Source organism: Ambystoma mexicanum, chromosome 7p (genome assembly GCF_040938575.1).
Source record: "Ambystoma mexicanum isolate Mex_15411 chromosome 7p, UKY_AmexF1_1, whole genome shotgun sequence".
Lineage (NCBI taxonomy): Eukaryota > Metazoa > Chordata > Amphibia > Caudata > Ambystomatidae > Ambystoma > Ambystoma mexicanum.
This window is the reverse complement of record NC_090939.1, coordinates 426,357,951-426,646,308: the sequence shown is the minus strand read 5'-3', so window position 1 is coordinate 426,646,308 and position 288,358 is coordinate 426,357,951.

The following is a 288,358-nucleotide window of genomic DNA, read 5'->3' as shown; positions in this document are numbered from 1 at the left end:
GGGTGCCCCTGCACTGCTGGGGGGTGGGGGGGGTGGGAGACATGGGTGGGGGCCTGGTGGAGGGTGCCCCTGCACTGCTGGGGGGTGGGGGTGATGGGAGACATGGGTGGGGGCCTGGTGGAGGGTGCCCCTGCACTGCTGGGGGGTGGGGGTGGTGGGGACATGGGTGGGGGCCTGCTGGCAGGTGCCCCACAGTGCTGGGGGTAGGGGTGGTGGGAGACATGGGTGGGGGCCTGGTGGAGGGTGCCCCTGCACTGCTGGGGGGTGGGGGTGGTGGGAGACATGGGTGGGGGCCTGGTGGAGGGTGCCCCTGCACTGCTGGGGGGTGGGGGTGGTGGTAGACATGGGTGGGGGCCTGGTGGAAGGTGCCCCTGCACTGCTGGGGGGTGGGGGTGGTGGGAGACATGGGTGGGGGCCTGGTGGAGGGTGACCCTGCACTGCTGGGGGGTGGGGGTGGTGGGAGACATGGGTGAGGGCCTGGTGGAGGGTGCCCCTGCACTGCTGGGGGGTGGGGGTGGTGGCAGACATGGGTGGGGGCCTGGTGGAGGGTGCCCCTGGTGGCTGGGGGTGCAGGGGGACATGCATTGGTGGGCAGTAGTGCAAGTTGACATGTGGGTTGGCTGGGGGGCATGGCCATAGTGGATGGGGTGCCTGCAGGACATGTGCAGGGTAGGCCCCTGTGGTGTGAGCCACCTGCAGGGGCCGTGGAGGGTGTAGAGGGAACACCTGGGAGGACCCACACGTGCAATTCACGTGTGGTGCTCCCTGCGCACCCCTGTAATACACGTACCCTGATGGAATCGCGTGTGGAACTTCAAGCGCACCCCTGTGATACACGTACCCTGCTGAAATCGAGTGTGGAACTTCCCGCGCACCCCTGGAATACACGTACCCTGCTGACTTCGCGTGTGTGACTTCCCACGCACCCATGGAATACACGTACCCTGCTGATATCGCGTTTGAAACTTCCCGCGCACCCCAAAATACATGTAACCAGGACATTCGCGTGTGGAACTTCCCGCGCACCCCTGATATGCACGTACCCTGCTGATATCTCGTGTGAAACTTCCCGCGCACCCCGATATACATGTAGCCAGGACATTTGCGTGTGGAACTTCCCGCGCACCCCTGATATACACGTACCCTGCTGAATTCACGTGTGAAAATTCCTGCGCACCCCTGATGGGTGGGGGCCTGGTGGAGGGTGCCCCTGCACAGCTGGGGGGTGGGGGGGAGACATGGGTGGGGGCCTGGTGGAGGGTGCCCCTGCACTGCTGGGGGGTGGGGGTGGTGGGAGACATGGGTGGGGGCCTGGTGGAGGGTGCCCCTGCACTGCTGGGGGGTGGGGGTGATGGGAGACATGGGTGGGGGCCTGGTGGAGGGTGCCCCTGCACTGCTGGGGGGTGGGGGTGGTGGAAGACATGGGTGGGGGCCTGGTGGAGGGTGCCCCTGCACTGCTGGGGGGTGGGGGTGGCGGGGAACATGAGTTGGACATGGGTGGGGGCCTGCTGGCAGGTGCCCCACAGTGCTGGGGGATGGGGGTGGTGGGAGACATGGGTGGGGGCCTGGTGGAGGGTGCCCCTGCACTGTTGGGGAATGGGGGTGGTGGGAGACATGGGTGGGGGCCTGGTGGAGGGTGCCCCTGCACTGCTGGGGGGTGGGGGTGGTGGGAGACATGGGTGGGGGCTTGGTGGAGGGTGCCCCTGCACTGCTGGGGGGTGGGGGTGGTGGGAGACATGGGTGGGGGCCTGGTGGAGGGTGCCCCTGCACTGCTGGGGGGTGGGGGTTGTGGGAGACATGGGTGGGGGCCTGGTGGAGGGTGCCCCTGCACTGCTGGGGGGTGGGGGTGGTGGGAGACATGGGTGGGGGCCTGGTGGAGGGTGCCCCTGCACTGCTGGGGGGTGGGGGTGGTGGGAGACATGGGTGGAGCCTGGTGGAGGGTGCCCCTGTACTGCTGGGGGGTGGGGTGGTGGGAGACATGGGTGGGGGCCTGGTGGAGGGTGCCCCTGCACTGTTGGGGGGTGGGGGTGGTGGGGAACATGAGTTGGACATGGGTGGGGGCCTGCTGGCAGGTGCCCCACAGTGCTGGGGGATGGGGGTGGTGGGAGACATGGGTGGGGGCCTGGTGGAGGGTGCCCCTGCACTGCTGGGGTGTGGGGGTGGTGGGAGACATGGGTGGGGGCCTGGTGGAGGGTGCCCCTGCACTGCTGGGGGGTGGGGGTGGTGGGAGACATGGGTGGGGGCCTGGTGGAGGGTGCCCCTGCACTGCTGGGGGGTGGGGGGGAGACATGGGTGGGGGCCTGGTGGAGGGTGCCCCTGCACTGCTGGGGGGTAGGGGTGGTGGGGACATGGGTGGGGGCCTGCTGGCAGGTGCCCCACAGTGCTGGGGGTGGGGGTGGTGGGAGACATGGGTGGGGGCCTGGTGGAGGGTGCCCCTGCACTGCTGGGGGGTGGGGGTGGTGGGAGACATGGGTGGGGGCCTGGTGGAGGATGCCCCTGCACTGCTGGGGGGTGGGGGTGGTGGTAGACATGGGTGGGGGCCTGGTGGAGGGTGCCCCTGCACTGCTGGGGGGTGGGGGTGGTGGGAGACATGGGTGGGGGCCTGGTGGAGGGTGACCCTGCACTGCTGGGGGGTTGGGGTGGTGGGAGACATGGGTGGGGGCCTGGTGGAGGGTGCCCCTGCACTGCTGGGGGGTGGGGGTGGTGGCAGACATGGGTGGGGGCCTGGTGGAGGGTGCCCCTGGTGGCTGGGGGTGCAGGTGGACATGCGTTGGTGGGCAGTAGTGCAAGTTGACATGTGGGTTGGCTGGGGGGCATGGCCATAGTGGATGGGGTGCCTGCAGGACATGTGCAGGGTAGGCCCCTCTGGTGTGAGCCACCTGCAGGGGCCGTGGAGGGTGTAGAGGGAACACCTGGGAGGACCCACACGTGCAATTCACGTGTGGTGCTCCCTGCGCACCCCTGTAATACACGTACCCTGATGGAATTGCGTGTGGAACTTCAAGCGCACCCCTGTGATACACGTACCCTGCTGAAATCGAGTGTGGAACTTCCCGCGCACCCCTGGAATACACGTACCCTGCTGACTTCGCGTGTGTGACTTCCCACGCACCCATGGAATACACGTACCCTGCTGATATCGCGTTTGAAACTTCCAGCGCACCCCGAAATACATGTAACCAGGACATTCGCGTGTGGAACTTCCTGCGCACCCCTGATATGCACGTACCCTGCTGATATCGCGTTTGAAACTTCCCGCGCACCCCGATATACACGTAGCCAGGACATTTGCGTGTGGAACTTCCCGCGCACCCCTGATATACACGTACCCTGCTGAATTCACGTGTGAAAATTCCTGCGCACCCCTGATGTACACGTACCCTGATGGAATCGCGTGTGGAACTTCAAGCGCACCCCTGTAATACACGTACCCTGCTGAAATTGCGCGTGGAACTTCCCGCGCACCCCTGGAATACACGTACCCTGCTGATATCGCGTGTGAAACTTCCCACGCACCCCAAAATACACGTGGCCTGGACATTCGCGTGTGGAACTTCCCGCGCACCCCTGGAATACACGTACCCTGCTGATATCGCGTGTGAAACTTCCCGCGCACCCCAAAATACACGTAGCCAGGACATTCGCGTGTGGAACTTCCTGCGCACCCCTGGAATACACGTACCATGCTGATATTGTGTGTGAAACTTCCCGCGCACCCCGAAATACACGTAGCCAGGACATTCGCGTATGGAACTTCCCGCGCACCCCCGAAATGCATGTACCCAGCTGAAATGACGTGAGGTACTTCCCGCGCACCCCAGTGATACACGTAGCCTGCTTGCCATGCTGGTACAGGGTTAGCGCAGCCCTTTGCGCTGGATTGGGGATTTTGATGGCTTTTCCCTGCGCGAGAGGCGTTCTTGGGGGCGTAACTGGCGCTGCTGCAGGGTCGCTGCGACACTGTGCGCCACAGCTGGTTTTGGTAGCTGGTATCCATGAATACGCTGTGCGCGGAAATGGGTTTTGGCGCATGCGGCTGGCGCAGGGATTTGCACGCGCACACTGTGCGCCAGCCGCATGCGCCACTTGTGCGCTGAATTCTAGGAATTACCCCCTTAATGTTTAGTGGCAAGGAGTTCCAACGTTGGGAGGCGAGGACAGTGAAGCTAGAGCCTCCTGCTCTTTTAGAGATAAATCTGGGCACCATGAGACATAGGGTGTTGGAGGATCTAGTAGTTCTGATGGACTGCTTCCAGGTGAATTTATTGGTAAGGTAGGGGGGGCTAAGTGGTTGAGGGCTTTGTATGTGAGGCAGAGAGTTTTTAGGTCAATTTTTTGTTGGATGGTGAGCCATTTGCATGTGATTCTAGTGTCAGAGATATGCTCTCACCTAGGAATGTTTAGTGCTACTCGTAGCTCATTGTTTTAAATGACTTGGAGTTTACTAATTATAGCTTGGTTGGCACCTAGGTAGAGGCTGTTGCAGTAGTCTAACTTGGACTGTATGAGGGCTCTCGCTAGTGTAAGGCAACTATTAGTAGAGAGAAAAGGTCTGCAAGCCCAAATTAGTTTTCCTGTGTAGGCGGTGGAGGAGGCGGTTGAATTGACTTGCTTAGTGAGGTTGATATTGGCATCAAGATAGAAGCCAAGAGTTTTCACATTTTTGGCAACAGGGATGGTGTTGCCATCGATGATGATTTTGGAGTAGTTAGGGCTCAGTTTTTGTAGGTTGTTAGGTGAACCAACAATGAGCAGTTCGGTCTTCTCGTCATTCAGGCAGAGGCCATGTGTGGCCATCCATGCCTGAATGACAGAGAAAATTTCATTGATCCTGGTGACATCAGTATTGTAATTGCCAGATATGGTGAGGAGTATCTGGGTGTCATCCGCATAGTTTGTATAGGTGACACCCAGACGATCCAATTTATCAAAGAGAGGCTTTGTAAAGATATTATATAGGGTTGGTGAAACACATGAGCCTTGTGGGACACCACAAGTAATGGGGATGGGGTCTGCTGCTGCCACAGGGGAAAAGACCCTCATGGTTCTTTTGGCCAGGAAGGACTGTATCCACATGACAGCAGAAGGGGAGAAATGGGCGGCAGAAATTAGGTGGTTACAGAGTATTTTATGGTCAACCAAGTCGAAGGCTCCTGAGAGGTCTAGGAGGAGTAGGATAGCAGCCTTGCCCTTGTCTTTAATGTCTTCAATCTGACTTTTGAGATCAACAAGGGCAGTTTCTGTTCCATGCTGAGGTCGAAAGCCAGATTGACGCAGTCCCAGTAATTGGTTGGACTCTAAATAATTATGGATTTGCAAGTAAGCAACTCTATCCAGGATTTTTAGCAGGAAGGGAACGGTGGTGATAGGCCTAAAATTAGTAGGAATGGCTGGGTCCAGGGTCTGTTTTTTTAGAAGAGGGAGGACCCATGACTGTTTCAAATTGTTAGGTACTGAGTTAGTAGAGAATTAAATGTTTATTAATTTAGAAATAAATGGGGAGAGGTCTCTTGCTGCATCTTTTATAATCTGTGCGGGACAGCTGTCCCCTTTACAGTTTGACGGTTTGAGAGAAGTTATAATTTTTTGCACTTCTAAGCCACGGTTGGTATAGGACGTAGTGGGTGAACTGGGGGTGGGTAGGTTACAATTGGAGAGTTGTAATCTTTTGCTTTCAATTTTCGTTTGCAGGCCGGTGATTTTATTTGTGAGGGCATTTTGGATGCTAGTGCACCATAAATGGTACTTCGCGGACATGTCCATAGGTGGATTGGGGTTTTCTAGCTCCTTCAAGATAGTAAATAATTCTTTAGTACTGGAACTAGCATTGTTTATTCTTACATTGTAAGCTTCCTTTTTGGTGCAAATTATTTCTTTTTTATAGAGGGAGGATGCATTGGTGAGATTGATTTTGTGTTCCTCAGATGGATTCATTTTCCAAAGGGTTTCCATTTTAGTTTTCTTATTTCTTAGTATTTTAAGTTCCGGTGTGTACCAAGAGTTAAGATGGGCTCTAGGTTTACCTTTACGTAATTTTAAGGGGTCAATGATGTCAATAGCTTTGGTCATGGCATCATTTTAAGTGTCTACAAGTAGGTTGAGGTACGATGTGTCAGGGATCATGTTAAGGGTGGGTAGAACCAGTGGAATGAGGGTTTCTACGGTAATGTTACGCTTATTTCTAGTCAGACATGCTGGTGCCGGGGGGCACTGTATGTGGTTCGGGTTGTTGGTGCTAATGTCAAATGAAAGTAGGAGATGGTCAGTCCATATAAGAGGTTGGGGGTCCTTACAGGCGATGTTGCAGTTGTGGGCAGTGAGCCAGTCTAAGGTTCTACCCTTCTGATGCGTGGGTAAGGTGTTAAGTTGAGTGTAGTTGTGTTCGCATAGGGCATTGGCAAGGGAAGATGCAGGGGTATTGTGAGGATCATTGTAACCCAGGTTAAAGTCACCTAGGATAATATTCTGTGAGAGAGGTTTAGATTTCTCTACTATGAGGGAGGTTATATCTTCCTCAAAGGTCCCTGTTGGGCCAGGGGGCCTGTATATTAGTTCCAAAGTGATAGTGGTCTTAGGGGTAGTTTGTATTTTAATGGAGAGGTGTTCACATGAATTTAGTATAGGGGCGGTAACAGATCTAATATCAAGCGAGGATTTGAATATGAGAGCTACACCTCCTCCACGAGCATTGGGTCTGTCAGCCCTAAGGAGGGAGTAGTTGTCAGGAACCGCAAGGGTTAGATAGGGACCTGCTGCTGCATGAAGCCAGGTTTCTGTGGTGGCAAGGAAGTCCAGATCTCCTGAGCGGATGAGGTCGGCCATTTCAGTAGGGTGAGCAACAAGGGATCTGACGTTACGTAAGGCTCCTTTTAGGGAACCGGTGTTTACATGGGTATTTTTATTGGTGTCTTTAGTCGTGGGAGTAGTTAGTATTTTACTCTGTAAGGTGCGAAGTCTGCAGCCTAGTCTGTTGTTGCGGGTGGTGATGTTGGGGTAGGCTGTGGGGCGATGTTCTGTTATTTTGAGTGAGTTTTGGTTGGTGTCACAGTGGGCATCTTTGGCAAGGTCAACGAGGTTAAGTGGAGGGTGATCTAGAGTGACGCCGATTTTAGCAGTATGGTCTGTAGGGGCACTGTAGGGGAAGGGAGGCAATTGGTGCTATACAGTGATTTTGCAGCCAAGTGTCCCACATTAAATATGCAAATGTTAAATATTTAATATGTCCCCTATGCTCCCATTATAATGTGTGCTATATATTGAATTGAATACCAGCTTTATTCAGTGTTTGTACTATCAAAGCACACATCATACAAATAAAAACATAATTACAAAATGTTGCCAGATAAACACCAGATGAATACGCATTAGGTAAAAACAGCTTAAAACAGCTAAACACATCTAAATATCCCAAGAGATCACTTTATCATTAGTGTTAGAAACTCTCACTCTCCTCAGCTATGCCCTATCTAGGTACTTGGCCACTAAGTGGGCTACAGCTAACTCACCATTAGTTATACAAACATGTAATGCCTCCACAGTCCTCCAAATACCATTTGATCTAAACATGGGAAATAAGTACTTAGCTCTTAGAGCATCAGACCATTGGCACAGCAAAAAAAAATGGGAGACTTTTTCAACGGGTGCACCACAGATCAAACACCCTAAGCTATTTTGTGAGGACCATTTATTCTTATAAGAAGCAATTCGCAAAACACCTGCTCTTAGATCTACATAAAGTAATCATGCATGGGAGGGTTTAATAACACCTAGATATGATTCAAACCCAAAGTCTTCCTTGATGCACAAGTACTGACGCCCGCAGGAAAGTTTTAGGCTAGCCATCCCCAAGCCGCCTCCATGGATTGTCTACATGCCTGCAAGCCTGCCTTCTTTACCGGATTCAATGATCCCTTCATCATAGTGGGCGGTCAATACCACAGAGTAGGGAGATAAAAATGTGTGCAACCAGAATGCAAAATGTTTCATCCAAGGAGTGGAGTGGCTACTTTCGAAGGTCATGAATTCTATCAACATAGCTGTATAGTAGTATATGGCTGGAGGGGTCCACAAACGTATCTAAAACAGGAGTGGTTTCAGAAATGTAAGATCTTCACTGGGCCGGAGATTACAGTCTAAATGTAAAATTATGTTTGCCGATCCTCTTGGTTGGGTAAGAATGGATTTCAGAAAGTTATTTTCAGTGACTCGCAGGGAGACTGATTTTATATAAACCAAGATCTGTGCTCCTTTATAGAACTGCAGGAACAGCCTTCAGCCTATATAGATGCAGATCTGGGGATAATCTACCCCCGCCATGCGATGAAGAAAACCTTCTTATTCGGCCAGCATACTTCTCTAGGCTTAAATTTGCTTTGGATACATGTTCCTTCCAAAGGCCATTTCCAACGAAGCACAGGCCCAAATAGTCATAAGCCATGGCCAGCTCTAATTTTCCCCATTCACTTCTATAGTGACAATTCTTCTTTGTTAATATCCAGGCGTAATTCCCAATATTTATTTGCAAATAGTGACATGGCAAGCTTGATTCCCATTGGACTAGTTGCAAGCAGCACAGTGCTCTCCATGTAAATCTACACTGGGTAACGCATGCTGCCCATCCTGGATGAATTCAAACTATTGGCCACAAACTCATCATTCAGTTAATTAGTATAAAGACAGACAAGTAATGGGGCCAATATACACCCTGTCTCACACCTTGCTGCACCGCAAAAGGCTCTGTACACTCTCCACCCACTCCCCAGCACACAGCAGCCTTACTTTCTGAATACAAGGCCTGGATTATAGCAAAATAAGGTGAAAGGGGATATACACTGATTTTGGACTCTGGTGTCTTAGTGTAATTTGTACAATACACTGTTTTTGTGTCCATTGTAGTCTGCTCCCTTGTGCCAAATACTGTTATTTCTCCACTAGGTGTCCAATGTAATTCAACTGACTTTCTTCTAAATACTAAAAATAACCTCAACAAATTCTAAATTGTTCCTTACCTCTCTGGAATTCAAACTCTCCTCAACAACCATTCTCAAGAACTGTCTTCTTGGCACCCCCTTCTGCATGCTCCCTGTGAGGAATTCCACCATCCACATGGTGGGTGTGTGCTCACCTGGGCTTTTTTAAAACATTTTAAATGAAATTGAATGATGCTAGATGAACCTCTGGAAACTGTGAGGCTAATCTGCACACATTTTTCCATGGTCATCGCACGGCATACGCATAGACTCGTGTATTCTGGAGGACACAGTCTACAGGCAAAGTCCCACTTGTCATATTTTGTTGGGATATGACAGGAGGAGTACTTGATGCATCTCTAGAAGGGGGAGGTCCAAACTTTCCTCCTGCCATGGCCAGCCTGATTAACTAAGAAAGGCTCCAGGGATCTGCCATGCTCTTTTGTTGGGCCCTGCAGCTCGTGGCAGCAATTCACATACCAATCAGATGGTAATTCAGGCTTGCCGTCTACATGCCACCAGCCCTATCATCTATACTATCTAGGCTTAGCTCATGCATGGCACCCTCCCAAATCCAGAGCCTCCCTAAGCCCACTGCCACCAGGAACCTCAGCCTGAGTACTCGCTTTCAGCGTACATACTCCTCCAAATACACCATAGACCCTAAGCTACACAATCACGCTTGTGTCTTTCCTAAGACCACAAACACTCTCAGATCACACACTCACACAGACCAACCCCATTCTGCTAGGCCATTTAACGCTGTCCAAATCCATGAGAATACCCTTGACCAGTCCTCGGGTCCACATATATCCAACATCACCCCACCACCCCTCCCCTTAAAGTGCACTCATTAATGCTCGCTCTCTCTCCGCCCATGCTCTTGAAATCCACAACCTCCTCACCGTCCACAACCTAGGCCTACTAGCCATATCTGAAACTTGGCTTCATGATGCATCCGGTCCTGCAATATCCCTAGCCCTCCCTCCTGGCTACTCCATACTCAGAAAAGACAGACAACTGAGAGGAGGAGGAGTAGCCCTCATTACTGCAGACTGACAATCCATTAGGCAATGCAACACCCTTTGGGAAGTTCATGCCGACCTTATCTCTACAGAATTCAACTTATCACCCAGCTGCACCATAAATATTCACACCATCTACTGACCACCCACCACTACCCCTGAGTTCCAAGCACAGCTCTTGCACCTACTAGGAGACAACCCTAAAAAATCCACTAAAACAATGTTATTTGGAGACCTCAATGTTGCTTTCAATGATTCCAATGATAAAACTGTAGCAGCACTAGACAGAGAACTCACTAACATGGGATTCCAAAAGAATGTCACTACCCCCACGCATTGCAAGGGCCTCACCCTCAACTGGGTGACGGACCACAACTGCCATACCTCCATTACTTCTATCTCTGTCCTCCCCTGGATGGACCACAACTGCATACAATTCTCCATCCCAGCTACCCAACCTGCTAGAAACTCACACATGCACCGCCAGCCCACGTGAGAAGCTCCAAAAAATTGATCATGGAAAACCTCCTTCCCTTCCTGGATACCCCTGAAGTTATGCTTCCCTTTTCCAAGGACCCAGCCACCCTTGCAAACCTTTACGACTATACGATGAATAATGCCATCAAAGCTATTGCTCCACTTGAAAATAAGAAAGAGAAAAAACCAATACACTCGGGCCAATCTCAAATGGGGAGCCATGGAGGTAACCCCACAAATGGGATCCTTAACTCCCCTGACTACATCAGCCCACGCTACAAGGGAAATAAACCCATCCTGGGCTATGTGTGAACACCTCCAGCCCAAGTGGAGGGGGATCCAAACAGACAGGTGGAAACCCAGGAAACTTCCCTCCTCACTTTCCCCAGGAGGGCAGTAATCCCCCAAATGCCAGATCAAATTTCTTTCCCGGTACTCGCCAAACTTCAACCCCCAAAACAACCCATCCTTCTTTCCCCACTTTCCCGAGCCCAGACAGCCCAATCCGGGAGAGGGGAGGCTAAGGGTGGAGGGGCACCCAAACTTTCCTAACCAGGGGTATTTTGTGAGGAGGGACAATTACCCTTCCCGGGATCAACCCAGGGTACATCTGAGGACCCCGTACCAGCCAGAGCGGGTGTCCCAACTAGAGCGCCAGGTCCAGAACATGGAACAGAATCTGGGTCGCATGCTGAGGGCTCAACAGAACCCTCAGATGAGCATGGCAGCTCAGAACTCCTCGAATCCAGGGTCTGGTGCTCTAGAACAATGACGGAGGAAGAACCCTGACAACCCACCAGTTCCCAGGGAAGAGGCACAATGGGAAGGGGGGTATAAAGCCTTAGAGGAAGCTCCCTTCCCCACATGTGAAAAGCCCCTGAAACCCAGGAACCGGAACCAAAATCTCCTGCCCCCGAAAGTCTGCAACCCAAGGAGCAGAGGGTGGGTAGGAGAAATAAAAGTCCCATTTTGTGGAGGAGGTGCAAATCTTCCAGTTTGAAGGAGAGGGATCCTCAGAGGATCCTGGGAACAGCATATTCTCCTTCAAGGGTGGGGGAACTCCTCCCAAGGAAAAATGGGTTCCGAAGGATCCAAGTCCAGACTGGGTAGATGTGGGGACTGAGTTAAAACCGCCTATCATCAGTGCCTAGAATGACCAACACGGAAATCCCCTGGTTCAAACCCTTCCTGGTAACTGCCTCCAAAAAGAGGGGGCAGCCCAGAATCAGTACCAGGGGAACCCAAAACTTCCCCCATATCTAGCTGTCACCTTTTTCATACAGGTTCCCAAGATCCCAAAGAGAATCCTGCCCAAATCATTTATCTGTCAGTATCCAAAGCAAAGAAATTAACCCACCAGTTGGCCAACAAAGTGCATTATCTTTGCCCCCTTGAAGAAAAGGAGAGAAGATGTTATGCCCCGGTCAAAATACAGGGGCAAAGTACAATTTTGGCACTAGTGGACACTGGATCCCAAGCTACCCTTCTGTCAAAAAGGGTCTTTGACCAGCTGAATTTGGGAAGGGGGGAGAAATAGCAAATTCCCCTCCCCCCTCTTCCTGGACAACTTCAGAACTTCGACAGGAAGGAAATTCCTGTCGAGGGGACTGCAGATTTGGACATTAAAAATGGGTGACACAAGGTGAAGCACCCAGTCATAGTTGTGACTCCAGAGGGAACACCTTGTTTACTAGGGAATGACATCCTGCATAGATTGTCTCCCCTCATAGATTGTGTAAACAAGGTCCTCTGGACCCAGACTAGCCAACCAATAAAATTGAAACAGAGTGTCAACCATGTTAGTTTAAATGGCACATGCCACATGGTTGAGCAAAAACCTGACCCAATAGAATTTCACTTCCAGAATAATCAATTCCCAGACGTGACAGTAATTGCAGTAGGACAACAAACTGGTGATGCAGAGACCTCTCTATTTCTGAAAATCAACATTCATTCCAGTCTAAGGTGGCATTCCACACTGGAAGGAAACACTCTGAAATTCTATACAAATTCACAATCAGAAAATCCCATTCCTATAGTCCTAAAAGATGAGTAATCAGCTCAAAGCTTGGCTGATATTCAGAAAATTGGAGAGCAGCTGTTTATCCCCATCCAGTTAAATGAGGGGAAGGACCCTGTTCTTGCCCGAGTATGTGTGAACAACGGTAAGAGCTTCATCAGCGAGGCCATGTTCCGCAAACTCCCAAAAGATCCAGCCATTCCCACATTTAAATTGTTAGACAAATGAGAAATGGACCTGGAAACACCCAATTCCAAACATCTCCTGCTTAGCAGATGTATGCTCAAAATTTCCATAGGCAACAAGAGCATTTTCCATAATTGTTGGGTCGTGCGAGATGTCCCTGCTGCATTTTATTTAGGCGGTGACATTCTCAATCGCTTTGCCATTAGTTTGGACCTAATAAACTTCAAAGCTTGGTCCCGATTAGCGGGTAATCCCATGGACTTTGATGACCCAGAGAAAGCATTTTGGTCAGCTCAATTGCTGCCATATGCAGTTGAAATTCAGATTGGAGAGGAAGTCACCATCCCAGAATGGATCCAACAATTCTTACTGGAAGTAAAAATTAAAAGAGGACAGAAACTGAAAAACCCTGACGCCTATGTCCATCTTAATGCTAATTTCGAACAGCAAGGGTTGGGGGTAAACCCAAAACCATTAATCAACATAGAACACGACACCATTCCAATAGAGGTGGATAACAGCGACCTAAAGATTATCACTCTGGGCACAGGCACCATTATTGGAATGGCGGTTGATGACCGACATTTTTCCGTATATTTAGGTAATGAACTGTTAGGACCAATGCCCAAGGACTGTTTTGACAGTGATAGTGATGATGACACAACACCAGACAGGATCTTCACCCGGCATGGGGGGAATTTCCTGGTATACTATTCCTGCCTTATGGTAAGAAAGATGTGACCTGTGACTTCAGGAGGGATGAGGTGATCTTTCAAGTCCACGAGGACTGCCTTCCCCACCTGACACCATCAGTCCAAATCAGCACTTTGACCCGGGACTTCTCCATCCAGCTGGAGGAGTCCGCTGAGATAGCCAAACCGTAAGTCTTTCCAGGCTTCAGGCAGATGGTTGATGAGAGAGTCAACCTAGCTGATGCCTGTGAGACTCTGGAGCAAAAGCACAATTTGAAACAAGTTTTCTTAGATTTTCAAGATCTCTTTGCGGTGGACTCATATGACTGTGGTCGCACTGACATCCACACAACAACAATTCCCACGGACCCTGGCATTACTCCAGTGTTTGTGAAGCAATATCACTTACCTCTCGTATTAATGGAGTGAGTCCCTTACTGAAATAATTAAGAACCTTGAGTCCCGTGGAATAATTCATCGAGTCCACAGCACCTTCAATAATCTGGTGCTGGGGATTTTCAAACCAAACGGCCAGTGGAGACTCTGTGCTGACCTAAGGGAGCTCAACAAATGGGTCCATACTTCCAGATGGCCTCTTCCCTACATTGACCAAGGGCTGGCCCAGATCCAGGGGTCAAAGGTATTCACTGCTGCAATGTACATGAACCAATGGGTACTGGACTGTACCTGTCAGTAGGGATGACCAATACAAGCTGGCCTTTACCTTCGGGGGGGCAGCAGTATACTTGGACCCGGACTCCCTTTGGATACATCAACTACGGCAATGAATTTAACCTCTTTCTATATAAGGCCATGCCCAACTTGGGTGAAAGGGGTAACCTGGCCTATGTAGATGATGTTCTAGTCAAAAGCTCAACTGTGGAGGAACACATAGCAGAGATCTGTTATATCCTGACACATTTGAGGGCTGCTGGTGCAAAACTCTCCTTTCAAAAGGCACAGTGGTGCAGAACCTGCGTCAATTTCTTGGGGCATGAGATAACTCCTCAGGGTCTCTGTCCCCAGGAAAAGAAAGTGGAAGCACTCCAGAAATTAAAAGACCCCATAACTCTGCGGGAACTAAGGAGCCTCCTTGGACTAACTAATTACAGCAGAAAGTTCCTTGAGGACTACGCAGAGATCACAAGACCCCTTATCCATCTTTTGAAAGGGGGGGCCAAGTGGGAGTGGGGTCCAGAACAAGCCGAGGCAGAAAGACAACTCAAAAGAAGCCTCTAACAAGCGCTTTGACTAGCTTACTTACCGTGTCAAAAACAAGGAGTTCTTCTTGGAGACAGGGTTCTCAAATACATGCTTGACTGCAGTTTTACATCAAAAGCATGACAAGGTCAATAAAGTAATCTACTATGCAAGTAAAATGTTATCCTCTGTGGAGGAAAAATTCAACGATTGTGAGAAGGCACTCCTGGCAACGGTGTGGACATTGAAGAATTACTGCCCGTTCATCCAGGGGGAACACATCACAGTGGAGACTCCACACCAACCTTTGCAGTATCTTCAGAGGGACAGGATCCGGGCCGGAAATGTGAGTAATTCCTGAATTACTTCCTGGATTCTTTCAATTCATGGCTTTCCTGTGGAAGTCAGATATGGGCAAAACAAGAAGAGTCCCCTCGCGCTAGGTCTGGCTGACTTGCATGATTGTGCCAGAGAAACTGTCTTGAGGACGAAAGACTTAAAAAATCAAGGACAACATGGAGGCATACCTTAATTCCCCACACAAAGTCTATGAAGAAGACCAGTGTGAGGGAATGCCCACTGTCTATGTGGATGGGTGCTCTTACCATGTTAACAACAACGGGGTAAAAGAACTTGTGACCGGCATAGGGAATGCATGGGTGAATGATGCCCCAGAACCCTCCGTTGGGTACAAAATCGGTCCCCGGAAGTAATCAAGTGGCAGAGCTGATGGCTGTGCATCAAGCCATCCTCACTGCTGTCCAACAGCATCTCCACGAACGGGTCATAATCACAGACTCAGATTATGTATGGAACGGGTTTTGTGGAGCACCTGGTCAACTGGAAAACCAGAGGCATGCTATGTGCTAATAATAAACCATTGAAACATGGGAAAATAATACAAAATATTGATGATCTGGTCACCTCGAATGGGATGACCATCTACTGGAAAAAGATCAAGGATAATTCTAAGGTAGAGGGACCAGACAAAACTGGGAATGACCTAGCTGATCAGCTGGCTAAAACCGGAGCCATCCAAGGGTATCTACTTGAGATTGAGTCCCTGTTGGGGGAAATCCAGGTAACTGCTATCACTAGGTTCCAGAGAAATGCTCACAATGAACTCTCAACTGCACAATGGAGTAAGGAGACCCCAGATGCTGATTTGATTATGGCTCAAAAAGGGGATCCAATAATTGGTAAGTTTTATCAACACATTGAGGACCCTGAGAACTTTCCCCTAACGGATACCGATTACATAGGGAAAGAGGACCTCAGAGTGTTGATGAAATGTCAAAAAATTTTCAGAATACTAGATTGTTTGTTGGTGAGGAGATCAATAGCTGGCCATGACCAGTGGGTGGTCCCTACCTCATTCTGAAGCCTGATGCTAAGTCACGCCCATGATGTGGCCACAGCCAGTCATCGGGGGTTTCATATGACACTAGAAAGCTTGCAAGAGGTTGCATACTGGCCACACATGGGGCAGGACCTCGACCAATACTTGAAGGGGTGTCTTGTGTGTGCACAATTTCAGCCAACATCACTCACACACCGTGCTCCCCTCCAAAAGAGTGGGATGACACTGCCTTGGTCAGATTTACAAGTCAAATTGATCAGGCCCATGATTCGCTCCTTTAGGGGGAACAAGTACATGTTGACCGTAACATGCTTGTTCACTAAATGGGTGGAATGTCTCCCGGGCCCAAATTGTAAGGCAAAAACAGCAGCTGCCCTGATGATCAATCACATCTTCTCGCGTTTTGGACTACCCCAAAAGGATTGAGTCAGACCGACGTAGCCACTTTACTAGCAAAGTGATGACAAAGATGTGGGAGATACTTGGGGTCAAAAGGAAACTACACATTGCCTACCAAAAAGCCCCTAGTGGTGGAGTTGAGAGATACAACAAGACTATTGTGAGCATATTAAAAAAGTTTGTGGCAGATTCTGGGCCAAGTTGGGACATTCGCTTACCTCTTGTCCTAATGGCCATCCGATCTGCCCCTTCTTCTGCAACAAAAATGTCTCCATTTGAGCTGATGACTGGATGAAGGATGGTGCTTCCCCAGCATCTGCTCTACAGAACCCAAGAGCAGACCTTGATAACTGCCTCCACAACTCATGAGTATGTTGAGAATATGAGAAAACACCTTCAACATGCTTTTGCCTATGCTCAGCGGAATCTAGAAAGATCTGCAGACAGTATGAAGACCCACTATGACCTTAAAACAACTAAAAAAGAATACTAAGTAGGAGACCGGGTCTACTTGTACAATTTCCAAAGGAACCAAGCCAAAAAGCACAAATTCCCCCCTTCTTGGCGGGGTCCTTTTGAAATTGTAGACAGAATCTCACCAGTTGCCCACAAAATCTGCATCCCCAAAGGCAGTTTGGCAGAGGGGGAAGACAAGTGGGTCCACATCAACTAGCTGAAGTGTTGCCATCCTAGGCATACTCTGCGGCAAATAGAGGAGCCATCTGGAAACCCATAGGGGGACATTCTGGCCCCCTAGAAAATTCCAACTGTTAAAAACCATTCCACCTGTTGAAAACCATTAGGAATTACAGGCGGGAAATATTGTCAATTTTATGTCAAATGTATGCATCTGCCCCACTACATGAATAGTGGTGGGGACATGTCCATAACCATGCTCTGTTCTGTCTCATAGTACTGAAACCAAGGATTCTAAGCACCAAGGAGGACCACTCAGGGACTGGGAGGAAAGACACAAGGGGCCAGGAGTATCGCTCCATACTCCCATCCACAACCGGCGAGGAGAACCTGTCAATCTAGCACTGTTGGGAGAAGCAGACGACATTCTCAATCTCGACCAAGAAGAAAGAAATAACATCCCAATCTCCCGACTTCCCCTTGACGGGCGGTCAATCTCAAGTCGTAAGGGGGTCTCTGTGGGATGTCTTGACCCACTTTTGCTCTGCCAGGCGGCATCCCTGTGTCTGATGGTGCAAGAAATATCAAAATGGCCGCAAAACCCTTGTGCGAGCCAAAACCTTTGAAAATCACGCTTTGCAACACAAAAAGATGGCTGCCCAATCTGCCATGCATGTTGTCAGTGGTGGAACAGAGATCTCACTCCTGAAATATGTCACTGGGCTGTCCAATAAGGGAAAATGGAGCACAGAGGTAAAAGCAGTGCTTTGCTGAAAGAAATCCAAAATCTTGATTTTAAATCCTTTTTTCTTGGTTGCTGAAACTGCAGAATGCTGGTACAAAACACCCTCAAACTTCCAATATTCTTGCTGGGTGCTTCAATTCCCTTGGTTCAAGAAATCATGGCGAACTTATAATGTTCTGAAAAGCTAAATTTGTCATAATAACTTCCGCAGCAAAAGTTGCCTGCCTGTGGAATCTGTCAAAATCTGGGCGCAGTACCCTCAGCCGCCTGAATGACAGCTGTCAGAAGTCTGCATGATAAACATAAACTTGTACAAACTGAAATCAAATGGTTGAAAACTAAGTGGCCTGTTACTGAGAGTAACCTATGTTGTAACAGTTTAATTCCATGGGTTACAATCTGGAATAAGTGTTCTAGCTGCTTGTTTTGAAATTACAAGTTTGTTTTATGCAAAGAAAAAATGCTACAGAATTAACATTTGAATTTAAGCCTGACTAAAATCAACTAAACCAGTATAACAGCTTCCCCCACAGAGGTAGGGCTTCTCCCGTCTCCTTCCCTCCACCAGGAGATCACACCTAAGTGATGATTATAGGGTGGGAGGAGACTTTGGGCTGCAGTGGGAAGGAGACAATGGACATCCTCCAGCTATAAAACTGGCAAGTGAGAAGGGTTGTTAAATGGCCTGGGCCCAGGAGGAACTGGGAAGAGACTGCTTCTGAACTGCAGGGAGATAGAAGGAGGCGGAGACAAACAACAATGTGTTGCTTAATAAGGACCAAGGACACATTTTAAAAGGACTGATAACTTACTGTGTAAAATTGTCAAAAACACAAAAATAACAGCATTGTTAATGTAAATATTGGCTGCACATTTGAAAAGGCGCCGGAACTCTGTGACATGTTCTGGGAAGAAACAGCGGAAAATGTGATATTACATAAAATGTATTTTTGGTAGAAGCATGAAACTTCATACACTTATGCCCAAGTTCAACGCGCACATTTGTACAAATTTTCTGATAAACTGGACATTGGGTTCCTGACAAAAAGGGCAAAATCCTGTGGAAAGCAGGATTTCAGAAAGCAGAAAGGGTTTTGTGGAGTACCTGCTACTCAAAATATGTGATCTATATATGTGGTTGTGATAGAAGTTGCATATGTGGAAATATGTATTGTACCAACAGTAGATTTTGTGTTCAAGAGGCTAGGGGTTTACTCCAGGCCTCATAAACCAACACCATCAAGATGACACAATGTTTTTCTCCTCCTACCAAGGCAAAGAGGAGACCCTGACCAATCCCTGGCAAAGGGTAGCACTTAGGATAAACCAGCAGACACACCCCTTTATCATAAGCATAGATAGAGACTGCTCAGCACTGAAAAAAAGACACACAGATTCACCCATTACCCCGATGCTGGCGAAGCACACTGCAGCAGAAATATCCATCTTACTTGCTCCAGACTCCAGAAACTTGGCAAAGCAGAAAGGCCGATTTTATAGCTGAATCATTCTCAGCTAGGCCTTAAATTCCAGAACCAGAATACCACCACCAAAGGGGAGCATCAAAATATATACAGCTGGGCTGTACTGTACTGCTTGCCTGCTAAAAGAATTATCAACAGAACCAAATGATCCAATCCAGTTGTACCGTGCTGTGACCAGAGCCACTGCAGACCCGATCCAGTCCTGTGCTGTGCTGTCAACAGACCCAGTCCAGTCCTTTGTGCCCAGCAGTCTGTCCTGACCAGAATCCTGATGGTTCCGATTAAAAACCTATCTAGTGAGTATCTATAGAATTAACTGTGTCACATATCATATGTACTTTGCATAGTCTCATCCCAATCTCAATTCATCATATTCGCAAATTCAGAATCATAGTTTTTTCAGAACTTTTCTTGCGCTGAGTTTCTCTCATGTGTTTCTAAAATCATAAGTCATTAGTGTTGTGAGTAACTAAAGTGAATCCCAGAAAGAAATTGAGTATCCACCATGTGACGGGTTCCCTGGCCAGGAACTGATGGAGATTCATGTGTGGCATTCTCTTTTTCTATAGTCATAATCTAGTGTAAGAAATCCCATTCGTCATTAAAAGTGCATTCCTGTTTTCCATTCTTGCGCCTATCTCGGAAAAACAACCTCCACTAAAATGTCCATAAGTTCCTCAGTTTTTGTGCTAGAAACAACATTACAAATGCTGCTTGTAGCTAACATCCACAGCTTTAATTCACATTCCAAATCCATATAGTTCTCCCATAATCGCGATTGCCGCGTACTGAAAAGTTTGCCACGAATTTCATTTTTGGCTATTTATTACAGGTGTAAAACAGCTTTTGCTTGCTTCTGTCCTCAATTCTCAGATTTCACATTGTTTCTTAGCATCAAATCATTGCTAGTGTTTGTGTGCAACTATCCAAAGCAGCTCCCATAAGAATTTAAACAATTTCAGCAATTTAAACCATATTTAGTGTTTTGACCCAATCCATTCTCAAGATAACTTTAAAACCATTCTGACTGCTTGCCAATCAATTCTGTTTTTTCCCTTGTGTTGCTGGGGGGAAATTGGGATTGGGATTGATATTTTGTTTGAATTCTGCCATTCCTGAAAACCTGCTCTCTCCTCCTATCTCTTTACATTGCCTATTGGGGGGGAGGTGAGGTGTGTGCAGGGGGAAATAGTAACCACACTGCTATTTGATCTGAACACACCCACAAAAGTATTATTTCTGTGCTGAATTGTTTTGCTCACTATTACTCCTTGTGCATTAAAGAGATTATTCAATGTTACATCATCCCATTGGTGATTGTGTACCCATTAAATCATAGTGTGATTCAATTGTAACTACATAAATAAATATTTTAACTTTGCAAACCTGCATGATTCCTGGTTCAGTGTGACAAGGGGGGAGGGTGGTTCCAGGAAAGGGGTGTGATATGACTGGTACATCGTTCATAACAAAATAACTTTTAGACAAAAATAAATAAGGATTTCAGTTGTGCATTACACGCTAGGCATTGACTTGCGTGTGTGCTGGATTGAAATCTCTTACAACATAATCAATGCACAGTAATTGGAATCGCCATACCCGTGGCTAAGGTGATAGTCATAGACACGGCTAAACCCGCCAAAAATACACAACGTGGCTAAACCCGCCAAAAATACACAACGTCTAATTGGCTTGGTGATATCTGCAGCTATAATCCATTTGACAGGGCATAATGTTTAATTGGCTACCTTATCCGCGGCTATTTAAAAAAAAGGCATCAAAGGTTTTCTCCTTTTCCAATATACTTAAAAACTTATCTGGGTGGCTCTTAAGAGAGTCTTTGGGTTATTTTACCAATATATAACCGAACAATATGTTTTCAATCAGAAAAATGCACTTAACCTTTATTGCAATAAAATAAATCTTGCAACATGTATCTGTGCTCTTTCTTTAGATAATTAATTAGATGATTAATTAAGTTGTTCTCCCTATCAAAAATATTTCTCCACAATTGCAACATAAAACACTCATCTAAAATAATATTATACAAACAAAACAACTCTGTAAGCCAATGCTTTGACAACATATCACCTATGTCCTCAAAATCACCATTAACCCCATTCTCAAAATTCTCAAATTCTCCACAGTCTTTTGATCAATCATTTTGAAATTGGTTGCATGTTTGAAATATCCAATCAAACAATACATATAACACAAAATGCACAATCTCCTAAAACTACACCTCTCTCTCAAGAAACAAGAATGTACTATGTAGAAAATCTCTTAATACAATGATACAATATAAATTACAGTTTAATTGGCATAAAAAAAAATCACTAAAAAATGCATTCTCTGATAGGTTCAACAATTCAACAGCATCTGAGGTACTTGACATCCTATTGGCAACTACCCACCACACAGACAATGAACAACCAATCAGAAAGTAAAAACAGTTTCTCCTCATGTACTCTTCCTCCATTGATAATTCTAATATCTGAAGTTACAAGCATTATTTTTTTATACCACACTAAAATGGAAAACTACATGCAATGGCTGGAGGACAATTATCTTACAGAGGAAGAAATGAAAAAAAGAACATGCTGAAGAAAATGAATCAGAAGTAAATACACCACATTTGGGATTCTGTAAATCCATTCCTTATATTTATGTAAAATGAGACTAACAATAATATTTTAAGGAACAAAAACATATACTTTATCTACCTACTATCAAATGTCTACACAATCGACACAAATATTTTTAAAGTGTATCATATCTTCAATTGTTTACAAATATTTCAAATATTTTCAAACAGATGAAGAAGTAATTCAAGTATCACAAAGAATCAAACAAGGGACATGGATTCACTAAAACAAGTAAAATCAATCAAAAAGAACACTGAACATTTAATACAAATCATGGACAGTAAAAATCCAGATAAATGGGCTAAGGAAGAAGATGTATCATGTGTTCAAGCTAAAAGAAAAAGAAAACCTACAACATCACCCCCCCAAAAAAACATGATTTCAACAAACTTTGTTTGCATATTTATTTAACTTTTCTAAGTATGTACAGTTATATGTATTATTAACGACTATAAATGTTTTCAAATGTTATAAAAACCATTTACAAACACTATACTCAACACCATCCACATGCAATTGTTTTTCATAAATGTCTCCAAAACCGCGGCTACCTTAAGGTGAGTCTAGAATAGCCCCAGGCAAATACCCTCCAGTCGTTGCTACTCCTTAACACAATCATAAATATACCAATGGGGCTCCATTTGCAGTAGTCACCACTATAGAATTGTATTTTTTTAAGTAACTGAGGATAGAACATGAACAACAAAGGAGACAGTAAAAAGAGTACACAAAAGGAGTTATGTAAAGTACATAATAACTCCTCACTCATAGCCACAGCTAGAGTTAATTGATATTAAACTTTAGGGGGCAAGTCACATATATTTTGTATTAATGTATACATAATAGATCAGTCCTAGAAAGGACTATTTCAGGTACAAACAGCATACTTTTTTCCACATTGTGGCTTATAGCTGCGGGTATGGAGTAAAGAACCGTGGCTACCATCGTCCCCAGTCATTGCTGCGGTTAACCCCACCTCCAATATGAACGACCCATTGGGCTACACCGGTAATTTGATCCTGACGCAATCACCTTGTTTCACATTGTTCTCTTTCACTGACTTCCTCTCATCATACCTCCATTTATTTCTCATGTGTTTCTCTCACATCCAGTCTCTCACTTACTGTGCACTCTCCCACATCTATCTTGCTCTCTTCATTGATGGAGGGCACAATTAGGTGTCCTCCCCCTACATAACTCAAACGGAGATACCATTGTCGTTGTGTGGGGATAACACCTGTGTGCCACCATTCTGCTCATCACATGCCTCAACATTCACCCAGGCCAACCTGATGCAGTCTTTGATTACCTTAGTAAACGTTCTGCCACCCCATTGGTTTTGGGATGATAAATGGCAGTCACTGTATGTTGTATTCCATTGCTAAACTTCATCACTCATTTCTTTTGATTTGAATTGCTCACCGTTGTTTGTCAACATCTCCACTTGATATCCTTCCCTCTTAAACGCATCCTCTATAAACTTGACAACATCTTTTGTCACTATGGAAAGTGGCACTCTCACTTCCACCCATTTAGACACAATATCTATCAGAATAATACAGTATTATCAATGTCCCTGTCAAGGATAGGACAGATAATGTCCATGCCGACTCTTTCCCAAGGCAATTGAGCTACTCATAAAAGTGACATTAGACTTTCTCTTGACACTCAAGCAACAAGGCACACACTCCCTTACCATTCTCTCCACATTCAGATCACAACCAGGTCACCAGAATTCCACCCTTACAGCCTGTTTGGTTTTCGTAATGCACTAGTGACCCTCATGGGTTTTCAATAATGTTTTCCTCACAGTGGTAGGCAGGATGACTATGACCTCTAAACACATAACCCCTCTCCACATGCAACTCCTCACTTACCATACATAGAACTTCCATATTGGTACCACTCACAATTTCTTTCTTCAATACTTCACAACACTCAAACACTCCTTTGAGAATATTTCATCTTCCTCAATGCCTCTTTCCCATTCTTCACTTGTTAACATCTACTGTTTGAAATTCAGTGCACACTGTTCCGCCTCCACATAACACTTTTCATCATTTCCATCCACAGACATACAAGACAAAAAGTCACCTGGGGTATTTCTGTTTGCAGGTACATATTACACTTCAAATTCATATTCTTGCAAGGCGATGACACATCTTCGTATTTATGATAAACTATCCAATCCTTTCTTTTTTAAAGTTCCTCTCAAGGGTTTATGATCCGTGTGGATGACACATTTTGTACCCCAAAGTAAGGTTCTAAATGTTTCTATTGCCCATTTGACTGCAATCAGTTAATTTTCAATGGTGGAATAATCGACCTCAGCCCCTCTTTGAAGACCTGAAGCAAATGTGATGACAAATCCTTCACCTGCTTCCACTTGGTAAATACAGCCCCTAAGGCTATATTGCTGGCATCCATGGATATTATTGATCTTCTGCTCAATTCCTGGGCACAGTGTGGGCTCCTTTCGAACTGACTGTGATTTTTGAGAAGCATCCTCATTTTTCACAGTCATGTTTGCAAAATTGGGTATGAACCTTGAATAGTGTTTTGCCATACCTAGAAATGTGCAGACTGCATCCTTGTTATTTGGCTCTGCTGCATTTTTTATAGTGCTCGCAAGTCTCTTTTTCACATTCACACCCTCAGCTGTGATCATATGGCCCAGGTACTCTATTTATTTTTGTTTGATTAATCTTACACTTTTCTTTGCTCAATGTTTGACCTCTCTCAATCAACATTTCAATCACTTTATAAAATCTCTGATTGTGTGTTTGCTGGTTTGGGCCAAATACCAGAATGTCAACTTGAAAACATATACAATCATCCATATCTTTGAAGAGCTCGTACATAATCCTTTGGAATACATAGATGGCTGAGATAAGACCAAAATACACCCATACAAATTAAAATAGCCCTTCTGGTTTTATGAATGTTTTAAGTTGTTTTGACTCAAGATGTAGTTTAATCTGATGATATGCAGAGCTAATTCTAATGATGAAAATATTCTGGCTCCATTCATGGTTGTTAGTGTCTCTAAAATGTTGAGAAGAGGGTGGCAGTCTGGTATTACACATGTATGGAATGCACAGAAATCAACACACAACCTTAACTTCCTATTAGGTTAAGCAGCAACTACTAGGCGTGTGAACCATCTGGATTTCTCTATTCTCTCTATTATAACACCATCTTCCAGCTTTCGTAACTCACTCTTTACTTCCTGCCTCAAAGCCAGATGAATAGTCCTACGCTTTTGAACAACTCGCTTGGCATCCTGTATCAGGCAAATCAGATGGACAAACCCCTTTAGGCATTCTGTTTTTCAATGAACATCTGATTGTGCGATGTTGTTCCCTCAACCGGTAAGAAACACATCATTGGGGTTTAATTAGATTTTGGATCTTTTCTGTTGTAACCAGGTTAATAGAGGCACAGACACTTTTTTAGTGACATAGATCCTTCCTGGATCTGTTCTCCCTTTGAATTCCATCATGGCCTCAAACCAACCAATTTGGTCAATTTGTGCACCTCCATAGGCTTGCGGTTTGATGTTTACTTTTAACAGTTGTTTGCCAGGGAATTTTCTCTCAAAGATTTGTCTCACATGTAGATACTTCTTTGCTCCAGAGCCTATCATCATCTCAACTTTACAACCATCTATCATCAAATAATCTCTCGGACCATCCAACTTCTCTTCAATTTTACCCCAACAGCAAAGATGGCTTCTTCTGAATCGTCCTACTAATCATCCACCATGTGGACATTGCCAAATCGGCAGCACTTTGTTAAATGCCCTTTTTTCTTGCATTTCTGGCATCTGGCTTCAAGAGCAGGAGAAGTGAGACTGCTGGCAAAATGCCCAATTGCACCGCATCTGAAACATCTTTGCTATGAGTCTATTGTTTTAGTTTTTGGTGGAAGTGTGGACCTTCCCACTGAAATAGCCACCGTCGTCTCAGGTGCATTGCTGGCACTTTTCCTTTCTGACAATTGTACTTGTTTAAAAAAAATGTAGAGCATTTTCACACACTTATTGGTGTGTTCTACCTCTTTTCCAATGAGTAAACCATCCTGTATCTCCTTTGGACCACAGTTGTTCTCAATTTTTTTGTCATTACACTCCAGCATGAAATGGTCTCTTAACTGCTCATCTGTCATTTGACCAAAGTCGCAAGTTCTGGCTTGACCCTCAGTGAAGTAATGAATGCTTCCATTCTTTCACTTTTTATCTCCTCTTCCAAAATTTGTATCTCTCCTATCTCTAATAATAATGTAGTATTTATATAGCGCTACGAACCCTCAGGCAACTGAACGCTGCTTATTATTACCCACGGTGTGTGGTGCTCGGAAGGATGAAAGGCTGGGTTTGGTCCTGCCGGGATTCGAGTCTGTGTCAGCAGGCTTTGCACAGATGTCAAAGCGAGTGCTGTACTTGCTGTGCTATCAGACCGGCTAAACATTCATAGCGTTTATCTAATTTCATTATACACTTCTAATATTCGTTAAGAGTATGTGCTTCATCTTCTGATCAATCCAGCAAATAATCACAATTTTCCTGTCCCGGAGTACCAAGGCAATGCATCAATAAAGATTTCTTCCAGTCAGTACCATAGCATGCCTCTCATAATTTCTTCCAACATTTCCAAGGAACCGGAGGATCCCATTGGCCAGGCAGGAATGTGATGGGAGTAGCAATGTTCTGCATCTCGTGGGATATGGTAAACCAATAGCCTGAAGCAATTGTCTTTTGTTTGAAAATATTTGTTGGCACTGGGGACTACTATTGTTGTTGTAGATGTGAGCAGATCATAGGGGTTATTTGTGGATTATTTGCGCCGAAAAAAACAGGATTTGTGTACCATTCTGCCCGCAAATTCCCATTTGTTAAACAGGGATTTGCGGGCAGAATGGCACACAAATCCCGTTTTTTTCGGCAGAAATAATCCATGAATTACCCTTCATGTGTTGAGATGGCTAACTATATTGTGACAATTTATCTTGAGCAGTCTTGTATGAATTGACTTTGAGATTATTTAATCTGTGTTTGTTGCCGTATTACATAAAACTTCCACTGACAATGACTGTGCTTGGTTCTGCAAAGTGTGGACCCTGTGGACTGCGCCTGACGTCATCAGTATTGAGCGGCCCATGAACCTCTGCCCAGATCCGCCAGCTCCAATGTCTGACTCACACTGTGCTCATTGGAATGCTCTGCTCCTCACTACTGAGGCATATATCACTGCCCACAAAATTGCCACTGCTTCGGTAAGTGGAATCCTCCCACGTGCTCTGTTGCTGCAGCAGACCATGCTTTAGGTCACCCTCTCTCCTGGCAATACAACCTAACGTGACACTATTAGTTGCCCTTTATGGTTGTAACAAGTACAAGTTCTATCACAAAGTCAATATAGGTGGCGGATGTGCACAATTTTCAAAACACGAATGTGGAAATAATTTAGTTTTCTTTAAAAAACAAAAACAGTTTTTTTTGCCATTGTTTTCACTAAAGGATTTTAAACGTGAAAAACAAACAATTCTTAGAAAAATGTATATCATAGAAAATAATTAAAACCTGAATCTATTATCCATTAATGTCTATTTACTTAGTTGTTAGAGCACTATTTTCATACAGAATGAATTGGATTGTATGGTACATGACAGAATAGTATTGATTTTACAGCAATTAGAAATTAAACCATTTAATATAGTCCTCAGGACACCCCCCATGTATCTGGTCCTGTTGCTGCATTAGTACAGCTGCCTCACTCCATGCGTGCCACACTCCATCGATGGGACAGTGGGTAAACCAGGTCCCCCGGAGCTGTCACAGCAGCCTTCTTGTTTCTTCTCCTTGTCTCTCCCAGGCTCATGCAACCGCCTCAATTTCTTCTCCCAGGCTGTAGTTACCTCCTCCAGACTTCGTTCCCAGGCTATCCTAGCTGCCGCTTAGTTTCCTGCACTGCCGGACAGCCCAAACTACATGGCCCTTATGCTGCCCCATGCAGCCACAATCTCGCCCCCTTAATAGCCAATCCTGCCTCTACTGCTCCAGCACTGAGAAAGGGGTCAGCGCACCTTAATTTTGGGCAGGGGGCAGGTGGGTGCTTCCTCTCCTGGTCTCACGCTTCCTTTCCTTCTTTTATGTGTTGTTCCCTTTAAAGAGCTGATGCCGATTTCTGGCCCTTGCCTCCAAGCCAGCTTATCACCATGGTAAAGATGTGGTTTTATTGAAGACGACCTCAGAGACACCATTTATGGAAGTGAACTCATTTACTTAAGTTCCAGTTGAGAAGGTAATAACAAGCAGGTAAGTTACAAGGTAAGAACAAAGGAAGGTACGGGAAACATATACCTGCTCCCACTCTCACAGGGTCTCAGCCAGCAATTGAGGTCCCTGGAAGATTCATGGCACTCATACCACAACATTCCACAGATGAACATTCCACCAGGCATTCCATCTTGCTAGCATGAATACACAACCAGGGCAAGGGAGACACAAGAGACAACAGGCACTGACTGGTGCTAACATAGTATTACATTTTCCCACGTGTGTGTTTGTGGCGGCCTTCAAGATAACTGCAAGGTCGTTGCAGCATTTTGTAATTTTGTACTAAGTACAAGTTGGATTTCTGCATTTTGTAATTGCTTTTGTGAGACAAGGTCAGGCTGGACTCATCACATTTTTATTCGCTCAATGTGTGGTGTTTAGGATGACACAGAAGTACATGAGCATGTCACAGGTACATGCATTTATAACCCTTGTCCTATAACACAGAATGAAATCTGATGGCCTACACAGACTTTCAGCTATTTGAAAGTATTTTATTGTGATCGTGCTAGCCAAACATCTTTTATATCTTTGCATATTCATAATTATTCCCCGACTATAAAAACTGCAAGAAATAAACGGTTGAGCATACTTTGAATTGTTTGAGGCATTTTTTTGTTTTTGCAGTTCTAAAATTTAAACAGGTGACTAAATACAGCTAGCCAAGCGAGTCTAGTTCATTCACATTACTGTGGTGCTTCTGTGGCATTCCAAATTCCCAAAATGGTATCAATTTTGTAGATTTGGTGGGTTAAGAACGCCATTTCAGATTGTTTAAAGCCTGTTTTCCGAGAGCGGTTGTACATCTGGTATTTCATACATGCTGTAGAGTTTGTAACGTAGGAAACCCTTTGTCTCTTTTTGCCAGTCCTGTTCCCTGTATTGTCGTGAAGGGGCTTTTGCTGCTACATCGTGACATGATTTCTGAAATGAAAACGGGTTGATTTACTCGAGTTAACGCTCTGAACACTGGGTTCACTTCGAAGGAAAACTCCAAATAAACAGATGATTTGATCTGAACTGTACAATCTTCGTGAAGAATGTCCACTCGCCCTGAGGCTATGACATTTCTATGCTGTCTGTAGATTTCGAGGTCACCAGCAGGTAAGTTAGAAACGCTGATAAGAAGGGAGACGCAACGTCAGACTTGTTTTCCAAAATATTGTCTCGGTAACCGTGTTGCTGCCCATTGCTTGCCTGACAAGGAGACCATGTCCTTCCTCTCAGCCAGGGGCCAGATGTTTCCGGCATTTTGCTGTGGCCATTACAGCTGGTGTGATATCAGAGGGGGGGAAGGGGGGCATGATGGTTCTAATGCTACGGCTGTGCATGATGTATGTGCATTATTAGTGCAGCCATCTCATGCATGAAACTCCTCCTCTGGACGTTGTATGCAGGTAGGTGGTGTCATTTCTGACGCCACAGACCCTATCTGACCAAACAACTGAGAGCATATTTGTGTTTATGATGGCAATTGCAGGATGATTATGAATCAACAGCTAAAAACGTGAAATTCAAAAAGATATGGAGCTCCTAATGTACATGGAACGTTCATCTTTTCCATGGCTGAGTGGGAAAGGGGAGTATACAATGTTGGCATACTTGCTTCTACCCCACACTTTTGCTCATTTAGGCATGGCAGGCAGCATACTATGGATTCCTATAGGATCGGCCTGTGTTTTGCTGATGTAAACATTAGGTGGAATCCTCAGCCTTTATGCCACCATGAAATGTCATGTTGGTGTAAATGGTATCGTGTTAATCTGGCGGGGAGGAATATGAAGGCGGAACCAACGCTTATGATCTGCGGCTCCTCTCTGCCAAATAAAGTAATGAAAATGCAGTCTAACAAAAATGTAATGCGTAAAACGTAAGCATGGCTTTCATGCACTAAATTTGCATTACACCTTATTGAAAATAAGCTCCTGCATGTGTTTGCCATTTAGTGACCTCTTCAAGATTTCTACTTGGTAGCCTTTGACCTTCTGCTGCCATAGTCTTAGCTAATAGATGTTTACTTTTATCGTTGGGCAAAGTTACATTTTAAAAGAAAAAGCATCCGAACTGTTGATCATATATAGTGCAACTCTTTAATGAATGAAATGGACACAGTTTGTAGTCTATGAACATATAGAACAACGCATCTAAAGTGCTCATAATATGTTAATTTTGCAAGCATTGCAGCATTCCTGAGTAACCCAATTTTCATAGACGTGCATCTCTTCCATCCCTCACACCGACGATAGCTTTTCATTTTGACAGTGCCTGGGAAGCTCGCGTTTAGGTTTCAGAAATTCTCTGGTGATTAAAGACCTGCCTTCAGTGAAAACGGAACACCAAGGCACAGATATAGGTCAGGAGGATCCCAGCAAAATGCTGATTATATATCTGAAACGTTCTGATTCATCTTGAATGCAATGCTCAACTTATCATTGGTTTTCCATTGTGTGCACAATGAAATGCTCCAAATCGACCCACTTGTTCGGCAGTAAAAACAAAACTTCAATCTTTCTTGAAACTCCTCCATTTACACAAATTAACACACTTTCGCTGTTTGAAATAAAAGAGTCACTCAGTCTCTGCCTCTCAGAATGATGCAGAACACTGTTTGTTAATATTGACTTGATGGGTGCATTCACCTATTTAATGCAATAGTTACTTCCTTTGATATCTTCTAAATGAATTACCTACATATATACAGGTTATATATATATTACAGAATCTGTGGTAGTGACCCTGTAGTTATGTTTATTTTTCTTTCCCATAGGAAGAGCAGTTTTGGGAGGCTTATATCTTTGGCGTCGTTTGATGATTCACATGAAACTTTGCAAAAATAATAGAGACAACTCAGAATGTGTATTTTGCAAAGTTTTGAGTGTTTTTTTTAAAAAGGGGGGACACATTTATATGGATAGACATGAATGGAAAACAAATGTGCTCGAAGCTACAGCCCAATCAGCTGGACGGATTTGCACAAGACTTGCGCCAGGAGCAGCAACCAGGTCTCAAAAGCTTACTTTTGCAAATTTGGTGTTAATCCGCACAGAAGTATTTTTTTTTTTTAAATGCCCAAAGAGTAGGTAAATGTGTGACATCTCTGTCCGGTCCACAGACTTACTTTCTTCTGGTTCAGTACCCACAGACGCCTCTGAGCCAATCAGGAAGCCACATAATGTTTTCGGACATCATACGTGGCTGCTGATTGGTCAATTAAAAATGTGTGGGGCATCCAAACTTTTGAAATGGATGCAAACTCCAATCATAGTACATGCACATCACGGAAAAAACATATTCAAAAACACATTACACAAATGAAAATCTCTGGGGAGGTGACGGGTGGTGATGAAGGGATGGTATGGATATGTCCAGATAAATCCCAAACTTTGGTATGCTTTCTCCTCTGAAATCCGCGGACATCTCAGATGTTCGCGTCATTGCTGTGATGTTCGTGAACTTGACATATGTGTACATTACAGAGCAGTTTTTTGATGGCTCTATAACAATGGCACTGTTCAACGAAACTGCACATCATTTTGCAATGAAAATATAGAGCCAAATGTGAACGTTTTTGCAAAGATTAGTGCTATTTTGCAAAGCGGGCATTCAATTGGAGGAACAGTCACAAAATGTTTGGACAGCTTTTAACGTTGTTGCTGTTTGAGGAATCTGGAAACTAGTTTTCAAAACTGTTATATACACAACTTTGAATGATTCTGCAAAGTGTGGTGAGATTTTGTCAATAGGGGGCAAAATTGTACTCAGGATCCCAAAATGTTCAAAGTTGGGACAGGTGTGAATGGCGAAAAGACATTCTCAGGATTACAGTCCAAAGTGCAAGGAGCATCAGCAAGGACACAAATGCATGCTTTTGCAAAATGACCCTGTGTTTAATTTTTTCAAAAGTGTCAAAATGTAGGTACAAAAAAACATTATAACTTTGGTGCCAGAGTAGCCTGTGGCCATGGCCGGTGTGCAGATCTGTAATTGGCTATGTTGTTAACATGAGCCGTAGACCTGGCCCCCGGCAATGACCAGTACAACAAATTCAAGTGATTTGACTTTGTTGCCTGAGGGATAGCTTGTGGCCAGATTGTCTGGTGCATGGGCAAAGGCCATTCCCCAAACAATCTGGTCACTGGCCATGACCACCAGCGACCAGCTATGGGGTTGAAGTGGGCATGGCCACAAGGGACCAGCTATGCGGTAAAATAATCAAAATCAGGATAGGCTTGAATAGAATAAGAACATCTTCTTGCGGCTACAGCTCGAAGTTCTGGATTGGTTTGCAGCACACTTGTGCAAGGAGCATCACCATGGACCCAAAAGCAAGCTTTTGCAAATCTGTGCTTTGTTCTATTTTCTCAAAACTGTCAAAATGTAGGTACACAAAATAGTGATATAGCGTTGATGCCTGGGCAGTGGGCTGGACAATCTGGCCACTGACATTGGCAGTAGCGACCAGCTGTGTGGTTAAAGTAAGCCTGGCACCAGGCAAGGACAGCAACAAACAATAGCAATATAAATGTGGTGCTTGAGCCATATACTTGTCTCCAGATTTTGTCTCCTTTTCGTTCGAGGAATCAAACTGGATCAAAACATTTCTGTCTGACCGGACAGCCAGAGAATACCATGATGATGCAACAGCAGATGGTTGCCAGGTAGCTTGCAGAGTTTTGCATGTATCTTGTGTGTCTCCCACCTTATTTAATACGTTCACTCTGCCCTTTTCTGAGTTTCTGGATGCAGAAGGGGTAGTTATGCAAACTACGCTGACAGCACACAGTGGCTCATCCCACTCTCAGGCAACTGACACAATCCCTGGCAATACTATATACAACCTTATATATATTTGGATGATTGATAACAGGTTGGAATTAAACAATACAAATACCGAGATTATGAGCAGTGTACGGAATCCGAGCTGCATAAACCTGATGCCAATTATCGATCCTTCCAAATTGCTGAATGCATGTTGGCTACCTTGCTGAAGGTTAAGACTCTAGTAGGGGTTGTCCTCGACCAAGAGCTTACCATGAAGGCTCATGTCATCAGCTTAGTTTGAGGCACCTCCTACTTTATATAATTACTGGCACAACTCAGACCTTTTCTTGATGCCACCAACTGCGCTACTCTGGCTCGTGCAATTGTCGGAGTGCACCTTGGAGTGCACCTCGACTACTGTTCTACCATCCCGCAAAGCATTGAGAAGGGTGAAATCAATTGCCTTCAGGTGGTTCAGAAAAAGGCAGTTTGAGTGGTGATGGGCTCGTGCAGATCTGACCACGTAACTATGGCCAGAAGGGCTCTACAATGGCTTTCTACTGATAACCACATCACATTCCGGACATTGTACATTTCTCACAATTGTCTATTCATGAAGAACCCAGCTTACTTATCCAATAGACTGTCATGGCTTCCTCATAGGAGAACACTTAGGTCAAACAACTCAGGTCTGCTACAAACCCCAAAGGCCAAATTAGCACTGGTCACTGACAGATCCTTTCCCTATTTTGTACCAAGATGCTGGAATGCCCTGTTGCCATATCTTATATCATGCTCCTCACTGTGGAGCTTTAATCAGGGTCTGAAAACAATCCTGTTTGACTAATTACCCTTTGCTTGCCGGTTCATGATGTTCCTTAAGGTCTTATCTGTTTTATGTTCTGTGTGTTGTGTCTAGTGCTACAATGCCCAAGGGCTTGTGTTTTAGCACTTGAGAAATAAAGATAATAAATAGCCATTGGCCATGGACAGTAGCCAGCGGCCATGCTATGGTCAAGCTGGCCACTAGCCATGGCCACCAGGGACTGGTTATGTGGTTAAAGGGGGCAGTGAGTGTGGTAACACGTTCAAAATTGGGATAGTCTTGAATGGCGAAAGAAATTCTGCTTGTGGCTACATCTCGAAGTACTGGATGAGTTTGCAGAAAACATGTGTAAGGAGCATCGACAATGACCTGAAAGCATGCTTTTGCAAATCTCTCCTGTGTTATATTTTTTCAAAAAGTGCCAAAATGTAGGTACAAGAAATAGTGATGTAACTTTGGTGCCTGGGCAGTGAGCCTGGACCCTGGCAAAGACACATGTCTACTCTGATTGGCCTATCAGGTCCTGCAGCATGGCTGAAGTAATTCTCCATGGATTATGGACACAGACCATTGGTCACATTATGGGGATACAGTAAACACTGGACCAGTATGCAGGCTAGGTGCAGTTAAAAATGAGGGCGGTTTTGTGGGGATGGTGTCATGGTCAAGCTTCATACCGTAGGCAATTCAACCATGACTTGCATCCCCATCATGCACTGCTGAATATTACACAAATCGGTATGTGCTGAAAAGAAAATATGTTTGTTAATGGAGGTTATAGTCATTTCTTATGTGTTAAAAGAGGAATTATTAATAACTTATATAAAGTGCTGTAACTTCATGAAATATTTTCACTTTTAAAAACTATTAAATTAATTGAAAAGAACGTTGTTAAATGGACATTAGTCAAATGTGAAACACGTACGAAATGTGCCAGTTATGTTAAGTTATGCAACCATAACTCGCACCACTGCCATGCACTGCTAAGACTAACAGCCAGGACATAAAAGATGACATCACAAATGCCCTCATTACTACTCTGTAACAATCCTGATGAAAGGTCCAAAATGAACAACTAATTAACTACTCCATGTATCACAACATGTTCTTTTTGAAATAGAAATGTTCTACTGAAGTTTTGTTGTTAATAGAGCAATCTAATAATACAGAGACAGAGACAAAAATAAATACACAGAGACAATAGCTGCAGCATGGACCATAGAAGTAGAGCATTCTTAAACTGATAGGTTTGGCTAATAGAATCATAAATCCAAGCCTATCAGAATCTTAACTAATGTTAATCTTGGAATCAACATCTAACAATGTAAGAATTACTACACATGTGTTAGTATACAGAGTTTATGTAGAGCATCAATGCATACAAATATGGGGCGGATAGAAGGAAACTATTAAGGGAGAAACAAATGCAATAACCAGAACTTGAAACTAGGATTAAAGTCCATAATCATGCATAGAAATTGTATATTCTGTCAGGGTACTTCTTATTGTTCCATGTATGTGCAACTCGAAGTCAGGGCAAACTCTAAGTAAAATAACTTTCAATCATAGCACAATGTTAAGGCCTACATATACAGCACCTTTACAGTATGTGTACCATGTTTTCACTGTTCAATGACCAGCTGCAGGGTAGGTGATGCCATCAGTGATGTCATCAACAATGCAATTTGTGATGTCATCGTTGATGTCCTGGGTCCTATTCTTAGCAGCACATGGTGGTGTTAGCTTACCATGACTGGCAAATGTCTTTGGTTTTTTGATTTTACCTAGAAACCATAATATTCCTTTACCAAAGATGTTTTCAATTAATAGCATGGAATTTTGGAATATATATATATATATATTCATTGAAAAAACTTTATTAAAAGGGACGTTATGGTTAAGTTGCGCTACTAAACACCTATCAAATCCAGTAAAAAAACTTTGTTAAAGGGACGTTATGGTTCAAAGTAACCCCTGAAATTCGGCAGTTATGGTAAGATAAGCAACCATTAATTCACGTCACCGTGCACTGCTAACACTAACACCCAGGACATCAAAGATGACATCACAAATGTCATTGATGACATCACTGATGACATCACATGGCTGGCTCTCCCTTTTTTTCCTTTACTGACATATCTAAGCCACATAGTTTTCTTCAGTAACAGTCAGGAAGTAAAAATTGAAAAGGTACTATATTTGTAGACTTAGGGTCAAGTCATATCATATGAAACATATATATAGCGGAAGACACATGCTTGAAAGAGAGCAATCCTTTCTGTGCATGAAGATAATCATTACAGTTATCAGCACGTTATCATAGTTTTATTTTTACTACTCTACCTTCCCTGTATATGCTCATATTTGTATACATTATACTCACTCTCCTTTCCTTTGGGTGCAGTCACATCATGTGATACACATACATATGGTAAGTAGCAGCTTTGAAACAGAGCAATAGTTTCTCTGCATAAAGACAATCAGTTAGGTTATGAACTCTTTCTGCTACTACATCTGCTTTTTTGTTTACTTCACTGTCCCTGTATATACTCATATTTGTATGTGTTGTTGTCTCTTTGTGTTTTGTCTGTAATAATTATGTATTAAGTGGGTTTTATTATCCACTTATTACATGTTTCACAGTACGCAAAACTCTAATAAGAAAGCAGTTATCATTTCACTATTCAACATGGCAAGATTATGAATATGGCAACTTCATCATATATGCTGCACACACTGCCTATGTTTCTGCATGAGTAGTTTAGTATACTGGATAGAACTTCATAATAGAATGCTATTTATATCAATGCATTGCTTAATGCACTAATTAGTTCATGATATTTATCCCAATGATCCTTGACAGTTTTTGGTCAGCATTATAAGAATCCCTTGTACATAGTTTTTATGAAAAGTAAATACACATGTGATGTCATCAGTGATGTCATCAATGACATTTGTGATGTCATCTTTGATGTTCTGGGTGTTAGTGTTAGCAGTGCACGGTGGCGCAAGTTATGGTTGCTTATTTTACCATAACAGCCGAAGTGTAGGGGGTTTTCGGTTTTACTTTGAACCATAACGTCCCTTTAAAACAGTGTTGTTACTGAATTTGATAGGTTTTTAGTAGCGCAACTTAACCATAACGTCCCTTTTAACAATGCTTTTTCACTGAATTTCATAGGTTTTTAGTAGCGCAACTTAACCATAACGAAACTACAGTTCCCAGCATCCTTTGTGTTATTTTTTAGTTTGGCCCGTGCGCGCCTTGTCAGATGTACTGCATCAAGAATCAAGGCAGCTTAAAGGCAGGAAATGGCGGTGGGCAGGTGTGGCTTATTGTTGATTTGAAGCAGGAGGCAGGCGGCCGTGTTCAGCAACAGGAGGAAGGCATCCGCGTGCGACGAAACGAGATGCAGGGGAGAAACGCTAGAATCGCACGCGTTCACGGTGCGGTAGGAGCAGGAGGGGCGCTGAGTAGCCAGCAGAGACAACGCTTGCTGTTCTTCATCTGGGAAGTCCCACGGGGCTCCCCAGACTCAAGATAAGTAACGCCCTAATCTCTTTGAATTCAATCGTTGTGAAAAAACCAAAGTGTGTTTGTTACTCGTATGTTACAAGAACTTTGCCAATCTTGTGTTGGGTTAATGCAGGAAGTACTGCATATGGACAACAATATTTCACTAGTGCCAGGAACTAAAGGAAATGCATTTATGTTGTATGTTGCTAACGCTGCCCGAAGGGCCATTTGTATTGTCTAATCATTTTGTGAAGCTTTCCCTTATGTGTGGTCATATTGCTTGCTTATGTGTTGTATGAGAATGATATGTCAGAGCAGGATACAGTACACGTACTAAGGTGTGCTATTCAGGAATCAGGTACATGTTAATAGTGCAGGTGATATTTCTGTTCATTCTATGTGAGATAGAGTAGGGTTTTTCCTGGTGTTTCCCCAGCCCCATCCACATTAGGAGTTTCCTTACCCTCTTTCCGGTGTTCCTAACTTCCCCTCCCTATCCACAACCTCTCCCTAACCCCTCTTCCCCCCATTGGCTGCCACGTGGCGACCTGTTTCCTAAACCAGGCGCCTGTGCCAACCACGGTGGGAGGGTCGAGTTCATTCGGCTTCCGTGGTTCGGGGGAGAGTGTCGATCTCTCTTCCTTCCAGTTAGTGTGATTGTGACATAATAAGCCAGCCCCAAATCGGGATACTCACAACCACCTAAGCCAAATGGACCCGACACCTCCACCTTTAGCGGATGTGCTAAAGGTTTTACAGGATATTCAGTTGGAATTAGCACATGCTAGGCAGGAAGCTACCACCTTGAAAGCGCAGGTACAAGGGTTGGTAGCGCAAGGTACCCCTTTGGAGGGGCCCAGTACCTCCACTACTGAGGGCACCTCCACTAGGGGCAATCCTACGGTCATTGTCCAACCACCGAGTAGTGTACCATTGGCCTCACCAGAACGTTTTTCAGGGGATCCTAGAAAATACATGACCTTTCTTACCCAATGTAGACTTCATTTTTTGTGCAAACCTGCGGCGTTTGAGACCATCCAAGCCAGAACCGCTTTTGTAATATCCTATTTGACAGGGGATGCAGCAGCTTGGGCGATGCCTTTAGTACAGAAAGATGACCCCTTGTTGTATAACTGGGATAATTTTCTAGGAGAATTTGGTAGACTGTTTGATAGACGGGAGGTTTCATTGGCCCAAGACAAGGAGTTGATAGGGTTAAGACAGGGATCACGAGATTTGGTTACATATGTGACACAGTTCAATAGATTAGTGATTGAAACTGAATGGCCAGAAGCAAAACAGATGGTACTGTTTTATCAAGGGCTACGGGAGGAAATGAAAGATGCCATTGCGCAGGTAGAACGCAACCCAGTACTTGTACGGCGATGATAGACCTAGCCCTTAGGTTAGATCATAGAATAAATGAGAGAAGGGGAGACAAGAAGAAACCAGAAGCAGTCCCGTTTGTGAGATTGGACAGGAGTAGAGGAGGAAGGAGTAGCGATGTGGAACCAGTGCAGATTGGTAGTATCTGAGGTCCTTTATCTGAGGCAGAAAAAGAACAGCGGAAACTTAATAAATTGTGTTTGTACTGTGGACAGGCAGGTCATTTTATTCGTACCTGTCCTAATACTCCGCAAAAGAATCTTGGAGGGGAACGAGGCAAGAAGGAAGTGGGAAAAGAGTTGGGCCGACCTTAGGGGGAACTCAGGTGACAGGCCCGAAGGAAGCAAGGTTCCCCAAATTAGTGGCAAATACAGTTGGGAGCAAGACATCTCATTTGTATATTCTGGTAATGTTATGTTGGGCGATGTCTAAGCAAGTGGTGTTGGCTATGGTGGATTCAGGGGCCACAGGTAATTTTGTGGACATTACATTGGCCCACCAGTTAGGACTACCTGTACAAGATAAACCAAGAGTGGAAGGGGTCCAATCAGTGGACGGTTCTCCGTTAGTATCTGGTCCTATCAAACAACAAACGCATAAGTTACAGATGACATTTGCATCAGGTCACAGAGAAGACATTGCTTTTGATTTAATAGCTGCCCCACAGTTTGGTTTAATTTTAGGAATGCCCTGGTTAGTGCAACATAATCCCAGGATTAACTAGGAAAAGCAGACTGTAGAATTTACGGAGCAGCAGTGTCAAGCACATATGATATCTGAGATGGAACCTTCGGGATGGTTGGTTGATCAAGAGGGAAAGGATCAAGTGGTAGGATCAGTGGAAGCAGGGATTCCCTTGCAATACCGAGAGTTCGCAAAAGTATTTGACAAAGGTGGGGCAGATCAACTACCACCCCATAGACCATATGATTGTATCATTGAATTGGAGGAGGGGGCGAAGTTGCCTTGTAGCAGAATCTACGCCCTGACAGAAACGGAAAATGAACATTTAAGAGTGTATTTGGATGAAATGCTGGAGAAGGGGTTCATTAGACATTCCACGTCCCCTGTCTCCTCTCCCTTGTTTTTTGTCCCTAAGAAAGAGGGGACATTACGAACTTGTATTGATTACCGCGCATTGAATAAGGTAACCATTAAGAATAGGTTTCCCTTACCTCTAATTTCATTATTATTGGATCAGGTGCGGGCGGCAAAAATATACACGAAATTGGACTTAAGAGGGGCATACCACTTGATCAGAGTGCGGGAGGGGGATGAGTGGAAGACGGCATTCCGGACAAAGTTTGGTTTATTTGAATACTTGGTCATGCCGTTTGGATTATGGAATGCTCCTGCGGCATTTCAATTCTTTATGCAAGACGTTTTGAGAGATGTTATTGATGTGTTTGTCATAGTTTACATTGACGACATTTTGACTTATTCAGTTTCACCAGAACAGCATGTTCAGCATGTGAGGGCAGTGCTTCAGAGGATGCAGGAGTATCAGCTCTGTGTAAAATTGGAGGAATGTGCTTTTCACACTAGGCAGGTGGAGTTTCTAGGGTTTATTCTCACTCCAGAGGGCGTAGTGATGGATGCAAAGAAAGTACAAGCTGTAACAGATTGGCCATCTCCTCAATGTATCAAGGACGTTCAATCATTTCTAGGATTTGCCAATTTCTATCGGCGTTTTATTAGTAATTTCTCAGCCATTGTAACGCCAATTAAACGATTGCTTAAGAAGGCAAAACCATTCGTTTGGGGTCCTGAAGCAGAAAATGCTTTTCAGACTTTAAAGGTAGCTTTTACCACTGCACCAGTGTTGAGACATCCAGACACAAGTCAAGCCTTGAAGGTGGAGACTGACGCTAGTAACTTGGCGTGGGGGCTATTTTGTCACAGAAGGATATGGAGGGAGTGTGGCATCCAGTGGCATTTTATTCTAGAAAGTTATCAGGTTGTGAACAGAATTATTCTATCACGGATAAGGAGCTGTTAGCTATTCAATGAGCTTTTCTAGAATGGAGACATTACCTATTGGGGGCTAAGCAGCAGGTAGTAGTGGTGACCGATCACAAGAACCTGCAATACTTTAAGACTGCTCACAAACTTAGTCCCAGAAAACTCTGCTGGTCTCAGTATTTCAATGAATTTGATTTCGTAGTATCCTTCAGGCCAGGAAAGAATAATGGCAAAGCAGATGCACTGTCTAGGCAGCAAAATTTGGAGAGTGTGGGGAGTGAAGTAAGAGCAATTATTCCCCCAGAGAAAGTCATTGGAGCAATTACCACCAACTTAATTGAGGAGGTCAAGAGGGCATTACCACCTCGGCAACTCCAGAAGTGGCTGGACAGTCATCCAGAAAGAAAGGTGCGGCAGAGGTTGCCGTACCATCAAGACCGATTATTTCTACCTACTAAAGAAGTACAGAAAAAAGCATTATATTGGTGTCATAATTCTCCATTAGCGGGACATGCTGGTCAAAGGAAAATGCAAACTATGCTAGAAAAGTATTTTTGGTGGCCTACATTGAGACAGGATGTAAGCAAATATCTACTAAAATGTGAGAATTGTATGAGAAACAAAGCAGATCATGTAAAGAAAAGTGGGTTACTCCAACCATTACCCACTCCTGAGAAGGTATGGACCCATATATCAATGGATTTCATTACCGACCTTCCACCTGATAAGCAGTTTGACACTATTTGGGTAGTGGTGGATTTCTTGTCCAAACAAGCGCATTTCATTCCTTGTGAAGGAATACCTGGAGCAGGAAGGTTAGCGGAGTTGTTTCTTCAACATGTGGTTAGACTACATGGTTTGCCAAAAAGTATTTTCTCGGACAGAGGACCTCAATTCACTTCACGGTTTTGGCGAGCTTTCTGTCGCATGTTGGGAATCAACTGTGCTCTCTCTACGAGTTATCATCCCCAAACTGATGGTCAGACAGAACGCGTCAACCAAATACTCAAACAATATTTGAGAGGCTATTTAGGTGATGGCCGAGAATCTTGGGTACAGGCACTCTGGTTGGCTGAATTTACATATAACAATACACTGCACACGTCATTGGGTATGTCTCCTAACAAATGCTTATGTGGGCATGAGCAGAATATGATACCAGAACATTTACCTGAAGTGGAGAATCTACCTGTGTTGCAAGATCGAAAACAGTTGCTTCTCAAGATCCGACAGAAGGCGCACACCAATTTGGAACAGGCTAAGAAAGCCTATAAAAGACATGCTGATAAACACAGACAGGAGAGTCTGCGTTATAAAGCAGGAGACAGGGTTTGGTTATCAACCAGAAACCTCTCCATAGTTGGATCTCGTAAATTTATGCCTAGATTTATTGGACCTTATGAAATCATTGAAGGTGTGTCACCAACAGCTATGAAACTGCGTTTGCCTAAAACTCTACAGATACACCCGGTATTCCATGTTTCTTTGCTTCAACCCGCAGCTCCAGGGACAACTACGAAGAAACCCCCAGCCTTAGTGAAAGATGGGAACATGGAATACGAAGTAAAACGCATTGTGGATTCCAGAAGAAGATATCGACAACTATGGTATTTGATCCACTGGGAAGGTTACGGACCTGAGGATTGTTCTTGGGAACCAGCTAGAGATGTTCATGCTCCCAGGTTAGTGAAACAATTTCATTTACACAACCCAGGTAAACCAGGTCCTGGGAGGAGCCCTGGAAGAGGAGGTAATGTCAGGAATCAGGGTTGGCACAGGCGTGGAGTGCTAAAATACGCCTATTGAGACATTATGTGCTGGAAGGACAAGGACACTACAGTTCCCAGCATCCTTTGTGTTATTTTGTAGTTTGGCCCGTGCGCACCTTGCAAGATGTACTGCATCAAGAATCAAGGCAGCTTAAAGGCAGGCAACGGCGGTGGGCAGGTGTGGCTTATTGTTGATTTTAAGCAGGAAGCAGGCAGCCGCGTTCGGCAACAGGAGGAAGGCGTCCGCGTGCGACGAAATGAGATGCAGGGGAGAAACACTTGAATCGCACGCGTTCACGGTGTGGTAGGAGCAGGAGGGGCGCTGAGTAGCCGGCAGAGACAACGCTTGCTGTTCTTCATCTGGGAAGTCCCACGGGGCTCCCCAGACTCAAGATAAGTACTCGTGGGGGCAATATATTTCTGAACTGCTTGGAATGATTTACCGCTGTTTCAATATTTGTCTGGGAAGTCCCGCTGGCTCCCCAGACCTGAGATAAGTAACGCCCTAATCTCTTTGAATTCAATCGGTGTAAACAAACCAAAGTGTGTTTGTTACTCGTATGTCACAAGAACTTTGCCAATCTTGTGTTGGGTTAATGCAGGAAGTACTGCATATGGACAACGACATTTCACTAGTGCCAGGAACTAAAGGAAATGCATTTATGTTGTATGTTGCTAACGCTGCCCGAAGGGCCAAGTGTATTGTCTAATCATTTTGGGAAGCTTTCCCTTATGTGTGGTCATATTGCTTGCTTATGTGTTGTATGAGAATGATAGGTCAGAGCAGGATACAGTACACGTACTAAGGTGTGCTATTCAGGAATCAGGTACATGTTAATAGTGCAGGTGATATTTCTGTTCATTCTATGTGAGATAGACTACGGTTTTTCCTGCTGTTTCCCCAGTCCCATCCACATTAGGAGTTTCCTTACCCTCTTTCCGGTGTTCCTAACTTCCCCTCCCTATCCACAACCTCTCCCTAACCCCTCTTCCCCCCATTGGCTGCACGTGGCAACCTGTTTCCTAAATCAGGCACCTGTGCCAACCACGGTGGGAGGGTCGAGTTCATTCGGCTTCCGTGGTTCGGGGGAGAGTGTCGATCTCTCTTCCTTCCAGTTAGTGTGATTGTGACAATTTCATAGGTTTTTAGTAGCGCAACTTAACCATAACGTCCCTTTAACAAAGTTTTTTACTGAATTTCATAGGTTTTTAGTAGCGCAACTTAACCATAACGTCCCTTTAACACCGTTTTTTTACTGAATTTCATAGTTTTTTAGTAGCACAACTTAACAATAATAACTTTGACTTTATGTACATATAATATGGAACATACTGAACCCTTTCTACTGAATTTGACGGTCCGTGGACATGTTTGGACAACAGTACCAGCATCTAAAAACTCTGGGGGGATATGTGTAATTGTTATATCATAACATAGGAACATTTAACAAATTCACAAAGCAGCACACATACAAAGTATATGTAGTAATACTTAAGAAATGTAACCCATATATGTAGCACACTAACCATTCATTTAAATACAATATGTTCTAAAATGGAATATACCAAAAGAAGATAAAGTGGCTTCCAACATAATTACCTCACAGACACTCCACAACTAACAGCAGGACCAAACGTATAGACTACTGATTACATATTTTACCAGAAATAGTAAGTGCACTTCATTTTACTCATATATTTATAAACTTTCTATATTAGAAAAAAAAACATATTACTTTTTCGTTTTCTCACAGAAATGTGTAGTACTAATCTGGACTGGCTAGAGGACCATTTCCCACGAGACGAAATGTTAGAAGATAGTCCACCTAATGGTACACACTTTACTATATAAACCAATTAATAAATATTATTTTGTATACATTCAACATATACATTTTTTTTTTTTACAGACCCTACAAAAATTGAAACTTCCAAAGAAAAAGAAGCGGTGGATAACACTCTTGAACACATTACCCACAAAATGGACCAACTTACGGCAAATTTTACAGATTTAAAGAACTTTGTGGAAGATCACCTAAAACCACCAAAAACATACCATTGTCCCACCTGTACTTGTCCCCCCTCACCATATCCCATTCATTTAACCCCAAACTCTCTCCATGGACCACAACGTTTTGATGAGATTTCCATCCCTTCTTCACCTGATCCCACTTATATTGAAAACCCTAATTCTCCTGTTTTTGTTTCCGTTTCTGCCCCACCTTCTCAGTCATAAATTGTTTATATATGTTAAATAAAGTTACTTTGTTATACTGTGTTGTAATTACTTTCAGTTCTTTGTGGTAAAACCAATTTAGGTGTCCACGGACAGCGCGGTTGTTTGGAAATGTTCGTAAATAAACAAAAATGTAAGTGTCCTCAGGACACTATATCTGTCCGTAATGTTCTCATGCAAGTTGAAAATGTTCTAAGAACACTCGTTGTGTCCTGAAATGTTCGTAATTAAACGAAAATGGAGGTGTCCTTAAGAACACTATGCCTGTTCGTAGTGTTCGCTAGCAAGTTGAAATTGTTCTAAGAACAAATGGCTGTCCGTAACTATTCGTTTTACGTGTGACGCACTTTTAATTAGTTCAGGACCCGAACACTGTCCGTAGAACATCAACACGCATGCGCAAAACAATGTCCCTACATTGGGTGTCCTGCGGACGGCTGCTACCTTAGCGAACATGCTCATGAAACAAGCATGTGACCGTGCCCACGCTGATCGCGTGTTCTGAAAGCGGACACTGTCCCCGAATACTTTAAAAGTAAATTTCCAAGTAATCCACAATATTTCTCATTAAAAACTCAACATAACACAAATCCCACATACTAATCCTAAGTTTACACATAGTTTTTGTGACTTTTTGAACTTTTTTTGGTGTTCGATCTGTCTTGCGGATGGCGCGCATGTCCGCGAACCACGCGCAAGCACCCCTATAAAAGACCACGCCCTAGAGCTCATTCTCATTGTGTTTCTGGCTATTCTACAGAGCACAGATATTTTTGCTGCAACCTGCAGATTTCCATCTTCAACCTGATGGCTTCTGTGGCTCCACTGCTGCTACCTGGTGCTGTATCTGCCTCAGCACCACCCCACCCCCTCCACCTCCACCACCACCACCTTCCCAAGGGCCTGAAGAGGGGAACAGGAGTGAGGATACAGAGGAGGAAGAAGAGGATGACGAGAATGAGGTAGAGGAAAACCCTACTACCCGCCCTCGGCGTGATTCTTGGGTGTGGCGGTTGTTTACCGTGCATGGGAATGGTCCTAAAGCTCGTGTGAACCGTGTCACCTGCAATGAGTGCAAAATGGTACACAGTCGCTGGAGGCATGGTTCATATAGCTTTGGGACTACGACCATGAAGTGACACCTGAACTCATTCCACACTGGGGCCATTCGCAAGGTTGTACCTTACAAAGAGCGTAGTAGGTTGATTGCCTCTACTTCATCCTCCGTTTCTGATCCTGTCACCACAAGGAACACCTCTCTGGGACAGCGTCTTCCTCAAGCTGCCTCACAGGCCATACAGAATTCTGATGACCCTTACCTTTCGAGGGTCACAGTTGTATGGTTGTACTGTGACACAGTACTCTGCAGGGGGGAGCGTCTTCGCAGTGCTTTTGAGACTATCGTCTCAGAGCACGAGAAGACCTGCTCACTACCCAAATAAAACCCACTCTACATCTTCCTCTCTCAGCTCGCCCTTTGTTATCCCTGTGGTTGGTGTCCCCCCTTTACCCTCCTTTCCTCTCCTCTCCTAGTGTATTGTGTGTAAAAACCCCAAAAAAATACAAAATAACAAAAATCAAAAAAGAAATAAGGCTCTTTTCAGAGCCGCCTTTCACAGTTAAAAAACAGAAGTAAAGATAAATAAAGCAGGGCCCTTTCTATTTCTTGAAAGTCCGCGGACAGTTCGCGAACATAAAAAGAAATTGGGATGCTACCCTATTGTAACCATTGCATTTTTCTCTGGGAGGAAGTGGTGGCTCTGAAAAGAGCCTTTGGGAGGTGTTTGTATGTCAAAAATGATAAATACTTAACACCTACTTCGAAATGCATGCTGCATTTCTAAAAAAGGTTGCAATGCATTTTGTACATTTCTCAGAAACATCTGATTGCCAGCATAGGTAAGATGGACACCATCTCTGCGAAAAATGTATGTACTACGAAACATAATATTTTCATTGTGAAAAGAGGACATGCCAAAATCTCTTAGGAAGGCACAAACAGCCGTATTGACATTACGCCTTGCTTTCTCCATTTGTGGACCACATGAGAAAGAACGAAGCCACATTTGTCTCTGCGCAATCCGTGAAAAAATTACTTTGGAGTTTGGAAACATGCCCATGATCTTCTGAAGTCCTTCTTTCATTGCAAATTGCAAAGAAATTCCAGACACATGTCCTAAACTGTTCCCTCCACAATGAATTACAATTATGTCTGGATGTTCCTCTATCTTCAAAGTTGCACAGAGGGGTAGCAAGTCCAGACACTTCATTCCACGGACTACATGCCAGTGCACTTCCACATGTGGGAATCCAAGATCTATAGATACTCCACAGCTTTCTGCATGCACCTTCAACCAATGTATCCACAAGTCTCCCAAAACCCACACAATCTGTTTTTTAAAACACTCAGCCATAGCTATCTGTTCTTCTCTCAGCAAAATGAATATCTGAGAAAACCTCTCCTAGCACAACACACTCACTAAACTTTACTGACCAATCCCGTGCTACATTCAATTTCATTTGCATGCCTCCCCACCCCAAATTCCCGGATGTAATACGTGGTATCCTAGAACTACCGCCATGTCCGCGAACATATCGTAACATGGACAGCCCTTCTACCATTTCCAATTCACTCTCTGTGCCATTCCCTCATTGGATGTAGCTAAGAAATCACATGACCATCCACCAATCAAATCCAAGACCTCTACATGTAACTGCATCATCATAGATCAGCACTGCAAATGTACGGTGAATCTCTCCGACTACAAGTCTCATACCATTGGCAAGCACGATCTACTAGAAATACTAGACAAGTCTCCAAGATTTCTACTTGCAGCTTCGTCCATATCCATATGCATGAACACAAACTACAGGTATGCATATTTTCTATACAGTACATGAACACATTTTCTAATCGACTTATACCTTGTATAATCTGTAAAATGAATCTATGATCATTTTTTCATTCTCCTAAAATCAACTGTGACTTACAAACCTTTATACAATTTAATTTCTTCGTACACACACGCAAATAATGTTAAACTAACATTTTTGAAATAAAATATATAGACTACATATGATCAAACAAAATTACATGCACACTCTATCATCAAATCTCAGAGAATAATATTTGTACAAACACATACTTGGTTTTAATTTTTTTAGTTTATATAATTACTTACATTTATATAGGACAAGCAGGCTATGACATTGACTCCCTCTTACGTGGAAAAGCAGGCTATCTCATGGACTCACTATTACGTGGAAAAGCTTAGTTACAGGAATACTGGTATACAGTGGTACATTATGATTTTCACAAGCCATAGTAAAGATATTTTCTTTCCTACAGTTAGTCATAAGATAGTTTTAATGGTTTTGAGGAAGGCGCTGAGCATTTCAATTTAAAAAATCTATGTCTAAATTAAAAACAGTGCTATATACAAACCAAATTACTAATTTCTTTGTTTTACAATTGCAGTGAAGACCATTCTCCAGAAAAGAAGCAGCCAAATTTGAAGTACAAAGAACAACTAAGAAGTAAACTGCTCATTTTAGAAAAAAAATAAGTAAAATGTTACCATAATATTTGAATTATTACTCAAACACACTGTAAGGTTAATTCATGCTATTTCTGTGCCTAAAAATAGAGATTCTGCACCATTCTGACCAAAAATCCACCCGTCTTAAACAGTGATTTACTGGCAGAATGGCCCACAACTTGCTATTTTTCGACACACAAATTACCCAACTCAGCCGCTAGAATTTAGATTTGTAGAACAAACAACTGTTTTAATTTTATAGCTCTAGATATACTATTTACACTTCTCCAAACCACTGGCTTACTTTTTTCTGTCATCTGAACCCCAGTTTAGTAACACATTAAGTCAAGAATACCCATTCCTAGTAGTTGTACTTCCCAAAGCACAATCACACACCATTACATACATCTTTATCATCTTACTCAAACACTCATGAACACAAGACACATGCATTCCAGAACACCACAACCCATACCTTCTGTATTTTTTTCAACAGACCCTAAAGAATGCCTACCAAAAAGCAACTCCGTAGAAAGGAACGCAGAAGTAGAGCAAATGAAAAGAAAACTCTCCAATAGCAGAATTTGTAAAAAAAAGTTGAAACACAACAGCTAATACAGTCATGTAGTGAAACAGAAGAAGTTTCTAGTACAAAAACTTTGCCTCTTCTATCAAAAAGTAAAACAAACCAAAAAACAATTAACAGAAAATCAACTATCAGTACAAATAAAACTTCTTCTATAAATCTTGATGTAGTACAAAGTAAGCCTACCAAGAAAAGTATTTTAGCCAAAATGTTTCATCACAAAGTCCTTCAGAATCTTATGAAAACAAGAGAGAAACCAGGTTCAACACTTCAAACCTATCGTAGAAAAGTAATCTTAGAAGCGTTGATAGACAATGCAATTCTTCTCAAAAAAAGTTATTTATTTTAGTGTTAAACAGAATAAAACCACTAACAAAACTAATAACTAAATTACAAAAAAGACTTCTCAATAAAAGAAATGTCAACAGAAATAACTTCTTTAATATCTGTGGAGGTGAATGGAGTCACACTACAAGCACAGAACCATACTTTAATGAAGAAGCGTACAAACAAAAGCAAACAAATACAATTGCCATACATAGCAGTGGTCGAGGTTATGAAAAAGTTAATAATACCATAATGAAACAAGAAGTACTCCTTACAAAAATATGCCCTGAAAACGTAGATTTACCCATCCATTCAACTGAATCAGAACATCTAGTGTACAAAATGGCCATGTACGTCAATGTGTAACATTCCCAAAACAATGTTCAAGTCTTTATATATATATATACTTTATTGTGATACAATCCAAAAATTGGGTTTTACACAACTCATAGGTATATACACCCCAAGAACATATATACATCTCAAAGTACAAACAAAACATAAACATAAACAGCATAAACAAGAAAGTTCAACTCAATCATATAAAAAATATAAGATATAAAATATAAAATATAAAAGTAGAGATACATCACATAACAGCCACGTAGAGGAGTTTGATAAATTATGGTTTAAGGTGGATGAGTTACACTAACAGGTGAGCACCTATAGTTATTGGGAATTCCCCATCCCAATACAACAGTGTGTAAAAGAGACCATTAAGTATCACTTTGTTGCTAAAGTGATAAGGTTTTCACTGAGGTAAAGGCTTCACATGGTTCCATACCCTAAAGAGAGCTAACTGAAGGCCTAAAGTTACTGGATTCAGACATCCATACCAAAAGAACTCATCTTTTATTGCCTCAAGGTTGTGGACCCATATTTCATATGAGTTCATATATAGCGGTCCCAATTTTGGGCAAAGTGTTAATACGTGCCGTGCCGATTACAGAACTCCTATTTTCTTACATATGATGCATGTTCTGGATTCACGAGGGATTTTTAGCCTTGGACCAATTATGGTAAGCACCGGAAGCTGGTTAGTTCTTAATTGTAGCAAAAAGCGTCTAACATCAGGTGCCGGGGTGAGCAAGAGATACACCTGGGGTCTAAGATATCTATGGGTAACATGAAGTACTGCCTCATACCCTTTTAGGGTAGCTAAATGCTCCACATTCAAACACCAGTCCCACTTGTTCAGCTTATCTTGGTCTTTATGCCAATTTCTCAATCAATATGTGAAAAGCAAAGACAAAATCAAAATTAAACTACTGCAAAATATGGATGCTTGTCCAGTACGCAAGTACACAGGACTACAAGGACATTCATTGTCCTGCATTACAGGACCTACTTGCAAAACAACCTTCCATGATATCAAAAGGATACCAAAACATCATGCAAGTATAAGAAATCTAGTTTATAAACTGTACAATGCTAAAAGTCCTGCTTTAGCACTAGCCAATTTAAATAACATTCTTCTTCATGGTACAGCAAAAGACCTACTAAAAGAAATCGACTATACCCAGACAAAATATTTTGGAAGTGAAACCCACTTACAAGATGAATTAGCTGTAAACCAACTTCGTAACAATTCTACACATGGCAACCTTTCACTACACACATACAAAAAAGAAATACTAAAATTTGAAAGTACTTCAGCTGAAGTACCAAACCACGTGTGTTTATGTCGCCGCAGAACTTTTTATAAAAGTAACACAAAAACTGTAGACCTGTCATACAAAATAGAAGACAATGAAGAATCTAAATGGTTTGAATTAACTCTCTACCTTATAGCAGAAAACAAATACGAAATAACTGACCCCATATTACTTTGCAGTTACTGCACTACAAAACTTGACAACAACCAAACTCCTTTACGTGCTATCACAAATAACTTGGAATTATATCCACTACCAAATAATTCAAACAGTGCACCCATTTCAAGCAATAATACGCCTTCAACCAAAAACTGAAAAATTACCTCCCTCTGAATTAGTGAAAGGTATTCGCCGAAAAGTAGTGTATATACCATTAGATCTAAAAGAAACTGTGCACACTCTAGGAGTGCAACGTCCAATGCAACAATCTTTAATTATCTTGGTAAATGGAGTACCTACAAAAGACAAAAAAATTTGGCAACAACTGATAGATGTACATAAAGTTAGAGAAGCCCTGCAATATCTTAAAGAGAATAATGAATATTACAAAGAAATTAATATTGAAGAAAACTTGAAACATACAACTGAAATAATTCAAGAGACACAAGAAGCTGGTCAATTTGAGCTCCTAGATCCTGCTACAATATCAAACACTTTAGACCATTATACAATTCATCCATTGCACTCTAATGACACCATAGAAGATGCACTGGAAACGTACCAAATGCGTCAAACAAAAGGATCACCAATAAGCATATGGGAAAAAAGTATAGAAGCACGTGCTTTTCCTCTACTCTTTCCTACTGGCAAAGGAGGAAGATACGATGATAAACCAGTTCAAATATCAGCATCAGAATATCGCTCATTACGAATGTATTCTGAAGATCCCAAATTTCGACAAATTGTGGAATACATATTCCACCTACTCTTTGAAAGTGAACTAGCAACTTTATGTTACGGAGTTGCACACATATTAAAATCAGGATCACACTTTCAAAATATGACAGCTACACAATTATTACAAAAAAGTTCAACAAAAAGATGAGGTTTTACAAGCAAATCTTACAAATCTATTAGCAAATATGCGTGATACTGAAGAGTACTGGTTACGACGCTATGTAGATGTACGTTGTATGATCAGAAACATTGGCCCACCCACTTGGTTTGTTACATTAAGTTGTGCAGAATATGCATGGGAAGATTTACATGCTTTCCTACGCATATCAAACGAAAACAAAACAATCATAGATATACTAACACCTGGAGAACTTTGTTCACAGGATCCTGTTAATGTTTCAAGATATTTTCACCATCGCTTCATTGCTATGCTACATTTTATTTGTAACAAAACTGTTCCTCCCCTTGGAGAAGTGCAACACTTCTTTTGGAGCACCACATGTCCACATGCTTTTATGGATTAAAGATGCTCCTAAATTTGGTCAAGACAGTGATGCCACTGTTTTACAGTTTATTGAAAAATATGTCACTTGTGAAATTCCATCAGAATACGCAAATAGTGATCTTCATGCAAAAATGTTACAATTCCAAAGACACAAAAGTGGCAAATATTGTCGCTGCAAATAGAAAAACAAAGGAAAATACTACACCAAATGCCGAATTGGTTTCCCTAGACCAGTTACAAATACAGGTCAAGTGAAAAACCTCACGTCTTCGGTTAGACATAGTGTTAAAGGTACGTCACCTAAAAATACACATTGCATAAAAAGAACAGAAGAAGCAAAATATATCAATGATTACAATGCAATCATTGCCCTATTGTGGAATGCAAACATAGATGTGCAGTACATTGCAGACAATTCCACTGCAGTTGCATGATATTATACAGCCTACTTAACAAAAGCAGAAACAACGAGCTTCAGGACCTCTGGAATGACCTGTCATCAGATAAAACAGTGTCTCAGAAATTATACAGCTTGGGCATAAAAATGCTGTCCCATAGAGAATGTGGATCCTATGAAGCAGCTGATCGATTAACTGGTACTGCATTGTATGGTAAATCTGCAAATATAGTATGGCTAAGTCTTGGTCCAGCTAAATCTAGAAGAAGAGTTCTAAAATCATACGAAGATATAGAAACAATAGCCAAACAAGATCCCAATAGCCAAGACATTTTAAAAAACAATTTATTGGACACATACTACCCAAACAGGAGTACCACTTTGGAAACCATGAGCCTATACCACATAGCCCAAAACTACACATACAAAAATACTATAAAACCTGATGAACAAAACCGTAAATACAAAGTGACAAACTGTGAAGGCAGCTTAGTAAAACTCACCAAACCAAATTTAATTAATCATATCAAATTGGCATTAAAGACTCCTCAACATAAAGAAGTATATTACATGGCCCTGCTACAACTCTTTAAACCATGGAGAAAAGAAGAAGAAATACTAGATAACTATGACTCATATGAAGACGCTTTCAAAGCAAATGAAAGCAGTATAACTGATGTAAACTTTGCACAGTACAAAACAATGTTGCACAATGAACAGCAACACGAAGAAGAACTACCGGCCCAACTAGATAAGGACACTCCTGATAGTAGTCAACCTTCTGTCACAGGAAGCCAAGAACCACTGGGAGACCCACTAATAACAAATGAAACAGAAATAGCTATGATAGAAGTAGAAAGCACCATGGGCCTCATTACGACCCTGGCGGAACGGGATAAACGGCGCTGTAAAAGGCTGCGGCGCCATTCAACCCGTTCCGCCACATTACGAGGTCCCCTCGCGGGACACGTTAAGCACGCCTGGGAAACCAGGCGTGCATACCGGGTCCCGCGAGGGGAAGAGGGAGCAAACAACGGGCCATCTCATAATGGCCTGTTGTTTACTCCCTCTCCCATTCCCATTTAGCCCTATGGGGGCTGAAATGGGAATGGGGATGAACCGTGTCCGTGTCCTCGAGTGAGGAATTACCGGGCCATCCGAACTCGGAATGGTCCGGTAAGTCCTCATTCCGAGGACACGGACACGGATGCGGTTTTGCCGGCAGCCATGCCACCAATGGCGGCATGGCTACCGGCATACCTCGTAATGAGGCCCCATGTGTCAGTATGAAGAAAAAGAAGACTTAACTATACTACAATCAAAGCTAAACAATGAACAACATAGCATTTTTCAAGAATTAACAAAAGAAATTGCACATGGTGTACAACATGAAAACAAAGAATGCACCTGTCAAAATTACAAACCTATACTATTGTATGTCAATGGTGAAGCTGGTTCTGGCAAAACATTCCTAATCAAAATCATCAGTAAGTTCCTTCAACAATTGACAAACAACAAACTGTCAGCTGTTGTCACTGCCCCCACAGGTTTAGCTGCCTACAACATAGGTGGTGTCACTTTACACTGATTACTACTCCTGCCAGTAGAACACCAAAACAAATTAGATTGTTACAAACTTTCTGCAGAAGCTGCAATGGAACTACGCAGAGTATTGAAACAAATGAAAATGCTACTAATAGATGAAGTGAGCATGGTGTCCAACTTAATGTTGGCTTTGATTCACCTCAGATTACAAGAAGTACTCAAAACAAACTATGAAGAGCTCTTTGCAGGAAAACACATTATTGTTTTTTGGAGATCTTCTTCAATTGACACCAGTAAAAGGTGAGCCTATTTTAAAACATTAGGACACAAACTCTGCCGTAAAACTGTTGGCAGCATTGGAAATGTCAACCTTTGGCAACATTTCCAATACAGAGAATTACCAGAAAACATGTGCCAATCTGCAGATCTCACTTTTGCCAACATCTTAAAAAGTATCAGAGTTGGTATACTTTCTAAAGAAGCAGAAGCAATATTTAAAACCTAGCACATTCATGCACTTTATGGTGATAATGCATGTGCTACAGATGTTATGGAACAATTAGCCCACAAAAATGTCAATTGTATGGCCTTAATGCCAACTCTTGCAAGCTGTTTCAAATTCAATGAAATAATGTTAAGTAAAGAAATGCAACCAATAATGGAAATTAGCCCCACAGACAAACTAGATGTACATGGAATGACACTACCCATGTGTGACCAAGCCACAAAAAGACTAAATAGTTTAGAAAAATCAATCTCAAACACAGCAGGCTTGGAAAAGATATTAAAATTATCCTTAAATTGCAGAGTAATGCTGAAACGTAACCTTGACGTAGACCAAGGGCTAGTTAATGGAGCACTGGGTACAGTTGTTGGCTTTCAAACATACCCACGTGACAACAAAATTCAGTTTGTCAATATTCTCTTTGACAAACTTTCAGAAGTAAAAAGAATAGGACGCTCAACAGCTCGATTCCTTCTCTTCAAAGACATGTATGTACGCAGAGAACAATTTTCTCTAACTCATGCATACGCAGTCAACATTCATAAATCACAAGGTCTTACCCTAGACAAAGCAATGATAGACATTGGTAGCACAGTCTTTAAAGAAGGCATGAGCTACGTAGCACTATCATGCTTACGTACACTTGAGGGTCTATTTCTAATCAACTTTGATGCAAGTAAAATAAACGCTGATATTCCTTGCATTTTAGAATACAATAGACTTTTTTCACTATATACTCCCCATCTAAACACATATTCTGTTCCACAAAAAGTAAAACATTACAAAAGAAAAATAAATCAAACAGAAAAGCAACAGATGTCACTGCAAATCCTCCAAAGAGAGTAAAAGAGAGTAATACTTCATCAAGTGCCACAAGCAAAAAATAATCAATTAGGGAAAGTAAACCAGGTACTTCTTCAAAGAAGGAAGACACACTCCAAAAAAAGCTGTCAGATACAGAACTACCTGGTCCATTTAAACTCTCAAATATAGTTGGTGTAAGTTGCTACGCAAATGTAGCAATGAATATGCTATTTCAATTAGCACCAATTGTTGAGAACATTTACTTACACAGTACAGACCCATTGTGTTTGCAAATGTTAGTACTTCACAGAAATGCAGCAAACAATCCTGACAATACGTATAGTGTTTATGGAATAAGACAACAATTGGACTACTGTGCATGGAATGGTGGAATTCACTATAAACTCACAGGAAGATCCACAAGAATTTCTAATGTACTTACTATTAGTACTGGAAAACAAAAACATACCTATAAATGAAATCTTCCAGATTTCATACATGTGGAAGCATACATGCCCTCTCTGCAACAATGTGACACAAGAACAAATCCCCAATGAGCGCTTTGTGTATATATCAATACCTAATTGTGAATCCGTTCCATTTCAGCAACTTGTACAAAATGCAAACCACGGTAGATTATGTTTGACCTGCAATTCAGATAATCGCTCCACATTAGTAATACAAACACATAGTAAATACGTAATACTAATGCTTCTACGTTACAATGCAGATGGTACCAAAAAGAACTGGAAGCTGACTGGATTCACACATGGTCAAATATCACTTGGTAGGAAAACCTTCACAACAATAGGTATAATCTACCACGCAGGAGCCACAACCAACTCAGGGCACTGCACTGCATATATAAAAAAGAAATGTGGATGCTTTGAATGTAATGATAGTATTGTTACTCTAAAACAGAGATTACCAGCAAATCTTACAAACGCTTGTTTGTAAGGCCATGCACCCAAGACCAAAGTTATAAGCAGTGAAGTTATAAGCCACCATGGGTTTGATATACTGTGGTGGTTGTGGCCAGGATGTAGAGTCTTGTGTGCATGGCTGTAGGCCTTAGGCCGTAGGCTATACACCGAGGACTCTAGGCCTTGGGCACAACCACCGCACCATATCACAGCCATATATCAGACCTATAGATTCGAATATCAAGCAAATGTTTGAAATTATACTTACTGCTTGATTTGTTGAGATTCCATATATTTTTTATATGCGTTTCGTACCTGGAGGAAATATTGTTTTTCAATTTCTGTGATAAAAGAAAAGAGCATGTTAGTGTATGCATTCTATAAAGACTTATTACATTGCATAATAGACATTTCAGCTTTTTTTGGACCCTCATATTTGGTTCACAAACCAGTGTACTGTGCATTTTGCTCAGTTTCTGTGTTTGTTTTTGAAATCATTGGGTCTGTGGGAAAATAATTCTGTTGTCGGATAAAAAAAGCACTTTTTTTGTTATGCTACAGTCTGTTTGTTTCCTTTCAGTGTTCACTTGTTGTTTCTGGTTAATGTTCTATCTATCTGCTCCTACCTGCAAGGCAATAAACCTCGGGGTCATCTTTGACTCCACACTCTCCTCACATTTCTGATGTCTCAAAGAAGTCACACTACCAGCTGCACCTCCTTAGAGGTATTGTTCCTTTCCTCTCCTTCCCCCAGAAGCTCACTGTCTCCAAAGCCCTGGTTCTCTCTAAGCTGGACTGCTGTAACAGCCTCTATCTAAATCTGCCTGCCTCTACTCTCCACCCTCAGCAACTCATCCAGAACAGGACTGCGAGACTTGTCCTTGGCGTCAAGCCCTGGGTCCATATCTCTCCAGGAATGAAATCTCTTCACTGCCTTCCAGTGTCTGCGAGGATTAAGTTCAAAACCATCTGCATTGTCCACAAGGTGCTCTGGGGCCTGGGGCCAAAATACCTTCAACTCTCTCTTCCTAAATATCTACCTTCTCGAGCTCTTTGCACATCTGCCTCCAACTCTCTCAGGATCAGCCGCTTCTCCAAGCAACGAGTTGGGGGTAGATCTCTCTCCGTGGCAGGGGCCTCCCTGCGGAACAGCCTTCCTGCCTCCCTGAAACTTGAGGAGAACCATCTCCGGTTACGGAAGCACCTCAAAACCTTCCTCTTTGCTTCTGCTTTATCTCCCCCTTTCCCCAGCTAAATTCCTGATTGAAACTGCACTGAATCTGCACTGGGCCACTCTCACTGATCTCGTTCCCTGCCCCAGCCACTTGCCCCTGGCACTGCCTCCCTGACAACCCCTGCACCGCAGGACTGTCTCTGTATCCCTACAGCCCCCCTCCCAGCACTTGTCTGCACTTACCTTGCACTTGTCACCAGCTGGCCCTTTATTTATTTATCTTATTATTCTACTACCCTATGTACTGCTTTTTCCCCTCTCCCTTGCCCCTCGCACTTTCCCTTCCCCTCTTCCCATGCACTTGCGCGATCTGAATGACACCTGGCCTAGTAAGATCGTTGTCTGTCTTCCCTTTGTCCCCCCTCCCTGCCTCGTCGCATCTTGAAACACTTGTGTATAGGCGCGTTATAAATGCCATATCACATCATATCATATCAAATCATATCTGTTGGCTTGTTGCAGATTTTTGAAGCAGTTAGATACAATATAGTGATATTCATTTATCTGTTTGGTTGTTATAGAATCTTGGGCCAGTTAGATACCTGTTGGCGTATTATAACTGTTTATAGTTGTTTAATTGATGTTTTGTTAATGTTGAAGTACAGATTAGTTATTAAATTTTGGTTTCAAGAAGATTAAATAAGTGTTTGTAAGATTTGCTGGTAATCTCTGCTTTAGAGTAATGGTACTATCATTACATTTGAACCATCCACATTTCTTTTTAATATATGCAGTGTAGTGACCTGCATTGGTTGTTGCTTCTGCGTGGTAGATTATACCTATTGTTGTGAAGGTTTTCTTACCAAGTGATACTTGACCGTGTGTGAATCTAGTCAGCTTGCAGTTGTTTTTGGTCCCATCTGCATTGTAACGTAGAAGCATTAGTATTACGTATTTACTATGTGTTTGTATTAGTAAGGTGGAGTGATTATCTGAATTGCAGGTAGTACATAATCTACCATGGGTTGCATTTTGTACAAGTTGCAGAAATGGAACGGATTCACAATTAGGTATGGATACATACACGAAACACTCATTAGGGATTTGTTCCTGTGTCACATTGTTGCAGAGAGTGCATGTATGTTTCCACATGTATGAAATCTGGAAGATTTCATTTATAGGTATGTTTTTGTTTTCCAGTACTTGTAGTAAGTACATTAGAAATTCTTGTGGATCTTCCTGTGAGTTTATAGTGAATTTCACCATTCCAGTACAGTAGTCCAATTGTTGTCTTATTCCATAAACGCTATACGCGTTGTCAGGATTGTTTGTTGCGTTTCTATGAAGAACTAACATTTGCAAACACAATTGGTCTGTACTGTGTATGTAAATGTTGTCAACTATTGGTGGTAATTGAAATAGAATATTCATTGCTACATTTGCATAGCAATTTACACCAGTTATATTTGAAAATTTGAAAGGATCAGATAGGTCTGTGTCCAAGTCATTTTTTCAGAGTGTGTGTTGCTTCTTTGAAGAAGTACCTGAGTTACTTTGAGTAATAGGTTCTTCTTTGGTTGTGGTAATTGATGAAGTATTAGCTTCTTTTCCTCTCTTTGGTGGATTTGTAGTCAGATCATGTTGCATTGCTGTTTGAATTAGTTTTCTTTTACAATGTTTTCCTTTTTGTGGAACAGGATATGTTTTTAGATGGGGGTGTATAGTGAACGTAGTCTATTGTATTAAAAAATGCAAGGAATATCAGTGTTTACTTTACTTGTATCAAAGTTGATTAGAAATAGACTGTCAAGTGTACGTAAGCGTGATTGTGCTACGTGGCTCATGCCTTCTTTAAAGACTGCGTTACCAATATCTATCAATGCTTTGTCTAGGGTAAGATCTTGTGATTTATGAATGGTTACTGCATATGCTAGAGTTAGAGAAAACTGTTTTCTGCGTACATACATGTCTTTGAAGAGAAGGAATCGAGCTGTTGAGCACCCTATCCTGTTTACTTTTGAAAGTTTGTCAAAGAGAATATTGACAAACTGAATGTTCTTGTCACGTGGGTATGTTTGAAAGCCAACAACTGTACCCAGTGCTCCATTAACTAGTCCTTGCTCCACATCAAGGTTACATTTAAGCATTACTCTACAGTTTAAGGATAATTTTAATATTTTCTCCAAACCAGCTATGTTGGAGATATAATTTTCTAAGGTAATTAGTCTTGTTGTGGCTTGTTGACGCATGTGTAGTGTCATACCATGTACGTCCATTTTGTCTGTGGATCAAATTTCAATTATTGGTTGCATTTAATTTTTCAACATTGTTTCATTGAATTTGGAACAGCTTGCAAGAGTTGGCATTAAGGACATAGAATTGACATTTGTGTGCCCTAATTGTTCCATAACATCAGTAGCACATGAGGTATGGCCATAAAGTGCATGGATGTGCCGAGTTTTTAATATTGCTGTGCTTCTTGAGATAGTACACCAACTCTAATACTTTTTAAAATGTTGGTGCAGGTGAGGTCTGCAGACTGTCACAAGTTTTCTGTTAATTCTCTGTATTGGAAATGTTGCCCAAGGTTGACATTTCGCATGCTGCCAACAGTTTTACGGCAGAGTTTGTGTCCTAGGGTTTTAAAAATATGTTCACCTTTTACTGGTGTCAATTGAAGAAGATCTCCAAAAACAATAATATGTTTACCTCCAAAGAGCTCTTCGTAGTTTGTTTTAAGTACTTCTTGTAATCTGAGGTGAATCAAAGCCAACATGAGTTTGGAGACCATGCTCACTTCATCTATTAGTAGCATTTTCTTTTGTTTTAACACTTTGCGTAGTTCCATTGCAGCTTCTGTAGAAAGTTTGTAATATTCTAATTTGTTTTGGTGTTCTACTGGCAGGAGTAGTAATTGGGGTAAAGTGACACTGCCTATGTTGTAGGCAGCTAAACCTGTGTGGGCAGTTACAACAGCTGACAGTTTGTTGTTTGTCAATTGTTGAAGGAACTTGCTGATGATTTTGATTAATAATGTTTTGCCTGAACCAGCTTCACCACTGACGTATAGTAGTATAGGTTTGTAATTTTGGCAGGTACATTCTTTATTTTCATGTTGTACATCATGTGCAATTTCTTTTGTTACATCTTGAAAAATGCTACGCTGCTCATTGTTTAGTTTTGATTGTAGTAAAGTCTTCTGTATCTTCATGCTGACACATGGTGTTTTCTACTGCTGTCATAGCTAATTCTACCTCATTTGCTATTAGTGGCAGTCCCTGTGGTTCTTGGCTTCATGTTACAGAAGGTTGACTGCTGTCACGAGTGTCCTTATCTAGTTCGGCCTGGAGTTCTTCTTCGTGTTGCTTTTCATTGTGCAACATTGTTTTGTACTGTGTAAAGTTTACATCGGTGATGGTGCTTTCATTTGCTTTGAAAGCGTCTTCATAGGAGTCATAGTATTCTAGTATTTCTTCTTCTTTTCTCCATGGTTTAAAGAGTTGTAGCAGGGACAAGTAATATAGTTCTTTATGTTGAGGAGTTTTTAATGACAATTTGATATGATTAATTGAACTTGGTTTGGTAAGTTTTACTAAGCTGCCTCCACAATTTGTCACTCTGTATCTACTTTATTTTCAGTGGCTTTTATATTATTTTTGTATGTGAAGTTTTGCGCTATGTGGTATAGACACATGGTTTCCAAAGTGGTACTTCTGTTTGGGTGGTATGTGTCTAGTAAATTGTTTTTCAAAATGTCTTGGCTGTTGGGATCATTTTTGGCTATTGTTTCTATGTCGTCGTATGATTTGAGAACTCTTTTTCTAGATTTAGCAGGACCAAGACGTACTATATTTTCAGATTTTCCATACAAAGCAGTACCGGTTAAATAATCTGCAGCTTCATAGCAGCCACATTCTCTATCGGAGAGCATTTTTATGCCCAAGCTGTAAAATTTCTGAGACAGTGTATTGTCTGATGAAAGGTAATTCCAGAGGTCTTGAAGCTCGTTGTTTCTGCTTTCGTTAAGTAAGCTGTATAATATTGTGCAACTGCAGTGGAATTGTCTGCAATGTACTGCCCATCTATGTTTGCATTCCACAGTAGGGCAATGATTGCATTGTAATCATTGATATATTTTGCTTCTTCTGTTCTTTTTATGTAATATGTATTTTTAGGTGATTTACCTTTAACACTATGTCTAACTGAAGACATGAAGTTGTTCACTTCACCTGTTTCTGTAACCGGTCTACTAAGGAAACCAAAGCGTCATTTGGTGTAGTATTTCCCTATGTTTTTGTATTTACGTTGACAATATTTGCCACATTTGTGTCTTTGAAATTGTACAATTTGTGCATGAAGATCACTATTTGTTGCTTCTGATGGAATTTCACAAGTGACATATTTTTTAATAAACTGTAACACAGTGGCATCACTGTCTTGACCAAATTTAGGAGCATCTTTAATCCATAAAAGCATGTGGATATGTGGTGCTCTTCTGGCTTGGTATTCTTTTCTCCAAAAGAAGTGTTGCACTTCTTCGAGGGGAGGAACAGTTTTATTACAAATAAAGTGTAGCGCAGCAATGAAGCGCTGATGGAAATATTTTGAAACATTAACAGGATCTATAGAGCAAAGTTCTCCCATGTTAGTATATCTATGTTTGTTTTGTTTTTGTTTGATATGCATAGGAAATCATGTAGATCTTCCCAAGGATATTCTGCACAACTTAATGTAACAAACCAAGTGGGTGGGCCAAGGTTTCTTGTCATACGACGTACATCTCCTTGATGTCGGAACCAGTACTCTTTCGTACCACCCATGTTTGCTAACAGATTTGTAATGCTTGATTTTAAAACCTCATCTTTTTCTTGCGCTTTTTGTAGTAATTGCATAGCTGACATATTTTGTAAGTGGGTTCCTGGTTTTAATGTGTGTGCAACTCTGTAACATAGAGTTGCTAGTTCACTTTCAAAGAGTAGGTGGAATATGTATTCCACATTTTGTCGAAATCTGGGATCTTCAGAATATATCCGTAACACGCGGTATTCTGATGCTGTTATTTGAATAGGTCTATTATCTTACCTTCCTCCTTTGCCGGTAGGAAAGAGTAGAGGAAAAGCACGTGCTTCTATACTTTTTTCCCATATGCTGATTGGTGATCCTTTCGTTTGTCGCATTTGGTACGTTTTTAGTGCATCTTCTATGGTGTCATTAGAGTGTAATGGATGAATTGTATAATGGTCTAAAACATTCGATACTGTAGCTGGATCTAGAAGTTCTAATTGACCAGTTTCAGGTGACACTTGAATTATTTAAGTTGTTTCCCTTAAGTTTTCTTCAATATTTATTTCTTTGTAGTATTCATTATTGTCTTTTAGATATTGCAAGGCTTGTCTAACTTTATGTAAGTCTACCAGTTGTTGCCAAATTCTTTTTACTTTAGTAGGTACACCATTTAATAAGACAATTAAAGATTGCTCTATTGGACGTTGCACTCCCAGAGTGTACACATTTTCTTTTAGATCTAATGGTAAATATACTACTTTGCCACAAATGCCTTTCACCATTTCAGATGGAGGTAGTTTTGCTGTTTTTGGTTTAAGGCGTATTATTGCTTGAAATGGGTGCACTGTTTGAATTATGATGCTCTCATAAAAATTGAGTTGTTGCAGGGGTTTTGGTAGTGGGAATAATTCAAAATTATTTGTGATAGCACGTGAAGGTGTTTGATTGTTGTCAGGTTTTGTAGTGCAGTAACTGCAAAGTTTGAAGGGGTCAGTTCTTTCTTATTTGTTTTCTGCTATAAGGTAGAGAGCTAATTCAAACCATTTGGAATCTTCTTTGTCTTCTATTTTGTATGTTATATCTATAGTTTTTGTGTTACTTTTATAAAAAGTTCTGTAACAACACACACACACATGGTTTGATACTTAGGCAGATGGACTTTGGAGTTTTAGTATTTCTTTTTTGTATGTGTGTAGTAGAAGGTTGCCATGTGCAGAATTGTTGCTAGTCTGTTGTAAAGCTATTGCATTTTGTAAGTGGTTTTCACTTCCAAAATATTTTCTCTGGATATGGTTGATTTCTTCGAGTAGGTCTGTGGCTGTACCATGTAGAAGATTGTTATTTAAATTGGCTAGTGCTAAAGCAGGACTTTTAACATAGTACAGTTTATAGACTAGATTTCTTATAGTTGAATGATGTGTTGATATCATTTTGATATGATGTAAGCTGCTTTTGCAAATAGGTCCTGAAATGCAGGCTAATGAAAGTCCTTGCAGTCCTGTGTATTTGCGCACTGGACAGGTATCCATATTTTGCAGCAGTTTTATTTTGATTTTGTCTTTGCCTTTCACATATTGATTGAGGAACTGGCGTAAATATTTGAAAGATTTTTTGGCAATGTTACACATTGACGTGCATGGCCATTTGTATACTGGACGTTCTGGTTCCGTTGAATGGAGAATTGATAGTAAGTTTTCTGGGGATATTTTTGTAAGCAGTATTTCTTGTTCCATTATGGTATTATTAAGTTTTTCATAACCTCATCCACTGCTATGGATGGCAATTGTGTTTGTTTGATTTTGTTTGTATGCTTCTTCATTGAACTATGGTTCTGTGCTTGTGGTGTGACTCCATTCTCCTCCACGGATATTTAAGAAGTTATTTTTGTTCACATTCCGTTTATTGAGAAGCCTTTTTGTAATTTAGTACTTAGTTTTGTTAATGGTTTCATTCTGTTTAACACTAAAATAAATAACTTTCTTTTGACAAGGATTGCACTGTCTATCAATGCTTCTAAGATTCATTTTCTATGGTAGTTTTTAAGGGTTGTGCATGATTTGTCTCCTGTTTTTATAAAATTCTCAAGGACTCTGTGGCAGAACATTTTTGCTAATATACTTTTTTGGTATGGCTACTTCCTACTATATCAAGCTTTATAGGAGCAGTTTTAGCAGTAGTGGTAGCATTATTTCTGTTAATCATTTTCTGTTTTCTTTTAAGTTTTGATAGAGGAGGCAAAGTGTCTGTACTGGAAGATTGTTTTGTTTTGCTAAATGACTGTATTAGCTGTTTTGTTTGAACTTTTTGTACAAACTCTGCTAGAGATGGATGCTTATTTTGGACATTTTTATTTTCATTTGCTCTTTTTCTGCAATGCTTTCTAGGGACTTGCTTTCTGGTAGGCATTCTGTTGAAACAAAAAAATACGAGGTATGTATTGGGCTGTTGTGCAATGTATGTGTGCTGTATGCATGAGTGTCTGAGTATGATGGTAAAGATGTATCTGGTGGAGTCTGATTGTGCATTGGGCAGCTACAATTAGGTGGGAAGGCTATTCTTCTATTTGTGTGTTACTATACTGTGGTTCAGTTGACAGTAGAAAGTGAGCTAGTGGTGAGGATAAGCACTAATAGTAATTCAAATGGTATAAAATTTAAACAATTCTTTGTTTTGTAATACTAATATTCTAGGGGCTGAGTTATGTTATTTGTGCTCTGAAAAACGGGGATTTGTGTACCATTCTGCATGCTAATCCCTGTTTAATAAATGGTGATTTGTTGGCAGAATGGTGCACAAATCCTTGTTTTTTTGGTGCACAAATTACACGAATCACCTGCACAGTGTGTTTGAGTAACACATTTTAACAACAAGAGGATACATATAACAATTAACATTATAACAGTAACAGTGGAAGCAATTTAAAATTGAGAATCAGACCAAGAAAACAGTAAGTGAAGCAATTAAACTGGAGGGGAGAAGGTGAGTAGTGCAGTAGAAGTGAGAGAGAGGGAGGGGTGGGGAAGAGGAGGAGGAGGGAAACGGATGGGGTTAAGGGTGAGAATGGGGGAAGGGGGAGGGGAGGGAGATGATTAAGGAGATAATGCAAGGAAGGATGGGGCAAGAAGGTGGTAGGGGTTTCATGGTGGGGAATGGAGAAGGAGAGATTTGAGGAATGTGCAGAATGAGGAAAAGGTAGAAATAGAGAGAAGTGAGAGAGATAAGGGGTTCCAGTGCAGGGAGGCTAGGAGATGGAAGCAGCGGAAATGGGATGTGGCACAAGGGGAAGGAGGAACAGTTAGAAGAAAGTGGTCAGCAGAGTGAAGGGAGTGGGAGGGAGTGTAGAAAGAGAGGAGATATAAGGGGGAGCAAGATTGTGGAGAGATATAAAGACTAGGCAGAGACACTAAGGTAGTATTTTTTGTGGAATGAGCAGGTTTCTAGTTAGTTGGTGTTTGTAGTTCAGATGTTGCTGTTTTCCAGGAGAGTGGTCTTCACTGCAATTGTAAAAGAAAGAAGTTAGTAATTTTGTGTGTTTATAGCAGTTATGTTAATTGAGAGGTTCCTATTTATGTCTTTGTAGTAGTATTCTTGTTTGATTTCTGAACATAGTGTATGTATGCAGTTTCATTTGACTATGTGCAGCCTTGATATTTTATTTATATTATGTTAGTTCAACAGGCATTGTAAATGAGTAGAATATTAAGTGCATGAAATTCTCTTTGTTTTTTAAAGCTGTGTTATAGAATGTTAGGAGAAAGATGAAATAATGTTATATTTATTTTACAATTTTTATTAGGTAAATGGCAGAAACTGTATAGAAAAGCGTGGAATATATGTATTTGTGAAGCTGTGGGTAATAAAGTAGAAGGATATGATTTAGAGGTAGTGGTGTTATTGCAGCTGGGAGCATTTCAATGAAAGTGTCTATGTGTGTGAGTGTATGAAGATGCATGAAATGTTACTGGCTGTGTGTAATTTTTGATACACTACTAAGGGGGTAATTCATAGAATTCAGCGCACAAGTGGCGCACGCGGCTGGCGCACAGTGTGCGCGTGCGAATCCCTGCGCCAGCCGCGTGCGCCAAAACCCATTTCCGCGCACAGCGTATTCATGGATTCCAGCCACCAAAACCAGCCATGGCGCACAGTGGCGCAGTGACCTTCCAGCAGCGCCAGTTGCGCCCCCAAGAACGCCTTCCGCGCAGGGAAAAGCCATCAAAATCCCCAATCCAGCGCAAAGGGCTGCGCTAACCCTGTACCAGCACGGCAAGCGGGCTACGTGTATTTCAGGGGTTCACGTGAAGTTCCTCACGCGATCTGGCCTGGGGGAGCGTGCTACGTGTATTTCAGGGGTTCGCGTGAACTTTTTCACGCGATCGGGCCTGGGGGAGCGGGCTACGTGTATTTCAGGGGTTCGTGTGAACTTTTTCACGCGATCGGGCCTGGGGGAGCGGGCTACGTGTATTTCAGGGGTTCGCGTGAACTTTTTCACGCGATCGGGCCTGGGGGAGCGGGCTACGTGTATTTCAGGGGTTCGCGGGAAGTTTCACACGCGAATAGCCTGGGCGCGTGTATTTCAGGGGTGCGCGGGAAGTTTTACACGCGATTTCAGCAGGGTACGTGTATTTCAGGGGTGCGCGGGAAGTTTTACACGCGAATAGCCTGGGCGCGTGTATTTCAGGGGTGCGTGGGAAGTTTTACATGCGAATAGCCTGGGCGCGTGTATTTCCGGGGTGCGCGGGAAGTTTTACACGCGAATAGCCTGGGCGCGTGTATTTCAGGGGTGCGTGGGAAGTTTTACACGCGAATAGCCTGGGCGCGTGTATTTCAGGGGTGCGCGGGAAGTTTTACACGCGATTTCAGCAGGGTACGTGTATTTCAGGGGTGCGCGTGAAGTTTTACATGCGAATAGCCTGGGCGCGTGTATTTCAGGGGTGCGCGGGAAGTTTTACACGCGAATAGCCTGGGCGCGTGTATTTCAGGGGTGCGCGGGAAGTTTTACACGCGATTTCAGCAGGGTACGTGTATTTCAGGGGTGCCGGGGTGTCCTACATGTGATTTGACAGTGTGGGTCCTCCCAGGTGTTCCCTGTACACCCTCCACGGCCCCTGCAGGCAGCCCACACCACAGGGGACTACCCTGCATCCCTGGTCATGTCCCGCAGGCAGCCCACCCAACATGGGCATGCCCCCCAGCAAAGGCACATGTCTCCTTGAACTAATGAACACCAACTCATGTCCCCCACCACCCCCACCCCCCAGCACTGTGGGGCACCTGCCAGCAGGTCCCCACCCATGTCCAACTCATGTCCCCCACCACCCCCACCCCCCAGCACTGTGGGGCACCTGCCAGCAGGCCCCCATCCATGTCCAACTCATGTCCCCCTCCACCCCCACCCCCCAGCACTGTGGGGCACCTGCCAGCAGGCCCCCACCCATGTCCAACTCATGTCCCCCACCACCCCCACCCCCCAGCATTACGGGGCACCCTCCACCAGGCCCTCGCCCATGTCCCATCCATGCCCCCCTGCACCTGGGTCCCAACAATCCCCAATCATGTCCGTAATGGCCATCCTCCCCTGCCAAAAGGCCCAACCAACTATCACATCCACCCACATATCAAAGGCAATTACATGTTACACACCCAATGTAAATAATGCAAATGAACACATGTCTGTCACACACAATGGCTGCAAGTGAATGTCAAAACAACCAACATGACATGCATGGAAGTAATGAGATGATACGACACATTGAAGGATGAAAATAAAAATGTATTGAAAATCAACTAGAATGGAAATGAAATTAGAAAAACCACAAAGCAAAACAACAAAAAGAAGATGAATGTCCAAGGAAAAAAATCCAAAAAATCAAAAAATCCATAGAAGAACTATTTACAAGACAATCCCGGGTCCATGAGCCCAACCAAATGAAACCTAACTATGTCAACTAACTAAAAACTGAACTATAAACAAAAAAGTGGCGCAGTGTCCAATCGCAACCAAATAAAAAAAAATAATTAAAAGGAAACCTACCACTAACTATATAACTATATACAATGGCAGCGGGCAAGTCCTGCGGCTCACTCTGTGATGTTGCCGGCCAGGGCATCATCGAACTCCATGTCAATGTCCTGGAGGCGGGACTCTGTCCTGGCCCCGAGGTCTCGCAGGGATAACCCCATGTTCACCTCAAACTCCCTGCGAGCTTCCTCGAGGCACTCAGCCCGCCTCAACGCCCGACGCATGGAGAACTCCGCCCTGACCATGGTGAGCCGCTCCTCTTCCGCCCGCTGCCGCTCCGCACCTATCCGCTGGACCAACTGCTCCCACATGGAAGACACTACCATCCCAGGGTTCTCCTGCCCTCCGGCCGATGCCTGCCCCTCGGATCTTGATGGCCCCGAGCCATGATGCCTCCCACGTCGAGCCTGCTGCTGCCTCCGACGCCACTGCCTCTGCCAGCACGACGGCATCCAGGATGATGGAAACCACCGACGCCGTCGTGCACGTGCCCTGCCCGATGATGCCGTCACATCCTCCATCTGCTGGGGTCCAGTTGCTGTGTTGTCCACCCCTGCTGGACCTCTGACTCCCGACTGTGGCAGGGATGGGATCCCCACCGAGCTGGCTGCATTGGTCAGGGCAGGTCCACAGGGGGCCCTGGTGGCATCTGGGCCGGAAGACGGCAAGGAGAACGACTGGCGTATGGTCTCCACAGAGGAGGAGAGGGCCGCCAGATTGGCCGACACATGCAGGAAACCCCCGAACATGGCCGATCCCAATTGGGCCACGTCGGCACGGTGCTCTTCGTGATGACGTGCGTGCTCCTCCTGGGAAGCACGCACGGCATCACGAATCACAGCCGTGCGCATCGCGACCCCAATCAGGACCTTCTCCACACGGCCAGGGGTCCCCTCGTCCGCAGGTTGAGGGGAGTCAGATGACATGGACATCCCCTCTACCTGCGGACGAGCCTGGGACGGGGCATCCCTGCTGGTGCAAGGTGGTGCACCCACAGGTTCAGGGACAGCGACATGCACAGGCCCCTCCACGGTGACCTGTGCTGCCTCCTGCCCCTGCCCCTGGACTGCACCACTTGCACCAGCAGGGATGCCCCCACCAGGCCCCATGTGCGCCTCAGTGGCGGCCTCCTCCTCCTCTGTGGAAACCACCAACCTGGATGGCTCCTCGCCGTCTACCGCCGTAGCAGGCCCCTGTGGGGGCTCACCCACCCCTTCCGCTGCAGCCGTGGGGGCATCCCCGCCACCTTGCTCCACAGCGCCGTCTCCGCCCTCTCCTTCACTAGCCGCTGCGTAGAGGGAGACATAGAACACAAGCATCAGGGTACTGTACAATGGTCCCCTAGACAGGAAGCAATAGCAGATGAGTGCCACTGTCAAAGTACACTTCCATCATGTCACACCACAACACATGTGTCAGTCCAGGCAAAACACACACAGTGACAGTCATGGTGCGTGCCATGGACATTTCAATGCATGTCCAATGGACTCTCGAATCATACAATGTAATGGGACTCACATGCATCATGGGTCATGCCTATCACATGCACACACTTCACCTCAGTCACATCCATCTGGCCCCGTACACCCCAATCACAGTGCATACAAGGATGACTAGGCTGCATCAGTGAATCTGTACATTGTCACAGACATGTGTCATGCATCCATGGCACTCACAAGTCACAGACACGCAGGTCAGGCACACAGACATGGATACCACATATGTATCTGGCATCAGCACCCATCCCTCGCCCCCACCCATGTCCAGGAACAGAGACTGCCATGCTCTCATGTGTGCAATCTGCACAGGGCTCCCCATGTCGCATTCAAACACATGCAACAACTGTGCGGTTCACACATTACAGGTCGCACATGCATTCCCATGATGTCCCTGCACACATGCATGCGTACATGGGCTATGTCACACATGCAGGCAAATATCAGACAACCAGCACACTGCAACATGCCCTGTCTCACACAGCAATGCTTGGCCACTTACCGCTCAACTCCAGACGGGTCTCCCTCTCAAGGACCTGGGCGTGGAGCGCTGGGTGTGCGCGTTCCAGGACCCTCAACTGGATGGAACTCATGCGGCCCCGGCCCCCCTCCACGAGGTGCCGGGCCTTCATGAGGGTCCTGGACCTCAAGTCTTCCCAGCGCTTCTTGACCTTCTGGATGGTGCGGGTTGCCACCCCCTCCGCGTTGATGGCAACGACACAGTCGGCCCAGATCCTGTCCCGTCCTTCCTTGTTGGCGCGGGACGATCCGAAGAGGGCATCATACTGCCCCAGGACTTGCTCCACCAGGACACCAACTTCGGTGGCAGTGAAGCTGGTGCCCCTCTGCCCCTCTGGCTGGGGGTTGCCACTGGTGCCAGATGTTGATGTGCCCGACATGGCAACCCCAGGGGCAGGAGTGGGTGGGCAACTGGGTCCTGGGGCTGGGCTGTGGAGCGATGTTATCCGAGTCGGGAGTCTTCTGTTCCAGCAGGGGTGGACACAGCAACTGGACACCTGCAGATGGCTGATGTGCAGGCACCAAATGGCAGGGCACGGTGGCAGCAGGCAGGCAGGCAGGCAGCAGCAGATGGCACGTGGGAGGCTGCTCGGGGCACTGGGGGGCAGTGATTCGGCCTTCTGGGCAGGAGCGTGGTCTTCCGTGTGTTTTCGCGTGGCCAGCTTGATACGGAGTGATTTGGCACGTGAAAATCCTGCACGTCAGCGTGAAAATCGAGGAAAGGCCCTTAGCGCGTAAGCGCGTCAGCACGCGTACGCGATTTCAATGGACCCAAGGCCCTTGCAGCGTAAGCGCGTCTGTGACGTTTTGCGCACGGGCGTTGCCCTGGCAGGGCTTGGTGATCCCGCGTGCATTTATGTTCTGTACGTGCTTTTCGTGCGGTGCGTGTGTTTTCCATCCGTTGGGGTTCACACGCTATTACTTCACAGTGGGTGTTGGCTACGCGTTCTTCTACACGCAAGGCAGACAGTGAGTGGTACCCCGCTCCCCCAGGCCCGCGTGCCCGATCGCGTGAGAAAGTTCACGCGAACCCCTGAAATACACGTAGCCCGCTCCCCCAGGCCCGATCGCGTGAGGAACTTCACGCGAACCACTGAAATACACGTAGCCCGCTCCCCCAGGCCCGATCGCGTGAGGAACTTCACGCGAACCCCTGAAATACACGTAGCACGCTCCCCCAGGCCCGATCGCGTGAGAAAGTTCACGCGAACCCCTGAAATACACGTAGCACGCTCCCCCAGGCCCGATCGCGTGAGAAACTTCACGCGAACCCCTGAAATACACGTAGCACGCTCCCCCAGGCCCGATCGCGTGAGAAACTTCACGCGAACCCCTGAAATACACGTAGCACGCTCCCCCAGGCCCGATCGCGTGAGAAAGTTCACGCGAACCCCTGAAATACACGTAGCCCGCTCCCCCAGGCCCGATCGCGTGTGCGACTTCCCGCGAACTCCCGGAATACACGTATCCCGCTCAATCGCGTGTGTAACTTCCCACGCAACCCCGAAATACACGTGCCCCGCTCGCACAATTGCTGTATGTTGCCACTTTTGTAATGCGCAGGGACGCTACCGCCTGCCTTCGTGTGGCGGACGTGTATCGGCTTGTGCGTGTCTTTCGCTGTGCGTGGCTTTGCCCTATTCGATTCCATGAATACGTGTGGTTCGGATGCGTGTGGGCGTTCCGTCTGCTTCCCTGCAGTACATCCCCAGTTACGCCCTTGTTTTCGCGAGTTGTTCCCCATTCCGCGCGTTACGCCCCGTGTTCCGCCCACTTTCTGGTGTATGCGCCGAGGTTGTGCGCTTTCACTGTGCGCATCGCGCACGTCTTTTGGGATGTTGCAGTGACGTGTGCGCCATGCACGGGTTTGGCGCACATCCCGTGGTAAACACGCGCAGGGACTTCCATGTATCGCACGCGTGCGCGTGCGCCTATTTTTTTTCGCTTGCGCCTGCTTGCGCCTGCTTACGCCTGCTTGCGCGTAGATTTTCGGCGCACGTTTGTTCCATGAATCGGCCCCTCAGTGTTTTTCCACAATTATATTGTTATTTCTTTCATCTTCTAATATTAGATCTTTTTAGATAGGTCTGTGTGTAAAAAAACAAATTAGATAGCAGACATGTTTGGAAGTGACAGTTGATTATAGCAGGTGGAAAAAATGACAATAAGTTGATCTTATAGGTTATGCAGGTTACGTGGCAGTTACTCTGTTTATCTGCATTTTTAAGAGTTGTACATGTACTGTGCAGATAATATGCTTACCTGTAATTTGTATTCATGCATGCGGATATACATACAGCTGCAAGTAGAAATCTTGGAGACTTGTAGAGTAGTTTTTGTAGTAGGTGCTTTCCAATGATATGAGACTTGTACTCAGAGTAATCAACAGTACATTTGAAGTGCTGAACTCTGATGATGGAGTTAGATGTAGAGGTCTTGGTTGTGCTTGGTGGATGGTTGTGTGACTGCTTAGCTCTATCCAATGAGGGAATGCCACAGAAAGTGATGTGGAAAAGGTAGAAGGGCTGCCTAAGAGTTACGTGGTCCGCAGACATTGTGGGTGTCCGCAGACAGGGCGTGCCACATCCGGGGTTTTCCAGCAAATGCAGCATGGAAAGGGGACTGTAGGGATCAGCCAATCAGAATTGAGGTTGTGGATTTGTGTTGAAAGAGACTGAGTGTAGTGAAGATGGCAGAGGTGGAGAAAGTCAGGGTGTTGGTGCTTGGAGATATGTGTGTGTGCATGGTTTACAGCAGTATGCTCAATGCAGGCATGTGGCAAATAATGTTGATGTTAAAGGAGTGGAGGTGATGTGGAGCACTTTGCTTGATTGCAAGCAATGTACAGGGAGTTGTACAAGTTTGTAAAGATATGAGCAGGATGAACAGTCCCCATGTGGTAGTTTTGCATTATGGAGTTTTCCATTTCGGCTATGTCAGTGTCCCTACTTTGTTGGAATATTTGGGACACTTGGTACAAGCAGTAATGAACATCCTTCCAAATTGCAAAGTCATTTTTTCTGGATTAGTACCTAAGGCAATATGGGACAATCGTTCTGTTTTTATTCCTCTGCAAAACATTGCTAGGTGTGCAATCAATCAACCCATGTGTGCTTTCATGCTTAGAGGTGGTATGTTCTTCTGTAATAATGAGAACATTGATTCAGTAATGCTGTTAATTTTGAAGTAGATGGTATTTCCTTATCTTTTTTTGGGAAATGCAATTCTGTTTTGGAATGTAAGGGTTGCTTTGGAGAAGGTTATGTGAATATTTTAGGAGTAAAGTAAGGAAAAAAAAAACAAAAAATACAAAATAACAGGTGTTTGTCAAGCATCTGCAAAAAAACTAAAAATAAAATGGCTCTTTTCAGAGGCAACCTCAAAGGGGAAATGGGGCACACTATTTAAATTTACATTCAGCATGCTCAGACTTTCGATATGTCTGGGGACATGTCGGTAGTCCATGGACACTGCGTATTACATAAGGGAATTTTGGGGTGGAGAGGCATTCAAATGAGAATGAGCAGAGCAACTGGTTGGTCAGTAAAGTTTATAGAGACAGAGCTTCAGCCAGACATAATTATAATTCTTTGTGGAGGGAACAGTTTAGGACATGTGTCAGGAATTTCTTTGCAATTTGCGATGAAAGAAGGACTTGGGAAGGTCATGGGCATGTTTCCAAATTCCCAAGTAATATTTCCCAAGTAATGCGGATGTGTTCTTCTTCATTTGGTCCACAAATGGAGAAAGCAAGGCAGAATGTTAATAAGGCTGTTTGTGCCTTTTTAAGAGATGTTGGCATGTCCTCTTTCCACAATGAAAATATTATGTTTCGTAGTACATACATTTTCCGCAGAGATGCAGTTCATCTTACTTACGCTGGTAATCAGATTTTTCTGAGAAATGTACAAAATGCATTGCAACCTTTTATGGAATTACAGCCATTCATTTTGCATTAGGTGTTGACTATTTCAAGTTTTTGAAACACAAAAAAACACCACCAAAAGGCTCTTTTCAGAGCCACCACTTCCCCCCAGTGAAAAGTACAGTGGTTTTGATAGAGCAGCACACCAAAATCTTAGATTTCCGAGAACTGTCCGCGGACTTCTAAAAATACACAGGGCTCTGCTCCATTTATTTGTCACTTCTATTTTTAGACTGTGAAAGGTGGCTCTGAAAAGAGCCTTTTTTGGCGGAGATTTTTGTTGTTTTATATTTTTTGGGGGGTTTTACACGACACACTAGGAGAGGAGGGGAAAGGAGGGTAAGGGGGGACACCAACCACGGGGATAAGAAAGGGCAGGTGGAGAGAGGAAGATGTAGGGTGGGCCTTATTTAGGTAGTTGGTAGGTCTTCTCGTGCTCCGAGACCGCAGTCTCGAAAGCACTTCGAAGTCTCTCCCCCTGTAGAGTACTGCGTCGCAGTACATACACAAAACTGTGACCCTCGAAAGGTAAGGGTCATCAGCGTTGTGAATGGCCTGTGAGGCAGCTGGAGGGATGTGCTCTCCCACAGGAGTGTCTCTTGTGGTGAGAGCAGCGGAAACGGAGGATGTAGTAGAGGAACTCAACCTAATACGTTCCTCACAAGGTACAACCTTGCGAACGGCCCCACCGTGGAACGACCTTATGTGTCGCTTCATAGTTGTCATATGAAAGCTGTACGAACCAAGCCTCCCGTGACTCAGCACCATATTGCACTGGTTGCAGGTAACCTTGTTCGCACGTGCCTTGGGTACGTTACCATGAATGGTAAATAACCGCCACACCCAAGACTCATGGTGAGTGCTGGTAGTAGGGACTTCCACTACTACATCCTCATCATCCTCTTCATCCTCCTCCTCTACATCCTCACACCTGTTCCCCTCTTCAGGCCCTTGAGGAGTGGTGGTGGTGGAGGGGTTGGGGCTGGCGCTGAGACAGATGTAGCACCAGCTGGAGCAGCAAGCATTGATGCCATCAGGTCTGATGGAAAGCAGCAGCAAGAGCAGCAAAATACCAGCCAAAGTAGACAATGCTTTGTGAAATAGCCAAAAGCACAATGAGGATGAGCTCTGGGGTGTGGCCTTTTATAGGGGTGCGTGTGCGTACTTTGCAGACGCCCGCGCTGTCCGCAGACAGATCGAACACCTAAAAAAGGTTCAAAAAGTTCTAAAAAGTGTGTAGACAGTCCGGGTCATTATCTGGGACATGTGCTGTGGTGAATTTTTACTACAAAATACTGTGGATTGCCTGAAAAGGTACTTTTAAAATGTTTGGGGACCCGGACAGTGTCCACAATTCAGGACACACGCTCAGCGTGGGTGCGGTCACATGATGGCATCGCGAACCTGTCCGCGAAGGGAATGGGTGTCCGCAGGACACCAAATGCACGGGAACGGTCGTGCACATGCGCTCGGGTGTTCTACGGACAGTGTTCAGGTCCTGAAACTAATTAAAAGTGTGACACGAGTGAGACGAACAGTTACGGACAGGCACAATGTTTGTAAAACTTATGGGTGTGGTGCGCATGTGCGTAGATGTTCTTCAGGCAGTACGGACAGGTATAGTGTCCTCAGGACACCCCCATTTTGTTTATTTACGGATATCCCGGACACCGTGTGTGTTCTTAGAAGAGTTTCAAATTGACTGCGAACAACACGGACAGGTATAGTGTCCTTAGGACACCCCCATTTTGTTTAATTACAGACATCTCCGGACACCGCGTGTGTTCTTAGAACAGTCCCAACTTGCCTGCGGACAACACGGACAGGTATAGTGTCCTTAGGAAACCCCCATTTTGTTTAATTAAGAACATCCCCGGACACCGCGTGTCTTCTTAGAACAGTAGTGTCCTCAGGACACCCCCATTTTGTTCATTTACGGACATCCCGGACACCGTGTGTGTTCTTAGAACAGTTTCAACTTGACTGCGGACATTACGGAGAGGTATAGTGTCCTTAGGACACCCCATTTTATTTATTTACGGACATCCCAGACACCTGCGCTGTCTGCGGATACCCCAACTGCCTTTAAAAAAAAAGGACTGAATTAAAACACACATAATATTATGTTATATATAGCTGTACAATTTATGAAAGAGAAGGGGAAGTCGCATCAAAACGTTTTTCTTCATAGAGAGAGTTTGGGGATAATTGACTGGGATATGGAGAGGGGGACAGGTACATGTGGGACAATGGTATTTATTTTTTTCTTTTATGTGGTCCTCCACAAACATTTTAAAACGGTTGAAATTTGCCATGAGCATGTCCATTCTTTCTTCCATGCGCTGGAGAGTCTTTTCCAATGTATCTTTTGGTGTTCTATTTTCAATGTTTGTATGGTCTGTTAAATATATATATATATATATATATATATATATATATATATATATATATATATATATATATATATATATATATATATATATATGTTAAGTGTACATAAAGTAATGCTTATTTATTTGGTTATATAGAGAAGTGTTTACCATTAGTATCACTATCTTCAGACATTTCCTCATGTGGGAAATTCTCCTCAAGCCATTCCAAAGTACTGGACATTTCTGTGAAAAAAATATATATGTTACTTTTATTGTATCTAATACAGACATTTTAGAAATATATAAGAAAAATGAAGTTTACTTACTAGCTTCTGGTAAGTTGTGTTCTTACTGGTCAGTAGATCTGCTGTTGCTCCTATTTGTGCAGTTTCTGTGAGGTAATTATGTCAGAAGCATATCTTTCTTGTTTTGGTATATTCCATTTTAGTACATATGGTATTTAAATGGATGGTTGATGTGTTAGATGTATAGGTTCCATATCTTATTTATTACTACATATAATGTGTATGTGTGCTGGTCTTTGAACTTGTGCAGTGTTCATATGGCATGATATAACAATTTAAGATAACCCCTGAGTTTTTGGGTAGTGTTGCTGTTGTCCATGTCCGTCGCTGACTTATTCAGATTCCGCGGACATCAAAATCACTAGCTGGGGATTCAGTATGTTCTATGTTACATGTACATAAAGTCAGGGACGTTATGGTTAACTTGCGCTAATAAAAACGTATGAAATTCAGTAACAAAACTTTGTTAAAGGGACGTTATGGAACAAATTTGTAATGTCATCTTTGATGTCCTGGGTGTTAGTCTTAGCAGTGCACGGTGGTGGCGCGAGATATGGTTGCTTAGCTTACCATAACTAGCGAATTTCAGGGGGTTTTCAGTTTTACTTGGAACCATAACGTCCCTTTAACAAAGTTGTTTTACTGAATATCTATACATATATATATATATATATATATATGGTAGCTCTAGCAACCCTGTAGTTATGGTTAAAGGATAGTTCCGGGACTTTTTTTTTATTGTCCCTACGGTTCGGCCATGTGTTTTTAAGCATAAATCGGTAGATCGTAGAAAACTTTCCTATGGACCTTACCCGACTTTTCGTCCATTAACGCACTCGAAATGAGCCGCCATTTTGTGATAATCCTATCATTTCCCCCCATCGACCTGGCTCACCTCCGTTTGCGGCACTAAATCATATCCGCCGCCCCTGAAACAGACTTTATCAAAACATTCATATTCCCCGCCTCTATCCGTGACGTGACTGTGCTGCGTAGGCAAACGCGCCCAGGCGTCTTCTACGCGACTCCACACAGAACCCGGAAACCAACACAGATCAGCTCACAACACAGCGCGCCACAATTCGGAATATGAAACTGTACTTTTAAATCAAACCGCAAGATTGTAAATTTGGTAAAGTACATTTATTTGACATCAAATGTTTAGAGAATATTCAGCGATTTGCATTTTTCTTTGCTCTCGATCCAAAATAGTCCGTCTTGAGGCAAGCGATGTTCGTGTGCAGTACACAGGGTGTTGGTTTACGATAAAATAAGCTCTTCGGTCGCACTGATAATCGCATGGCTGTTCCAACAACGAGGCACTAGGCCACCACAACGGTCTGTATGTTGCATCTAGCCGTTAGTACCGCGTAAGGGCATACTTGTACTTGGCGATCGTCCCATAAAATGGTCAGGGTGGTAACGTTGTTCACGCGGAGAAGCAACTGGCGGTTGTAAAAGCCATCCGCCGGTGTCTGGTACTCGTGATACATACAATAATGAAGGATGTACCTGTTTTAAAAACATTAAAAATGAAATTAGTCTCACCATCAGATCTTTATTAAAATTATTCATTTTATATATTAGGTCAGGAAATTATTTCATAGCTAGGACAGTGCAACTGGGTATTATACGTCATTTCCAGTAACCCACCCCCTCTCCTCCGCCTTTTACAGAGCTGCCTGAGCGCCAGTGGACCACTTCGTCACTGATATGATATAATATGGCATTTGCAACGCGCCTATACACAAGTGTTTCAAGGCGTGGCGAGGCAGGGAGGGGGGGGAACAAGGAGAAGACAGACAACGATCCTACTAGGCCAGGTGTCATTCAGATCGCGCAAGTGCAGGGGTAGGGGGAAGTTAAAAGTGCAAGAGGAAGGGCAGGGGGGAAGTGGAGTACAAGGTAAGTAGCATAAAATAATAAATACATAGGGCCAGCTGGTGGCGAGTGCAAGGTAAGTGCAGAACAAGTGCTGGGAAGGGGGGGCTGTAGGATACTGAGACAGTCCCCCAGTGCAGGGGTTGACAGGGAGGCAGTGCAGGTGGAGAGTGGAAGGGCCCAGGACCGAGGTCGCAGACAGTGGACCAGTTGTAGCAGGGGAGAGGGAGAGAGAAAGCAGAAGCAAAGAGGAAGGTTTTGAGGTGCTTCCGTAAAAGGAGATGGTTCTCCTCAAGATAGTGCGCGGTACAAAACAATATGCCACATAGAACGAACAAGTACAACTTAACCCGTCTTTAAAGCTACTGTATAGTAATTAAATTGCGGTATAAACTCATCTAAAGAGTTACTTACATTATATTTGAATTTTCTATTGTGTCTGTGCGTAGGGCAGCCCCGAAATACCACTCCTTCTATGCCGACGTTATTTCTTCTAATGAACGAACATTAAATGGCTTTCGTTTCTGAAATTATATTCATTATCGTTTCTTACGTTATTGCACCACACCCCCAAAAAGAAGTCTTTCGGGATGGTCCCGGCCTGTCAAGGTCAAATAACAATAGAACCTTATACTGAGTCGTGGGCCATTCCGACACCCGAGCAAAAAATCAAAGCAGCTGACCTTCACTTTGAACGAGCACACATTCCTAGTTAGCTACATTCAGTGTAAGGCCATCTCACAGGACTTGAAATTTACACTCCATCTTTGCATTTTGTCTGCGTGCTTTGCAGACCCAGAGAACCATAAATACGGAGACATTCTATATTTTTTGAAAAATGATTTATATTACTGTTTGGTTTAATTTAATGCGCAAATGAACAAGGTTGGATAGACACATTGCATGTACACTGAGCAATCACCTTTATTTACACAATACATAGCTACACATATTCAATGGGCCTGCGACATGAGGAGACTCCAGAGCAAAGTCACAGGTGACACCCGGGTGGTTCGCACTACTGCACGGTGAAGGGAGGGGCAAGGGTGGAGAGACACATTGCATGTACACTGAGCAATCACTTTTATTTACACATTACATAGATACACATATTCAATGGGCCTGCAACATGAGGAGACTCGAGAGAACAGACAATCAAATTACAATCATTTAAACCGTGATGTGTATTTCTCAATGAGCTCTGCTTTAGGTGGACATGGAACAGAGGCAATGTTGGGTGGCAATGCAGTTGTCCCCTGCACAGGTTCGTTCACAACTCCATGTATGTGCCTATCTAGGACATCAACAATAAGCCTCTCAATAAACTCATATTGCATATCCTCAAACACTGGTTTGATCACCCATTGTTTACTTCTTTTAGTGAAGGCCTTATTGTAGCGAAGCGTCCCTAAAGTTCCGGTCGTCCTACTTTGTTGACGGCCAACATTATGGTTATGTGCCAAGACCGCTAGAAGAGTCCGATTTATCATGCCCTCCATGCCAAAATGCAATCGTTCTGGCCTGTACTTTAGGCACATATTATGGAACACCTCCAAATCTCCTGTGTGGCAGAATTCCGTGAGTCCCCTCAAATCTCTTGTTATAGTTTTATCAAATACAATCTTTTCAATGGCTTTGTGAGTGGGTGATGAAGGAATGAACCACTTCTTCTTCCGTGCCTCCTCTGTGGACAAATGGCCATGTTCACAATTGTGGAAATGTTGGTTTGTGGTCCAGCAGTGAACGTTGCTACAGTGTAGCATTACTGACCGCCATTTTTCCAGTAGAATTTCCAACGACCCTCCACATGTTTTTGAGCTCCACCAAAGATGGTTGCTGATTGACTTGGACCACTGTGAAATACCTTGCATATCTTTTTTTTTACCTGCAGCCGACATTTTTTTATTGATTGTTTTTGCAAGATGCCATACGTCAAATTGGTGATTTATATTTTTGTACTCTTCTCTCATGGTCTTGGCAATTGAAACGTGTCTGTCCGTGGCTATCAGGTCGATCACCATTCCCCGCGATTGTAGTTCTTGCAATGATGCTACAAAGCCAACTTTCTCCATGGCCACTGAGGATGTACTTTGTGACACCTGCACGACCACCGAACTCACAATTTTCTTACTTTCCATGTCCTGAAAGTGGTAGGTGCAGTACTTGGCTGAAAATCCTGGGCTGTCGCACTGTCCATCACCGGCTAGACTGAACCGTTTGCCCGCGAATGTACTTTCAATAGACATTTTTTCCATTCTCCAAGCTTCGCTAATGGCTGGAAATAGATAATCGGTTTGGTATTTGTAGAAATGAGTTTTCGCAATGAAATGGATTCCCACAAACTGAAAGAAATACTCTAACTTTTTAAAACTTGAACAACTGAAAAGTGCGGACGCTGCACAAAGTAGATTGCCTGCTGGCAGTTGCCCCAGCATGGGTTGTGCAGACCATGAGAAAGGATGATATTTTGTACAGGTGGCATGTATTTTAAGGTTAGTGCCTCGAATTGCATGAGTCACATTAATCAATGGCTCCCCACATACTTCCCCACCAACCGAATGCCCACATTTCATCCTAATAATAATATCAATCAAACAACTATCGAATACAATGAATTTGGCCTCTTTCCTTATACTGTCACTCTGCATCCCAGCTGGTTCGGCCTGTAACGTTGAGGACATGTCACTCACATTAAAGGTACAATCTCTGATATCGTCTTCCGCTATGTTCAGTGATATTGATGGTGTTTCATTGTCGTCCATTTCATTCTCTTCCATTGCAACATCTGTTCCTTCTCCGGCGATGGGAGAATACAACAATTTCTTCAACTTTCTCGCGGTCTTAGTTTTTGCGGGTGTGGATTCTGTGAATTGATCTCCGACTGCATCCGAACTACCAGGAGGACATTCACTATCAATGGCTGGTGGTGGTATAGCTCCGTTGTCAATCACTTCATATTCTTCCCATTGGCACGATGCATCTCCAGTCTCAAGTCCCTGCCAAAAGGTTTGACAAGCAACATCTCTTGTTCGCTTCACTGTCTGTGTGGATCTAGTTCGTACACCCACTCGCAACTAGAGGACAGATTGGAAAAGGGATGTTCAGTTTAAACACAACTTACAGTATTCAACTATTAACAGTGAAAAACAACATAATATAGTGACCAGGACACTAACCTTCTTTTGCTTTCTTTTCTTTGAAACTTTCTTGCCTCGAACTTCAACATCTGGACGCTGTTGCTCCGACTCGTGTGTGCATGTCTCCACTTCCTCTTGCGCAGCAATGACTATATTTCCATGAAAAGCACATCCATCACGCACTGACGCTCCATCGACTCCCTGAAACATAGAGCTTTCATTAGTATGTATAATAATATTGAAAACACAAAATGTACTTGGGGACCAATACCCACGTACATCTCAATAGCAAAACACGAATGAACGCATTGTGTAGAACATTCAAACGACAATTATTCACGCATTGTTGATCTAGTTAGATGGAACTGTCAAGATCCATACCTCGGGCTCCGCATAGACTTCCATTGATGATATTATTGAAGATGACGCTTCATCAACTCCCTGAAACACAGTAATTGCATTAGTATGGTTTTCTATTTTGTTAAAAAGAACATAAACTTTGTGCAGGCGTCAACAGCTCATCTAAATAGACCTGCACAAATGATCAGTTGTCTAAAATAAATAATGGATATCTAAATATGATTCGATTTGCTCGATCGTTGGAAGTGTCACCACCCAGAGATCTGCATCAACTACTAGGGGTGATGTTCTTATAGAAGAAGCTCCGTCATCTCCCTGAAACATAGTACTTGCGTTAATAAAGAAGGAAGTATAGCGGTTGTAATCACGTCATATGATCTCGCTTGATTGAACTGTCAGTATCCATACCTCGAAATGCATAGGAACATCAAGGGACGCTGTAACTGCGGTGCACACTTCTGCAAGCTGTTGCGCCGACCCGTAACTGCATGCTCCCCCTTCTTCTTGGACTAATGCTCCATCGACTCCCTGAAACATAGGACTTTCATTAGTAATGAACACAATATTGAAAAAAGAAGACACATAGGAGGGCGACGACAGAAGGACATATCAATGTCTAAAAATGAAAGAAACATTGTGTGTAACAATCACGCTACAAGAATGCAAGATCTGATGATCTCCATCGATGGAACTGTCCGGAAACGTACCTCGAGCATCTGAGTGACATCAACGGTTGTCGTCAATGCGTTGGACTCCTCAGCATCTCCCTGAAAGACAGTACTTGCATTATTTTGGATAACAATAATTATAACTGAAAACAAAGACTAGAGGACGAGTACTAGGGTGTACCATTAGGTAAAATAATTACACAATAAATTAAAACTATTGATTTACATGCCTAAAACAAGTCAGTGGCAGAATAGCTAAGTAAGATTACCCGATAGGCGCTTGAAGTGGCTGATGACTGCAATAACGACACGGATGGAGAATCTTCCGCCTCATATTGAGTGGATACATAAATGGGGAAATTATTGTTAGCTAATGCTACACACTACCTCAAGGCCGAGAGCTAAATCCGTAAACTTGACTCACCAGTGGAGGGATGTGGACGAATAGAGTGGGAATAGCGGTTGAGAGCAATTTTCGCGTCGCTCGCAGTGTTTTCTTCTTTATTAGCAATGATGTGGAGTACATGTCTGAGCTAAAGTGCCTGCTGCAGATGCGGTATCGATCACCCCTCTTGTCCGCAAAGACTTCTAGGACTCTACTTTCAAGCTCAGACAGTGGATATCCGCAATATCGGACCCATTCTCTTATCTGATCTATTGTCTTAGGGAAAACATGCATTATAGTACCTTCAGATTTTTTATGGGTCTTCGAAGGGCAACCGCCAATGGAACAGGCAGGCATTGTGGAAAGTTCTGAAAAGTAAAGATCAACAATTCTCTATGAATACCAATGTGTTAAAAAATTAAATGACACATAAAAGGTTCAATGCAAGGTTCGTTTTGGTTCTTGGAACTATACACGTTATTCACATGCGGATAAGTATTTGAATAACTTTAAAAAAATAGAAAAATAATTTGACTAAACTCAGAACATGTGACTAGTTCCTTGCATGTACTGTCTTGAACGAAAAGAAAACATGGATGCAATTTGATGACTACTAGCAAATAGATATAAATTAAAAAATTGGACGCAAAATGATTATGGTACTTGGCCTTACCTTGACGAACAAACAGTTAGATGCAGGGATCAGAGTAGTTTCTTGTCGTAGAACAGGGAGCAGTTCACAGGTTGCAAACTGACGAGTTTGCTCGAATTGGTCACGGAAGTTCACAGAGACGAAGAGCAGATAACCAGCACCTTCACGGGTTGACTAGCAAAGCGCAAAGAAGTTCTCATTAGAAATATGAAGTGAGTTATAAAGAATTCGAAACAGGGGTGTGTTTGTGAATGAATGACGTGTATATGTCGTGGCATTATGCGGATTGCAGGGGGGCGTCCAGCGTGAGGGGGGATGCTTGGCAGGAGACACGGGGTCTGGAGGTAGACATGGGAACAACAACAACCATGCTCTATAGACCACTTTGAAGTGTACATGGTCTTTGGCACCTCTTCCTCTTGGCCTTTATCGCTCCCTGACAGCTCCACTTGCCAGCGCAAGTACCCCGGTGCGAACTGCCTTTGATAGGGCAGGGGGGTGGATTGGGGCGGTGGTCGTGCATACAAGACACAGGAAGACTCGTGAATGGAGACACACTTATGTGGATTGCAGGGGGGCGTCCAGCGTGAGGGGGGATGCTTGGCAGGAGACACGGGGTCTGGAGGTAGACATGGGAACAACAACAACCATGCTCTACAGACCACTTTGAAGTGTACATGGTCTTTGGCACCTCTTGGCCTTTATCGCTCCCTGACAGCTCCACTTGCCAGCGCAAGTACCCCGGTGCGAACTGCCTTTGATAGGGCGGGGGGGTGGATTGGGGCGGTGGTCGTGCAGACAAGACACAGGAAGACTCGTGAATGGAGACACACTTATGTGGATTGCAGGGGGCGTCCAGCGTGAGGGGGATGCTTGGCAGGAGACACGGGGTCTGGAGGTAGACATGGGAACAACAACAACCATGCTCTATAGACCACTTTGAAGTGTACATGGTCTTTGGCACCTCTTGGCCTTTATCGCTCCCTGACAGCTCCACTTGCCAGCGCAAGTACCCCGGTGCGAACTGCCTTTGATAGGGCGGGGGGGTGGATTGGGGCGGTGGTCGTGCAGACAAGACTCGTTTGCCGCAGGGCCTCACCAAGGAGAGGCCATCTAACTGCATGTAAGAGGCAGGCTGCAGGATCTAGTACATGGAAGGCAGGGGGGTGAGTTTATAAATACCTCACCCTCCCAGGAGAATATATGGGTGCAGTTGTGGTGGAGACATGTGGTGTGACAAGACAAGGCACAGGAAGACTATTCAATGGAGACACACTAGATTCATTTAAAAAATCAAAACAACCATTGTTAAAATATATGTTGGGTTTTATTTTAGATCTTAATTTCAATTGAACATAAATAATAAACATTACACATTGTAAAGTTCCGGTTGCAGCACATCCAGGGAAAATCCGCGGTATTGTCCACTGTCGCTGAGGAAATGTTGTCTAATGGCAAGTACCGCACAGGCAGGTATTACTCTCCGAACGCGGTGTCCGAGCCTCCCGTGAAGCCACCAAGTGAAGCAACGATAGGCCACCAGCCTGTACCACCTGTGAAAAAGAAAGATGCAAACTGTATTAAAATGACAAAACTTTCTTATCAATGTCGATTCATGTAAAAAATGTCAATCTGCTTTGAAAAAAATTCCATCTAGAAAATGCACAATATGGAACCAATTTACATGCGTTCGAATGATATGTAGATGTAATTTTATATGTGGGAGACGACCATGAAATAGTAGTGGCATCACTGACATCACAACCAGAGTATACTTACTCGTTACTCGGATTACGCCGACGAACACTGCCGCGAAGTTCGTGCATAAGCACCATCATCATCCTCAACACGGTCCGTGAGAGGCAGGCTTCCCTGAACTCTGGCAGCTCGGTGATGCATTGCGGACTTGGCTCGCCTTCCGAAATGTAGGCCAAGCACCCGGAATTTTCACGGCAGCAGCAGTTCTCCTCCTCAGTTGGCATTAGCTCGCACCGATTGCACGTGCACCAGGTGGAGACGCCGTCCATGCGACATGGTCCAGGCTCTTCATCCGTTGACTGGTCCTCCCAACTGCCGTCTGAATCCCCATCGTTTTCGCGTGCTTGCCTTTCCAGTAGTTCCTCCTCGGTGTACTCGGGCTCGTACATATACGGCATTATTGTAGCCATTGTGTGGTAAAGAAAGTAAAATAATTTACAGAGATGGTACAGGTGTTCACAAGGCCTAGAAGCGGTGAAGGTAGCTGACCAGAGCACAGAAACGAGTCACAGAATACTCAAAGTAACACAGAGAGAGTAATGGAATCGAAAATCTGCTGCTGTGTGTTATGAAACGGTGTGTTTATACTTATTGAGGAAAGAGGCGTCCTGCCATTTCCATGGCGACACTTCATTAGCTGAGGCGCAGCGATTGTTGACACGAAACGTGCTTTGGCGTTGGGAAATGGGCGGTACGCGTCTGCTGATGTCAGGCTCAGGGGCGGGGGATTTGATTTAGTGCCGCAAACGCAGGTGAGCCAGGTCGATGGGGGGAAATGATAGGATTATCACAAAATGGCGGCTCATTTCGAGTGCGTTAATGGACGAAAAGTGGGGTAAGGTCCATAGGAAAGTTTTCTACGATCTACCGATTTATGCTTAAAAACACATGGCCGAACCGTAGGGACAATAAAAAAAAAGTCCCGGAACTATCCTTTAAGTGTTTGGCGCTGTTCAATGAATTTGCACAAAACTTTGAAAAAATGTAACAAAATAGAACTGATTGGTAATACATTTGGAAAGTTCCATGTGGATGGGGGGGGCAATGTTATTGGAGGCATCCCAGATATTTGAAAACCAGATCAAATAAAATGTGCTTGCGGTTAAAGCCCAAATCGCTGGACGGATTTGCACCAAACTTGCGCGGAGAGCATGCTCTTTTAAATCTAGTGTTAAATATGTCCAAAAAGTAGGTTAAAGAAAATGACTTGGTGTTATGTTATATGCCACAACAATATTTAACTTGGGTTTAATGCCCCCAACAGTGTAGTGGAACTAGTAAGTGTCATCTCTTTTAATCTTGTATGTGTTTTTGGAAGATTTGCCTTTCACACTGTGCATAATAGAGTACATGAAACTGTTTACTGACTTTGGTACAAACAGGTATAGGGAATCCAAAACAACATTTGGTGAAATATTTTCCTTTGTTTTTGTATGCAGTATTTCCCACACTTTTATCATTGGAAACATAAGGGGGGTAATTCATAGAATTCAGCGCACAAGTGGCGCACGCGGCTGGCGCACAGTGTGCGCATGCGAATCCCTGCGCCAGCCGTGTGCACTAAAATCCATTTCCACGCACAGCGTATTCATGGATTCCAGCCACCAAAACCAGCCGTGGCGCACAGTGGCGCAGCGACCCTGCAGCAGCGCCAGTTACGCCCCCAAGAACGCCTCTCGCGCAGGGAAAAGCCATCAATATACCCAATCCAGCGCAAAGGGCTGCGCTAACCCTGTACCAGCACGGCAAGCGGGCTACGTGTATCACTGGGGTGCGCGGGAAGTACTTCACATGATTGGCCCCGTGCGAGCAGGGTACGCGTATTTCAGGGGTGCGCGGGAAGTACCACATGCGATTTCCGCAGGGTACCTGTATTTCAGGGGTGCGCGTGAAGTTCCACACGTGATTTCAGCAGGGTACGTGTATTTCGGGGTGCGGGGGAAGTTTCACACGCGATTTCAGCAGGGTATGTGCATTTCAGGGGTGCGCGGGAATTTCCACACACGATTGGGCCCGTGCGAGCAGGGTACGCGTATCTCAGGGGTGCGCGGGAAGTGCCACACGCGATTTCAGCAGGGTACGTGTATTTTGGGGTGCGGGGCAAGTTTCACACGCGATTTCAGCAGGGTACATGTATTTCAGGGGTGCGCGGGAATTTCCACACGCGATTGTGCCCGTGCGAGCAGGGTACGCGTATTTCAGGGGTGCACGGGAAGTACCACACGCAATTTCCGCAGGGTACGTGTATTTCAGGGGTGCGCGTGAAGTTCCACACGTGATTTCAGCAGGGTACGTGTATTTCGGGGTGCGGGGGAAGTTTCACACGCGATTTCAGCAGGGTACGTGCATTTCAGGGGTGCGCGGGAATTTCCACACGCGATTTCAGCAGGGTACGTGTATTTCAGGGTGCGGGGGAAGTTTCACACATGATTTCAGCAGGGTACGTGCATTTCAGGGGTGTGCGGGAATTTCCACACGCAATTGGGCCCGTGCGAGCAGGGTACGCGTATCTCAGGGGTGCGCGGGAAGTGCCACACGCGATTTCAGCAGGGTACGTGTATTTCGGGGTGCGGGGCAAGTTTCACACGCGATTTCAGCAGGGTACGTGTATTTCAGGGGTGCGCGGGAATTTCCACACGCGATTGTGCCCGTGCGAGCAGGGTACGTGTATCTAAGGGGTGCGCGGGAAGTGCCACACGCGATTTCAGCAGGGTACGTGTATTTCAGGGGTGCGCGGGAAATTCCACACGCGATTGTGCCCGTGCAGCAGGGTACGCGTATCTCAGGGGTGCGCGGGAAGTGCCACACGTGATTCCATCAGGGTACGTGTATTACAGGGGTGCGCGGGGAGCACCACACGTGAATTGCATGTGTGGGTCCTCCCAGGTGTTCCCTCTACACCCTCCACGGCCCCTGCAGGTGGCTCACACCACAGGGGCCTACCCTGCACATGTCCTGCAGGCACCGCATCCACCATGGCCATGCCCCCCAGCCAACCCACATGTCAACTTGCAATACTGCCCACCAACGCATGTCCCCCTGCACCCCCAGCCACCACGGGCACCCTCCACCAGGCCCCCACCCATGTCTCTCACCACCCCCACTGCCCAGCAGTGCAGGGTCACCCTCCACCAGGCCCCCACCCATGTCTCCCACCACCCCCACCCCCCAGCAGTGCAGGGTCACCCTCCACCAGGCCCCTACCCATGTCTCCCACCACCCCCACCCCCCAGCACTGTGGGGCACCTGCCAGCAGGCCCCCACCCATGTCCAACTCATGTCTCCCACCACCCCCACCCCCCAGCAGTGCAGGGTCACCCTCCACCAGGCCCCCACCCATGTCTCCCACCACCCCCACCCCCCAGCAGTGCAGGGTCACCCTCCAACAGGCCCCCACCCATGTCTCCCACCACCCCCACCCCCCAGCACTGTGGGGCACCTGCCAGCAGGCCCCCACCCATGTCCAACTCATGTATACCACCCCCCCCACCCCCCAGCAGTGCGGGTCACCCTCCACCAGGCCCCCACCCATGTCTCCCACCACCCCCACCCCCCAGCAGTGCAGGGGCACCCTCCACCAGGCCCCCACCCATGTCTCCCACCACCCCCACCCACCAGCACTGTGGGGCACCAGCAAGCAGGCCCCTACCCATGTCCAACTCATGTTCCCCACCACCCCCACCCCCAGCACTGTGGGGCACCTGCCAGCAGGCCCCCACCCATGTCCAACTCATGTTCCCCACCACCCCCACCCCCCAGCACTGTAGGGCACCTGCCAGCAGGCCCCACCCATGTCCAACTCATGTCTCCCACCACCCCCACCCCCCAGCAGTGCGGGTCACCTGCCAGCAGGCCCCCACCCATGTCCAACTCATGTTCCCCACCCCCAGCAATGTGGGGCACCTGCCAGGAGGCCCCCACCCATGTCCAACTCATGTTCCCCACCACCCCCACCCCCCAGCACTGTGGGGCACCTGCCAGCAGGCCCCCACTCATGTCCAACTCATGTACCCCTGCACCCGCACCCCCCAGCACTGTGGGGCACCTGCCAGCAGGCCCCCACCCATGTCCAACTCATGTTCCCCAGCCAACATGTCATCACATTCTAGATCCCTGGTCCCTATGGTCAGCCTCCAAATGTGAAAAACCCACCCGAGTATTGCATCCACCCACTCATAATTGGCAATTACATGACAGAACACCAATTGCAAGTTCCGAAACAAACACATTTCCCTCACATACACCCAATGGGTGTCAGTGAATCTCAAAACCCATATCATGAAATGCATGAAACCAATGAGATGATACTACACATTGAAGTATGAAAAAAAAATATGTATTAAAGCAAACATAAATAGAATAAAAAATAAAGAAACATAAATGTGAATGTACAAAAATTAAAAGAAGCATTTCCGTGAAAAAAAGCAAAACCAAAAATCATATTCCAAAGTAATGGTGTCCAAAGTCACTGTCCACAAAACAAAATCCAATGGGAAATAAAAAAGAAAGCCATTGATCCATGGGTAAAATGTGAAAGAAAAATACAATCCAACAGTGAACTATGTACATGGGAACAAGCCAGGGTCCATCATCCCAACAAAAGAAAGGAAACCTATCTAACTACACTAACTAATAAAATAAACTATATACAGAAATGTGGCCAATGTCCGAAAGGTCCAAATTAAATCCCAAAAAAATGAAACCTAACACTACCTACATAACTATGTACAAGGGCAGCGGGCTAGTTTGACGGCTCACTTGTGGATGTCCTGGGCCAGGGCATCATCGAACTCCTGCTCAATGTCCCGAGGGTCCACAGGGCCGTCGACGTGTCCACCTCCAAACCCCTGTGGATTGCCTCGAGGCACTCGGCCCGCCTCAGGGCCCTCCGCATGGAGTTCTCCGCCCTGACCATTGTGAGCCGTGCCTCTTCCGCCCGCTGCCGCTCCGCATCTATGGCGTGGCCCAACTGCTGCCACACGGAAGACACTCCCTGTCCTGGGTCCTCCTGCCCTCCGGCCGATGCCTGCCCCTCTGATGTTGAAGGCCCCGAGCCTTCATGGCTCCCACCACGTTGCTGCTACTGCTGTGCCTCTGCCCGTGCACTGCCTCCTGCTGCCTGCACATCCTCCGCCGGCTGGGGTGCAGTCGTTGATGTGGACTCCCGACTGTGGCAGGGATGCCTCCTCCACCAGCCTGGCCGCACCGTCAGAGGCAGCTCCACAGGGCACCCAGGTGACTGATGGGTGGGAAGATGGCATGGAGGACGACTGGCGTGTAGGGGGTCCAGTTGAGGAGGGGGTCGTAGCAAGCCCCATCATACGGAGGAATCCGGCCTGGGTGACCTGTCCCAGCAGGCTGACGTGGTCAACGAGCCATTCGAGATGACGTGTAGTCTCCTCATGAAAAGACTGCAGGTCACCTTGCATGGCCCGTTGACGCAACGCCACACCAGTCAGAACAGGCTCAACCCGGACCCGGATAGCCACGTCCGCAGGCAGAGGAAGGCCAGTTGACGTGAGCTCATCCCCTGCCTGAAAACGGGTCTGGACGTAGGCATCCCTGCTGGTGCAAGATGATGCAGGGACAGGATCAGGGACAGGATTGCACACAGGCACCTCCGCGGCGGCCTGTGCTGCCTCCTGTCTCTGGTCCTGCACTGCACCACTAGCACCAGTGGGATCCCCACCTCCAGACCCCGTCTCTGTTGCTTGCACGGCCTCCTCCTCCACCAAACCCCTCACCAACCTGGATGACTCTGTGCCATCTTCCCCCGTTGGGCCCTGTGGGGTCCCAGCTGCCCCTTCTGCTGCCGAGGAGTCCAACTCCAACCTCCGCCTCTTGGACCTCCCCCCGGCAGCTGCGGCCTGGGACGCGGCACCGAACACCTCACTCCCTGACGAGATCACAACATGGGAGGGGAGCCGGGCCTTGCGTCTTCGGCTGGCGGTGGGATCCCCGCCGCTGTGCTCCACAGCACCTTCTCCGCCCTCTTCATCAGTTGACGCTGCAGACAGGGAGAAATAAAACACAGGCATCAGGGCACTGTACAATGGACACATACACACATGACAGTTGTACATGAGTGGCATTGGCAAACCTCAGACATGTCATCACAATCCCCAACACACATGTCATTTCAACTCGCACACATGAGCCATACCACAACTGCCAGCACCATCCATACACATACAACAGCATGAGCAGGCAAAGGTGAGCCAGACATCACATGCAACACAGGAAGTGCACCACACATGTACACACACCACCATACTTGCATGCATGTGTACACCTCTGCCAAGTGTCGCAGTGTTCAGACGGGCATCCATGTCACCTCTGCCGATCAGGGTTCCACATGCCGCTGTCACATGCATCCATGTTGCATCACTGTTGCACCCTTGTCAAATACACACACATGCACATGTACACAGTGCTGATACATGCAGATGAAAACAACATACATGCGTGACATCACGGACATGTCTACTTACATACACATTCATCCAAACATGTGTGCCCACATGACTGCATTTGGCATGCAAGCCTACACACACAAGCACCATCCATGTCTCACACATTCCAGCCCTCGCATGTGTTAGCCCCACGGCCCTGTACACCCCCACCCATACCCGACCCCATATAAACAGATGTGCAACCTGCACACTACTGAAAAATCACCACACGCACAGCTCACAATCAGGATGCATTTACACTTACCGCTCGACTCCAGACAGGTCTGCCTCTCAAGGACCTGGAAGTGGAGCGCTGGGGATATGCGTTCCAGGACCCTCATCTGTTCTTCTGACAAGTGGCCCCGGCGCCCCTTGGCATCCGCTGCCTTCAAGAGGCGCCAGGCCTATTCAGGGTCCTGGACCTGAAGTCCTCCCAGCGCTTCTTGACATGTTGTAAGTCGCGGACTGCCACCCCCTCCGCGTTGATGGCAGTCACGATGTCAGTCCAGATCCGAGTCCGTCCTTCCTTGTCGGCGTGGGAACTTCCGAAGAGGGCATCATACTGCCCCAGGACTTACTCCACCAGGACACCAACTTCGGTGGCACTGAAGCTGGTGCCCCTCTGCCTCTCTGGCCGGGGGTTGTCAGTGGTCTCAGATGGTGTTTGCCCCGACATGACAACCCCAGAGGCAGGAGTGGGTGGGCAACTGGGTCCTGGGGCTGGGCTGTGGAGCGATGGAATCCCAGTCGGGAGTCTTCGGTTCCAGCAGGGGTGGTCACAGCAACAGCACCCCTGGTTGATGTGCAGGCAGCAAATGGCAGGGCACGTGGGCAGCAGGCAGTCAGGCAGCAGCAGATGGCAGGTGGGACCGTGCTCGGGGCTCTGGGGGGCAGTAGTACGGCCTTCTGGGCAGGAGCGTGGTCTTCCGTGTGCTTACGCGTGGCCAGCTTCATACGGAGTAATTTGGCACGTGAAAAATCTGCACGTCAGCGTGTAATTCGATGAAAGGCCCTTAGCGCGTAAGCGCGTCTGCACGCATCCGCTTTTTCATTGGACAGAAGGCCCCTCAAGCGCAAGCGCCCCTGTGACGTGACGCGTACAGGCGTGCATGGGCATTTCAGCGCACGTGAAAAACTGCACGTCCGCGTGTGATACAAGGAAAGGGCCCATGCGCGTAAGTGACGTGACGCGCGCGTGCGTTTCCCTCAGCACGGGTTAAAGGTGAGCGGGCCCAGCAGTTCGCTGTACGTGCCTTTCGTGGAGACCGACGTGTGTTGCTGCTTCCTGTTGTTTCGCGCGCCATCACAACTTCACAGCTATCAAGGACGTATCTCTTCTTTTGGCGGGGGTTTTGGCTACGGGTGTTTTTCTGCATCGCGCTAGTCAGACGGTGAGTCGCACACGCTCTTTTTCCCACTGCGGGTGCCCCTGTGTATCGCACCCATTTTCGATGTCATAGTAGCCTGCGTGTCCCACGCGTACGCGTTATTCGTGTTACTGGGTGCCACCACGTACTGCGGGAGGTTGAATCCACGCACGTAGGCTGCAGGGTTGCGTGCAAGGTTTTACTGCAGTTTTGGGGTGCCTGAGCGTTGCGTGACCCGTCACCACATCACCGGGGTCACATACAGCCTTGCAGGTGCAGGGGGGCCGTTAACATCTTGCTTCCCACCCCCTTTCACGCCAATTGCCCAGGTCAATTGTGGTGTACACCTCCCATTGGCACAACTCCATCTGTGCCAGCACTACTACATCTGTGCCATGGTTGGGAGGGCACCAAAGGTGAGGGGCGCCTCAGCTGGGCGTCCTCCTCGTGGTGGGCGGGGTCGGGGACGTGGCCGTGGTGACCAGGGAGTAGGGGGACTCCAGGGTGTCCAGGGCAGCCACAGAGGGGGAAGAGGCAGGGGTGCGCCACTTGAGCACAATGTTGTGCCATGTGTCGGTGCAGCCATGCCACCACACCCTGTGGTTCCGGGGGATGCAGCTCCTGCATCTGGCACTGGCACCTGTACGACCTGGCAGTCCGTTCCATCAACTGCCACGGGCCCAAGGGTAGTGGTAGCTGCAGGTGCAGCTGTGGACACCGCCACCCAGGCTCAGGGTCTGCCAGCGCAGGCTGCGTTGGCACTTGAAGAGCCCTTGGTAGATCTCCAACAGGCCAGGGGGGAAACCATAGGGGCATGCCGGGCTGCTCAGACCAAGACACGTGTCCCTGGGGCAGTCATGTCATCTGCTGCCCCGAACAGCCGGGTGTTGGCAAGTGCAGGGGCAGATGCACCCAACAGCACCCCGGTTGTGAGTCTGCCAACCAGGACCGTTGCGGTCAATGACCCTGCCACAGCTGATGTTGCTGCGCAGGGTCCATTAGTGGGCACCCAGCTGCCACTGACACAAGTCAGGCCTTTGGTCATCCCTCCACCGGCCACTCCCTTGGCTCAATCCACCGAACCCACTGGCCATACTGGTCAGGGCGGCATTAGCCAGCCAGGGTCTGCGCCACAGTCCAAGAGGAGGAAGGTTGCACCTGCAGCACAGGCTAGGACCCCACACACAGCCACGACCTCCTGCACGTCGAGGAAGAAGCCTTTCTGTAAGCAGGAACTGGACTTCCTCGTGGACTACGTGCGGGGCCACAGCCGTGACATGCTAGTGGGTGCCAATAGTCAGATTACGGCTGCCCAACGTGACACCCACTGGAAGCATGTTGCGGAACATGTCAGTTCATTCGGCCATGAGGTGCGCACGGCGCAGGAGTGCAAAAAGCGTTGTAATAACATCAAGCGCAGCACTAAGGCTAAGCGTGCCTCTATTTACAACTTGACTCTGGTGACTGGCAGTGGGCCTGCACCAGAGGAGGAAGAGCTCACTCTGCATGAGGCTCTCGTTGCGGAGTTCATACCACCTGAATTGGTCGAAGGAGTGGGAGAGATGCTGGACTTTGATGCCCAGTCCAGTGAGTGTTGATGCGTGTTTGTTGAGGACGTGTGTGTTTCACTTGTGGGATGTGTTGTGCATGATTGCTGCTACATGTGAAGTGTAGATGATTCTGATGTGTAAGTAATGCAATGCTTCCGTCATGCATGTCTCCTCTGCCTGCATGCGGGACTCCATGTGGGCATGCTCCCTTGCCCCTCCTCCGCCACTCTGCACCCCAGTTCCACCTTTGCACTGGTCTGCTTCAATCTTGCCAATGTGTAGTTTCTTGTTCATGTGTCCTGTGTAGATGCTAACTTCCAGCGTAGAAACTGCCAGACATATGCCGTGTGGTACAGCCTTAGTACTCGATGCAGGGTATCTCACTTGTACTGTGCATGGGTCAGATGTCCCGCAAGGACATGAGTGCCCATTCATGCTCCATGTGCATTGCACGCATGCCCCTATGTGTCCTTGACTGAATGATCACTGTAATATGAGTCCTTGGTTACATACATTGCCTGCCATCTCATCAGCCTTCCCATGTCAACTGTGGCTCAGTCCTGCGTAGCACACATGTTTAGGCTCTGACAATCTGTGTGGCTCACAGGCCTCAGCCTGTTCAATGGCCAATGACTCTGTCCAACTCTTGTTGTGTCTTCTTCACACGTGGGCGGCCTCCGGAGTTTTCATCATGTGTCCTGCCTACTGTCCCAGCATCATTTGCAGTGTTGTAATTTGAATCACATTAAGCTGTTGATGCCAGTCAACACTGCCTGTCAATACACAGGTGTATGGTCAGCCTTTTGATACCATGCTAGGCATCCCTGCTTTGGTACTGGGGTGGAGGGGTGCTTGGCTTCTAGATATGGTACACATTGAATGCACAATGCACGTGATGTGTGAATTTGACATTGCACTGCCTTCACATTTCCTGGCACACACCATGGAGTGCTTGTACATGTAGGTAGTGAGTGGCGTACACATTTTCTGCACTGCATAGACCCACTTCCATGGAAACTGCCACCTTTCAACAGGTATGATCACAGAAGCTATTCAAAGTAGACCCAGCATGCATGCCAGGTCATATGTTGTGTGACACATGTCTGCCGGATGCCTTTGCTGTCAGTGTGTGTGTGTGTCGTGTGCTTCTGACATTCGTAGTGACCTTTTTTCTCTCTATTTTTCAGGTGATGACGCAATGGAGGCAGAGGATGGTGTTGTCATGCCAGACACAGGGTTGGTAACACCACATCAACCCGGCACTAGTGGGGGTCGTGGGGTGGTAGGCCACGAAAACCCCCAAGTGCTGCAGTCCATCTTGTCTCTGGCTGCCTATGAGTCCAGCCTTGATGACGACTCTGACGTCCATGTTGAGTTGGATGAGCATCAAGTCCATGTGTCAGGGGTGAGTGATTCTGATGTGGACACTCCTCTGTCTGCGACACCTGCACTGAGGGATCAGACAGTTTTGGTTCCTCCGCCCGTGGTGGATCGGGACGCAGGGTCACCCTCCACACCAGTCACTGATGTGCCTGGGACATCACGTTGATGGGGGCATGTAGTCGTGCAGCCGCAGGCGGTGCCAACACAGCGAGGACCCCCGGTCCTTGGGTCCCGCAGGGGTCAAGCCCGGCAACACGGTCGCTGCGCGCAACCGCTGTATACTGAGTGGGAGCAAGACATGACTGCCAATTCCGAACGGCAGGGGGCAGCAATGGAGAACATCGCTGAGAGCATGGAGCGTGTGGCCCGATCTGTGCTCCCCCTTGCTAGGCAGGTGCTTCTCCAGCAGCAGGCGGCACCGTCCACGGCCCGCTCGCTCAGGCTGGCCATGGCGGCCTCAGACAGGGCACGCCAGGCTGAAATGTCGTCTCTGCGTCAAGCAATTGCTGCTCACGCAGAGGCGCACATGGATGCCCTGAGGGAGGAGTATGCTTCCCTCAGATCCACTCCGGGTGTCCTTATGATGTCCCAGAGGCAGCAGGCAGAGGAGAGGTTTGCACAGCTTGAGCGTACCATCTCGGCTGAGCTACAGGCTTGCCGGGAGGTGCAGCGGTTGTCCAGCCAGGCCTTGCAGGAGGAACTCCGTGTTACACGTGCTACCTTGTAAGAGGAAGCACGTGTATCACGTGAGGTTCTGCATGCAGACCTATGTCACATCGCCACACAGAACCAGGCTCACCCATCCGGCAGACTTGCTGCCGACGAGGGGCAAGCTGCGGCTAGGCGTGGCCAGGCTACTGTGCCACGTCCTCCTTTACAGGATGAGCCAGACTCGGACGACCATCTATCTCCCACATAGGTCGGGCTGTGCAGGCGTTGAGCCCATGGAGGTTTCTTTTTTTGGCTCAGCATCATCGCATGTGGATGTTGAGCAGCACCCTGTACCTCCCCCCTCCTGGGTGCCTCCCCTCCCCCTGGGTCGTATGTGGCCATTTTTGATTTTTCTTTTAGTTTAGTTAGTTAAGTTTCTGTTTGATAGTTAGTTTAAATAGGTAATGTAGGTTTTCCATTGTTAGTGTAATTAGTTAATAGTTGATTTAGTTTATAATTGCTAGTCTATTGTGCTTTCATGTGACGGTGCGGTGCTTTGTGGCTTTTGAAGGCATCCACTGTCTGTTCCAGCTGGGCCCTTCATGGTTGTCTTGTGTATGTGTTTGCTGCTTGGGGTCCTTGACTCACATATGCCACTCCTGCCTCCCTTATCCATGGGCTCGCAAGGATGGTTCGGTGTTACAGAATATTACACAAGGGCTTTGGACTGTCATATCTGTGGCATGTCTGGTGCTGTGTGGCTTGTGTTGACACCCCTAGTGGGGATGATTTTGGTGTTATTGTCCACTGTTCAGCTTTTGCTAGATGGGGTGTGTCATGATTAATGTGTACATTGATTGCTATGCATTGTGTAGTATGTTTCATATCTTTCCTGTACACGTGCTTGTTGCAATTCATGCTGTAGATAGAGTTCCACACTTTGGATGTGAAAGATGGACTGATGGTGTGATTTGTGATGTGACTCTCTGACATGGTCAAGTAATGAGATGCCTGATGAGACACACACAGATGACTTTGAAGAATTAATCATGTGTTTCATGCCCTTTCTGCAGGGGGATGAGCCTCCAGAGCACCTTTGCCAGCAGACATGGCCCATTGGACGAAGGAATTCTGGACCCGTTTGTTGGTGCCCACATGCACATGTGTGCACAAGCAGAGGCACAGTGATTGCAGACCCACATCCTAGAACTGCTGACATGTTCCAAGGAACTCCAGGCAAGGTGAGCATCACAGGGGGGCCACGACACAGCAAAGCTTGCACCAGGCGAGTTGCACATGCAGGCTTAGTCACAGCACTGAGGGTGAGCTTAGACGAATATTGGTGTTGAAGCACACAATGCAGCTCAGATGTGTTTGTGGACGGATGGCTGTTGATAGTAGGGTTGTCTGGGACACATGCAGGGGCAGTGGCACATACCCTCCGGTACACCAAGGTCCATTGAGGCACTTGTATCAACCATGTAGCCTTCCGAGACATGGAAAGGGGCAGCTCACAGGGACATACAGCAAGGGACATACTCGGGTGCAGTGCATGTCTTTTCCATGTACTTTATGATTAATGCACTGCCAACTTTGTTTCGGTCATGGTGCTACGCAACTTGTTCTGTGGTCATGGCTTGCTATATGGGTCTGTCTGCTTACCCAGGGAACATTGCATGTTGTGTGAATTGTGACACATTGGTGTTCCATTTGCCACGCACCCACCAGCGGCTGACTTACTGCATTGACTGTGTATGACCCGTCACAGGGGTGATGTTATATATGGGTACGAAGCATCAACCCCAGATTGTCTGTTTGTAGAGTAGTTTGTTGCTATGGGGCATGTTTGATGTTGTGTTTTTGTGTAATTGGCACGTACAGGTTGTTGACTGTGGCTCTCTTTGCAGCATTGCAGTGCTCCTGTAACCGGACCTGAGAGTGCGCAGGCAGGAGGCCAGCACTCAAAACCAGAGCTAAGTGTCTTGTTGTTTTTCTTTCGAACTGCTCTGCATAGGCTTGCTATGGAAAGTACTAATGCATGGATGTATGTGTGGTTCAATTTGGTATGTTTTTTCTCCCTAATCACCCGTGATCCTATGCAATTTTGAAACCTGTACCCTCTACCCGGTGTTCCTGCTTCCCGTACCTATCCAAGCAACGTTCCCTGACCCTCTTTCCCCGCTGGGGTTGCGGATGCCTGTGTAAGCCTCGAACTTGCAGGCGCCAAAACCCTAGAGGGGGTGGTTTGTTCGTACCACTCCTGAGCCTGGACTACAGAAGGCCATGACAATGATGTCCAAGTTTGTTTGGATTGTGTATGTGTTCATGCAGGTTGTACATTTTCGTGCATTCCCTAGTTTCATGTGTCATTCCTCCTCCCCTCTGCTGCCACTCATTCCAGTCATCCAGTGTGTCAACACCTGTCCCGACTGCATATCCCTGAACCTCCTTCCCCACCAGGGTCTCAGGGGCCTGTGTGAGTTTGACCTTGCAGGCACCCGGGACATGGTGGGGGTGGTTGTTTCGTGACACTCCTGCACCTGTACAGGGAATCTGTGACAGTACACATCCGTTCATGGTGCATCATCCAATGTCATGTACCACACATGTCTCACATCCTGTCGTGACATTGTTTTGCTGTGCTACCTTGGTTGTTGCATCATTGTGGTAGTACTTGGCCTTTGTGTGGTACTGCTACGTCAAGTCATCTACTGGAGGGTGTTCTGGTTCGTTTTTCTGGCTTGGATTTTGTGATTTTGGACATTGATTATGAGGGTGCAGGCACCTTTTTACACACAAGGTGGGAGATGGTGACGAAGGGTGAAGGTGATCCTGTGGCCAGGTGGAATTGAGGTTTGAAGGCTCCATGACCCAGGTGCAGTTGTTCAGTGGGTCATGGTCATTTGTGAGGGGGGGGGTGTTGTTGATAGTTGCCTTGCCCTGCAGTGTGATGGGAACTCTGACATTGTAATGGTGGTATCCTATGTACATGTTGTGTTCTGCTGATCAATGCCTGTTCATGTGTTGTGTTTTCCTTTCAGGTGTGAGGAGATAGTTTGGTTTGACATGCTGGGTGTACACATGGTGAATGTGTACATGTGATGTGTAGAGAACACTGATGGTCACTTGAGTGCACATGCATATGTGGAGTGCATGTCCTTGCAGAACCACACACTTGCACTCTGATGCACTACATGTACTCCCACCCTTGCATATCCACGTGTACACTGTTTGCCTTCTGGTGCCCACTGTGTCCCTGCAGCACATGTTCTGTGACCGATTATGGATCCTGTACATGCCTAATTTGCTGTTTGATGTGGTCTGTCACTTAGATGTGATGCTCAGGGTGTGCATCACACACAATGGCTGTTCACTGTGCCGTGCGCTGAGCAGTGTGTTGCAGGAGTAGGACACTGCACACATGAGCTGCAGTGTTGATTTTGCAATGCATAATGTGCATGTAGACAGGCATTCATTGTTATGTTACGTCTACGACTCTTGTAATGCATTTGGAAATGACTTATTTTGGGAGGGAGATTTTGTTGGTCTGTCATTTCATCTGATTCCGGGTCAGGCATCATTGTCTGATGCCACTGTACATTTAGAACATGGCAATGTGTACCTTATCGTTACTGTGTTGGTGTATGGGTATTGCTTGCCATGTCATGTTGTGGTGTGGGAGGGTTTGAGTGACATGACAGTGATGGCCATGGCCTGTTTTGCAGGTGTGTGTGATGCACACCTTGCATGTCAGGGTCATCCGCTTCTCAGAGCAACTAGCTGGGGGTAGATTTCTCTCTGCGGCAGGGCCCTCCCCCTGGAACAGACTTCCTGCCTGACTTGAACTTGAGGGGAACCATCTCCAGTTCTGGAAACACCTCAAGACCTCCCTCTTTGCTTCTGCTTACTCTCTGCCTCTCGCTTGCAGGATTCTTCACTGGAACTGCACTGGAGCTGCAACTGGGCCACTCTCACCGACCTCGGTCCCTGGCCCAGCCACTCTCCACTTGCACTGCCTCCCTGGCAACCCCTGCACTGCAGTACTGTCTCTCTATCCTTACAGCCCACCCTTCCCAGCACTTGTCTGCACTTACCTTTGCAGTTGCCACCAGCCGACCTATGTATTATTTTTTTGGGCTACTTCCCCTGTACTGGACTCCCCCCCACCCTTCCCCTTGCACTTTTCCCTTCCCCCTACCCCTCCACTTGCATGATCTCAATGACACCTGGCCTAGTAGTACCGTTGTCTGTCTTCCCTTGTTCCCCCCTCCCTGCCTCATCGCGCCTTGAAATACTTGTATATGGGCCATATCATGTCATATGTCATATGTCATATGTGTGCCTTTTGGTCACACAGGATAGCTTGTGTTTAAGTAGCTAGGGATGCAGATGATGTGGCACTTCCATGGCAACTATCTCAGGGTGGTAGGGTTGTGACAGTTGACTGTCTCTTTGTCATCATCGATTGTCACCTTGTATGTGCCAGGCCTGTGTGCACTCTGCAGGGGTGGGAGTTTAGGTGAAAAATGTGGCCACAAGCTGGGTCCGGGCTTCCTCGCCACGTGCCCTGTCCCCTCCCATGGGCAGCGCCTGTGCCTGTGGTTGGGGATGTGGGGGCACCACCATGTCCACCGGGACGCCCTGCCGTGTTGCAACATTGTGCAGGACACATGCTGCCACAATGATCCTGCACACTACTGGTGGTGCATAGAGTAGTTGCCCACCAGAGCGGTCAAGGGAGCGGAAACGTGACTTGAGCACTCCGAATGTGCACTCCACTATGCCCCTGGTTGCAATATGGGCGGCGTTGTATCATACCTAGGGTGGTGTGGTGGGGTTCCGGATTGGCGTCATCATGTGGTTGCTCAGAGGGTAGGCACTGTCCCCTGGGGAGGTGATAATAGTTGATATTATTAGGGTTTGGATATTTGTCTGTGTGTGACTTGCATGCATGTGCAAGGGCATTGTACTGACCTAGGAGCCATGTGTCGCCATGCTGCCCAGCTTCCAGGGCCCGGCTCAGGGCGGACATTCTGTATATGAAACTGTCATGGGTGGAGCCAGGGTAGTTTGCATAGACAGAGGTGATGATTCCCTTTGCATCGCATACCACCTGTACATTGATGGAATGCCAGTGCTTGCGGTTTCGGTAGATGTGCTCAGTGGCCCTAGGTGGGCGTAGGGCCACATGGGTGCAATCTATGGCACCGAGCACTTTGGGGAAGTGTGCCACCCTGAAAAAATCCAGGACAACGGCCTGCCTTTATGCGGGTGTTCTGGGCATGTATATGTGCCTGCGGACTGAGGGGCGCGCTGTCATGATTGCCAGTACCTGGTGTAGGCAGCGTGACTGCGTGACCTGTGAGACCCCCCCCACTATGGCAGTGGTCCGCTGAAATGACCCAGTGGCCAAAAAATGCAGGACATTGAGCAGCTTCTCCAAGGGGCTCAATGCTTGGGAGCAAAGGGTGGGGGATGTAAGGTCATCTTCCCACTCCCTGACCAGGTCTAGGATGATATGGGGTGGAAACCTATACCTGCCGTAGACCTGGTCGTCAGGCATCCCAAAAAGGCTTGTCCGTGGTGCGAAAATGCGTGCCCTGGCTATTCTCCTCCTCCTGCGGTTTCCCACGATCAGTGCAGCGACAAATGGGGCATTCATCGTAGCTGTATATACGCGTTTGTTGTTTGCGCGCACTTTTATGCTGTGCGCGGGGATGCTTCCACCTGCCTTCGTGTGGGCGGACGCGTTGACGCCTGTGCACGTCTTTTGCCTGCGCGGGTTTCCCGTATTCGGATACGTGGTAAGGCTGTATGTCCGAGTGTCATCGCGTGTGATCGGAGGGGAGTGAGCGTACACGCGATTGGCCTGGGTACGTGTGTTTCGGGGTGCGCGGGAAGTTCCACATGCGATTAGCCTGGGTACGTGTGTTCCGGGGTGCGCGGGAACTTTCACACGCGATTGGTGGAAATCCACGTGTGTTCTGTCATCACGTGCAATGAGGGAAACACCCGCGCGCGTCACGTCACAGACGCGCTCATGCGCTAAGGGCCTTTGGTCCAATGAAATCGCATATGCGTGCTGCCGTGCATACGCGCTAAGGGCCTTTCCTCTAATTACATGCTGACGTGCAGAATTTTCACGTGCCAAATCACTCCGTATCAAGCTGGCCACGCGTAAGCACACGGAAGACCACGTTCCTGCCCAGAAGGCCGTACTACTGCCCCCCAGAGCCCCGAGCACGCTCCCACCTGCCATCTGCTGCTGCCTGACTGCCTGCTGCCCACGTGCCCTGCCATTTGCTGCCTGCACATCAAACAGGGGTGCTGTTGCTGTGACCACCCCTGCTGGAACCGAAGACTCCCGACTGGGATTCCATCGCTCCACAGCCCAGCCCCAGGACCCAGTTGCCGACCCACTCCTGCTTCTGGGGTTGTCATGTCGGGGCAAACACCATCTGAGACCACTGACAACCCCCGGCCAGAGAGGCAGAGGGGCACCAGCTTCAGTGCCACCGAAGTTGGTGTCCTGGTGGAGCAAGTCCTGGGGCAGTATGATGCCCTCTTCGGAAGTTCCTGCACCGACAAGGAAGGACGGACTCAGATCTGGACTGACATCGTGACTGCCATCAACGCGGAGGGGGTGGCAGTCCGCGACTTACAACATGTCAAGAAGCGCTGGGAGGACTTCAGGTCCAGGACCCTGAACAAGGCCTGGTGCCTCTTGAAGGCAGCGGATGCCAAGGGGCGCCGGGGCCACTTGTCGGAAGAACAGATGAGGGTCCTGGAACGCATATCCCCAGCGCTCCACGTCCAGGTCCTTGAGAGGCAGACCCGTCTGGAGTCGAGCGGTAAGTGTACATGCATCCTGATTGTGAGCAGTGCGTGTGGTGATTTTTCAGTAGTGTGCAGGTTGCACATCTGTTTGTATGGGGTCGAGTATGGGTGGGGGTGTACAGGGCCAGGGGGCTAACACATGCGAGGGCTGGAATGTGTGAGACATGGATGGTGCTTGTGTGTGTAGGCTTGCATGCCAAATGCAGTCGTGTGGGCACACATGCTTGGATGAATGTGTATGTAAGTAGACATGTCCGTGATGTCACGCAGGTATGTTGTTTTCATCTGCATGTATCAGCACTGTGTACATGTGCATGTGTGTGTATTTGACAAGGGTGCAACAGTGATGCAACATGGATGCATGTGACAGCGGCATGTGGAAGCCTGATCGGCAGATGTGACATGGATGCCTGTCTGAAAACTGCGATACTTGGCAGAGGTGTACACATGCATGCAAGTGTGGTGGTGTGTGTACATGTGTGGTGCACTTCCTGTGTTGCATGTGATGTCTGGCTCACCTTTGCCTGCTCATGCTGTTGTATGTGTATGGATGGTGCTGGCAGTTGTGGTATGGCTCATGTGTGCGAGTTGAAATGACATTTGTGTTGGGGATTGTGATGACATGTCTGAGGTTTGCCAATGCCACTCATGTACAACTGTCATGTGTGTATGTGTCCATTGTACAGTGCCCTGATGCCTGTGTTTTATGTCTCCCTGTCTGCAGCGTCAACTGATGAAGAGGGCGGAGAAGGTGCTGTGGAGCACAGCGGCGGGGATCCCACCGCCAGCCGGAGACGCAAGGCCCGGCTCCCCTCCCATGTTGTGATCTCGTCGGTGAGTGAGGAGTCGGGTGCTGCGTCCCAGGCCGCAGCTGCCGGGGGGAGGTCCAAGAGGCGGAGGTTGGAGTTGGACTCCTCGGCAGCAGAAGGGGCAGCTGGGACCCCACATGGCCCAACAGGGGAAGATGGCACGGAGTCATCCAGGTTGGTGGGGGGTTTGGTGGAGGAGGAGGCCGTGCAAGCAACAGAGACGGGGTCTGGAGGTGGGGATCCCACTGGTGCTAGTGGTGCATTGCAGGACCAGGGACAGGAGGCAGCACAGGCCGCCGCGGAGGTGCCTGTGTGCAATCCTGTCCCTGATCCTGTCCCTGCATCATCTTGCACCAGCAGGGATGCCTACGTCCAGACCCGTTTTCAGGCAGGGGATGAGCTCACGTCAACTGGCCTTCCTCTGCCTGCGGACGTGGCTATCCAAGTCCGGGTTGAGCCTGTTCTGAGTGGTGTGGCGTTGCGTCAACGGGCCATGCGAGGTGACCTGCAGTCTTTTCATGAGGAGACTGCACGTCATCTCGAATGGCTCGTTGACCACGTCAGCCTGCTGGGACAGGTCACCCAGGCCGGATTCCTCCGTATGATGGGGCTTGCTATGACCCCCTGTTCAACTGGACCCCCTACGCGCCAGTCGTCCTCCGTGCCATCTTCCCACCCATCAGTCACCTGGGTGCCCTGTGGAGCTGCCTCTGACGGTGCGGCCAGAGTGGTGGAGGAGGCATCCCTGCCACAGTCGGGAGTCGGACGTCCAGCAGGGGTGGCCACATCAACGACTGCATCCCAGCCTGCGGAGGATTTGCAGGCAGCAGGAGGCAGTGCACGGGCAGAGGCACAGCAGCAGCAGCAACGTGGTGGGAGCCATGAAGGCTCGGGGCCTTCAACATCGGAGGGGCAGGCATCGGCCGGAGGGCAGGAGGACCCAGGACAGAGAGTGTCTTCCGTGTGGCAGCGGTTAGGCCACGCCATAGATGCGGAGCGGCAGCGGGCGGAAGAGGCACGGCTAACAATGGTCAGGGCGGAGAACTCCATGCGGAGGGCCCTGAGGCGGGCCGAGTGTCTCGAGGCAATCCGCAGGGGTTTGGAGGTGGACACTTCGACGGCCCTGCGGAGCCTCGGGGCCATGGAGGAGGACCGCCTCCGGGACATTGAGCAGGAGTTCGATGATGCCCTGGCCCGGGACATCCACAAGTGAGCCGTCAAACTAGCCCGCTGCCCTTGTACATAGTTATGTAGGTAGTGTTAGGTTTCATTTTTTTTTGGATTTAATTTGGACCTTTCGGACATTGGCCACATTTTTGTATATAGTTTATTTTATTAGTTAGTGTAGTTAGATAGGTTTCCTTTCTTTTGTTGGGATAATGGACCCTGGCTTGTTCCCATGTACATAGTTCACTGTTGGATGGTATTTTTCTTTCACATTTTAACCATGGAGCAATGGCTTTCTTTTTATTTCCCATTGGATTTTGTTTTGTGGACAGTGACTTTGGACACCATTACTTTGGGATATGATTTGTGGTTTTGCTTTTTTTCACGGACCTGCTTCTTTTGATTTTTGTACATTCACATTTATGTTTCTTTATTTATGATTCCATTTATGTTTGCTTTAATACATATTTTTTTATCATACTTCAATGTGTAGTATCATCTCATTGGTTTCATGCATTTTATGATATGGGTTTTGAGATTCACTGATACCCATTGGGTGTATGTGAGGGAAATGTGTTTGTTTCGGAACTTGCAATTGGTGTTCTGTCATGTAATTGCAAATTATGAGTGGATGGATGCAATACTCGGGTGGGTGTTTTGCATTTGGAGGCAGCCCATAGGGACCAGGGATCTAGATTGTGATGACATGTTGGCTGGGGAACATGAGTTGGACATGGGTGGGGGCCTGCTGGCAGGTGCCCCACAGTGCTGGGGAGTGGGGGTGGTGGGGAACATGAGTTGGACATGGGTGGGGGAATGCTGGCAGGTGCCCCACAGTGCTGGGGGGTGGGGGGGGGGGGAACATGAGTTGCACATGGGTGGGGGCCTGGCAGGTGCCCCACAGTGCTGGGGGGTGGGGGTGGTGGGAGACATGGGTGGGGGCCTGGTGGAGGGTGCCCCTGCACTGCTGGGGGGTGGGGGTGGTGGGAGACATGGGTGGGGGCCTGGTGGAGGCCGCCCCTGGTGGCTGGGGGGTGGGGGTACTGGGAGACATGGGTGGGGGCCTGGTGGAGGCTGCCCCTGGTGGCTGGGGGGTGGGGGTGGTGGGAGACATGGGTGGGGGCCTGGTGGAGGCCGCCCCTGGTGGCTGGGGGGTAGGGGTGCTGGGAGACATGGGTGGGGGCCTGGTGGAGGTTGCCCCTGGTGGCTGGGGGGTGGGGGTGCTGGGAGACATGGGTGGGGGCCTGGTGGTGGGTGCCCCACAGTGCTCGGGAGTGGGGGTGGTGGGAGACATGGGTGGGGGCCTGGTGGAGGGTGACCCTGCACTGCTGGGGGGTGGGGGTGGTGGGAGACTTGGGTGGGGGCCTGGTGGAGGCTGCCCCTGGTGGCTGGGGGATGGGGGTGCTGGGAGACATGGGTGGGGGCCTGGTGGTGGGTGCCCCTGCAGTGCTGGGGGGTGGGGGTGGTGGGGAACATGAGTTGGACATGGGTCGGGGCCTGCTGGCAGGTGCCCCACAGTGCTGGGGGGTGGGGGTGGTGGGAGACATGGGTGGGGGCCTGGTGGAGGGTGACCCTGCACTGCTGGGGGGTGGGGGTGGTGGGAGACATGGGTGGGGGCCTGGTGGAGGGTGACCCTGCACTGCTGAGGGGTGGGGGTGGTGCCAGACATGGGTGGGGGCCTGGTGGAGGGTGACCCTGCACTGCTGGGGGGTAGGCATGGTGGGAGACATGGTTGGGGGCCTGGTGGAGGGTGACCCTGCACTGCTGGGGGGTGGGGGTGGTGGGAGACATGAGTGGGGGCCTGCTGGCAGGTGCCCCACAGTGCTGGGGGTTGGGGGGGTGGGGAACATGAGTTGGACATGGGTAGGGGCCTGGTGGAGGGTGCCCCTGCACTGCTGGGGGGTGGTGGGAGACATGGGTGTGGGCCTGGTGAAGGGTGCCCCTGGTGGCTGGGGGTGCAGGGGGACACGCGTTGGTGGGCAGTAGTGCAAGTTGACATGTGGGTTGGCTGGGGGGCATGGCCAAGGTGGATGGGGTGCCTGCAGGACATGTGCAGGGTAGGCCCCTGTGGTGTGAGCCACCTGCAGGGGCCGTGGAGGGTGTAGAGGGAACACCTGGGAAGACCCACACGTGCAATTCACGTGTGGTGCTCCCCGCGCACCCCTGTAATACACGTACCCTGATGAGATCGCGTGTGGAACTTTCCACGCACCCCTATAATACACGTACCCTGATGGAATTGCGTGTGTAACTTCCCGCGCACCCCCGAAATACACGTACCCCGCTCAATCGCGTGTGTAACTTCCCACGCACCCCTGAAATACACGTACCCCGCTCAATCGCGTATGTAACTTCCCACGCACCCCCGAAATACACGTGCCCCGCTCAATCGCGTGTGTAACTTTCCGCGCACCCCCGAAATACACGTACCCCGCTCAATCGCGTGTGTAACTTCCCGCGCACCCCCGAAATACACGTGCCCCGCTCAATCGCGTGTGTAACTTCCAACGCACCCCCGAAATACACGTACCCCGCTCAATCGCGTGTGTAACTTCCCGCGCACCCCGAAATACACGTGCCCCGCTCGCACAGGCCCAATTGCTGTATGTTGCCACTTTTGTAATGCGCAGGGACTCTACCTCCTGCCTTCGTGTGGCGGACGTGTTTCGGCTTGTGCATGTCTTTGGCTGTGCGTGGCTTTGCCCTATTCGATTCCATGAATACGTGTGGTTCGAGTGTGTGTGGGCGTTCCGTCTGCTTCCCTGCAGTACATCCCCAGTTACGCCCTTATTTTCGCGCATTGTTCCCCATTCCGCGCATTACGCCCCGTGTCCCGCCCACTTTCTGGTGTATGCGCAGAGGTTGTGCGCTTTCACTGTGCGCGTCGCTCACGCCTTTCGGGATGTTGCAGTGACTTGTGCGCCATGCACGGGTTTGGCGCACATCCCGAGGTAAACACGCACAGGGACTTCCATGAATCGCACGCGTGCGCGTGCGCCTGTTTTTTTGCGCTTGCGCCTGCTTGCGCCAAGATTTTTGGCGCACGTTTGTTCCATGAATCGGCCCCAAGATGTGTATACATATATTGTTATGTATGTCTTCTGAAGGGATGTCACACATAGTGTACTTTTCAATGAATTGTAAAAAAAAGTATCATCACTATTGTGGCCATATATGGGAGCATTTTTAATCCACCAAAGCATGTGGATATGTGGTGCGCCTCTTGACTAATATTCTTTCCTCCAAATGAAGTCTTCAAATTCTCCACGTGGAGGACATTTTTTATTACAGATGATGTGTATCATGGCAATGAAATAATGGTGAAGGTATCTTGTGACATTTATAGAATCAAGAGGACAGATTTTGTCTGCTCTTTTTATGTCTATTCCTCCTTTACAACTCAGAGTAACAAACTGTGAAGGGAGGCCTAAACTCATTAACATGCACAATACAGCAGAATTGCGTTAGTGCCAGTATTTGTACAATGCATATTTGCCAAGAGATTTGTAATACTGGACTCCAGCACTTTATCTTTGTCCTTTATCTTTGATTTCAGTAGCTGATATGTTTACAAAGTGGGTGGCTGTTTTTAGTCTGTGTCAAACTTCATAAAATATATTTGTTTGTTGATGAAAAATGTATTCGATATTTTGCTGATATATTGGATTTTCAGAACACATTTGGAGAAAACAATATTCTGATGCACTGATTTGAATGGGTCTTTTATTGTGTATTCCTCCTGTTCCTGTATAGATAAATAGGGCAAAACAACATGCTGCTAAACTGTTTTCCCATATAATCATTGATGACAACCCTTTGGGTTGACTCATTTGTTATGTTTTTAATGCATTTTTCAGGGTGTCTCTGAAGTGTAGTGGGTGAATTGCATACTGGTCAAGAATGTTGTTTGTAGTAATAGGATCAATACATTGAAACAGACCAGTTTGTGATGTTTCTTCATATATTTATGTTGTTTCATTTAAGTTTTCTTCTATGATTACATTGTTGTTGTAACCATGGTTTTGTTTAAGATACTCAAGGGCTTTGTTAACTTCCTTCAAGTCAACTAGTTGTTGCCAATTTGTTTGTCTTTTTTTGGAACACCATTAACTAGTTCAATCAATTATCAAAGTACTTGTCATGCTACTTCTAGTGTTTCCATGTTTTCATTAAGGTCTAATGCTATGTATCCTACCTTGCCACAAATGTCTCATTTCAGTAATTCAGCTGGGGGTAAGTGGCAGTCTTGGGCTGCAGACCTATTATAGATTTAGATAGGCATTCTGGTTGAATTATGATACTCTCATATAGATAAATCTGTTGTTGGGATCAGTTATGTCGTATTTTTGTCTGCTGTTAGATTCAAGGCCAATTTGAACCATTGTGATTCCTCACTGTTGTATATACTGTAGGACATAGCTACCATGTCTGTACTTTTCTTATAAAATGTTCAGTGACAAAAGATGCATACTTTGTCTGGAAGTGCAACATACCTGTTTTCAAATTTTGCTATGTCTTTTTTTATGTGTTTGTAAGATGGTTACATTCTGAAAGTTGTTGGTTAATATTTTGTAAGTTAACAGTGGTTTCCAATTCTTCAGTTTTCAAATATTAACTCTTTATGTGTTCTATTTGTCTCAGCAATCTTGGGGTGTTCCATTTAGGAAATTGTCATTGAGTTGTTGTGGTTGTAGGGCTGTACTTTTAGCATTGTGCAATCTATCTACAACATTTTGCATTGCCTCGTAGAAAGGTATAGTGCTAATATTTTTGTGTGATGGAAGGTGCTTTTACAAGCTGTTCCGGCAGGCTAGTGAATGTCCTTGAAGTCCAGTGTGGATATGCACTGCACAGGAGTACATTATTTGTAAAATTGTGATTCTAATTTTGTTCTTTATGTTATATCAATTGAGGAATTGCCATAAACATTTGAACAACTAATGGTGCACATTGCATATTGAAATGCACTTCCATTTGTACACTGGGCAACCTGTGTTGACATCAGGAACATTCCGTTAAAAGTTTGCTGGGCAAGATTTTTCAATTCAAGTTTCTTTGGCCATTGTGGTGTCTCCTACTGGTGTGAAACCATTCACCTACACAGAAGTTAGAAAAAATGTTCATATAGCGCAAATGTTTTTTTTTAGTTTGAACACACTGTGAATCAGTGCTTCAAGTATCAGTTTTCTGGGGGTGCGCTAGAGAGCCCAGTCAAGATGGCCACAGGCCTGTGAGCTCCCAGGCAACCCTAACCTATCCAGTCTTAATCCTGCTTTGTTCGAACTGCGGTAGCCTCTGTTTGTGCCCTAATTGATGTTTGACTTCACAGTGGATATTCAAGGAGAGTCTGCCGGTACATAGCGCTCTGAGCACGAAGCCAGAGACGTTCACTGCAATGCATGGCAGAGAGGGGCAGGACCCACTTTGAAGACTATGATCCAAACGTGCAGACCATCAACACAATGGGAGCCAGGGCAATCATGACTCTCCCACGCCGAATGGGAAGGGATTTGGACGAGCGATATATCCTGCAGCCCTGAAAAACGAAGTTGGGGAAATGTTGCCTGTTGTTGCTGTGGGAGCAGGAAGCAATCCTTGCTGCGCTCACAGTGGAGACCGCTGAGGCTTTTATCCAGAGGGGTGCCATGGCAGAGACTCCAGATCCCCCTCAGACACCCGAGGAGGCCCAGACATTAAGTTGCTTGTTTAATTATGACCAAAGCACTGTAGTCTTTTGTAACCTCGGATATAGGTTGTCACTCTATAGTTAAGGTGAGTCAGAGACACATAGGAACCCCTCACAATTATATTGTTAATATCTTTTGATTCGAGTAACGGATTTACCCAAACTTTAGAAAGAAATTACAAGTCTGTGTGCCCCTCCGACTGCAAAGTGCATAAAGATTTGTTAAAAAATCAAAAGGGTAATAAGCATCAAATACATTTTTTTCTTTCTGCAAAAATGCAGCCTACTTCCCATTCATTTTCCCAAAGAAAAAAGGTCAATTTTTGCAAAAAGCGCACAGCCCAAACTACTGGATGGATTTGGACCAGGTCCAAAACAACTTGAGCATGAATCGTTGACTCGCACGTGCTGTTGTCATTTTAAAATTTGACAGAAAAGGGGGTAGCCCCTTCACCAAAAGTTATAGTTATATATCCCATGGTGCATTGCAGGATCATGGTTTTCAGAATGAAAATGACCACCATCTTGTTTGTCTCTCGAAGCAAGAGAGAATTGCAGCTGTAGCCGAGGTAATGGGAAAATGAAATGCAGTACAAAGCTATTTGCAGGTAAAGAAATTACAAATGCTGTCAGGGTAGAGGTGGGGGGGGGGTGGCTAGCAAGCACTGAGTGACATTTGGGAGTTGGAGGGGATCCAGGGACTGAGTTTGCAACACAAAGCTTTCTGTAGACTCAGCTATACCTGCGAGTAGCTGACATCTGAATGCAAACTGTGTCACAGAAGCAGCGTGTGCTCTGGGGTGAAAGGGAGAGGGCACGAGAGGTGAGGAGACCATCTGGGTTGTGGGGGGATCTGGCACAGATGAAGAGGGCACATAGTGAATTGCAGGTGGTGGGGGCAGGAAATTATGTTTTTTACCCTTTTTGACAGTTTTCAAGGCTATATCTGGGGCTACAAATTACTACATATAGCCAAGGGTATGTGTAGTTCAGTATCCGTGGCTGTATAATTTGGGGTGTCAGTGTTTTATATTTTTTTGAAAATACTTTGTCTAGGTACAGTGACGTCGGGGATGAAAATGGTCATTGACCTGGTAGGTATTAGAGATTATTGTCGATGTGTATTTTCAGACTTTTGAGCATGTGAGACTTTGGAGAAAGATAGAATGAAATAGTTTAACATAATTAATATAAAATGGAACAATTGTAGTTTAGCTTTAGATGTGCCACACACTGGGCCGATTCAGATAATCTGGCGCAGAAAAGGAGCAAGGGCTGCGCCGAGAGGGAAATCTTTGCGTGGTATGTGTATTCATGGATTCCCAGACATCAGTAGCAGAGACGCAAGTAACAACAAGCTGCGCGAGTAACGCCCCCAACACGCCTCAACACACAGTAAAAAGCAAGTGAAATGCCTAACACAGCGCAATCCTTCGTACCATCCATGGGCCAGCATACAGCCCCCCTAGCAAAATTGCATGAAAACACCCTGTGATCCCTGACAGCAACCTAGAGTAATCATGCAAACACACTCCGCAATCCCCGTCTGCACCCCAGTGTAATCGCACAAAAACACATCGCAATCCCTGCCCACACCACAGCGTAATTGCGTGCAAACAACCTGCGGTCCCCATCCACACATTAGTGTAATAGCACAAAAACACCAGGCGATCATTGTCCGCACCCCAGTGTAATCACATGAAAAAACCTTGCAATCCCCAGCCGCACGCCATCGTAATCACGCGAAAACCCCTTTAAATCCCTGCCCACAACCCAGCGTAATCACGCAAAAATACCCATCGATCCCCGCCCGCACGCCATCATAGTCACTTGAAAAAACGACATGATCCCTGTGCACACCCCAGCGTAATCATGTGAAAACCCCTCGCAATCCCCGGCTGCACCCAAGCGTAATTGTGCGAAAAAAAAATGCAACCCCTGTTCGCACCCCAGCATAATCATGCGGAAACTATTCACAATCCCCGCCCACACCCCAAAGTAATTGTGCGAAAAAACACCCTGCGATCCCCGCCCACAACCCAGCGTAATCGTGCAAAAACACCCTGCGATCCCCGCCCACAACCCAGCGTAATCGTGCAAAAACACCCCGCGATCCCCGTCCACCCCCCAGCGTAATTGTGGAAAAACTCCTCTCAATCCCTGCCCGCACCTCAGCGTAATTGTGAAACAACACTGTGCGAGCCCCATGCGCACACCCTAGAAAATGCGCGCCCTTCCACGCAAGGCTTGGCCCACCACCAGCCTAATGGCGCACCAACACTCTCGCAATCCGCGGCATGCAGCCCTCTCCAGACGGGACTCCCCCACCTCAGTCCCCATCAACCATTATGCCACCCTGCAGGCAGCCCCCTCCACATGAGATACCCCACTCCTGCCCCCATCAGCTGTGTACCCATCATGCAGGCAGCCTCCTTCACATGGGACATCCCTAGCCCAGCCCCCATCACCCATGACCCCACTCTGCAGGCAGCCTCCTCCACATGGGACACCCCCACCCCAGCTCCCATCACCCATGACCCCACTCTGCATGCAGCTTCCTCTACAGGGGGCACCCCCACCCCAGCCTCCATCACCCATGACCTCACCCTGCACGGAGCCCTCTCCACATGGGACAAATCCACCCCAGCCCCCATCACTGATGACCCCACCCTGCAGGCAGCCTCCTCCACATGGGACACCCCAGCCCCCATTACCTGTGACCCCACCCTGAAGGCAACCCCCTCCACATGGGACAACCCCACCCCAGCCCCCATCACCTGTGACCCCACACTGCAGACAGCCTCCTCCACATGGGACACCCCCACCCCATCCCCCATCACCCATGACCCCACCCTGCATGCAGCCCTCTCCACAGGGGACACCCCCACCCCAGCCCCCATCACCCATGACCTCACCCTGCACGGAGCCCTCTCCACATGGGACAAACCCACCCCAGCCCCCATCACTGATGACCCCACCCTGCATGCAGCCCTCTCCACAGGGGAGACCCCCACCCCAGCCCCCATCACCCATGACCTCACCCTGCACGGAGCCCTCTCCACATGGGACAACCCCACCCCAGCCCCCATCACCCGTGACCCCACACTGCAGACAGCCTCCTCCACATGGGACATCCCCAACCCAGCCCCCATCACCCATGATTTCACCCTGCAGGCATCCCCCTCCACATGGTACACCCCCATCCCGCCCACATCACCCATGACCATACCCTGCATGCAGCCCTCTCCACATGGGACACCACCACCCCAGCCCCCATCACCCATGACCATACCCTGCATGCAGCCCTCTCCACATGGGACAACCCCACCCCAGCCCCCTTCACCTGTGACCCCACACTGCAGACAGCCTCCTCCACATGGAACATCCCCACCGCAGCCCCCATCACCCATGACCCCACCCTGCATGTAGCCCTCTCCACAGGGGACATCCCCACCCCAGCCCCCATCACCCATGACCTCACCCTGCATGGAGCCCTCTCCACATGGGACAAACCCACCCCAGCCCCCATCACTGATGACCCCACCATGCAGGCAGTCTCCTCCACATGGGACACCCCAGCCCCCATTACCTGTGACCCCACCCTGAAGGCAACCCCCTCCACATGGGACAACCCCACCCCAGCCACCATCACCCGTGACCCCACACTGCAGACAGCCTCCTCCACATGGGACATCAACAACCCCAGCCCCAATCGCTCATGATTCCACCCTGCAGGCATCCCCCTCCACATGGGATACCCACACCCCAGCCCCCATTACCCATAACCCATCCTGCACGCAGCCCTCTCCACATGGTACTCCCCCACCCCAGCCCCCATCACCCATGACCATACCGTGCAGGCAGACCCCTCCACATGGGACACCCCAGCCCCATCACCTGTGACCTCATCCTGCAGGCAGCCCCCTCCACATGGGACACACCTGCCCCCATATCCTGTGACACCCCCCTGCAGGCAGCCCCGTCCAAATGTGACACTGTTAGGCAGAATCACATGCAGTAGCCTTGGGGAACACTACATGCAATTAAGACTACAAGTGTCAGTACAATTTCACCTTTGGTACAAGCCTGTACTACACAGTTATGTGGTAGCAGTGGCTGAGCAGCCAGACTTATCTCAAGAGTTGAGTGAGCAGTAGAACAAGTTACACATAGGGCCAACAAATACAGTGATTCAAACACACACTTTACTCAAGGTTTCTTGGTAAAATAATATACATTTATTTACACAGTCAGTTTGAAAACATTATACTAGCAAGAGCAGCTCAATATCAATTGCTAATATACAACAAATACACAACCCATAAGTTACTGAACAAGGTCAGATCCCCTGAAGTGGGAGCAAAATGGCACTTCAAATACTTTAAAAAGGGGTAAAAGGAAAAGGTTATTAGAATCAACAGCACAAATACTTTCATAGGAAGGGCAAAGGGTTTCTGTAAACTACAACCAGCAATTCAGTTCATAGGCATGGGCCAAAATCAATGGTTCAGAGTCTTTGTATAGGATAGCACAGTTCTGGTAGTAAACGGTAAGTCTTGGCCACGCATCTTAGGAGAATCTGGCTAGGCGAAAAGTTTGACGAATGTTTAGGGAAGGACAAGCCTTCAAAGTCAGTTAAGTTTCACAAAATTTCTCTGTGGCCGTAAATATTTCCAGACTGCATTTGCAGAGTACCTTTAAAGTGAAGAAGAGCTGTAGCTAAGGCAGTTGTTTGGGCAGTTCAAGCAGATCTCACTGTTCTTGAGCTTCAGTTGTGGGGACAAGAAGGAGGATGTCGGGAGGTTCCTGCACTGCTCAGGGATGAGGCCACAAGCTTGGCAAAATATTGGTTTTAGGTGTAGGTGCCTTAAAGTCCATGAGCTGGTTTCCTTCCCCCTGGCTACCCGGTTTTCAACAGCACTCTGAAGAAAAATTCGACCAAGATGTGGACGGTGTCCAGGTGGCTTGCGAGTTGGATGTTCCCACCAAAATCAAGGGAAGATGTTAACCTTGAAGGGCTTCTCTGTCGATGGAGTTTCAGGCAATTTGGACATCAGCAGGGCTTCACCGACAGTCCAGGAGTTGCAGCAGTCCTCTTCCTTCAGCTCGTCTTCGGTTCTTTCTTTCCAGTTGTCGACTCTGCTTTCCAAGTCCCAGAGACCTGCTTTTAAACAGTTTTCCCCATTCATTCCAGCCTGGCTGTCACCCACACAGCAGGGTGGCTGTCCTTGCCGGACAGACAGCCAGCCAATCATGTCCGAGTGCAGTCATGTCTCCTAGGAGTCTAAGCACAGGGAGTTTCGGGCACCTCCCTCACATACTGTCCACCCCAGGCACTCAGGCAGCAGAGGAGGGCTTCAGCACTGAAGCCCGCCAAAGGCCAATGAACAAAGGGACCAAACATGGTTTGACGTGCAGAGACAAACACAAGAAGGTCCTTTCCTAAAAGAAATGGAGAAAAAAGTTGACCGGAGACTGTTTTTACAGATAGGTCTTGGGCGCCATATTGAAAAACATGGCTGACCCGATTTTTAGCTACCGTTGTTCGCGGTCAGGAAAAATCATGGTAGTTTGATCAAAACCAATGCCACCAGCCATTTAAAGTAGGAAAGGGTAACATTTGACTCTACATGAGTGTATTGACTCAGGGGATGCTAGGCAACCCCTCCAGCACTCTACAGGAAGATAGGGTGTGCTGGTTCTATAAATTTAAAGAGGCTGGTAAAGTCAATTTAACTTTACCTGCTCTGGGAGACAGTAGTCAGTCCCAGAGACGGTATTTAAACCTTGGGAAGTTTGAGCGACATCCCTGTGCCACTTCACTGAAAGTGCTGTGTGACACACAGAAAAAGATGATGCCTATGGAGTTGTTTTAAAACTCCATAACCAAAGAACACAAAAGTAAAACACACATCAAAATACATGGAAGAGTGGGGAAAAAAGGCCCACACTCTTCCCATGCAAAAAATCCTAGAAATCCAGAAAAGTTGCTGGGGGTCTCAAAAGGTAAGGGAAATTAGCACATTCTTGAGAATGCTCCCTAACTCACACTGCAGCTCCCATCACCTGTGACCCCACCCTGCAGGCAGCCCCTCCACATGCGACACCCACCCCAGCCGCCATCACTTGTGATCCCACCCTGCAGGCATCCCCCTCCACATGGGACACCCCCAGCCCCCATCACCTGTGACACCACCCTGCAGACAGCCCCCTCCACATGGGACACAATCACCCCAGCCCCATCACCCATGACCCCACCGTGCAGGCAGCCCCTCCACATGAGACACCCCACCCCAGCCCCCATCACTTGTGATCCCACCCTGCAGGCATCCCCCTCCACATGGGACACCCCCAGGCCCCATCACCTGTGACACCACCCTGCAGACAGCCCCCTCCACATGGGACACCTTCACCCCAGCCCCCATCACCCATCACCCATGACCCCACCCTGCAGGCAGCCCCCTCCACATGGGACACCCCAGCCCCATCACCCATGACCCCACCCTCCCTACAGGCAGCCCCCTCAACCTGGTACACCCCAGCCCCATTACCTCACCCTGCAGGCAGCCCCCTCCACAAGCGACACCCCCACCCCAGCCCCCATCACCCATGACCCCACCCTGCAGACAGCCCCCTCTAAATTGGACACCCGCACCCCAGCCTCCATCACCCATGACCCCACCTTGCAGGCAGCCCCCTCCACATGGAACATCCCCACCCCAGCCCCCATCACCTCTGATGCCACCCTGCAGGCAGCCCCTCCATATGGGACACCCCAGCCCCCATCACCCGTGACCCCACTATGCAGGCAACCCCCTTTACATGGGACACCCCTATCCAGCCCCCATCACCCATGCCCCCACCCTGCAGGCAGCCCCCTCCACATGGGACAACCCAGCCCCTATTACCCAATCCAGCCCCTTCACCTGCACGATGAACCCTGACATAGTGACACATCATCACTACATCCATTGTGTGTCGTGCAACTTGACTGCCGTGTAGTGATACCAGCCAGAATATCCACCAGAACATGTATCCTGCAAACAAAAAAGAATGCATACACCCGGGCCACATGAGTGTGTCAGTTGGGCAAACAGAATAGCTGTCCGCAACAATCTCCCAACATACACATGTAACCACTGAATGTAAAAGTGAGTGCCTGCTGGCCATGTGACAATGTCATGGCATCAATACCCAGGGACACATTGTTCACCAATTACAGAATCCAAACTACCCTCAATGTGTGTGACATGAACAAATACTGGCAAGGTGTCCCGCAGCCTGACCTTCATTGAGCTGCAATTCCTAGAAGAGAATCCCTAATAAACGTATACCCATGAGTGAAGGACATGACAATCAGACAGTGCACCATGCACCGAGACAGCTGCAATGGGCAGACAATGTGTAAATACCATGAAATATCAATAGTGCATCCCACTGCTAGAGGTTGACCAACACCAGAGAAGATGATAACTGCATAAATACATGCTGGTGGAGGGGGAAAGCACCACATGTGTGTTACACAGCATCAAGTCAATAATTTCCAAATGTCCTGAACATGTAACACTCCCATAGTCACCTCACCCAGATCACTCACAAACACAGTGAGGGTGGGCAAATACACAGTCATGCTGCATATGTGAAAGGAAAGGATTTTACTTTGGTACACCTCTCATTATGCCCATATTTTCACGTGTTGTTCCCCATTACACGTATTCGGCCCCCTTTTTAGGTGACTGCACAGAACCCAACGCCCCTTCGCTATGAGTCTCACGCAAGGCTTTTATGGTTTTGCAGTGACGTGTTGGACCAGCGCATATTCCTTGCAAGTCCCTTGCAAGCCCCTTGTAAGCCCCGCGTATTGTGTTCATTGATTACACAAACTGGCGCACAAGCCCCCAATTATCCACGCAAATCATTCCATGAATTAGGATCAATGTATTTTAGGTTGTGTATTCTCATTTATGGTATTATATTGTGTTGGTGTATAATGTTTGCCTAACTAGTTCCCTATCATGTATTTGTTTTCATGATTCTTATTTTCCAGTTACTTTACATTAGTACACAAGTATTGTTGTTCTGTAGTTATCATTTAAGTTGGATTGTAGTATAAAACTTGAAGTATATCTTCCTTTTAACTGACTTTTCGTAGCCGCGGCAAAGGTAAAAGTCTATGATCTGTAGCCGCGGGTATAATAAAACATTTTTATAGTCATTATTTATTGTATTTGTTTATTTATGTATGATGAGTAGTCCTTAAAAGGATTGTTTTGGGGTACACTGAGTGTTGAATTTTAGCACATCAGGAGGATTTCCTTCATCGGTTAGGCGTACTCTGTCATGCCTATAGAAATTGGCCATGTAGAACTGTATATTGTTGTTCGGAAGCAATAATTGTTTGTGGTCTGTCATGAATGATGAAACTGCTTTATTAACATTTCTCTGGGATTTCTCAATTTTACCATTAAAATCTGGTGTTCTATGTCCTTTTTTGCTTATGAGTGAGATTGGAAAAAATAAAGATGGTGTGAGGAGATAGTTACATTAGTTTTCCCATGTCTTGTTTCATCATTAAAGTAAGGGACGCCCCTTTTACATTCCCCAAATCATTGCCTCCACAAGGAATTAGTATGACGTCTGGGTGCCCTGTTCTTATCAGACTTTACAATTTTGGAAAAACCTGGGACCAACGTATTCCCTGCAATCCAAACCAGTTAATGGTAAAATCTTTCAAACCTAGGTCGATGTTAATATTTAGTTTCTCATAAACAGTGAGCAACCAAAACAGCCAATTATCTCCAATCAAGACAGTTTTGAAACCGCGATGATATCCGCAGCATTTCTCTGTTTAAAGAGTTTAAATTTCTAGTAGTTTGTATGAGCAGGGTATGTGTGACGTGTGTGTGTTGTACTTTCTAATTAGTCGATGGTGCTACACCTACCCCATTGCAGCTGCGGCTATATTAGAGCAAGTGACAGGTTATGTGTTTGTGGACGTGTGGTAGCCGCGACAACCCAGAATTTTGGTTGGGGTGGAATTGTTTATGCATTCAGTGTTTTGAGGGATTCTTAGACACTAAGGGAGTGGATGAGAGCTATGAGGAGCGGAGTGTGGCCGTTAGGTATGTTGGGGACAGTTTTTGGAGTTTGTTGCAGTGGAAATGCAATGTTGAATTCTAAGTTTTTGCGAATAGTCGTGGCTACCAGCAAACATGTAGGACGGGCTCTAGAATAGTTGCGACTATAAAAAGCATGTGCGTAGGCGCGTTGATACTATTGTGTGTTTCATTCGTCAAGGATGGAGTCGCATGTATATTTAAAGCCGCTCCTATAAATATACATTTTCTGTGCAATAATCATATGTTCATGTGCATGAAACAGTACAGAATGTTATTTGTGTGTGTTATTGTATGTACTTAGTTGTTTACTTATTTGATTTGAAGGTTTGATAGCCAATTTGGTTTGATTTGGGGATTGCAGGAAAATGTGGTGTAGCCGCAGGTATAAATCAGAATCTGTCTCTGCGCCAATTAGCCGTGGCTATAAAAGATGCTAGGTGGGTTTGTGTCGGTATCATTGTTTGTTATTGGTTGTTACTTTTGCATTTTTGTAGGGTTTAATGATAGGTTGTGCTGAAAATGTGTCAGCCATCTTAGTAGTTGTATTGGTATATAGTCCTCTGTTGTTGGGGCTTCTTTCGGAAAGTATAAAAGCACCATTTTCTAAAATGTTGTCCTTTTGATTCCTGAATTCAGACTGTGCACATGGCAGGAGTGTGGATGCTCTGAAAGTAAGTGCTACTCTGTATTTAGTAGGGATATTTGCAGTGTTGTGTGTGTTAGTTGTAGTGACCATTGCTATCAGATAGTGTTCATTATTATTTTATTGATTTGCTTTGTTTGATTGGCAATTTTTTTTAATGTATTTTTTAAGTTTGGAAAATGTGGACATGTAGCTTTTGTATTTGTTATTAAGGCTGATGGTTTCTTGTAGGTGTTTCGAGTGTTTTTCATAATATTGCAGGTGAGAAAAAGAAGAAATAGAGAAAATAGAGGAGGGGGATCGGGTAAGGAATTTTGAGGGAATGAGAATAACATTTCTTCTTTTTCTCACATGCAATATTATGAAATCTGACATTGTTTGAAACATGAAATTGTACGTATGCATCATTTGTTCTGTCTTTTTTCTGTGTTTTTTCTTTTATGCAATAATATGGGATTACCATTTATGTTATAATCCGTTTGGTCAAAATTAGCCCTGGTTTGATAAAGGCATTAAAAGTGTGCCGAAACACGTGTCACCATAAAAGGGCATTTTTCTTTGAAATGTTCCATTGAAATACAAAAATATTTGTGGAAATAAAACAATACTTTTGGATTAAACCTTGGACTAAGTTTGGCGCATTTGTAACAAGGAGAGTAATAATTTAATGTAATCCATAAGTAGATTGTTGGGTCCTTCTTGTGCTTCCTTTGTGAATCTTCTAGACACTTGAATCACTTCTTAGGTTTGAAAATATTTGAAAAATGTTTAACCTATTTAAGATATAATACACTTTTAAAATATGTTGGCTGGTTGCATACACATTTGATAGTTTGACAATAACATGTAAATGTAATTGATAGTCACATTTTACATGAATATATAGAATGTACTTACACAATCCTTACACAATCCAGATTGTGGTGTATGTTCTTCTGCAGCATTGTTTCCCCTGTCTTCTTTTCTAATCTCTTCTTCTATAGGGCAATTCTCCTCCAGCCATTCCAGGTATTGTTCCATTGTTCTAGTGGTATGGAGAAATACTTCTTTTCAGTTCAGAGTTTGAATTTGGAATGGAGGAATAATAATGAGGGGAGAAGGTGGAATGATTGTGTTTGCTTTGTTATTGGTTGTTCATTGTTTGTGTGGTGGGTGGCTGTCAATAGGATTTGAAGTAGCTCAGATGCTTTTAAATTGTATAGAGCCTTTGAGACAATGGCCCTCATTACGACCTTGGCGGAGAACCATGGTGCTATTTGCACCATGGTCCATGGCGCTAAGCTGCCAACTCCGCCATGGTGGTAAGTCCCCAATCCCCATTTACCCTTCCCCATTCCCATTTTTGCCCCATAGGGTATAATGGGAGTGGGGAAGGCGTTAATTACGCCACCGTAAATTACGGTGGCGTAATTAACAACAAGGTCCCTTAGCGCCATGGATTTTAACGCCTGCTAAAAGCAGGCGTTAAAATCACCATGGCGCTAAGGGAACTCGTACTCAGGCGGAAAGGGGCGCCATGGTTTACGCCGGCGTAAACCCCTTTCCGCCAGGGTCGTAATGAGGGCCAATGTATTTTTTAGTGATGTTTATATATACCAATACAATGGTACATGGGTGAGGTGCACCCTTAGGAAATAGTGCTGTTTTGGGGGTATATTTATTGTTGTATTTGAAGTTTGAAACATGGAGCCAATTCCAGAAGGAAAGGAATGTCTTTGTTTAGAAGGTTCTAGAGAATCTTTTGAGAATGGGGTCAAAAGGGATGTTGAGGACATAGGTGCTGAGTTCTCAAAACATTGGCTTACAGGTTTTGTTTAGTTTTATAACATTATATTAGATGGAGTGTTTGAAATGACAGGTATATGCTGCTGTTTTTTTCTCTTTGGAAAAACATATTAATTAATCATCTAAAGAAAGAGCACAGGCATGTTTTTCAAAAGGTTTTGAATCATCATGGAGTTGAAGAGCATTTCTCTTCTTGAAAATGTTAGTGATGTGTTGGTAGAAGAATCCAAAGGCTCTTGTAAGAGCCACTCAGAGAACTTTTTAAGTGTATTGGAAAAGGAAAATACATGTGTTGTCCTTTTTCAAAATAGTTGCTTCTACGGTAACAGCAAATTAAACATTGTGCCCTGTCTGGCGTATTGTAGCGGTGGGTACAGACCATGGGACAGGCCACAGCAGCGGGTACGAGCAGGCAAATGGCACATCGTGTATTTTTGGCTGGTGCAGACGAAGGGACAACTGTTGCATCATAGCCATGGGCATGAGTTCAGCAATCCCCTGTTGCAGTCTTTGATAGCCATAGGTATGAATGTGCAAATCGCAAGTTGTGTATTTTTGGCAGTACAGCCACGACTATCGTTATCACATCGCTATACCTGCGACTACAGCTGTTTGTATTTTGGTGCAGTGATCATATTAGGTTACGGATCTTTAAATTCAGATTTGTATGTGTGTTTCTATTTGGATGTTGTCACTTGACAAATGTGAATTCATTTTGAAAACTTTCTGATATGTGTTTTTGATCGCATTAGAAAAATATTTGTGTAACCGCGACTATGGGTGGGTGTTCATCATGTAACCAGGGTTATAACCGCAGGTACGTTATTGGGAAAAATTAGGAAGAAAATACAATTTTTTTTATGTAGAGTGAAAATATTGTATAAAGTATTCTTTGAAGGATTGTGACGGGGTTTATTGATTGACATAGTTTGTGATAGAAATGTGTTTTCCATTTTACTTGTTTGCTTTCTACAGTCCTCTTTTGGTGCTTTTGAATTGTGAAAGCTATGAAAGTGACATTTGTGTGAACTTTTCATAGTATGATTTCAGAACTCAGAGTGTGCACATGTTCTGAGTTTGGCTCTGATGAAGATCTATTCATTATTTGGAGTAGCTGAAGGTGAGTGATAGTGTGTGTGTATATACTTTATGTACAGTCTGTATTATTGTATTTGTAAGATAACAGAAGTATGTTTAGGTGTCTAATTTGGTCAAGTTTACAAGTATTGTTTGAAAAGTGGGGTTTTCTATATTTTACTTCAGTGCTTTTAGGAGAGTGATGAAGCAGTATGGCATGGCATGCTATGCGTTTGTTTCCCAGGAGAAAATAAAATGCAAATAAAGGTTGTTTCATAGTGACATTATTTTTTGTGACCCAATATTGGTTATTAGGTTTATCATAGAAAAATGTATGGTTTCAAGCACAAATATATTAGAAGTTGGCAAAGTTAATGGCCAGTTGCACCTGTTTCCTTTCAGAGCGCATGGCAGGCATGCCTACCTCTTTAATTATGAAGTTTATTTGAGTGCTTTAATGTTTTATATTTGGCATTGCAGGTAGAACACATGGTTGATGTTCCAGCATCTGGTTTGTCAGGTTATATACACACTGTGTTTTCTAAATCCTGTTTTCTATGTAATGGCATGTATTGGGTTTTGATATATTACACCCTTTTTTCTTGATGTGGTGTGGATGTTGAATTGTTATGGTATGTAAGAAATGGGTAATAGGCTTATAAGATGTCAAATTAATGGGGTTGCATAGTGGGTTGGGGGAACAGTATTATTGATGAGGTTTGTTAAGAAAGTTTTCTGGGGCTGGTTAGGGTATAAAGCCATTGAAACTTTAGTACAGTGGGAAGATGGACAGTGAAGGGAAGACATATATGCTGGTATCTTTTTGTTGATTCAAAGTAGTAGTTATTAGTTTGTAGGGGAAAGGCAGGATAGTACATTAGGCTACCGTATTATGCTGAGATGGATGGAATCATGTGAGGTAGTTAATTGTGTATGCTTTTTGTTGAGGATGTCTAAGGAGGAGTAATTAAACGGGTGCTGGGAGAAGCAAGAATGTGGTAGGGCCTAATATGTTGTACAAACAAAAACTTCTTTATACTGTATCTGTTAACGTGGAACATGGGTATGTACGATGGGCATAGAGGTTTTAACCATAATTGTTGTCCTAAAGTGTTCTTGTTTAATGTACACTTGCTAATCACAGGCATCTAAGCATCCTATCCTGAAACATGGATGCCTTACTTTGGGTGTTAATATTGATGGATTGAACTGCTATGGTGGTTGCCCTCTGAGGTGTCTACTTGAACATATGTGGTGTTTTTGCTTCTGACTGGAAACAATGATACATTATTGGTTTTCTGAAATGCAATTGTGTTGTATTTTACATACAGTAATTGCTATTATTGCATGTGTGGCGGCAAAGGTGTAATCATCCGGTACAACTCTCTTGACCACAAATAGCATTAGTATTTACCGGATTGATTTTCTGCAGACATGGTATCACTATCATGTTTGAGTAAAACACTGAGTACATTGTTTTCACCTCTCTTCATGAAGAGGTGACAACATTCCTGAGAATAATACTAGTGTAGTTGAAAGAAGATAAGCAGATATTAGTGTACATGCACTACCCAGAGCTGTAGTGCCCTGGCTGCACTGACTCATAGTATGTGTGTCCTGTTTTCCTCTCCCACCTCCCTTGTAGTTCCTCTCCCTTTTTCTGTTTGAACTTTTTTTCTTGCACTTGTACACAAGGCCTAGTAAGATTGTTTCACTTGTTTTCCCTCTGTCTTCCCTCCCTTGTCTTCTTGTGCCTAGAAATACTTGTCTACAGACGCATTATAAATGAGTTATAGTATCATATCATTTGGGATGTCCTTGGGGATATATTTGATAATGGGGGGTTATATGATAACTGTCCACCTCCAATCAGACTTGTCTGAATACCCTCACTGTCACAGGCAGTGGTATTTGAGGCTTCAACCTTAAGTGGCACTTAGTGCTGAACTTCTCAGTCACTCACTTGTCACTCTCTATGTTTCAGTTACCAAGAAATAATGCCAGTTGTCCCATGTGTGTGGCCATGAATGCATCCAGGGTACTGTTTTACAGTACCATGAAGTCTTGTGTGGACCTAGAGATCCTGGTGAATTAGGGTGTGCAGGTTATGTCTGTGTCACATGTAATATGTACATTTAAGTTTTGCTATTGTTTACAGTTTTGGAAAACATGCTTCCTCCCAATTGGTGACACACATGGCATATCACACATGTGTGCAGTTCAGGAAACTATTGGTGTTTGTGAACTGGTCAATGATGTAAAATTATCTTTTTACATTATCTGTTGCCCCTGGGATTTTCGGTAGCCATGTGTGTTGTTGCATGGTGTAGTGGAGCTATTACCACCTTTGTCAGTATGTGTGGAAATGTTGGCTGTATCAGGTCCTGAACCATGCCAACTATGTTTTGGAAGGCGTTTGTTTAAAACAATGCAGTATAGCTACCAACTTCAAATGGTGTGATATGGTAGTGTGTATATTTCCTTTGCCTTCAAGGTCTCTGTAAATGAGTTGGAGTATGTAGATGATGGTGAGCTGGAGAAGCTAATTTTGTTTCTTGAGGTGTTACTCTGTTTGTCCTTATGAGGAAAGTGTGACCCTGGATATGTGTGGCTATCATGTTATTCTCCTTACTCGCAAGGCCATTTGTTGCATAAATTGTATTATGCCTTTAATCAATAGGGACAGCTGCACAAGATACAGGAGGAGGGTTCCTCCAGGTTGAATGGTACTCTTAGTCTTCTCTAAGGTGCAGGTTGGCTTGTCATATCCACGGTGGGTGAAGTGGATGCATCTTTGCTTTCTTTCAGAGCATGTGGCAGTCATGCAAACCTTAGTGGTGGAGGTTATTTTGGTGGTTTAATGTACAAAATTTGGCATTGCAGGTAGAGCAAATGGCTGATTTTCCAGCATCTTTTTTGTCAGGTTATCTACTTCCTTTTTCTTCCTAATCCTGTTTTCTCTGTTAGGGCATGTATTGGGTTTCAACATATCATACCTTTTTTTCTGGATGTGGTGTGGATGTCAAATTATCATGGTATGTAAGAAATGGGTAATGTGGTGAATACTATGTCAAATTGATGGGGTTGCAGAGTGGGGGAAACAGTATTATTGACGAGGTTTTGTTAAGAAAAATGTCTGGGGCTGGTTAGGGCATATTGCCATTGAAACCATAGTAGGGTGGGGATGGACAGTGAAGGAAGGACATAGATGTTGATATCTGTTTGTTGATTAGAAGTAATTGTGTTAGTTTGTAGGGTAAAGGCATGATAGTGCATCAGGCTACTGTGTTATTATGCTGAAATGGGTTGAATAATGGGACATAGTTAATTGTGCATTTTTTATTGAGGATGGCTTAGGAGGAGTCATTAAATGGTTGCTGGGAAAAGCAAGGGTGTGGTAGGGTTTAGTTATGTGAACACGTACATACTTAATACTGTGTACTTGGAGTTGTCAATTAGCTGTTAAGTATAGGATTGTGAGGTGTTTTATGGCACTACTGGGTAACTGAGCCATTGAAACTGTAGTGATATTGGGAATGGGTAGTGGAGGGAGGGTTGCTATGCTGATATGCTTTGTAAAGTAGTAGTAGATATTTTATTTTAATGTTTCCTTTTTTAATTATGGTGGCCAATTTGGAACAGTTGTTGTATGTTTGCTGTCATCTGAAAATAGAACAAGTGTCTTTTTTTATTTAAAACATGGTGGTATATTTGTTTTTTCTGGTGGGATGTGTACTCACATTGGTATATATCTTGTCAGGAATATAAAAAAAATAAAATTATCTGCACGCAGGAAAATTCTCACAGTGCGAATAAGTATCATACTTGTGCTGATGGGCAGACACAGATTTTTTGTTCTATAACTTGAGAGTGAGTGTCTTGTTTCCCTTGACCTTAGAAATCCTGGGTTGGCGGGCCCTTAAAGTGCATCTACACATGTTGGCCTGGGCTTGAAACGTATATTTCATATTGAAAATATAAAGAAAACAATGTGTGAACTTAATCATTTCAATTGTTTTTATATACATCTTTTTTTGTAAGATGCCATCAAGAAAAGAACAACGAGCTATAAGAAAGGGGGTGTCTGTAGGGAAGTAGATTTAAATAGTATACTTTTATTAAAATAGTGTTTTCAAATCTGTAGATATGAATCCTGTAGATAATCCAACAATTTCTAGTGTTGACGATAGTTTTAAAATTGTTCAAGTTGAAATAGGAGATATGCCAACAGAAAGTTTTGCTGGAACCAATAATGTCTTTATTGCAAGTCAAAAATAAAAAAAAAATGTCAAATGTGTTACAATCTAGTAAAAAAAGAACGATTTTTAGAAAAAATGGTAGCGAATGTGCCAACAATTAGAAACAGAGGAATAAGGAAATATATGGGAGAATGTTTCACTCCTGAGTTTTTACCATTCTTTGGAGAAGCATGAAACCTGTGGTAAAAGGTTTTTTGTAAAACACAAAACATAGAAGCAATCATTAAGAAAGATTTTGATATGAAAAGAAAATTGTTTATTTTTGTATTAAATAAACTTAAGAAATTGCTTAAATTGACCACACCATTCTATACATATATACAAACAGTTAATGTGCTTACACGTGACAACATTTGTGACATCCTTGATGAAGAGTAGAAACACACTTCTCATACTGAAATTTATTTTAATGAGGAGAGCTAAAGTCACGGAAAGAATGTTCACTAGCCATTGATGAGAGTGGATGTAGCTATGAAGTCCGAAATGGTGTGATTTCTAAAAAAGAAGAAATCATACAGTGTAATAATATGGAAATGGAAACTGTAGGTCAGTCAAAAATGAAACGAAAGAAGGATTCTGAGTTATGGAAACGCAATTTTTTGTGCAATATTGATACGTTTTCTTGTAAAGTTTTAAAGAGATTTTTCCAAGTATTGCACAGAAATGATAATGTGCAAAGACAAATCAAGATGCTTCAAAGAATAGATGACTTTGAAGGTTGTGAAATAAACAGGACTTTTGGGTCACTCTTTAGCTTGTCTTGATAAAAGTAGATGTAAGAGTCAGTTTCATCATATACGGATGCTGGCTGCACATCATAGCAAAATGAGATACCTTCTAGTTAAACTGTATGAGTGTAAAACATATAGGGGGTAATTCACAGAATTCAGCGCACAAGTGGCGCACGTGGCTGGTGCACAGTGTGCGTGTGCGACAGTCTGCGCCAGCCGCGTGCGCCAAAATCCATTTCTGCGCACAGCGTATTCATGGATTTTAACATCTATTACCAGCCGTGCTGCAGAGTGGCGCAGCGACCCTGCAGCAGCGCCAGTCATGCCCCCAACCCCTCCCCGTGCACCATGCAGAGCGCACAAATCCTGTCCATGGCGCATAGGCCAGTGGACCAGCAGATAGGCCCCCAACCATGAAAATGCGGGGGCGGGGAGAATCACACGCGATTGGCGGTGTGCGAGCGGGGTACATGTATTTCTGGGGTTCGCGGGGAGAATCACACTCGATTGGCCCTGTGCTTGCAGGGTATGTGTATTACTGGGGATCGCGTGGAGTTCCACACGCGATTGGCCCTGTGCGAGCGGGGTACGTGTATTACAGGGGTTCACGGGGAGTTCCACACGCGATTGGCCCTGTGTGAGCGGGGTACATGTATTACTGGGGTTCGTGGGGAGTTCCACACGCGATTGGCCCTGTGCAAGTGGGGTACGTGTATTACTGGGGTTCGCATGGAGAATCACACATGATTGGCCCTGTGCGAGTGGGGTATGTGTATTACTGGGGTTCGCGGGGAGTTCCACGCGCGATTGGCCCTGTGCGAGCGGGGTACGGGTATTACTGGGGTTCGCGGGGAGAATCACACGTGACTGGCCCTGTGCGAGCGGGGTACGTGTATTACAGGGGTTCGCAGGGAGTTCCAAACGTGATTGGCCCTGTGCGAGCGGGGTACATGTATCACTGGGGTTCGTGTGGAGAATCACACGTGATTTCGCTGTGAGAGCGGGGTACGTGTATCCAGTGGGGTGCGCGGGGAGTCCCACACATGAATTGGCAGTGTGGGTCCTCCCAGGTGTGCCCTCTACCCCCTCCACGCCCCTGAAGGCAGCCCACATCACAGATGGCTACCATGCACCCCTGGTCATGTCCCGCAGGCAGCCCTTCCACCATGGGCATGCCCCCCAGCCAGCCCACATGTCACCTTGCATTAGTGATCACCAACTCATGTCCCCCAGCACCCCCACCCCGCCAGCATTGACGGGCACCTGCCAGCAGGCCCCGACTCATGTCCCCCAGCACCCCCACCGACCCATCAGTGAGGCTCAGGCCCCCGACTCATGTCCCCCAGCACCCCCACCCACCCAGCAGTGTGGCTCAGGCCCCGACTCATGTCCCCCAGCACCCCCACCCACCAAGCAGTGAGGCACAGGCCCCAACTCATGTCCCCCAGCACCACCCCCACCCAGCGGTGAGGCTCAGGCCCTGACACATGTCCCCCAGCAACCCCACCCACCCAGCGGTGAGGGGCACCTGCCAGCAGGCCCCGACTCATGTCCCCCAGCACCCCCATCCATCCAGAAGTGAGTCTCAGGCCCCGACTCATGTCCCCCAGCATCCCCACCCACCCAGCAGTGAGGCTCAGGTCCTGACTCATGTCCCCACAACACGTCATCATGATCCACAATCATGGGCCTCATGGCCTCCCAAATCCCACCGCACGCCACCCCTGTGCAAAGACCTATCCAAGTATCCCATCCACCCCACATTGAAATGCCCATTACATGATACAACCCAACTGGCAAGAATGCACATCAACACATGTCTGTCACACACACACAATGGGTGCTGGTGATTGTGAAAATCTACACCGTGACATGCATGAAACCAATGAGAGAATACCACACATCAAAGTGATAAACCAAAATGTATTGAACACAAAAAGAATGTAATCAAATGAAAACATAACAAAAAATGTTTTAAAAAAAGATGTAATGCAGCATGTCCAAAACACAAAAAGAAAAACATGAAGTGTGAATCCAAATAAATCAAAATGAAAATGTGTCCAAAGTCTCCGGCCACCAAAGCAAATCCAAAGGAAACGGAAACAGCAAAATCCATTGCTCCATGGTGAGAAAAATAAGAATAGATAAATCCACTGTTCAACTATGTACAATGAAGTAATCCAGGGTCCATGAGCCCAACGAATGAAATGAAACCTAGCAAAAAAATGACCTAATAAAGAACTATATACAAAAAGATGGGGCATAGTCCAAGCGCCCCAAATGAATGAAAAAGATAAAGGAAACCTAAAACTGCAAACTAGATACAATGGCAGCGGGCTAGTCCGATGGCTCACTTTCTGATTTCCCGGGCCAGGGCATCATCGAACTCCTGCTCGATGTCCTCGAGGCGGTGCTCTTCCATGGTCCCGAGGGTTCGCAGGGACGATGCCATGTTGGACTCCAACTCCCTGAGAACGGCCTCGAGGCACTCGGCCCCCCTCAGTGCCCTCCGCATGGAATTCTCCGCCCTGACCATTGTGAGCTGTGCCTCTTCTGCCTGCCGCTGTCGCTCCGCATCTATACGCCGGCCCAACCACAGCCACATGGAAGACACACCCATTCCAGGGTTCTCCTGTCCTCTGGCTGATGCCTGCCCCTCTGATGTCGATGGCCCCGAGCCATCATTGCTCCCACCTAGAGCCTGCTGCTGCTATCCATGTGCCCTGTCCGATGATGCCTGCACATCCTCCATCAGCTGGTCTCCAGTTGTTGTGGTGTCCACCCCTGCTGGACCGCCGACTCCCAACTGTGGCAGGGATGGGATCCCCACCAAGCTGGCTGTGTTGGTCAGGCCGGTCCACAGGGGGCCCTGGTGGAATCTGGGCCGGAAGACAGCAGGGAGAACGACTGGCGCATAGTCTCCATAGAGGAGGAGAGGTCCGCCAGAGTGCGCGACACATGTAGTAACCCACCGACCAGGGCCCCTCCCAACAGTGCCACGGCGTGACGCTGCTGTTCGTGATGGTGTGCGTGCTCCGCCCAGGAAGCACGCACGTCATCACGAATGTCACACATGCGCAACGCGACACCAACCTGGACGGAGCCCATATGGTCGTGGGCTCCCCTCGTCTGCAGGAATTGGAGAGGCAGATGACGTGGCACTCCCCCCTACCTGCGGATGGGCCTGGGACGGGCCATCCCTGCTGGTGCATGGTGGTGCAGTCACAGAGTCAAGGACAGCGACATGAACAGGCCCCTCCGCAGTGACCTGTGCTGCCTCCTGACCCTGGCCGTGGACTGCACCACTTGCACCAGTGATACTACCCCCACCAGGCCCCATGTGCAGCTCAGTGGCGGGCTCATCCTCCTCTGTGGAGACCACCAACCTGGATGTCTCCACACCGTTTTCCGCCATTGCAAGCCCCTGTGGGGGCTCACCCGGCCCTTCCGCTACAGCCGTAGTGGCAGACGCGGCACCAGTCCCTCTCTCCCGGATGATGGCAATTCCTGGGAGGGTGTCTAGGCCTTGCGTCGCCACCCGGTGGAGGCATCCCCGTCGCTTGGCTCAACAGCGCCATCTCCACCCTCTTCTTCACTTGACGCTGCATAGAGGAAGACATAGAACACAAGCATCAGGGTACAGTATAATATTTCCCTAGACAGGAAGCAATAACACATGAGTGGCTCTGTCAAATATCACTTCCATCCTGTCCCTCCACAATACATGGGTGAATGCACGCAACACACATGCAGAAACAAGCACGGCGCCTGCAATCAACATCAGCATCCATGTATAAGGGCCTGTTTTAACCAAAATGTTGCCTTCAAACTCACATGCATCATGGCTTGTACATCACAGACACAGTGGATAGACACAGTGGATACAACGGTGACTGCACTGCATGAGTGAATCTACACATCATCACGGACATGTGTCATGCATCCATGGCGTTTCAAAGTCACATGCACACTTCTCAGACACACACACACATGTGCACCATACATGTACATGAGAGCAGCACTCATCTCTGACCCCCCCTCCATATCCAAGAACAGAGACTTGCATGTATTCATGTGTGCATTCCGCATACAGCTCCACATGTTGCATTGGAACACATGCACCATCCATGTGGTTCACACTTTACTGGTCTCACATGCATGACCATGATGTCCCTGCACACACACATCCATACATGGCCATGTCACACAAACAGGCAAGTATCAGACTACCAGTACACTGCAACATGCCCTGTCTCACACAGCAATGCTTGGCCTCTTACCGCTAAACTCCAGATGGGTCTGCCTCCAAAGGATCTGGGCATGGAGTGCTGGGCCTATGCGTTGCAGCACCCTCATCTGGATGTTGCTCATGCTGACACGGCACCCCTCTGAATCCTCTGCCTTCGCGAGGCACCGGGCCTTGTAGAGGGTCCTGGACCTGAAGTCCTCCCAGTGCTTCCGGACATACTTGATGTCACGGGTTGCCACCCCCTCCGCGTTGATGGCAACCACTGCATCCTCCCAGATCCTCTCCCGTCCTTCCTTGTTGGTGCGTGATGTTCCGAAGAGGGCATCATAATGCCCCAGGATATGTTCCAACAGGATACCAACTTCCTTCTCACTGAAGCTGGTGGCCCTCTGCCTCTCTGGGTGGGGGTCGCCAGTGGTCTCAGATGGTGTTTGCCGCGACATGGCGACCCCGAGGCAGGCGTGGGTGGGCAACTGGGTCCTGGGGCTGGGCTGTGGAGCAATGGTATCCCATTCGGGAGTCTTCTGTTCCAGCAGGGGTGGATACAGCAACTGGACCACTGCAGATGGCTGACGTGCAGGCACCAAATAGCAGGGCACGTGGGCAGCAGGCAGGCAGCAGCAGATGGCTGGTGGGAGCATGATCGGGGCTCATGGGGGCAGGAAAATGGCCTTTTGGCAGGAGCATGGACTTCCGTGTGTTTTCGAGTGGCCAGCTTGATACGGAGTGATTTGACACGTGAAAAAAGTGCACGTCAGCGTGAAATCCGAGGAAAGGCCCTTAGCGCGTAAGCGCGTAAGTGACTGTTCTGTCCAACCCACCTGCACCGGGGGTAGGCCCCTCTATGGGGATGTCAGTGTTGGTAACTCCGCCTTTGGCGGTTACGGATGCAGGGTCACACTCCACAACATCTGATCCTGTTCCTGGGCCAGCAGATCAGAGGGGGAATGCAGTCCTGCAGCCTCAGGCAGTGCCAGCACAGCAAGGTGCAGATCGCCTTGCCCCAAACAGGTGTGGTGCCCGCCGAAGCGGTGGTCGTATGCCACCAGGCAATACTGTATGGGAAAACTCCATGTACAGTATAGCAGCACAACAGGGAGCATCGGTTGAAATGATGGCTCAGGCAATGGAGAGGGTGGCCACTTCATTCTCACCCCTGAAAGGCAGATGGAGCAACAACAGCAGGCAACAGACTCCATTTGCCAATCACACAGGGAAGACATGTTGGCGTCCAACAGGCACCGATGGGCGGCACTGGAGACTCTGCGCGAAGTCACATCTGTAGAGTCACAGGGCCACAGGGAAGCCCTGAGGTTAGAACTCCATTTCCTCAGCAAGACTCTGGGTGAACTTGAGGCTTCCCGAAATTTTAGGTCAGAACAGCAGCTGGAGCAGCTCACACGTTCACTCTCAGCTGAGCTGCAGGCAACACGTGAGGAGATCCGGGCATCACGCGAGGCCATGCGTGCAGTAATGCAGGCAACCCGTGAGGTGCTGCATGGGGATCTCCGTACTATCATCCTCCAGAACGAGACCTTCCACACCCGCATGCTTGCTGCCATGGAGGACCATACCAGGGCTTTGCGTGGTCTGCCTCCCATAGCACCGCCAGCTCCTGATGTAGCAGCAGAGGGTGAAGAGAGCGACAGCAGTTATCCCACATTGGCGTAGCCGTGCAGGCCATGAGCCCATGGAGGTATTTATTTTCTCGCAACATCCACACAGGTGGGTGTGGGCAGTCTGTCATCAAAACTGTGTGGACATCCCTAGTGTGGAATGTTGTTGTATTGAACACTGCATGGTGTAGATATATGTGCTTGTGCATCCATGTCTTCCTCCTTATTCACAGGTACCTTGTCTTCACAAGGCCGTCTCCTTTGCATATGCAGTTCATGTTGTATGCAGTACACTGACACATTTGCCTCACAGCAACACTCTGCAGTTGGAAGGGGTCGATGTGCTGGCTTGTTCAGGTTGTAGGACTTGCAATACTTTGATTTTGTACTGTCATATTTTGCCACTGTTTCATCCTGTGTGCTGTATTGTGTTGCTGGTAAGTATTTGTTCATGTGTGCTGTTTGTTATTGATTACTGGGAGCATATTGTCTGTGGCCTGTTTCCATTTGGGACAGCGCACTTTGTGACACTTGTGTCATGTGTTGTGCATTCATTTGGTTGCGTTCACATTGCATGACATGCCATGGTGTGTTGGGTAGCTGAGATGGTGAGGGGTTCGGTGACATGGCACTATTTTGATGTTGTTTTTTACAAGGGGTAGTCATTCATGCAGCATAAATGTGTGTCTTTTTGTGACACAGCATTGGTTTTCTTTCAGTAGGTAGGGCTGCACACAATGTAACACTTCCAGGTGACCAATCTCAGGCTGGTATGGTTGTGACAGTTGACTGTCCCTTATGTCATCATCATTGATTGTCAGCTGGTATGTGTCAGGGCTGTGTGCACTCCACAGGGGTGTGATTTTAGGTGAAGTAATTAGCCACCAGCTGTGTACGGGCTGACTCACCACGTGTCCTTTCCCCTCCCATGCGCAGCGGCCGTGCATGTGGTTGTGGATGTGGGGGAACCACCATGTCCACCGGCAGGCCCCGGAGGGTTGCAACGTTGTGCAGGACACATGCTGCCACTATGATCCTGCACACTACTGGGGGCGCGTATAGCAGCTGCCCACCAGAGTGGTCAAGGGAGCGAAAGAGTGACTTGAGCACTCCGAATGTGCGCTCCACTATGCCCCTGGTTGCAATATGGGCTGTGTTGTATCTTACCTCGGGTGGTGTGGTGGGGTTCCGAATTGGCGTCATCATGTGGGTGCTCAGAGGGTAGGCACTGTCACCTGGGGAGGTGATGATGGGTATCATTAGTGGGGTTGTGACATTACTCAGTATCTGACATGCATGCATGTGCAGAGGCATTTATACTCACCAAGCAGCCATGTATCGCCATGCCGCCCAGCTTCTAGGTCCTGGTTTAGGGGTGACATTCTGAAAATGAAACTGTCATGGGTGGACCCTGGATAGTTGGCATATACTGAGGTGATGATTCCCTTGGCATCACATACTACCTTCACGTTGATGGAATGCCAGTGCTTGCGGTTTCTATAGATGTGCTCAGTTGCCCTGGGAGGACGTAGTGCCACATGGGTGCAATCAATGGCACCTAGCACTTTGGGGAAGTGTGCCACCCCGTAAAAGTCTAGGACGGCAGCCTGCCTTTCTGCAGGTGTTCTGGGCATGTATATGTGCCTGCGGACTGAAGAGCGTGCAGTCATGATGGCCAACACCTGGTGTAGGCAGCGTGACTGCGTGGCCTGTGACACCCCCCCCCCACTATGGCACTTGTCCGCTGAAATGAACCAGTGGCCAAGAAGTGCAGTACATTGAGCACCTTTTCCAAGGGGCTCAGTGCTTGGGAGCACAGGGTGGGTGATGTGAGATCATCCTCCCACTCACTCACCAGGTCGAGTATTATGTGTGGTGGGAACCTGTACCTCCCATACACCTGGTCATTAGGCATCCCAAAAAGGCTGGTCCTGGGTGTAAAAATTCTGGGCCTGGCTATCCTCCTCCTCCGGCGGTGTCCCACGAACACTGCTGCGAGGAATGGTATATTCATCGTAGCGTCTGAGCTTGTTTGTTGTTTGCGCGTACTTTTATGCTGCGCGGGGCCGCGTACGCCTGCTTCCTGCTGGCATACATGTTTCCGGATTAGCGCGTCTTTTTTGGCGCACGCGTTTCCCCTGTTCGATTCCATGAATACGTGTTGGAGGCGCGTGTGTGGGCATTCCGCGCATTTACCTCCTGTACTTCCCCCGTAACGCCCACATTTTCACATGTTGTTCCCCATTTTCACATGTTGTTACGCCCCGTGTTACGCCCACTTTTGTTGTGTGCGCCGCACTATGTGCACTTTCGCTGTGCACTTAGTGCAAGCCGTTTGATGACGTGTGCGTCCGCGTGCACCACGCAGGATTTTAACGCACATCACAGGACTTACACGTTCACGGACTTCCATGAATCGATGTGCGCGGCTTTCGCACTCTTGCGCTGCGATTTCCGTGCTTGCACTGCGATTCGCACGCTTCGCATGCTTGCGCTGCAATTTTGGACCAACTTCCACCACCGCAGTGGTAGGTGAGTTCGGGGGAATATTTTCTTTCCCTCGTTTTGGTTTTCTGACTCCTTTAGCCTTGGGTTTCCCCTTTGGCTGGGGCAGCTCACTGATCTTGGTCAGTGCTGCCCTTGTTTGAGACCTTGTGCAGGGTCTGTCAGCAGTGTCTCTTACGAGCCCTAACGCTCGGAGATCATTGCCCAACAAGACCTTTCCTGGGACGCTTCTCTGAATGCTCACTGGAATACTGACTGCTGTACCATTGATAGTAAGATTTACAGGTATTACTGGGGACATGAAAGGTGGGCCTTCAGCCAACTTAGTGGGCATCATAGTAGCTCTGGCAACTTCATCTGAGTCTACCAAGGTAGAATCCACTACAGTTCAACTGCACCCGCTATCCCTAAGAGCTGGAGTATCTACTCCATTGATCAGCACACTGCCTTTAAAGTAGTGTTTGGTGTTATCTGGAATACTAGCATAAGCCTCTGTGACTTTAGGCTCCCAGGAACCCAGGGAAACTAAAACTGCCTTAGCTTCTATCCCACTGGGGAAGGAGTCTGAGGAGAAGGATGCTCCGGTAATCTCGTCTTCCTCGTAGGAGGAGAAGGCCAGATTAGCAGAGTGGACCCCCAAGGTTTTGACCTTACATCTGGGATCCCCTTCAGGTGGTCAGTTGCTCCACAAGCAAAACAAGATCCATTGGGTCTGTTTACATAGGGAGGCTTATTATAACCAGAGTTCTGTTTCGGAGGCTGACCTCCACTACCCTGTGAGTTCTCTTGTGTCTTACCCTTATTGTTCATTTTGTGGCCCTTTTGAGAAGAAGATTTATCAGTTTCTCCACCCTCCTTATCTTTGGACTTTTTCCCTTCCTCCTGCTTACCAGGATGAGTCTTGTCCTTATGGGACATTCGATGTGACACCCACAAATCTGCTGCAATGGCAAGCTTCTTTGGATCTATCTCCTTAGAATCTGCCAAATGCTGCTTAAGCTCAGGGGAAGAAGATGCAAAAATATGTTCCAGCATTGGGAGCACAGGGTGGGTGATGTGAGATCATCCTCCCACTCATTCACCAGGTCGAGTATTATGTGTGGTGGGAACCTGTACCTCCCATACACCTGGTCATTAGGCATCCCAAAAAGGCTGGTCCTGGGTGTAAAAATTCTGGGCCTGGCTATCCTCCTCCTCCGGCGGTGTCCCACGAACACTGCTGCGAAGAATCGTATATTCATCGTAGCGTCTGAGCTTGTTTGTTGTTTGCGCGTACTTTTATGCTGCGTGGGGCCGCGTACGCCTGCTTCCTGCTGGCATACATGTTTCCGGATTAGCGTGTCTTTTTTGGCGCACACGTTTCCCCTGTTTGATTCCATGAATACGCGTTGGAGGCGCGCGTGTGGGCATTCGGCGCATTTACCTCCTGTACTTCCCCGTAATGCCCACATTTTCACGTGTTGTTCCCCATTTTCACATGTTGTTACGCCCCGTGTTACGCCCACTTTTGTTGTGTGCGCCGCAATATGTGCACTTTCGCTGTGCACGTAGTGCACGCCGTTTGATGACGTGTGCATCCGCGTGCACCACGCAGGATTTTAACGCACATCACATGATTTACACGTGCTTCCATGAATCGATGTGCGCGGCTTTCACACTCTTGCACTGCGATTTTCGTGCTTGCGCTGCGATTCGCACGCTTCACATGCTTGCACTGCAATTTTGGACCAACTTCCACCACTGCAGTGGTAGGTGAGTTCGGGGGAATATTTTCTTTCCCTCGTTTTGGTTTTCTGACTCCTTTAGCCTTGGGTTTCCCCTTTGGCTGGGGCAGCTCACTGATCTTGGTCAGTGCTGCCCTTGTTTGAGACCTTATGCAGGGTCTGTCAGCAGTGTCCCTTACGAGCCCTAACGCTCGGAGATCATTGCCCAACAAGACCTTTCCTGGGACGCTTCTCTGAATGCTCACTGGAATACTGACTGCTGTACCATTGATAGTAAGATTTACAGGTATTACTGGGAACATGAAAGGTGGGCCTTCAGCCAACTTAGTGGGCATCATAGTAGCTCTGGCAACTTCATCTGAGTCTACCAAGGTAGAATCCACTACAGTTCGACTGCACCCACTATCCCTAAGAGCTGGAGTATCTACTCCATTGATCAGCACACTGGGCCTCATTACGACCCTGGCGGTAATCCGCCGTCATTACCGCCATGGCGTAATGAACGTTAACGCCGTGGGACGATGGTGTAAAGTGCGCCACATTACGACCCATCGCGCACGAGCATTACGCCATGGCGGTAATGTAAACAGCGCCATGGCGGTAATGCCCCCAAAACGGCACCTACCGGCATCGTATGCGGCGCAAGGTGCACCACCGCCACCGCCGTACATAGCGGTGACCGTAGTTAGCGGTCACCGCAATTAGCGTTGACCGTAGATAAGCGGAACCGGAAGTAGCGTCACCGCGGCGGAACGGGAAAGAGCACGGCGGCCATCTTTAAAAACACAATCCATTGCCATCCTCCGAAACCACTGGACATCCGAGCCTGAGACCCCGCCAATACCGGCTTCAACCTTCTACCTGCAGGAAGATGCCTAAAGTTTTGAAAAAAGCCTGTGACCGCCAGCGGCAAGACCGCTTCTCCAGAGAGGAGCTCACCATTCTAGCGGAGACCCTACAGGAGAACGCTGCAGTGGTATTCTCCAACCAACTGACAAGACCGGCCATAACCAAGAAGAAGGCCATATGGGCACTGGTAGCTCAGCGGGTCAGTGCCGTGGGAACGACACCCCGCAATGTCAAACAGTGCCGCAAGCGGTGGGACGATCTCCGGCTCAGAGTCAGGAGCATACTATCAGCCAACATGAACCTGGCAATGGCAACTGGGGGAGGATCGGAGTCCCCTATAAAATTGCAGCCATGGGAGGAAATCTGTGCCTCCACAATCGGAATGCAGAGCATTGAAGGAGTAGGAGGAATGGAGAGAGGAGCCCCGACATCGGGCGATGCAGGTAGGTGGCTCAAATCAAGGCATGCAAATCTCACCTAAGTCCATTCATGTGAAGTACAATGTTGGCCCATAGTGTGAATGCAACACATCAGCAGGAGACTGCCCACAGATACATCCGATCTGCACCCTGTACACATGCAGCATGCACACCCTAACTGCAGGCACCCACATACCTCCATGCTACTTCCACACAAAAGGGAGTCAACTTTTTTCCCCTGCATGAAATGTGCCACATGTACTAACTGATGAGATGCCAGTCGCCACAATGCCCGGCCAATGTCCGCAGACCCATCAATAACACTCTCCCTCCTCTGTCCCACCACAGGCTCAAATTCCGACCTTGAGGAAGAGGACACCACAGCCTCCACACCCACCAAGAGGGCCAGGCCAACTGTGCCAACGCCACAACCCTCCACCTCTGTCGTCCCGAGGAAAACACCACAGCAGGCAAAATCCATGCAAGGGAAACAGGACAGGGCACAGACAGCCACCCCAGCAGGCAGTACAGCAGCAGCAGCAGCAGCAGCAGACATCACACCAATCATGCCCACAGAAGCCACAGCCTCTGCTGCAAGCAGCACACTTGGGGAGACTGCTGCCATTGCTGCCTCCTCCGATAGTGAAGCAGGGACCTTTGAGGAGAGTGATGTCAGGAGCCCCACAGGCCACCCTCATTCCCCCTACCTGTCCCTAAGCAGCCCGCATGTGGATGCCACACAGGGTCAGCCAGAGGATGACGATTGGCCAGCCACTCCATCCCCGCTGCAGGGGCAGATCAGCCCAATGGGAATGCCACTGCCATTAGCCATGGCCCAGAATCCCAACCATTCTCTGGAGGCGATTGCCACCCGGCAGCAGCAACTTTCCTCGCTGCTCGAAGAACATGTTGCTGAATGTGGGGGGTCAAGTGCAGCAATGGATAAATGTGCTGAGACTGTGAAGGCAGCTATAGAGTCGTCCACAAAGGACATCTGCGCGGAACTAGCTGCTGTGCGGCACGCCATCACTGACCTTGTGCAGACAATACGGGCCATGCGTCCAAATGAGCAGGCAGGATCCTCCTCGGTTGCCAGCTCGACACCGAGCAGCCCCATCCGCCGATCGGGGAGGAACCTCCGCAGCACAGGCAGGGGTGCCCCGGGGGCCAGTGGAGGGGGCTGCCAATAGTGGCCGGACAGTGTAGGAATCCTACTACTGACACTGCTGCACAGACCAACTCACACCTTTGTTGGGATTCCAGGGGGGGGGGAGGGTGGAGGGGGGAGTGGGTGTGTTGGGGTGTGCAGGGGGGTGGCGGGGTGGTGTGTTGGGGAGTTAAGGGGGGAGTTCGGGGGGGGTGTGTGCAGGGGGGAGGTGGGAGGTGGGAGGGGGTGTGTTGGGGTGTGCAGGGGGGTGGCGGGGTGGTGTGTTGGGGAGTTAAGGGGGGAGTTGGGGGGGGGGTGTGCAGGGGGGAGGTGGGAGGTGGGAGGGGGTGTGACACGACAGTACATAGTTCAAATACAATTTATTCGTTTCACAAAAGGAAACGTGTGGACATTTTCATTGCGTATGTGTGCTTTATTGGTGTCCAGTCCTCAGTGTGCATGCCCCAGAGTCACACAGTGCCCCAAGTGCTGTCTCCATGCGATGAACACCAGCCGTGTGTGCTAGAAGCAGTGGTTGATGATACTTTGGCGCATGGCACGCCCCTCCTGTGCATCGCCTCCTCCATGTGGTGGCGCCCCTTCTGCACCCTCCTCATCCTCATCCTCATCGTCAGGTGGTTGCAGTTCTGCGTCAGGGGGCAGGGGCACATTCCGTCTGACGCACATATTGTGCAGCATGACACATGCCATGACGATCTTTGCCACCTTCTCATGGCCATACAGGAGTGCCCCACCAGACCTGCTGAGGCTTCGGAACCGTGCCTTCAGGAGGCCGAATGTCTGCTCTATGACCACACGAGTACGTGTATGTGCACGGTTGTAGTCCTCCTCGTGCTGGTTCTGCGGGTTCCGGACTGGCGTGAGGAGCCACCTCTTCAGGGGGTAGGCTGCATCACCTGTATGTAGGCGAGAATGTATGTGTCAGTCATGTTGTCTGTCCAGGAACATGATGTCCCACCATGGCTGGCATGGAACTGTTACCTTGGCTCACTTCTACATGCACTAATTGATTCACACTATGCAACCAGTATATGCCCATTGCTGCCATGGCCTGTTTAGCATGCCATCACCCTATGTATGCAGAGGGGTTTAGTGCATTGTGAGTGGCCTTCCTCTGTATCCGTTCTCTGTGTTACTCACAGCCAGGTGGAGTATGCATCATCCCCCCCCCCCTTTCAGCCAGGTGGAGTATGCATCATCCCCCCCCCCCTTTCAGCCAGGTGGAGTATGCATCATCCCCCCACCCCTTTCTGCCAGGTGGAGTATGCACTGGTACGTCATTCCCATGCCCACTTCCATGACATAGCACTCACCGAGTAGCCAGGATCTTGGGCCTGCATGTCGCTCCATGTAGCGTGGTATTGTGGAGTTCCTCAGGATCATGGAATCATGGGTTGATCCGGGGAATCGGGCACAACAATGTGTGATGATCTTGTTGGAGTCACAGACCATTTGCACGTTGATAGAGTGGAACTGTTTCCGGTTGCGGTACGGTACCTCCATGGCACGTGGAACCACCAATTCCACATGGGTGCAGTCGATGGCACCAATGCAACCGGGTATGCTGGCTAGTGCATGGAAACCCACTTTGGTGTTTGCAATCTCCTGGGCAGTCCGTGGTAATGAGATGTGGTCGTCTGTGTGCTTGAGGAGGGCATCGAGCACTTGGATGAGTGTTCGTGAGAATAATGGTTGTGAAATGCCATGCAGGTGCCCCACTGTGTGCTGGTAGGTGCCTGTGGCCAGGAAGTGGAGTACAGCCACTACCTTCAGTAGGGGGGGGATGGCGGTTGGACTTTCTATCATGCTGACGATGTCGTTGTGTGTCATGTCTACGATGGCGGTGATGGTGTCCCTGTCCAAACGGTACAGGGTGTGGATCTGCTCAGCAGTGAGGTTGTTTGGATTGGCTCTGATGCGTGGGATTGGGGGCTGCCTGCGTGGTGGCACTGGCTGTGCTGGTGGGGCTTGCTGGGCCTGCCTTGCCCTCCTTCTCCTCCTGCGTCTCCTCTGTGCTGCCTGTTGTTGTTGTTGTTGCTGTTGCTGTTGTAGTAGCACATGCATTGCTATCAGGTCCTCCAGCCCCAACATTGCTAGTCGTATTGGCATCATTGTGGAGTGTGACTGGGTGTGGGTAGGGGTGGGGTGTGCTCTTTTTATACTCCCCTGAGTCTGTATTGCCTTCACCTGTGCTGTTTCTGTGCACCTGTGGCAGCTGCATTCACTTGAATTGGCCCTTTACGGTTGGTTCGCGATGGCGTTATTTGCACCATGGCGGTAAGGTACTTAGCAGCCTCAATGATGGCGTTAGGTGCATGTCCGCTTGGGTCGGCATTTGCGTGCCTTTCCGCCATGGCGCTAAGTACGGTGTGGGCGGTCGCGTGCGCGCACCCTTAGCGCAGTTTGCGGCAGCGTTAACTACGATGCCGCTATTGGCATCGTAGTTAACGGTCACGGGTCATGATCGGACCTGGCGGAAAACGATGGCGGTAAGCATTTACCGCCATCGTTTTTCGCTTAGCGCCAGGGTCGTAATGAGGCCCACTGTCTTTAAAGTAGTGTTTGGTGTTATCTGGAATACTAGCATAAGCCTCTGTGACTTTAAGCTCCCAGGAACCCAGGGAAACTAAAACTACCTCAGCTTCTATCCCACTGGGGAAGGAGTCTGAGGAGAAGGATGCTCCGGTAATCTCGTCTTCCTCGTAGGAGGAGAAGGCCAGATTAGCAGAGTGGACCCCCAAGGTTTTGACCTTACATCTGGGATCCCCTTCAGGTGGTCAGTTGCTCCACAAGCAAAACAAGATCCATTGGGTCTGTTTACATAGGGAGGCTTATTATAACCAGAGTTCTGTTTTGGAGGCTGACCTCCACTACCCTGTGAGTTCTCTTGTGTCTTACCCTTATTGTTTATTTTGTGGCCCTTTTGAGAAGAAGATTTATCAGTTTCTCCACCCTCCTTATCTTTGGACTTTTTCCCTTCCTCCTGCTTACCAGGATGAGTCTTGTCCTTATGGGACACTCAATGCAACACCCACAAATCTGCTGCAATGGCAAGCATCTTTGGATCTATCTCCTCAGAATCTGCCAAATGCTGCTTAAGCTCAGGGGAAGAAGATGCAAAAATATGTTCCAGCATGACAAGACTTATCATACCTTCAAAGGTAGAAACCTTATAACCTTCGACCCAGCCAGTCAAGTTTTTTAAGGATTCGGTTACATAAAATACCCAAGTACCACCTTCTTTTTTCTTATACTCTATGAATCGTTTTAAGAATTGGGCAGGAGTCTTTCCAAACTTTAAAATGAGAGTTCGCTTCAACATTGCAAAATCTGCTCGCTCAGCCTTCAACATTTCCATAATGGCACTGCAGCCAGAATGGGGCGGTCTGCTGAGTAACCAGGCAAGTTTATCAGCATTGTCAACTTGTTGAACTTCACATGCATACTCAAATGTATTCAGCCAGTCCATAATGTCATTCTTTTCCTCATACACACTGAGCAGATCTTTTGGAAACCGTGGATGAGAGGAGGCCCCAGACCCATGTCCAGGACCCTTGGATCCATTGGCAACTTGAAGCTTGGCCAGTTCCAACTGGTGATCCCTGTCTTTCTGTTTTTCTGCCTGTTCGATTTTTTGCTTGGCCCTATTGAACTCAAGCTCTTCCTGGAGTTTGGCCATATTGAACTCAAGCTCCTTCTGCCTAAACAGCAGCTCCTGCTTCTTGAATTCAAGCATGGCTTCCCCATCAGCACTGGCAGAGGAAACATTGGACATTTCATCCTCCCTTTCCTCATGGTTGCGGTGGACCAGTGCAGCGGCAGAACTGTCAGTTCTACCAGTGAGAGCACCCCCACCTCCTTCTGCACTGTCCTCGGAAGCTATAGCACCAAGCTGAGCTTCTTGCCACACCATGATTCTTTGGATCATTTCCATTTTTGTGCCTTGCAAGGAGACACCTCCTACAGCACACATCTTTTTCAATGTTTCAGATTTAGAAGCATTTAAAGTTAGCAAGGTACCTGTTTCCATACTGTTTGATAGGACTATGGCCTTTAAAAAGTTATACTACGACAATTCACTACGTGTCCTGTTAGGAATAACTTGAAATGCTTTCGCTTGTGCGCAACACTGGATACCTTCAGTCGTATCCCACCACTGTACACCAATTTGTTAAGATGGATTTCTGAACTCCGTCCTGGAGGGGCAGAGGTTCAGAAGGCCAACCTAGTTTCTTCGAACAGGGTAACCTCTGGACAAGCCAGACCAATCAGGGTAGCGATGGCGGCGGTCAAGACTAGGTCTCAAGAGGGGTGAGGGTGACTGAAAGCCCGCAATGAGAACACAAAGCAAGGACGCTTACAAATTACTCCAGACAGGTGTTATATTAAAAATATAGACACATTTATTACAAGGCCTTTGTAACATCGACCATAGTAAAGAATCATGGTAAAACTCCAATAAACCAACATATCACAAGCAATACAATATATATACAAGACCAAGGGTCTAAGGAATTAGAAGCACAAAATATGCAGACCACCTAGATGGGGAGGAAAACAGGCAGTGCAAGTAATCGTTAGACCCAGTTCGACATCAGAGGCCACCTAACTAGAAGGAAGTCCGAGCCCTACGAAGAGTGGAGCCTTGTGCTCAAAAGTACCTGCACACGCAGGTGCCAACGGGCAAAGGGGAGTCTCTTCAGGGAAATCAGGCAGTTCAGAGAGGTGAACAAAACGATGATGAACAGATCCCCGCTACTCAAGCGCGGCCTCCACTTGTGGGCAGAAGCAGGGTGTGAGTGCGAAAAAGGGTTGCTGTTTACGACAGCGGTGGAGAGCCACAGGCTCATGCGGGAGGGCGACCGGTTATGGTATTGACTACACACCGGTCCCCGATGCAGGCAGACCCAGGCTTCTCCGATTCCTTTTCGGTACTGGCAGGTTCAGATATGATCAGCAGGAAGTCTCGACGCCGTGTAGATTCCGCGACAGCAGGAGTCAGGGTCGAGGGTGTCCCAAATTCAGCGAACACGCACAGGTTTGTTACCACAGCAGGGCAATGCGGCAATCGCGTGTATTCTGGTCCCAAGGCACACGTCTCACTTCAGACTTGGGAACACCAAGTGTACGAATCGTGTGAGAGTGCCAAGGACTCGGAATTTAGCAGCAGCCAGACGGCGGTGACAGAGAAAGATTCCTGTGTAGGCTGGTCAGTCCACTGGGTGGCCCAGGGACGCTTCCGAAGGCTTACGTACAGGATTTCGTGAAGATGCCGAGAATAGTTGTTCCCACTATTCTAAAGGGTCGAAGCGCCTTTGCAAACATTCTCGTTCGATCAGAGGCCGAGTGGTCTCGCAGGACGACAGCAGTGCAGGGTGCCCATCCTTCAGCGGGTCACCAGCGATTCCTCGACTCAGCTTCTTAGTTGCAGGATACTTGGCTCCTTATCCTTTGTTCGTGAGAACTCAGGAGATCGACATGGTATTGGGGTTTTCAGCCTCCTCTTATCCAGAGTTCCCTTCGCGCCAAAACGGAGAGGGCCCAATGGGAGATCCGCTCACAAAGACTCACACCATACGTGGACCTATCACGGACCACAGTGGTCCCAGGCATTCAGGACACTGTAGACTCTCTGGCACCCAGGATGTGTATTTGGAACAGACATCCCAGCCCACATCCTGGAGGCACACACAAGGCATGCAGAAGCCCGCGAAAGTGTTGTGTTTTGCGGGAAAGTGCATGACCAAATGAGGATTGCCCTGGGTCGGCTCGACCTGGGGGAAGGTGAAGGGGCAAGACGGTCAGCAGACAGGACAAAGAACCTCGTGGCATGGCCATTTTGGAGGCCAGGCCACCCATTTGGGCCAAATGCGGGAAGCGCGGTTAACATGGCAAAAAAAGGGTTCAAAACACAAAGAAACGATAGCTGCCACCAGTCCCATCAGTGACACACTTGCACATTTCATGATAAGTCCAGCGAGAGTTTCTAGGGCCTTGGGAATGACTAGAGACCCAAGAGCGTGGCAATGTAAGTTACGGTGCACTCTTGTTTCATGTTGCTCAAAGCTGCAACATGAGGAAAGGACTAAGGGAAACGAAGTCTCCCAGTACTGACTGTCTTAAGGGCATGTCAGTTTCCCCGTAAGAATTGAGCGAAAGCCCAAAGGAGTGCGGCGGAAGGCTGCGCTTCTCTGGCAAAGTCTAGAACAGGGTGTAGAACAACAGCAAAATGTTTGGGGGTTGCCACATGAAAGGAAAATTACCTACAATAATGAAATCTTTCCTAACACTCGCCCCTCCCAGACTAAGGCCAGGGGAAACTAATCTACCCCTGGATGAGTTTCTTTTTCAGGTCGGTTAAACATTCTGGACAACCCATCAGCATTGCTATGTTGGACAACTGGCCTATGCTCGTATGTGTTCAAAGGATCCTTTCTTTCACAGTATAAAAGGAGTATTGCAATGTTTGAGTTGTCTTCTACTGAAAGACCTGACATTGTTTGTGTATCTTGTCGACACACTTTTTATAAGTCTCAAGTGCAACTGGTGTATGTTGAGAACAAAATTAAACACACTGTGGAAGATGTTCTGAAAGAACATTATCTGTATTTGTTTTTAGAAGAATGATTTGACACAAGTAAAGCACTTTATGTGTGTAGACACTTTGTTGGATTTTATAATGAAATACGTATTCAGCCAATAACTGTTTTAAACAATATGGTAGTTCCTGATATCTCTCTTGTGCATCACAAATTGAACATGTTTGAAGTGATTACGTTGAAAACTGTTCATCCTTTTCAAGTTATTGTTAGACTGCAAACAAAGATGTCAAATCTGCCTAAGAAGTCATAAGTGCAAGGTGTGAGAGGAAAAGTTGTGTATTTACCCCTGAATGTTAATACTCTAGGAGTGTAGCGTGACATTGCAGATTCTTTGTTTGTTTTAGTAAATGGTGTTGCAAATAAAGATAAGAGTATTTGGCAACATCTTATCGATATTGGAAAGTGAAGAACGCATTGGTGTTTCTATTTTAGCACAGTGATTTATACAAAGGCAGCGTGACTGTACCAGATTTGTCTATGCTTGATGTTGAGTCAACAAACAAAAGCAGTGAAGGTCAGTTTCAGTTCTATCTGATGCAGAAGGGAATAGTTTGTATGAACATTACACTATTCTTCCTCTACACTCACGTGAAGTCATGGGTGACAGTTTAGAATGATATCAAAGGAAAGCAATGAAAGGTGCTCTGATTAGTATCTTGGAGAAAAGATATGATATGATATGATAGTTTATTTATATACCACCTGTACACAATATGTTTCAAAGTGCTTCGAGGCAAAGGAGGGAACAAAGGAAAATACAATGGCATTCTTACAGGCCATGAACAGTAAGCATGTGAAATTAACTATCGTACTCGGCCTGACGACATTTCAGATATTGCAAGAGCTTAGACAAAGATAAGGAATGGAGGGGGAGAGTGGGAAGGATATGGAAACAGGCAGGTGATTACCGTAGTAGGCCTGATGACATTTCTGGTAGAGCTGGAGAAAAACAAAAGTTGAGGAAGAGGGGCTCAGAAAGGGAGAGGAGGAACAAAACAAGCGACTATCGTACTAGGCCTGACAACATTTCATATAGTGCTGGAGGGGGGACAAGTAAGAGGAAGGAGGAGGAGACAGACGAGGTTGCTATCATACTGGGCGCAGGGACAATTCTGATAGAGTAAGTGCAAAGAAGAAAGGGAGGGGAGGAGAAAGGAAAAGGGAGAGGAGGAGAGAACAGAGAGTAAGCAGTCAAAAAGAGTGGAGAAGCGAGAGGGGAGAGCGAATGCAATTGCAGAAGTCAGTAGTAACACATAATGTTGCAATCCAGGAGACAAGTTGAAGATGTGAGCAGCATGATTCAGGGCCACCACGAGTACAAGATGCAAAGGATGTCCAGCATGAGAGTTGAGAAAGTGTGATGCACCTATAATCAATGAAGTCCATAAAAGTCAAATCCAACATTGGCCACAATACAGTGATGGTGAAACCAGAATATATCAGTACAGACTCCTGCAAAAGTAGGCTTGAGGAGGGCAAGAGGGAGCAGGGTAAAAGAATCAAGTAAAACAGGCAACACCTATGTGCGAGAAGGGAGGAAGCACAAGGGAACAAAGGTACATCACAGGGGGACCAGCGGGTGTGGGTATGGCCTGTGGGGACAGAGGGAGTAAACATATATTGGGGCATGCTTACCTGCTGTCTGCGCAGGCGGTTGGGCCATGGGTCCTCCTGGTCCAAACAGGTCCAAACAGAAATTGTCTTTTTCTTCAACTGCCCTTTGCTTCGGACGCCCGGGTGAGAGACACCCTTGATCTAAGAGTTAAGAGAAAGAAGGAAGAGGCAGGGTTAAGAAGGTGGGTAGTGCTTAGGCCAAGTGACCTAGATCCACTTGCACCTGCTCCCCATCTGCAAAGGAAAAGAGACTGGAGGACTCCTTAAGTAGGGAAAAAGAGCAGCAACCTGGAAGGCACCAGGTGGGTGGGGCTTCGGCCAGGTGAACTAGATCCATTTGCACCTACTCCCCATCTACAAAGGAAAAGAGGCTGGAGTGCACTTTAAGACATTAGAAGCCTGTTGTTTCCCTATGGTTTTTTTCAACAGGTACTGGAGGGAGATTGGATGAGCGGAAGGTGCGAATCTCTGCTTCAGAATATCGTTGTACAATAATGTATTCAGAAGATTCATGATTCCTATCACGATTCCGCATCAATGTTGAATAGATTATTGAAAGTGAATTTTCAACATTGTGTTATTCTGTTGCTCATACACTTCAGACCGGAATTAGATTTAAAAATCTGTCTGCATGTGAGATGCTGCAGCAGGTGAAAGAATAACATGAAGTTTTAGATGGCAAACCTACGAATATTCTTGCTACAATGAGAGAAATTAAAGAATATTGGAATAGGAGACACTCCGAGGTTAGATGCATTATCAGAAACGTGTGATCTCCAACCTGGTTTGTGAGTTTAAGTTGCGCTGAGTATGGTTGGGATGATCTTGCATAGTGGATTCGGGAAAGTAATGCAAAGACTACATAGAACACACACCACCAGGAGAATTGTGTTCTATAGACCCTGTAAATCTATCACATTATTTCATCACTGATTTGTAGCCATGTTGCACTTTCTATATAATAAAAAAAAATGGTCAACTAGGCCCTGTAGAACATTTGTTTTGGAGGAAAGAGTACCAGCAATGTGGGGTTCCACATATACATATGCTGTTGTGGATTAAAGATGCTCCTAATTTTGGTAAGAAAAGTGATGGCTGTGTGATGGAGTTCATTGAAAAATATGCTACTTGTTCTTTACCAGGTCAGCAAGTGGATGCTGATTTACTGAACAAGGTGGAAAGGTTTCATAAGCACTCATGTGGAAAGTACTGTCAACGAAAATATAAAAGTAATGACAATTAATACACTCAATGCAGATTTGGCTTTCCAAGGTTTTTGATGCCAGTTGATTGAGTGAATAGTTTAATGCCATTCTGTTTGACACCATGTTACTGGTAAATCTCAGAGAAATACATATAATGTAAAAAGAAATAAGGAATGCCAATTTGTTAATGATTACAATGCTGTCATTGCTCAGCTATGGATTGCAGATACTGATGTACAGTGTATTGCTGATAATTATAAAGCTGTTGGTTGTTATGTTACAGCATACATGATGAAAGCAGAATGCAGCTGAAGTATGGGCAGATTTATCGTCAGATAAAAGTCTCAAGCAGAAGCTTGTTTAAAGGATGGTTTAAAGTATATGGACTTACTGGTTGTCTAGTGAGACATGAAAAGGCAAGTCTCATTAACCACATAAAACTGTCTTGCCAAAGTGCAGAGAAAAAGGAACTATTTTATTTTTGCATTTTGCAGTTGTTCTTCCCATGGCGTGCAAGAGTTTTGAAACTTTTGAAACCTAATTTTTTGCAAATAAATGCTGATTAATTACATATCCAAAATGTGAGCAGTATTTGGACTTACTGGAGAAAGAACTACGTCAAGAAGAACCTTTGGCAGCTGAATTGGAAAAAAGATTCCTGACGGGCAGTCAAGAATCTGCAGCAGGCAGTCAAAATGTTCTTTGTGAGTCAATTATTCAAACTGATGTTGAGCTAGCTATGGAGTAAGTAGAAACTGCAATGGAACAAAGTAAAGTTGCAGATGTGAATTGTGATGAAATTGTTAGTAACCTTAATATCGAGTAACAAGAAGTTTATAATAAAATTAAAGATAGGTTTTTAAAGATAGGTTCTTACAAGGCTTACTGCATGGCAAGCATGCATGCTCTTGTGTGCAATACAAACCGGTTTTGTTGTATGTTAGTGGACAAGCAGGAAGAGGTAAATCTTTTTTAATTAATGCAATAAGGGCTATGATTCAAAATGTAACTGATTCCTCTTTGTCATGTATTGTAACTGCTCCAACAGGTTTAGCAGCATTTACTGTAGGTGGTATTACTTTACATTGGCCCTCATTACGACCCTGGCGGAAAGTAACTGACCTGACCGCCATAGCGTAAATAGCGTTTCCGCCATTGCACGACGGAGTAAAGTGCGGCTAATTCTGACCCATCGGGCACGAGCACTACGCCATGGCGGAAGTGCAAAGTCCGCGATGGCGGAAATGTCCCCAAAACGCCCCTCACCGCCGTCGTACGGCGCCCTAGGTGCAATTCCGCCACCCATCATAGCGGTCACCGTAATGAGCGGTAACCGCAAAATACGGTGACCGTAAATATACGGAAACGGAAGTAAAAACATGGGCCCGGAACGGGAAACAGCACGCCGTACACCTATAAAATCAGAATCCCAACACAACCATCAAAAATCCTACCCCGAGACACATCCCAACCCGTTAGCCACCCTAGTGAAAACAATAAAAATGGGAAAAGTTGCGAAAAAAGCGTGCGACCGCAAGCGGCAGGTCCACTTCTCCCATGAGGAACTCACAGTGCTCACAGAGACCCTCCAGGAGAATTCTGCCGTCGTCTTCTCAACGCAAATGACCAGGACGGCACTTACGAACAAGAAGGCCATATGGTCCCTGGTGGCACAGCGGGTAAGTGCGGTGGGGACCGCACCCCGCAACCCACAGCAATGCAGAAAGCGATGGGACGACTTGCGGATACGCGTACGGAGCATACTATCAGCCAACCGTAACATTGCCACAGCTACCGGGGGAGGATCGGAATCACCCATCAAGTTGACCCCCTGGGAAGAAATCTGTGCCTCCACCATTGGAATGGAGAGTATAGAGGGAGTCGGAGGGATGGAGAAAGGAGTGCAGACATCCGAAGAATCAGGTAGGTGGGCCAAATAAAACAATGCTAAATCCACAATGTCCAATCATGTGAAGTACCATGTGTCCACATAGTGCAACAAAACACATGTCCAGGAGAACGTCCACATACATTGGCCTGATAGCGCACTTTAAAAGTCACTTTAAATACATAAATAATTAAAAATCCTAAAAACACCCTCTACACGTGCAGCATGCACACCCTAACTGCAGGCTGCAAAACAACTGCATCTTCAATCCACACAAAAATGAAACCACCTCCAAGGCCCTGACCCAAATCACCCTCAGGTACCACCCCGATGCATGTGATACATTGCCATTCCAATTTCCACAGACCCATAAATAACGCTCGCCCTCCTTTACTCCAACACAGGGTCCGATTCAAACGACGAGCTTCAGGACACCCCTACCAGCACACCTGCAAAGAGGGCCAAGACCAACGGCCAAAGACCCTCCACCTCAGCTGCACGGATCAAGACACGGCAGCAGCACAAATCAAGTGGCAGCACACAGGAGGGGACTTCAACAGGCACCCCAGCAGCCAGCATGCCCACAACAGCAGCACCACAGGTCCCCCCAATGGATGCCACAGAAGGCACTGCTTCTGGTGGCAGCAGCACCATAGGTGACACTGCATTAATGGCAGCATGCTCCGACACAGAAAACGGTGCTGTCGATGTAGGATCCATCCATGACCTGTCTCAATCCCCCTGTTTGTTTCATCCCTTACACCATGAGGATACCACGCAGGGGCACCCACAAGACGACGACTGGCCATCCCCCACAAGCACTGTGGCAAGGCAACATGAGGTGATCAGCCCCTCTGTGACACCACCGCAAATGGGCATGGCAGTCCCTCGACCAGGTGATCGTGCAACAGCAGCAACTGGCCACGCTCCTCAAGGAGCATGCTGATGAATGTGGGGGTACTAAGGCAGCCATAGAAACATCAACTGAGACACTTAGGTCAGAAATGGAGAGAAGTACAGAGACACTAAGGGCACAAATGGAGAGAAGCACCGAGAGCCTGAGGGTACAAATGGAGAGAAGCACCGAGAGCCTGAGGGGGGAACTGCATGCGACGTCCAAAGACGTATGTGCTGAACTTGCCGCTGTGCGCTGTGTGCTCACTGAGCTCTCACAAACCCTTAGGGACATGCATGGACGTGAGCAGGCAGAGACATCATCCGTTGCAAGTTCCGTCCAGGGCATCCCCCAACGTAGATCTGGGAGGAACCTGCGCTCCACAGGCAGGGGTGCCCCTGATACCCGGAGAGGGGGCTTGCAATAGCGTCTGCCCACTGACAATGAGCATCTTTGGACACTGGTGTTCGGGGGGGAGGTAGGAGGGTGGAGGGGGTGTGTTGGGCTTTCTTGGGTGGCGGGTCGATGGGGTGTGTAACATAATTTCACATATGCTATAAACATTTCACAATCATCCAATGAGATGTGTGGACATTGATCTTTGTGTACGAGGCCTTTATAGGCGTACAGTCCATATTGTGCATTTTCCAGACACACACAGTGCCACAAGTCCCGTGTCCATGTATCAGCCGCCAGGCGTGAGTGCTAGAAGCATGAATCTATGATAATCTTTCACAATCATCCAATGAGATGTGTGGACATTGATCTTTGTGTACGAGGCCTTTATAGGCGTACAGTCCATATTGTGCATGTTCCAGACACACACAGTGCCACAAGTCCCGTGTCCATGTATCAGCCGCCAGGCGTGAGTGCTAGAAGCATGAATCTATGATAATCTGACGAATTTCACTGCCCTCCTGTGCCTCGCGGACTCCTTGAGGTGCTGCCACATCCCCACCCTCATCATGACCATCTTCAGGTGCTTGCAGTTCTGCGTCAGGGGGCATGGGCACATTTCTACGTATGCACATGTTGTGTAGCATGACACATGCCATGACCATCTTTGCAACCTTCTCATGGCGGTACAGGAGTGCCCCGCCAGACCTGCTGAGGCAGCGGAAACGAGCCTTCAGTAGGCCGAATGCCTGTTCTATGACTACACGGGTACGTGAGTGGGCATGGTTGTAGTCCTCCTCATGCTGGTTCTGTGGGTTCCGGAGTGGTGTAAGGAGCCATCTCTTCAGTGGATACCCGGCATCACCTGTATGTGGACAATAAAGGATGTTTGTGGAATGACATAGCTACGTACGCATCCCCCCCCTTCCTGCCAGGTCATTGCCGCATCACATACCCCACATTATCATGCATGAAATGAGACTCACCGAGTAGCCAGGATCTGTTCCCTGCGTGTCGCTCCATGTAGCGTGGTATTGTAGAGTTCCTCAAGACCATAGAATCATGGGTTGATCCAGGAAATCGGGCACAACAATGTGTAATGATCCTGTTGGAGTCACACACCATTTGTACATTAAGAGAATGATATTGTTTTCGGTTGCGGTACTGGGCCTCCATGGCATGTGGGACAACCAATTCCACATGGGTGCAGTCGATGGCACCAATGCAACCCGGTATGCCGGCAAGTGCATGGAATCCCACTTTTGTGTTCGTAATTTCCTGCTCCGAGCGTGGTAGAGAGATGTAGTCGTCTGCGTGCTTCAGGAGGGCATCGAGCACTTGCAATAGTGTCCGTGACAACAGTGGCTGTGAAATGCCATGCAACTGTCCGACTGTGTGCTCTAGGTGCCTGTGGCCAGGAAGTGTAGTACAGACACCACCTTCAGTAGGGGTGGGATGGCGGTTGGGCTATCTATCATGCTGGCAAGGTCAGCGTGTGTCATGTCCACAATGGCGGTTATGGTGTCCAGGTCCAAACGGTAGAGGGTGTGGATCTGCTCATCAGTGAGGTTGAACGGATGAGCTCGGAGGCGTGGGATTGCGGGCTGCCTGCGTGGTGGTAGTGGCTGTGCTGGTGGGCCTTGCTGGCCCTGCCTTGCCCTCCTCCTCCTCCTGCGTCTCCTCTCTGCGGCCGGTTGTTGTAGTAGTTGGTGTTCGTCTTCTTCTTGAAGTTGGAGTACTTGCAGTGCTATCAGGTCCCCCAGGGCCAACATCGCTAGTCCTGCCGGTAGCATTTTGGAGTGGGTGTGGTTGTGGGAGGGGGTTGGGTGTGCAATTTATGTGTTTTCAGGCAGTATAGCCTCCACCTGTGGTGATTCATTCCACCTGTGCAAGCTGCAATCCCCTTTGGGCGAGCACGTCCCGCACGCAACGCTGCAATTCGACGCATGGCATCTTGCTATTACAATCATGTATTTAATCCCGATGGCAGTGGAATATTGGTTCTTATGTTCATTCTGCTATGGTCCCATTGTTTCACATACTATCTTTACAGTCGCAAACAAACTTGTGAAGGGTCAGTGGAATGTAGTACTCGATTAACGGTGGACCCTCATGCAGCACTGTACCGAGGTCCACCGACGGGCGGGGCGTCCCATTTGTGAGTGAAGGCAGTTGCCATTTGCACACACTGCCGCACTACATGGATGAATTTGTGATTTCAAGCGGTCACAGATGCCTTTTCGACGTGATGTTGCAAATGAGGAATTCGAAGGACAGCGCTTTTGGTTTTCAGCTAGCGGCGAGGAGACGCCCACAGGTCTGACTGCAGATATAAAGTTCTATTGTTTAATGTCCTTCGGACAGGGGCCATGGCGAGAATGCAATGATTGATATGAATAGTATGGGATGCGCAATAGCGTAGTGGACGATAAGGCAGGACGTTCCCAAATACATGTTACTTCGCAACACTAGAATTCCGGGCTGGAGCACAGTGGATTTTGCAGACTGCATTACGCACAGACTCAATGGAAATTTCACATGTTATGTGAGTAAATAATCAGGCGTTTTCATACCGGGATGAGGGAATGATGTATGGATGCATGGACAGATGATTTAATTGAGAGTTTACCATGTACATGGCTTTTTGGAATCTATCCACTTCCCCTGCGCTATGTGATGCAGAGCTGCCATAGTGGGACCATCGTCTATCTGCCCTTGTTGAACCCTCCCTGTCTCGACGCGCCTTCAAACACTTGTGTCTATGCACGTTACTAATCCCATCTAATGGATTCTGTTTTAACAGACGCATGCACACAAAGACTCGTTTGTAATAGTGTTTTCACCTCGATTTATATAGTTATAATTCGCAAGTGATTTTTGGGTGGGAATAATCCTGTTGAGTGGGCTAACATGCATATGGCTGTAGATTTAGTGTGATCATTGAAGTGAGTAATTCAAATTAAGTTCTGATGCCCATACCATTCTTTTTCATTTCATTTGGGTGACAGGTATCTCCTCCCCTTTTGCCGCTGCCATCTGTATGCCACTCCTGCAGATGGCTTTTACTCCCGACACCTGCTGCTTCGTGTTAATCAGTGGAGCACCATTACGATCTTATGGGACGATTGCCAATGGGCCACATGCCCTTACGCAGTGCTAGTGGCTAGGAGCAACATATCGACCTTTCAGCTGGACTAGTGCCTACCTTATGGGACGGCCCTGCGGTTCTAGGCGCTTCCATGTTGCCTTTTTGAACGTGAATGTAGCCCCTGTGTACCATGAAGGAACAGGGCGTCACACAAGAAGAAGCTGGTCATTTATTGCGGATGCAGCCCACAATAATGAAATATATTTTGGAGTTCATGACCTAATAGCTGTATGGGCTTGGTGAATTTGTTGTGCATTAAATTTCTATTATGATATTAACCGTGTAGCGTTATTCTTTGCAAGTAATGTAGCATATTCCTATTTGTGGAGCGATGTATTGTGAGAAGATCTGCATTGGGTTCCGGCTTCTGAGTATAGTTGCGTGGTACTGTACTTGGCGCGTTTGCCTACGAAGCCCAGTGAGGTCAGGGATAGGGGCTGCCATTATGACTGTTTTAATAATGTCATGCTCAGGGGCGGGGGATTAGCTTTTGTGTAACAGATGCCGGTCAGCCAGGTGGATTGGTGGAATGATGTGATTATCAGAATATGGCTGGTCACAGGTGCCTGTGTTTGCATGCGTTTCTTGGAGGGAGACTGAGGTCATGTCCATTGGAATAGCTTCTGTATTCGTGCCATCTGTGCCCTGCAGCTCCCATTGGCCCCTCTTGAGATGGGCCTGGCTGCTCAGTCACTCTGCCAACTTGTGTGGTACATGCTTATGCTGATGGTTGGTTTGTTTACTGGCAAGAGTACAGGGCTGGTGCAGTCTCCCTCAGGTTACTGCTTTGAATGTTGCCTTACACTGGTGTCAAGCGATGGGGGCCTGTTGTTGTTTTGTCTCATATTTCAGTTCATATTGCTGTACTTGAACCTTCACATGCCTGTGCTGCATCACTACGGCAATGGTGACATGGCAAATATGGATGGCCACTCACAAGGCACTTGGAGCCCCTACATTCATTTGTTCGTTGGCATGCATGGGTGACTTGTACATTTCACTGGTTGCATTGTGTGACTTCATTGCACCTACGAGGAGTTGTGCAATGTGGCCAGGGAGTGGTGTACAGGCACTCAGTAGGGCCATTTACGGTTGGTTCGCGTTGCCGTACTTCTCACCATGGCGGAATGGTACTTTCCGCCATGCTTGATGGCGTTAGGTAAATGTCCGCTAGGGTCAGAATTCGCGTACCGTTGCGCCATGGTGGTAATTACGGTTTCGCATGGCGCGCGTGCGCGTACTTGGTGCAGTTAGCGTTGGCGTTCACTACGGTGTCGCTAATGGCATCGTACTTTACGGTGACGGGTCATAATCGCACCGAGCGCTATTCGATGGCGGTATTGCATTTCCGCCATCGTTTTTCGATTTCTGCCAGGGTCGTAATGAGGGCCATTGACTGTTAATGTGACCAGTGGAGCATGACAACAAACTAGAATATCGTAAACGTGTATCAAGTGCAGCACAAGAAGTAGGAAAAGTTCTTAGAAAATTAAATACCTTGATTGTAGATGAAGTAAGTACGGTGTCTAACTTGATGCCAGCTTTAATTCACATGTGAATGGAAGAGGTTTTGAAGACTGACTACAACTTTTTGTTTGGAGGTTAACATGTTCTTTTTTTTGGAGGCTTCTTACAATTAACTACTGTGAAAGGTTAACCAGTTTATAGAATGCTGCAATCTAAGGATGCTCAAAAAAGTATAGGAAGTATTGGCAATTTTAACCATGTGAATTGTTTTGAATTCCATGATCTTAACATTAATATGAGGCAATCTGGAGACTAAGAGTATGCAGAAATGCTTAATAAGATTTGTATAGGTGTTCTTGCAGTCCATCTGCTGTTATGTTGACTCTTAAGGAAAACACATTTGTTGTGTTGATTTGATGTGCACACTTACAGAGTGTAACACGTTTAACTCTACAATGCTACTGTTAGAGAAGCACAATATTGTAGAGATAAAATCAAGTGATGTTTTAGATGGAAATGTTATGCCTTTAGAGTTGGATAACAGAATAAAATCTCGATGAGGTCAACTAGAGAATTCAATTTCTAAAACTGCAGGTCTGGAAGGAGCATCAATGTACAAGTTATGCTGAAGAGGAATTTGAATGTCGACATTGGTTTAAATAATGAAGCATTGGGACGAGTTATTGCATTTCACACTTTTCCTCACAGTACAAGTATTGAACATGTTGAAGTTAAGTTTGATCGTGTTGAAGGAACTCACTTGATTTCTCGGAGCTCTGCACTTTCATGCTTTTTAAGTATACCTTTGTGAAAAGTGCACAGTTTTGGTGTTGGGTACATGATTTGGATTGTAATTGGAAAGTGGTTTGTAGAAGAAGTATGTGTGGAGTGGTGATGTTATAGGATAAGGAAGAGTGGTTTGCTGTGTTGTAAAAGAGTGTGATTGTAGCAATGGAATGAGGAAGTGGGACATATCAAAGATTATAGCATGAATGGATTGTTTAAGATATAGTTATGTTATTAAACCTTTTATGACATACATGCCACATTAATATACTTACGTTTTAGAAATGGAATGTTTACTTTCTTGAATAGGTTTCTTCAGTACACTTTTTTTCTGTAAATGTGAAAGAACGACTGTCGGGAACAAAAGTTATTTTCTTCACACTAATAAACTATTGCGATGGTCGCTGCAGTCAAGCATGTTTTGCAGCATAGAAACCCACATATAATTGGAGGGATGCTAAAGGGAAGGTTCTATAATGCCTTGTAATATGTGGGTAATATGAAGGTGTGCTATAGTTCTGACAGAAGCCAGGATATTTCTTTAAAATATGCCATTTTTTTATGTTCGATAGAAATACCTAAATTACCAACCTTATTATGCAATTATTCACTGCTATCATATGTATCACATGAGGCAGTGACTATCCAAACAGAAGTACTTTTAAGAGCACTTCAGAAACATTGGGATAAGAGACATTGGGATAGGTGATACAGTGAAGCATGTTTGTGTGTAACACAGTGTAATATGAATGTCTGCTACAGTGTTGACAGACAGCAGGTCATTAAAAAAAGTGTAATTCTTTGTTGTACTGTAGCTTGATAATTGAGGCATTTTTAATTATGGGATTGTGCACTGGTATACGCTTAGCACATGCAGCAATCAATATGCAAGCAGAAGTACTTTTAAAAGCACTAATGACATATTGGGATTTGTGCTGCAGTGAAGCATGTGTTAAAAGCATGTTTTAAAAAGACTCTTTTCAGAGCCAACATAAAAGACTACCAAATGAAGGAGTCAAGTTGATAATGCTTCCATAAAACACTTCCCTTCATATAGTCCGCTGACATTGTCGCACATCTGCAGACATAGGGGGTTAAAAAACACAAGAAGGGAGCCCTTGTTTTTAGGTGGTGTAAAGTGCATGTAAGTTGTACATGTCTGGAATAAGGATTTAAAGCCTTATATTCACACCACAATGCTTTTTCAATTGTTTGTATGGCAGAGAAGAGGGATGGAACAAATCTTTATTTCTGTCAATTTGTGTTCCTCTGTGCTATACACATGCTTCAGTATTTGCACTGGCATAGATTTTAATGCTGGAGATGCTTATGGAGTTCGCCTTCTTCATGCATTAACAAAACGCTGGTGGACTCCATAACAATCTACTGTAAACATTTTATTCTATTTTTAGACTCTGAAAGCTGTTTCCCTGTGGAATCTACTTCTTTGGTGTTTATGTTATACTTGTTTTCCTTTTTTTGGTAGGCAGGGAGGGCACAGGCACCAACCAACCACTATAAAGAAGGGTCAGATGGAGAAGAGGTTGGGCATTTGTGACGTATTTAGGGGAAGGGGAAGTCCTTTTCATGTGCCTTCACTGCACTGCGGAATTGCGTCTCCTTGCAGATGAGTGCATCGCAGTATATACAGAGGACAGTTGTCCACAGAAGGTAGGTTTCAACTGCCTCTTGTATAACTTTTGATGAAGCAGTAGGAGCCCTCTGCTCAACTGAGGTGGAGCGAGTATGGGTAGGAGTAGGTGGTGATGATGCCGTAGAAGAGTTGGTACCATTGGTGAAAATTGGAATTCAAACTATCTGTGAATCACGGACATTGAGTACGGCTATGTCATCATGCCGCATAAGAGGGGTCACCTCATGATGTTTACATCTGTCTGCAAACATGTCACAGAGTTTGCAAACTTTAAGGCACTCATGTAACATCACCCAGGATCACTGTGGCGACAAAGAATTCGCTCCGAATTAAAAGTGCGTCTTGTGCTTGCGAACACCATCATTGTTCGCTAACATTCACGCTGCCGGGTGACGTTAAACTTGTGTGATGCAATGACCATGAACACACACTGACATTAGCAAACTAATTAAAACGTTGTCATTGTCGCCATGAGCATGGCGTCCTGTTTGCGAACGTTAGCACATCACGTGACATCACTTCAATATAGTGTTGCAGACAAAACATGTATGCAGCCCACAGACTTCAAATTGTGGTTTTAAAACAACATGACACATATTTGCATTACATTTAAATTCGAAGAGAGAATCACTGTGAGAAATATAAATAAGGACATCATTCAGTGAAAAAACGTTTGTAATGGTTAAGTTGCACTAATAAAAACCTATCAAATTGAGTGAAAAAAACTTTGTTAAAGGGACGTTATAGTTCAGTTGCGCTAATAAAAACCTATCAAATTCACTGGAAAAACTTTTTTAAATGGATATTGCGGTTTGAGTTAAATAAAAAAAACAGAAATGTGCCAGTTATGGTAAGATAAACAACCATAACTTGTGTCACCACCTTGCACTACTAAGACTAACAGCCATGACATCAAAGATGACATCACAAATGCCATTGATGACAATTCTGATGACATTACATGCCTGACTCCCTCTTTTTTGTTCACTGATATATCTAGGTCTAGTGCTTTTCTTCACAGACAGTTAGCAAATGAAAAATCTGCCAATTCAAGGGGATGGGGAGAAAAATGTAACCTAGGGTAGTATATGTCCTCAATTGTGGTGGTTCTGAAAAGAACCTTTTTTATTATTTTTTTTAGATGCTACTGAACAAACACCTTTTGTTTTCTATTTTTGGCGGATTTTCTTTCTCTTCTTTTCCTCCTTACTGCCTTACATCAAACTCTGCAAAGCTTCCCTTAGATTGCGGAATAAATTAGCATTTCCAAGAATGGACACTGAAATGCTGTCTGCGGTAAAATTGTGCACACTAAGGGTGTCAATGTTGTTATTTGAGAAAACAGACATCGCAGCACTTCGCAAAACTATACCCATGCCTCTATTAACAAGGCACCTTCCAACATTTTGCTGGGGATTAAAGACATTTCGGTTGTTCCATTGTGCTCTTGGTAGTATTTCAGAAAAAAACACCTGCAGTAGGGAAAAGCAGCATGAGTTCTTCCACCAACAACTTCAACACAGGAACCAAACTTGGAGCACTGATGTAGCCCAAATGCTCTCCTCCACAGTGCATCACCAACATATCAGGACTACCAAAAGTAGCCATGTTTCTGCAAAGAGCATGCAGTGCCTGCAAATTGCGGCCAGACACACTGCACCAAAAGGCCTTCAGGCTTGGAAAACCAACATCAGAAGAAATACCACTTGACTTTGCATACCTATCCAGATCAAATACAAATGAATCTCTCACTAGCCATACAATAACTCCAGCCATTTTCACTACTCAACCAACACAGCAATGAAAAACGTATTACCGTCCCTTACTGTAAAGCACAACCTTAACACCTGATTGGCTAATCCTCACAGTCCCATTTCCATGCCAGGCATGCTGAGAAGCCCCGGATTTAGCATGTGTGATCCACAAACTACCACAGTGTTCACGGATCTCATAGCACAGGGGCGGCCCTTCTTCCCTTTCCCCTTCACACTTTGCAGCACTCTCTCATTGGCTACTGGTAAATGTTTCCACAACCATCCACCAATCACATCCAAGATCTCTAGATCTAACTCTATCACATCAGTACAACACTGCAGATGTACTGTTCAACAATCAGCGCACAGGTCTCCTATGATTTCCAAGCACTTGGATCCAAAAGTACTATACAACTCTCCAAGATTTCTACTTCCAGATTCATCCACATCTATATCCATCAACACATCCATCAATACAAACTACAGGTATGCATATTTTTTATAATGCACACAGAAAATGAAAACTGCATGTATGTTACCAAAGCATAGCAAGTACATAGATTGCATGCATATGAACGGGGTGCCTGCCACTTGCTCTGCATAACCTACTCAATAATCATACTCTGATTTGCACCATCTCCTCACATCAACTGAAAGTTACTTACAATGCTATTTGCTATCTAAATTGTCTTGTACTGGCCACTAGCATAAAAGCTGCAAACCACATATTTCAATTTCAGCACCACTGTCTGTGAATTTCTTTATATAAAAAAACACATTGGGAACATTTGCACAGCACATTAAAGTGCCAAATTCTGTGTGAAATGCCAAGAATGCACACAAATAAGAAAATGCATGTATGTTAGGAAAGCATGGCAAGTACATGCATTGCACAATTGACAAAATGCAGCATTGGGAGGAAAGCAAAGAAATGCACGTGTACATTGGAAACAGTGCTATCTGTAAATTTGAATAAATAAATGAAACAAGAGAAAAGGATTTCTGCACTCACGTAGCAAGCACCTATGTGTGAGAAAGTTAACAAAATTCCACATACAATAACATTCTCCTTTCCAATCTGTACATCTTTCTGCCCTTTTTCTCACTCTACTATGACTTGCACTAATCCATTTCCAAAGCAAATAGTGCAACAACATCTCAGTCACTTCAAAAGTGCAGCCAGCTAGGGCACAGTTATCAATGCAGAAATTGCCCCCATACCAACAATGCTGATACTCGCAAGTCCCCACTCGTTTGCAGTGCTGTACAATTGCACACACACACTAACTCTCCCTGCCAACAAATCCTCCTATAGTATAAAATAATGTGTTCTCCTACTGCTATTACTGTACCATTAATACACCATTAATACACATACCTACTAACTTCCTTCTTTTGCAATTGCAGTGAAGAACTGCCTCCTAAATCTCAGTGACATCTCTGCTGGAAGGTAAAACCCAGAAGAAACCTACTCTTTACACCCAACAAAGTAAGTTCAGTACTGGTGTGGTGTTATGCCTGTTACTCAGAAAGTGCAGTGTTGTTGTATTGTAGCATAGACAATTTTATTCAACACCACAGCACTTGCTTCACCCTTTCTCATTTTAACTTGCCAGTTCCACTGTTTTTATTGTCATCAGGACACCAGTATGTTACAACTCACTAGTTTTATAACACATTGGGCCTCATTACGACTGTGGTGGCCAAGGTATGGACAGTGCTGGTTAGGGACCAGCACTGTTCATACCGGGCCGCCACATTACAAGTTCTGCAACAGGTCCCACTCTGTACGCCTGGCCAGACCAGACGTGCAGAGCGGCACCCGCTAGCAGAACAGGATTCTAACAACGGAGCCGTCATTAACGGGTCCGTTGTTAGCATCCTCCCCATTCCCATTGAGCCCTATGGGGGTTCAAATTGGAATGGGGACGTACTGGGTCTGGGTCCCGAAAATGGGATCTACCGGGCCTGCAAATGTCAGAATGGCCCGGTAAACCCCATTTTACAGGACCCGGACCAGAGTTTGGGGGTAGCTATGCTGCTAAAAACGGCATGGCTACCTCCAAACTCGTAATGAGGACCATTGTAATTTCCTTAATTCTTCAAGCACATCAAACTGTCATACACACTGAAGCAAACCTTTCCCACAGGAACACACACACAAACCAGTACAACCTTCCCAAGCAAATGTAACAGCCCTTTTCACAATCACACTCCTCTATGTATACCTACCCTCACATTCAGACACTCATGCACAGTACACACAAATACATTGCACATCTTCCAAACCCACACTTACCTTTTTTCTCCAACAGACACAAGACAATGCCTATCAAAAAGCAACTGTCTAGAGAACAATGCAGAAATATGGCATATAAAACTCAAAACATGCAACATGGCCATCCGCCTCTAGCAGATTTTGTACGAAAAGCTCAAATAAAACAGCCAATGCAGCCACTGAGCAAAACGGAACCATGTAGCAGGAAAAAAAGTGTGACTTCTCTTCCAAAATGTAAAACTAAAATAAAATGTATTAAGACGAATGCAACTACCAGCAGTGTTAACACTACATCTATCACCATTAACATAGCCACAAGCCCAGTAGACGCTCTGTGAAAATTGCATTTAGAAATGTGCCCAATAGACACTCTGGAAAGTTGCACTTAGAAATGTACCCAATAACCTCGCTGTGAGATTTAGAAGTGTACCCATTAGCCCCTGCGAAAGCTGCATCTAGAAGCGCAACCAATGGCTCCTGTGAAAGTTGATTTTAGAAGTGTATCCAATAGACACTCTGGAAAATTGCATTTAGAAGTGTGCCCAGTAGACGCTCTGTGAAAATTGCACTTAAACGTGTGCCCAATAACCTCGCTGTGAATTTAGTAGTGCTCCCAATAAACCACTCTGTGAAAGTTGCATTTAGAAGTGTGCCCAATAGCATCTCTGGTAAATTGAATTTAGAAGTGTTCCCAATAGCCTCGCTGGAAAAATGAATTTAGAAGTATTCCCAATAGCCTTGCTGGAAAATTGATTTTATAGTGCGCCCAGTAGCCTCTCTGTAGAAAATTGAATTTAGATACGAGTCCAATATCCTCTGTGAAAGCTGCATTTAGAAGTGCTACCAATAGCATCTGTGAAAGTTGATTTTAGAAGTGTATCCAATAGACACTCTGGAAAGTTGCATATAGAAGTTTGCCCAGTAGACGCTCTATGAAAAGCTGCGTTTAGAAGTGTACCCAATAGCCTCTGCGAGAGTTACACTTGAAGTGTGCCAATACCCTCTCTGACGAAATGAATTTAGAAGTGTTCCCAATAGACTCTGTATGGAAAATTGTACTTAGAAGTTCGCCCAGTTCCCTCTCTGGGAAAGTTGCATTTAGAAGTTTGCACACTGAAAGAGCATATAACCCATCACACCACACCCCACGCTTACTCTCTCCTTTACATCACCACTCAACTAGAACACAGAGATACTATGACACCATTCGGTATAACTGTTCTCATACGAACATCCACCACTTACTCCACATCATTCTATGTAAACACTGCTGGTCTCACACCCCCAGCCAGGCGTTTTCCTCAGGCCTAACGCAGCCACATCCGTTCCGGATAAATCCTGCCAGAACGAACACATTCTCCTGATCTCTCAACCACCACACCTACCGATAAGAAGCAGCTATTACACGTGTACCGCACAAGCTGCACACATATCCGGTGCTCACACGCACCTTTTGACTCTCCCTACTCTCTCTACTGATCTGAACTTCGGTTCCCAAGGGCGTTCAACCTACCAGCGCCTTCAGACCATACCAATGGTATATAAGGCGCTATATAAGTGCAAAATAACAATAACAATAACAATAACAAGCAAGCATTCCAAAACATTTATTTTACAAAAAATCTTCAACTATAGAATCCTTCAGAACCTTATAAAAACAGGGTAGAAATCACACTCAACCCTTAAAACCTACTGCAGAAAACTGATCCTGGAACCACTCATAGACAATGGAATGCTCCTCAAAAGGAAAATATTTATATTCATTTTAAACAGAATGAAACCACTAATAAAATTAATTAGTAAACTACAAAAAGTACTTTGCAACATACGCAATATCAACATAGATAGATACCTTTGCAAATATTTATGCAGGTGAGTGGAATTACACAACCAGCACAGAACCATATTTCAATGAATAGGCATACAAACAAGATCAAACAAACACAATTGCCAAACATATCAGTGGCTGAGGGTACAAAAAGGTAGACAGTACTATAATGGCAAAAGAAACGCTGATTGCAAGAATATCCCCAACATACATAGAATTAACTCTCCATTCCACCGAACCAATCCATCCCGTCTGCAAATGGCCGTGCACCTCAATGTGTAATTCATTAGCCAGCATTTCTGGGCCTGCTTTTAAAAGCACCTTCCACCACATCAAAATATTAGCAACACCCCATTCTACAATACAAAATCTCATTCAGAGACTGTACTATGCAAAAAGTCCTGCTTTAACACTGGAACATTTAAATCACATTCTCCTACATGGCTCAGCCAAAGAACTCCATGAAGAAATAGACCACATCCAAAGAAAATATTTTCGAATATGAAGAACACTTACAAAATCCAGTAACTTTAGAAGAGAGTAACGACAACCTTGCAGATGTCAACCTTCTATTAAACACAGACAAAAAAGAAATAGCAGAGTTTAAAAACACATCTGCTGAAGTATCAAACCAAGTATGTGTGTGTAGTTGCAGACATTAGCTTATAGCAGAAAACAAATACGAAATTATTAACCCCTTAATACTTTTCACACACTGCACTGGAAAACCTGATAATAACCTAATGCCTTCAGGGGCTATCACTAATAACTTGGACCTATTTCAACTTCCAAAACTACTCCACCCTCCTCTTTGAAAGTGAACTAGCAACTATATTTTACAGAGTTGCACACACATTGAAAACAGGTTTCAATTGTTTTAACATGTCTTCTACGCAGCTACTTCAAAAGGTGCATGAGAAAGGTAAAGTTTTACAATCAAGTATTACAAATCTCTTGGCAAACATGCGTGGTACGTAAGAATACTGGTTCCGATTTCATGCAGATGTACCGTGTATGCTATGCAACATTGGCCCACCCATATGGTTTGTCACTTTAAGTTGTGCCGAGTATGCATGGGAAGAGGTGCACAATTTCCTATCCATAGCAAACAAAAACCAAAGCAGGGATAGACATGAAAACACCAGGAGAACTCTGCTGTCTTGACCATGTAAATGTGTCAGGTACTTACATCTCTGCTTTATTGCCATGCTGCACTTCATCTGTAATAAAACAATTCCACCCCTGGGAGAAGTGCAACACTTCTTTCATAGAAAAGAATATCAATCCAGAGGAGCACCACACATCCACATGCTTTTTTGGATTAAAGATGATCCTAAATTTGGTCAGGACATTGATTCAACTGTTTTGCAGTTCATTAATAAATATGTCACTTGTGAAACCCCTTCAGAAAATTCACGTAGTGACCTACATGCACACATTTTGCGGTTTCAAAGACACAAATGTGGCAAGTATTGTTGGTGTAGGTATAAAAACAAAGGCAAATACTATACCAAATGCTGCGTTGGTTTCCCTAGACCAGTTTCAACAAAAGGACAAGTAAACAGTTTCATGTCTTCTGTTAGACACAGTGTGAAGGGCAAATCACCTAAGGACACATACTGCATTAAAAGAACTGAAACATCAAAGTACATCAATGATTACAAAGCAATCATTGCCCTCCTGTGGAATGCAAACATAGATGTGTAGTGCATTGCAGACAATTCCACTGCAGTTGCACGATATGTCACAGCCTACTTAACCAAAGCTGAGAAAACTGGGCTGAAAGACATCTGGGATGACATATCCTCTGACAACCACTGACACAAAATAGTTTTGGCATCAAAATGCTCTTCCATAGAGAATGTGACTGCTACAAAGCCACAGACTGTTTAACCGACACAGCCTTGTGTGGGAAATCTGAAAACAGAGTCTGGCTAAGCCTTGGTACTGCTGCACTCAGAAAAAGAGTTCTCAAATCGTACTAAGACATAGAAACAATAACCAAAAACTATACTCACAGCCAGGACATTTTGAAAAACAATGTATTGGGCACATACTACCCAAACAGGAGTACTGCTTTGGAAACCATGTGTCTATACCACATAGCCCAAAACTTCTCATACAAAAATAATATTAAACCAGATGAGAAAAAAAGGTAAATACATAGTCAAAAGTTGTGAGGGCAGCTTGGATAAACTTACCAAACGCAGCCTGATTAATCACATGAAGCTATATTTAATCAACATAGAGATGTTTACTATATGTCCCTACTGCAACATTTTAAACCATAGTGATTAGAAGATGATGTATAGCACACCTATGCTTCCTATGAAGATGCTTTCCATGTGAGTGAAAGCATTAAAACAGATATACACTTCAAACAGCACAGAAACATGTTGGACAATGAACACCAACAAGAGGAAGAACTTCAAGCACAACTAAATGTAGACACTCCTGACAGCAGTCAACCGTCTCTTACATGAAGCCAAGAACCACTTGGAGAGCCACTCATCGTAAATGAGGCAGAATTAGCCATGACTGAAGTAGAAAACACCATGGGTCAGTATGAGGAATCTGAATAAAACTTTGCTATACTGAAATCCCAACTGAATGAAGAACAGCACAGCATTTCCCTAGAAGTAACTAAAGAAATTGAACATGGTGTGCAGCACGGAACTAAAACGTGTATCTGTTAAATCTATAAACCTGTACTCATGTATGAAAGTGGTGAAGCTGGTTCAGGCAAAACATTCTTAATAAAAATCATCAGCAATTTCCTCCAACAATTGACAAACAACACAATTTCAGCTGTTGTAACTGCCCCCACAGGTTTAGCTGCCTACAAAATAGGTAGTGTTATGTTATGCAGAGTGCTACTCCTTCCAGTGAACACCAAAACAAATTAGACTTCTAGATACTTTCAGCAGCAGCTGCTATGGAACTACACAGAGTTTTGAAACAAATGAAAATGTTCCTAATAGACAAGGTGAGCATGGTCTCCAACCTAATGTTGACTTTGATTCACCTGAGATTGCAAGAGGTCCTTACAACTGACTATGTTGAACTCTTTGGAGGAAATCATATTATTGTTTTCAGAGATCTTCTTCAATTAACACCAGTGAAAGGTGAACCTATTTTTAAAACATTAGGACACGAACAGTGCCGTAAAACACTTGCCAGCATATGAAATGTAAATCTCTGGCAACATTTCAAATACAGAGAACTAACTGAAAACCTGCATCAGTTTGCAGACCTCACCCATGCTTACATTTTGAAAAGCATTCGGGTTGGTGAGCTTTCTAAGGAAGCACAGTTTATCTTAAATATCATCTGCTACCGATGCCATGGAACAATTAGCACACAGAAATGTAAAATGTATGTCCTTAATGCTAACCCTAGCAATCTGTGCACAATTCAATGAAACCCTGTTGAAAAAAGAAATGCAACCAATAGTGCACACTTACTCCACAGGCAAACTGGACGTGCATGGTATGACAGTACCTATGTGTCAAGAAGCCACAGCATGACTAAATAGCTTAGAAAACTCTATCTCCAACACATATGGTTTGGAGGAAATGTTAACATTGGGCCTCATTATGACCCTGGCGTTAACCAATGGCGCTATTAGCACCATGGTTAACGCCAGTAATTTACTGGATCTGCCATGGTGACATGGGGAATTACCGCCCCATTCCAAGGTTGGCGGGGTGGTAATTCCCCATTTACCATTGGCCCTTCCCCATTCCCATTTTTGCCCCATAGGGCTCAATGGGAATGGGGAAGGTGATAATTACGGTACCACAAAATGCGGTACCGTAATCACCTTCAAGGTCCCTTTGCGGGTCCTTACCTTAACGGCTGGTACAGACCAGCCGTTAAGGTTGCGAACCGCAAAGGGACCTCGTAATCAGGCGTTAAGGGATTACCGGTTCCGGTACCTTTTATCGGTACCAGTAATCCCTTAACGTCAGGGTCGTAATGAGGGCCATTGTGTTTAAACTGTAGAGTAATGCTAAAACGTAACCTTGAAGTAGAGCAAGGTTTAGATAATGGACCAGTTGGAACAGTTGTTGGCTTCCAGACATACCCTCATGACAACAGCATTCAGTTTGTCAACATCCACTTTGACAAACTTTCAGAAGTTAAAAGGATAGGACGCTCAAAAGACCGATTCCATCTTTTCAAAGATATGTATGCACGCAGAGAACAGTTTTCTCAGTCTCTTGCATATGCAGTTGCTATTCATAAATTGCAAGGTCTATGCCTAGATCAAGCATTGATTGACATTGGCAGCACAGTCTATAAAGACGGCATGCATTACGTAGCACTGTCATGCCTAAATACACTTGAAGGGCTATTTCTAGTCAATTTTGATGCGAGCAAAGTCAATGCAGACATTCCTTGCATTGTAGAATAACATGCACTCTACTCACTCCATCTCAAAATCTACCCTGTTCCTCAAAAAGGCAAACTGTGTAAAAGAAAATTAGTGCAAACACAACTTATATGTGATCTCCTCACAGTAACCCCAAAGAAATTTAAAGCAGCTGCTACTTCATCAATTACCTCAACCACAGAAGCAAGTACTGAAATGGCAAATGCATACCCAACTGCACAAACAAAGAGAAGTACCTTGTCACAAAAAACACATAGACTTCCATCAAATTACTCAGGCACAGAACTGTCAGGTCCATTCATATTTTCCAACACAACTGGTGTAAATTGCTATGCAAATGTAGCAATCGATGTTCTATTCCAATTGCCACCAATTTTTCAAAACATTTACTTAAACGGCAAAGACCAGTTGTGTTTGCAAATGCTACTCCTTCATAGAAATGCAACAAACAAACCTGACAACACTTACAGTGTCTTAGGAATAAGGCAAGAATTGGACTACTCTGGGGGATGGTGAGATTCACTATAAACATACAAGAAGATCCACAAGAATTTCTAATGTACTTACTGCAAGTACTGGAAAGCAAACATATAAATGAAATCTTCCAGATTTCATACATGTGGAAACATACATGCACTCTCTGCATCCTAGTGGCACAGGAACAAGTCCCTAACAAGCGCTTTGTGTATGTATCTATACCTGTGAATCCATTCCATTTCATCAGCTGGTACAAAATGCAAATCATGGCATATTATTTACTATTTGCATTTCAGACTATCGTTCCACCTTACAGATACAGTCACATAACCAATACATAATCGAATGTTTTTACGATAGACTGCAGATGGTACCAAAAACAAATGCAAGCTTACTAGCTTCACATACGGGTAAGTGTCACTTGGCAAGAACACCTTCACAACAGTAGGCATAATCTACCACATGGGCGCCACAACCACTGCAGGTCACTATACTGCATACATTAAAAAGAAATGTGGGTGGTTTGAATGCAATGATACTTCCATTACTCTGAAGCAGAGATCACCAGCACAACTTGCAAATGCCTACTTAATATTCTTGAAACCAAAATGTACACACTGATCTATAAAGGTAGCATAGCATACTGCCCAATACCCACCAACAGATATGTAACTGCAAATACAAAATAACCTTCTTCCCTGTGAAACTGGAACAAGTTAGCATACACCAACTGACCCAGGAGGTAAACAGTTGCGCTGCTATACAGTTTTTTCCCCAATGACCCAATGATTATAGTCACAGAAACAACAACTGTGGAAAGGAAACACGAATATTTTTTCATCAATAATACTTAAAATGAAAAGTACTGAGTATGACAGTGTAAACCCCATAGCCATGAACAACTTGATGAAGGGCTCATGTCTGAAGGAGGGCAAGTAATACCCAGGGAATGTGGTCCACTGACAACAACTGAGAGTGGAATGGAAGACGTCTCAGAAAACACATGGTGGGTAAACAATGTACCCTGCAGAACCTCCCAAGACGAAGACGCTGCTGGTGTAACCAACAGCGGTGAAGACTTTAATGCCGGTGGCGCAAAAACATGTTGGGCAGAGTTCACTGACACAAATGCTGCATAATACGCAGTGAGGAATGGGGCCATTCCCAGATCAACCACTGCAGTGGGGAGAAGCCGAAAAACACGCCGTAAACTGGTGAGCGAGAACGCTCATGCAAAAGCCACGTGTCTACACAAAAACATAAACACAGTGGAAATCGGCTCAACAAACTCTGTAAAGATCAATGAAAAATCGGAATACATTTTTCCTTCACTAGAGGAGTTACGGCCATTAGACTCCAACTTACAAATAGACAGTGTTTATATTGACATACCCAAAACACAGGGACAGGAGAATCCAACCGGCAGTCCCTGCGAGTCTCCAGTTCAGGAGACGTTATGGTGGCCTTCATTCTGGAAAGAAGGGGGTGGTACTTGGGGGAGCTTATCAAGGCTTCACAGTATGATGATTCCTGATTGGACAATGGAACTTCAGCCCCTATATAAAGAAGACAGCAAGAAGGGACTAACAGATTCTTATCCCTTCTGTTTCAGAACAGACTCGAAGGCGAGGAAGGAGCTGCAGAATTTCTCTGGACTTACAAGGACCACAACCATATTCCAACCTTATCCTCCAAAGAGCCCCTTTGACTACTTTGAAGGAGAATATTTCATCCAGTTTGTTTTTGCTCTTTATTAGTCAATAAAGACAAATGTGTTGTTTCAAAGCCACATCCTGTCCATCGCATTCTTACAGAGGGTCTACAAACTGTCCTTAATGACCTGTGAAATGACCAACTGTTAGAATACGGCAACAGCTGTCTAACAATGCCCATACCACTGCATGTAACCACTGCATGTAACTGCATCCATACTACTGCAGAAGCACTTCACAATAGTAAAAAATGGCAATCCGCCAACAAGAACCCTGCAAAACTGTGAAACTGTAAACTGTTAGAATATGCCAACTGGTATCTAACTGCAACCAACTGGTATCTAACTGCAACCATAACACTGCAATGTTACTTCCCATTAATACACAATTTAAAATCCACCAGCAAAAATGTAAGTTCTTCTGAGAAAACCCTTTAACACTTATTAAGTGTGAACAACCATTGGGTGCAATAAGCCAGCAGCCTGAAGCCCTGCATACTTCTCTACACATACTATTACAGTACTTCAACCAGTGGGCAGTCTCTTGGGTGCATGGCCTACAGCCATCCCTGCCTCTTCCCCCTCTGCAGCCACCCTGGACACCCTGGAGTCCCCCTACTCCCTGGTCACCCCAGCCACATCCCTGACCACGCCTGCCACGTGGAAGTACGCCCAGCTGAGGCGTCCCTCACCTTTAGTGGCCTCCCAGCCATGGCACAGATGTAGTAGTGCCAGCACAGATGTAGTAGTGCCAATGGGAGGTGTACACGACAATTGTCCTGGGCAATTAGGGTGAAGGGAGTGGGATACAAGATGTTAACAGCACCCCTGTACCGGCAAGGCTGTATGTGAACCCGGTGATAAAATGACGGGTCCGCATATGCTCAGGCACCCCAAAACTGCAGTAAAACCGTGCTTGCAACCCCTGGTAGCCCACGTGTATGGAATTAACCTCCTGTAGTACGCAGTGGCACCAAGGGACATGTAAAACACGTACGTGTGGGACACACAGGCTACTATGACCTCGAAAACGGGTACGCGATACACAGGGGCACACGCAGTAGGAAAAATAGCGTGCGCGACTCACTGTCAGACTAGCATGATAATGAAAAACACGCGGAGCCAATACCTCTGCCAAAAGAAGTGATATGTCCTTGATCCACTGTGAAGTTATGATGGCGTGCGAAACAACACGAAGTAGCAACACACACGTCGGTCTCCACGAAAGGCACGTACAGCAAACTGCTGGCCCCGCTCACCTTTAACTCGTGCCGAGGGAAACGCCCATGCACATCACTTCTTTTACGCGCTTAGGCCCTTTCCTCGGATTGCACGCATTAACACGCGTACGTGATTTTTTTGCATGTTCGGATGCACCTGTGCTGAGGGAAACGCCCGCGTGTATCATGTCACATACGCACTTATGCGCGAAGGGCCTTTCCTTGAATTACACGCTGACGTGCACTTTTTTCATGTGCCAAATCACTCCGTATCAAGCTGGCCACGCGACATCACATGGAAGACCACGCTCTTGCCCAGAAGGTCATTTTCCTGCCCCCGAGAGCCCCAAGCACGCTCCCACCTGCCATCTGCTGCTGCCTGCCTGCAGGCCATGTGCCCTGCTATTTGGTGCCTGCACGTCAGCCATCTGCAGGGGTCCAGTTGCTGTGACCACCCCTGCTGGAACAGAAGGCTCCCGACTGATATTCCATTGCTCCACAGCCCAGCCCCACACCTGCCTCGGGGGTTGCCATGTCTGACACAACACCATCTGGCACCAGTGGCAACCCACCAGCAGAGAAGTAGATGGCTGCCAGCTTCAGTGCCAAGGAAGTTGACATCCTGGTGGAGCAAGTCCTGGGGCATTATGATGCCCTCTTTGGAAGTTCACGCGGTGACAATGAAGGATGGAAGAGAATCTGGAAGGACATTGTGGCTGCCATCAACGTGGAGGGGTAGCAGCCCGCGACATGCAACACGTCTGGAAGCGCTGGGAGGACTTCAGGTCCAGGACCCTCAGCAAGGCCCGGCGCCTCTTGAAGGTAGAGCATGCAGAGGGGTGCTGGGTCCGCCTTACATACATCCAGATAAGGGTCCTGGAACGCATAGACCCATCACTCCACCTCCAGATCCTTCAGAGGCAGACCCGTCCGGAGTCGAGCGGTAAGTGTACATGTGTACTGATTGGACACTGTGCATGTTGAGGTTTGGCAGGAGTGTGCAGGTTGGACATATGTCTTGGTAGGCCCATGTATGGATGTGTATGTACAGGGACATGAGCCTGCCGCATGTGATTCCAGTCATGTGTGAGGCACATCAATGGTGTATGTGTTCAAATGCATGGTGCCCATGTGTGGTTGCACACATTTTTACATTTCTGTGTATGTACTGTGGCATGGTCATGGTGTGACACATGGATGCTGGTTCCACCTTCATGTATGTGCACAATGTACATGTGTGTGTGTGTGTATTTGACATGTGTGCCACTGTGATACACTATGGATGCATGTGACACCGACATGTAGGAGGCTGATTGGCGGGTGTGACATGGATGCTGATGATTTCACTGCGACAGGTGGTGGGGATGTACAGATGCATATGTTTGGCACTCCCCGTGTTGCATGTGACATCAGGCTAACCTTCGGATGCTCATGCTGTTGTATGTGTATGGATGGTGCTGCCTGCTGCAACATTCCTGTGAATTTGCGCATGTGTGTGGGTCCAAATGATATGTGTGTTGGGGAGTGTGATGCCATGTGTGAAGTTTGACACTGCCACTCATGCGCAACTGTCATGTGTGTATCAGACCATTTTACAGTGCCCTGATGCCTGTGTTCTGTCTCTCCCTGTCTGCAAAGGCAACTGATGAAGAGGGTGGAGATGGTGCTGTGGAACACAGTGGCAGGGATCCCACCACCAGCCGGACACGCAAGGCCCAGCTTCCGTCCCAGGTTGTCATCTCATCGGGGAGTGAGGAGTCTGGTGCCGCCTCCGTGGCCACAGGTGCCGAGGGTAGGTCCTAGAGGCGGAGGTCGGAGGTGGACTCCTCGGCAGCAGAAGGGGCAGCTGAGACCCCACAGGGGCCTATGGAGGAAGATGGCACAGAGTCATCCAGGTCGGTGGGGGGTTTGGTTGAGGAGGAGGCCGTGGAAGGGCCACACACGGGGTGTTGAGGGGGGATTCCACTGGTGCTAATCCTGTCCCCGATCCTGTGACTGCATAATCCCGTACCAGCAGGGATGCCTTCATCCAGACCCATTTTCTGGGAGCAGATCCGCTAGCAACTTCTGGCCTTCCTCTCCCTGCGGAAGTGGCAATCTGGGACCGTGTTGAGCCTGTCCTGGCTGGGGTGGTGTTGCGTCGACGTGGCATCCGGGATGACATGCAGGGTTCTCGTGAGGACTCTGCACATTATTTCGGATGCCTCATTGACCACGTCGACCTACTAGGATGTGTCACCGGTGCTGGGTTCTCCGTCTGCTGGACCTTCTACCGACCCCCTCCTCAACTGAACCCCCTATGCGGCAGTCGTCCTCTTTGCCATCTTCCTGGCCATGTATCACCTGGCCACCCTGGAGCTGCCCCTGACCCAGCGGCCAGGCTGGTGGAGGACACATCCCTGCCACAGTCGGGAGTCAGAGGTCCAGCAGGGGTGGCCAGCCCAATAACTGGACCCCAGATGGAGGAGGATGTGCAGGCATCAACAGGCAGGGCACATGCATGGCAGCAGCAGGCTCAAGGTTGGAGCGATGATGGCTCGGGCCATCAACATCAGAGGAGCAGGCATCGGCTGAAGGGCAGGAGGACCCTGAATTGGGAGTGCCTTCTGTGTGGCAATGGTTGGGCCAGCAAATAGATGCAGACCGGCGGTGGGCAGAAGAGGCACGGCTCACTATGGTCAGGGCAGAGAACTCCATGCGCAGGGCGTTGAGGCGGGCTGAGTGCCTCGAGGAAATTCGCAGGGAGTTGCAGGTGGACATGGCTTTATCCCTGCGAGACCTAGGGCCAGGGAACAGGCCTGCCTCCAGGACATTGCACAGGAGTTTGATGATGCCCTGGCCCGGGAAATCAACAAGTGAGACGTACGACTTGCCCGCCGCCATTGTATATAGTTCTTTAGTGTTAGGTTTCCTTTCTATTTTTCTTTCATTTGGGGCGCATGGACTATGCCCCACCTTTTTGTATATAGTTATTTATTAGGTAGGGTTTTTTGTAGGTTTCCTTTGGATTGTTGGGCTTATAGACCCTTGGATGTTCTTTGTAAATAGTTTTCGATGTGGATTTCATTTTGTTGGCCCCATGGTGGAATACTTTGCTTTTTTTGAACTGTGATTTTTTTTTATTGACAACCCATAGGAGCCATTTTAGTTTGGATTTTATTGGTTGCAGCAGTTATTTTTTTTAATCAATTTTGGAGTTCCGGTCTTGGATTATTTCTTTTCATTATTGTGTGATTTGGTTTTATTCATTTAGTTGATTCTTCAATACACTTTTTTTCTTTACTTTACGTGTATGGTCTTCTATCATTTGTTTTGTGCATGTCACAATGTTGTTTTTCACACTCATGTCTCACCATTGTGTGGGTCTGAGGGACATGTATTCATGGGCATGCTGGTTATGTATTTTCTATCATGACTTTGGGAAATCAATGTGGGGTGTTTGGACTGGAGTGGCCAGAGGTGTGATTTGGGTGGCCATAAGTCCCATGGGTCTGGACGTGTCGGGTGGGGGGAAATGAGTCGGGGCCTGCTGGCAGGTGCCCGTCACTGCTGGGTGGGTGGGGGTGCAGAAGGACATGAGTCGTGGCCTTCTGGCAGGTGCCCGTCACTGCTGGGTGGGTGAGTGGGTGGGGGGACATGAGTCGGGGCCTGCTGGCAGGTGCCCGTCAATGGTGGATGGGTGAGTGGGTGGGTGGGGGGACATGAGTCGGGGACTGCTGGCAGGTGCCCGTCAATGGTGGGTGGGTGAGTGGGTGGGGTGGACATGAGTCAGGGCCTGCTGGCAGGTGCCCGTCAATGGTGGGTGGGTGAGTGGGTGGGAGGACATGAGTCGGGGCCTGCTGGCAGGTGCCCGTCACTGCTGGGTGGGTGGGGGTACAGGGGGACATGAGTCGGGGCCTGCTGGCAGGTGCCATCAATGGTGGGTGGGTGAGTGGGTGGGGGGACATGGGTCAGGGCCTGCTGGCAGGTGCCCGTCACTGGGGGTGGGTGGATGGGTGGGGGACATGAGTCGGGGCTCACAAGTGTGCTCATAAGTGTGTGGTGCCATGTGGGCTGCCTGCAGGGCATGGTGAGGGTTGTAGGGTAGTCCCCTGTGGTGTGGCTGCCTGCAGGGCATGGTGAGGGTTGTAGGGTTGACCATTTTGTGAGTGCTGCATGCAGGGCATTGGGAGGGGGGAAACCACACACCCGGGAGGGCCCACGATGCCAAATAGCGTGTGAAACTCCCCGCGTACACCCCAAATACACGTACCCTTCTCTCGCCTGGAGTATCGCATGTGAAACTTCCCGCGCACCCCCCAAATACATGTACCCCGCTCGCACAGGGCCTATCACGTGTGAAAGTCCCTGCGTACCCCCCAAATACACGTACCCCACTCGCATAGGGCCTATTGCGTGTGAAACTCCCCACTTACCCCCCAAATACACGTACCCCGCTCGCACAGGGCCTATCGCATGTGAAACTCCCTGCCTACCCCCCAAATACACGTACCCTGCTCGCACAGGGCCTATTGCATGTGAAACTCCCCGCGTACCCCCCAAATACATTTACCCCCCTCGCACAGGGCCTATTGCGTGTGAAACTCCCTGCACGCCCCTCGGAATACACGTACCCTGCTTGTACAGGGCCTATCATGTGTGAAACTCCCTGCGTACCCCCCAAATACACGTACCCTGCTTGCACAGGGCCTATCGCCTGTAAAACTCCCTGCGCATGCCCCAGAATACACGTACCCCGCTCACGCCAGGCCCATCACGTGTAAAACTTCCTGTGCACCGCTGAAATTCATGCAGGCTACCCATACACCCTCCCCATGTCCCACAGGCAGCGCATCCAACCTGGCCATGCCCCACAGGCAGCCCACACCACAGGTGGGACTTTTTCCATGCAATTTAACTGGCGCGAGCGGGGTACGTGTATTCTGAGGGGTGCGCAGGGAGTTTTACACGCAATAGGCCTGCTGCGAGTGGGGTAATTGTATTCCGAGGGGTGCGCAGGGAGTTTTACACGTGATGGGCCTGGCGCATGCAGGGTCAATGTATTCTGGGGCTTGCTCAGGGAGTTTTACACACATTTTTGTGGTTGGGGGGCTGTATGCTGGTCCACTGGCCTTTGCGCCATGTACTGGATTTGTGCAATGTTTTTGGCACACGGGGTGGGGTTGGGGGCGTAACTGGTGCTGCTGCAGGGTCACTGTGCCACTCTGCCCCACGGCTGCTTATGGATGTATTAATCCATGAATACGCTGTGCGCCTGAATGGGTTTTGTTGCCTGCGGCTGGCGCAGACTGCCGCACGCGCACTCTGTGCGCCAGCCGTGTGTGCCACTTGCGTGCCGAATTCTATGAACTACCCCCTTAATGGCATTAGGGGGGACATCAATCTGTCGAGAATTATTAGATCTGAGACACTTATGGCTGAAGAGACATTTTAATGCCAATAATATAAGGCATGTCTATGACGCTATGGATTTTGTTCTGTCCTGTGTCGATCCTTCTTTTATCAATGATTTATCCAAGTACATTACTGAGGCTTTTAAAAGTACGGGCAGAAACGTTTTTAGCAATGTTTCTTTTGTTATACATTTTAACATGCCTCGTGAACTGTAATGTATTTTTGTAGAGGATAAAGGAGTTTTTATTTTGTATTTTGAATGCACTTTATTTTATATGATGTAAATGGTGAAACCCACAATAAAGTATCTATCTATCTATCTATCTATCTTTCTTCTATATAATGCCCTTTTGATTTAATAAACGTTTATGAGCACAAACATAAACCCTCTGTGTCCATGTTCATTCATGGCTCCTCACATCTTGCAAATGAAACTTCTTCTAGGGCGGTGAGGGCTGGTGTTGGTGGGGTGTAATATGTCCAGAAAAGGCCGAACAGTGGGTGTCTAAAATGTTCTCATTGTTTGGGGACATTGCTGTGATGTTTGCAACCTTGACAAATATTTGAGGACATTCATGCATCTTTATACATATATAAAATATAGGGTCAGCGAAGAACAGGTCTTGGGTGGCTTACAACCTAATCAGCATTTGACAAATCTGTACAAAGAAAATATGGACCTGCCTCTGAATGTATTGAAAAAGTTTGCTATGGTTTTGTAAAAGGGATGTAAAGTTGTAGGGCGGGATTCTAAATGTTAAAAATCCAGAAAGACTTGAATGGGAAAAAAAAAGTTATTTGTTCAAGCCCGGACTGCTGGACGGATTCACACCAAACATGCTGGGTAGATTTGGTCAGGTCTCAAATCTGCTTTTGTAAATCTGGTGTTAATACATCCTGCAATTTATTTTTTGCAAAGTGTCAAAATGTAACTATCAATCTGCACACTGGTCATGGGCACAAATTAGGCACTGGGCCTAGCCTTCTCCAAAGCCAGGTGTCTACTTTGATTTATCTTGCAGGGCATGCAGCATGGCTAAATCCCATGCCCAAGGGATTGTTGCAACTGCCATGACCGCAATCAATGGAAAGTGGCCCACTGTACCATTATTGAGGAATACTGTCTGGCCATGACCAATGCTTACTGTGGGTTGAATTGTGTGGCAGACAACGTGGCAGCGCTTCAGGGCCCATTTAGTAATGCTAGTCACCAAGGCCGCAAGTCATGGACATGGTCTCTGGGCCGGGCTGTAGGCCAAGTGAGATGGCCACAAGCTATGGGCAGCAGCCCATGGTTCTATTATGGTACAGTGTCATCTAAACCAAGCTGCAGGCTACATCCAATGGCTATAGTGGGTGATTAAGTGGATATTGGGTCATAGTTGAGCCTCATACCATAGGCAATTCACCCATCATTTACATCCCTAACACGTGCTGCTCAAGGTAACACACGTCACCATGTATTGCAAAAACATGTTTGTTAAAGGAAAGTTACAGTTCTTTCATATATGTTAAAAGTGGAATTATGAATACCTTTCATACAGTGCTTAAACATTATGAAACTTCTTTATTTATAAAAAAAACAATGGAATTCAGTGAAAAAAACTATGTTAGAGGGATATTATGGTTAATTTGTACTGATATAACTCTATTAAACTCTTGAAATAACTATTGTTACATGTACATTATGCTATAGTTGCTCCAATAAAAACCTTCGAAATTCAGAGAGAACACTTGGTTAAAGTGCATGGTTCCGGTGCAAACCGAAAAACCAACAAAATGTGGCAGTTATGGTAAGCTATGCAACCATTACCCCCGATCCCACAATGCACCGCTCAGACAACCAGGCCATCAAAGCTGACATCTCAAAGGACATCACTGATGCAGAGCAGAATTCTCAAAAATGTCATCACATTCTACATTGTTATTATTCATGACTGTTACAAACTCTCTCAGCTGCCTTTCATTCTTCAACTTCTCTTGAGATGTGTCCTCCACAACCAACACCAGACAAGCCGGCTAGAGACAGGGAAGAAAAGGGACAGGGAGCACAAGTATTATAGACAGATAGAGACAGACAGAGAGAGAGAGAGAGTGAGAGAGAAAGAGATAGAGAGAGAGAGAAATTGTTAATGTTATTGCCATTAGGTGCTATGCTACTATCGCGCGGATATATAGGGCTCCTAAACAAAATAAATCCTCCTGAGAAATGAAGGTGCAGATGAGTTTAGCTATCAATGGGTCTTAGAGTTGAACCTAAAAGAAGAAGGAATATTTTTTCTAAATGGGTGAAGCTCTCTGATGCATTTAATATTATATGGTAACATGGTCTTGTTTGGCCCTTCAACTTTTTCCTTTTTTCTCTGTATTTTTCTAGATCACTGATCTCTTTTTTGTGGCCAGAGGGACTTCCCCTAAAGTCACCCAGCCATTTCCACCAATTTTACCTTATTTAATGTATATGATATTAGGTTGCACCTAAGTCACCCAGAACCAAGAGTCCCTCTCAGGTACCCCGTATTGGCCTCAGCATGATTCTATCACACAATATTGGTTTATGGAGTAGATTATTGGCATATATACTTTAGTTTTAAATTCACCAGGGATCTAAGCCATGTTATTGCATTGGTGGCCCAGTGCACATTTGTATAGCTTTTGTGGGCCCCATGGCAGCCTCCATATTGTTAACACTCTCTAAGGTTAGTTTAAGTACCTGTGCTCTCAAATACACTTCCTGTGGGGGTGGTGTAGGTTGAGTGGGAGTACTCCTGATCAACAGCATGACTGGCCATCTGACCCTTTGCCCCAGGCCCTTCTAGTGATTGGTGGGTTGGCCTTTGTTTGGTCAGACCCTTTTTTCATTGCTAGTTAAGGCGCTAACTCGTCCCTGATTCCCTTGCATGCTGTTTTGTACTGCAACTAATAAAAAGCAGGCCTGTCAATCTGTTGAGGGGGTGTTCTCAGGATTACCAGTTTGTTTGTAGTTGTTTACACTTATCTGGTCATACTGGTTGAGTACAGTGATTTTGGAATATTCTGGATTGGGATTTTCTGGCCATCCTGAATTTTCTTACTTGTGCCATTCAAGCTCTTGGTTTAATCTTCCATGATGTAACTGTGTTCTATGGTGGTTGAAACTGTTTTTTCCCATGGTTTCTTCCAGGGTCTGCCTCCTTGCTGCTGGCAGCTGCTACCACCTGAAAGGAGTTAGTGGCACTTTCAGAGCACCTGGTCTTCTGCTTGAGAGTGCTAAGGGTGCTACGGGTGCCTCCCGCTCTTATCCCTGACCTCCTTTGTTGTACACAGAGTGACAGGGAGCCAGCTTTAAGGGCTCCACCATATTCCCTGGGTCATCCGATACTGTATGTACTTGCATGTTTTTGGCATGCTGAAGCAGTTTTCTCCAACACATTGACTGTGAGTACAAACCATTTGTTCTTCTTGGCTGGGTGATTATTCTGGATACTCACCCTCAGGATTTCCTCTGGGCTGTGGTTAAGATAATTTGGAAGCAAGTCTCAACTGTGTTTCATATTTACTTTTATTAGGGGTTCTCCTACTCTGCTGCACCCTCCCTCTTCTGTGACTGCTGGTTCATTCTCTGATATCTAGATCTCTTGGCCCTCCCTGGGGTTATTTGCCAAGCAATCTGTACCTGTTGTGTAAAACAGACTTAACTATATTCAAGCAGATGGCCCTTGACTTTGTCCCATTGTCTTCTGTGAAACCTTCTACCTGTACTGGAATTCTCCTAAAATAACTTTTGGGGTACCCACAAAATGTTCTGGAGCGTTATGCCAAAGACTGGATTTGAGTAAATAGCAGGAATTGTTGTATGCATTTTTAAAGATGCTACTTTCATCTCCTGACAAAGTGAATGTTTGCTGCACTGTAACTAATTTTGGGCACCAGCCAGCTATTGTTCCTGGGAGACAACTATGTTGGCAAGTGATACTAAAATATATCCTGTTTTTCGGAAGCCTTGTGATCTGTGTAGGATGTTCATCCCCTAGCTTGATGCTGATGATTGTTCATGTATTTATATTATGTTAATACTAAGTCCCAGGAGGTTTGAATTCATGTGAATGATTGGTGTTGGCTTTAGGGGCCTTTGGGACACTTTGCAGGTAGGTTAACAGTGTCTGGTTCCCTTTTCTGCCTACTTCTTACGTATATGTATAAGGTTCAAACACCTGTTTAGGCTCTAATGTTTAATACAGGGGTGGATTGTGACTATAGGACACTGTGCTTAATTGTGCTAGCCCAAAGTGGATTTCACCTGCTTTACTAGGTTGTGTGGTTCCCTGTTCTGATAATTGGTTTTGGGTTTGTTTATCTGAAACAACGAGCCCACATTTAAGCCATGGGGTGGAAAGACATTTGAGAGATTTGTTTCTATTGGCATCATTATGAGTTTGGTGTTCATTCTGCAGTAATTGTGCAAAATTACCACTAAACTCAATTATCCTTACTGCCACTTGGCCTTGTGGGATTACCATGGGTATGTATATAAGTGACAGCAGTGTGGCCCAATTCCCAATTTATGAAGTTCATAGGACTCCATGGGGATTAGCGGTGAGTCTGTTTTTTGGCAGTAATCGCAAGGTTTACTTCCAGAATTTTGCTGGAGGTGAATCTTCCACAATAGCACCAACCTTGATGTTCACTTAGCCTGCACTGTTGTTGTTTCCCATGCACTTCCTCACCCTGTCATCCCCTCCCCTTCCCCCGTCCAAGGAGTGTTAGGCACAGCTGTTTTGGCTACCCAGCAAACAGCCCTACACACATATTTTTATGGTTTTCTCCCCCGTGACCTTAGGCACGCATTGTAGTTCCCCCATGCTCCTTGATGTTCAACAGTGTTGTGAGTTACATCATGAGCCAGCCCATTGCGTCCACTGATTACCTCCCTTTGGTCTATCCACCATTTTGTCTCCTCTACAGGAGACGGAACAGCCTATCCATACTGTGCCCCACACTTGTGGCACGCTTTGGAAGACAAATCTGATGATTGATTGATTGAAGAAATGGTCCTGAAGAAGATGGTCTGAACATCCTACTCCATCGAAACCGGTCGACCCTCTTGGCCATGGGTTGTACCATGGTCATCTTATAGATATCGCCAATAACAAGGGGCAATACGCTCTTCTCACACTACGTGAGTTTTTCTTGTTTTTTTAAGTGTGTTTCACTCACAGGCATTGATGTACCAACATCAATCGCCCTTTTAAATGTTTGGAAGCTTTACCACTCCAACATGAGGCTTAACCAATATCTCCGTAAAGCTATTTAGCTTTGTTGGGAAGTGATTCAATTAGTAGCTCTGCCGCACTAAGATCCATTGGAAGTGGTACGGTGTCATTTTTTATGGTTGCTCCTCATTGCTACATCCCGTGTCCAGAATTTTTCAATGCAGGTCGGGGCGCCCACTTCCTTTTGGTATATTAAGTGACAGTTTTCTCTCTACCCTATCCCTATTAGATAGGCGTTGCACCATCCGCAGCCTAGGGATAGGCACCCCTGAGTAGGCACAGGGTGCTCTTCGAGTAAGGGCTATATAGCCTCATCACGTTGGTTCCCTATCCCCCCCACCTGCACACAGTTCTAACCATCATCTCTAGACACCAGTTTGTTATACCTTTTCTCCTATGAACCGTTTGTATTGTGTTGTCACTGGTGGTGCGGTAATCCATTGGCAAAGGGTTAGAAACAGAATTATCAAACTTTACTGCCACTTTTATCCACACCGCCATCCATGCAACGAGGCATATGTATTATTTATTGTGTTTATAACAGGTTAAATACATATAGATCCATATGTAAAACATAATTAAAGAATTTCAGTATATCTGTGTGGTGTATTTTCTAGCGAGAAGTGTGTGGGCTAATTATCCTTTTGTGGCAACCTGCTACCCCTTTCTGAGATTTAAGTCCTGCTGCTCTATCCATGTAACCTATCTTTAATCATCAGTTGTGATTAACCCCTATTTAAGTGAGTAGTTGTAGATCCTTCAAAAATGCATTACATTTAAACTGCCTTAACAATCTGAAATTGACTGTGAGGTAAATGGTAATTAGGATGCAGTGAAATCTACATCTGGGTCTAGAGAAATGACTTACCTGTGCATATATATTTTCTGGATGAAAAACTGTACACATACAAATGTGTAAGTGTAAGTTTCTGGATTGAATGTTCTCACTTTTGCTCATGTACAAATCAGTCACACAGTTTGGGCACTCCCACTACTTTTTTGTTGACCGGGACATGAGATACCTATCTATATATTGGGAACTGGTTACCACTCCCGTATTATTGAGGAACATCAATGAACCCACACCTTTTTACTTTTTTTGCTGTTTATCTCTTATTGTCCAAACACTTCGAAAGAGGATGCCTATAACATGCGCTTGAGTGAGTGTTTATTTAACTCTGACATAAGTTTTCAACAAACAAAATCAATTAAAACCATGGAAGTCAGCACATCATTTAAACACTATTCATAACAAATCACTTCAACAGATAGGATATGACTGTGGATTAGTATACAGTGATTATACACACTTGTAGGCAAAACACAATGCAGCGAAAATGTTTTATATATAGATGAGATCATCAATAGTCTGTACTACAGTATGATTTAAACCTGTAGTTGTTTTAAACGGTTCTGCAATAGTTATTGCGCACCTAAACTGATTCAAGGCCTTGTTGTGTATTTTTCATTTTTGGAGGAAGTTGAAAAAAAGGTGTATGATGTATTTTCGTGTAAGTCGACATGTGTTTCGGCTCTTTAACCTTGATGCACTTGAACCCACGTTCTCACTTAGTGAATTATCAGATCCATCTTCATGACATTCAAGATATTCTGTTACAGGATTAGTCAGTTGAAGGACCCCACAATTCATGCTTCCTAAAATACAGAAAGAGTACATCAGTTTTAACTCACATGTATGCATCTCTCATCTATACAGCAATTAACATTGTAAGGTGATGTTATAAGTAAAAAGAACAACGTAAAAAAGGTGTGCTATCTTTAAGTTAAGGCAGGTGACATAGGGATCAAAAGGCATTCTTTTAGCCCACGAAAGATTATTTCTTCAAGACAAATTCATCAATGGGGACTGCTTGTTTACCCTCTGTAAGACAACATCAAATATTGTCTCTAATATAACCAACTTATATATACTTCTTTATGCATTCACATGTTGGATATCATTTTACTGGTTACTGACCCTATGTGCATCTGTCTCTTAGTTTTCTTTTCCATTTGGATCAGCATCAACAGGGTAGATTCTTCCTGTTGTAAAATGATCAAGCACGGACCTGTCTTTGAAGAACAAAAACCGTGAGGCGTGATAGTTGTGCAACCACATTTTTGTTTTTATCAAGTTTTTTATTACAATTCTTCTTTATTACGCCCTGTAGTCACTTTGAGTGGCTGGGGCGCTCTTTTCAGGTTTACAATCTAGTAGGCTAATATGTCTGAAGCAAAGGATAAGTCATGGCATGTGACTATGGTGGCCTTTGCAGGTTTACAATTTAGTAGGTTATTATGCCTCAAGCAAAGGACAAGTCATGGTATGCATGGCTGAACATATCTAGTTATTATCAAAGCCTTTCCAATGAAAATATCTGTGTGTGTGCTACATCACACTTGTGACCATAATGGACTGCCACTGAAGTGCACGGTGCATGACAATACTCATTATTCATGTTTAGGTGGAGCATTACGTTGGTCCAAAGAGATGATGTGTCTCCTTCACTTGCGCTATGGGCTCCTGTCTGCGCGTGTCATTATTGCTTTGTTTACATAACTGGACCAAGAGCCCTGGTCCTCTCTAAGCTGGACTATTGTAACAGCCTGCCTCCACTCTCCGCCCTCTGCAACTTATCCAGAAAAGGACTGTGAGACTTGTCCTTGGCCTCAAGCCCAGGGATCGTATCTCTCCAGGACTGAAATCTCGGCACTGGCTCCCAGGATTAAGTTCAAAACCCTCTGCATTGTACACAAGGCCTTCTGGGGTCTGGGACCGCAATACCTTCAACTCTCTCTTCCTAAATATCTTCCTTCTTGAGCTCTTTGCTTTTCTGCCTCCAACTCCCTCAGGGTCAGTCGCTTCTCCAAGCAACGAGTTGGTGGCAGATCACTCTCTTCAGCAGGGGCCTCTCTCTGGAACAGCCTTCCTGCCTCCTTGAAACTCGAGGAGAACCATCTCCGGTTCCGGAAGCACCTCAAAACCTTCCTCTTTGCTTCTGCTTTCTCTCCTCCCCCCCCCTGCTGAATTCCTGAGTGAAATTGCACTGGTTACCTGGCCACCCTTTCTGATCTCTGACCCAGGCCCCATCAATTGCCCACCTGTACTGTCTCCCTGGCAACCCTGCATCTGGGGACTATTTTCTGTATCCCTACAGTCCCCCTACCAGCACTTATGTCTGCACTTCCTTGCACTTGCCACTAGCTGGCTGTTTTATTTGTTTTATTTATCTTATTTATTCCACTTCGCATGTACTGACTTTCCCCTCTCCCTTCCCCCGCGCACTTTCCTTTCCCCCCTTCCCATGCACTTGCGCAATCTGAATGACACCTGGCCTAGTAGGATCGCTGTCTGTCCTCCCTTTGTTCCCCCCCCTTGGCTCGTCGCACCTTGAAACACTTGTGTATAGGCGCATTATAAATGCCATATCACATCATATCATATCAAGCCTTGTTGTTAAAGCGAGGCGTGGAAAGCAGGTTGTTTGCCGTATTGAATTGTGTAAAATTGCAAGGGAATCACATCACTTAAGCGAAATTATGAGTAACCCTATAGTCATCTGCACTTCTCTGTTTAATCACATCCAGATCTGCGTAATTAATTCTTGCCTTTGTTGACACAAATTTGAGAAAGGCGCTGTGACGTCGAAACACGTGTCATCACAAAGGGCCATGTTTTTGAAAAACTGATCACTATCCAATAAAAATCCTTGGGCGGCCCAGGCACACTGGGTTCACTGGGAAGTTTGAGTTCACTGGATGGCCCAGGCACACTTCCAAAACGGCTCGCTTACAGGATATGTTTGAGGTGCCGAGAATAGTTGGTCCCAATATTCCAATGGCCTTTGTAGGCCTTCTAGTTTCGATCAGAAACAGGGAGTCCGATGGGACAACAGTGGGCTCAGGGTGCCAAACCTTCCAATGGGTCACCAGCGATTCCATGGATCTGCTTCGTTGACTCAGGATACTTGGCTTCTTTACTAAGTTTGGTGTGAACTCAGAAGATCGACCTGGAATGGGTGTAAGATACCTTCTCTTATCCAGAATCTCATTTGCGCCAAAACAAAGAGAAACCAATAAGAGATCTGCTCACATACAGCCTGGAACAATCATAGACCACGGTGGTCCCAGTCATCCCAGCACACCAGACATCCAGGATGTGTATTGGAACTAGTGCCCACTACTTGGGGACTAGCCAGTCTAACCTCAACAAACTGCAAACTATCCAGAATAATGCCATAAGGGCAGCCCTCAATATCCCCAGACGGTCTCATATTTCTAACATCAGATCTGATCTACGTTGGCTCCCGGTAAAACAAAGAATCGCCTTGAAAACACTAGCCTTGACTCATAAATGCTTGGACAACAAAGCCCCACCATCTCTCCTCTCGTCTTACACACCACACCTCCTCACGGCCCACTAGATCAGCACAAACTCACAGCCTCATCCTGCCTAGATGTAAAACTCCAAAAAGCGGGTGGTGTGAGCTTCCTTGTCCTTGCTTCAAAACTCTGGAACTCACTGCCTGCTCCCATCAGAACTGAGCCCTCGTTCCAAACTTTCAAGCATAATACCAAATCTTGGCTGTTCACGCAGAACGCTTGAAGCACCCTCACTTAAGTTTTGTTACCGACTTGTAATATACTGTAATTGTGTATATACACTATAATGTACTGGGTAATGTAATATTGCATATATGTATGTGCATATTGTATATATTGTAACTTTGTATCTAAGAATATGCGCCCGGTTGCCACTGGGCCTGGTTGTGCTTTCTAAATGAAATAAACTTCACACTTCAAACTTCAAAACTTCAAAACTTCAAACTACAAACTTCAAAGTAGACAGCTCCAGACCACATCCTGGAGGCACACACACAAGGCATGCAGAAGCCTGCAAAAGCTTTGGTTTGCACGGGGGTCTGTATGACCAAATAGGGAATTTCTCTGGTCTGTTCGACCTGGGGAAGGCAAAGGGACAAGATGGCCAAAGGACAGAACAAAGGACCTCATCACATGGCATTTTAGGCACTGGCCAATGCCCTAAACCAAACGTGGTAAACACGGTATGGACCATTGGAAAGAGTTGAAAAGACACAAAAGGTAACAACTGCCACCAGCACTGTCCAAGGCACACTTGTACATTCATGAAAAAAACATTTGAGGGTGTCTAGGGCCTTAAAAATGAAAAAGAGGCTCCAGTGCACTCTACTGGAAGGTACATTGTGCACTGATAAAAAGTTGCTAAGAAATGGCAACAAAGTGAAAAACTAAGGAGAACAAAGTCTCCCAGTACTGACTGTGTTAAGGGCATGACAGATTCCCCATAACAAAATAAACAAAAACCCAGTGGAGTACAGCAGAAGGCTGTGCTATACTGGCAAATCTCAGGCTAGGTTGGTCAGACAACAGCAAAAAGTTGGGGGTACACAAGTGGAGGGAAAATTACACATATATGTAAATCTTTCCTAACAACATTGTATGCAGCTTTATTTTGTTCATCGTAATAACCCTAAATAGGGGTATGTTTTCTCTTCTCTGTAATTCTCTATATCTTTTTGAGTTGTCAGATTGTTTTGTCTAATGTAAGTTGTTTGAATTTTCCAATTTCTTCAGTTATTTTTTCCAATTTACTTTATAATATCTTGTATCACGCTGTTGTGTTGTATTTTATTTTCCACAATATCTAATTCTTCCTTCTGATTCTTAGCTTCCTCTTCGGCTGTATCAATAATCAGGATGACCCAATTTCTTGAGCACTTATTCCCTACACTACAAGCCTACATTAGCTTCTCCTCCAAACGCACGTTTTCATGACTCCATCAATCTCGAGGTAGGCTGAGTTTCTTCATTTTTTTAGGCGGTCTGCATTTCTTTTTCAGGTGTGGCAAGTTAATTAGCTCTGGGGATTCTGGTGCTTGTATTTTTCGCACTTGATTTTACTGGCAGGTGACTGGAAACAACTCCCTCCATAGCACAAATCTTCCCCTTGATGGGGGCAGGGGGAAAGCCATGGTTGTGGCTCTCCAATGTTAGGCATGATGGCCCTGCTGCTGCTGCCTTTGCCCGGGACTACTGGAACAATGTTTAAAGATTAGTAAGGCAGGCACTCTGTTACCAGTCATTAGCTTCCTCTCCAAACGCACGTTTTCATGACTCCATGAATCTTCAGGAAGGCTGAGTTTCTTTGTTTTTTTCAGGCAGGTCGGCATTTCTTTTTCAGGTGTGGCAATTAGCTCTGAGGATTCTGGTACTTGTATTTTTCGCACTTGATTTTACTGGCAGGTGACTGGAAAAAACTCCCTCCATAGCACAAATCTGCCCCTTGATGGGGGGAGGGGAAAAGTCATGGTTGTGGCTCTCCAATGTAACGCATGACGTCCTGCTGCTGCTCCCTTTGCCCGGGACTACTGGAACAATGTTTAAAGATTAGTAAGGCAGGTGCTCTGTTACCAGTCATTAACTTCTCCTCCAAACGTATGTTTTCATGACTCCATCAACCTTCAGGGAGGCTGAATTTCTTTGTTTTTCCAGGCGGGTCTGCATTTCTTTTTCAGATGTGGCAAGTTAATTAGCTCTGAGGATTCTGGTACTTGTATTTTTCGCACTTGATTTTACTGTCAGGTGACTGGAAACAACTCCCTCCATAGCACAAATCTTCCCCTTGATGGGGGAGGGGGAAAACCATGGCTGTGGCTCTCGAATTTAAGGCATGATGGCCCTGCTGCTGCTACCTTTGCCCGGGACTACTGGAACAATTTTAAAGTTTAGTAAGGCAGGTGCTCTGTTACCAGTCATTAGCTTCCCCTCCAAACGCACGTTTTCATGACTCCATCAATCTTCAGGAAGGCTGAGTTGTGGTGTGGCAAGTTAATTAGCTCTGAGGATTCTGGTACTTGTATTTTTCACACTTGATTTTACTGGCAGGTGACTGGAAAAAATTCCCTCCATATCACAAATATTACCCTTGATGGGGGAGGGGGAAAGTCATGGTTGTGGCTCTCCAATGTAAGGCATGACAGCCCTGCTGCTGCTGCCTTTGCCCGGGACTACTGGAACAATGTTTAAAGATTAGTAAGGCAGGCACTCTGTTACCAGTCATTAGCTTCTCCTCCAAACGCACATTTTCATGACTCCATAAATCTTCAGGAAGACTGAGTTTCTTTGTGTCTTCAGGCGGGTCTGCATTTCTTTTTCAGGTGTGGCAAGTTAATTAGCTCTGAGGATTCTGGTACTTGTATTTTTCGCACTCAATTTTACTGGCAGGTGAGTGGAAACAACTCCCTCCATAGCACAAATATTCCCCTTGATGTGGCAAGGGTGAAAGTCATGGTTGTGGGTCTCCAATGTAAGGCACAATGGCCCTGCTGCTGCCTTTGCCCGGGACTACTGGAACAATTTTTAAAGATTAGTAAGGCAGGTGCTCTGTTTCCAGTCATTAGCTACTCCTCCAAACGCACATTTTCATGACTGCATAAATCTTCAGGGAGGCGGGGTTTCTTTGTTTTTTCAGGCAGGTCTGCATTTCTTTTTCAGGTGTGGGAAGTTAATTTACTCTGAGGATTCTGGTACTTGTATTTTTTGCACTTGATTTTACTGGCAGGTGACTGGAAACAACTCCCTACATAGCACAAATGTTCCCCTTGATGGGGGAAGGGGGAAAGCCATGGTTGTGGCTCTCCACTGTAATGCATGATGGCCCTGCAGCTACTGCCTTTGAGCCCAGGACTCCTGGAACAATGTTTAAAAATTGGTAAGGCAGGCTCTCTGTTACCAGTCATTAGTTTCTCCTCCAAACGCACGTTTCCATGACTCCATCAATCTTCAGGGAGGATGAGTTTCTTTGCTGTTTCAGGCGTGTCTTCATTTCTTTTTCAGGTGTGGCAAGTTAATTGACTCCGAGGATTCTGACGTTAATGAGATACTGTGACTATGATTAGTTCTGAGACTGATTGATTGATTGATTGATATTTTATTTCTATTGCGCTTGTACACAAGTGGTTCAGAGCGTGACAAGGCAAGGGAGGGGAACAGGGGAGAACAAAACAGCGATCTTACTAGGCCCGGTGACATTGAGAATGCGCAAGTGCATGGGAGAGGGGGTGGGGAAAAGTGCGTGGAAGTAGGGAGAAGTTGAAAGTGCGAAGCAGAGGAGAAACAGATAAATAACAATATATAAATAATAAAGACAACAAACAGTGGTAATGCAGCCAACAATTTCCAAGTGCTAGGTTTAAGGCAGCAGACAGGGTAGGTCTGATAAGTGCAGGAAGAAAAGGGGGGGCTGTATGGGTACAGATACAGACAACAGTGCAAGGGGTGGCCAGGAGGCAGTGCGGGAGGGTGGCAGGGTGAGCAGGTACCTGGGCCCGAAGGACAGAGGGTGGCCAGGTGCACAGTGCCAAGAGAGAACAGATAAGCAGGGGAAAGGGGGAGCGAAGGCAGAAGAAAAGAAGAAGGTCTTGAGGTGCTCCCGTAACCGGAGATGGTTCTCCTCAAATTTTAGAGTGGCAGGGTGGCTGTTCCAGAGGGAGGCCCCAGCTGAAGACAGAGATCAAACCCCAGCTTGTTTCTTTGAAAAACGACTGACCCTGAAGGAGTTGGAGGTAGAGGAGCGAAGAGCTCAAGAGGGGAGGTATTTGCGGAGGGATAGCTGAAGGTATTTGGGACCCAGGCCCCAGAAAGCCTTGTGGGCAATGCAGCGGGTTTTGAATTTAATCCTTGCATCCACTGGGAGCCAGTGGAGAGATTTCAGAGCTGGAGAGATACGATCCCAGGGCTTGAGGCCAAGGACAAGTCTCACAGTCCTGTTCTGGATTAGTTGCAGAGGGCGGAGAATAGAGGCAGGTAGATTTAGAAAGAGGATGTTACAATAGTCCAAGCTAGAGAGAACCAGAGCTTGGGATACCATGAGCTTCTGGGGGAAGGAGAGGAAAGGCAGAGTACCTCTGAGGAGGTGCAGTCGGAAATTTGACTTTTTAGAGACCTCAGAGATGTGGGCGGAGAAGGAAAGGGTGGAGTCAAAGATGACCCCGAGGTTCTTAGCCTCGCTGGTGGGGGTAGGAAGCGGGCCAAGGGAGGCCGGCCAGAGAGTGAGGGTAAAGGATGGTGAAGGTGTGCCGATGAGGAGGATCTCCGTCTTTCCGGAATTCAGACAAAGATCATTGGCGGAATACCAATCTTGAATGGCAGTTAGGCAATCGGAGATGAGAGAGGGAGAGGAGGTGACAGAGGGCAGCCTGAAAATGAGTTGAGTGTCATAAGCGTAGCACTGGAAATTTGAGCAGAAGGTGGCAATGCAGTGGGCGAGAGTTGCCAGGTATTGGTTGAAAAGCCAGGGCGAGAGGTTAGACCCCTGGGGAACACCACTGGTAGAGAGGAAGCTAGATGAAAGGAAGGACCCAAGTTGGAACTGGGAGGGTCAATCTGAGTGGAAAGCGGTCAGACAGGCCAGAGCCTGATCAGTGATACCCAGGTTTTCACAGAGACGGTTGAGCAGGATGGTATGGTTGACCATGTCAAAGGCAGAAGAGAGATCAAGGAGAATGAGGACAGAGGGAATGTTAGAGTCAAGGTTGGAGAGCAGATCTTCACAGATGTTCAGGAGAGCAGTTTATGTGCTTCTGGCAGCTCTGAAGCCAGACTGGTGGTCATGGTGACAGCCAACAGAATTGGAATGAAGGTTAAGCTGAGAGATGGCCAACTTTTCCAGGGGTTTGCCAAGAAAGGGAGTAATGGAAATTGGGCGATAGTTAGCTGGACAAGAAGGATCAGTTGTGGGTTTCTTGAGAAGAGGATGCACAAAGGAGTGCTTCAGAGGGGAGGGGAATGAACCCGAGGCAGAGGAGTGGTTGCAAAAATCAGCAAGGGCCGGAGAAAGGGTGTCAATGTGGTCCTTGATGGTTTTAGAGGAACAGGGATGAACCTGTTTTGATGAGGCTTTCATAGATCGGACTTGTCTGGCAACCTCATCAGGGGTGACAAGAGGAAAGGACGAGAAGGATGTTGGGAGGGTGGCTAAAGGATTGTCAGCAAGCACAGATGGAGAGGGGAGAGGAGGGGTGTGGGTGGAGAGGGTGGACAGGATGTCCTGGTTTTGTTAAATGAAGTGAGAGGCAAGGGCATTCCAAAAAGCCTGGGAGGCAACAGGAGGGGTAGAGACTGCAGATTTTAAAGAGTTTGGCCGAGTTGTTAGATGCCACAGAGACAGAAGCTTGAATGTGGACTCTCTTCTTGGTGAGGAAAGAGAGTCGGTATTGCCTTTGTAGCAGGCGACAGGCCAGTTTGTCAGAGGATGAACAGGAAGTCCTCAATTTCCTCTCAGCTGCCCCACACTTACATTTAAGTGTAGCTAGGTCAGAGTCATACCAGGAATTGCACTTGGATTTGGACTTCAAACAGATCCTCATGACAGGGGCAAGAGCATCAAGTGTATCAGAAATTGAAGAGTAGAGTGGAGACAGGGCTGTGTCAGGATGTGAGACAGCCAAAGGTGTAGGGAGAGAAAGTGGCGGCAAAAGTCTCAACTGACACATGCTTCATGCGCCGGATGTCCGAAAAGGTAAGTGGCAGTGTTGGGGTAGGCTTGGCTTGGGGGGAAGAGAGGGAGAGATGAGATGAGAGGAGGGAGTGATCTCTCCAGGAGAGAGGAGTGGTCAGAGGGTTGGAGAGGGGGAGGTCAGAGGAGATCAAGACATCGAGTGTGAGCCCTGCAGAGTGAGTCGGGCCAGAGGGGAGGATGGACAGGGAGAGGGAGTCGCAGAGGTCACGGAAGAGTACAGAGGAGGAGCAAGGAGATTCTAAATGTATATTTACGTCACCGAGGAGGAGGAGTTGAGTGGTAGAGGCCGGGAGGGAGGAGGAGAGGTCTGCCCACTCAGAGAGAAATGAGGTGATTTGTCCAGGAGGCCGGTAGATGGTAACCACAGTAAGAGAATGGGTAGGCAAGAGCGAAAGCCTACAGACAAGGCATTCAAAAGAGGAGTAGGTCTGAGTGGGAATGATAGAGGCAGGAATCCACTCAGGAAAGATCAGGGCTACCCCCCACTGGACCGGGAGGATCTGGGTGCTGAGTGGATCTTGTAGCCATCAGGGAGGAGAGTGTCAAAGCTTGTGACAGAGCTGGCCGTAAACCATGTCTCAGTAAAACCAAGGACATAAAGGTCTAGATCTTCAAGGAGGTGGCAGATGTCAGAGGAGTGTTTGACGACAGAGCGAGAGTTTAAAGACCTTCCGGGGAGGGGTACAGATCAGAGGTACGCCTGCGGAGGAGAAAGAGCCCTAGGAGGGGCAGAGGAGGAGGAGCAGAGAGAGGGCAAGGTAGCCAAGGGGGAGGAGGAGGGGACAGCAGGAGAGGAGAGGAAATTGATGAGGTGAGGGAAGTGCCTATCAAAGAGGAGGAGAGTGGCCTGAGGGCCCTGGACCATGACAGTGCAATTTGGGTAGACATTAATGATGACTTTAGAGGAGTCGCAGGAAGCCATGAGAACTTGCCAGCGGGTGCCACCATTAATGGGAGGAGGATATAGGGCAGAGCACAGAGACCATATGAGGAGTCCATAGATCTGGCGAAGGAACGACAAAGAGGATGTCGGTGAGGGTCTGTCTGCCGGAAGCATTGGAATAGGTGTTGGTGATAGGAAGACCAGGGTTAGAGGCCATGATATCCTTTTTGAACTTCTTCCTACCAGACTTAGTGAGAAGGGAAGGATAGTCAATGGACAAACAATTGAAAAAGATAGGAGAAACAGAAAGCATAATTGGGGTGGAAGTGAGGAGAGGATGGAGATACTGGGGGGGCTAAGGCAGGTAGGTGTATTCTGGGCGTATTCTGGAACATAGACTGGTATGAGTGACTTCAGCTAAAATTAGAGGATGTGGCTAAGGAGAGATACTAGGACTAAAATTGGAACTGGCCTTACATTTAGAGATAATTTAGTATTACCTTATTCTGGTGATAATATAGTATTAGCTTGTGTTGGTGGTAATTTTAGTGGTATCTTAGTTTGTGGTATTTTCAGAATTACCTTATTTTTGTTTTTTGTTGTATAGTGGTGAGCGTGGCTTTTTGTACTACAGCACCATCATAAAACAAATCTTTCCTCTCTATTAGAATATCTCTTAGTCGCCTGTAGAGAATGCCCCCAGACCTGTTACACCCTTAGGGAACCCAGTGAGTTTATTCGGAACACCACCTATTGTATGGGGCTGGTATTACTGGCTTATTTACATCCAGTAATCCATGTGTCTCATCGAACACTGCCTTCTTTTCAGCATGGCACAGAAGGACTCACTCGCAACACCTACAGACACCTTTCTACCTTGGAGGTTTTTATTCACTTTTCCTTGCTTGCTATTTTTACTACAGTGGTAAATTAGCAAATGATTTACCGCTCTGGTATAAACATCAAACCCTTGTGATTCCTCTGTATAGAAATGATTCACAGACGCATGAATAACAATTATAAACAGAAATACATTTTACTACATGATATCACAGCATCGACTACAAAATATAAAAGAAAACAGAAAACAACAGACACATTGCAAAAAACGAATTTGATGTTCGGCACTTTTAAACATGGAGAAAGATAAACATGCAGTATTATATTTTTCTTCTAACTCGCTGCACTGCCAACAAATGATGTCATCTCCCATTCATTCTTTTTCCTCATTGGCACTAACTCACCCAGGCCAGTGAAGTCTGAAACCCTCGTTGTCAGGATTTTATCTGTACGGCCTCGCCGTTCCGGAGACTCAGTGCTAAGGACTCCTTCGCATCAAAGCCAGTAAATTGACCTCTTTGTGTGGGGAGCTCCCAGCTGTTTAAGTTCATAGCTAGCACTCACATCCACATGGAGTCCAGCAGCATTTATTATGTAGCACCGTCTGTCTCTCTGTCCCAGCACAATCTCAATTCTTCCCCCTGGTTATTCCTTAAGAAAACTCCTCCTGCCTATCACCCCTAGGTCAGCCCTCTATTGACGTGGCCCATCCACCCTCAATCACTACCAATCAGAATAAAAGAATGTGTCCTCTACCAGCCCTTGTTTTTCAAGACAATGAAGATTTCAGCTCTGCAAAGCAACTGTTTCTGTTTTCCTTCCTTCCAGTGGGATATTTCTGCTCTCCATGAAAAAAAAAAAAAAAAAAAAAAAACGCTCACATGGACTGAGTGTGCATCTCATCATGGAAAATAAAGTGAATTTTAAACTGGGCATGCAAAAACCTAGAATGCATTTCATTGTGCACAAAAACTTCATTAATAATGTTAGAGGGGTTGAAGTTAATATATTAGTAAGGCAGTTAGTATAAGGTTCTCCTAGTTCATCCTAGGCTCTCAGCCCAAACTCACTAAACTTGACCCTAAATATAATTCCTTCATTATCGATGGAAATGTCATTAAAGTCACCAACGTCACGAAAACACTTCTACCTAGACTCCACGCTATCTCTCAACAGACAAACCAATTCAGTAGCCTCAGCCTCATCGTACATATGTAAACTCATCACAGCTTGTCGCCCCTTCCTCACTACTGACAATTGCCTGATCCTAGCCAGAACCCTCACCTGCTTACTTGTCCTTGCGCTTTACACAACATACAGCATCTAGACCACTGAGATCTGCACAGGTGCACACATTAACCATCCCTAGCTTCAAGCTTCAGACAGCTAGGGGCTCAAGTTTCCCAGTCCTGGCTGCTAAATTGTGGAATGTTCTTCCCAATGATCTCAGGAATGTACCAGCCACCCAATCCTTCAAAAACAGAACTAAACGTTGGCTTCATGAACAAGATGCACTGACCTCTGCCTTGTAATTCTCACAGCGGTCACCTGCAAACAGGCCTACCACTGTACATACTGTATATTTGACCTCTCTGCCAGTCTGTGTATTATCTATGATCCCTGGTACTATTCTTGCTGTAAATCTTGTATATATAATGTAATGTAATATTTGTACCTATCTTTGTAACACTCTTCTGTAACGACCTTTCTAAACATGCGCCCTGATGCCCTCGGGCAGGTTGCGCAATACAAATAAACAAATACAAATACAAATAAGGTTAATTAATTGTGTATTTCTAATGCAGTTTGCACACATGAAAACATCCAATAAATAAAAATGTGCACCTCTTCACTTTAAAATCACAGCATACTGTGCTAAAACATTTTACTAAATGCTCTGAAAAATGTGCCTGCTGGCTGTTACTTAAAACTATTTTGCACCTATTGTGCACCTATTTTGAAATAGCTGCATTTAGATATGGCATACTGCATACTATCAATAAAATCCCCAAATATATCTTTACAGAGACCAAGACAGAGATAGAGGGAGAGAGACTTTGACAGAGACAGAGATGTTAATGAGATACTGTGACTATGATTAGTTTTGAGACTGGGCGTATTCTGGATCATAGACTGGGATGAGTGACTTCAGCTAAAATTAGAAGATGTGGTTAAGGAGAGATACTAGGACTGGAATTGGAACAGAAGACTAGGATTAGGATGAGAGAAGAGAGTGGAAGACTAAGATGAGATGAGAGGCTAAAAGGAGAGTTATAGATTAGGGTGCAAGATTAGGAAAATAGATTAGGAGCAAAAGGCTTGGATGAGACCGCTGGACAAGGATGAGTGACTATGACAAGAAACTTGTATAAAGGACTTAAAATGACATGAGAAATTAAGACTAGGATGATAGACCAGGACTAGGACTATGAAAGGGGGAACGGAGTGAGGGACTAGAATGAGAGACTGGGCGAAGTGAGCATGAAGAGGTTGAGAGGTAAGAGTGTAGGTGGAGGGACTGGGATGAGCCATTGGGAAAATGTACTAGAATGAGGCACTGGAATTGAGGGGATAGCATTAGGAACTGGGATGATGGGCTAGTATGAGGGGAATGGGACACTGTTTCGAATAAGGAACTAGGATGTAGGATGAGGGACTGTGGTTAGGGACCAGTATAATGGACCATGACCAGGGATTAGGTCTAGGATGAAGGACTAGGATGAAGGACTAAAATGAGGACAAGCACTAAGGGATAACAATTGAGACTAGCACAAAGACGTGGACAAGAACTATAATTGCGACTAAGACAAACGCCTGGGAAAAGGGGCTAGAGAGGAGGAACTAGGAATGAGGAATGAGGTTCTAGGTTCATAGACAAGCACTAGGACTAGGACAAGCAACTATAAGTATGGATTGGGACCTAACATGATGAACTAGAATGTAGGATGAAGGACTTGGGAGAGGAACAACAATGATGGACTAGGATGAGGTAATGGTACTTTAACGAGGGATGAAGGATGAGGATAAATGATTGGAACAATAGAGCATTAAAACAAGGAAGAAAGACTAGGTTGAAAGGCTTCAGTGAACGATTAGAATAAGAGACAAACAAAAGGTTTTACTATGAGAAATTGAAATGAGGAAATGGGACTGCAATGAAGCACTAAGACTAGGACATGGAACTAGTCCTAGAAAGAGGAACTAGGACAAGGGACTAGGATGTAAAGCAGGAACAAGGCTAGGATGAGAGACTGGTTGTGACTATGACTCAAAGTTACAGATGCGTGTGGGGATTTGAACAGTGCCGCTATCAATCATACTGCAGCGATGACGACACAGATTCACCTTTATCGTTCCTGCTCTGCATTTCATTGTCTTCCCCATGAAGAACCTCTGCATGAATTCAACAGACTTCTGAAACTAACAGCAGTAGGTGATGTGATGATTATTGGCATGTGTCTTTCTGTACCTTCAGAGGTGAATGTGGCCCGTTGGAGAGATAAAGACATATGTATCTGAGAAAAGTGAGGGAAAAGTACATGTGTCATTTTGTTTTGTGCCTTTTTATGTCTTGCGCTGCCTTGCTTGCTTTGCTGTGATAGATGTTGTATAACGTGTCATGATGTGTCCGCTCTTAGAAGGCCCTCTTATAACTTCCTAGGTAATATTTTGTGATATTAATCTGTGCCACACTATGTCAGGGCATCCTGTGCCAGGGAAGAAACGTGGGAACTACGGTAGTCTGGTCTCCCTTTGATTTGCCCATAACACCATCCAGTGCCATTCAATCATCCAAAACCAATACTAGCTAACATCTAACATTTCTTCCTCCCAATCATAACTGGCCATGTATGTCTTCAAAAGGAGTAACTCTGCATGCCAAATATCTATTACTAAATTCCCTTAACACATAACATGCTCACATGAAAACAACTGGGCCACCACAGAAACTCACATTCTATGAAGAAATGTATACAACAGTGCATACCTAGTCTGGCTATCAACGAATGCAGCATTTCCAAAAACAAATGCTTACCAAAATACAGAAACTGAATATTTCCAATCTGTGTGCAATAATATTGCATGAACAACTAACTTGCACTTCTCCTTCGACTATTACTAACGTATCACCTCAACATAATATATCTCTTACATCTCCCTCGGCGTCAAGAATGTGTGTGAATGTCCAGAATCACCCTATATAAGTCCCCATAACATTGCAACATAACAATATAACATAATATAACATAACCACTTTCCAGGTGTCATTGACTATACCTTTGTAGATGCCCTAGAATCCTAAATGCAAACGTTCGCTGGTCAGGTGACCATGAGAAAGATGCCACCCCTTTGTGAGTTCACTTTCAAGTCAATTCTGATGCTTGGAAGCTGTCCAGCCTTGATTTGAGGAATTAATAACCGAATCTTGCCTGTGTTTTTCAGTGGAAATGTACTTTTCCAACTACGTAATCCACCAGTTTTCTTCCTGTCATGGAAGGAACCTTTTCTGGAGGTCAGTTTGGAGCAAATGTAGTTGTCTTCTGAAGTGTGTCTACTTCAGAGGTCGAAATGGGCGTGAGTGGTCGGGAGCGGTGCTCCTGTACTTTTTATTTTTAAAATTTCACTGTTTCTGTACTTTTATTTTAAAAAGAAACCGTTCTGGAATGGTTCAGTTTTAAAGTAAAAGTGTATGAAGAAGTTGAAGCTTGTACTTCAGTGCACGGCACTGAACATTCCCTAAAATAGCAGGTGTGTAGGTTTGGGTGTCCGGATTGTGTGTGGGTGGGGGTGCAGCAATGTGGTTTGTGGCGAGCGGGGCAGACCTGCAGGGAACAAAGTTCCACTACTTTTTTTCGTACACTTCAACCACTGGTCTACTTCATGTTGTCAATTTGTGGCCATATCTCTGTTCCTCTTCCATTTAAAACATCCATGGAAATTCTGCCAGGCCACTGTACAGTATTCATCTTTCACCAACCAATCCTCTGCCAACACACAACAATACAAACAACTATCATTACCTATCACTTGTGTTTGCTTAGTACAGTGTTGAAAACACAGTTGGTAGGCAACGAAACGGAGCTGGGTTTAACCAGCTGTCATGCAATCACTACAGAAAATAGAATGAAGTTCAACACTACTGGTAGATGGGCAGTCTAAAATAATTGGTCCCCGAAGCCACAACGACCCATACATGTATGGCATGGACAAATGACTGCTTGAAAACAGCCTCAAGGTTGTACATACTCAACAGTTGAACCTACATACATATTGGCATGCTCAAATTAAAGTATCCACATGGTAGCCTATTGACTCCTAGTATACACATAGGGATTTATGTGTGTTTGAGGTTAAGGAATGAGAGGTCACCCAATGCAGTCCTATTGATGCATGGTTGTGCCACATTCCCAACTACCACCCTCTCTGCTCTTCACCCTCAGTGCTGTGAGGATTCCTTACTGTGGCATATGCACTAGACAATAAACTGACATTGCATAACATTATGTTGTCTACTTCCTATGGCCTCTCCTTTTCTCCCTCTCTGATTTTACTATCACTCTCCTCCCGAATGTCAGTGCTTTGAAACAGCATCAATATCAGACTACCAGATTAAAGCATCACACAAGCACATGGCATAACAATGTGTTGTTTACTGTTTTGCTACTCCCGCTCTCTGCCTAAAAGCCCCCCCTCTACTTCCTCCACCTCAAATCTTTATTGCAGCCTGAGAGCAGTGGAAATAGTTCATATGCTAGCAAAACAACGTCATGTGACTTTTACATCTGCTTCTCTCACATGTACACAAGTGCCTTCTCTGTGGTGGCTGCTAGGTCCTGGAACGGACTCCCGTTTACGCAGTGTGACACTACTGACCATCTTTCTTTTCAATGATCACTCAAAACGCTGCTTTTTTAGTCCCTTATGTTCTTCCTCCTCTCTCAGCGCCATGGTGCCCTTGAGTGTACGCGTGCTTTATAAATCTGCTTAACATAACATAACATTATGTTCTCACATTTCTGCATTCCTCTCTACTCTCTATCCACGAAGAAGCTACACCAGTAAAACACATTGCAGTCTGTTGCTTTCTCCTCCCCGCTCTACTCCTCCCACTCCCTTAAGACCCTGTCCTACCATGATGTTAAATATAATTGACTCGTGCAACATTGGTAGGTAGGAATCATCACCGTAGGCATGCAAACACGCCTTTTAAGTGGCTGCTTTAAACACAGGACATAGGGCCTCATTACGACCCAGGTGGAAAACCATGGTGCTAATAGCACCATGGTCCATGCCGGTAACTTACTGACTCCGCCATGGAGAAAGGGGGAATTACCACCCCATTACAAGATTCGCGGGGCGGTAATTCCCACGTCCTCCATGGCCCTTCCCCATTCCCATTTTTGCCCCATAGGGCTCAATGGGAATGGGGAAGGCGCTAAGTACGGTACCGCAAATTGCGGTACCGTACTTAGCACCAAGGTCCCTTTACGGGCCCCTACTTTAACGGCTGGTGTAGACCAGCTGTTAAGGTCGGGTCCCGCAAAGGGACCTCGTAATCAGGCACTAATGGGTTAATGGCGCTGCAGCCTTTTACAGCGCTGTTAACCCATTAGCGCCAGGGTCGTAATGAGGCCCACAGCATCTTAACATTTAAAGGTTCTATGGCAAAATCTGGCTAAGTGGAGCGAACGTTTGTGTTTAGTGAGTGCATGCGAGTCGAAGTGGAGGAGCACATGCATATTTGAAACCTCATTCAGTTCTCAACCTTAAACCAAATACTGAGACATGCTCACGCTGGCTCCCATTGTGAATTTTTAAAGGAATACACGCATTTGACTTAACTGAATTACATTTCTACAGTTTTTTTGCAGAGCTCGCGGCAGCAACAGCTGCACCTGGAAGCTCGAGGTGATACTTACTGACCATACACGCATTATTCTTGCACGCAGCCTTGCTAAGTGTAGTGAGTGGGGCATGGCCATTGAGTGACCCCCTCGTGCATAAAAACATACCGTGACCAGGAGCAAATACGCAGCCCTTCGCAACCCGGCACATTAGATACCACAGCTAATAGTAATGCTTACTGTGTTTAGCCACTTCTGCTGTTTTAATTGCTTACCGTCATGCAACGTTCTGCTTAATTATTTAATTCGATGCTGGTCGGGGCTGCCCTATGTCTCTAGTGAGTTTTATCTCTCTGGTTGCTGTCGATAGGAAATGCCTCCGAGTGCATACCGCAATGGAACAGAGTCAATAATGCTCGCACCTGCTGTTAATACAGATAATTCACATAATGGCCTAAGATTGACAGCCACTTGCTTACTGCCAGCAACTACATTAGACATTTATAAAAATATGTTTATTGTAAGTAAAGAACTGCTCTGCACACGCAATGCATATTGTTACATCTGGGCAAATAAACGTGTTTTCCCGTTTCTCTAAAATATATTTTGGGCCTGTTGGCTCTCAAAAATAAAATATTACAATTTTTACTAGAGTAAGGTAAATATCAAAACATATCAGTGAGAACGATGTTAACATTGCAGAAGAACTCCAACATCCATGTTACAGGAATTCTAAAAAAAAAATGAAAACACTGTAATTTTCTCATATTAGACCAGTGCTCAGTGTGTACAGAGCACTGTATAAAGGCAGAGTTATAGCAAGTAATACATTTGGGTTGCTAGTTTATTCTTCATTTCCTCTGAAGGGAATTGAACCAACAAATGCACAACAGCTGCCACCTGAAATTATTGAAGAGGAGTCGGATGCTAAGCTATTTGACAGAAAAGGCACGCGATGGGATCAGCTGTTACTGACCTTCATGCAGATCAAGAAAAATAGCCAGGTGCCAGATGTAATTCCAATTCATTTAGAAGGCAACAGCCTGGCAAACACAAAGACAATGGAAATAATACAAATAATTAAACTGGGCTTGGCCTACTGACAGGAACTCTGCAGGGGATTGGCGCTGTGAGTGTGTTTTAAAAGGCCAAATGCTACATTGCAGACTAAAGACGAGTACCATAAAACGCTGGGTGCTTTCCAAAATTCATGGATTATTGTAATCAGTGGCTATGGAAGTAAGTTCTGGAAGATGTATTCGCCGTATATGTGTTGTTCTTTTTTCTATGATGTATGTGTAAAACTCTATTAGGTAATATCATGGACGTTTATGTAAAGTGTATTTCAGGCGACAGTAGGAAAAGGTAATACACAATAACTAGCAACTATTGTATTTTTATTATTATTAACCTAAACATGAATATGGGTGCTAAAATCGCCCATAATTCACAGAAATCAATTACAAACAGCATAACTTCTTAACCCCCCAAAAATAAACAATGAACCAAAAAAAAGAAAAAATCACCCCCAAAATCTGTTTTATCTATTTTATCAGAGATAGTAAATACCCAGGAACTTTCCCCAAAGCTTTTAAAAAAAAGAACTTTTTTTCTTCTGGCGATAAATTATTCTTTCCATATTAGCCAATTTCATAATTTCATACATCCAAACATCCACCTCAAGTGACAATCTCGATTTCCATCCTCTCAATATCAGTTTGCAGCTGACTCTTGATGCCAAACATCACGGTTGCCTCTCCCCAACAGTCCAGCAGTCTGCATATGTGACATGTGATATGTCACCGATCCTTGAATGATGATAGCAAGGAAGAACACTTGGAGGCTGTGACCTCTTTGTTTGAGCATTAGGAGATCCGCTTTCGGAAGTATAACAGAACTTAGTGAAAACAAGTAAGGCATAAAAGAAAATGGGGAAAAAGAGTGACACTTCTGTATTACAAGAGAGCTGGAAAAGGAGTGAGCAGATCAGACAAGGACGAAACGATAAAGATGTTTCTATAAGGAGTTAAACACAAGCAGTGCAATAAAAGAGCAAAGAGAAGGATTACATATTCAAAGTAAGCTACTGGTATAAAAAAAAGGGTGACACACATGTAGTGGAAAAAAGATGCAGCAAATACAAAATGGCAAATGTGTTTAATGCTAAAAGCAACACAAAAGAAGGACAAATAATACATGCGGAAAGACACTTCCAGCAATTAAAAAAGCCTGGACACTTTCTGAGTTGGGGTGGCATACATGATTGTAAGCAATTAAAAAAAAAACGGTGTCTAAAATGGATAAGAGGTGTGAGCCACAGAGATAATATTTCAAAACCTTTTAGTGGTCACACAGCACTCCATGTACTTCCAATGTCCCTTCAACATATTAGAAAATCATTGCACCATGACAAGTGCAGGTTGTCATGTCATAAGCAGCAGTGCAAAAAAGATGCATTTTCTATGCATTTTTTCAACGGGGCAAAGTATGCTCTGGTGCCATTCCGTATTAGCACTAGGCCAAGCTTTGCCCTGGCACAAAAATGCAGTGAAAATGTATCTTTTTTTCTTTAGGGACATTGTTGCCCTGGTGCTTATAACATTCCACACTGCTTCCTGTCCCGAGCCTGTCAAGAACTTCCAGAAGCCAAGCCCAGAAACTCTGTTGCGCCAAACCCCCGTACAGGGCTACCTGAAACACATCCACTATTCTGGGTTATGGAAACACAAACAACTGAACTCATCTGCCTCCCCCTTCTGTACTCTAGCCAACGAGGTAAGATTCAACAGCACGTTGCTGTCTCCATATCTACCCTTGGTTAGAGGTTTACAGTTTGCTGCATTGTACTTCATCTGTTTCCCCTAGCTGTTTAAATGCCAAGAACATCCTCGCCATTCGGCCTCATTACACCACGGCTAGAGATTCTAAATACCCATTTCGTAAAGAGCCGCCACTGTTTACTTATGCATACAATCTGTGCGCCTAAGCTCCCTCCCCTTTGCACTCTCACTTCTCGGCGCTGCGGCAGAGCTGACCCTCACGCCAGATCTTCATATTCCCCTACCAACCTGAATTATATAACCGTGGAGCTATTGTCTGCAAAGCTTACCTCACTATGGAACGGCATCCATTAATGCTTGTGAACTCACTTGGATAGCATCTGCCCAAACATTGCCATCAACCTGATGCATAACAGTTATGTTTTCTACTTAGTCGTCTGCCCAATGTTTATTGTTGTTAATAAAATAACCGCATCACTGTGTCACATCGTGGCTCGGTCCTTTGTCAATTTTATACCTTTCGCCAATGTTACCATCTTTTTGCTATTACGCTAAATGACTGCACCACCTTCTGCACATATTGTTTCGTTCTTATCTGAGTGGTATGTGAATTTTTTGAAATCGAGTCAGAGTAACGCAGTTTTTTTGTGCTTAGTGCACTCTATTTTTGCCTAATATAGTTATCACTGAGAGGGCCTCATTATAAGTTTCGCGGAACGGGTTAACGGGCTCTGCTAATGGATGCGGACTGGTTAAACCTGTCCTGTGAAATTACAAGGTCCCCTCGCGGGACCCGGTAAGGACGCCTGGTAAAACCAGGTGTCGTTACCGGGTCCCGTGAGGGAAAGAGGGAGCTAACAACGGGCCGTTTGTAATCGGCCCATTGTTAGCTCCCTCTCCCATTCCCATTGAACCCTATGGGGGTTCAGATGGGAACGAGGAAGGTCCGGGCCTGGGTTCCCAGAGGGAGGAATTACCGGGCCCTCCGAACTCGGAATGGCCCGGTAATTGCTCATTCTGGGAACCTGGTAAAGGAGCCCGGTTTGGCGGCAGCCATGGAGCTAATAGCTCCATGGCTGCTGCCAAACTCGTAATGAGGCCCAGAGAGTGTTCAGCCACTACTCTAATTTAACTATGCACACACTTGCATGTACTTATGTTATCCTATACCGCCTCTGACTTCGTAAATACCACTAGCAATACATAAACCTGCATTACTACTACTTCATTATGCTGTTGTACACCATTGCTAATTGTATCCTTATCCTACTGGTTAGGCCACCTGTTCTGTGTTATTTACTTGCCTTGCACTGCAGCCCGACTTCAACTGAAACCTGTAAATCCACTACAATATTGCTCCCTTGCTACACTGCTTACAAAATGCACCTGGTCCTTAGTACACCCTGCCTTAGGATGGCCTCCCGTCATGTCCCTAAACTCACCTCCAACACTCCTCTCATCTCGTCTGACACAGTGTCCAATCCGTACCTCAACTCTCCAGCCCTTTGGTTACAGCACTTTCCTTCAAAACCCACACCTAATCAACCATGCACACTACTTACTAGAAATTCTGGACTTGGGTCCAGATTTCTTCACACTCCCTCCCAAAATCACAAATCTCACCAAATATTGAAAGCTATCTTACCATTTGCTCATACTTCTACACCTGGCCAGAAAAATACTGTTAAAGAAACCATGATCAACGGTGCCCTCATCAATGCCAGGTCCCTCCCAGCTCATCCACTCGATATCACCGATCTTATCAACACTCACGACCTTGACTTCATCGCCATCACTGAGACATGGCTTCATGCAGCGTCCGACCCACTCCTTTCACTCGCTATACCCAATGGCTATTCCATTATCAGATGTGACAGAAACTCAGGTCAGGCTAAAGGCGGCGCCACCTTCATACATAAAGACATTGGGCCTCATTACAAGTACTCCGGTCCGGAATTAACACTGCCGGTAAAACCATACCGGCACCGTTTCCATGTCCGCGCAATCATGACCCGCGGCCCCGGTAATAGCACCACCCTAAACCGCCACCGCGGAAACAGGGTTCCCCTTAAGTCCGTCTGCACGGAAACCCCTCCGTTACCGGCAACACTAAACACCGTGAGCATCACAACTAGCGCGGACACGGAAATACCGGGAAAAAAATGGCAGAAATACCGTGATCACGGTGGCGGAACAGCCGCCAGCGCGAACATGGCGTTATACACTGCCTGCTGAACTGAATCAGGGCACAGGTGCACCAAATCAGCCCAGTTGGACCTAGCAGGCCACTGGGAGTCTACAAAAGGGCCACACCCAGCCCAACACAACACAGAACCATGCAGGCAGCAGGTCTAGTAGCACTGGGACTGGGCCTACTCAACCAACAGGCAGTACTGCACATGGTGGCAGTAATGGCGCAGAGGAGGAGGCGTAGGCGGAGGAGGCGCAGGCGGCAACCAGCCAACCCTGCAGCTATGGCAAACCCCATTGCCCAGCCAGCCCGACCCCGCCGCCAGCCACCAATACCACGCATCAGGGCCTCACCCTGGAACCTCACCCCAGGACAGATCCACACCCTATACCGGCTGGACCGTGCAACAATCCTGCACATCACCGCCATGATTCAGGACAACATCAGCAGCCTAATTGACACCCCCACCGCCATCCCCCCCCTCTTGAAGGTTGTCTCAGTTCTGCATTTCCTTGGCACTGGCACCTATCAACACACGGTTGGTGAGCTGCACGGCATATCACAACCGTGTTTCTCAAAAATCCTGGTACAGGTACTGGATGCCCTGTTTCGCCATGTGTCGGAACACATAGCCCTACCCCGCACCCTCCCCGAGGTCATTGCCACCAAGTTAGCCTTCCATGCCATAGCAGGCATGCCAAATTGCATAGGCGCAGTTGACTGCACCCACGTCGAGCTGACAGTACCACATGCAATTGAGGCGGTGTTCCGCAATAGGAAACAGTATCACTCTTTGAATGTCCAGATGGTTTGTGATGCCATGCAACTGATTACACACTACTGTGCACGTTTCCCAGGCTCATCACATGACTCAATGGTACTGCGGAATTCCACGTTGCCACGGTACATGGAACGCTATGCCGGACAAAGCACGTGGCTATTGGGTGAGTACAGCTGACGATGCTACAACCCTGTCGGAGTGGTGTGTGTGTGTCCAGGCCAATGAGCATTGTGAGTGTGCCACTGTGACCGCACATGCATCACCCCCCTTCCATCTACCAAATACACAGCAGATGCCAAACATCATGAAGGAAGAAATGACAGGGCACCACAATGTGCCCGTGCACACGCTGCCACAGCCAATCCCGTCACTGTCCCATTAACCCTGTGCCACTGCAGACACCCACCCTCAATTGAAACACTGCCCCAAAAAGCACGGGAGGCGTGTAAATGAGACGACGTGTATTTACTACTTCCGTACAGTGGAGTCACTCTGACATGTGTGGACAGCACTGCACCATGACATGCACACAATCAAATTTCACCCGCAGGGCACAGTAAACATGCAAGTCAATGTGTAGGCCCTGTAAGGATATTTAGCAAACAGCACAGAGTACAGCGCTACTGCACAAGTAGCAACATTTTTTTTGCAGCACCACCACAAGGGTGCGGTGCATTGCTATATGGGTTAGCAGATTAACAAGGAAAGACAGACCAAAGTGGATTGAGTGCATTCCTGCACCAGATTGTAGTGCGCAAACAGCAGCCACATTGCTGGTGAACCATGTGTTCTCAAGGTTTGGGTTGCCGCAAAGAATTGAGTCAGACAGAGGAAGTCATTTCACAAGTACTCTAATGAGCAAGGTATGGCAAATACTAGGTGTGAAAAGGAAACTACATATCGCATATCGGGCGGCGTCTTCAGGTACAGTTGAAAGAAGCAATAGGTCTGTTGTGGATATTTTAAAGAAATTTGTGGCAGAAGCAGGTTCCAGCTGGGATTTGCGTTTACCATTGGTTTTGATGGCAATCAGGTCGACTCCTGCCAAAGCAACAGGTGTTAGCCCCCATGAGGTCTTAACAGGTAGGAAAATGGTGTTACCACAACACCTACTATACAGAACACATGAGCAAACTCTAGTGAGTGCATCCACAGTTCATGAATATATTGATGAACTGAGGAGGCATTTGCAACATGCATTTGCTTTTGTGCAGAGAAATCTGGAAAGAGCTGCTGACAGTGCAAAGTCATATTATGATAAAAAGACATCAGTAAAGGAATACAGTGTAGGGGATCAGGTGTACAAGTTTCATTTTGGAAAAAGTAAACAGAAAAATTCTAAATTTCTAGCAGCCTGGCAGGGGCCATTTCGAATTATAGATAAGGTCTCTCCTGTAGTGTATAAAATTTTGAAAAATGAAGGTGAAACAGCAATAGAGCAGTTTGTCCATGTAAATCAAATCAAACCATGCCATCCCAGACATGAGATCAGGCAGCTTGAGCATGTGGAAACGGATAGAGTCCCTTGAGAAAATAAATGGGTGCAATCAGGAGGCAGTGACAAAGAAGTTAAAAAAAGTTGATTGTTATGATGGCACATAAACACTGTAGTATATGTAAAATATATAATATAAAATAAATAAATAAATAAATAAATAAATGCACATATAATGGAAGCTCATGGTTGGTGTGCAGAGAGAAAGTGTATTAAATATTGAATGCTGTTTTATATATGCTTGTTTTCTTTTAACTTGTATTTGATTTAAAAAAAAAAAAAACAGGAAAAAAAAATATAAACGAAATATTTTTACCAAGCATGTTTTATTTTTGGCAAAAGGTGGAAATTAGTATTGTGCTATGTACTTAATTTGTTTATTTTCTAAAAAGATAAGAAAATTAACATTATTTGGTCGGAGGTTCTGGGACCAGAGGCCACGGGAGACGATGGAGTCCTGGAGCCCGCAAGGACGGATTCCGGGAAAGCCCCAAAGAGGGGTGAAGACCAAGGCTACAAAGCGATCAGCATTGAAGATGATACCGATGACATGTTTAATGATGATGATATTTGGAGGGATCTTCAAGAATTCAGAAGCACAGGTTGTCATTGAACCTGGACCAGCATCTGGTATCGCGGTGGAAGAGGCACCAGGATTCATCATGAGTGATAGAAGGATGATTTTCCAAAATATATACATACCGTTAAATCCTGAGATTTTGATTGAAAAACACTTGAACAATACCGGAATTAAGATTGAACAGACTAAAGAGTGGCTGGAAATAAGAAAAGAGGACGCTAAGCAGTCAATAAGAGATATATTAATGCAATTGGAAAAAACATTTGTGAATTCAGCAGACATTAAGAAGAAGAGAGGAAAGAGAGGTGCGGTGATGCTCGCGATATCAATGGTAATGTCTATAATTGGAGCAATAATAGGTACCACAATATCAACAGCCAATTCTATTTCGGTAGGAACACTGAGTACTAAAGCACAACAACTGAGTATTGACCTAGAAATAATACAAAAGACATTAGATGGAATTAGAGGGGGACTGGATGAACAAGTAAGATTCATAAATGAAACTGCAATCATTCTAAATGAACAAGCGGATGTGATGCAACGGGCGACTAAAGTAATACTTAAGCATGACAGAACTTTAAATGAAATATTGAACATAATGAGTCCTGTTGATAGACTATTAACGAATTATATGAGAGAAGTTCAAACTGCAGTTTCACAATTGATTCAAGGACATATTCCCTTGTATTTTGTTTCGCAGGATATCATTCGTCAAATGATAGAAAGATTGACCAGGAGGGAAATTGACCTTATACAGGTAAAAATTGCATTCGAAATGGGGAATGCAATGCCGTTATATGTGGACTTGGAAAGACTAGAGATCGGATTTTTGCTATGCATCCCATTTGTAGCCCCTGAACTTATTTACCAAACGAAGTGGGTACACAACGTGGGATTTTGGCAAGAGGACAAATTCATTAAGATTAAGACTCCAAAAGTGGTGGCATTTCAGTCATGGGAACCTGAAGTTTATTTAATACCAAACCTGGAAACATGTGTAACATTTAAAGAACAAAATTATATGTGTCCAGGTAAACCGTTTGTTCCTGATGCCACAGATGCTATTTGTGGATTGAAATCTGACCCAAATATATCAGAGGGATGTGAAGTGATTATTAGTAATATGGGGAGTGAAGAAATGGCACAGGCTAAGATGGTCAGAGGTAAATGGTTGGTCAGCACCTGTTTAAAGAACATGACGGTAGTACATTTAAACCATGGAACATACGTGGTTAAACAGGTAAAATATAATGTTTTTTATTTACAGGTTCCAAAGGATGCAATTGTGTCAATTGGGGGATTAACATTGTTTCATGTAACAAATGATGTTTGGGAAAGCCAAGTGGAAAATATCGATTTTTTTCAAAGGGATACTTTTCCAATAGATCCAGATGTGGAATATTTATTGAATCACAAAGAAAGACATGTTATGAAAATGAATTTGCGAAAAAACAATATTACAATTAGTAATCTGGGCATAATAGAAGTGGAAAGATTTAATTGGGGAACCTGGGGGGAACGCTCAATAGTGGGTTTGGCTATCCTGGTGCTAATCATGGGTGGATGGTTGATTGTGCTATCAGTAAAAATGAAAATGTTACTGATTTTACTGACTACGTCAGGAAGAGAAAGATATCCCAATACACATGCATTTTAAAAGAAAAAGAAAGAACAAGTTGTTTTTAGGAATTGGCTTGGATTATAGCCAAGTTCTAAAAACAAAAGGAGGGTATATGTAAGGATATTTAGCAAACAGCACAGAGTACAGCGCTACTGCACAAGTAGCAACATTTTTTTTGCAGCACCACCACAAGGGTGCGGTGCATTGCTATATGGGTTAGCAGATTAACAAGGAAAGACAGACTATTCAGTCAAAAACGATTTTAACATATAAGATGCAAATCTATTTTTACAGTTAAAAGCACACGTGTTCATTTAAAAATGCACACTATTTTTCACCTGAAATGCCTATATTGCTAGAGACACATTTGAAAATTAACAGCTAACCTATTAACCATTAACCTGACTAATAAAACCTTATTTTAATATAACCCACTAATAAAATGTGTTCTCCACTGCAGAATTAGGCATACTCTGAAAACCATTTAAATGTGTGTGCAGATTTTTTCTCTTCTCTTCTCTGCCTGATTCTCCGTGTTTTTGTGCACAGTAACTGCAGGAAGGACGAAGTCAGATTTGCAACAATTGCAAATGTATAAGCGAAGCTATTGTTGAAGAGTAGGAGGATGAGAGATGATGGATTTCATTGGGACACGTCATACAGAGGGCTGAGAGGAAAGTTTTAGTGGGCAGTATCAGGGAAAAAGACAGGCAGACATCTTTCTGCACTACTGGGGAGAAGACCTGGCTGTGGGGTCCTGACTGAATGCAGATTCCTGTGTCCTGCTGCAGTCGAGATTGGGGAGAGCTGAAAGAAAAACCTTTCCACTGGCTGAGGCATTCCTATCTGAAAAAGCTGAGAATTCCAGACAATGACCCCGGCTTGAGAAGGCAAGCGTTCCTTTTTGCTGGAGTTAATCCAAGAGAGCCACATTCACAAAGAGAACAACTAAAAAGATAAGGTAATGAGAAGTGTGGGAGCTGAGTGTGTACGGTAATATGCAGTCAGTGTAGGATTCCTGTGCGTGTCTTAATCAAATACCAATATTGCAATTTGAATTCTGTTCTCCGCCACGCTCTTTGCAGTGTGTCATAGACAATGCTTTGACTGTACCATTTTATTTATTTCTGTAAAGAATGAGATCGTGTCTAAATGCAGCTTTTATAATACAGAAAATATTTGAAAACAGACGGGTGTTTTATTTTCTATTTACCATTACAATGCCGATGATGTGGGGAGATTTTTAAACAGTGCAATGGTCATTTTAAGACAGATGTGTGCATGTCAGAATCAGTATGAATAATTGTGAGTGACTGTAGCATAACTTGTTGGAGGTACATGAGCCAACGGGAAGAGAGACTCTCTGAACATAGCTCCCTACCGTATATAAGGTAGTGGAAATTACCACAAGACTACCACATATAGCTCTCTGTCGTAAATAAGTCAGTGAGTTCGCCCATGGTGGCACACCAACACTATCACTGGAAATGTGGTATTCCTAGAATGCAGGTCTGAGGTCTCTCTAGTGATCACATGAAAAATCTAAGCAAAGATAAGGGATTCTGGACATTGGGGCCACAAATAAAACAAGGGAATTATGCTCACCAAAATACCACCAACCACGTATACCAAATATGCAGGTCTGGGTGCTGAAATAATGCATGTCCATTGTATTATTGTTGCACATGGCCAAATCTGAATACAAAGAGTGATCATTGCTAAGTTATTTTTCGGCGGTAATAAAATACCGTCAGGCCCCAAATCTCCACAAAATACCCTACAGCCCATATGCAGTCAGCGACATACCTCGTGATGGCCGAAACATACCTCCAGACACTGCATGTTACATATGCATGAATGAATGATGATACAAGAATGCACAGCAGCAGATGAGGACATGATGCCACAAACACTGACATGTTCCCCCATCTACATCCCATGTAGGTGATGCGGGATATGCACTCAAGCCATGGATGATGACACCTGTACGGAGACCAAGGAACAGGCATGAAGAGGCATACAATAGGGCACATATCCGCACACGTGGAATGATTGAGAGGACATTTGGACTGCTGAAGGCCCGTTTCCGCTGTCTGAGCAGATCTGGCGGATCACTGCTGTACAGCCCAGTGAAGACGGGCAAAATCACGCTCGTATGTGCCATGCTGCACAATATATGCCTGCGCAGGAACATCCCAATGCCACCAGATGCAGATGAGGAAGATGGGGATGGGGATGGAGATGGGGATGGGGATGGGGATGGGGATGGGGATGGAGATGGGGATGGGATGGCACCGCCTCCCCCTGGGGGTCCACATGATGGCCAGAGAGCACGGGATGCCCTGATTGGCATTTACTTTTGAGTCACAGCACATTCACAGAAATGCACAAACATGGTGACGACAATGAATTAATAGTTGCACTGCAAAATAAATGATCAATGTCCACACATGTATGTCTTGATTTGAAATGGTGATGTATTGATGTGATAACAACAGGGAAGAAGGTGCATTGGTTAGGGAAGCTGTACACCCGGGGCCACCCACCACCCAAACGTGCCCACCCCCACCCAGAGCCCATTGTCCAAACCCCTAAAAACTACCTACCCCACCACCCAAACGTGCCCACCCCTCTCACACCCTTGTAGTCCACATGTGTCCTGCACTGCCCCACACACATGCCATCACTTCCGCGTGCGCTTCTGTGCCTGTGCAACCTTGCCCGAAGGACCCGTTAGCCTACTCGAGCGCCTCCTTGGACTGGCAGTAGTGGAGCTGGATGGGGTGGTAGTGTTTGATGGCCCAGAATCTGGGATTGAGGGCATCCGTGCCAGATTTGCCTGTTGGCCAACCAACATGGCCTCTACAAGCCTGGAGGTGTGGTCGTTGCCCTCCCGCACATGGCGTGCAAGGGTCACTATGGTGCTCGCAAAGCGTCCAATGGACCTCGACAGGCGACGCACTGAGGCGCTGTAGCTCTCCCTCTGCAGCCTGGATTCCTCTAGCTGCCTCTCCACCAGATGGGTGAGGGTAGCCTGCTGGTCCTCCATCCGCTGCATACGGGCATTCAGTTCGGCCATGGATGGGGTGGGCGACCTCATGTGACTCCCCAGTGAAGTGGGGCTGAACCCCAGCTCATGGAAGGAGCCCAGGTCTTCCAATGTGGGCATCTCCCCCTGTGGCCCCGTTTCTGAGTGCTCTTGCGGGGCACTGTTATCACTGCAGGCCGCCCCTCTGCAGTGCTGCTGCCTTCGGTGTTGTGTTGGGTGTCCATGATAGGTTCCCGTGGCACCTGTCTAGACTCAGCCAGTGTGGAGACGGTGGGGATGTCGGTGGTGGTGGTGTGCCGCACATCTGTAGTGGCTGGTAATGTGGCCAGAGGTGCAGAACTGCCGGCAGCATCCTCCTGTGTGGTGGCGGTGGCTAGTGTACTTGCCGATGCAGATTGGCTGGCCTGTTGTGCAGTATCACTGTCACTTGAAACGGCTGTGGGGACACAAAGGGCATGCAATTAGTGTTGTTGTGGTGGCAGATGGGTGCATCACATGCGTCATTAAGATTGTACATTGAATAGTGTTTGTCACATGCATCTGATTGCTGGTGTCTACATTCAGTGATATTGGTTGCCATACGGATCATGATGGGTCCTTTGGCCCACACATGCACTGCCTGGGGGGGGGGGGTTGTTCATGGGTCCTTTGGCCCACACATGCACTGCCTGGGGGGGGGATTGTTCATGGGTCCTTTGGCCCACACATGCACTGCCTGGGGGGGGGATTGTTCATGGGTCCTTTGGCTCACACAGGCACTGCCTGGGGGGGGGGATTGTTCATGGGTCCTTTGGCCCACACATGCACTGCCTGGGGGGGGTTGTTCATGGGCCCTTTGGCCCACACATGCACTGCCTGGGGGGGGGGTTGTTAATGGGTCCTTTGGCCCAGTACTCACAACTGCATATTTACATGTGGCATTCATGTTTGGGCACTTACCGGCATCTGCAGGTGGGCTCACTCCTGCCTCAGCCTTCCCGATCCCATGGATTCCCTCTAGGTGGAGGACGCTGCTGCAACGCTCCTCCCATGCTTGCAGCCTCAGTGGGGAAGGGGGTCCTCCGCCTGTCCCACTGCTGCGTTGGCGGTGCGTGGAAATTAGGTTGCGTACCCTCAGCCTCAGGTCGTCCCAACGCTTGTGGCAGTCCTTCACGCTCCTCACTGCCACGCCCACGGCGGTGCACTTGCGTGCAGCTTCGGCCCACACCTCCTTCCTCCGCTGCTGTGTGGCACGCCGTTGGTCGGCGCTGAACAGCATCTCAGCATTGTCCACAATGTGCTCCACCAAGACGGTCAGCTCCGCCTCGCTGAAGCGCTGTTTGCGCTGCCTCTGAGCAGGAATCCTGGCAGTCATGCTGGTGGTCCCTTTTGGCTTCTCAGAGTTAGGATTGTGCTTGTGCTGGCTCTGGATGGCAATGGATTGTGCTTTTATATGAGGGCCGCCTCTCTGTTTCCTGTTTTGGCGATCATGGTATTTCCTGTTCCGTGTCCGTGGTGGCGGAGGCGGAAACGGGTTTAGCGCCACTTGTGGCTTCGTTATTTCCATTTCCGTGGGGTTTTCCGTGACGGCGGTAACAACGTTTCCGAGTCCGTGTGGTGTGTGCCAACCTTGCGGACACGGAAACGTTTTTACCGCCGTCACGGATTTTGCACGGTCCCGGAATGGCAGGTTGTAATGAGGCCCATTGTATTTTCCTTTGTTCCCTCCCTTGCCTTGAAGCGCTTTGAAACACATTGTGTATAGGCGCTATATAAACTATCATATCATATCATACCTGTCCGAACTTTGCCTCTGCTATTGACTTACCACTAACCGTTATCCCCTGTGGCTATATCTTCCTTAAGTCGCTATCTACTACTTGCAATGGACACTCACTCAATTATGTTTTTTTCCAATGGTGCACTACCCATTTGTAATGGTTTGCAGTGATTGCTGTGACATTCGAATCTTGGTGTTTTTTCCAACTTTGCACCCAACAATGTAATGGTTTCTAGTGTTCTGGTTTAGACGCGCTCTTAACATCATGCATCTATTGCATTACGTACCATTGGTAAATTCGACGTTTGGCTGCCCAATGTCCATGCCCCCTCTGCCTATCTCTGCCTCTAAACCTTTCCGCTCCTCCTTGATCTGTGCTGTCTACACCCTCGCCCCCCTCCTCTCTCTCCTCAATATTCTCAGCATTTGCTCTCTCTGAAACGCCATCAGGCAAAGTACGATAGGTCTTATGTTCATGTTCCTGTATGTCTCTCCCCCCTCACCCTCCAACCCTCTCTCCTCATTTAAGTCTGCACTTGCACTCTCTGAAATGCCATCAGGCCTAGTACGACAGTTTGTTCTGTTTCTGTATAATACAGTATTTGCTGTTATGTCTGTACGACTGTATCACCTATAGCACTTGCTCATTCTGAATGACTCAAGGCCTAGTAAGAATGTTGTTTACTGCATGTACCCCTTGCTCCTTCCCATGCCTTGAATCGCTTTGAAACACATGCATGTGTGTACAGGCACTATACAAATGACATATAAAATAAATAAATAAAAATGGTTTTCTAATATGTCCCAGTGATTTTAGAAATAGGGTAAACATTGCCGTAGTGCTAATATCGTGCAACTTTTCACTTTCGCCAGTGCAAGGTTCCTGTAATCTGGCCCTATGTGTTTACGGGTTTACAAAACGTATTAACAGTTCATTTAGAACTGCTTACATTATGTCCTTGGAATTGTTTGTCTTTTGGACAAAGAGATATTGGTGAAAGTGTTCAGGTGGGATAATGGTACTTAAAAGGATCTTCGTGTTCTTAAAATGGAGTTTGATTTTGGTCCTGTTTTAAGTCAGACTGGTACTTTGAGAACTTTAATCATAATGACCAATGCTTCCGAAATGTCAAAAGAAGCAGTTCTATCGCATGCGCACACAGATTACCAGTATTTTCTTGTGTGTGTCTGTATTATAGATGTGAGTGAATATACATGATAAGGAATTTAGCAGAACATATAGGACATGAAGGGGTGAAAGCGTTGTTTGTAAAAAAAATCCTTTTGAGATCAAAACGGATCATAGTACCCCTCAGTTTTTTATCCAGGTTCAGTGCCAAACTATTCACCAAGTTAGATGACTTATTTGTTTGCACAGTATCATTTTGTAATTTTATTTTGTTATGGTGTCCAATAAATGTAATGCGGATAACTTTTCGAGGCAGTGCCCTGTATTATATGAAGGGAATGCTCTAAAACCTTTTGGACCAGTAGAAGATTGTAGGTTCTACATTATCTTATCATACAATGTTTGGTAGATTATGTGCTTTGATTCTGAAGGTGTAGTGCTATCAATCTATGGATTGTATCTATATTTCTATTGTTTGATTCTTAAGGAGACAATTCCACCCCACAATCTGGGACAAGACACAGGCTGTTTTTAATCAGAATGTTCAGTTTCAATTAAAGCCCTAAATGCAGAAATGAAAGGTGGTCCCCTAAATTTCAATGCTTGGGAAGTTACGCACGGTACCCAACATAAATGCAGGCAGCTTGTTTCCACAAAAGAAAGCAACCTGCCTCTTATTATCTTGCTAATGTTTACATTTACAAAGCATAGAAACATCCATTTGCATAAAGCCAATCTGAATAAAACATTTTAACAGTAGTATGAACACGTATCAGATTCAAAAAGAAAACATCTTTCTAAAAATTCATTTTACAACACATTTTACAAAACAACTTAGCTTTCTCCAAAAACATTGACACCTTTTGGTACCAGAGAAAACATTTGACTCCCCTTTTATAGGTCTAATCAAACTCTAAAATGTTGGGCACCATTGTTTTCTAGCTTGTACATAGATATCAGAATGTTTAGTAGGATGCACTTGGTTACTAATTCTAAAGGCATTGTTCAGGAAGACACTTTTATTTTGGAACAGAAAGTATCCTAATGTAATAAAGGGTGACACAAACCGAGATTATAAAATTGAACTAGAAAAGGGAGTCAGCAAATTAACCTTACATCGCATTAGAAGTTCACTGAAGCCATAATCTGTTATGGTCAGTGCAATGTTATTTGGAACAATGATGGTTATTTATTATCTTCTATTGCACAGGGAGGAGCAGACAGCTTTGTTAAGGAGTTTTCTTTTCTGTAAACTATCAATCCCAGAAATTATGTGAGTCATGTTGCAAACCATGCTCACAAACCCAGATTGAATTTGCTTTTGTGCAAACAGGGTCAACAACAAATATTACCTGTGCAATTATATATTCTATGGCTTTACATTTCAAATGTACTTTTGCAAAGATTAATTTACAGTCCAAGTGCCCTTTCAATGTCATAGTTTGTAAGCAGTGTTCCCCAATGACTTTCATTTTTTATCTCGGATTTAACTAATATTTGGAACACTTATCTCAATCCTCTGGGTTTACACTACTCACCATTCACATGTCTTTCAAATTCCAAGGACAGGTAGGGATATTGACATCTCATGGCAATTCCACCAAGTAAGTGTATCCTTAAAGTCTGTCCCCTTTCTCCAAATCCCTCTCAGGCAAACTGGTTCTGTTTTGGGAAAGGCATCTGCATTCATCTAATTCTGAGGAGAATTTCAATCAGCTACATCCAAGTGAAACCCCAATGAGCTCTTTTTCTGTTGGATAGCTCTCATCCTTTGCTTCTTTTTTCTAAATCTTTATCCTCTTTCTACGTGCTAAACATTATATGCTCAATACACATATGGCATAATTTGATTTTGAAATGTTGCATTGGACAGAGCCTGTGTTAGGCTCCGTCACTTCCTCGCTCGAACTATAATCCCCCTCGTTGCTTTGATTGGGGATGTATTTAAATGTGAGTTTGCTCTCCCCTCAGGAATTATGATACAAGTGGACTGAAATATGTATTTCTGTTATAATTCATTGTATTGGCATGTACTACTCATGTGAATCAGACATTCAGAATCACAAGTAAATTCTTAATTCAAATGCAACCTTCATGTTTCTGCTACTACAGGTATAGCCCAGTTTTGAAATATGTGAATTCATGAATCATTCATACATTTGAATATGCATTTATATATGGATATTATTATGGATACGCCGGCCCCCCACCAAAGGCCCACATTCAAGGCCCTGTGTGTGCCTGTTCATGTCGGCGAGTGTGCATAGCCACGAGAGCAAGGTAAGCTCCCTTGCAATCCTCACAGGCATGCATAGCCTAGCTGGCTGCACCTGCTCTTTATACCCTTTATGGGGCATTACAGTGCTTTATCCGCCAACGCCATGCTTCACGTCACCATCACAGCCCCAGTCAAGCTGCTGCCCGCTAGCCTGTAATCTACTTCCAGCTACGGTGCTATCCTCACTGCAGCAAGGACTGCACCTAAAACTACTGTATCGGCCCACGGGCGAACATACCTGTGCCACTGCACAGTACGCCTGCTATATTCGCCAAGTCTATTTCCTACGCCCCACACTTTGCTATACGCCTAGATATCCCACTCCGCATATGACGGAGTGGCACTAGCCCCCTTCGCTTAACCTAGCACGACGCATCAGTCGCAGGCAGCCCAGTACTGCTAATGCCTTAATGATTCATCCCAGCAAATTGCTAATATGTATGTGCCTCATTTAGCAACTCTGTGTGAAACTGTGCACAACATATCAGTCACATTTAGACTATTACTGTGAGGGTTTTGTGCACTATTGTAGCTTATATGCCCCACCTAGCCCCTCTGTGTAAAACTGTGTGCGACATATCAGTCACATTTATCCTATTACTGTGAGTGTTTTGTGCACTATTCTAGCTTATGTGCCCCACCTAGCCACTCTGTGTAAAACTGTGTGTGACATATTAGTCGCATTTAGCCTATTATTGCGAATGTTATTTGCTTTATTCTAGACCTCGTTACTGCAAAGCTCATGTGCCCCATCCCAGCCCTTCCTACCACAAATGATTGTGTGCCGCCTCTAGCGCCCCACCGCCAATGATTGCAGGTCGCACACACCACTAATCACCAATGACTGTGTGATATATTTGTCCCACTTGCTAACCCCTGTGCACCATTCTCAATCCACTTGAGCTAACCTAGTGCTCACCGTCGTGAGCGGCACTACCATTGCTCAATCACTACCTGCCTTAAATCCAGTGCTCTGTCTACTCCACCTCAGCCTATTACCTAAACATACGGTGCAGACATGCTAATGCCACAGCCCAAGGATCTCTCACCGGCCCACCAAAGTCGTACCCTAAGCATGGCTAAAGTACTTCCCAATTCTAACACCATTTTGCCCGCATCTTTCCTCCCTCAAATGCCGCTACTTAAAAATTGGAAGACTCCTACTCTAAGACTACTAACAAAGTACACAAAAACTCTTTCCCTAATGCACCCTTGTGCCTTACCAATTACAAGCAGTATAGTCACTCCCTAGGTACCACAGCCCATACTACCTGCCAGAGAAATGAAAGACTTAGTGATAGGACTTAGATCTCCACTAAAAACCGACACCAAAATGAAGTTACCCACTTTTGAGGCAGCCAACTCACCACTAGGACACCTATGTACTATCCAGCCACTGGCTTCTACCCGCTGTAATCAGCCTAAGATAAATAAATTAGCTAGGCCTAAAAGAAAACCATCCCCAACCAAAACTAAGAAAATTCAATAGGTCTAAAGACGTTACCACTCCCACCCACCGCAAGGGAGCCCTCATTAACACAAGCTCTATCCCAGCTCATGCCATAGACATCTCAGATCTCATTACAATGAATAACTTAGATTTCATGGACGTAACTCAAACCTGGCTGCACCCTGCAGCCAGCCCTTCCTTGGCCCTTGCCTTACCAGATGGCTACTCTATCATCATAATTGTACACCATTGTAGGAGGATCAAAGAGAGAGAAAAAGAGATAGCACAAAGAAGGTTGGCAGACGAAGCAAAGTCAGTACAAAATTAAATTAGTGAAGGTTGCGGCAATGTATTCTGCAACATCCACTGACAAGCAAGAGGAAGGAGAGGAGGGATTAGCAAACACACCAGCAAGGATGGCAGCAACTTGGTCTACAAACGGACAACAGCAATGAGACGGAGAGGAGCAGTATGGAGGGCAGGCCCGCAAGAGGACGAGGTGGGTACCAAGGACAGAGAGGGGGATTTGGAGGAATGGGGAATATAGGGTTTGGAGGGCAAGGAATGAGGGGAGAACAACAAGGGTCATGTTGAAACTGTGGGAGGTGGGGACATTTTTCGAGAGAGTGCAGAATGCGACCAATGGGGTATTACCAGGGGCCACAACACATGGGAAACGACCAGCAGTATGGCCACCCACACCCAGGCAGTCTCTATGGGTTACCGAATGGAGGGAGTGGGCAGAATGAACAATGCTATAATGAGCCACTACAGAGAGAGCTAGTAATGCAACAAAGACAGCAACCACAGCAGAGAGGTGTACAGCCACAAATGGCAAGACAGAACACTATGGGAAACGCAAACACGAATATTTTTGCAACATCTGCAAATGGTGCACCGGCACTGTTTCGCGGTGCAGCCGTGATAGGGGGCAATGTATTCTCTGTTCCAGGGACGGAGACATATGCAGATTAGGACAGCCACAGAAAGCACTTGTGTGCAGTCCTATCCACTACCCTACATGCAGAAGAGGAACCAGTGGTGGGGAAAGAGATAGGCAACAAACGATTCATCTTTATGGTGGACTTGGGAGCTGAAAAATCGTGCCTCATGGAAGGTTGGTTCCCGCTCTCGGGCAAAAATTTGGAAACACAATTGTTCTCAGGGGCTATTTTAAAAGTTACTTACACAAAAGATCTTGACATAACAGTGGGGGGGGGGGCAGTGCAAGCACCTCTACTATATCATGAAGACTCCCCAATACATTTGTTGGAAAGAGACCTCCTAAGTAAATTGAACATGACCATATCTTTTACTGAGCGAGGGATAGTATGCTCCACTCCAAGGGTGTGCCCAGTGATAGCGATGTTAATGATAAGCACCATGACAAACAAAGTTGCTGTCAGGGGGGTGCCCATAGACATGGGCATGTTCATTTATGGGATCAGAGTGCTTGCCAGGTAGTACCAGAGATAACACGAAAAGGGTGGAAGGTGCCCTCTGATTTCATCTTTCGCTCAATTGTAAATACAGATGTTGTGCCTGGCACAATTTTGTCCATTGATCTGTAGGGGGTACAGGTCTCAAACAAACGTATTGCAGTGATAGGACTGGACACATATGGTTAAGAATGGGGAACAGTGCTGTGTATAGACCCAAACATAACTTTACGTGAGTTAACTGATGAAGAATTTTTACTGACAATGATACTGATGGGGAAATAATAATGAAAATAAGTGTAGCATGTGACATAATGATCCAACACAGAGAAATACACAACCCTCTCATGGCTAGTGTCAATGTGCCACCCACTATATTTGAGGAAGATATGTAAAAGGTGCTACCAGAATTATGGACCACAGGCCCACATGACGTAGGGCTGTTACAGGAGGTCACGCCCATAAAAATAAAATTGAAACTAGGTGCAATACCGCCTAGAGTAAAACAGTACCCATTATCAAGAGAAGCAGAGGGAGGGCTAAGAGAAACAATAAATGCATTATTACAACAAGGGATAGTAGTGCCATCCACGTCACCATGTAACACTGCAATTTTTCCTATCAAAAAAGTGAGGGGCGGGGCTTGGAGAATGATCCAGGACCTACGCCCACTTAATGATGTCACACAGAAGGAATTTCCACTTCCATTTTATGTAGCATACCTAAGGATGCTACTTGATTCATTGTGGTGGACTTGAAGAATGCCTTCTTCTCGATACCTCTGGACCCAAGTTGCCAATACCTAACTGCATTCACATTGGGAGGAAACAGATATGAGCATTGTAGACTACCACAAGGGTACTCTGAGAGCCCTAGTAATTTTTACCAGAATATTGCATGAAGATCTTGGTAACATCAATCTAGGGAGTACGATAATTCAATACGTAGATGACTTGCTCATTTGCAGCAAGAGTGAAGAGCAGTGCAGGGCTGATTCAATATCATTGCTAAATTTATTAGCCACCAAAGGATACAAAGTGGGTAAAGGTAAATAACAACACTGCCTGACAGGCTTTAAAAGAAGCACAGAAAGGCAACATTCCATTAAAATGGACACAAGAGATGATAACACAGTATTTCAAGTCAAAGACCTCATTTCACATGCACAAGTTTTAGAGAACCCTGATTATGATTGGGAGTTCTACCTTTTTTCACACTGCAATGGAAATTTAATGACAGCAGTTCTACCACAGAAAACATCATTAGACCACAAGTCATTGGCCTACTACAGCGGTACTCTAGACTCAGTAATGCAGGCCCACTACGCGTGTGAACAAGCTCTCGCCGCAGGGCCTTCGCCATAGAAAAATGTGGCACCATTGTGATGGGTTGCTCAGTGACGTTATACGCAGAACATTCACTGTTTGTCATTTTAGGAAAATCCAAGAGCACCCACATCACACAAAGTGCAACAGCATATGAAATAATAATTTCAAGCCCACATGTTCACGTAATGAGGTGCAAGACAGTGAATCTAGCCATATTCATCACAGAACCATGCACAGTAGAAGACATACAGGAACACGATTGTGCCACGTAAAAAGGAGAAGAAGATGACATTCCCAAAGCAAGCTAAAATGCCCTAGAGGAGGGAGAAATATATTTTGTGAATGGATCAGCATCAATAGACAGCGAGACAGGTGAAAAACATGTTGGGGCGGCAGTGGTAAGAATGGAGGAAGAGGAGTATGAAGTGATTGTACAAAAATGCATCCCCTCACATTATTCAGCGCAGGCAGCAGAACTGATAGCGCTCATTGAAGCGCTACATACAGCCAAAGGGTGTGCTGTGACAATATACTCTGACTCAGCATATGCAACAACAACATTACACTCAGGATTGTCACGTTGGTTGCGAAGAGGGTTCAAAAGAGAAGATGGTTAACCAGTACAGCATGCAGCCCTGTTGAATGAGCTAATAGGAGCATTAGCAGAATCGTCAGTGGTAGCATTGGTCAAGTGCGAAGCACATACCAATAACACAGATGCAATCTCATTGGGGAACGCAGCAGCAGATGCCGCCACGAAAGAAGCAGCTTATTTTAATATCCCCCAAGCAGTAGAGCGCATTGTAAAAACATCCGGTATAGATACAACAGAAGAGGGATACAGCCATACACCAATTGCCCAAATAATAGAGCTCCAAACATGTGCACTTGTGGAAGAAAAAGAATTATGGGAAAAAAGAGGATGTAAACAGTCCCCAACAGATTTGATATGGCAAAAAGAACTGACAGGGAAGGCAGTAATGATTGTGGAATTGTTAGAAATAGCATTTCAACAACTGCACTTCCCAACACATGTGACTAAACAACACATTGCAGCTGAAATACAGGAATATTGGTTTGTCCCAAATTTTCAGGAACATTTGTCAAAATTGGAAGTAGAGTGCACAACATGCCAAACATACAGTTCAGGAATGACTCTTAGAACGCTGCGAGGAACACTACTGCATCCTGTGGGCTCATTTAGAGAGCTCCACATTGACTACACAAATATGGGGGAAAGATGTAATGGAGCAAGATATCTGATTGTAATAGTTTGTCCATTCTCAAGGTGGGTGGAAGCTGGACCATGTCCACACCCAGACGCAAAGTGTGCTGCCAAATTCTTAGTACGGGAGGTTTTCTCAAGGTAGGGCATATGTGACATCATAAAGTCAGACAATTGCACGCATTTTGTAAATGATCTTTTCAAGGAAGTAACCACATTGTTGGGTGTAAAGCACAGATTATGTTCAATTTATCATCCGCAGGCGAATGGAATCATAGAAAAAATCAATGGCCTACTCAAAAGCAAACTGTCCAAATTGTGTAACACCATCAAGACAAAATGGGTGTATTGCTTGCCCCTAGCAATGTTCCAACTACAAACTCAGCCAAGTAAGGACAACCATCTGAGCCTGCATGAAATAGTGACGGGACGGCGCATTCATATGCCACTCTCCCCAGTAAGAAGAGCATCAGATGCCCACAGAGCTGCAACAGTGCTAGGGATGAATTTAAGGAATACATTACCCAACTGACACACGCAGTGCGTTGCATAGCAAGACAGATCGCACGGCCATTTACACAAGACATACAGACAGATACTACAATGTCAGCGCAGGACAGCCCAATGGGACAATTGATGCCAGGAGAAAATGTGTATGTGTAAAGTTTTGTGCGGAAGTGGAACTCTCTGAGATTTCATGGTCCCTACGAGGTCATATATTGTACACCAACCGCGGTAAAAGAGAAGGGGTTGAAATATTGGGTTCATCTGTCAGATGTGTGAAGAGCACACGATAGTACAACCCCTCAAAGTGAGCGAAATGAGAGCAACAAAGTTGCAAGTGGCTAATATAAAGATGTGCAAAATGCAGCAAATTAAAAATGGTAACCAAAAAAGAGTTTACAAGTAAAACTGCATGATAAGGAAAAAGGATATAAATAAATATATATATATATAAGAAACAGCATAGAGCTCTCTCTCTCTCTCTCTTTCTCACTTTCAATCTCAAATGAGTGTATATTTACTTCATTTAACGAGAAAATTAATAAAATAGAATAGGTTTCAGAACACTATTCGGAAAAAGTAAGGGGTAGCGCAAATCGATACATACACCAGACAATTTGTCCTTTCCACATGTTTATCATGAGGGCAGCCAAGGAATCATTAACAAACTGTTGTTAATGGAACGTTATGGTTATGTTGCTGTACCAAATACCTATCCTCTTTACAGAAAACGCTATGCTAAAGCAACGTTCTGCTTACAGTGCCCTATGAGAAACCTATGAAATTCACCAACAAAACATTGTTAAAGGGACCTTATGGTTAAGTTGCACTAGCAAAAACATATGAAATGCAATGGAAAAATATTGTTACAGGGACATTATGGTTAGAGGTAAAACCAAAAAAGCCCAGAAATTCGACAGTTATGGTAGGATAGGCAGCCATAACTCGTGCACTGCAAGCACTAACGCCCATGACATCAAAGATGCCATCACAAATCTAATTCATGACATCACTGATGACATCACATGTTTGGCTCCCTCTGTTTTGTTCACTACCATAAGCAGGCCAGGTGCTTTTCTTCACTAACAGTCAGAAACAAACAATTCAAAAGGTTCTATATTTGTGTACAGCACCCTTCTCATATGTTCCTACACTGTTTTCCTTACGGTTCACTCACATAATATGACACATATACATATAGGGGAAGAGGAAAGCCTAAAGCACAGCACTGGTTTTTGTGCATGAAGATGATCAGTTATGTTATGAACAGTTTCTGCTAATACTGCTCCTTTTCAGCTTACTTTAATTCCCTTGTCTATGGTCATGTTTGTATGCATTGTGGTGTCTTTATGGTTTCTGTGCAGTAGTGCAATTACGTAGTTATAATGGTATCTACTTCTTACATGTTTCACAGTACCCAACACTCTAAAACGAATGCATTCATGATTTCACTATGTATCTTGGAAAGATTTTGAAGGATACACTTCCATGACACATGGTGCAGACAATGGCTATGTTTGCACATGAGTTCCTTCATGTACAGTGAAGAAGTCTTTAAAACAATGGTGTGTATAGCAATGCATTCCTCCATGACCTACTTACCTTATGATAGTTCTTCCAATAATCTTTGATAGTTTTTTGCCACCATTACAATAACAATCCCTTGTGGAGGCTTCCTATTAAAACTAAATCCACATGCAATGTCATCAGTGATGTCATGAATGGATTTGTGATGGCGTGTTTAAGGTCATGGGTGTTAGTCCTTGCAGTGCACACTGGTGGCACCAGTTATGGTTGCTTAGCTTACCTTAACTGTCAAATTGCTGTTTTTTCCGGTTTTACCTGTAACCATAACATCCCTGTAACGTTTTTTCATTGAATTTCATGGGTTTTTGCTAGTGCAACTTAACCATAACGTCCCTTTAACAATGTTTTTTGTTTGTTAGTGAATATATATATGTGCTTATGGCCTTCAATATTCTCATATACGCAGTATGCTATGCAGCTTGGACATGGATATACTGCATTATTCTTATAAATCCTTTCAGGGGGGTATACTAGGTGTTTTCCATGGCAAACCTCCTCCCCTCTCCTGAGGTTGGTCTCCCCCATGTGATCCTCCCACAGATAACCAGGCTTTTGTCCTTCCCTGGCCACATGGGGGAATGCTTTCCCTTGGGAGACAGTGACGGCTTCATCAGATTTGTGACAGTACCTTCAGTTTTATGAGAGGTAGGCACTTTTTCCATTTAGTTTCAATAGGATGTGCTTGCACAGAATGGATGAGGAGGTGTAGCAAAGCTGAATGGGAACACAGAAAGCTGTACATTTTGGAAAAGTAGATGCAATTCCAAGTTCAGGAAGGAGTCATTTTTGCAGATTAGGCAAGAGCTACTTACCCATAATATTCCCATAATTTGCCAAAAAATTGCAAACATGACTGAAAAAAGTATGGACTGGACATGTTTGCACTTGTAACGTAATGCCTTTCATAAATGTTCAGTAACGTTTTATCCTGTTACCTAATAAGCAACTGAAAATAATGAAAAGCAATGTGGAGAAGAATGCCAAGAATACATTTTTTGAAAAGAACACAGGCTGAGCCCTTGAACGATGGGTGATGGGTGCATGTCTCAAAAAAAGTGCAGCGACTGAATGTAGGGCACATTTGGGAAATGAAAGAGTTGTGTAACAAAGCGCAAATGGATGACAACATAATCTCAATCAGTAGAAAACCACACAGGTCCTACCTTCTCACATTTCCAAAAGTGTCCTGATAAAAAGGGTACCTCACATGTTTGGGTGCACTGTGCCTGGCCTAAAAGGAAATGGCTAAACCACGTGTATGGAAAACGCTCTGGGAAGAGTGTATTGGACCTTCATTTAGGGCTGGAACATTACTCCCACAAAAGAAAACAAGGAACTGCATTTCTGAAAAGATGACACATGTGGGAATTCAAACACAACCAGCGTGCATTGATGGTGCAATAATGTCTTACCCAGGATGCACAACAAAAGTGAAATATTGGAAACAATACACTATTCTGATGTATTTGCTAATAGGGAACACTGTAATGCTCAGCAAACAGCCCATGATCTACCCTCACATGTTGGCAAAGGTGTCACGATGAAAATGGTACATCACATCTGTGGGTCCACTGACCTGTGCCAAAATAAAAGTGCTAAACCACCAACATGGACATGCTCTGTGAAGAGCATAGTTGGCCTTACAGCAAGCACATGCATTTAAGGCTCTTGCATCACAAGATTTGGGATACAGTGTCACAGCCATCAAGGAAAACAGAGAACCCCATGCATTTCTGAAAAGCAGAAACCCGTGGGAATCCAAAGTGGTTTTACTTACGTGAATCACCCTGCAATTTCTTACCCCGAATGCCCAGCAGAGTCCAATATCTAGGGATAAAAACACCATTTTAAGATATTTGCCACCAAAACACGAGGGCAGCCACACATGTCCTACCTTTGCACACTCCCACGGGTGTCCCGATAAAAAACAGTACTTCAGATGCTTGGATTGACTGACCCGGGTGCAAAAGGAAAAGGCTAAACCACGGGTACACCAAACCCCCTGGGAAGACAAAATCCGTACTTTATTTGGCATTTTGGACAACCCATAATTTAGACTTTGTGAGTCAGAGCCACTGGGGAAAACAGGGAACCTCATACATTTCTGAAAAGGAGACACCCGTGGGAATCAAAAGAGACATTACTTGCGTGAATTGCACTCACATTTCTTACCGAGTATGCACTGTACAGTTGCAAACATGACCAAAAGTAAACTACGTTCACACATTTGCCACTGGGAAACCACTGAAACATGTGGGCAACAACACATATTCTACCTTCCCAGGTTCCCACAGGTGTTCCAATGAAAAAGGTACCCCACATGTGTGGGTGCGCTGACCTTTGCACAATGGGAAAAGGCAAAAACACTTGTACACCTAACGCCCTGGCTAGATCAAATCCATACTGAATATAGCCTTGTGGATAACCCACAGATTTGGGCTGGGGTGTCACAGCCACCAAGGAAAACAGAGAACCCCATGCATTTCTGAAAAGAACACACCCATGGGAATCTAAAGAGGTCTCACTTGCATGAATCATGCTAGAATTTCTTACCCAGAATTCCCAATTAACTCCAAAATCTAGGGAATGAATTGAGAGATATTTGTATGTTCTAATAAAAACGTTACCACACATGTTGGTGAATTGACGTGGGCGCAAAGGGAAAAGGCTAAACCAGTGCTACAGCCAACACCCATAGAGAACCAAATCCATACTGTATTTGGCTTTGTGAACAATCCACAGATTTGGCCCTCGAGTGTCACAGCCAACAATGAAAACAGGGAACACCATGCATTTATGAAAATAACACACCCGTTGGAATCCAACGAGGCCTCACTCTCATATTTCTTACCCAGAATCCACTGTGCAGTTGCAAATATGACTTAAAATAGACATGGCAGAGTGGTATGAGTTATACAACACACCGCTGTCACATACATGGCACCCATTTTCCTTTCACTTGGCCCTGAAGGGGAGGGAGCAAAACTGGTGTTTCGTATTTTGCAAAGACACACCTTGAGTGGAGGGAGTCGGAATGGCGTTCCCTTCTTGTCCAAGGCATGCCTTGAGTGGAGGAAGCTGGTCTAGCATTTCTTTCCAAGGCATGTCGTGAGAGGAGGGAGCTGGACTACCATTGTTTTCCAAGGCATGCCTTGAGAGCAGGGAGCTGGAATAGCATTCCCTTCTTGCCCAAGGCATGCCTCAAGTGGAGGGAGCTGGACTAACATTTCTTTCCAAGGCACGCCTTGAGAGGAGGGAGCTAGAATGGCATTCCCTTCTTGTCTTAAGACATGCCTCAGGTGAAAGGAGCCAGAATGTTATTCCCTCTTTGTCCATGTCACACCTCAAGTGGTTTTAGCTGGACTAGCATTGCCTGCCAAGATACTCCTCAAGCAGAGGAAACCGGAATGGCTTGCCTTTCAAAGCACACCTCAATTGTATCGAGCCGGACTGGCGTTCCTTTCCAAGGCATGACTTGAGTGGAGGGAGCTGGATCAGCATTGCTTGCCAAGGCACAACTCAAGTGTAGGGAGCCGGAATGGTGTTCCTTTTCAAGGCATGCTTCAAATGGAGGAAGCCAGACTGGTGTTCCTTTCCAAGGCATGCCTTCATATAATATGATATGATATGATATGGCATTTGTAACGCGCCTATACACAAGTGTTTCAAGGCGCAACGAGGCAAGGGAGGGGGAGCAAAGGGGGGATGGACAACGATCCTACTAGGGCAGGTGTCATTCAGATGGCGCAAGTGCGTGGGAAGGGGGCAGGGACAGTGAAGTACATGGTAAAGAAGGTAACAAGTAAATTAACAGCCAGTATGCGACAAGTGCATGTAAGTGCAGACATCAGGTGTCAAGGGCTGGTGGGGGACTGTGGGGATACAGAAACAGTCCCCAAGTGCGGGCGTAGCCAGGTGGGCAGTGCAGGTGTGTGATGCTGGCAGGGGAGGACCTGGGCCCGAGATCGGATGTCAGGGGCAGACCTGGGGGGGCACGCAAAAAGCATGCAGCGAAGCATGCAGCGAAACGTAAAGTGAAGAAACTGGTGGGTGCCCAGCACTATGGGCCACGTGTTGTGGATGTGTGTAGTGTTCAGGTAGGATGGGGAAGGGTGCTGCCATACAGGAGACTGCTTTGTCCTCCCTGTAGGCTGCAGGCACTGCAAGTGCATCGAGACTACACTTCCCAGCATGCCTCGCGCGCAGACAGCCAATCAGGGATCGGATCGGGCATGGTACGCCCCAAAGCGCATGCGCGAAAACACCGGCACGGGGCTTGTGCTCGAGATCGCTGGGGAGAAGGACGTGAGACACCGAGCTCCGCAGGAAAACTCGTGCGAGGGGCCCCGCCCCGCCTGATTGAGAATCGCCTATACTCGCCTATACTCAGATAAGTTGGGGACGCATATCCAGGGAATCGAAGCCGCGCAAAACTCAGTCCTGAGAAAGCCCGTAGAGAGAGGTTTGGGAAGCGCAGGGGGCACAGTCTCCCAGTCCATATCGCTCGCCCCTGCGCCGGCATACGAGATAAGTACAAGCCCTGGGATAACAGTGTTTAGCAGCGCGAGTCATGCAGATATGAGGAACGCAACATTGGCATTGTGACACAGAGATTACCCGCGCCCCAAGCCACGCGCGGCGAAGCTCGCGCTGGCATTTTTACTAGCGACTTGTTTGCTAAAAAGACAAGCACGGCGAGCGGCGTAGTCCGTGGGGAGCCGTATCATTAAGCCTGGGAAGAAAGTATGAGTGCGGCATGGAGTGAATGACCGTGTGTATGTGTGACCAAGAATAACACATATTCTTTCTTTGTAGCGGAAGACGTGACCAGTCTACATCGTTTTCAGAGAGGCAGCACAGACTGACAGCTTTCCAAGGACCGAGCACTAGGACCGGACAATGAACCCAAGCTAAGTGTTGCATGCTAGTTAACTGTGACAGTGGTTGCCCACTGCCAATTGCACTGCTCAGAGGGGTCAAATGTTATTTATGTGATTCATACTTCAGAAAGCATACAGTTTGGCCCAGCCTGTAGGCACTGCAGGAATTATCATGTGGTGTGCTATGAGATGACGATGAAGGTATGCAGCAGTTGAACCTCACCCAATTTCCCTCTACCTACCCATTACCTCGCCCTACTCCTTTTCCCGGTTTTCCCACAACCCCCCAACCTATCCAATCAACGAGACCCTAACCCTCTTTCCCTGCCCTGGTCGCGAAGGCCTGCGTAAGCTTTGTCTTGCAGGTATCAAGACCAGTGTGGGGGTAGTTGGTACATCCACTCCTGCGCCAGGTACCGGTGTGCAACCCTGACATCGGAGGTGTCCAGGTAGCCAGTGCAGTTCTGGTTACAGCCAGGAGGTCAGCAGAGGAGAGGAGGAGAAAAAGCAGAAGCAAAGAGAAAGGTTTTGAGGTGCTTCCGGAACCGGAGATGGTTCTCCTCAAGTTTAAGGGAGGATGTCAGGCTGTAACAGAGGGAGGCACCAGCCGAAGAAAGAGATCTACCACCAACTCGTTGTTTGGAGAAGCGACTGGCCCTGAGGGAGTTGGAGGCGGATAAGCGAAGAGCTCGAGAAGGAAGCTATTTAGGAAGAGAAAGTTGAAGGTATTGATGCCCCAGACCTTAGAAGGCTATGTGGATGATGCATAGGGTAATCGTAATCGTAATCGTAATCGCTGCTTAATTCTTGCAGCCACTGGGAGCCAGTGCAGTGATTTCAGTCCTGGAGAGATACAATCCCTGGGCTTGAGGCAAAGGACAAATCTTGCACTCCTGTTCTGAATAAGTTGCAAAGGCTAGAGAGTGGAAGCAGGCAGATTTAGAAAGAGACTGTTGCAATAGTCCAGCCTAGAGAGAACCAGAGCTCTGGAGACAGTGAATTGCTTGGCAAGGCACGCATCAAGTGTAGGGAGCTAGACTGGTATTCCTTTCCAAGGCATGCCTTGATTGGAGGGAGCTGGACTAGCATTGCTTTCCGTGGTGTCCTTTGAGAGGAGGGAGCTGGGCCAGCATTGCTTGCCAAGGTACACCTCATGTGAAGGGAGACAGAATGGAGTTCCTTTCCAAGGGATGCTTCAAATGGAGGGAACTAGAGTAGCATTGCTTGCCAAGGCACGCCTCAAGGGGAGTGAGATGGACTGGTGTTTCTTTCCAAGGCACGCATCGAATGGAGGGAGCTGGACTGGCAATTCTTTCCAAGGCATGCCTTGAAAGGAGGGAGCCGGAATGGCATTCCCTTCTTGACCAAGACACACCTCATGTGAGGGAGCTGAAATGGCGTTGCCTTCTTGTCCAAGGCATGCCTCGAGTGGGGGGAGCTGGACGAGCATTGGTTTCCAAGGCATGCCTTGAAAGGAGGGAGTCGGAATGGAATTCCCGTCTTGACCAAGACACGCCTCAGGTGGACGGAGCTAGAATGGCGTTCCCTTGTTGTCCAAGCCATGCCTTGACTGGGGGGAGCTGGACTAGCATTGCTTGCCAAAGCACGCCTCAAGCTCAAGGAGAGGGTGCCAGAATGGGGTTCTTGTCTTGCCCAAGGTACGCCTCGAGTGGAGGGAGTGTGATTAGCATTGCTTGCCAAGGCACACCTTGAGAGGAGGGATCCGTAATGGCATTCCTTTCCAAGGGCATGCCTCAAGTACACAGAGCCTAAATGGTGTTCCTGTCTTTTCCAAGACACAACTAAACTGGGTGTTGCATGAATGGAAAGCCTATGGGTCACTTTGTAGGAAAGATGGTCATTCCAGGAAATCACTCAATCTCCCAATACGTTTTCTTTGTATGATACAAAGCAAAGCAAGGCTGTTGGTAGAAGTCTGGCTTGGAAGTGTATTGAGGACACTGCAACCAAGTATCCCTCCTCCTTCCTTGTTGTGTACACACCTTACATCTTCTGTATGGATGTGTCTTCCTGGATGTGTCAGGAACATAATCATAAAAGTGGTGTTCATGCAGTCTGGCTACAACCTCTTCTTCTGCAAAGTAGGGAGTTGGTACGTGCACAATAGTCAGCAAATTAACAAATACCTTTTCAAACATCAAAAATGTTTATTTGTTTTCTGGAGCAGCTGCACACTATTCAACATATGCATTGTATGTAGCTACATGCATAATGTGAACTGCCAACTTCTTGTATCATATGCAAGACTTACGTGCTGCATGGTACGGCTCAAGTACTTGGTTTATTTTGTCTATTGCCCCCCATGTACCTTTAGTCAAGAATAAACTTGGGCTTCAAACTTGCTTAACCTGCCCCTTCACAGTGACAAGGGAAGTACTTTCATCATGAATAGTACTCAGCATGTGAACATTCTGTCTTTTGCAGAGGTTTTCTGTCAAAAATTCATCACACCACAAAGCCATACATACTCCTCTGCCCAGCTCCTTATACACAAGTTGTCTGTGGAAGCCTCCATAGTTACTGCAGGCTATACTGCATGTCAGTGTTCCTGCATTGTACAATTCCTTGAACATGGCTATTCTTGTGTAGGAATTATTCACATTTATAACGAAACGGGTCTTCCCCTTAATATTTGGTTTTACGGGGGGCCTCCCTCGAAAAATGGGGGAATTAAAAAAAAAATGGGGAGCTATACTCAGCGAAAAGCAGACAAGTGTTGGGCTACCCCTCCCTCTACTGTGCAGACAAGGCAGCCTACTGTGGAAGATGTGCAGATGTGGAACAAATGCTGCACAGTACCTCTAAATGTCATTTCTCATAAAACCAATGTACTCAAAACATATAGTTATTGCACATATAAAATTCAACAAACATTAAGATCATTACACAATTCTTAAAACATCACAAAAATACCACAATAAATGGTATACAGATTTCATACAACACATAACAATTAGCAGCAAGTCTAGAAATATTCCAACGGGTAGGCAAAAGGGATTTTGCCTACTTGTTAAAGTGTGTGAGTGCAAAAACAGTGGGGTTGGTGCATTAAAGTGCTACATCTGCAAAGCAGCAATTTAATTTGGTAATTTTCTGTTCACTGCAGGTTGGTATGAGCATACAGACAAAACCTAAAATATGAACCACCTGGTTAGTAGATCTAGAGTCTGGATGTTCAAGATAGATTGATTTAACTACCAGTTCTAACATTGCTTCTGTATGCATACATTTCCCTGTGGTTAGATTTTTGATTTTACAGTTCTGCTTCTAAGAGGGGTGCATTAAACAATATTTGGTTGGCACGTAGTGTTTCAGCCCTTTATTGCGGATCCACCCCTTCTCTGTGATCTTCTTAAACGGTTAACAGTTCGGCCTTTATCAGGACATATATTTAGTTGGATTACACGATATGCAATCATAAGACTACCCCTTCGTCTCGGCTACTAGACTCTGTAGGGTTACAAATATAAACATAAAACTAGTGAGTGAGGTTTCCAATGGTGAGTTTCCTTACACAATCTATTCCTCCAGGTGAGGCTACTGAACTGAAATGCAACATACATTGCAGTGCGAGGAAACAATCTCTATTCAATATTTCTGGAAAGATGGGCTTGCCATTGAAGCTTCAGTAGACCAGTAAGTGAGATACACGGCTTCCACACTATTCCTATGAGCAGAGTGAGACCTCAACATTTTCTCATCTCAACACCCATAGATTGAAACCAAAAGTGTGCCCTGGAATGGGGTTTCAAATTTGGCATTCTGTGCCCTCAAGAACTGCTCAGCATACAGATTGGTTTGCTCAACAATATCTGAAATTAATCCATCATCCACAAAAAGGTTGAAATGTCTATAGGCTCAAAACCATCTGTATTCTTTGTGCACCCTGATACTCCAGTGAAATGTGGCACAACAGACTGAGCCATTGCTGGATTCATCCAGTCAGACTTATCAACCATGTTCTGCATGTCCCCTCAATGTTGCAGGTGAACCTTGTGCGGGAAGTACCACAAGAGGTGCATGTACCCCTTGTTTCCTTTCTTCATTAGATAAGGAAATTGGACTAGACTCAACAGAAAACTCACCTCCCAAATCTACTTCATGCTCACCCTAAGAAGCAGATATGTTTCAAATTCTGCTTATGGTGCTGTGCCTTTCTCCGAGTCGGACTACAAAAGTAAGTTGAGAGCCTCCTCACCAGACATCTGACATGAAGCCATGACAAATGTGCTGATCTAAAAGTTTACTATCCAATGAACAGATAATTACTGAAACTCCAAGTAACTTTGCTTTTCAAAGTAAGGGGACTAGTGTAGTGATTGGTTTTCAATGAAATAGACCAAGACCACACAATTACGCCAAATTGTCCCGAATCTGCTTAGAAAATGTAGCAGCCTTCTAAAATATAATCTACACTTAACACACCAAATAAAAAGAAGTATTAACCTGCTGGCACTCACCTAAAACAAAGAGAACAAAATATGTAAGCAAGAATCCATCTTCACACATACAAATCACAAATACAAGTGTGGAAAAGAGGATGGAAAACACACTTTCAATGATGACAATCCAAAGACTCCCACCCTGAAGTACACCTTCCACTTCCCCATCAGGTGCAGCTGGGTGACAAATGCAGGTGAGAAACTGCAATGTTTTTCTTATTTGGTGAAGTGAAAATGCAACGAGGCACTGGAGGCAGAAAGTGAAGATGAGGAAACTACATGGCAGGCCATTTCAAGAAAATTGCTGGCACACTTTTCACAAATCCCCCTCTCCTTGACATAGGACAGGGGAAGGAGAGGGGAAGTCATGAGCAGCCATTTCAAGAAAATTGCTGGCACACTTTTCACAAATCCCCCTGCTCCTTGACATAGGACAGGGGAAGGAGAGGGGAAGTCATGAGCACAGAGCGTCCAGAGCTGTTGAAAGTGCATACCCTTGATGCCAAACCAGTACAATGACACACCATCCCTCTGAGACACAGATGTTTTTGTGCATGTTAAATGTGCTGCCGCCCTTCAGATGAAAGAGTGCCCAACAATCCATACAACCCTCATACTCTCTAGGAAAGGCAAAAAAGAAAAACTAACATGCATTGTATTCTCAGAAGGAATGAACATTTGGATTACTAGTGCAGACGTTTGTGACCCACCCCTTTCTCAACAGTACAGACATATGGAACTGTATGTCTCATGCTTGTGCAAAGCAGGAGACATACAGCTCCATGTATTTGGGTGGTTCAGTGTGGGGCCTAGTTAGTGGTGTGTGGTCAGGACTGGTGCCCGGATTATCAATGATCTGAGTGGGACTGGGGGGCAGACCTGAGTGTCGAATGATGTGTGTGCCTTGAATGTCGGATGCTGGTTGCTTTGAATAATAGCAAAGCGTGGAGTTTGTTTTCCACTTATCACCTTCTTTCACACGCCCTAAGTGGTGGGCCCCTCTGAGATAAAATGTTGCGTATATATTAGCTGTCTTAACCTGTTCTAGAAGTACAGGAATCAGTGGTAATGGATACCTGTTTTTTATCGTTATCCAATTTAAAGATCTTTAATCAATGCAGGCACGAAGAAGAGGAGCAAGGCTGCCAGAGATTTTGAAGGTGTTATAAATACATTAGCCAGGTACTGATCCAGATACGTTTGGAGGTGCTAATGTTCTTGTTCTGTCAAGGCATCATTCTGACTGCATGGCACCTGTGCTCCGGGACTAAGATCTATTTGGCAGTCATAGGGTCTGTGTGTCATTAAGATGTTGTCCTGTTCCTATTGAAAGACATTGCCAAAATCGTAATAAGTAACTGGTTGGTCCCATATTAAACCCAAGACGAGTGCCGCTGGAGTAAGTGGTGTCACAAGGTTCGTCGACTGAATTGTTAGGGTAACATGTTCTGGCACAATGATTCAAGAATGTCAGGGTCCGATTTCTTCGATTTATACTGGGATTATGAGCTTCTAACCAGGGAATACCAAGCATTATCTGAAACTGATCAGATCGAAAGAAATCATTTCCTGATGTCAATCTTGACATAGCATCATGACATCTTCAGTGCACTGAGTGATGGGACCTGTGGTTAAAGGTGTTCCATCCACTGCTACCACATTTTCTGCCACTGTCTTGCTTCGTAGAGATACTGCTATCCGCTTGGTCATGGTGAGGTCCATGAAATTGCCAGCGGCACAAATATCTAGGAAATCTTCCAGGGTGAGAATTGTGCATGGTTGCTGGGCGTTGATTATTACTATGGGTATGGCAAAATGGGAGACCTGTTATTCCTTATCCCTGCTCAATGTCACCCAGCGGGATTGTTAAGGTTTCAGATTCCCTGTTGGAGTAGGATTGTTCAAGCACCTAGAGCCTTGCACAGAGCTGTTGTTGCATGCGTCTCACTTTTCTCTTTGGTTAGTGGTCCCTGAATGCTGCCCAACTGCATCGGCTCCAGTTGTTTGTCTGTAGTGCATGGCTGGGACTCTTTGGGGTGTACGTTCATTGGGTGTGTGTTGGCTCATGAAGAATCAGATCTTCTTTCTTGTAAGCAGCAATCCAGTTGAACTACCAGATAGATATATTCAGCACAATTGTCTGGTGGGTTGACTACCTGGGCCAAAACATCCTGGAGCTCATCCTGAAGACCCCTATGAAAGAGCGTGATCCTCTTCTCCTCAGGTGAATTTGTCACTGAAAGTGCTGGAGATTATTTAATAGTGGGTCATCCCTTTCAACAAATGGGATCAACCAAATGGCTGCATGAACACCCAGGTAAGAGAGAACAAAGACAACTTTAGTCTGGTCATCGGTTAATGCCCAGATCTACACAGGAAATGAAGGAGACACTGATTCATGAATATGGCATACTTATGTGAGTTACCTGTGATGCATTCACGGGTTGCCAAGTGTACTGACGTGGGTGAAACTACTTAAATGGGATCTGGAGGGGGTGCTGGAGGTACTGGGTATCTGGGCAGTGGGGCTTGCCCAGCTTGTGCCTGCATAAGGTGCTGTGCCAATTCATCTGTCCTATCCCTATTCACCACGAGTCTCCTTTTCAAGGCATTCGTCTTGGAACGTGTGGCATGTAATTCTGCTCGCAACTCCCCCAGAATTGGAGCTGACTGGTCCACCTCTGAAGTCTCCATGATGTTGAGGCAAGGCCAGTGATGTGGGCTTAGCATTCTGTAACACTTACCTTTTGTCTTGCGGGGACTTCACATTGATACTCTATGTAGACTTGGGACTTGCCCCTCACCACCTCCCACTCCACGCATGTGAGGCGCAAATGGGAATGCTCAGATGTCTGCAGGCTGGGAGGGTTTAGGGTTGGTGGTTGAGGTGATGGTACTGGGTGACCTCCGATCACAGGATCCCCTGATGGGAAAAAAGACTGTTTTAGTATTGGTTTTATGTAGTTCCCACCTCCCCCAGAATTTCCCACTGGGGCTTGTACACACCATGGAATGTTATGGCTCATTAGGCTGCCTTCCAGTTATATCAATAGTGCTGGTCCAGTCCAGCTGCGGCCAGCAAGCCGCTTCACCTTTTGGTGCTTGTTTTGTGCTTGCACAGTTTTGTAATGCACTGTGTCCTTTAGTGGTCTTGTGTTTACCTTTCTTTCTGTGGTTTGTCTCATGCTGATATTAATGAGAGTGTTGCTGTCCATTTGGTAAACAGTGTTTTCTCTCTTTTCTTCCTAAATGCACTTCTGACAAGTTAGTGAAAAATCCTGTCCAGAATGGAACTGGCTCGAGTCAGGTATGTATTTACATACCAATAGTTCTTGCATCTGAAGGCATGGCAGACCATCACTGAAGACCAGTGGTTTCTATCCATCGCTCAGGCATGCTTCTGCTTACCGCTCCCCCTACCCCACCCTTCAACCCTCCCTTCCAACAGACTAGGTAGCCCTCCCTTAGAGCCCAGGTACAGAAACTTCTAGACCTCAGAGCAGTAGACCCTGTTCCTCTCAGGGACCAAGGGGAGGGCTACTGCTCCCGTCTGTTCACAGTGCCCAAACCCAACCTGGCTGGCCTGTGAACTATCCTTGATCTTTCCCAGCTCAATCTTTCTCTTCATCAAGAGAAATTCAAGATGATCACGCCTTGCCAAAAAAAGTCCTCTCTTCTGAAGAGTGACTGGCTCAGCGTTGTGGACCTTCAGAACGCATACATGCACATTCTGATATGGAGCCCGCATCGGAAATATCTGCAGTTCTCACTGGTAGAGGAACACTTCCAGTTCCGTGTGCTTCCTTTTGGTCTCAGCTAAGCACTGTGTGTCATTATGAAGATGATGTCGGTCCTCACAGATTTCCTCAGACTGCAGGGGATTCATTTACATCTATATCTGGACAATTGGCTCCTGCGCAGTCCTTGCCCACAGACAGCCTTGGCCAATCTTTAGTCTCTCCTTCAACTCCTGTTCCATCTTGGGCTGTCGGTGAATGGGCAGAAATTGTCTATGACAGTCTCTCAAGACCTGAATTTCCTGGGCTTCTGTTGGAATACAGTCAGTACCAGGTTGTTCTTAACGACAGATAGGGTTGCTGACCTATCGATCATGTGTCAGCTCTTCCTCCGGTCCTCTGACATGACGGCCTGGTGGTTCCAAAGACTTCTGGGCTCATGGCCTCTTGCGTTCTATCTCTACCTCTTTCATGTCTGAAGATGAGGTGTACTCAGCAGGCTCTTCGGAGCTCTTGGTCCCAGGCTTTGGGACCCCGATTCCAAGAGAATCCCAGTTCCATCCTGCATGACAGCGGACCTGCAATGGTGGTCTTCCACCAGCAATCTTTCAATTGGGGCCTCCTTCCAGGAGCCCTACCCACAAGTGAGGGTTACCACAGACTCCTCCCTCCTGGGGTGGGGAGCGACGCTGGGTCACCTCGAAGTATTCAAACTATGGACGCTTCAGGACAGGCAGTTCTACATCAATTATCTGGAACTTCTGGCTATTTTTATGGCACTCAGAGCCTTTCGACCGTCAATTACCAGCAAGGTAGTACGTATTCACACAGACAATTCTGTCGCAATGTTTTACATAAACAATCAGGGTGGCAGCAAGTCATCTCTCCTTGTGGACCTAGCCATACAAATGTGGAACTGGGCCATTCAACACAAGGTTTGGCTCCAGGCTGTACACATCCAGATGTAACTGCATACTCACTCAGCCACCAGTCGGCTGCCAGTTAGGAGTGGGAAATGAACAGCAATGTTCTCTCCAACATTTTTTGCCAATGGGGCACTGCAGAAGTGGACCTCTTTGTGACTTTTATACAAACAGGAAACTCCTCTTTATGCATCCAGGGACAGACTTGGGATGTCCTCCATGGGCGACGCACTCGACATTCTGTGGCACTACATGCAGGCTTATGCTTTTCCTCCATTGCCTCTGATTCATCGATCACTCAGAAAGCTTAGGAGCACATCAAATTTCACTGCTCCCTCCTATTCAGTCACTCTCTGGCCAGCCTCTCTTGGCCCTCTTCCTGCTCCGACCTGTGAGGCTAAAAACCTCAGGGTCATCTTTGACTCCATACTCACCTTCTCTCCTCTAAGAAGTCACGCTACCAGCTGCTCCTCCTAAAATGTATTCTTCCTTTCCTCTCTTTCCCACCGAAGCTCACTGTCTCCAGAGCTCTGGTTCTCTCTAGGCTGGATTACTGCAACAGCCACTTTCTAAATCTGCCTGACTCTACTCTCTGCAACTTATCCAAAACAGGACTGGGAGACTTGTCCTTGACCTCAAGCCCAGGGATCGTATCTCTCAGGACTGAAATCTCTGCACTGGCTCTCAGTGGCTGTGGGGATTAAATTCAAAACCCTCTGCATTATCCACTAGGCCTTCTGGGGCTTGGAGTCTCAATACCTTGAACTCTCTCTTCCTAAATATCTTCCTTCTCAAGCTCTTTGCTCATCCGCCTCCATTTCTCTTCAGTCAGTCGCTTCTCCAAGCAACGAGTTGGTGGTAGATCTTTCTCTTCGGCTGGGGCATCCATCTGGAACACCCTCCCTGCCTCTCTGAAAATTGAGGAGAACCATCTCTGGTTCCGTGAAGCACCTCAAGACCTTCCTCTTCGCTTCTGATTTCTCTCCTCCTCTCCCCTGCTGAGCTCATGGCTGAAACTGTAACTGCACTGTTCACCTGGCTACCATCTGTTCTTGGGCCCCGGTCCCCTCCCCACCAGTTGCACACCTGCACTGCCATTCTGGCAACCCTTGCACACTGGGACTGTTCTGTATCTCTTCAGCCCCATACCAGCACTTGACACTCAAAGTCTGCACTTACCCTTGCACCTGCCACCAGCTGGCCACACCTCTTATTTATTGTTCTTATGTATTGTTTTATGTATTTACTGTGTATCCTATGTACTGCATTTCCCCCCCCTTTCCCCTCATACTTCCCCCCCTCCTCCCCTTGCACTTGCGCAATCTCAATGTCACCCGGCCTAGTAAGATTGTTGTCTCCGTCTTCCCTCTGTTCCCCTCCCTTGCCTCATCGCGCCTTGAAACACTTGTGTATAGGCGCGTTATAAATTCCGTAACATATCATTTCATACCTGCCGGTGCGCATAAACAACTCAAGATCTTTGTGGCTTTTACTAAGAGGAACAGCCTTTCCCTGAACATCAGTAAAACCAAGGCCATGATTTTCAATTTTAATCACAGGAAGAAGCAGAAGCCTCTATCTCTTGCTTTAGAGGATGGTGTTATTGAGGAAGTCCAGTCGAACAACTACCTAGGCGTGAGAGTCATTGCATCATACTGCTGGAAAATGCAGGTCAAGTAGGCCAAGTTAACTCTGGTTAGGTATAGTGGGGCCCTTACTAGATTTGTCAATGAGTACAGGAATGGGGTGTTACAGGTCTCGCTGGATGCTTATAAAGCACAAGCACACCATGCAGCATTGTACAGGGCTGAACTCTGGGGACATGCAGAGATTTAGCCCATTGGCGTTGCAGAGAGCACATTTTTTTAAAGAAAATATCCTTGCCCACCACTGCCCTGAATGCCCCAGTGTTAATAGAAACTGGATTAGAAGGGTTTGTGAAGATCTGCAAATTGTATTGGGCCCAACTATGGCCAAATACCATAAACGTAAGTATAAAGAAGCAGTCATGTATGGTTTATCCCAGCAAGGGAGTACCTTATGAAATGGGCTGTCCATGCGAAAAGTTATTTGGGTCAGTTGGGCTTGGGAGAGTATTGGTCAAACCCCTCTGTAATATAATATGTGTCTAAGGAATCAATCAAGAGTGCAGCAGTGAATAAGGCCCAGCATGATATCCTGGTGAAATCCAGGGTCTCGGAGCAACTGGCCTGATACAGAAACGGGTCGATTGCAAAGAGTACCTGGATTATGTTTCCTCCAGGTGGGAAAGTGCTATGTAATTAAAGTTCTGTTTGGGAATCCTGCCTACTGCCTCCCTACTGCCGCCCTCTGGCACTGATGGAACAATATCGTGCCGGCATCATGCATTCTTTGCAGCAAGGCAGAGGAGACTGTTTAACACTAGCTTTTGCTCTGCCTGCAGACTAAGCCCCTTACGAAATATATTTTGACGCCCCTGTTTTAAGTTGCGACTGTAGCACATGTAAGTGATCAATCTGGCACACACCCAAGTCACGCCCAGCATGTAGTGCACAAATGAAACCCTTATTTATTTTATCTATAAGTTCAATATTCTGAACGATATACCACTCATATCACACTCTTCTCCTGAGACCCCCCGGTCACACTGAACCAGGAATCAGGCTAGTTTGCAAAGGTAAATATTTATTTATGTATTTAGAATTTAAAACACAATGGGCCTCATGACGACCCTTGCGGTCCGGAAATAACGGTGGCGGTAAACCCGCCGCCACCGTTGTTTCCGGACCGCCTGATCCCGACCCCTGCAGGCGGGAGGTGATGTTCCCGCCAGGTCTGACCTGGCGGGTTTAACACCGCCCGCCTGCAGGCGGACGAGGAAACACCGGCAGCATTACAAGATGCTGCCGGTGTTTCCATGATCCCGATTCCCATTGAGTCCCATAGGACTCAATGGGAATGGGGATTTACACCATTCCGCCTCCGTGATTCCCGGAAAGCCGGGGTTGTGATGCCCCGGTAATTCCGGGAATCACGGAGGCGGAATGGTAATACGAGTCCGGCGTTAACCAGGCGGTTTTACCGCCTCGGTTAACGCCGGACTCGTAATGAGGCCCAATATATTTCAATAGGTAACAAACATCACCACAGGGGTGACAGAACACTAAATAATGTCTTTAATGCACTAGAAGTCAAATAATGAAAACAAAAACAAATGCAGCACAGAAAAGAATACTGTTGTGTTGGTTTGGAACAGATAGCACTATGGTTAGAGGTTCCCCCTGCAACCACCCTCAACCCACCAATAGGCAATTTAAATAGATGTGAAGAGGGAGCAGGTATTCAGGAATAACACAAATCAAACCCAATATCAACCCCAACTTCCCCCTTTTAAACACAAGAGAAGAACAGAATTGACTTTTCAACTGCTGAATGGCTTTGACATTGTCTGAGCAAAAACACCAAATGTGGTCAAAATGCTTAAATTATTACTAATTTCTATAGGAGCTGCTTTGAACAGATGTGCACAATCACAAGCAATGATTTAGTCAAACAAAAACATTTGGAATCTCAAAGTCAAAGTAGGAAATAGTGCAAAGCTAATTCACACATGTAAAATCTTTCAGAATGTCAAATCGTGGCAAATTTTTCCTTGTGTGATTTTCGCTATAACGGGCCAATCACACTGTTTCACACTGCAGTTTAGGGTTCTATGAATAGCTAAAGACCTTAGGTACAATTTCACTTCTATCATAAAAACTGAGGGAGATAGAGGTTTTAATAAGAGTCGTTTTTGCAAAATAGGCGCGAGAATGGAAAACACAAATTCGGGTTAAAAATGACAGGTAGGTTTTCTTAAGCTATGTTAAGGACTACAAAAAGGAGAATGCCACACAGGAATCAGTTATTCACTGCGGCTCATGACCATTAATGCGTGATACTCTAATTTCTGTTTGGTTTGGGAATTACTTTTCTTAATCAAATAAATAAGAAGTTAGGGTTTAGTAACACAGATGAAAGAAAAGTCAGTGCAAGGATAGTTCTAGCAATACTATGGTTATGAATTAAAGAGGGGATGGGTATGAGATTGAGATCATACAATGCAGATATATTATGGGTCACTGTTCTTCCTATTAATACTTATAGTCCATTGTAATTGAATTGGACCGTCAGTTCTAGTTATTGGATTGGATCAATCAAAGAAAGGACAGCACATCAGGCACAGGACTGGATCAGCTAGGCCGGTCATCGGATTTGCACAGGATCTGCCCTCCTTGTTTCTGGGTATTTCAAATCAGCTGGATAGCGAGTTCACCAGGCAAGCCTTGTGGTAGCACGACAGATAGTTTCAGGATACTGGTTCAGAAGGCCTTCCCACACCACAGCGCTCCACTGGGTTGTGAGAATAAGTTTGAGGATTTAGGCCTTGCTGAAAATCAATAGTTCTCTACTGCTTGGCAATAGTCTTGGCATATGGATCTGGAAGGATGTTAAAGCTGGATGTAGAATGCAGTATCAAAGTGCTTCGCCAGAATCAGGAAAGTGAGTAATCAGTGAGTCCCTATGTGTTGTCCGCTGTCTCTATTTATCCTTTTAAATGACATCACAAAATGGGTGTGTGGGCCGGCTTAACTAAGCTTGCCCCTGTGAGCTGGGATTGGATCAGGACCTCATCTCCGCCTTTCATCTGAGTGATTGGATCAAGGCCGGATAATGTCACAATCATGGTTTAGCTTTACAGTCCTTAGAAACCTCCCCTCAGCCACTAGTGTCAAAATCGGATTTTATCCTAAATACATATTTCTACATTGGTCACCGCTACACAAATCACACACAAAGATTCCATCTTTTATGTAGCATCTGTTCATCAAAATCCCACAACTGTGGGATCTTGTTTCACCTTTCTACAGAATGTTGTCCTTTTTGCCATGAACACATTTTTCCAAATTGTCTGCAATTTTCCACAAATGTGTGTGTTTAACATAGGGATGTGTATGTACATTTTCACAATTCTAGCATTAACAAAGTTCACATAAAACCACATATATTGCCATTCCTGTCCAGAATATGTTACACAGTTCTACCGCCTCTTAAAAGTGCAGCCAAAAATTAGACTAACAACTCTGTCCTTTTTGTATTTTTCACCACTTTGAATAAGAAGTTTTTAGTCTCTCAAAATTGTTAATTGTTCATTCTTAACAGCAAATGGTCCGCCCCTTTGTCTCTGTCTCTCCCTAGCATCCAGGAGTAGCCCCCCCCTTTGGGGAATTCCTTCCAGGAGCAGTTTTTGACCCATTCACATGTCCGTTTCATGTGCTGGGGGATCTGTCATTGTTCATTCTCGTCTTGTAGACAAAAGTCTGGTCTAACTCCCAAATATCATCTACCAGTGAGTTTCTGCTGAGAGGATTTCCCTCCCGTTGGGAGAAACCTGTTTTTCCACTTCTTGCAGCTCAGCCAGGCTAATTTATTCTTAATTTCTTAAATCCATCAGAAACCAAGTGTGTTGCATCAAATAACATATATACATTATTCTCTTAGTTTATTTCTGTGGGGTCAAATACACAACTGAGATCTGTATTCCTTTTAACAACAATCCTTATATGTTTGCTAATCTGGTCTACTTTTAGTTTAGATACTTTGAAGTTTCATCAGGAGCTCATCCGACAGCTGTCATTCACAGGTAGCCCAGGGTACTGGACACAGATTTTGACAGGAGCTGTCAGTTGACAGACAATCCAGTTTGTCAGAGGAAATGTTTTGCTCTTTACACTTTAGGACTTTGTATATTTGCCATGCTTCATTAGATTACATGAATTTTAGCGCCAAGCAAGATTTTGAACTTTGAGAAGTGTTGTGTATAGGCATTTTGGAGTTTTTAGCAACAAAGCAAATGTCATTTATAGGCACATTATGGAGTTTCATTTGCAAAGTGCTGCCTCTTTCTCTGCACTCTGTTTGCTGATCATGGAGACCACAGGCACATTTTCTGCAGTGTATGCCCTATCCCACCACATATGCACCATTGGTGGCAGGTTGTACATCCATCTTTTTATGCATTTAAACACATGGTTTTGGAGGTTTTTGGCACATACAATAGTTTTGCCCCCATTGTTGCTGTTCCTTGCACCATAACTATCAAAGTGATGCCGCATAAGATAGAGGAGTGGGTCAATACATCCCACAGACACTAAGCAAAGCAATGGCAAAGTGTTTGAATACTGCAACGTACTGGCCGTCCTTGCTACCAGCAGCTACTTAAACGGGGCAGGAAGAATTCACATGAGGCATGCTAGGGTATTAGCACAATGTCCTATCGAAGAGGAAACCACTTGTTTTTAAGTCACTTTCTTCGGCAAAATGATGAATTTCTATTTGACTGTAAGTTATTTATGAGCCAAGTTATTATGCTGTTGTTGTATTTACTTTTTTATTGTATACTGCTTTTATGACTCTTTTGTCAAAATAAAGCTGTTGATTGATAAATACATGTTTTTCAAAATGGCAAAAAATCCTCTGGAAATTGATTGATCCCGGTGTCGGCTCGGAATGTCCCCACAATTTTTCAGTTTTGCAAATCTCTCACAACATGGCTCTTTCAACAACACCTGACCAAGGACTAACTGCAATGGATGCACATACTGATGCACAGACCTCAACACACAGTGCTGCACTACTGTAAAAAAAGATGCAAGCCCAAAAATTGTCTACCCACACTCTCTACAACGCTTGCTGCTTTTGAGCTAGGCCCCTGCTTTAAACAATACACAATAAAAAAGAAAAGAAAAATGGTGTGTCCTTGAAATAATGCAGAGTGTAATAGCACAGGCTTCATGGCCACAATCGTTTCACAGGAACAGCATGCACACAAATGCAGTACAGACAAAATATTCACTAATGGGGAAATTGGTTTTACACTCATTGACACAGGTTGAGAGTGTCTTTAATTACTTCTAACAAAATAGAAGAAACATTATGCATATATCTGCTGCACCTGGCTTGACTCTTCTCCAGAAGTCAGTTCCTTGATTTTGTGTCTCCTCCTTCTCTGGCGAGACCAAAAGGTGGGTGGAGGCAAATACCATCTTCTTCATGGCACTGCCACCTACTCATTAAGGCTGCAGCGACATATTCAGCCAAACCGACATAGAGATGCAGCAGACTACTGGATCGTATGTGCAGGATACATAGGCTGGTAATAAAATGATGATTCAACATATCTGTTACTCAGCTGAGCTTACACTGCATCTACTGTCCCATAATAACACAATCTTGCAGAGGCAAACAAAAAAGTCGATACCTCATCCATGTGGGTGAAACTGCAGCCATCTTTACCTATGGGAGACCACACAACATGTACTCACCCACCAGGAGCTGAATCTCCTCTGGCGTGCACAACTATGTTACAGTGTGTTTTCTTGGCATAATTGTGCATCGTACTGCACATTTTTTTATTTTAATTTTTTTTATTTGGTTTAATTGACTTAACAATTTTTACAAAAGATTAAATCATAACAAATTAAATCATAAAAATAGAAGAAAAAAAGTCCCTTCATCCCCAAGGGCGATCCAACCGACAGAAAGATTGGTCAGCTCGTTTAGTTCATCAAAGTCAGTAGTTAGCCCCCCCAAAATCCCATGAGTAGCATTCGATCAAATCTCTGAGCACTCGGTGGCTCTATGAGGTAGTCTAAGCTTCTGATTCACAGGAGCCAACGGAGTCCCGAAGGCTCGGGGGGCAACTCTTTGTTTGATTTTAGTCTTTTTGTCTCTGGACCTCCTTCTTTCATCTACAGTATTTGTCCAAGTCAATCTTCTTAAAAAAGGAGGTTACCCCAATCACACAGCGAGTGTCGTCACCATTTGACAGGGTCCTCCACCAATCATCTTCTGTTATAGTTGTAAACGCTGTCATCGTTTTCCCCAAAACTGTATTTCTTATTTGATATTGAAGCTCAACAGCAGGTGTCTGCTTGTTTCCACTTCATCTTTCTTGTTTCAAAATCTGCACTTGTCCGTTATGGATTGTTTTCTTATAAAAAGTACTCATTTGTTTTTAGTTGGTTTAAGCGAAATCTCAGGAAAGCCCTGCTGCGAGTTTTGTCTGGGAATTTTTCCAAGTAACTTCTGGTCTCGTTTATTTTCTTGGCTGTTGTAGGGAACTGTTTAGCCAGGCTGTAGTTGCTTGCAATCTCATCCGTGGCTATCCAATCTAGCTCAAAACGTTTTTTGGTTACACTATCCGGGTTTGTTAGAAGCTGTTCTGCTGTGGCATTGATTTCGTTCAGTAGGGTGATGTTTGATTTTTCCACTTTGTCAGTGTTTGGATGTTGTCCTTTTCCATTTCTCTTCCAAGGAAGTACAATGCTTTTGGCTTGATGTGTAGTAACATTTTACTATACAGCAGCAGCTGGTTTCTTTCTTTGGTGGCTTTAAGAGATGGAAGACACAATTTGCGTCTAATAGATGGCACAGGAGTACTCTTTGAAAGCCCCAGTACTTGCCTCCAAAAGTAGCTCTCCAATTTGATCCAGAGTGCTTCCGGGAGAGAAGAGATTGCCTCAGTTTCGTACAGTATTGCTGGAACCACCTTTGATTTATACAAGGTTGTTGCTGGTACCAGCGAAAATCTACCATATTTTTTATCAATGATTCGCGCTTGTGTGTTCAAATCTTTCATTTTTGCCCAGAGCACGTCCTGCATTGGTTTCTCCATGGGGTGGTTACTTAATGTGACTTCCAAGTATTTGAAAGAGTTCACTTTTTCCAGTTTTTGACCCTCCACGAACCAGTTCTGTTTCTGTCTCGTTCTTACAGAGGTTTCCCATGTCATCACCTTGGTTTTTGTTGTGTTCATTTGTAAGTTGTTATTCTTCAAGTAATTCGCCAAGTTGGACAGTTGTCTCTAGAGTCCGATTGCTGTGAGGTCTAATAGAATAATATTGTCTGCATAGCGTAGACACTATATTGTTTCTCCTCCAATCTTTGATGGAAAGCATCTCACCTTGTCCTCCGTGTCTGCGCAGTCCATAATGCAGACGTTGTACAAAGCCGGGGCTAGGTCCCTTCAGACAGGGGGCCTGCTTTGCTTAACTACACCTTCATTGAAGTGTCATGGTAGAGTGCTTTAATAGGAGCTAGTATTTGCTCAGGGCAGTTTATGTGTTCCAGCTTTTCCCATAGCAAATCTCTGTTGACCTGGTCCAAGGCTTGGACCAGGTCAATAAAAGCCATATGCACTTGTTGGCCTGTTTGGATGACCTTCGCTTTTATTAAGCTAAGCATTAGTATGTTCGGGGTGGTCCCTGCGTTCTAGACAAAGCCCTTTTGAAAGGGGTCAGATCTACTTTCCCCTTTTAGCCAGTTTTGAAAGGCTTCCAATGCAAACCCTCTGAAGATTTTCCCGATTACATACAAAAAGCGAGATGGGACGATACTGCGCTGGATCTTCTCTATCTCCTCGCTTAAAGATTGGTACAACTACAGCCATACGCCATGAGTCCGGGATGTTTTTTTCCTGATTGCATATCTTGAATATTTTGCTGATGAAAGCTGACCACAGCTCAGGGTTTAATTTTAAATCACTGTTTGCAATCCCATCTGGGCCCGGGGCCCATGAATTACTTAGTGTTTTGATTTTTGAGAGGCTCTCTTCCTCACTGTGCGGGATATCCCACTCCAAATGTTTTCCAGTTTTTTGGGTAGCCCCTCGATTGGTCGGGCATTTAGCATTATGAATTGGGCCGTAGAGTTTTGCGAAATGAGATGTCCACCTTGTTTCACTTACACTGTTATAGAGTGCGTTCTCGTGGCACTTACTCTGTTAATAAGGGACCAAAAGTCTTTTGATTGTTTCCTACACAGGGTTTTCAACATGTTTTCAGAATCCATTTGGTATAGGTAGGCTATTTTTTGTCAAATCCAGGACTTATATTCCTTTAGGGCTGTGTACCATCTCATCTTGTTCTCCAGCAAACCAGATGTTATTGCCATTCTTTTTATTTTTCTCAATATCCTTCTTCTCACAACTACTTCGTGGTTGTAGACATGTTGAGACATGTTGATGATCAGATTGCAAATATTTATTCTTGCCCTTTTTCATAAATGGCTGAGGAAGCGGGATATAGTCCAGGATACATTGTTCTATTTTCCCTCTGGTCAAGTTTTTCTTTGACATTACGGTGTAATTACTTGTGAGCTTTTTAATTGAGTTTTCTGTCATTTTGAGGCGATTGCCCCCCCATTCACTTCAAGATCATGCATATGCCAATGCTTAGGTTTCTGATGGTTAGTCCAACTTGTGTATGCTAGGTTGTGATAGCTGTGCTTAGTTTTCTCTACTGCAAATTTGTTCACCATACCCAACAGTTCCTTTGATACAAACGTATGGTCGATTGTACCCGTTTGGTCGCCTCTTTACCACAATGGTATGTCTTGGTTTGCTTTGGTTCTGAACCAGTGGAGATTGTGAAGATCTCTTGCCACTAGTGTTTTTTCTAAACACCTGCCTATCTCCAGAATTGGGGCCGAATTACTTAAATGCGGTCTTTGATTTCCAATCCCTGGGCAGATGGCATTGAAATCTCCTGTTATTATTGTGTGGTTGTGCCAATGGTTTATACTTGCTTCATTTAAGATGTAATTCAGCGCATCTATGTAAACTTCATTGGTAATAACTTCGGGATTCCAATAAGTGTTTATTTCTTTTTACTTTGTTGTTTTTTTTGTCCCCTCATAGTTTTCCTGGTTGTCGGAGTAAGATGTTAATCTAAGATGGACTTATTCCAAATGTAAAAACATTAGGTTTTTCGGGTTCCTTTCTTTTGGGGGTTTTCTCAGTCAACTTTTTGAAGGGTTATTTGGTCCCGGTCTTGACGGGTCCTGATTCACCTCTCTAGTTGTCTGTGTACCTATTTCCCCTGTTTGTTTCCTGTTCTCGGGATCTTGATGTGGCAAGGGGAGTTCATTTGTCTTTGTTGTGTTTGATTCTTTGGCTAAGATGTAGCCTTCCATATAGTTTAGTTTTGTATGAATCAGAGCTATCAGCAATGTTTGGTCCTTTGCTGGATCATTCAGTGCCTCATAGAGTTTAGTGAATGGTGCAAGAGCTATCGTTATGGTGGACATTATAGACATTAGGTCTTTTTTCTTTTTGCAGGGATTCTTTTTGCCCCTCCAACATCATCTCACTTAATCTTCTATTAGGTTTTGGTGTAATGGGCAAGCTTAATGGTTTTGTGCCTAGCTTTGAATTACCTTTATTCCATTTTGTCAGAGTTTGCTCTTGGTTTTCATCGTCATGTTGTGTTTCCTCCGTTTGTGTTCCTGTAGCTTGTACTTTTGTTTGCGGTGATCCTTTCAGTTGAGGTCCTGTTGTTCGAGTAGCTTTTGTGGAGGTGCAGTCCCCGGGGATAATTCTGTCACCCCTGATCATTTCGGCCTGGCTTGTTTTTGGTCCTCTCCTTGTTGGTTTTCGTTTGTGGTTGTCGCTGGTCACCCTGACCATCTTGTGTTTTTTGGATCTTGGATACTGTGTTCGCTTGAATCCTAGAGTTGTTAAAGTGCCATCTAATTGGCGTTGAAGTCGAGTTTTTCTGCAGGCTTGTTGGTGTGTACACTGGCAGCATGCTTCTCCCGTTGCCTATAGATGAGTCTTTGTTCCAGTCACCCAGTTGAGAAGCGCTGTCTAGCATCTCTGTGTCTGAGATTTCATCTAGATTTTGCTGCTTGGACGAGTTGAGTAGGGCAAGGAGTTTATTAGTGGATTCCTTCTAGGCCAGGTTTGGCAAAGCAGTTTTGTTCGTTGTGGTCAGTTGAACTTTCCCTTTCCTTAGAGAAGTTTTTCCTGCTTTTCTCACTACATTTTTACTTGGTTTAAATCCTTGTTTGTTGTTTGTGCCTTTGTTCCACCTTTGATTGTTCTTATCCATGCTTGTCTGGGGTTTGGGAGTTGGGTCTAAATCTTCTGAGTCTGTTTCTTGTATTTGGCCATGGGTAGTATTTATGTCACTCCCTTTGTTAATGACCTGGTGATTTTCTAGTTTCCTAGGTGTCAAAGTTTGCTCCTGTACATTTTTGGTTGACTCTTTATGAATTGATGGTTGTGCGCTATTGTTACTAAGTTGGTCATGCATGAGGTCTCTGTCCTCTGAAATCTCGTCCCGCCGCGCTCCTTTTTCAATGCTCCCATCGAGCCCCGGTTCAAGCTCTCCTTTGCTCACCTCATAGGAGCAGTTTTGGTTAACGGGAGAGTGGATTTCCACTACGATCTCATTTGTGGCTGCATGCGGGTACTGTGCTTCCTCTAACATCACTGGCAGCTGTCCGCAATCAGATGTGAGTTCAGTTATGTGTTGCTGTTTATCACAGCTGACACCTTCTTCTCTCAGCTTCTCATCTCCTCGTTGCCCTGGTCTCTCAGTGGAATCTAACTCGTGTTGTTTGGGAGGACTTAAGGTGCTAGGGAGAAAGATGGTGTGTCCCTCGCCACCGAGCCCAGCCCTCATCTCTTTTCCCTGATTGCACACGCGTTTATCCCTTGTTGGAATTAGCGGTTGATCGTCTCTTTGGTGAGAGTATAGTCGTTTATACATTTTTTCTCCTATCAGAGGGGCATCATTTTGTTCTCTCCCGTTCAGGTCGATTGTGAACTGGGCTTCATGTCCTTCCTTTGGAGCACCAATCCCGGAGATACTCAGGTTTACTTCCCCGGTCTTCTCATCAGCCTCCAAGTTGTTTGTTGGGGTCAATTTGCTTGTGTCCTTGCTTAGGTGTGTAGATGTTTTCACGCTCACCGTTCGTACTGATCGTTTTTGTGGTGCCCATTTCAACTTAGTTTGGAGTGGGTCCTTCAAAAGGGCGGAGCACACACTTCTGATTTGCAGTTTTTGTTGTCAGGGACACTGTAGGGTCGGGTCCCGAAATAGTCGTGCTACAAATCTCTATGTCGCACTTGCCTTCTGGCTTGGTGGCATCCTGGGGCTGGTCCTCTGTGGTCCCTGCTGACGAAATGTCATTATCCCCTATAGCTAGGTTGGATGCCAGGCCCCACCCCCTCTCCTCCACTACTTCCATGAATCCAAGTTTCGCTGGATCGTTTGATGTGCGTGTGGGGTGCACCTGGCAAGATGGAATTTGATCCCTCATAATGGATTCTGCCTCCGTTTTACAGTCTTCACCTAGGGGCAATGCTGAGGTCACTGTGTGTTGGTGTCAATGTTCTATAAGGGGCTATGTGTTCAGGCAAGTTACCGTGCGTTAAAAGGTGGTGACGCATTTTCACCAGATCTTGCAACTTTTATCCTTGTCCTTTTCACCTTCTGGGGTTAATCTTCTACTAAGAATAGTATTACTCCAGACTCCCTCATGTCCCTCATAACTTTAGGCAGTTTGCTTACCGTGATGATGCTTGAGGTGTTGTGTTTCCCGCACCCAGCCGCAAACAGCAGCGCCCTTTACACCACGCAGGCTTCACGCCACAAGGGCCATGCTGTGCTGCTTTTGAAGAGCTCTTCCTGTAGGTGTGGCAAGGATGGGTCACGTGACGCTTGTCATCTGACAGGTCAGTCAGAAGGCTCAGGAAGCGGGTCCTCGCTCGCTTCAAATGCTGATGGCTCCTGCCGGCATCCTAACGCGAGTCGGAGCGGGACAGAGCATTCTTCAATGAGTATTAGTTCACTTCCACTACAGCAGATAACAGCAGAGCCCTTTACACCATGCGGGCTTCACGCTGCAAGGGCCGCGCTGTGCTGCTTTTGAAGAGCTCTTCTTGTAAGTGTGGCAAGGATGGGTCACATGAGGCTTGTCACGTGACAGGTCAGTCAGCTGGCTCAGGAAGCGGGTCCTCGCTCGCTTCAACTGCTGACGGCTCCTGCCGGCAGACTAACGCGAGTCGGGGCAGGGCAGAGCCTTCTTCAAGGAATATCAGTTTACTTCCACTTCAGCAGAAAACAGCAGCACCCTCTACACCACGCGGGCTTCGCACATTATAATATGCTGTCATCGTTCTGTTGATGAAATATATATGTTTCATGGTGCTCCTTTCGAATATCATGATTCAATTGTCGATAATATGTAAAATGCATATTTTAAATGAACGAAAGTTTCATGTTGTTATAAATTGAATTCTACATGCTAGAGACTTCGTTAATGCCAGCCGTGGGTGGCAGCTCCCAGTGAGAGAGGTGTTAGTTGTCGGATCTGTGTGCATCTATTATGTTAAATCATTCCCTAATTAGATACATTAATAAATGCATGAGGCGGAATATGCCTGTTTAACAATCTTTTTTGATATGTATTGCCATATAAAAAATGTAATAGAAGACAATTACTTTCCCAAATGGGGCACAGAAGTAGAAAGTAATTATAGGTATCCAAATGAGTCTGTACGGTTGACTTTTAGTTTTAGGAATTAGGTACAGCATTGTGCTTGCTGGATCCACTCCAGCAAACAGTAGCGCCATGTGATTCTGTCAGGACGTGCTATTAATGAATTCCCAATGCTCTGCCTTCGCACTCAGAGATATATCACATTAACGCATCATTGCTAAGAAAACGGCAACACCTTTTCATTTAACAGAAGAGAGCCCTTTTGGTAAACATCTGCAACGCTTCAAGCTGTTTTTATTTTTATTTGGTGTGCCTGAAAACATGCTTACAGTGAGATTGATTTATGAAAAGTACAAACCCACAACATTTAGAGACGGGTTCAGTGGGCCGAATTAATGTTTTAAATTAGTTCTCGTATGAGTGCATGCTTTCCAGTGCTTGGATGGGGAAATGAATGGGTGCTCAATGTTACATAGGGTGAACCAAAATGTTTGGATGGAACTTTGTGTAAGAAGTAAGAACATGAGTACAAATGCCCATTTTCTCTACTCTGTCGGCTTCCATACCCTCTCGCTTTGTGTAGCAGGCACAATGTGAGACACCGAGGATTCATGTGCCCAATCAGAAGTATTTGAAGCATCTGAAGGGGAGACCTCATGGACACCATCTTCTGATTAGTATTCTGAAGGGTACCTGGCTACTGCCTTGCTCTGCCCAGGTTGGTACAATAATATCAAAAAACGAATGAGCAAGGTCAGGTCAATCTCTGCTGAAGAGTAACCACTGCTACACCCTGAGTGGGTGACCCCTTGTGTGGTCCACCGTGTGCTCATTCATTTTTTGACACCATCTTCTGATGACACATCGAAAATATCTCTGTCTTCATCCTGGATATCATTCCTGAGAGTAGCCAGGCTGACATCACTCTAATCTTCATCCTTTTGATCCCTGTTATAGTCAATGCCCAATGCCATGCAAGGTGGTGTCTGTGGCACATCAGGCTGGTGGTGGAGGCAGTTTGGGGTGCCTGGTCACTGAAATGTTACTCATGGCCACAATGGTGGTGGTATGATGCATTTGGTGTCTATCTCTGAGTGCATATGAGGAGGCTGTGGTGGTTGTAGCAGTGGGCCTAGGCCATTGTGCTGGTAAGTGTGGTGGAGCTCATGGCATCGTAAGCAATGTTGGTGGAGGAGACCACCACCAAACCATTTGACCACGTGGTTCTACCAGATGAGCGTTTGGAGGTGAGTGGACTGGAAGTGGTTGAGGTGCAGTTGGCGGGAGAAGAACGCTGCTGGGCCACATCAGAGTTGCACCAGTCCCATTATCCAAAATTGAATCTAGTGCCTCTTGAAAAGAGAGTCAGTAGTAATATATTGATCCACGGGTTTAACATTACACCACATGCTATTTTGCCATTTGGAGAGCCCTCTATGTGTGTCATGGACATTGCTTGTTATTCCATGCATGGCAAAGGGCGAGTATTGGGATCAGTGATTTTAAAGATGTTGTTTAAAGACCAAGGTGTTTAGCTCCTTTCTTGAAAATTGACCGAGAAGGGACCAGTCTTATCTTTGTTGGTAACATGTTCCGGAGAAAGGGTGCATGGCAGTTAGTGACCTTTTTATTGTTTTTATCCATCTTGCAGTTCGTTCTTTACATAGTTCTGTCTGCAGCATGTTAGATGGCTTCCAGGGAGGCCATGCTGGTACCTGGGACTCCTGCAAATAGATGGTTGCCTATATCCAGGAGGGATACGATAAGGACTTGTACACCTGTGTTTAAACTGAGGGTAGGGTTGAAAGGCTGCAATCTTCAGAGTAGAGAAAACTGGTCGCATGTTGCTTAGGTCTTCCTGGTTATTTTCATGTTCAATGAAAGGTCACAGTCAATAGAAAAAACTGAGAGATTCTGCCCTGTGTATGAGTATCAGTATTGATCCCCTGCACTTCATGTCACTGATCCAATTCTGTACTTGGATATGTTTGATGAGGTTTCTAAGGTGAATGAATTCTGTCATTGTAGGGATCAGCGCTAGGTAGGTTCTTGGTATCCAAGCTTGATGGATGGACATATAGTGCTTTGCTTGAGAGGATGGACAAAATCAATGCAGTTGATCTTTATATACCGTTTTGGGTCATCTGCATATTGGCTTATCTTTATTTCAGTGTTTATGAGGAGTTCCCCAGAGGTAATATGTAGAGGATAATAACGAAACGTGCATGATGTACTATTGTGGAACAGTGCAGATTACTGTGTGTTCCTGCAATCTGCTTAGGACCATCTATCTATACATGTTTGTCTCTGTTGGGGTGATATAAGGCAAACTGACGCAATACTGCTAAATGGAAGCCCATGGTTGTGGCAAGGAAGTTGAGGAGAGATTCATAGTCAATGGTTTCAAATGCAGCAGAGTGGGGAGGGTGAGGGTGGGCAATTTGTGAGCAAGGAATTTACAAGCAAGCAGAGGAGGAAACAGTGGGGATCACATCACACAGTCTCTGGTAGGGTAAAGAGTGGAGGACTTGTGGATCTAACTGTTATGGAGGACCATTCCTTGAAGAGAGGGTATTGAGGTCCTTCATTAACTGTAGAAGCGGAGGGGGTGAGTCTGATGTTGATGCGGAGAAGGCTCTACAGTTTTGGGGCATAGAAAGATAAGGCCTGTCCTCTGGTTCTTTCCTTCATGAGCTTGCAGAGTTTAAGTCTGCACATGTCCTTATTTCTGGTGGATCTTAGGCTCCAGATGTGCTGAGTGTCTCAGTGGTGTACATTACGGTGTGCAAGGTAAAAGCCTTGTAGACACTGCAGCAGGATTTGAAGAGTATAAAGGCTTGCAAAGGGAGCCAGTGCTTTTCGAAGAGGATCAGGGTGATGTGCTCAAATTTGTGTAGTTGTTTTATGAGTAGTGCTGCAGCTTTTAGGACACATCTCAGGGGTGTCAGGGTATTTGCACGAATGCCTTACAAAAGGGAATTTTCACCATTCGGGTGGGAGAGGGCCAATGCTTGGCAAGCATATCTGAAGTTGTTTTCTGGGATAAAATGCTTAATTTTCTGCAGGACAGAAAGCTGGTACCAAGTTGTTTGCATCTTCCTTGATATGTGCTGTTTGAAGAATAGGTGTCTGTCGGTGTAGAATCCAAGGGACTTGATGCAGATGGCCAGCTGGGATTTAGGCTCTTGAGGTGCATAACAGAGAGCCAGGTCTTGAAGTCAGGGTTTCAGTGTTGTTGGTCAGAATTAGGAAGCCAGTCTCGGTGGGGCTGAACTTCAGGTAAGCACTGGACATCCATGGTTGGATCAATGAGAGTCAGGCCTGAGCATGGTAGTGTCTTCAATGGAGGATATCTTGAGGTACAGCTATGTTTCATCAGCATATTGGTGAATGTGGTTGTTTTGTTGAACAAGGAGGGTTCTGAGTTATCTGTGTACAGATTAAAGATCACAGGGGAGAGGATTGATCCTTGCCGGACTCCACAGATGATGGGTTGAGCTAGTGCTCTGGAGAAATCCATTTGTACAAACTGGTGGTGATTAGTAAGGTAAGATTTGAACCAGATGACGACAATCATGCTGACCCCAATGCCATGATGTAAATTGCCTGTAACTGTCTGGTCGTCTACTGTGTCAAATGCTGCTGAAACATCAAGGAGAAACAGGAGGCAAGAATGGTCATAAGCAAGTACTTTAAGGGCATCTTTGATCACATTGATCAGTCTTGTTTTTTGGGTTTCTAGTGGGTTTGCTAAACTAGTGTGGTGTGACTAATGTCAAAGGGGATTGAGAGATAGTCTGACTAGTTGAGTGGGATTGGAGACCTGTGATGGAGGGTGGGAAGGTCAGTGAAGATTAGTTTGATCATATTACATTTCCTGTGAGTTGGGTCTTTTGTATGCTGTGTGAGCATTCAGAGTGTTCAGTAGGCAGTTTAGATTTTTCTGCATTGACTTAGTTGCTGGATTACCAGGGATGGTGAAGTTGCTGTGGAAGATGTTGTTAGCATGTGTGAGAGAATTGGTGATGACCAAGTCTGTGAAATATTTTTGAAGAAGGTGTTGGGCTTGTGTGGTCTCTAGATGAGAGGAAAAATATCTTTCTCCACTGGAGAGAGTGGGAAGTGGTAGGACATGTTTTCAAAACAACAATGATGGAGACGTCCAGTTGGCTGCATGGCCATGATGCCTTGTGAATGATGGCGAGGCTTCTGCCATTTTTGTTTAGATGGTCTTCTTGAAGAATTATGTAGTTGTTGGGCTGAGGACATCTTGAATGTGGGTGGAGGTGGATGTCACCCATGTCTCAGTAATGAAGATGGTGTTCAAGTCATGTGTGGTGATTATGTCTGAGATGTCTGCCGCATGGTTGGTTGTTGGGCGGAAGTTGCTAATCATCTGTTTGTATGTACTGGTAGCTCATGGAGTACTGAATGGTTCAATGGGGATGTGGTGAGATGGCTGGGCAGTGGGATCCATGATGTTGCTGTTGAGCAGTGTTTTTTATTTTTATTTAATTTCTTTACTGGTTTTTTGAACAACAACAAACACATAACATACAAACAACTTTAACGTAGATGTCTTATTGGCACTTCATGCGGAACTTATCTTTCCATTGTGGTTTCATAGTTTCCCCAGTGACCATGTCAGTTCGGTCTGGACCTCCCGTGGGGTCGAGCACCAGGTCTGGTATGCACAATGTTCCATTCTTGGGCTTGGTGCTGGCCTTATTATTTCTCCTACGGGTCCTCTGTTTCCAAGGGGTCTTCGGAGCTTCCCTCCTCTGAGCGGCCAAAAAGGTCTTGCATTAGTGTGTTCCATGCAGACAGCTTGTGCGCAGTTTCCCCTTCCCCTCTTATCACTGCTCTTGCCCACACCACTGTCTCTGCCTGCGCCCACTTCTGAAGGTCTGACCACCATGCCTCCACAGGCGGGCCCTGCTTTGACTTCCATGTCATCGCTATCCGTCTCTTGGCCAGTATGCTTATCAAATATTTCATCTTTGCCAAATGTGAATCATGCTTACCCCCTCTTGAGAAGAGGCCCAGCAGGTACTTTTCCGGGTGTTCCGCTTGGATTCGAAGTCCACTTCCTGCTATCTTGAGCCTGATCCCGTCTCAGAACTCCTGTATCAATGGGCAGGCCCAGAACATGTGTACCATGTCCTCTTCTTCCGCCGAGCAGCGGGGGCACCCGCTCTGAGCCCCTGTATGGACTTTATTCATCCTCTTGGGTGTGAGATACGCTCTATGCATGACGTATAGCTGCGCCTGCCTAAACCTTGCATTTCTGGATACCTTTTTTGGGTATCGTAAGGCCCTAGTCCATTCCTGATCGCTGAGGGGCCTCCCCAACTCCTCCTCCCAACGATGCCTTGTGTGTTGTTCCTGTGGGTCCTTGGCCTTCAATATTTGTTCGTACAACCGAGAGGTCGTATGTGTTCCCTCTGCAATGTCATACCATACATCTAATGGTGTTTCCTCGTCCTGGTCTTCCCAATCTGGCCATCTTCCCGTGATGTTTCTCAGCATGCCGGTATATAGGATGAATTGACCTGTATGTACCTCATATTCATCTACCATTTCGTGGAAGTCCGCCCACCTTCCCTCCCTTCTCAGGTCTCCAATTTGTGCTACCCCTTTAGCTTCCCAGTGTGCTCGGTATGTTGCTAATGTATTCGTGTTCCCCTCCAGGAGACCCGCTAGTGGGATTTGCATTGACTGCGGATCCTTTACCCCTTGAAGTTTCCACGCTCTTTTCCATAAGTCCGTTGTGATGTTAAGCATATTCGGCAGGGTTCTGAGCCGGGGTCTATCGAGCCATAGTATTTCCCTTAGGTAATACTGTTTCAATGCAGGTTGGAAAATGCGAGTGTCTATTGTTTCGTCTTCCCCCAGCCATTTTACTGCAAATTGCAGCTGCCCTGCTAAATAGTACCTCTCAAAGTCCGGTAGTCTGATACAACCTTCTCCATAGTCCTTCTGCAGGGTCCTTATTGCAATTCTATTTCTCCCTCCTCCCCATAGGAATGAACACGCTATTGTATTTAGTTTGGTGAAAAAGGCCCTGGGTATGTTGTATGGAATGTTCATGAGGAAGTATAGTAGGCGGGGCAGCACCACCATTTTCAGGAGGGCTGCTCTTCCCTTCATTCCCAGTGGTAGTGTCCCCCAGAAGGTCATTGACTGCTGCGTTTTATCTAGAGCGCCGAGCGTGTTGAATGCATGGGTATCAACGGTATTATGATGTATCCCTATACCCAAATATTTAAAGGTGCGGGGCGCCCACCTCAGACCCAGGTCTGGCAAACAATGTGGGGGGACGTGTTTCAGTCCTGCCAAAGGGAAGAGGAGAGACTTCTCCTTATTGATCGCTATGCCCGAGAGCCTAATGTACGCCCCGATCGCCTCTAGGAGGCAGGGTAGGTTAGTGGCTGGTTTGCGTACGAATAGGAGCATATCGTCCGCGTATAGCGAGATTTGGTGGAGCACCCCATCTATGTCCAGTCCGGTATCTCTATATTCTGCTCTAAGTAATACCGCAAATGGCTCTAGAGCCAGGATATATAACATTGTCGATAGCGGACACCCCTGCTTGGTTCCCCTGTGTATCTTCCACTCCTCGGAGATGAATCGCCCCGTTTTCACCCTTGCTCTGGGTTCCCTGTATAGTAACTTGATCCACCGGAGATACCCCTCCCCGATACCAAAGTGGGCGAGTACACCCATCAGCCATTCCCAGCGCACAGAATTGAAAGCTTTGACAGCGTCCAAGGACACTATTACAGTGTCGTCTGGCCGTCGATTTGTCTCATCTATCACGTGGTGAAGTCTGCGGAGGTTCCAGGACGTGTTCCTTCCCGGAACGTAGCCCGTTTGGTCTGGGTGGATCAGTATGGATATTACCTGTTTTAAGCGGTTGGCTAGGACCGCCATTAATATTTTGGATTAATAAGGGATATTGGCCTATAAGAGGCGCATTTCCTAGGGGGCTTACTTGGTTTGAGAATCGGGACAATTATCGATTCCGACAGGCTCGTCGGGAGACGCATGGTCTCATATGCGTCTTGGAATGTCTCAAGCAATTTCGGGGCAATGGCGCTCTTGTACGTCTTGTAGAATTCCCCCGGAAGCCCATACGGGCCCAGGGTTTTACCAGTGGGAAGCTCTGCGATCACCATCTCTATTTCTTCCACCATGAGGGGTGCTTCCAGCAGCTGGGCCTGTTCCTCCTCCAGCTTCGGCAACCCTATTTCTACCAGTGCATCTGTTATGTCCTCCGGGTCTATTTCCGGATTCGGGGCGTACAGTTGCTCATGAAAACGCACAAACATTGCATTAATGTGCCCTTGGTCCCTGACCTCTGCCCCAGTGTGATCTTCTAACACTGTTATGGGATCTTTTTTATTCTCTTGTCTGGTAAGCCAGGCCAGGAGCCTGCTAGGTTTTTCCCCTTCCACGTGTAACCGCTGTAGGTACCTCCCATAGTTTAGCCTCCCTAGTTTTTCCCAGAGTAACATACATTTGGTCCGCTGCTCTATCAGCTCTCCAGGTTCCTCCCACTCTAGTCCCGCTCGGTGTTCTCTCAATTCAATCACCCTCTCGAGTTCATTCAATTCCCTCATGGCCGCCCCCGTCAATCCTCCTGTCTTGCCTATTGCCGCTCCCCTAATTACCACCTTGAATGCTTCCCATAATACGGCACCACTCTCAACACTGCCCTCGTTTTGCTCAAAATAATCATCGATCACCTCGCGGAGGTGTTCCTCAAACTCACCCTCCCTCAGGGCCTCTGCTCGAAGTCGCCACGTTGGGATAGGGGCTTTCCTATTGGTGTGCGCCCATGTCGCCACTGTTGGGGCATGATCAGAGAGTGTGAGTGCTTTAATGGTGATTCCTGTGATATCTTGTAGTGATTCCCTGCCCACGAATATGTAGTCTATACGTGTAAATGTTCCATGTGGTGCGCTGTAGTGTGCATAACCCCTCCCTTCTCCATGTACCTGCCTCCATACGTCTTCCAGCTGTAGCTGGTCAAGGATCCCACACAGTTCTTTGGCTGGAGGTGCCGGCTTCTTTTATTTATTATCGGATCTGTCGAGGAGGGGATTCAAGGTGCAGTTGAAGTCGCCGGCCCAGATGAACGTCGCCTCCCTATATTGCGCTAACTTGGGCGCTAGTTTCCTGAAGAAGTCCCTTGCATCAGTATTCGGTGCGTAGGTTTTGACCAGGCACACCTCCTTGTTTTCTAGTATGCCATGCACCAATACCAGCCGTCCCTCTGTGTCGATCTCTTGCTTGAGTAGCTGAAATGGGACCCGCGGTGCGATCCATATTAGTACACCTCGTGCGTAGCTTGAGTATGTGGCACTGTAAAGCTGTCCTCCCCATTTCTTGTCCACCTTGGCCTGCCTGTCCCTTGTGAGGTGTGTCTCCTGCAACATCGCTATCTTGATTTTCATCCGGTTTAGCCAGGCATAAACCCTAAGTCTCTTGACATACGCATTGAGTCCTCTCACATTCCAGGTGGCTATCGTCAGTTCATCCGGTTCCATGGTCTCCTTTGTTTGCTTGGCTTCTGTGTCCCACTGCCATGTCCTTGCACCCTACGCTTTAGTCCTCTCGTGCCCATCTCCCTCGGTGTCCTGGTCGCGGATCTATGCCTCTCGATGCAGCGACTGCTGCTGCCACATGGGTCCTGTCCCATGTTGCTCCGGTCGCTAATTGTCTTTATTATTTCAGTGTTCTCTACAATGGTTCTTTCGTGGTTTGTGCCTTGTACTGCCCATTCACTCCGTCCAACGTCCATAACTTTAACAAAAACTGAAAAACTAACGCCCAGCCACCCTCCCCCTGCTCGGGCTCCGCCGCTTCTCTCGCCATGCTCCTGTAATGGGCGCAGACTCGCCGCAACGTGATGACTTAAAACTGACATCCAAGCTGATAGTTCACTCTTCTCGGGGGCGCCGCCTTTCTCAGCCAATGCAGCTAAAGTGGGGCCGGTTGCTCCTCCATGCTTACCGCTAGCTCCATTTAACTTATATAATGCTTATTTTCTTGTTCCAGATTGCCTTTGTTGCTTCTCATCGGGGTTTATTTCCAGGATTATTAGCGTTTCTCTGCCTCAACTGGGGGAAGCCTTGTGAGTCCATCTAGCTGTGGGCTTCTTCAGTGGAGTCGAAAAAACATGTTTTGCCCTGGTGTATCACCTTGAGTTTAGCGGGGAACAGGAGCATGTATCTCACCCCCGCGGTCCTGAGGCGTTCTTTTGTCGGGCCGAACTGTGCTTGTTGCCTCTGTACCATCGCCATATAGTCCGGATACATTGTGATCTTGCAAGAGTTCCTGATGATTTCCCCCCCTTCCTTGAGAACGCTAGTATTTTCTCCCTGTCCTTGTAATTCATGATCCTAGTAATCATCGCTCTCGGGGGGGCTCCCGGCTGGGGTCTTCCAGTCAGGGCTCTGTGTGCCCTCTCTACCACAAAGCCCTGGCATAGTGCACCTACTCCGACCTCCTGGAGGAGCATGTTCTCGACGTATTCGGTGGGGTCTTTGCCCTCCTCACCTTCCGGAATACCAATTATGCGGATGTTGTTCCTCCGCGCTCTCCCCTCTGCGTCTTCTGCTCTCCTTTCTAGAACCTTAATTCTCTGTAGTACCTCCGACATCTGTGTCTGCATTACCGCAAGCCCCGCCGTATTTTGCTGCATCTGCTGTTCCGTCGCCGTCACTCTCTCCGTTAGGTTCCTCGCATCTTGGCGGAGAAGGCCCACATCTACCATTACTGTGTCCAATTTATTTTCCAGAGATGCTTTCAGGGCCCCGATTGCTGTGTCCATTTTGTGTTCAAGTGATTCTTTCATGGAGGCGATTGCTTCCAGTATCGTGCCTTCGTTGGCGAGTTCCACAGGGCGCAATGTGTCATCCGCCGGCGGTGACGGTTTATGTCCGGACGCCGTTGAAAAAGTCTCCATGCTTACTTGCTTGGTTTTCCCCTCCGCTTTCTTGTTCGGCATCGCGGGGGAGCCGCCCTCTGCCTGCGTCGCTGTTACCGGTCTGGGCTACATTCCACGTGCCGTAGCCCCTGCTTGTCCGCCGCCCTGCTCCCGGTGTTTTACGGATCTTCCAGAGGGTGTATTCGTTAGGCTCTCGCGGGTGTTGCTTTGGGTTCGGGCCTTCTCGTGCCTGCTGCGTATGTCGCCTCACCGTGTCAGGGGCCTGCCCGCGCTCTCGTTTCACTTCCACCGGCTGCGCCAATCTCCGTCGCGGGGTCGATTCAGGCTCGAGTCCACCGTGCACTTTTTGGTATGCGCGTGATGTGTCCGTCTCCTGTGAATTCACCAGTTCATTATGTATTACGCGGCCGGGGTCCTCCCAAAGCTTGCGCGCCCGCCATTATGGTTTCGCTGGGCGTTTTCCCTCCGGCGGTCTAACTCCTTTTCCACTGCCCGGTTTCCTCCGGGGGCTTCGTCGAGTGGGCAGCAGGTGTTCCTGTCTCTGCGGGGAGACTTTGGCGGTCTTCTGGAATCAATTTATGCTAGATTTTCTCTGATTTTGTCAGGATCGCTCCGGAGCTCCTCGGCAGCACGTCTCACTACATCGGCCGCTAAGCCACGCCCCCCTGTTGAGCAGTGTTGTTGGGGATGAATGCTAATAGTAGTGATGGGCTGTTGGGAGTGAGAGGTGAGAGGTGAAACACAAATTCAAGGAAAAACAACTCCAAACAGAAATCCCCATTTTCTTCATCTGCCCTTCACTTTGGATACCCTGGCAAGTGATGCCCTTAATCTAAGAGTTAAAAAAGGAAAGGAAGGCACACATAGTCAGAGAAGTAGAGAAACAATTGAGGGGGAGCTAACAACATATGGGCTCTTGTAAAGACTAGAGGGGGTATCTGTACTGCTTCCCTCTATATGGCAGACTAGAGTCACAGAGCACCCCAGCCAATGTTATCTATGTGGTAGCTATGGCCGAGCACCAAGGCTTAAGCTCTCATGCTGTGATGGGGGCTGGTTCTTAAGTACAATGAGTGCTCAAGCCCCCACAAAGGAATGCCCACACACTATGTTTTGTGATAACACATTTCTTTATATAAAAATAAGGTTCAGCGGTATATACACAATTCAGTAACACATGATGTACTCTGGTAATTCTACAACGACACATATAAACAATTTCTATGTGGTACCACACTTAGGCCTTATATTCCTTTAGAATGTATCAACTGCTCGCAGCTATAATGGAGCATACAAATCATGCAGCAAGGTGTATCAACATAAATAATAAGGAAGGAAGGCAGTTTAAGGTCAAGCAATGGCAGAATGATGGAAGGCAGTTTAAGGTTAAGCAATGGCAGAATGCTGTCTTTATATATTGAGGCACAATTCTGATTCAGGATCCCCCACCTGGGCAACATATAATAGGAGTATTAACAAGCCTAGTCCATAAATGCTTATTAAGTCTTGCTTCCTAGCCAAAAAGTTCAACCACCCCAATGTACATGGGATGGAAGAGTTCCTCTAATGGTTTGTCGACAGTATCATTTGAAGGTGGACTCCCTTTGAAGCAGGAGCCATGGGGAGTCAAGATTCTCAAAGAAAAGTGGAACACTTGCGGTGATGTTGCAGCTTCAACCTACATGGTGCTCTTTGACGATCGAGCATGGAAGTCTTGGGAAGATGAGGCATGCTGTAAACCTTGATGCAAAGTGTTTGATGCCGCAAATAAGCCTTAGCATCGGGTGTTGGGAATAGTGTTTGGCAGTCCTCTGGCCTGTAAGTGCTGCAGCCGCAGCACATACTTAGGGATAGCTTCAGGGATCGGGAATCGACCTCAGAATGGACCTTGGATCTGTACTCCGTCAGTGTCCTTCCAATGTCTTTGTTGGCTTCTGGTGTCGGGAAAACCACCGGCAGACATTCATCCGACGACCACGACTTTCTCCGGCAGGACAAAGTGGTCGATGGCGATGGCAAGGGAGCCCTCTATCAAATGTTTTTAGACAAGGAGACCTCTCTCGCCTCTGGGCACCGAGCAGCACGGCATCAAGGTGTCCAAGCTTTTGGGGGACATGATTGGACATGGTTTCCGGCGGTCACAGAAATCATCCAAACCCTGGTTGACATCAATGGACTTCGATGTCCTCAATGGTCAGGCGCTCTCTTCAGGATTCTCAGCGGACCCCTTCTATGGATGTCAGACTCAGAGAATTGGCTTCCAGGGTGCCTCGATGAAGAACAGTAGTTTCTGCATGATGGTCCCTCGTAGCTCGGGGTGAGGTCTCCTATCCAGGGCCTCTCTTGGAATGGTCCTCTACAGGCTTCTCAGCTTTTAGATTACTTCGAAGGAATGCAGCATTAATCTTCTTCTTTCAGCTGTGCTTCAAGAATGAGCTTACATTTTAGACTTCAGCTTCTGAACAAATTGGTAAGTGAGAGGTCCCCAGATATACACATCCATTCCTCCTCATTCACTCTGGCGGAGCCAGGCTCAGTCAGCCAATCGCACAGAAGGGCATTCATGCAGACAGGAAGCCAATCAGGCTCACAGTGCCTATGGCAGGGCCTGGGAATCCCGAAATGGAGGATACTCAGAGCATCTGTCACATCAGCATGAAGCTGCCAACAGCCCATACCATGCTCTGTGGGCAACACACAGGTGCCCAAAAACATATACAAGCGGTACAGGGTTGTACCCCAAACCATGGGTTCCATACGAGTATCCCAATGGTTGTAGGGTGCATTTAAAGGCCCCAAACAGAAGTCCCTTTCACATGAATAGCAGCCATTTAAACGCTGCAACCAAAAATGGCCTGGCTTTTTCTTTCCCTGTCGCAAGAATGGCAGGAATTTATATGATGTGATACGATATTTTATTTGTATCGCGCTCATACACAATTGTTTCAGAGCCGACAAGGTAAGGGAGGGTAACAGGGTAGAAATACACAACGATCTTACTAGCCCAGTGACATTGAGAACGGGCAAGTGCATGGGAAGGGAAATGGGAAAAGTGCATGGAAGGCGGGGTGGAGAGTGCAGAGACAAAGGAGAACAGATAAGTACAATAAATAAAATAAATAGATAATCGATAATAGAGGCAATACACAGTGGTAGTGCAGCCAGAAGGTGGCAAGTGCTGTGTTTACGGTGGCAGACTGTGTAAGTCTGATATGTGCAGAAAAATAAGAAAATGGGGGTGCAGGAGGGGGTGGGGGACTGTATGGGTACAGATACAGTCCCCAGAGCAAGGGTTTAAATTGGAGCATCTCTCCAATGTAAACACTGCAACAAAAATGACCTGGCTTTATCTTTCGTTGTTCAAAACTTAAATAACCATATGGAAGGGGCCCACCTATCGTTATCAATGGACAAGCAGCAGTTTAATACACAAAAGAAGGAGGAATCAAGGGATCCTGGGATATATAAAACAGGATTATTGAACATTGGAAGCTAAAATGTCCTGCACATGTGTTTGCAAAATAAAAAATGCTTTAAAAAGCCACAATGGAAAAAGATATCACTGCTCACAGGAAAGCAGAACAGGATCTGTGGGTTGACCGACGCAATGGGCCTCATTACGACCCTGGCGTTAACCATGGCGCTATTAGCGCCATGGTTGACGCCGGTAAATTGCCAACTCTGCCATGGTGAATTGCGGATTTACCGCCCCATTCCAAGGTTGGCAGGGCGGTAATTCCCCATTCACCTTGGCCCCTTCCCCATTCCCATTTTTGGCCCATAGGGCTCAATGGGAATGGGGAAGGCACTAATTTCGGCACCGTAAATTACAGTGCCGTAATTAGCTCCTAGGTCCCTTTGCGGGTTGGTTTTTTAACGCTTGCTAAAAGCAGGCGTTAAAGTGCAACCCGCAAAGGGACCTCGTAATCAGGCGTTAAGGGTTTAACAGCGCTGACACCTTTTACGGCGCCGTTAACCCCTTGACGCCTGGGTTGTAATGAGGCCCAATGTGTATTATGTTTCCACCACGAAACTCCAGTGACTGATGAAGAGACACTTACTTCAGGAAAAACCTATTCTGGCTGGAGTGAGCCATGTAATAAACTATGACAGTGTCTCTGTTCAAAATAACCAAAAAGAGGAAGAGCTGCACTACCATGGGTCCCAACTGGACTCCTGTGCAGAAAACAACACAGAACACACATGATAAAGGAGTACAGGACAAGGACAGGGAGGCACTGTCCCTCCAATGCATTTCCAGAATCACAGCTCTTACCTACAGGAACGCAAATTTCTGACTGAAACACCCTGGTACTAATCCATAGTAGCCATGAATAGGTAACCTTGGTGCAGACCCTCTGGAGCCCCAGAGTACAGTAATATTTGTAGTAAACAAATCATTGATAGGGGCCTAATTCTCTGTACTTGCTGCAATCAGCTGCACAGTCCAGTGCTGCTCTCTGTAATGGTTTCTTCCATTACATCCTGAGATGTGTGTGGCGATCGTGCCTTTACCTTTTCTACAACGGCACCGGCTGCAAGTGGTGTTGTCGGTATAGCCGCAATTACGGTCCCGACGTTACCACCGGAAGCAGTAGGACGTCACGGGAACGTAGCCACGCCCACTGAGGAAGATGGGAATTCATTAAAAGAAGGAAAAGCGAACTTCACGTCTCGTCACTACTCGATTAGAGGTTGTAAGACGCTCCGTGAGTACGCTTCAGGGCATTTCTGTATCTTCCCCTTTGTTTCTATTTCTCTTTGGATCCTTGTAACTTGCTTTATTGTATACCTTTCTGTCCGCATTTTATCAGGAAATTATCTCTGGAATGGTGACCTCTTTCGATCCTCCTTCTGCTCAACTTCATTGCCTTCCCTCGTAATTCCAGATAAACAGTTTTTCGGTAGGTGCAGCTTAGTACTTTGAGTTTCTCCATGTTAGGCAGTTGGTTGAGGCTTTGTTGTTATTTTTTCAAATGTAGGAAGCCGCTTTGGTCTTTAGAACTACTCTCTCTCTCCCAGGAACTACCATTCCCAGAATCCCTTTCACCAACTTGCTCAAAATATTCGTTCCACTGGCGAGGTTGCTCAGTCTTCATCCCTTGCAGGTGGAGAAGCCCTTTTCTTACATTAACTCGCTTCTACCTGATTTTTCCTTTGGCAAATAACGTTACAATCTAAGCTAATTATTTAATTACCTCATAGTACTTGAAGGCTCAGCGAACACGGACTCCTTGCTCTGCCTCTTCTATTGAATCACCAGTCTTTTTTAGCACTTCGGTAAGGGACTGGGAGCTTTTCTTTAATATTCATTTTCCTTCATCTGTTCTGTTTTTTAGCTAATGATTGTTCTTAAATACATCTGCAGCTGGGCTAATTAGAACAAGCAACAAACCTCAAAGACCGGAAAGCAAGAATATTTCTGAACATTTCGGAGGAACGGAGGGCGTTCACCCACGCTCCCAAGCAGCTCAGCACAGGGTTTTTTCCCCCTCGAGGGTTTCCCTGGGACTCTCTCCGGGGGGTAGCCTTTGTAGTGCTCACCGCGTAGGGGGCTCTAGGGGGATCCTTCATTTCATCAGGATCCAGTGCAGCCCCTCCGTGCACCGGTCCTGGTTAAGATAAGGTAGGAACTGCTACCAGACTGTCTCATTTGTTTGTTGTTGGTTATTCCTACAAGTTGGGTTGGTTTAGTAAATCACCTAAGTTACAGTTATTGCACTCTCCTCCAAGCCTCCATTTATGCCTCAGCCATCTTCAGGGAGGCAGATCTGAACTGAATGTGCAACGTTGAGTCCAGGATGTTGCATCAAGTAATTCTGGTTCATGTGCTTTAGCCTTAATACAACTCTCCCACATTGTTCAATGTTTGCCCTCAGTGTGAGGGGTTGGAGGTTCCACCAGTGTGGCATGCCACAGTCAGATGGAGGTAGCCCTACTGGAGCACAACACTCCAGTGATATGGACAGACAAAAGATGGATTGGCAAGTCAAGGTTGCAACTCTGGGTCCCACCTGCAATCAGTTCCACAGTTCAGCAATGTTCTCCTCCAAGCATGTTTTCATGCTTCAGCAATCTCCGGTGAGTTGTGTCTCATTAAGGCATTCAAGGTTGAATCATTCTGGTAAATACCAGGATGCTGCAGCAAGGAATTCTAGTTCCTGTATTTCAGAGTGAGCCAGAATATAACTCTCCCCATTGTTCAATGTTTGCCCTGTGTAGGGAGGGGGGCAGGGGGTTACTACACATTAATATGTTAATTATTTGCCACATCCGCTGTATGTACTGCGTTTTGCTATGTTTCATCAGATATCTTAACTAACGTTTTCAACTTAACTTGATTATGGCCTTTGGCCGAAGCCCATATCCCCATGATGTTAACTAACTGAATAACACTGGTCATGGCCTTTAGCCAGTGGCCACAACCTTCAAAACCAATTAGGCAAAAATAAAGTGGCCCATGTTGCCATCACTAGTAAATTATCAGATCCTTCTGGTCATTTGCACTGTTCCTATCACTCAACACACATACAAGTGCTTGGATCACTAACTGCTGGCCCATTCCTCCTTTTTTCATCCTCATTTCATTTTGATGGTGTATTTCCTTGCAAAATTCCCACAGAAACATACAGTGCTCAACTTGATGCCATCTTGTATTATTGTGATAATCATTCCGGGTAATCATTCCCCTATTGCCAATGCCACTCTCCATGTGCATTGCTCCTCCTGTATAGGTACCACTGTTAGGACTGATTTTCTATATTCTGGCCTTGTGGACAGATGTATGGGATGCCAACCTAATTTAGTGAAAGGGACAACTCTGGGAGCTGTAGCCAAACCAGTTCAAAGCAGGTGGACGAGAGGTCTAGGCTAAGTCTCAAGAGGTGGTGAGCTTGTAAGGGGTCCCTAATGAGCACACAAAGTGAAAAGTCAGGGAAAACACTACAGTAATAAAAGTCCTTATTTGTTTATGGCCATATAACACTATGACAAATGACTACTAGGATGTAATATTATCACACAACACTAAATAAAAGATACATATACCCAATCACTGAAGTAGGGCAAAATAAATAACAAACCCCTGAAAGGGAAGGTAAGTATTAGTATGCAGAACTACATGGCCATAGAGATATAACACTAACTTTAGAAGTCCATCCCTACGATGTATGTGTCGTTGTGCCCAAATGTTCACCAAAGTTCCACACAGTTTTGTGAGGTGGGAAAACAATTAGTGGAGGGAATCTGTGGTCCATTGAAGAGTTCCAAGTGGTATAGGACAAGTTATTCTAACTAACAAAAGTATCCCCAACTTACAGAATGAGTGTGTGAGCAAGCAGTAGCAAAGCCAAACGGTTGTAAAAGTTTCTAAAGGTTATCACAAGTTTAAAAGGGAGTTAGGGGTTCAGGTAAGTATTGTCACAACTCATCCCCTGTACTCTTCTCCATAAGACTTGGCAGGTCTTCTGAAGAGGGTCCAAGATCGGTTTTCCCACCTTCAGCTCTGGTCCCTGATATCAGGGGTTGCAGGTTGTAGCACTTCTCCGTTCAGGGACAAATGCTGGTGCGAGCTCTTCAGGTTGGAGACTGAAGAACTCAATGTAGGGTCTCGCTCATCACAGGATTGGATGCAGGTAAACTGTTTTGGACAATGGACACTGATGCATGGCAATGCAGTTGGACACACTCGCCTCCTATCTGAGCTCCCCTTAATGCTGGAACCAAGGAATTTGGCAGAGCAGAGTCTTGTGTCACAAGCTAGCGATCCCTCAAGATCCAGCCCTCACTCAGAATGGCGATGACTACAGCACAGAAGCCCAAACTCTGAACTGGTCAGAAACTGGGTGATCCAGAAGCACTTTTGAAGGTTCTTCTTTGCAGGACTCTGAGCTGACATAGAGAATGTATGTTCCCTCCACTCCAAGCATCGCAACTCCTTTACAGGACTGTTGAAGATCTCCTACAAGACAGAGCTCTTCAGGACACCAGCAGAATGTTATCGCCAGGTCTTCTTCCAATGGTACCACATTCTCCTTGCATGCCTAGAAGCTGGACAGGATACTGTGCTCCTTCAGGTTCTTCCAGGATCTTTGAAAAATGGGTGCAGGGGTACTCTTCTTATTCAAAAAGCAGGTAAGAGCCGAAACACCTACAAGCAAATCAGAGATCTGCCCCACATACACAAAGCAGCATTGCTCCAATGAGGACCATTTGTGGCACAGCTCATACACACTATTCAGACACATTGAAACTAGTTTGTGGAATGGGACCAGACAGTCCCAACCCAATTCCTGGCAGCAAACACACATGGCTCTGCAGTAGCCTGTGAAACGTCTCTGCTTTCCCAAGCACTGCAAGCCCATATAAGGATTTTCTTGGACTCACAGGCCAGGAAGAAGATTTAGTGACAAGATGGCCAAGTGACAAATGAAAAACCTCATGGCACGGCCATGTCTGGACACTAGCCACAGTAGGTAGCCAAACATGCTAAATGCAGTAAGGCTAAAGTAAAATACATTACAAAATAGCAAAAAGTAACTGCTGCCAGCAACTTGTCCCTTAGGCACACCTTGCGTAACCAAAAATCCTCTGAGTGTTAGCCGAGAGTAAAACAAAATGTGTACCCCATTGTACTGTATTGTAAAATGCATTGTACAATGATAAAAAGTTACCAAAAGTGATAACAATGTAACAAGAATAAGGGAAACAATGTGTCCCAGTACTGACATGTAACAAGAATAAGGGAAACAATGTGTCCCAGTACTGACAGACTGAGGAATATGTCAATTTCCCCATGACAAATGAGCAAAAGCAAGTGTAGTGAAGCTGTAGGCGTCATCACACTGCAAAAAATCAGGTCAGATCAAAATAGAAAAGCAAAACGTTTGGGGGCCACACACATGGAGGAAAAGGTTCTGTAAGTCTTTCCTAACACCCATTATCTTCCACTAATCTGTGAAAATCCTTCCTTATTATCTTCTATTATCCCCTTTCATTTCAGCATCAAATGATGTATTTTTTCTGAGCATGTCTTACAAAGCTTGTGTGGGATTTCCACAGGACTCATGTGCGATTTCCAAGGTAAGATGAAACACAAAATGGGCTCCCGACCCCACCACAAACTCTCCATCTAGACATGTGGCCCTCTTTCTGCCCATGAACATCTATGCTATTGAGAAACCACCACTTTTCCCCTTGCACATCTTGCTATGAGCCCTTTTCTTTTTCAGTTGCCCACGGAATTACCACAGCAGTTACTCGAATCATTAAACGAAAATGTCGGCTTTTCATTTCTGAAACGTCTCACTGCTGCAATGCAACATGGAGATATATGAGAGATTAATTTGAACAGGGGCACCCCCGTCTTTGCTGAATTGTTTTAAAACTGGTATAGGCATGCAAATTCATTCTAAAAAAGTACTATAAAGAATGTATTGTGTCAAATGTGTTTCTTATTTACTTTAATTAAAGAGTGGTTGATGTTTCGCTTTAACACAAAAATCACTTTAAGAAAACAAACACCCTTAATTCCGGACTGGTGACATCATAGGGGACACCACTTGTGACTTCATCTTTTACATCAAATATGACATCAATAGCAGTGCAGATCACATGCATAATCATTTTGCTCAGCAGCCCAGAGCCCGCCTCATTCTTGTTCTGCTTTTGCTGCAACTAAGCCATCTTTGTATGTTTTATAGCCCTTTAACGGTGCATCTTACATGATAGGGTTTGTTGCAGACAAGAACCATCCTTCTCCTTATGCACCTAGAGCAGTAATGCAATTTCAAAACTGCGACCTCAACATCTGGGAGGCAATGCTTGTTCCCACTCCTACATCAAAATGGTGTGCCTATATTCACGTAGCATTATTGTCTCCTACTTCCATGAAATGAGATTGTGTAAACTATTCTGCCGTAAACAATAGATGCTGATATATACTACAACATACATCTACCACGTTGCATGTAGCCCAGACTTGCTTCAAATAAATCAGACTGCAGGTGATTAAATATAGATTATTTTTCTGTTTGAAGCCTACAAATAGGAGCACAGTTCTATTGCCATATGATGGTGAGGGCACTGCTAATTTCTGTGCAGTGTCCCTTTTCCTAAATGTAGGTTGAAGTACGAAGTTTAATGGCACAATAAATAACTATAATTAGTGAGAAAAACTAAACACATCAAACATCCAAACATAAGCAATTACCCATGTCCCTTTTGTGTCACACTGAATGAATGATGCTTTTTAATCAAACAACTGTATTGTAGCTTGCGGACTTCAGTGTAACAACCTTGTAGATGATACAGTAGGATTTGAAGATTATCTGGGGTTGCAACAGGAGCCAGTGCCTTTCGATGGGTGAAGTGCTCAAATGTGCATAGTTCCTCACAGGGATGCCAGGGTATTCGCCAGAAGGCGTTCCAAAAGGGTATTTTCAACAGTTAGGTGGGAGATAACAAAAGCTTGGACATCATATCTGAAGTAGATTTATTGGATAAAGGGCTTGATTTTCCACAGGAGAGAAGGTCGTTATCATTTTATGTCTTTCTTGATATGTGCAGTTTGAAAAAGAGGTGTCTGTTGATGTCAAACCCAAGGGACTTGACGGAGGTGACTACTGTGGTGTAAAGCCCTCAAGGTGCATCCAAGAGCCAGGTCTGGATGTCAGGGTATTCAGTGTTGTTGGTCATTGTGACAAATTGGATTCTGTCTCGCAGGAGTACAAGGGTGAGCAGGGAAAAATGGCTTGCTCAGGCCTCACACTTCTACAAACCAAAACACAATGCCATTATAAAGGTAAAACAGGGAGAGTTAAGAGATACACCTTCTTCACCTTGTGTGGTAATGCGGGCAGAGGGCAGGATATACTCCCGAGAAGGGCGTGAAGATGAACCAATAGTGACCCAAATAAAAGGGTATTACAGTCAAAAATAAAGGGAATGTCCAATCAAGGTTCAATAATAAAAAATATAAACACTTTAATAAACACATCAACTGCAAGTAGAATTAACAGAAATTACTATACAAAAGCACACCCCAAAGGAAAGAAAAAAGAAGATGTGACCGACTGAAGAAAATATCACCTAAGTATAGTTCCAAGGGTGGTAGGTAAGGTAACTAAGAAAAAGGATATATTGATGAAGACAGGGACAATTGTGACTTAATCAGTCTCTAGGGCCAAGTGCACTGTGGGGGCAGTTCAGTGTCATAGTACCTGAATGTGGTTCTTGGTGAACAGACACATCAGAAAATGATTCAAACAACAATGAATCTGACCAGGCTCAGTCGGGCACATAGGATCGTGGAGACTTTGTAAACAAGCTGGCATTGAGCAGGGGCAAATGCTTGTGCTCGATGTGGTTGAACTGTGACAGTTCAACAGTTCAAGTGATGCAGGTCGGGCGGTCCCAAGGATGCTTCAACATTTGGACCTGGCAATTGAAGTGCTTGCTGAGGACACAATGCTGTGTTGAGCTGATGTTAATACAGTGCAATAGTTAGGAGGGTTGGAGGAATACAAATCCCAGCAGCTTCCCTCTTGCTCAGGGTGCAGTGAACTCGGAGCGACTGGTTCACTGCGGGTTAGCAGGGAGCTACAGCTGCTCTGGGTTGTTGTGAGGCCTTAGCAAAGGGCTTGAGGACAGGTTCCTTCTGTTCTGGATCTGTTCTTCTGGGAAAGAAGATCTGTTGCAATTTGTTGGTTCTTATCCACAGCACGGGTCACTCCCTATGTTCATTGGGAGTGGTTCAAGGACAGAGCTTTTTTCTGTCTTGGACGGTTCTTTTTTCTCCTCCGGCAGAGGACTTTGGTCAGTGCAACTGTCCCAAAAGAAGTCCAGGTGAGGGTCTTCAGAACATCTCTTTGGCCTTAAAGGACCCTCAAGGAACTGAAGATATTCTGTTGAAGGGGTGCAAGACCCACTCTTTTAAGTGCCTATGTTTCCAGGTGGTTGGTCTAAAGCTACCCTGGTTTAGGGAACAAATCCTTGCTCCGGGCTGGAGTGGACCTTGCCCTATTGATCTTGCACCCAGAGTGCTTTGTTCCAGAGGAAGTGGAGGATACAAGAAAGGGAAATAGAGCTAGAGAGAGAGAAAATGGTGGAAGGCTTCTTCAACTGTCCAGAGAACTCCTGCCTATGATACTAATGCCCCCTTCCCTCTGACTGAACAACAAAGATCCTTAAATGAACAGCACCCTGGTGTGAGGCTACTCTGCCTGAATGGGTTTGCCCCTTTGATACCTGAGCCCGTGACAGCTGCCTGCTGTGTATCAGTCTCTAGGGGAAGCCGTTTCCGGTCCTCACAAGAGAATCAAAGAGAGGTCGGGACCACTGGTTTTCTGTGCTGCTGTGTGTCAGTATCAGCCATTCTGATCTAAATACACAATTCCCCCTGCAATAGCTAGGAGGGTTAACAGAGTATCCTGCAAAGATTAAAGATCCCAGGGGAAAGGTTGGATCCTTGTGGGACTCCATAGGTGATGGGTAGAGTTGGTGATCTGGGGAAATTTACTTGTACAAACTGGTGCTGATTAGCAAAATATAATTTTATCCAGTTGATGACGATCTTGCTGATCTCCATGCCGTGTTGTAGATTGTCAGTGAGTGTCTCGTCATCTACTGTGTGAAATGCTGCTAGGAGCTCATGGAGAGTCTAAAAGAAAGGGAACCCCAAAAGGAACATCAGTATCAGGGTAAACGAGAAGGCAAAAAGGAATGATACCCTTGAATGAAAAATATATTATACCAACGATCTGATAAATAAATATTGCCCAGCAGGGTTAAACATTTTTTTATAAGTATATAGAGACAATCTGTGTCAAACTCTGAGACGCAGAAGTATGACAAAACTGAAAACAATGATCAATTTAATGAAATCACTTTTTGGAGTAAGTATAGCATCAAACAAAGCAAAATCAATTATGAAAAACCACTAACATGGCGGTTGTATACCACCACCAAATACAAAATAGGGATTTTAAAGGTAGGACAAGATTTTATACAGACAATGTCAAAATGTTTAATATAACTGCCCGTCAATGTCCAGACTTTTTAAACACTTGATCCTCATGCAGTAATGCATCAACTAGTTTGGGCGACACTTTGAAATATGGTCCGCCTTCCTCTGGGTGAAAAGTACCTAAACAAGAAAATATAAAAGAAAATCCAATTATTCAACCAGAATTACTAATCTGCATCTAACAACATGGTTGGAAATACCAACTGCCCTCACAGTGTCCAAAACAATCCTGCATGGACTGTAAATGATCTCAGTTCAACCATGTAACAGAAACCTCATGTCTCCAAAACAATATACAAAAAAATACCAGAAACCCATCTAAACAAATAAGGTACATAACAGAAAACTATGCAGGCGTAAAGACAAAGATACACACACTATATAAACAAACATTATAAACAGAACCCCTTCTCTCATGCTTCTGACTCACATGAGTGAATACAGATGGGGTGCATGGATAATCTTCCCAGATTTGTCTAGATGTGGCACATGGAATATCTTCACAGATCTGTCTAATGTGCGGCATTGCTGCTCTTTGCAGATCTATCTAGGTGTGATGCATGGCAGTAAAAGGAGGAGTGGGGAGTGGTTGGGGTATTTCTTTCGGTCCTCATTGGTTTTTCTGCTATTATCCATTGGCAGTTGAACAGCCATGTTTTTAGTCATTTCCTGAAGGTGAGGTGGTCTTCTGCGGTTCTAATTTCTTTCTGGCATTGTGTTCTACAGGTTAGCAATTAGGTGTCAGAATGCAGTTCCTCCAAATTTCCTTGTTTTGTATTATTTCGTCTCTATTTGGAGGTTGCTTGATCTTAGATCGCTTCCTGGTTGATAGCATCTGATCTTGGCTCTTGTCTGTGTAGAGATTTGTAGGCAATGCAGAGGGCTTTGCATCTGATGTGTTATTTTTACTGAGATCCAATGCAGGCTTCTCATAGCTGGTGTGATGTGGTCTCTTCTGTTTAATCTCAGGAGTATCCTTGCTTCAGTGTTTGGGATATGTTGTGGTGAGTCTTTCAGGCATTCAGAGGTAGAGGCTGTTTGCATAGACTATTCTTGACAATATCAGTGACATGATTCTAAGAGTTCCTTTTGGAAAAGAGAAGTATCGGAGCATCCCCCTGAGTAGTCTCAGGAGGTAGAAGCACCTATTTGTGATAGTGTTGACTTGTGGTTCCAGAGAGTTGTCAATGTGCATTCCTAGGTTCTTTATCACAATTGAAGTCGACGATTGGGTTCTCATGCCTGCTGCCAGTACAGTTGATATTTGGTTCTGTTGCCTTCTGGGGGTGAGATAATTATTTCTGTTTTGGCTGGGTTCTGTTTGAGGTTTTTCATTGGCATCCAGCTGTATGTATCCGTGAGACAATTGTTGAGGGTAGTGTTTTGTTCTTGGGTCGTGGCTATCTTCATGGTCAGTTTTGTGCCGTTTGCATTTGCATAGTTGTAGGTGGTTAACCTGTGAGTTTGAATGATTTTCATCAAGTGGGGAATGAAGATGTTGAAAAGAAGGGGGGAGGGCTGTAGTTTTGTGGCACTCTGCAGGTGATTCTTTTTATGTTTGAGGTGAAAGGCAGTAGGTATGTTCTATCGGTTCAATTTGTGAGGAAGGAAATGTGCCATTTTAAGGTGCACTCTTTTATACCTCATTCCACCAATTTATTTATTAGGGTGTTGTGGCTGATTGTGTTGAATGCCACTGAGATGTCCAATAGTATGAGGACAGACTCAGTGCTGTTGTCTGCATGTATTTTTAGCTCATCCCATATAGATAGACGTGCCAATTCCGTTCCTATCATTGCTCTGAAGCCAACTTGTGATTGGTCAAGTATTCCATTTGTTTCTACGTAGTAAAGTAGGATTTTGTATACACGGTTCTCCATCATTTTCTCTAGGTATGGCAGGTTGAATATAGGTTTGTAGTTGCTTAAGTTTTATGCACGTTCTATTTCCTTTTATATCAGTGGTTTGATGTATGCCAATTTGAAGGACTTTGGTACTGTTCTTGTGTTTAAGGATAAATTCATTAGGTTCCAGAAGTGTGACGATGGAGTGCTGTGGTTGAGAATGTCTTTGTAGATGTCCGAGGACAGTGTCGCTTGGAGATGCTGCAAGGTTGGTGTCCTTTATTAGTGTTGAGAATGTTTCTTTGTCTATTTGTTCAAAGTGGCCAAGTCTTGCTGTGGATTGTGTATCGCCAGTTATCCGTGATTCTGTGGTTGTGTTTATCTTTGCACGGTGTGTGTTGATGGTCTGTTGGATTGTTTCAACATTTCAATCTAAGGTGGTTGGTGACATCGCATAGTGCTTGTGTTGGGATGGCGCCTTCAGGATAAAGTTTGTTTTATCTCTTTGATGATTCTGAAGACTTCTTTGTGGGTTGTTTGCCGATTTGATTCTTGTAGCATAGTATTCCTGTTTTGTTTTGAGGACTGTCGATTTGCATAATATGAGTTGTCGTTGGTATTTTTCTTTTGTCCTGTTGGTTGCAATGTTTTCTCCATATTGTTTCCAGTTTTTGGTTTGCTTCTTTGAGCTCTTCAGTGAACCACATGCTGCTAGTTCTTTTTTTGTTTTTTTGATGTGGCTTTGAGAGGTTTTGCTTCTGCTAGTTTGTCTAGGGCCTCAGTGATCCTGGTGTTGAATATTGTTTTCTTTGAGTCTGGGGTCATTCTGTTCAGCTCGGTGGGGTTTAGTTGTGTTGATTTCAGCAGATGTTTAGGATTTCAAGTCAAGACTTCCAGTTTAGATTCCTAGAGTTGTGTAGTATTGTGTTTCTGGATGGTAAACTGGTTTGAAGTTTGATGTAGAATGGTATTAGTTAGTGATCAATTCATACCATTGGCGTTGGTGCAGCGGATGCATAAAGTCCTTCTATGCAAACAATTGCATCCAAGGTGTGTCCAGCATTGTGGTTGGATCTGTTTACTATTTGCTTGAAATTGAGTAATTCCAGGAGTGCACAGAGTGTGTTCGCTGCGGTTTCGTTCTCTCTTTCAAACCAGATGTTGAAATCTTCCAGTATGATTAGTTTGTCATGGTAGGTGACTAGGTTGGCGATGGAGTCTGAAAGTTTCGACGCAAAGTTTGGGTTGTAAGATGGCGATTTGCACATCAGGAAGAACACTGAATTAGCTTGGTTATTAAGTTTGATCTTGACAAGGAGGAATTTGCAGTCTTCAATGTCACAGATGTGTTCTTTATGCACCAATGCGATTCTGCATCCTCTTTGGTTTTCTCTGTTGATGTGTATTCATTTGAAATTGTCTGGTATGGCTTTATGGGTGATAGTTTTGTAGTTGTCCGATAGCCATGTTTCTGTGAGAAAAAGTGTACCTGTGCCTCCCTCGCTTAGGAGGTCATGAATTTCTGTTTTGTATTTAGCCATAGATCTTATGTTAAGTAGGCTACTGTGTAGTTTGTCCATTTTCCCGGGTGGGCTGTTTGTTCCTTATTCTGTCTCAGTCATTGTGGAATTTGTCAGGTTTCCATTTCTGGGGGTTCTCTCCTGGTTGTGCTTGCTAGGGGTGCTAGGGGTGTTCTATCTCTTTTGAGTGTGAGTCCTTTGTTGCAGTCTTCGTAATGTAGGACATGTAAATGGTTATGGACTTGTGTTTGCCCCTGATCTTGTCTGTGTTTTTCCAAAGATCTTATCCGGGTTTCAATGGTTTGATTTTTGTGATTTTGGTCCGATGTCCCAGTGGTGTCCACATTTGTTTGGGTTCTTGCAAGTTGATCGATTGTAGGTTGTCTATTATCTCTTGTGATGGAGTCATAGGTGGAGAGGTAGTGAGAGATGTAATCCGTGTTTGCTCTTTTCTTGGTCTGTATCCTTTGTCCATTTAGCAGTGTTGCGATGGGGTTCCTAGGTATTGTGAATTCTCAATGGTGGGTTTCTTCTTGTAGGGTTATGTATTCTCTCCTGTTTCTGTTTTCCTTTCTTGCTTCTTTCGCTTTCCTGTGGTGAGGCATGGCTGGTTGTTTTTGTGTTAAGTTTTGAAGTAAGTTTCCTAGAGCCAGTATCCCCTTGTGTAAAAACATGGAAATATCGAGGCTGAGTACCACAAAAGGAAATACACCATATATGGGCTATAAAGATTCAAAGATCTTTAATTCTGCGCAGTTACAAAGAAACACAGATCTGATACAGATAGGTATCTGGCACTCGGCACCCCGCAATGAGTACCAGCCCGTCAGAGTCAGGAGGGAGAGTGCTGGACATCTAAACATTTACATTTTTATACATTTCCTACAATGTTGTCCAGCCCCTCTACAGGTCAATAATCTGTGGTCTAGAGTTTGTGTCGAGTTCACATATAGCTCATACAATAATGTGCACATGGATTACATAGGTTTGTGTTTCCAACAAGTTACAATGTCGAAGTGTATTCCTGGATTTAGCAGTGAGCCTTAGTACATATCCCTTCACAATGTAGTTCTGCCAGTGTCCACTCTCGACATTTACATAGTATTGTCCTCGGTGTGTATTCGTGGATTAGGTTTGTTAATACAGACGATCCTAGGACAACAAGTCAAACTTGGTGCAAGGTCGCATTACCTAGCCTAAACAGTCGGCCCTCGGACAGTCTAACCATTAACAAAGGCTAAAAGGTCGGGAAGGCTCGGTTGCAAGTTTAAACACAGTCCACCATTTTAGAACAGAGAATTCACATACAAACAGAAATCAAAATGGCGGATGATTCTAAAATGGCGGCGAAGTTTGATTCAAAATCGGAACCTTACAACGCAGTTTTCTTCGCAGAGCAACTAGGCTTAGGCCAATATAAATCAGAAGGAGGCACGATATGATTTCCCGTTTAACAAACCCTCCTTTTGGCCTAAGCCAAGTGCTAAACTACAACTAGTCACTTTACGAGTAACTCCACGTCTCCACTTCAGTTTTGTCACTGTTCTATCAGGCAAAGTCAGTATTAACTGTGGCGGTTTCTCGCCAGCTGGTCTATCTCTACCTTGTCTAACCATATTATCCCATGTGTCCCCTAACCCTGCTGCATCATCTACTGTCCTAATCTGTTTCCACAAATCAATGGGTAGGAGCACAGGAAATAACAAATCCATATCACTCAAAGTAAATACTGACGACTGCAAGACATATTCTATCTCTTTATAGAACCCTGTTGGATTCTTTCTAATATCTGGGATGGATTGTCTAATAGTGTTCACTTCCTGTCTCGAGAATGGGACGTGAACAAACTGTGATACATAATGTGCAGGAATGTCGTAAGCAGCAGTACCTGCTGAAGCATTAGCTTGAACCTCAACTTTTGGGATAAATGTCGGAGGAACCTCTCTCATAGACAACTGAGAGATAGGAAACTCCAAATGCTTACTGAGCAACAGAGCTAAATCGTGCGCTAATGCAGCTGAAGGAGTGTCAGACGAAAAAGCTCTCTTGTAGATATTCAATAATTCTGTGGACAACAAATCTTTCTTTTTATACATTCACCCTGTAGGTATTCTACTATAACCTGTATCACTTTCCTCTGCATTTCTGGCGTATACTGACAATACGTGTCATATTGTTCTATGGGAGATATCGACATGTCTGAAATCCATCTAATTGCATCTTTTGTGCAAATTCGTGTTTCCTCGCTCATCGACAAAGAGGAAGGAACTGTTTCTGTACAAAAATAGCGCTCAAACTATCACCATCAGTTTCTTCATTCCATAGCCTTTCTAACTTCCTTCTATACTCAAAAACCCTCTCGACATGCTCATATACTTTGTCTGCAGTATCTCTTGAATATTCTAAAACATTCAAATCTCTCAACCCTTGGGGGAGATCTACATCATTCAGTCTGTTCCACATTACAGATAAATGAATACCCAGTCCTTCGATAAAAACATTTTTCTCTGGAAAACTTTCTAGGTTAGTGGCAAAAACATCAGATTGTTCAGCCTGCTCCATGCACTGTCTAGCCCATGCAGTCAAATCACGCTTTCTCTCTTTAGACACAGTACTACGAGTTACGATATTTGATTCTGCTCCATTATCAACTGCAAGCGGAACAGAACCACTTTGAAGAGAAAGAGTAGAAGAATTTTGTACAATCGGTAACAAAGGTGCAGAAGTCAAATCTACCAGACCCGTAACAATAGGGAAAGGCAGAGGTACAGGTGGAGGAGCAGCGATAGGAGGAAGAACAATAACCTGAGGAAGAGGAGCAATAGGAGGAATGATAGGAGGAGCAGGAATTCCTACGGGAGGGGGAACGACAGCAGGAAGAGGTAAAGCAACAGGAATAGGAACATACAGAGGTGGCGCAGTGGCACCAGGCCTTCATTCATTAAGAAGCTTATCAATAAATTCATCAGACACATGAAAATCTTTAGACAGATATATTTTCTGAATACCAAGTTGAAAAGCTCTATCCATATTTCTAACTGACTCTGACTGTTTACTTTGATCATACAATAACGCTTTCTCTGCGTTGGACATATGTCGGTGCATATGTTTCTCTCTACTTTTAAGTTGCTGCATAGCTTCTTTCTTCCAATTTTGTAATACATCAAATGCTGCAGGTCTTGCTTTTTCTTCAACAATATAGACCTTAAATATTCTATACGAGGAGTTTCAAATCTACCATTGATTGGCCACTGAAGTTCGGAAGCATGTCTAGTTTGTCTGTGCCAAATATCATTAAACACTATACTACCAATGCCGCGCTAACAGTACATAGTACATGCCGGCGACCCCTCCTGTGGTTGCCGGACGGCCAAATTCCAAACATTGTCTGTCTCTGCGGAATAATGCCCTGAAACAGGCAAACAATTTCTCAGGCATATCAGATTCCTGGTGTTACCTGGTCAATAATTGTACTCACGAGTACAATATGCCAAATCAAATTATCAGGATACATAAGAATCGGTTCACGACTCACCTGATGAAAGAACTAAAAGAGGTCTGATCGGATTACAAAGGACAACAAAGGACCCTCATGGTTGGTGATTTCGG